We start from the raw sequence: 288,358 nt of genomic DNA on the forward strand, positions 1-288,358 counted from the left end.
TCCTTCAGTTCTGCTCTGATCTTAGTTATTTCTTGCCTTCTGCTAGCTTTTGAATGTGTTTGATCTTGCTTCTCTAGTTATTTCAATTGTGATGTTAGGGTGTCAATTCTAGATCTTTCCTGCTTTCTCTTGTGGGCATTTAGTGCTATAAATTTCCCTCTACACACTGCTTTAAATGTGTCCCAGAGATTCTGGTATGTTGTGTCTTTGTTCTCATTGGTTTCAAAGAACATCTTTATTTTTACAAGGAGGAGCTGGTACCATTCCTTCTGAAACTATTCCAATCAACAGAAAAAGAGAGAATCCTCCCTAACTCATTTTATGAGGCCAGCATCATCCTGATACTAAAGCCTGGCAGAGACACACACAAAAAAGAGAATTTTAGACCAATATCCTTGATGAACATTGATGCAAAAATCCTCAATAAAATACTGGCAAACCGAATCCAGCAGCACATCAAAAAGCTTATCCACCATGATCAAGTGGGCTTCATCCCTGGGTTGCAAGGCTGGTTCAACATACGCAAATCAATAAACATAATTCAGCATATAAACAGAACCAAAGACAAAAACCACATGATTATCTCAATAGATGCGGTAAAGGCCTTTGACAAAATTCAACAATGCTTCATGCTAAAAACTCTCAATAAATTAGGTATTGATGGGATGTATCTCAAAATAATAAGATCTATTTATGACAAACCCACAGCTAATATCATACTGAATGGGCAAAAACTGGAAGCATTCCCTTTGAAAACTGGCACAAGACAGTGATGTCCTCTCTCACCACTCCTATTTAACATAGTGTTGGAAGTTCTGGCCAGGGCAATCAGGCAGGGGAAAGAAATAAAGGGTATTCAGTTAGGAAAAGAGGAAGTCAAATTGTCCATGTTTGCAGATGACATGATTGTATATCTAGAAAACCCCATCGTCTCAGCCCAAAATCTCCTTAAGCTGATAAGCAACTTCAGCAAAGTCTCAGGATATCAAATCAATGTGCAAAAATCACAAGCATTGTTATACATCAATAACAGACAAACAGAGAGCCAAATCATGAGTGAACTCCCATTCACAATTGCTTCAAAGAGAATAAAATACCTAGGAATCCAACTTACAAGGGATGTGAAGGACCTCTTCAAGGAGAACTACAAACCACTGCTCAATGAAATAAAAGAGGACACAAACAAATGGAAGAACATTCCATGCTCATGGATAAGAAGAATCAATATTGTGAAAATGGCCATACTGCCCAAGGTAATTTATGGTTTCAACGCTATCCTCATCAAGCTACCAGTGACTTTCTTCACAGAATTGGAAAAAACTACTTTAAAGTTCATGTGGAACCAAAAAAGAGCCCGCATTGCCAAGTCAATCCTAAGCCAAAAGAACAAAGCTGGAAGTATCATGCTACCTGACTTCAAACTATACTACAAGGCTACCATAACCAAAACAGCATGGTACTGGTACCAAAACAGAGATATAGACCAATGGAAGAGAACAGAGCCCTCAGAAATAATACCACACATCTACAACCATCCGATCTTTGGCAAACCTAACAAAAACAAGAAATGGGGAAAGGAATCCCTATTTAATAAATGGTGCTGGGAAAACTGGCTAGCCATATGCAGAAAGCTGAAACTGGACCCCTTCTTTACACCTTATACAAAAATTAATTCAAGATGGATTAAAGACTTAAATGTTAGACCTAAAACCATAAAAACCCTAGAAGAAAACCTAGGGAATACCATTCAGGACATAAGCATGGGCAAGGACTTCATGTCTAAAACACCAAAAGCAATGGCAACAAAAGCCAAAATTGACAAATGGAATCTAATTAAACTAAAGAGTTTCTGCACAGCAAAAGAAATTACCATCAGAGTGAACAGGCAACCTACAGAATGGGAGAAAATTTTTGCAATCTGCTCGTCTGACAAAGGGCTAATATCCAGAATCTACAAAGAACTCAAACAAATTTACAAGAAAAAAACAAACAACCCCATCAAAAAGTGGGCGAAGGACATGAACAGACACTTCTCAAAAGAAGACATTTATGCAGCCAAAAGACACATGAAAAATGCTCACCATTACTGGCCATCAGAGAAATGCAAAGCAAAACCACAATGAGATACCATCTCACACCAGTTAGAATGGCAATCATTGAAAAGTCAGGATAACAACAGGTGCTGGAGAGGCTGTGGAGAAATAGGAACACTTTCACACTGTTGGTGGGACTGTAAACTAGTTCAACCATTGTGGAAGACAGTATGATGATTCCTCAAGGATCTAGAACTAGAAATACCATTTGACCCAGCCATCCCATTACTGGGTATATATACCCAAAGGATTATAAATCATGCTGCTATAAAGACACATGCACATGTATGTTTATGGCAGCACTATTCACAATAGCAAAGACTTGGAACCAACCCAAATGTCCCACAATGATAGACTGGATTAAGAAAATGTGGCACATATACACAATGGAATACTATGCAGCCATAAAAAGGATGAGTTCGTGTACTTCGTAGGGACATGGATGAAGCTAGAAACCATCATTCTCAGCAAACTATCACAGGGACAAAAAACCAAATACTGCATGTTCTCACTCATAGGTGGGAATTGAACAATGAGAACACATGGACACAGGAAGGGGGACATCACACACCGGGGCCTGTCGTGGGGTGGGGGGAGGGGGGGAGGTATAGCATTAGGAAATATACGTAATGTAAATGATGAGTTAATGGGTGCAGCACACCAACATGGCATATGTGTATATATGTAACAAACCCGCACGATGTGCACATGTACCCTAGAACTTAAAGTATAATAATAAAAAAAAGAACTTAAAAAAAAGTAAAAAAAAATTTTTTTCCTCTGCAATACCTGCAAAAATGCAGTTTCTTTTACTTTTTTGTTTTAAAAATCAGGACTGACTTAATGCCAACGATCTGCTGCCAAACAAAAGTACCACTTTATCAAGCAATTACCTAAAAATAAAACTGTTATTTTTGAGACAGAACTGAGTTTAGTACTCTGCCACTGTACTTGGACCATTTACTTTTAGAGGCATTCTTCATGGTCTGGGGAGATAAGTGACACTGTACCCAACAAATGTGCAGTTGTGTCACTTTATGTAGACTGGTACGTGACTGATGTGGCTCCATGAACAGATGTCCTGGAGCCACATCATGGCTATGTGTGGGCAGTCATTGGCTCACATACAGTAGCATCTCTCTCATGCACATACCCCCAAATTAAAGTTTGGTTTTTGGTGGAAACTAGTATATCATAATGCCACTGTGTTTAGGATACAGTATTTAAAAATTGCTGCTATAGGAGGTTGGCGCCTCCTAGTGGCCAGGAATGGTAAGAAACAAAGCTTCCAAGCTAGACTTGGACCAGCTTTTGGAAGGACTTCGAATGGTATGCTAGAGTACTCGGACTTTAACCTTTAGATTACTAGGAATTGATGCAGGTTTTACGTCAGGTAAATGTGAACAAATGGGAATTTTGAGAAGGAAACCTTCTGGAAGCACTATTTAGGCTGTACTGGGGTGGTTTGAGTGGGGATTAGACTAGAAGCAAAAAAGCCCAATACAGAGACTGCTGGAGCAGCCGTGGTAAGGAAAAGGCAGAGAGAAAGGCAAGAGAGGACACCTTGTGAGATATTTAGAGAGCTGAATGTTTACTATACTTAGTGGCCTTTGAATACAGGAGAGAAGAGTTGAGGGTGTTCTGTTCCCTGAACTTCTGGTTTGGGAGACTGGGTAGATGGTGAGAACACTGACCAAGACAGAAAAATTAGGCTTGGGGAAAAGATAATGAGTTCATTCTTAGACATGTATGTTAAAAAGTGTTGTAGGATACTTATCAATAACATTGACAATACCCTTAATAATGACAAGAAAGTTAAATAAAAAACGTGGTTCTATAGTGAACTAACCTATTAATTAACAACATAACCAGTAAGTCATATAACTATATTTTGTTCTGAACTCAAATAGCATCTACACCTTTTTTCTCTTTCCTTTTTCTTTCTTTCCTTCCTTCCTTTTTTCTTTTTCCTTTCTTCCTCCCTCCCTTCTTCCTTTCTTTTTCTTTCTTTCTTTTCTTTCTTTCGTTCGTTCTTTTTCTTTCTTTCTTTTCTTTCTGATTTTTGACTTTCCAACTTTCTAACTTTCCTTTCTCCTTCATTCCTTCCTCTTTTTCTTTCTTTTTTCCTTTTCTTCTTTCTTTCTTTCTAACTTTCTAACTTTGCTCTTTCTCCTTCCTTCCTTCTCTTTTTCTTTCTTCTTTCTTTTCTTTCCTTTCCTTCTTTCTTTTTCTTTCTCTTTTGTTTCTTTCTCTTTCTTTCTTTCCTTTCTCTCTTTTCTTTCTCTCCTTCCTCCCTCCCTCCCTTCCTTTCTTTTTTCTCTTTTTTCTTTCTTTTCTTCTTTGTTTTCTTTCTCTCTCTCCTTCCTTCCCCTCCCTCCCTCTCTTCTTTTCTCTTTCTTTTCCTTCCTTCCTTCCTTTTCTTTCTTTTTCTTTCTTTGGTTCTTTCTCTCTCTCCTTCCTTCCCCTCTCTCCCTCCCTCCCTCCCTTCCTTTTCTTTTTCTCTCTGCTTCTTTCTCTTTCTTTTCTTTCTCTCCTTCCTTCCCCTCCCTCCCTCCCTTTCTTTCTTTCTTTCTTTCTTTCTTTCTTTCTTTCTTTCTTTCTTTCTTTCTTTCTTTCCTTCCTTCCTTCCCTTTCTCTCTTTCATTTCTTTCTCCTTCCTTCCTTCCTTCCTTTCCTTGTTCTTTCTTTCTGAAAGAGTCCCTACTGTCACCCAGGCTGGAGTGCAGTGATAAAATTATGGCTCACTGCAACCTCAATCTGCCAGGCTCAAGCAATGCTCCCACCTCAGCCTCCCGAGTAGCTGGTACCACAGACGCATGCCACTATGCCTGGATAATTTTTGCCTTTTCTTTAGAGACAGGGTTTTGCCAAGTTGCCCAGGATGGTGCTGAACTCCTGGGCTCAAGCGATTTGCCTGTCTTGGCCTCCCAAAGTGCTGGGATTACATGTAGGCATGAGCTGCCACACCTAGCTACCTTTCTTTTTCTGTTCTAAACAAAATGTTCCTTTTAATTTATCTCTAAATCTTAAATTTTTTCCCTAAGAGACAGGTTTTCTAAAAATCTGGTCCTAAATTTACATCTGAAATATTACATGCATGGTCACAACTGCATTTCCTGTTTTTCAATACAGTGCCAAAATCCACGTGATCCAAAATACGGATGATTTAAAAAATAACTCCGACTTTCCTTGGGACACATTTATAAGACTTTTCAGACCATTGTGGGTTCTGGTTTACAGATACCGCTACAAATTATAAAAGTAGTTAACTTACCCCAAAGATGTTTCATACACTGAAAAAGAAAGATGAACCACAAGGATGTTGGGTGTCTGGAGATGAATTTAGTATCAAAGGGTGGTTTAACACCAGAAAAAATGATCACTAAGAGGTGACTGTCTCCCTTTATCTTTATTGCAAGGGGACCGCTCCAGGCCCTGCTGCTTTGTGGGGCTACTGTTTGCAGGCCTGGGTGCTGTTCTAGGCTACAGTATCTTGTAGTCATAGGCTTTTGCTAAAAATTTTCACCCTCCTCCAGCCCTGATGGTTGCAATCTGCACCACACTACTGTGTTCACTCTCGATATTCTTATGTTCAGTATCATCTTCCATCTCAGTCTAATCCATCACTAAATATTTTTTCTTTAAAAAAGTCATCATCAATTCACAAAGTATGTTTGTTAATATTTTTGATTTCCAAGTAGAAACACTTTAAATTTTATCATTGGCCAAAAGCATCCATCAGCATCTTTATGTTCTTAGAAAGTGTCACTGGATATTGGAAACTGCTTAAGGAGTCTCCAAGAAATGGAGTTTAATCTCTGCGATGGATGCTGCCCATGCCATGCCAGCCCATTTCCCAGCTGGAGCACCCATCCTCCAGTGCGGTCAGGGGACTCCTAAGGATGCCAGAGAACCTTTCAGAAGGTCCATGTCAAAACTGTCTTCACAGTAATACTAAGACACTCACTTTCCCACAAGTGTGCTCACAACGGAATTTTCCAATAACTACCTGACATGGGCTATTGTAACATGTTGAATGCAGAAGCAGATATGAGAATGCAGCTGTCTTCTGTTAAGTCTAAAATTAAAGAGATTTGCAAAAATGGCAAAACGGTACCACTTTTCTAAGTTTCTAAGATTTCACCTATATGTGAAATCTAAAAAAGTCACACTCATAGAAGCAGAGAGTAGTATTTTTCATAAAATATTTCATTTATGTTAATATATAGTGGTTTTAATATTTATATTTTTACTTTTACTACATTATTTTGAGACAGAGTCTCACTTTGTTGCTCAGGCTGGAGTGCAGTCACATGATTCGGCTCACTGCAACCTCTGCCTGCCAGGTTCAAGTGATTCTCCTGCCCCAGCCCCAAGTAGCTGACATTATAGCATGATAAACATGCCACCATGCCAGGCTAATTTTTGTATTTTTAGTAGAGATGGGATTTCACTATGTTGCCCAGGTTGGTCTTGGACTCCTGACCTCAAGTGATCTTCCCACCTCAGTCTCCCAAAGTGCTGGGATTGAATACAGGCATGAGCCACTGCGTTCGGCCACTTTTACTACATTACTTTTAAATAGCAAAACCAGCAATTACTTTTGCACCAATCTAACACATAAATAAAAATTAAACAAATGTAAAAGAATTTCAGTTTTATTTTCTAACACAGTAAATATTGACAGACATAACCCACCTACATAAAAGCTTTTGGAGGAGCCTCAATAGATTTTAAGAGTGTAAAGGGGTCCTGACACTAAAGAGTTTGAAAACTCTGCTCTGTGAATCAATTATAGAAAACTTTTATGTTTCAAAATTGAATGTGTATGCGATGAGTGGAAATTAATTCACAGAATTAAATTAACGTGAGAGTTTAGCTAAGGTTAACTACTATATCACTAAATCACAAAACATCACTCCCTCATATGTCTCATTACAGACGACATCTGAATGATGTATCCAGAGATGAAATCTGCTGTCAACCAGGCTATGAGAAACAAATTTCCTTAAAACGCAAGGTGCAGCAGACTAACATGGCACATGTATGCATATGTAACAAACCTGCACGTTGTGCACATGTACCCTAAAACTTAAAGTAAAATTAAAAAAAGAAATATCCTAAGAAAACAACACATATCATCTTATGGGTTAGTTTTTATGTAGATAAGACTATTATCTGTTTTGTCCAAAGTTATGACAATGTCTTGTAGCTTGTCTTCTCATCAAGAGCTCAATTTTATTATTATGTGATTATTTGATCTGTAAGAATTTGTGCCTAGGAAAAATTCAAATTGATTTATCAACTTAAAGACATATATTAATATCTTTTAAAATAATTTCTTTATCCCCTCAAAAAATAAAAATAAAACTAAATGATTTTTCTAACCAGAAAAAAAAACCCAAGAGGATTAACAAAAAACAAAATATTTTAAATAGAACAAACAAGACATTTTGCTTCAAAAATATAGGTCAATGTGACTCTTCAACTAATATACACACTTATTTTGATTTCCAACAAGTGCTTCTACACAAACCACATGTAATCACTGCTGCAAGACCATGCCTTTTTCCGTCAACAAAACTGTGGGCATCTTTTGTTAAAGATGTCTATTTAAGGGTCAGAAAGAAGCCTTTGCACAAATTTATCTTTTGGTGCATCGAGTTCTCATTTCTTTGTACATGTCCACACCTTTCCCCTTCTTCTGAACCTCAGGACTCCTTCCAAAGTCTCGAGTCTATCCTTTTTTTAAAAAGTGCAGTAAATAACATAAAAGAGAACAAAGGAGAGACAATTTTTTTTTGAGATGGAGTCTTGCTCTGTCACCGAGGCTGGAGAAGGGAGAGAAATACTGAGAGAACCACCTTTACAATCATTACAACATATATGAAATGATTCAAATCTTCAAGATGGGGTGTCAATCAGTGTAAGCTCTTCTACTATACTATACACAGCTATCAAAACTCTAATAAAGGAGAACTACCAAATGATCTAGTTGTCTTGCTTCTGGATATATATGCAAAGGATTTGAAATCAGTGTTGAAGAGATATCAGTACTCCTGTGTTCACTGGAGCACTATTCACAATAGCCAAGACATGGAATCAAACTAACTGTCCATCAGTGGATAAACAGACACAGGAAATGTGGTGTGTATATATACACAATGGAATACTATTTAGTCTTAAAAAGAAGGATATTCTGTCATTTGAGACAACATGGTTGAACCTGGAAGACAATATGTTAACTGAAATACACTAGGCACAGAAAAAAAAATTCTGAATCATCTCACCTATATGTGAAATCTAAAAAGGTCAAACTCATAGAAGCAGAGAGTAGAATGGTGACTGCCGGGGCTGGGTGGGGCGGGAGGTGAGGATGCGGAGATGTTGGTCAAAGGGTACAAAGTTTCAATTACAGGGGAAAAATAAGTCTTTTTTAAAAATATACTTTTATTATACTTTAAGTTCTAGGGTACATGTGCACAACGTGCAGGTTTCTTACATATGTATACATGTGCCATGTTGGTGTGCTGCACCCATTAACTCGTCATTTACATTAGGTATATCTCCTAATGCTATCCCTGCCCCCTCCCCCCACCCCACAACAGGCCCCGGTGTTGATGTTCCCCTTCCTGTGTCCAAGTGTTCTTATTGTTCAATCCCCACCTATGAGTGAGAACACGCAGTGTTTGGTTTTTTTACCCTGCGACAGTTTGCTGAGAATGATGGTTTCCAGCTTCATCCATGTCTCTACAAAGGACATGAACTCATCATTTTTTATGGCTGCATAGTATTCCATGGTGTATATGTGCCACATTTTCTTAATCCAGTCTATCATTGTTGGACATTTGGGTTGGTTCCAAGTCTTTGCTATTGTGAATAGTGCCGCAATAAACATACATGTGCATGTGTCTTTATAGCAGCATGATTTATAATCCTTTGGGTATATACCCAGTAATGGGATGGCTCAGTCAAATGGTATTTCTAGTTCTAGATCCCTGAGGAATCACCACACTGACTTCCACAATGGTTGAACTAGTTTACAGTCCCACCAACAGTGTAAAAGTGTTCCTATTTCTCCACATCCTCTCCAGCACCTGTTGTTTCCTGACTTTTTAATGATTGGCACTCTAATTGGTGTGAGATGGTATCTCATTGTGGTTTTGATTTGCATTTCTCTGATGGCCAGTGATGATGAGCATTTTTTCGTGTGTCTTTTGGCTGCATAAATGTCTTCTTTTGAGAAGTGTCTGTTCATATCCTTCACCCACTTGTTGATGGGGTTGTTTTTTTCTTGTAAATTTGTTTGAGTTCTTTGTAGATTCTGGATATTAGCCCTTTGTCAGATGAGTAGATTGCAAAAATTTTCTCCCATTCTGTAGGTTGCCTGTTCACTCTGATGGTAGTTTCCTTTGCTGTGCAGAAGCTCTTTAGTTTAGTTAGATCCCATTGGTCAATTTTGGCTTTTGTTGCCATTGCTTTTGGTGTTTTAGACATGAAGTCCTTGCCCATGCCTATGTCCTGAATGGTATTGCCTAGATTTTGTTCTAGGGTTTTTATGGTTTTAGGTCTAACATTTAAGTCTTTAATCCATCTTGAATTAATTTTTGTATAAGGTGTAAGGAAGGGATCCAGTTTCAGCTTTCTACATATGGCTAGCCAGTTTTCCTAGCACCATTTGTTAAACAAGGATTCCTTTCTCCATTTCTTGTTTTTGTCAGGTTTGTCAAAGATCAGATAGTTGTAGATGTGTGGTATTATTTCTGAGGGTTCTGTTCTGTTCCATTTATCTGTGATTCTGTTTTGGTACCAGTACCATGCTGTTTTGGTTACCATTGCCTTGTAGTATACTTTGAAGTCAGGTAGCATGATGCCTCCAGCTTTGCTCTTTTGTCTTAGGATTGACTTGGCAACGCGAGCTCTTTTTTGGTTCCATATGAACTTTAAAGTAGTTTTTTCCAATTCTGTGAAGAAAGTCATTGGTAGCTTGATGGGGATGGCATTGAATCTATAAATTACCTTGGGCAGTATGGCCATTTTTACAATATTGATTCTTCCTACCCGTGAACATGGAATGTTCTTCCATTTGTTTGTATCCTTTTATTTCATTGAGCAGTGGTTTGTAGTTCTCCTTGAAGAGGTCCTTCATATCCCTTGTAAGTTGGATTCCTAGGTATTTTATTCTCTTTGAAGCAATTGTGAATGGGAGTTCACTCATGATTTGGCTCTCTGTTATTGGTGTATAAGAGGTGTATAAGGATGCTTGTGATTTTTGCACATTGATTTTGTACCCTGAGACTTTGCTGAAGTTGCTTATCAGCTTAAGGAGATTTTGGCCTGAGACGATGGGGTTTTCTAGATATACAATCATGTCATCTGCAAACATGGACAATTTGACTTCCTCTTTTCCTAATTGAATACCCTTTATTTCTTTCTCCTGCCTGATTGCCCTGGCCAGAACTTCCAACACTATGTTGAATAGGAGTGGTGAGAGAGGGCATCCCTGTCTTGTGCCAGTTTTCAAAAGGAATGCTTCCAGTTTTTGCCCATTCAGTATGATATTGGCTGTGGGTTTGTCATAAATAGCTTTTATTATTTTGAGATACGTCCCATCAATACCTAATTGATTGAGAGTTTTTAGCATGAATGCTGCTGAATTTTGTCAAAGGCCTTTGCTGCATCTATTGAGATAATCATGTGGTTTTTGTCTTTGGTTCCGTTTATATGCTGGATTATGTTTATTGATTTGCATATGTTGAACCAGCCTTGCATCCCAGGGATGAAGCCTGCTTGATCATGGTGGATAAGCTTTTTGATGTGCTGCTGGATTAGGTTTGCCAGTATTTTATTGAGGATTTTTGCATCGATGTTCATCAGGGATAGTTGTCTAAAATTCTCTTTTTTTGTTGTGTCTCTGCCAGGTTTTGATATCAGGATGATGCTGGCCTCATAAAATGAGTTAGGGAGGATTCCCTCTTTTTCCAGTGATTGGAATAGTTTCAGAAGGAATAGTAACAGCTCCTCCTTGTACCTCTGGTAGAATTCGGCTGTGAATCCGTCTGCTCCTGGACTTTTTTTGGTTATTAAGCTATTAATTATTGCCTCAATTTCAGAGCCTGTTATTGGTCTATTCAGAGATTCAACTTCTTCCTGGTTTAGTCCTGGAAGGGTGTATGTGTCCAGGAATTTGTCCATTTCTTCTGGATTTTCTAGTTTATTTGCATAGAGGTGTTTATAGTATTCTCTGATGGTAGTTTGTATTCCTGTGGGATTGGTGGTGATATCCCCTTTATCATTTTTTATTGTGTCTGTTTGATTCTTCTCTCTTTTCTTCTTTATTAGTCTTGCTAGCGGTCTATCAATTTTGTTTATTTTTTCAAAAAACCAGCTCCTGGATTCATTGATATTTTGAAGGGTTTTTTGTGTCTCTATCTCCTTCAGTTCTGCTCTGATCTTAGTTGCCTTCTGCTAGCTTTTGAATTTGTTTGCTCTTGCTTCTCTAGTTCTTTTAATTTTGATGTCAGGGTGTTAATTTTAGATCTTTCCTGCTTTCTCTTGTGGGCATTTAGTGCTATAAATTTCCCTCTACACACTGCTTTAAATGTGTCCCAGAGATTCTGGTGAATGCACAAGCTTCGGTAGCTGATTCGATCAGCTGGAAGAAAGGGAATCAGTGATTGAAGATCAAATGAATGAAATGAAGGGAGAAGAGAAGTTTAGAGAAAAAAGAATAAAAAGAAACGAACAAAGCCTCCAAGACATAGGGGACTATGTGAAAAGACCAAATCTACGTCTGATTGGTGTACCTGAAAGTGACGGGGAGAATGGATCCAAGTTGGAAAATACTCTGCAGGATATTATCCAGGAGAACTTCCCCAATCTAGCAAGGGAGGCCAACATTCAAATTCAAGAAATACAGAGAATGCCACAAAGATACTCCTCGAGAAGAGCAACTCCAAGACACATAATTGTCAGATTCACCAAAGTTGAAATGAAGGAAAAAATGTTAAGGGCAGCCAGAGAGAAAAGTCGGGTTACGCACAAAGGGAAGCCCATCAGAATAACAGTGGATCTCTTGGCAGAAACTCTACAAGCCAGAATAGAGTAGGGGCCAATATTCGACATTCTTAAAGATAAGAATTTTCAATCCAGAATTTCATATCCAGCCAAACTAAGCTTCATAAGTGAAGGAGAAATAAAATCCTTTACAGACAAGCAAATGCTGAGAGATTTTGTCACCACCAGGCCTGCCCTACAAGAGCTCCTGAAGGAAGCACTAAACATGGAAAGGAACAACCAGTACCAGCCACTGCAAAAACATGCCAAATTGTAAAGACCATTGAGGCTAGGAAGAAACTGCATCAACTAATGAGCAAAATAACCAGCTAACATCATAATGACAGGATCAAATTCACACATAACAATATTAACCTTAAATGTAAATGGGCTAAATGTTCCAATTAAAAGAAACAGACTGAAAAATTGGATAAAGAGTCAAGACCCATCAGTGTACTGTATTCAGGAGACCCATCTCATGTAGAGACACACATAGGCTCAAAATAAAGGGATGGAGCAAGACCTACCAAGCCAATGGAAAACAAAAAAAGGCAGGGGTTGTAATCCTAGTCTCGGATAAAACAGACTTTAAACCAACAAAGATCAAAAAAGAAAAAGAAGGCCATTACATAATGGTAAAGGGATCAATTCAACAAGAAGAGCTAACTATCCTAAATATATATGCACCCAATACAGGAGCACCCAGATTCATAAAGCAAGTCCTTAGAGATCTACAAAGAGACTTAGACTCCCACACAATAAGAATGGGAGACTTTAACACCCCACTGTCAACATCAGACAGATCCACGAGACAGAAGCTTAACAAGGATATCCAGGACTTGAACTCAGCTCTGCACCAAGTGGACCTAACAGACATCTACAGAACTCTCCACCCCAAATCAACAGAATATACATTCCTCTCAGCACCACACCACACCTATTCCAAAACTGACCACATAGTTGGAAGTAAAGCACTCCTCAGGAAATGTAAAAGAACAGAAATTATAACAAACTGTCTCTCAGACCACAGTGCAATCAAACTAGAACTCAGGATTAAGAAACTCACTGAAAACTGCTCAACTACATGGAAACTGAACAACCTGCTCCTGAATGACTACTGGGTACAGAATGAAATGAAGGCAGAAATAAAGATGTTCTTTGAAACCAACGAAAAATATGTTTTTGAGGTCAATTGCACAGCATGGTAACTATAGTTAATAACAATTTATTGCAAAATTCTATGTTGCTGTGTTTCTTTGTTTTTAATTAACTTTTTAAATAGACAATAATTGTAGATATCAGGTTGGCTGGCAAGATGGCCGAATAAGACCATTTCCAGTCTGCAGCTCCCAGCAAGATCGACGTGGAAAGTGTGTGATTTCTGCATTTCCAACTGAGGTACCCAGTTCATCTCATTGGGACTGGTTGGACAGTGGGTGCAGCCCACAATAGGCGACCTGAAGCAGGGTGGGGTGTTGCCTCACCAGGGAAGCTCTAGGGGTCAGGGGATTTCCCTTTCCTAGCCAAGGGAAGCCGTGAGAGACTGTACTGGGAGAAACAGTACCCTCCAGCCCAGATACTACGCTTTTCCAATGGTCTTCGCAACCAGCAGACCGGGAGATTCCCTCAGGTGCCTAGCTCAGCAGGTCCCACCTGCATGGAGCCCAGCAAGCTCAGATCCACTGGCTTGAAATTCTTGCTGCTAGCACAGCAGTCTGAGGTTGACCTGAGACGCTGGAGCTTGGTGGGGGAAGTGGAGTCTGACACTGCTGAGGCTTGAGTAGGTGGTTTTACTCTCACAGTGTAAACAAAGCTGCTGGGAAGTTCGAACTGGGCGGAGCCCACCACAGCTCAGCAAGACCGACTACCTCTCTAGTTTCCTCCTCTCTGGGCAGGGCATCTCTGAAAAAAAAGGCAGCAGCCCCAGTCAGGGACTTATATATAAAACCCCCATCTCCCTGGGAAAGAGCACCTGGGGGAAGGGGCGGCTGTGGGCATGGCTTCAGCAGACTTAAACATCCCTGCCTGACAGCTCTGAAGAGAGCAGCGGTTCTCCCAGCACAGTGTTTGAGCTCTGATAAGAGACAGACTGCCTCTTCAAGTGGGTCCCTGACCCCCGTGCCTCCTCACTGGGAGACACCTCCCAGTAGAGGCTAACAGACAACTCATACAGGAGAGCTCTGGCTGGCATCTGGTGGGTGCCCCTCTGGGACGAAGCTTCCAGAGGAAGGAACAGACAACAATCTTTGCTGTTCTGCAGCTTCCACTGGTGATACCCAGGCAAACAGTGTCTGGAGTGGACCTCCAGCAAACTCCAGCAGACCTGCAGAAGAGAGGCCTGTTAGAAGGAAAACTAACAAACAGAAAGGAATAGCATCAACATCAACAAAAAGGACGTCCACTCAGAGACCTCATCTGAAGGTCATCAACATCAAAGACCAAAGGTAGATAAATCCATGAAGATGGGGAGAAACTAGGGCAAAAAGGCTGAAAATTCCAAAAACCAGAATGCCTCTTCTCCTCCAAAGCATCACAACTCCTTGCCAGCAAGGGAACAAAACTGGATGGAGAATGAGTTTGACAAATTGACGGAAGTAGGCTTCAGAAGGTGGGTAATAACAAACTCCTCCGAGCTAAAGGAGCATGTTCTAACCCAATGCAAGGAAGCTAAGAACGCTGAAAAAAGGTTAGATGAATGGCTAACTAGAATAACCAGTTTAGAGAAGAACATAAATGATCTGATGGAGCTGAAAAACACAGCACAAGAACTTTGTGAAGGATAAACAAGTATCAATAGCCAAATTGATCAAGCAGAAGAAAGGATATCAGAGATTGAAAACCAGTTCAATGAAATAAAGCAAGAAGACAAGATTAGAGAAGAAAGAGTGAAAACAAATGAGCAAAGCCTCCAAGAAATATGGGACTATGTGAAAAGACCAAATCTACGTTTGATTGGTGTACTTGAAAGTGATGGGGAGAATGGGACCCAGTTGGAAACCACTCTTCAGGATATTATCCAGGAGAACTTCCCCAATCTAGCAAGGCAGGCCAACATTCAAATTCAGGAAATACAGAGAACACCAAAAAGATACTCCTCGAGAAGAGCAACCCTAAGACACATAATCGTGAGATTCACCAAGGTTGAAATGAAGGAAAAATTGTTAAGGGCAGCCAGAGAGAAAGGTTGGGTTACCCACAAAGGGAAACCCATCAGACTAACAGTAGATTTCTCTGCAGAAATCCTGCAAGCCAGAAGAGAGTGGGGGCCAATATTCAACATTCTTAAAGAAAATAATTTTCAATCCAGAATTTCATATCCAGCCAAACTAAGCTTTATAAGGAGAAATAAAATCCTTTACAGACAAGCAAATGCTGAGAGATTTTGTCACCACCAGGCCTGCCTTACGAGAGATCCTGAAGGAAGCACTAAACATGGAAAGGAAAAACCAGTACCAGCCACTGCAAAAAAAATACCAAATTATAAAGACCATCGATGCTATGAAGAAACTGCATCAACTAACCAGGTAGCATCATAATGACAGGATCAAATTCACACATAACAATATTAACCTTAAATGTAAATGGGCTAAATGCCCCAATTAAAAGACATAAGCGTGGCAAATTGGATAGAGTCAAGACCCATCAGTGTGCTATATTCAGGAGACCCATCTCACGTGCAAAGACACACATAGGCTCAAAATAAAGGGATGGAGGAAGATTTACCAAGCCAATGGAAAGAAAAAAAAAAAAAAAAAGCAAGGGTTGCAATCCTAGTCTCTAGGGTTTTAACCAGACTTTGTTTAAACAGACTTTAAACCAACAAAGATCAAAAGAGACAAAGAAGGCCATTACATAATGGTAAAGGGATCAATTCAACAAGAAGAGCTAACTATCCTAAATATATATGCAACCAATACAGGAGCACTCAGATTCATAAAGCAAGTTCTTAGAGACGTACAAAGAGACTTAGACTCCCACACAATAATGGTGGGAGACTTTAATACCCCACTGTCAATATGAGACAGATCGACAAGACAGAAAATTAACAAGGATATCCAGGAACTGAACTCAGCTCTGGACCAAGCAGACCTAATAGACATCTACAGAACTCTCCACCCCAAATCAACAGAATATACATTCTTCTCAGCATCACATAGCACTTATTCTAAAATTGAACACATAATTGGAGGTAAAACACTCCTCAGCAAATGCAAAAGAATGGAAATCGTAACAAACTGTCTCTCAGAACACAGTGCAGTCAAATTAGAACTCAGGATTCAGAAACTCACCAAAACCACACAACTACATGGAAACTGAACAACCTGCTCCTGAATGACTACTGGGTAAATAATAAAATTAAGGCAGAAATAAAGATGTTCTTTGAAACCAATGAGAACAAAGACACAATGTACCAGAATCTCTGGGACACATTTAAAGCAGTGTGTAGAGGGAAATTTATAGCACTAAGTGCCTACAAGAGAAAGCAGGAGAGATCTAAAATCGACACCCTAACATCACAATTAAAAGAACTAGAGAAGCAAGAGCAAACATATTCAAAAGCTAGCAGAAGACAAGAAATAACTAAGATCAGAGCAGAACTGAAGGAGATAGAGACACGAAAAACCATTCAAAAATCAATGAATATAGGAGCTTGTTTTTTGAAAGGCTCAACAAAATTGATAGACTGCTAGCCAGTCTAATAAAGAATTAAAAGAGAGAAGAATCCAACAGGCACAATAAAAAATGATAAAGGTGATATCACCACCAATTTCACAGAAATACAAACTACCATCATAGAGTATTATAAACATCTCTATGCAAATAAACTAGAAAATCTAGAAGAAATGGATAAATTCCTAGACAAATACACCCTCCCAAGACTAAACCAGGAAGAAGTCAAATCCCTGAATAGACCAATAACAAGTTCTAAAATTGAGGCAGTAATTAATAGCCTATCAAGCCAAAAAAAGTCCAGGACCACATGGATTCAAAGCCAAATTCTACAGAGGTACAAAGAGGTGCTGGTACCATTCCTTTGGAAACTATTCCAATCAATAGAAGAAGAGGGAATTCTCTCTAACTTATTTTATGAGGCCAGCATCATCCTGATATCAAAACCTGGCAGAGACACAACAAAAAAAGAAAATTTTAGGCCAATATCCCTGATGAACATTGATGCAAAAATCCTCAATAAAATACTGGCAAACCGAATCCAGCAGCACATCAAAAAGCTTATCCACCACGATCAAATCAGCTTCATCCCTGGGATGCAAAGCTGGTTCAACATACGCAAATCAATAAACTTAATCCATCACATAAACAGAACCAATGACAATAACCACATGATTATCTCAATAGATGCAGAAAAGGCCTTTGACAAAATTCAACAGCCCTTCATGCTAAAAACTCTCAGTAAAGTAGGCATTGATGGAATGGATCTCAAAATAATAAGAGCTATTTATGACAAACCCACAGCCAATATCATACTGAATGGGCAAAAACTGGAAGCATTCCCTTTGAAAACCGGCACAAGACAAGGACGCCCTCTCTCACCACTCCTATTCAACATAGTATTGGAAGTTCTGGCCAGGGCAATCAGGCAAGAGAAAGAAATAACGGATATTCAGTTAGGAAAAGAGGAAGTGAAATTGTCTCTGTTTGCAGATGACATGACTGTATATTTAGAAAACTCCATCGTCTCAGCCCAAATCTCCTTAAGCTGATAAGCAACTTCAGCAAACTCTCATGATACAAAATTAATGTGCAAAAATCACAAGCATTTCTATACACTAATAACAGAGAGCCATATCATGAGCAAACTCCCATTCACAATTGCTACAAAGAAAACAAAATACCTAGTAATACAGCTTACAAGGGATGTGAAGAACCTCTTCAAGGAGAACTACAAACCACTGCTCAAGGAAATAAGAGAGGACAGAAACAAATGGAAAAACATTCCATACTCATGGATACAAAAAATCAATATCATGAACATGGCCATACTACCCAAAGTAATTTATAGATTCAATGCTATCCCCATCAAGCTACCATGGACTTTCTTCACAGAATTCGGAAAAAACTGCTTTAAATTTCATATGGAACCAAAAAGGAGCCTGCATAGCCAAGACAATCCTAAGCAAAAAGAACAAAGCTGGAGGCATCACACTGTCTGACTTCAAACTATACTACAAGGCTATAGTAACCAAAATAGCATGGTACTGGTAACAAAACAGATATATAGACCCATGGAACAGAACAGAGGCTTCAGAAATAACACCACACATCTACAACTATCTGATCTTTGACAAACCTGAGAAAAACAAGCAATGGGGAAAGGATTCCTTATTTAATAAATGGTGTTGAGAAAACTGGCTAGCCATATGCAGAAAGCTGAAACTGGATCTCTTCCTTAAACCTTATACAAAAATTAACTCAAGATGGATTAAATACTTAAACGTAAGACCTAAAACCCTAAAAACCCTAGAAGAAAACCTAGGCAATACCATTCAGCATATAGGCATGGGCAAAGACTTCATGACTAAAACATCAAAAGCAAGGGCAACAAAAGCCAAAATAGACAAATGGGATCTAATTAAAGAGCTTCTGCACAGCAAAAGAAACTATCAGCAGAGTGAACAGACAACCTAGGGAATGGGAGAAAATTTTTGCTATCTATCTGACAAAGGGCTAATATCCAGAATCTATAAATAACTTAAATTTACAAGAAAAAAACAAACAACCCCATCAAAAAGTGGAGGAAGGATATGAACAGACACTTCTCAAAAGAAAACATTTATGCAGTCAACAAACATATGAAAAGATGCTCAATGTCACGGGTCATTAGAGAAATGTGAATCAAAACCACAATGAGATACCGTCTCATGCCAGTTAGAATGGCAATCATTAAAAAGTCAGGAAACAACAGGTGCTGGAGAGTATGTGGAGAAATAAGAATGGTTTTACACTGTTGGTGGGACTGTAAACTAGTTCAACCATTGTGGAAGTCAGTGTGGCGATTCCTCAAGGATCTAGAACTAGAAATACCATTTGACCCAGCCATCCCATTACTGGGTATATACCCAAAGGATTATAAATCATGCTGCTATAAAGACACATGCACATGTATGTTTATCGTGGCACTATTCACAATAGCAAAGACTTGGAACCAACCCAAATGTCCAACAATGATAGACTGGATTAAGAAAATGTGGCACATATACACTGTGGAATACTATGCAGCCATAAAAAAGGATGAGTTCATGTCTTTTGTAGGGACATGGATGAAGCTGGAAACCATCATTCTCAGCAAGCTATCGCAAGGACAAAAAACCAAACACCGTATGTTCTCACTCATAGGTGGGAATCGAACAATGAGAACACTTGGACACAGGAAGGGGAACATCACAGACCGGGGCCTGTTGTGGGGTGGGGGGAGGGGGCAGGGATAGCATTAGGAGATATACCTAATGTAAATGACGAGTTAATGGGTGCAGCACACCAACATGGCACATGTATACATATGTAACAACAAACCTGCACGTTGTGCACATGTACCCTAGAACTTAAAGTACAATTAAAAAAATAAATAAAAGAAAGTTCACCATAAAAATACATATACATTTTGAAATATGGAATTTCAACTCATTTGGCAGCAGTTACAGAGACCCAAGTTTAATGAAGGCTTGTTAAAGTTGCTCTTTTTCCTTGTTTTTAATTTTTTATAAAATAATCAAAACTCTATTGGCATGAACAGCATTTTAAAATCTTCAGTATTTTGTCTGCTGTGTGTGTCATTTGAAACAGACCTTTTTCCCAAACATAATCAAAGAGAGAAACGTTATGTTTGCATTTCTTTGTTCAAGGTGTTTATTGCATCTCAGAGGGCGTACATGCACTGGGTTTTTAAACTGAAATACAAAGAAAGCCATTTTGAAATTGGTTTTAGGTAATTTTTCCCCATTACAGTGTATGTTATCCCCACAGTAAATTCAGATACAACCACTTTTAAATGGTACCATACATCTATTAAATAATTTGAAAAATAGGCAAACACCTTTCCAACCCAATATGCTTTTATGAAGAGCTGCCAAGCTACTAGCAACACTGATCAACAGTGACCTCATTTATGCATCAAAATCTTAAGCCAAGCCATCAGCACAGACAGTATGACAACAAATTAAAACTTAAAGAATACAGTATGTACAGTAAAAGATACAATTCTCTGAATTAGTTTAAATCCTAATCACAATGTTACAACAAAACCTACTTTGAGCTCAGTTGAAGGATGGAAGAACACTAGTCTACAAAACACACAAAGAAATATTAAATTAACAGATGTACTAAAAACCCACAGTAAAGTAAAGATATTTGCAGCAATCTTTAAATTACAGATATACCTTGGGGTGCCTTCAGAATCACTTGAATAGCACCTCTCTAACTGCATTTTCATGAACATGATACAAACAGACCCTTTACTTTTCAGTGCATTTAATCAAGAATGAATAAATAGGTCAATTTAGATGCAAAACCTGTCAAATATAATTAAAATATATATATTTTAATATAGCAGTGATAAATAGGGGATTCTTCCCATACGATTTTTCGTTCTTGATAAGGTAGCTTCAAAGAGAAGTATTTATTATGGACGTTAACCTTTATATTTTTTAAAATAAAATTTCTTAACATATACAGTGCCACAAAAATAAACATTTCTCACAACAGTTGAAGTTCCTGTGATTGGAAAAATGTACTCCACACTGAAAAAGTTTTGTATATTTATGAGTGTTTTCCTTATTATCTGGTATTATCACACTATGCTTGTAACAGAGATACAGAAGAAAAGATAATTTATGGGAAGAGTTTGGGGTTTGTTCAAAAGTTATATGTACATTGAAACCTTCAAAAACACAGACACGTCTTTCCAAATAGCTCACCACACAACAGCTGCATCATCTGTCCTCAGGCGAAGTCCAGAAAAGCACTAATGGCATCAGTAACATCCATTCATTGTTTACATCGTACAATACACAAATAATCCAAATACACTACAATTTCAAGAGTAGGGATAACAGCTAAGGTAGTACACATTCCTAATGTTCACTTTCACGGCTGTGCTACACATTTTGGAAGAGAAGTTATGAGTAAGTATTGGGTTTGGTACTGGTGGCTCCCTTTGAAACTCAGCATCAATCTTATTTGAAGTCTCCAAACTCATTTATTTTCCTATTCAGTCACAAATATTGCAGCTGTAAAGAAAACAAAAATTAGAATTAGAAAACAAGATTATTACATAGTCCTCAAACATTTTACCTCCCTTGCAATTTTACTTCATAGTTTCTGAAAACAACTTTTACATAAAAAGGTCTCTGCATGGACAAATTCAAATTTACATATTTTTCATAGCTCTTTAAAACAAGCTTAAAATTTTTAAAGTTTAGCCAGAAATTTAAAAAAAACTTTCGATGTATAGTTTCATTTTAGATAATAATTATATCAACAAAAATTTGAATTTAGATACATATTAGAAATTTTAGTAGCAGGACATTCGGTATAGCATTCAGTATCTAAGAGCAGCTAACCTTTAAAAAGGGCAGCTAAAGAAAAAGGGGGCATGGCAATGACCTTACATTATTTTTTCATGTATTCAGTTATGGTGTTCAATGAGTCACTTACTAAACAGCTGAACCAGTGACAGAATAGAAGAGAACAGACAGATCCCTGGCGACCCGATGCCTTTCCTCAGCCACTTCCCACTCATCTCCCTGGCTAATTCATGCATCATTCATTTCTGCTGGAAACATTTGTGGGGTCTTAAGGCTTAGCCGCATAGATAACTCTTCATAAAATAGTAATTCTCTCTGTGTCTCTGTCTTTGTCTGTCTCTGTCTCTCTTTCTCTTTGTCTCTCTCTGTCTCTCTCAGGCAAGGACTGTCTCAAGCATATCTGTTTCCTGTACTTATCAAAGCTCCTGGCACATGATTAGGGCAACATTTACTAAGTAAGAGGTGAATACAGGCTGCTCTATGCAGTTTCCTTGGTCACTCCTGAAACTATTAAGTGTTCACTGTCTCACTTATGTCTACATTAGCCAATCCAAAGTAGAATAGAAAAGTTGGGCATAAGGAGAGTTTACTTGACTGAGATGTTAATACCTTAAAATAATACATCATTAATCTTGTATAAGACAAAAAAACAAATCAAGAATCCACAAAAATCTTAGTAGACATTAGGGAAGGGTTTTAAGAAATATATGTAGCGCAGCAGGTGCATACTGAAAACAGTATTGGACAAGAGCCCAAAAACACTGAGCCTCTTACAATTCTTCCCTGTGGGACCCTGGGCAAATTCCTTAATGCCCAAGGATCAGTTCTTTTAGCTGTGAAATGGAGACAAAAAATATCTGGATAGTTTATCTCACATGACTGTTCTCCTATTGAGAAGTGGATATGAAAAGTACCGTGTAAATTATGTTCGTCCATTCAGCAAGGATTTGTTGAGTACCTACCCACTGTGTTAGGTGCTGGGGTCAACAGTAAACATTTTTCTTTCATTCGTTTCCTTCCATAACTTCAGCATGAGTCATTTCATAAATTATATGAAATTTGTCAAATTTAAAACTAGAACATTAGAAATTTAAAACTCTGCTTGAATGCAGAAATGTAAAGGGTAATAATCTAAGCTTTATGAGGCAAAAGAAGGATAAACAAAATAAAAATACAATCATGCAGTCAAATATATTCTTAGATGATTTCTAAATGCAATAGTATAAATGTTAGCTTTCTATAAATTCAAGTCATCATGTAATAAAGTGGTAATTTTCTAATTTACCAAGTAGCTTGGGCACCTTTTTGCTTTATTAAAGCTAATCATTGTGCTTTCCAGGATAAGGACAATTTGGAGGTTACTTTCCCTCCTAGTTACATAAATTAAGATTTAAAAAACTCTTAAAGATAGCTTTTAATATCAAATTTAAAAGTATAAACACTCAAATTATTACTATTATACACAGCTATTCAAAACGCAGAAATAATGAGTACCTCTGAAATAGCTAAGCATTGTATAGCTCATTATTACAAGCCTACAGGAAAAGCTCAATATTAGATACCTTAAATTGTTTACAAGAAATCCTTGATGTTAAGATCCGCTAATGGGTCCTTTGCTGGAGGTTTCTTGGGACTCTGAGTGGCAGGTGTAGGGCTTGGAGAAAGCTAATGGGAAAAAGCCAGCCCCAAAGAGCAGGAATAGAAAGCAGAGAGAGAATGAGACATGGGGGGAAGGGGGGAGAGAGAGAGAGAGAGAGAGAGAGAGAGAGAGAGAGAGAGAGAGAGAGAGAGAGAGAGAAGCATTAGGCAGAACACATATCAAAGAAAACAAACCTGCAGAAGATTAGATGGTTAAAGGCTTATGAAATCTACTTGTTCTGCATAGTCACAGAGTTGTGTTTAATTCTGGACTGGTAAAATACACTTCAACTGATATTTGGCTTTCTTGAACTTCTCTGACATCAGATTTAGCCAAAGTAAAATTTGGGGACTCCAGTAGAACAATATGGATATGACTTAGGGAAGATGTGAAACACTAGTAACATAAAGATATTATGAACAAACAGTAAAACAAACAAACAACCATTTTCTCTATACAAAAGCATTTTTACTTTCAGTCATTACTACCTCTAAACTAATAAATCTATTTAAATGGCTTTTCCTGTAGTGAGAGTGAATTTGAAGGAAAAATAGGAAACGGTTTGCAGAAAGCTATTTAAGAAATTACTTACACTTATTAGCTAAATATACTAGAATTTCATATACATTATTGTAAGTGAAAATCAGTCAAGTTTGAGGGCACTGTTTGTTGCACATGACCAAATAGTTTCCTGGTAGTGAATGCCACTAAATTCTAATGCAATCTATTCAGCTCTCAGAGAAGGCCAAAACTAATTATTAAATACTATAGGAAAGAATCATATTGGACTTGTTGCAAAAGTAACAAATAATTAACTTGCCTTGTTTCTGTTTAACCAGAATCTAAATTATTTTTTCATTGTGTCACAGATATAACTTCTGGGAGCTGACTTTTACAGGATACAAGGTCTTGAAAAATCTCATGTAGTTTATAGAGTAATAGTTGACATCTAGGCTTTGAGTCTAATTAATCTCCTATGCTTGTAGTAACATGCTGGGACTGTGGGGCAGTGATGTATATTTTTATTAGTTCAGTGAACAGAGTTCCAGAAGTATGGATTTTGAGATTTGGTCCTATGTCCAGAAACTACTGACTAATTATATTATCTATCTGTCAAATTTCCATGTTTAAAACTGGGATATGGGCTGGGTGTGATGGCTCACATCTGTAAAATCCCAGCACTTAGGGAGGCCGAGGCAGGAGGATCACTTGAGGCCAGGAGCTTGAGACCACCCTGGGCAACAAGGCGAGGCCTCATCTCTACAAAAAATAATAAAAAAAAAATTAGCTGGGCACAGTGGCTTGCATCTGTGGTCCCAGCTACTCGAGAGGCTGAGGTGAGAGGATCCCTGTTGCCTAGGAGTTCAAGGCTGCAGTGAGCTATGATTGCACCACTGCACTTCAGCCTGGGCAACAGAGTGAGAACCTATCTCAAATAAACAAATAAGCAAACAAAAAAATAACAACAAAAAACCTGGGATCTGTTTCATAGAGAGAGATATATATATAAATAAAGGCTTGAACTTCCTTAAATCAATTCAAAGATTGGTTCATAATTGATAATTAGGTGAGATGACAATATCATGATACCAGCCAATGAAAGAATGCTGGGATAGTCCAGGCATCAGTAATAAAAAAACTACTTTGTTTTCTGAAGCTACAAACTCACATTTATTTTATTATCTAGTATAATTATGCTTCTTCTCTGATATAGGAAATATAATCTAAAAATTACATAAATATGGTGTATCATTACCTGGCTTATTATGAATTCAATTACTGATTAAAACAATGTATTTCCATCATACTGTCTATTTTTCATTTTCATTCTTCTAATTAAGTAAATAAATTGTTGCTAACATTGGTATTACACAATAAAAACAACTGCCTTAAGTAATAAAATTATATTTATTTATTTCTGAAGCTTTCAGTATATCAAACACAATAAGGTTAAAAGAAATCTCAGTAACATTGTTCCAAGTGCATAATAACAGAAATATTTCTTTTTTTCAAAAAGATGATAGTCATGGATCTATTCAAACATCAAGGAAACATTTAAGATAAACGAGATCCCTTAGAATTTAAGTATATCTAAGTTATACTTAACCTCAACCATTATACCCAAAACCTTCCTGACTGTCCCCAAAAACAACACCACACAGGGTTCACCAGTCTTCACGTAGACTAGAAAATTTCTCCTGAAGCCAGTTATGGCCAGTAATGGCCATGAAGGCTAGGGCTTCTCACTTTCTAAATTTCTGTCTTTCAACATCCACCATTCTTTCTCTTGGTCCCTGTTGCTTTTGAGGGGCAAAGTGAAGAAGCTGAAAGGAAATTTTGGGAACAGGTCAATGGATTTAGAGATGCATCAAGGAAGCAAAAGGGATTAAAGTATACTCAGAAAGTTCACAGCAGCAGGTATTCCATGGATAAGACAGTATAAATACTGATTTGATAAGTTAAAAATATTATAGGACTGAAAACATTTACTCATATCATTAAAATATATTTGAGCTATTTGCTCTAGTTTGTAAAGCATGCTGCTACCAAAGTAGTAATTTGGTGTCCTGACCCCATCCAAGTCAATTTCTCATGATGAAAACTTCTTTGGTTCTACATGTAACATCACCTTGGCCAGACAATTTAAAAGAGGAATCAGGAAAGCATGATTCATCACTAAGACTAGCACCACTAGCAGCAAAATGGTTCAACAAAGTGTAATATATTTTGGCATTTTTGAAGGGTAAGTAGCACAGTGTGTAGTAAGGAATTTAGCTTTACCTAAACTGAGGTTTTTTCCTTTGCCCAGAAAGGGAACCTCTAAATCCTTATAATTTCTCAAATGATAGGCATGTCTTTGTTATTCAAGGTGGGCTCTGGGAACAACACCTGACAGTTTATGCTAACAAGGTGACTCAGAGTAGAGGAAGAAAGCCCAACCATGTGATTTTGGGGCTGGGTCTTTGGGCCACATGAAACCAGCCTGATCTTCAGGGAGGAACAGGGGTTGAAGACTGAGTTCCACAAAATGGGTAACAATTCAACCAACCAATCCTACATAATGAAGCATCAATAAATGCTGGATGCTGAAGCTCAGGTGAGCTTGCGATACTGCATGTGTACTGTCACATGACGATGCCCACAGGAGAACCCACCTCTGAGGACAAAGAAGCTTCATGTTTAGAACTTTCCCAGATGATGTTTATGCATCTCTTCCTATAATTGGATCTAATTTGTATCCTTTTACTACAATAAAACTCTTATAAGTTTAGTACTTTCCTGAGTTCTGTGAATCATTCTAGGAAACTATCTAACCTGGCCATGGAAAAACCTCGAATTTGTAGCCAGCTAGTCCGAAGTGGGGGTGGCCCTGGAGACTCACAAATATGTGTCTTGCGTCTGGAGTGAGGAGATTCTAAAAGGGAGTATTCTCACAGACTTTGCAGTTTGGCAAACTTACTGCAGTTAGTGTCACGAGTCTTGGGTGGACATGGCAGTCTGGAGGACTGTGCTGCCAACCTTTCTGGCTAACGCTGGGAACACATACTAAAACTACAGACCAGAAGCACTCATTTCTCTGGGACACATGCCTTGGATGCCCTGAATATCTGGATGTTCTCAGGAACCAATCTGAATTAAGTAGGAAGAGAATGGAGGGATCTTTAGACAGTGAGTTATTTCCATCACTTTTTCCCCCCCAAATCTCACACTTTTGCAGATCTGTCTTCCATGCTCCCTTTACTTCTGAAGCAACAGGTATGAGGATTACATTAGGTAAAAACACTTTTTAAACAGTTTGCTACACCAATGTTTTACACTTATTAGTTAATGTCACTGATTTGTGGACATTGAAGAAACTGACCTGCGTGCCAGGTACAGCGGCAGCTCCAAAGGGGGGCCTCATCATGGGCTGTGCAAACATGACCGGCTGCTGAGGCATCATGGGCATGCCTGTCCCAGCAGGAGGCTGAGGAGGAAGAATGGAGAGTGGTTCAGAGCATGAGTGGAACTCACTAGGGCACTATCCTGACATTTATTGCTATTATGTACTTCTGACAATATTTGAGGAATCCAGGACTATGAGGAAGTACAATTTGTAATTTTAATTAGGGATAATGTGAGGCTGTACTGTGAGGGAGAGAGTCGCTAAGGTGGGTGGGTAGCATAAGCCTGGTTGGCCACACGGTATCCCCATCCCAACCAAGCTTTGTTGTTGTTTATTCATCTTCTGTAAGCATAACTCTTGGAAAGAGAAAAATTTGTTTCTTTATGAAAGATGGTCCTAAAATTGGCTGGTAAAATTGGTGAGTAAAAAGTCCTAGTATAATAATTAAGGGTTGATTTTGATGATTGGGCTAATACTATATTTTGTAAATTTTATAGCAAAAATGATACAACAATGTACTATAGAAATTAATTTGATGGTAGAATATAAGTATTTTATAACTCATTTTATCACTTCATGTGTAGACTACCTAAGGTTTAAAGCAGATGACAACTTTTTAAGTTTTACTTACTGTGTTTTGGGAAAAATTATATTCTGTAGGAATACTTAGTAATTTGGGATTTGGCAAATTATTTAGAAATGTTGATTACAATTTTTAGCACAGGTCATCACTCACCATTCCAAATCCTGCTCCAGGTTGTCCAACCGATGGGGCCCCGGCAACAGGAGGAACTGAACTGGTTGGAGGTACAGCTCCTTGCTACACAGATAGACAGACAGACATACACATACAAATAACACAAAAACACACAAACACCCGCACGACAATAAACAAACAAAAAGAACAATATAATTTGGTTTTTATTTATTTATTTTAAAGATGGGGTCTCACTGCATTGCCCAGGCTGGAGTACGATGGCATGATCACAGCTCACTGCAGCCTCGAACTCCTGGACTCAAGCAATTCTCCCACTTCAGCCTACTGAATAGCTGGGACCTTGGGCACATGCTGCCGTGGCTGACCAATTTTTAAAAATTTTTTTGTAGAGATGGGTCATGCTATGCTGCCTAGGCTGGTCTCAAGCTCCTGGCCTCAAGCAGTCCTCCTGCCTTGGCCTCCCAAAATGCTGGGATTACAGGCATGAGCCACTGTACCAAGCCGAACATAATTTGGTTTTAAAATGACAGAATTTTAAAGTGAATGCATGCCAAATACGTATGAGTGGATATGTAAAGAAAATCTCAAATTTCAGTTTTAAATTTAAAAAGGAAAATGGTTCTAGCACCACATCAATGATATAAACAAGATTACTGACTTGATGTTCTCTGTTATAGCGTCATTTGGACTTGCCAGCTTGCAGTTTGCTCATAACATTGGGCTTCCTCTGTATCTTTTTAGACCCATCCTCCCTGGAAATGAGTCAAACTTCCCTAAGCTTGTCTTTTCCTATCATTATATCCTCTAATGGTATTGGGTTAGACATTTGAGGATTGTTCTAATCTTTCTATATGGCTCTAATTTATATTAAGCAAGGTTTTTAGGTGGATGTGGTGGCTCATGCCTGTAATCCCAGCATATTAGGAGGCTGAGGCAGGAGAATCACTTGAGGCCAGGAGTTTAGGACCAGCAACATAGCGGTATGGGCAACATAGCAAGAACCCATCTCCACAAAACATTTTTTAGAAGTTAGCTGGGCCTAATTTTTGGTGGTGTATGCCTGTAGTCTTAGCTACTCGGGAGGCTGAGGTGGGAGGACAGCCTCAGTCCAGAGCTTAAGAATGCAGTGAGTTGTAACAGCACCACTGTACTTCAGCCTGTGGACAAAGTGAGACCCTGTCTCTAAAAAAACATCAATAACAACAACAAAAAACTTCCATCAAAGAAAAACCCAGAACTAGATATCTTCATTGGTGAATTCTACCAAATGTATAAAGAATTAATACCAATTCTTCTCAAGCTTTTTAAAATAAAGAAAAGGTAACACTTTCTAATCATTCTTTGATGCTGGTATTACCCTGACACCAAAGGCAAACAAAGAAATCACAAACAAAAGAAAACTACAGCGTGATATTCCTTATGACTGTTGATGAAAAAAATTCTCAACAAAATACTAGCATACTGGATCCAGCAGCATATTAAAAGATTATACACCATGACCAGGTTTTACCCAGGAATGCAAGGTAATATGAAAATTAACCAATGCAATACACCATATTAATAGAATAAAAGAAAAAAATTACATGATTATAGTTAACTCATAATTTATGTTATCTCAGCATCTATTTTGGAAACACCTTTAATTTTCTCATATCAGAAGCAGGGCTTAGTCACTCTTGATACAATTTCTAGTTCTCTGCCTCCTCCCAGTTCCTTAATGTGGTCATCTAGATATCTGCTTCATACCATCACCTTCCCTATGGGATAGCTAGATACAACCTACTTGATTTACCCTACTGTCCCCCACACTCTGCAGAGCTAACTGTGCATATATGCCACAACAACCAACTCTCAGTCACAGCATCATTCCATGGAACTTGTGCCTGCTTGCTGTAAACCTACCAATTAAATTCCTGTGGGAAACCTGCTCAGGTGATATCCTGGACCCCAATAAAGGCCTTGGCCCACAGATCCCTCACTCTCACTCTCTTTTGCTCCTACCCACTGGTTGAACACGTGTCCTGGATGGCTCCCCACTTCCCTTTGGCATGCTGCCCTCTTCTCCCTGGGATCTGTAACTTTTATTACTTACAGATTCTGTAATTTCATGTGTTTTATTGTATGCCTCCTCTGTGTCTCACTTGACTGACACCTAACTTCTTTGCAGGTCAAGTTCTCTTAGAGAGTGGCTATCTTGGTAGAAATAAACAACACAAGTTAGACAAGAGCCACAAGGGCATTTGCCAGTATAAACAAGCTTCCTGTGAAAGAGACATCTTAGACATGAGGCTTCCCACCACAATAAAGAAGTATCCCATGAAAAACACACTGTAAACAGCAACCCGCTTTTGAGGCCTGTCAGGGCAGGGTTAGAATTTGCAGCCACTTTCCTAAGAGAGACCTCAAAAATTAATAAGGGAAAATCACAATAATGATCATCTCAATAGATGCAGAAAAGCATTTGACAAAGTCCAGCAGCTTTTCATGACAAAAAATACTCAACAAACTAGAAATAGCAGGGAAATTCCTCAACCCAATAAAGGGTATCTACAAAAGCCCACAGCTAACATCATACTTAGTGACTGAAAAAAAATGACTGAAAACTTTCTACCTAAAGCAAGACAAGGAGGTTATGAAAGTTCTAAGTCAGGGCAGTTAGCAGGAAAAAGCAAGAAATGGCATCCAGGTGGGAAAGAAAGAATGAAACTATCTCTATTCATCGATGGCACAATCTTTCTTGTATACAGAAATCCCTAAAGAATCCATATACAACAAAACTGTCAAAGCTAATAAACATGTTCTTCAAAGTTGCAGGATACAAGACCAATATACAAAACTCAGTGCAGTGTTCCTGTGGAACTAGCAATGAACAATTGAAAAATTTAATTATGAAAACAGTTCCATTTATAATAGCATCAACAATAAAATATTAAAAAATAAATTTAACAGAAGTATGAGACTTGAACACTGCAACTATAGAACATTGTTGAAAGAAATTAAAGAAGAACTAAATAAATGGAAAGACACCCTTTGTTCATGGGTTGGAAAACTTAATATTAAGATGGCAATAATCTGCAAATTGCTACACAGATTCAATGAAATCCCTATCAAAATTTCAACCACTTTTTTTTGGAGAAATGGATAATCTGAACCTAAAATTTATATAAAAATGCAAGAGAACCAGGATAGCCAAAACAGTTTTGAAAAAGAACAAATTTGGGGGAATCACACTTCCTGGTTTCAAAACTTAATACAAAGGTACATTAATCAAAACAGTGTGGTACTAGCATAAAGACAGACATATAGATCAACACAAGCAAATAAAGAGTCTGGAAATAAACCCATACCTCTATGGTTAATTTTTTTTTCTCTTTCTTAAATTATCCAGCCCAATATGTCGGATGGTCAATTAATTTTTGACAAGGTTATCAAAACCAATTAATCAAGAAAGAATAGGCTCTTCCTTTCTTTCTTTCTCTTTTCTTTTATATATATATATATATATATACACAGGATCTTGCTCTGTCACCGAGGCTGGAGTGCAGTGGCATGATCATGGCTCACTGCGGCCTCTAGTTCCCTGGCTCAAGTGATTCTCTACTTCCCTGGATCAAGCAATCCTCTTATTTCAGCCTCCTGAGTAGGTGGAACCACAGGTGCATGCCACTGCACCTGGCTAATTTTATTTTATTTTTTGTAGAGATACAGTCTCATTATGTTGCCCAGGCTAGTCTCAGACTCCTGAGCTCAAGTAATCCATACATCTTAGCTTTCCAAAGTACTGGGATTAGAGGCATGAGCTGTTGTACCCAGCCAGAATAGTCCTTTAAACAAATGATTCTGAGACAACTGAACTTCCACATGCAAAACGATAAATTTGGACCCCTATCATAAAAAAAATGAGCTCAAAATAGGTCAAAAATTTAATGTAAGAGGTAAAACTATAAAACTCCTGGAAAGAAACAGGTAAAAAATTTCAAGACCTATGATTAAAGCAATAGTTTTTAAAAATATGACACCAAAAGCACAAGTAATAAAAGAAAAAATAGGTAAATTGGAGTTCATCAAAATTAAGAACTTTTGTGCATCAAAGGACACTATCAAGAAAATGAAGAGCTAACTCACAGAATGAGATAAAAATATTGGCAAATCATTTATCTGATAAGCATCTAGTATCCCGAATATTTAAAGATCTCTTTCAACTCCATAATAAAAAGACAAACAACCCAATTATAAAATGGGCTAAGGATGTTATAGGGTAGCAGAATATGCCACCCCAAAATATGACACTTTGGCATAATAATTACTTTGAGCTGAAGGCAACTGAAAAGAAGCCTTTTCAGGCTTCAGTACATCATTCTCACTATTTGGAACATAAATTTACAGAGATATTTCTCCTCCCCTCTCTATCAGGGACAAAAGTTCATCACCAGAGATAACTTGAGACCCTAATCAGCCTGAGAGGGCATCAGAACAAAATGCAAAACAAACTTGACTAATTAGCCTTGAACTGCCATTAGTTTCCCATATATTTGCCACCTTAGAGAGTCAAAGTCCTTTTCCTTTGTCTTGTGACTTCTCTAAAAATATATTGTTCCTTTGCTAAGATACCATCTAAGCCCATGTTCTAATCAAGCCTCTGAGTTACTCACCCTGAGTGCTCCCATGTGTAAGCATGATGCATGGGCTAATAACTTGTTTGTTTTATTATTTTTAATTTGTCTTTGATCAGTCCAATGTTCACAGCCCCAGCCAGAGAGTCTAGGAGGGTAGTAGGAAAAAAGAATTTTTCCTCCCCTACAACATAAATAGACCTTTCTCTAAAGAAGATATACAAATGATCAATACACACATGAAAAGATGTTAAACATTGTTAGTCATTAGGGAAATGCGTATCAATGCCACAGTGAAATACCACTTCATGCTCATTAGAATGATATAATAAATAATGAAATGAAAAATAACAATTGTTGGGAGGATACAGAGAACTTGAAACCCTATGTATTGCTGGTGGCAATGTAAAATAATGTAGCTGCTATGGAAACGCTTGGCAGTTCCTCAAAAGTTAAACATCGACTTACACATGACCCAGAGTTCTATTCCTAGGTATATTCCAAATAGAACTGAGGATATATGTTCATATGGAAACTCATATATGATAATAAAAATCTATTATGTGTAATAGAAACAACATAAGTGTTCATCAACTGATGAATGGATAAACAAAATGTGGCATATCCATAAAATGAAATATATTCAGCCATAAAAATGGAGTACTGATACATGCTTCAACATGGATAAACCTAGAAAATGTTATGCTAAGTAAAAGAAGCCAGGCATAAAAGGCTCTAAGGGTAAGGGGAAATTGAAAGGGACTGTTTCTTTTAGGGGTGATGGAAATATTCTGAAATTAGATAATGGTGATGGTTTCACAATGCTGTAAATATACTAAGAACCATTGAATTGTATACTTTAAGTTGTTAAAATAGTGAATTTAAATGTTATGTGAATTTTATCTCAATAAAAATTTTTTCAAAAGAAAGAAAATACCTATAAAATTATATTTTATATTAATGCTTTACCCATCATTTCAACAGGGTAGGTGGTAGGCTATTTACCAGACCTGAATTGCATCATTAGGACTTCAGGCTATGAAAGAGAAAAGGGCTTTATTAGTTATAAAAGCAAAATGAACCTGCAGAAATTCCTGATCAAATAAATGGTCAAATAGTTTGAAGAAATTGTCTGAGTTAGTCATTTTGCTAAAATGGTAGATTAACTCTTACATTCAGTGGTGATAAGTTTTTAATTGGGATGCCACTTGACTGGTGCAGCTCTAGCACCTTGAGTTCTCATGTAAGCAAAATGAAGCCCAACATAAATAATAAAATGAAACTAGAGACTTTACCAATCAGAAATTGCCAACGAACAGATTCTAACTAGAGACTTTATCAAGCAGAGATCAACAACTAACCTCTAATTATGGTCCTTCTATTCTGATCAACCAAATATATTTTGTTGTACTTCTCTATCAGCCAATAAAACTTCATGGTCCACACTGCTGTGCTGGAGCTCTCTGAACCTCTTCTGTTTCCGAGAGGTACCTGATTCATGGATCATTCTTCACTTAAATAAACTCTGTTAAACTTGCATAATCATAGCTCACCGTAGGCTCAAACACTTGGGCTCAAGCAATCCTCCTGCCTCAGCCTTTCATATAGCTCTTACTACAGGCATGTGCCACCACACCCAGCTAACTTTTTAATTTTTCTAGAGATGGGGCCTCACTATGCTGCCCAGGCTAGTCTCAAATTCCTGGCCTCAAGTGATCCCCCTGCCTCAGTTTCTGGGAGTATATGGGTGAGTTATCGCACCCAGCTCAACTTTGTTAAATTTATTTTGTCTAAAGCTTTTCTTTTAACAGTGATCTTCCTGCAAAATGCACATATTTCTGAATTGCAAATATCTTCCCACTTGTTCGACAAAAACTTAACAGGTCTTAATTCAAGGCGGATTAAAGACTTAAATGTTAGACCGAAAACCATAAAAACCCTAGAAGAACACCTAGGCAATACCATTCAGGACATAGGCACGGGCAAGGACTTCATGTCTAAAACACCAAAAGCAATGGCAACAAAAGCCAAAATTGACCAATGGGATCTAATTAAACTAAAGAGCTTCTGCACAGCAAAAGAAACTACCATCAGAGTGAACAGGCAACCTACAGAATGGGAGAAAATTTTTGCGATCTACTCATCTGACAAAGGGCTAATATCCAGAATCCTCAAAGAACTCAAACAAATTTACAAGAAAAAAACAAACAACCCCATCAAAAAGTGGGCGAAGGATATGAATAGACACTTCTCAAAAGAAGACATGCAGCCAAAAGATACATGAAAAAAAGCTCATCATCACTGGCCATCAGAGAAATGCAAATCAAAACCACAATGAGATACCATCTCACACCAATTAGGATGGCGATCATTAAAAAGTCAGGAAACAACAGGTGCTAGAGAGGATGTGAAGAAATAGGAACACTTTTACACTGTTGGTGGGACTGTAAACTAGTTCAACCATTGTGGAAGTCAGTGTTGTGATTCCTCAGGGATCTAGAACTAGAAATACCATTTGACCCAGCCATCCCATTACTGGTATATACCCAAAGGATTATAAATCATGCTGCTATAAAGACACATGCACACGTATGTTTATGGCAGCACTATTCACAATAGCAAAGACTTGGAACCAACCCAAATGTCCAACAATGATAGACTGGATTAAGAAAATGTGGCACATATACACCATGGACTACTATGCAGCCATAGAAAAGGATGAGTTCACGTCTTTTGTAGGGACATGGATGAAGCTGGAAACCATCATTCTCAGCAAACTGTCACAAGGACAAAAAACCAAACACCGCATGTTCTCACTCATAGGTGGTAATTGAACAATAAGAACACTTGGACACAGGAAGGGGAACATCACACACTGGGGCCTGTTGTGGGATGGGGGGAGTGGGGAGGGATAGCATTAGGAGATATACCTAATGTAAATGATGAGTTAATGGGTGCAGCACACCAACATGGCACATGTATACATATGTAAGAAACCTGCACGTTGTGCACATTAAAGTGTAATAATAATAATAATAATAACTTAATAGGTCTGCTGTGCACTGTAAAACAGGAATAAGTAACCCAGGAAGCACAGGGCTCCTGATGGCCATGATGACAGAGCCCTGCCAGCAGACGTAGTTCAACATTCAAGTCCTGCTAAGGTTTTTAGATCTAACTTGGGTTCTGTGATCTGAAAAATGTTATAGCTACACCTCTAAGAAGCAATTAAGGGAAATTTGGAATAAGTGGGGAAAAGTAATCTTACTTCTTATCTATCAATAAAAACTTTAAAAAGGCAGCAAAAGGATTCCCCTTCCCAAATCTGCATCCTTCATCTCCTCAATAGCAAAGACCTGTAGATTACAAGGAAAATTTGGAAACACTGCTTTGCTGCTTCTGAAGCACTTGTTTCTGGTGTCTCTAGCTTCTTTTCCTTGAGTATTCCCAGAAAGAGACTATAAAGGAATAGAAGGTTGGAAGAGATCAACTGGGGAGGCAGGGTGTAAAGGTATGTCAGAGAAAGCTGGAATAGTTCCCTCAGAATAATTTCTTAAGTAAAAGCAAAGCCACAGCTTTGTTAGGAAAGAACAGCTTTGTAAAAAATAAATGGAGTAAATGGCAGTGAATTTATAAAAGAATATAAATAAAACTAAGAATTAATAAAGATAAAATAACTATGCATAAGAGAGACTTTATATTGTGGTGTAAAATGCTAAGTAAAATAAAAGAAATAAAACTTTATGTAACTCTTTATTGTAAAAAATAGTTTCTGTTGTTCTAATTTTTCTTTCCATAGCTGCTGTGGATACTTTATGCTAAAACTTTCCATATTTCACTTTCTGGGGTTTAATTACCAATAATTAAAATTTTTCTGCTTCATAAACAAAAATAAAGAGTTTTGGGGTTAAAAAAATGAGACAGTCTCAGTCTCTGTGAAAGTGCCTACCAATCAGTCAGCAGCTTTGTTATCCTAAAGATGCAAAACAGTTGTTAATTAAGTACTTGATGAATTCTTAACTTTGCACAGTTAAGTCTTGATCTCAGGGTGGGTAATGGCCAAGGAAGTTCTTCAACTTAATATTACTTTTAAAGTGCTTTTCCCCTGTTCCCTTCTGGGTTAGTGGCCTCATTATTTAGCAAACTGCCTCACACAGAAACCTGGATGATATGGTTTGGCTGTCTTCCCACCCAAGTCTCATCTTGAATTCCCATGTGTTGTGGGAGGGCCTGGTGGGAGGTAATTGAATCATGGGGGCAGGTCTTTCCCATGCTGTTCTTGTGGTAGTGAATAAGTCTCATGAGATCTGATGGTTTTATAAGGGGGAGTTTCCCCAAACAAGCTCTCTCTTTGCCTGCTGCCATCCATGTAAGATGTGACTTGCTCCTCCTTATCTTCCACCATGATTGTGAGGCCTCCCCAGCCATGAGGAACTGTAAGTTCATGAAACCTCTTTTTTTTTTTGTAAATTGCCCAGTCTCGGGTATGTCTTGATCAGCAGTGTGAAAACAAACTAATACGGTAAAAATGGTACCAGTAGAGTGGAACGCTGCAGAAAAGCCACCCAAAAATGAGGCATCAACTTTGGAACTAGGTAACAGGCAGAGGTTGGGGCAGTTTGGAGGGCTCAGAAGAAGATGGGAAAATGTGGGCTGCGGTGGTCTCAGGTGGAGATGAGGAACTTGTTGGGAATTGGAGTGAAGGTGATTCTTGTTATGTTTTAGCAAAAAGACTGGTAGCATTTTGCCCCTGCCCCAGACATTTGTGGAACTTTGAACTTGAGAATGATGATTTAAGGTATCTGGTGGAATAAATTTCTAAGCTGCTAAACATTCAAGAGGTGACATGGGTGCTGTTAAAGCCAATCAGTTTTAAAACAGAAACAGAGCATAAAAGTTTGGAAAATTTGCAGCCTGACAATGTGACAGAAAAGAAAATCCCATTTTCTGAGGAGAAATTCAAGCCAGCTGCATAAATTTGCATAAGTAACAAGGAGCCGAATGTTTATCACCAACACAATGGGGAAAATGTCTCCAGGACATGTCAGAGAACTTTGTAGCAGCCCCTCTCATCACAGACCCGGAGGTTTACGGGGTGGGGGTGGGGGAAGTGGTTTCATGGGCTGGGCCCAGGGTCCCTCTGCTGTGTGCAGTCTAGGGACCTGGTGCCCAGTGTCCCAGCTGCTCCAGCTGTGACTCAAAGGGGCCAAGGTACAGCTTGGGCTGTTGCTTCAGAGGGTGGAAGTCCCAAACCTTGGCAGCTTCCATGTGGTGTTGAGCCACAGAAGCTAAGAATTGAGGTTTGGGAACCTCCACATAGATTTCAGAAGATGCATGGAAACACCTGGATGCTCAGGCAGAAGTTTGCTGCAGGGGCAGGGCTCTCATGGAGAACCTCTGTTAGGGCAGTGCCGAGGGAAATGTGGGATGGGGGCCCCCACACAGAGTCCCTACTGGGGCACCACCAAGTGGAGCTATGAGAAGAGGGCCACTGTCCTCCAGACCCCAGAATGGTAGCTCCACTGACAGCTTACACCATGGTCCTGGAAAAGCCACAGACACTCAACACCAGCCTGTGAAAGCACCCAGGAGGAGGGCTATACCCTGCAAAGCTACAGGGATGGAGCTGCCCGAGGACCATGGGCGCCCACATCTTTTTTTTTTTTTTCAGGTGGAGTCTCGCTCTGTCACAACAAGGCTGGAGTGCAGTGGCACAATCTCGGCTCACTGCAACCTCCGCCTCCCAGGTTCAAGCAATTCTCCTGCCTTAGCCTCCCAAGCAGCTGGGACTACAGGCATGTGCCACCATGACCAGCTAATTTTTGTATTTTTAGTAGAGATGGGGTTTCACCATGTTGGCCAGGATGGTCTCGATCTTTTGACCTTGTGATCTGCCTGCCTCAGCCTCCCAAAATGCTGGGATTACAGGTGTTAGCCACCATGCCTGGCCCGGGAGCCCACCTCTTGCATCATGTGTGACCTGGATATAAGACATGGCGTCAAAGGAGATCATTTTGGAGCTTTAAAATTTGACTCTCCCACTGGATTTTGGACTCGCATGGGGCCTATAGCCCCTTTGTTTTGGCCAATTTCTCCCATTTGGAATGGCGGTATTTACCCAAAGCCTGTACCCCCATTGTATCTAGGAAGTAACTAACTTGCTTTTGATTTTACAGGCTCATAGGTGAAAGAGACTTGCCTTGTCTCAGATGATACTCTGGACTGTGGATTTTTGAGTTAATGCTGAAATGAGTTAACACTTTGGTGGACTGTTGGGAAGGCATGATTGGTTTTGAAATGTGAAGATATGAGATTTGGGAGGGGCCGGGAGCAGAATGATATGGTTTGGCTGTGTCCCCACCCAAATCTTATCTTGAATTCCCATGTGTTGTGGGAAGGATGCAATGGGAGGTAACTGAATCATAGGGGCAGGTCTTTCCTGTGCTGTTCTTGTGATAGTGAGTAAGTCTCACGAGATCTGATGGTTTAATAAGGGGGAGTTTCCCTGCACAAGCTCTTCCTTTGCCTGCTGCTATCCATGTAAGATATGACTTGCTCCTCCTTGTCTTCCGCCATGATTGTGAGGCCTCCCCAGCCATGAGTCCATTAAACCTCTTTTTCTTGTAAATTGCCCAGTCTCGGGTATGTCTTTATCAGCAGTGTGAAAACGGAATAATACACTGGGCAACCACTGTCTTAGTTGCCTCATCCATAAAAATCCCCACTTGTGTGGATTCTAACTGAAAATTTGTCTTCTTCTCTTCCTTTCTACCCTAACTCAGGCTCTAAACGTTTTTTCCTTTTGTTTTTTTTGAGACAGGGACTCATTGTCGCCCACGGCTGGAGTGTAGTAGCACAGTCTTGGCTCACTGCAACCTCCTCCTCCTGGGTTCAAGTGATTCTCCCACCTCAGCCTCCTGAGTAGCTGAGAATACAGGCACATGCCACCATGGCTTGCTAAGTTTTGCATTTTTTTTTGGTAGAGATGGGGTTTCACCATGTTGGCTATGGCTGGTCTTGAACTCCTGACCTCAAGTGATCCGCCTGCCTTGGCCTCACAAAGTGCTGGGATTACAGGCATGAGCCACCATGCCCAGCCAACTTTTTTTTCCTTTTTTTAACCTACAGCCTGTCTGCCAGATACTAATGTTCTCACCACCTTGCCTTCCAATACCCTTAACTCACTTTAGACTGTGCTACTACCAGTGATTGTTCTGAAACTAACTTGTTAAAAAACAAAAGTTTTATCCTGGTGATAAGGGCAACATCACGAAAGTATAAATTCCTTAGAACAACAAATAAGGCCTTTCTAATTCTGCACAGAAGAGAATAGGAAAATTAATTCCTTTACTTTGATAATGATAATATAGATTACATTGTGAGATTTAATGTCATTATGTAGTATTAATAGACTCACCAAATCAGTTCTAAAAAAGCTTTTTTCTTCCTTTGGGAATTTTATTCAGATTTATTTACTCTCTCTCCTCCTTCCCACAGCAAAATAGAGGCTATCATATGTTTCATACCTAAGAATGGAGGGCAGCTCCCTGGGCTGGAGTGCTACTTGCACAAGAGAGTTTTTCTAAGAGAGTAGTGGGAAAGTGGGACTAAAGACTTGTAGCAAACAAGTTGTGGGTAATTCCAAACGTGGGCTGAAGGGCCTTAGATTTCTGTATTGATAGGTAAAGAGAGCCACACCAATAACAGACAAACAGAGAGCCAAATCATGAGTGAATTCCCATTCACAATTGCTTCAAAGAGAATAAAATACCTAGGAATCCAACTTACAAGGGATGTGAAGGACCTCTTCAAGGAGAACTACAAAACACTGCTCAACGAAATGAAAGAGGACACAAACAAATGGAAGAACAGTCCATGCTCATGGATAGGAAGAATCAATATCGTGAAAATGGCCATACTGCCCAAGGTAATTTATAGATTCAATGCCATCCCCATCAAGCTACCAATGACTTTCTTCACAGAATTGGAAAAAACTACTTTAAAGTTCATATGGAACCAAAAAACAGCCTGCATTGCCAAGACAATCCTAAGCCAAAAGAACAAAGCTGGAGGCATCACACTACCTAACTTCAAACTATACTACAAGTCTACAGTAACCAAAACAGCATGGTACTGGTACCAAAACAGAGATATAGACCAATGGAACAGAACAGAGTCCTCAGAACTAATGCCACATATCTACAACTATCTGATCTTTGACAAACCTGACAAAAACAAGAAATGGGAAAAGGATTCCCTGTTTAACAAATGGTGCTAGGAAAACTGGCTAGCCATATGTAGAAAGCTGAAACTGGATCCCTTCCTTACACCTTATACAAAAATTAATTCAAGATGGATTAAAGACTTAAATATTAGACCTAAAACCATAAACACCCTAGAAGAAAACCTAGGTAATACCATTCACGACATAGGCATGGGCAAGGACTTCATGCCTAAAACACCAAAAGCAATGGCAACAAAAGCCAAAATTGACCAATGGGATCTAATTAAACTAAAGAGCTTCTGCACAGCACAAGAAACTACCATCAGAGTGAACAGGCAACCTACAGAATGGGAGAAAATTTTTAATTAGAATTTATATTAATTTACTTCTTGCATGTTTGTTTGGCTGGCGGTGGTGAATGATGATTAAGAATTATTTCAGGTAACAAGGAAAGGATAACATCAAGAAAGCCTTAGAGATGGGTTTGATTTAGATAGGTGGAGGTGGTAAGCAAAGGTGGAAAACTGCCAGTAAGTTTGGGAAACAGTGATTAGCTTAGTTTTGCTAAACACAGAGTGCATATAGAAAAATTATACAGTTTGCTACTCTGAAAACACATTCTTTTTGTGTCAGCAAATTTCACAAAGCAATAGTTAGTCTTTATTTCCAGTCATGTGTTCTTTCCCAGAGTGAATGGCAGTATTAATATATTAATAGAAATTTAAAATACAGACATGAAATCTATTTAAACCTTATAGAAAAGATGGTGTGAGTAGTTTCAATTTTTAAAATGGTGAGCAAAAGTAATAGGATTTTAAAATGAACTTACACAATACAAAACTGCCCAATCTTTCTGGTAGGAAAAAAAGTTATTACTTACTAAGACAATCAGAAAATTTGGGCAAGAAATATGATAAGATAGATAAAACGATCAATGACATTAAGTGCTTTTGATAAATCATTTTCATAATTTTACAAATATGGAAGTATAAATATTAATTAAAATATTTAAAATTTTTAAAAGGTCATAATCATTATTAAATATAAAGTCATTGGAATCTGCATTTTGGTAACTTCTGCATCTTGCTTAGTTTTTGCATCTTGCTTATTTACTCTCTCTCCCCCTTCCCGCAGCAAAATAGAGGCTATCAAATGTTTTCATACCTAAGAATGGAGGGCAGCCCCCTGGGCTGGAGTGCTACTTGCTTATATTTCTTCAATGCAGAGGAATAAGTACACCGTCGGCAGCAAAGCTAGCAAAATGCACTCTACTTTACACACTTGGAAACTGGCAAACTGCCTGCGCTGCCCTGGGCTCTGACTGCTACATACCAAAGGTGCACTTGGTGGAACGCCTGCTGACCAGGTTGCTGGAGCTACTTTCGGCTGCCAGTTGGCTCCACCAGTCAACTTTTTCTCTCCAGCATTCCACTGAAGATCTCCCCTAAAATTAACCATGCAAAACAAGCAAACAAACAAAAAAACACAAATCAGAAAAAAATGGTGTGTGGCTCCTTAGATTATTTTATTTGGGTTTAAAAGCAGTTTATTTGAGTCAAGTGGTATAGTAATAAGAACAGCAGTTAAAACTTACAGAGGAATCTTGCCATGCTGTAACTAAGAAAGCTTAAAAGCATTTGAAAAAAAATCATTTAGAGTTTGGACCTCAATAAGTATAGGAATTTCCTATCCTCTATAAAGAAAAGTATGTCAGAAAAATCCAACTGGATTCATTTGTTATTAAAAATGCAAATAAATATATCATATATACTGTACACTTAGATTTTGTTGAATTTAAGATGCACTGATGATGGCACTTTCTGGATCTTAGAGGGTTCAGCAGAATGTTTCACACAACTGTATCACGACTGCAACCTGCCTTACAGTGATCGTAAGACACCATCCACTGAAAAATATGTCTCAATTTCAACGACAAAATATACATCTAAAAAAGAATATATTGTTTACCATTTTTACTATCTTTCCTTACAATTAATACTCCATGAAAGACTTTTTAAAATTCATGTTAGCTAGAACTATGGTAATGAATGTAGAACGTAATGCTATTAAAATATTCAAGCCACAATTCCCAAATATTTCTAGATATAACTTAGTGACAATCTCGGAGATTGAAATAGATTATTCCTTTTCATTGCAAAGCAACTGTTTGGAGCTTCCAGTAGAATAACAACAAAAATCTGGGATGAAATAAAAACCAATTGTGAAATTATCTGAAATTATCTAGCATGAGAATGAATAATTACTCCAATGAGTAAAATGGTTGATAGTCTCAAATGAATACAAATATACTGTCAAAAGGAAATCACATAATTTCCAAACACTTACTTTTTTGATGTGGTACCAGAAATTCCAAGATCTATAAATGGATAAAAGAAAAAAGAATGTAAATCTCTACACTCAGTTTATATGATACGACATTTAAAAGATCAAATAATCAGAAGTCTATAAAAAAGTCCTTATTTTGCCTAGGAATGACTGCATTCAGTTATACAGAAAAGAAACTATATTAGGAAATATTTTCATAAATTAAAGATTTTCTTTTACTTCATGTTAGACTTAAGGATCCATTTTAATGTCAACTGGTGTCCAGAAAAGAGCAAACATAGCAGGTTTGATGCTGCTATTTTAGAAAGGCTGCTATCTGGGAACTTGGTTAGTAAATTGTTCTCTATACTAGGATAAAACTTGCCCTAAATGATAAAAGTGGATCACTGTGCCTACACTACTATTTGTACACATGATATGGTTTATGTTGAATATCCACTTTCATTCTGCAAGTCTGAAATTTTGGCACATGCCAAGCAGAAATGCCTACATGATCACTGCCCAATAAATACTCTGGGTGTGGAGTCTCTAAAGGTCTTTAGGCATAAACACCTCACACATGCTGCTGCATTTTTGTTGCTGGGTGAAGAGTGTGTTCTCCTCAAGGGAGAGACATAGCTTAAGGAAGTCTGTATGTGGACTCTTCTAGACTCTGCTTGTCTTTTCCCCTTATCATCAGCCATATATCCTTCCTCTGCTTCCGTAATAAATCTCAGCTGTGAGTACAACGATGTGCTGAGTCCCATGTGTCCTTCTAGTGGCTCTGTGAATCCCTTGACATAGTCGGCTTAATCAATCTGCTCTAATATCAATTCATTTATTACTTCAGAAAATATTTTGTGAGCATCTACATATGCCAGGCACTGTTTTAGGCACCCGGAACATATTAGTAAAGAAAACAGTCAGAGAGTCCTATCCTGGAGGAACTTGCATTCCAATGGTGTCAGACAGATGACAAAATAATTAAAAAGTAAATTATATAGGCTGCTAGAAGGCGATAAGGAAAGCTTATGGAAAAATGAAAAGGAAGGGCAAAGTAAGTGGGGTTGAAGGGGTAGGATAAACATGGGGCCAGAGAATATTATACAGGGTGCTTGGAGAAGGATTCATAGAAGTGAGACTTGGCCAAAGCTGAGCAGAGTCTGGGTGAGAGCTTTCTAGACAGAGGGAACAGCCAGGACAACAGCCCTAATCAGGTGCATAATCAATGTATTAGAGGATGAAGTTAATATTTATTTCTTACCAAATCTTGGCATTACAAAACAGAATAAGGTACATATTAACTGAACACCAAATATAAAAATGATTACCCATAATTTTAGTTTTTTTAAAAGACAAAATTTATTTTAAAATTTATTTTTCAATTAGACTATAAAACTAAATATATGTATATTAAATGATTAAAAAGCTAAACCAAGTATTTATGCCTGTTCATGTGAAAAAGCAAAAGAAAGCAGAAGTGTATCTTACACACGTATACATGAATCCCTCGTCAAATTTCATGGCAGATGGGAATGAGTTACCTGAGGGCCTGGGCCTCTGTTGCAAGCTAGGTCTCCTGGGAAGAAGGCTCTGGGATGGAGATTAGCATGCAGGAGATTTATTTTGAAAGGGAAGAGAGGAAACTGTGATTGGGCAAGACTGCAATGCAGTCTCAATAGAAGCGTCAGCTAACACTGAAAAATGTTTTATAAAAACATTTTTCTTGAGATATAATTCACATACCATAAAATTCACCCTTTTAAAGTACGTAATTCAATGGTTTTAGTTTATTCACAGTGTTAATATAGAACTTTTTTGTCACCACAAAAAGAAACCCTGTACCAACTAGCAGTCACTCCTCTTCCTCTCCACTTCCCTCAGCCCCTTGAAGCCCCAATCTACTTCCTGTCTGTATGCATTTGTCTATTCTGGACATTTCATATAAATGGAATCATATATGAAAACACATAGTCTTTTGTGACTGACTTCTTTCACTTGGCATGTTTTCACAGTAAATCCAGGAGTAGCATGTATCAGTACTTCATTTCTTTTTATTGCCAAAGAATATTTCATTATGTAGATATATCTTTTTTTTATCTATTCATCAAGTGATGAACATTAGGGTGGTCTACTTTTCGGTTATTATGAATAACAATACTATAAACACTCATGTACAAGTTTTTGTGTGCATACACATTTTCATTTCCACTCCATACACCTAGGAGTGGAAATGCTGAGTCATACAATAATCTATGTTTAACATTTTGAGTAACTATCAGACTTCTTTCTATAGCAGCTAAACCATGTTACATTTTTACCAGCAATGTCTGTGGGTTTCAAATTTTCCATATCCCCATCAATACTGGTTATATGTCTTTTTAGTTATCTCCATCCTATTGGGTATAAAGTGATATCTTATTTGGTTTTGATTTGCATTTCACTGATGAATAATGGTGAGCATCTTTTCATGTGCATATTGGCCATCTGTATATATTCTTTGGAGAATATAGGTTGCTTGGGTCAAAAGGTCTATTCAAATAAATTCTTTGCCATTTTAAAAATTGCATTATTTGTGTTTTCATTATTGAATTGTTAGAGTTCTTTATTCTGAGTACAAGTCTCTTATCTGATAAATGATTTGCAAATATTTTCTCCCATTCTATGGTTTGTCCTTTCACTTTCTTAATGGTATTGTCTACTGCACAAAAGTATTAAATTTTGATATATTCCTATTTATCTATTTTTTTCTTTTATTTCTTGTACTTCTGGTGTCATATCTAAGAAACCAAACATAACCTAATCTCAGGTCATAAAGATTTACTCCTATATTTTCTTCTAAAAGTTGCATAGATTTAGCTCTTACATTTGGTTGTATGACTTACTTTGAATTAATTTTTTTTGTATAAGTAAAGGGTAAAATTTCATTCTTTTTCATGAAGTTATTTAGTCTCTCCCCAATTTTTTTCTCCTGAAAAGAATGTCTTTTCCCTCACTGAATGGTCTTGGTATCCTTGTCAAAAATCATTTGACTATATATGTGGGTTTATTTCTGGGATCTTTATTCTATACCTTTGGTCTCTACGTCTATCCTTATTCCAGTACCATTTGTCCTGATTATTGTAGTTTTGTAGAAGTTTTGAAATTGGAAACACGATTGCTTCAAATTTTTTCTTTTTCAAGATTGTTTGGCTATTGCTCTAGTGGGTTAGCTTCTTTCAGCTGGGATCATTCTCAAAGGTGGTTGACAGCTGAGGGCTGTGTGTTGGTGGCACTCTCAGCAGCTGGAGGCATGAGTCCTTTATTTCTCAAAGGGGATACATTATAGTATGCAGAGAAAGCAGTCACTTTGTGAGATGAAATTTTAGTATAGGAGGAAATATTCAAATAACCTCTCCCTGGGTGTCATAAAAGTATTTTCATGGTTGCTCAAATCACAGGGAAGGAATGGAAAACAAAATGTATGTCCACAGGCAAATTCCCAGGTAAAGAAGTCTGTATCTGTGATTTGCTAAACTTTTGATACTACCTTGAATAATATTACGTATCTACAGTGGTAAACCCATTCACATGAATACAAAATTCAGAATTAAGAGCAAAGGTCGATCTTTATAATAGCTGCCCTCCTCCCTAGGACTCTCTCCTTTACCCACTCAGCTCTAGCCACTCATCTCCTGGATGTCCCTTGAATCTGCCAGGAAAACTTCTGCCTCAAAGCCTTTGCACTGACTATTTCATTTTCCTGCAGATGTCCTTCTTTAGATCATCACATAGTTTATCCCTTTCCCTTCAAAATCTTTGCTCAAATTTTACCTTCTTGTTGAGGCTTACTCTAACTCCTACCCTGTAGCACTCCCAGCTCTCCTTTGTCTGTTCGGTTTTTTCTCCATGCAACTTATGATCTATCACACTATAGAATTTATTTATTTTAAAGTTTGTGTCTTCCCTTCCTAAGTGCCATAAGTACAGACATTTTTATCTGTTTTGCTCACTGGTTTATCTCTAGAGCCTGGAAGAATGCTTGGTATTCAATAAATATTTGTTGAACAAATGACTGAAACTCAGTCGGATACTCAATTTATAAAGATACTATACTTCATGTAAGTTACGCTACGTTCTTATTTCCAAATGAAATGGAAAGTTAAGTGCTTTTTACACATAATACATTTGGTTTCATACTTGTATATGCTCCCTGATTATACCTTTAATAATTTAGACTAAAATGACATGGGTATTGCTCGTGAGCCAATGGCATAGGAACTGTTTGCCTTCCAAGGACTTGCACTGGGTAAAGCACTAAGTATTTCTATTCCCTCCCTGCCATACTCACCCATAAGAGAGTCCAGAAACAAAACATATGAGAGAGAGAGAGAGAGAGAGAGAGAGAGAGAGAGAAACAAAAAACAATTCACATATGCTTCAGTTAAAAAAAAAAACTAGATTACTCACTGCCTACTAAGCTGGCAAGAGATGAATCAAGATCACTTCCAAGGGCTTTGCTGGCTGCCATTGCAGGACTGGGTGGTACCATTGAGACAGGTGCAGGCTGCCCAGCTGGTGCCATGGTTGGCATCAAAAGATCACCTAGACCATCAAACACTGGAAATCAAATAGACTAGGTTCAGAATAATTGAAAACAAAAAAAGATCATATGCGAAATTAAAGTAAAACTCTCTTTTGATACTATGGAAACAAGTGAATATAAAATCTTATAAAAGAAGGCAAGTAATTCACACTTTTCATGACTGTAACACCAAGAAGAAACATGTCGATATATGTCTACTCATAAAGTATGAAAATACTAATGAACATGAACAAGGATGGAAAAAAATCTGTATAATGTACAGGAATGAACACAGACTTCGCAGCCAGAACTGGGCTTCAATTCAGCTGCATGACTCACTGGCTACATGACTTTAAGAAAGTTACTCTCTGAGCTTTTTAGTTTTCTCATCTGTAAATGGGGAGAGTATGACCAATACATGGCTTTGTTGTAAACATTAAATTAGGTGATACATGTCATGGGTTTATTATAATGCTTGCTTTATACAGGCATTCAATATTGCCATTGTTGCTCTTATTCAAGAAAATAGTGAAAAGACTTCTAATGTGCTTTATGGTGAAATCTAAATAATTGACTCTGAAAACCTAAAATGTTTACCTTAAAAATAATTCTTAAATGAGAAAATAATGCATCTCTTGGTTTCCTACGAAATTAGGAAACAAAATAACATCTGATATAACAGTCAGCATCTAGTAATAGGTACCTGAAAAAGTTGATCACATTTCAAAAGTAATAATTTTGATTTTTTTCTCACTCATTAGAGCAATCATTTCTGGTTGTAACTCTAAGGGCATAAGTAAATTAAATACTGTTTTAAGTATTAGGGATCAAATGCATCACTGATGGCTCCTGATCACCAAATAAGTTACTAATTGTTCAGTTCCTAGAATACAGAAAGTCCATTCAAAATGCAGACACATAGCATTTGCATAAGATGTTGCTAATATGTTATCTATGTCAAAAACTTTGTAGTTGTAAAATTTTATCAAAAAACTATGCATATCTACCATAACAACTACTATACAATAATTTTAAAGTGAAAAATGACAGCATTCAACTAGGCACTGGCAATAGAAGCAACCAAATTGTCAGGCAGAGGATTTATTTAGGGTGTTTCTGAAACACATTTAATTGCCAAAAACTCACCAAGTGAAAATTTGTAGTAAGGACCCAGCATGGGAAGAGTAGAATGGAAGAGAATACAAACAAAATGACAGCAGTGATGAAAGGTTAAAGGCAGGCAAAGAATACTATTTGTGTCTCAACTTCATAAAACTGAGGGCCATGCAGGCTTCAGAGGATGTAAGCAACAGCAGTGGGAGTGTTCACATATTCAAACACTGTACAAAGATTTAGTACAAAGTATCTGTTTTTCTTTAACCATCTCTAAACCATGTGCATGTAAGCTCATGCAAATAGATGGTGTGCAGGTTAAGTTTGATTTCTGCTAAAAATAAACAGAAACAGAGAAAGGATTGCAGGTTATTCTTATGGATACCAATGTATACTATAAATTTTAATTTAAGTTACTGAATGAGAGATTTATTAACGTTTTATAAACCAAATTATCACTCAATATTTGCTTGTTGTAAATTTCCTGATAGCATACTAACCTTAGGTAGTACTTTTTTTTATTACCAGGACACATGAAAAGAATGTTTGAAAGTCACTGCCTCACCTGATGGATCAAAGGAGCTGCTGCTGGAAGTTGAAGGCGTTGTCCCAAAAGCTGCCTCAAAATTGGGCTGTAGCAGGTTATTCTGAGCTGGAGTCACTGGAGATGGGGAAGGCGCCATGAAAGAACCCCCAAATCCTGAAAAAAAAGTTCCAAAAAAACAAGCAGAAATAACATAAAGGTGGGTAAAGGCCATAAAAACAGAATTTAAAAAGTTATAGAAAACTGAAAAGGAATTGATTGCATGTTGATTAGCAGTCAGTGAAACAGAGAAGCTCATTTCTGAAAAGTTGTTCAAGCATAATATTTTGAAATCTGACATGCATTAATGAGAGATTTAATTAGAAATAAGATAGCACACAAGTATACCCTTATTAAGAGAAACTATGGCAAGCAAATCTATTATTACAATGGAGTATATAAACAAATAAGGTAACACTAGGTTTAAAATTCAGACAGTCTCATTACATTGAAATTTTAAGTTTCTTCAAATCATAATATCCGGTTTCTAGAAAACGTTTACTGCAAATTATAATAAAATGCAAAACAAATCATAAAAATACACATCAAATCTTTAACATCTATCATACATGTTCTAGCCCCACTGCTGTTACCACCAGTGCAGGCCCCCGCAACCCTGCTCTCTGGATTCATGAACAGTCACGGAGTGGGATGGCATCCTGTCTCTAGTCTAGATCTCCTCCAATCTAGTCTTCACAGTGCAGCCAGAGTGATCTTTCCAAGTGGAAAATGTTGACAAAGTTACTTCTCCAAAATCTTCTATCAGCTTCCCATAATTTTTCAATTCATATAATTTGAATTCCTTCGTATAGTGATCAGGTCCTTCTGTCTCTACTCACTGGCCCCTGCAGCAAAGCAGGCTGCAGCTGTGATCCGCCACTCGCAGTGTCAGATGCCTGCTCTGGGAGGACTTCCTTGCCCTCACACTGCTACCCACTACCAGCTGCACCCCACCCACATCCCCATATACATGCCGAGTATCCTCAGCACCTGGTACATGGCCCCCTGCTACTCTCATTACATGTATTTATCCCCACTGCCCTGACTCCAACCCCAGATGGCTTTTTGAGGCCAGGAACTGTGTCTTCTTTTCATGTTTTTTCCACTAATATCCTGCACAGTGCCTAAAACACTGAATTAATGTTTATTAAATGAAGGACACTTTTGAATATAAAAGGTGAGGACAAATCAAAGACTATTGTAAAGTAATCCAACCTCAGATTAAGTATTTATCCTTTGACGGCTGGAAGCAAAACGTTTCTCTCAATCAACAGACAGAAACAGAAACAGAGATCACTCTGCATTGCTGCTGAACAAAAATATACAGCCTCTGAAGGAAGTGATTTCTTAACAAGACACTGGATGATGTTCTATTATAAAAGAATTTATTACTACCAGAAGTCATTCCTATATAAAGTTTAAGTATATATTCCTTTCAAATCCAGCCACATTGTCTCTTCTTCACAAACTGCTTGCAAAAACAATGTTTCAAAAAACATCCTTAAGTTTACGTTCCATAGAATCGATTTATAATTTTGAAAGTGATTTCCACTAAAATTATCTACTATTTTCTAAAGCAGGTGGCAATGCTGTTTATGTTATTCCTAGAAATTGACAGTGATGTGGGTTTAGGCTTTCGTCATATGTGTATGAAAAAATTTTAATTTGGAAAAAAAGTTTTTTATTAGATGATCTTTACAGTTCATGATGGCTAATTTAAGTGATTTTCGTATTTGAATGGCATAAGTATCATGTAACTTTCTTTACTGAAGAAGACGTTCTCTAAATCAGTAAGAGCTTAGCCCAGCCAAGGTAGGTTAAAAGTAATTATTTTTGTGAATGTGACCATTTTGATTTTAGGAAGATTGGTGGCTGTATTAATGTTGGTTTTTAAAAAACATTATCCCGTACCTCAAGTTGGAATTTGTCTGGTAAATTTAGGCAACTGTTCTATGTTATGATTCTCTTTCTATAGGTGAATGTGGAGAAAACTTGACTCTTGACTTCTTAAAACTTGGCCATGGAAAGGACAATTTATTTTAGAATCACAGCATATTAGTGTTGGAAAGGGCCTCAGGATCATCTGATTCCTTCCTGTCATCTCATGGCTAGAAGAAATGACTCAAAGAGAAGTTAACACACTGGTAAGATTCAGTAAAAAGAGGAAAAAGAGTGCATTTACCTAGGACACTCTGCTTAGTGCTATTTCTACTTTATGCTAAGATCACATCTATAGGTGAATAAATAAAGCTGTTCACTGAAAAAAAAAACAGTGCCTTCTCTAAGAAAATTAAAGGTAAGCCAACATTGGCCCAGGGCTCACCAAGTGCCAGGCACTGTTCTAGGTTTCCTTTTTTAGGGTGAACCCTATGAACGACACGAATGGCTGATATTTGACTGTTTTGATCCTAGAAAATCAGCAGTTTTAAATGGTTCAATCTAAAACACACATTAGCTTATCTAATCCTTATAACAACCCCATGAGGTTCAAAGATGAGAAAGCTGAGGTCAGAGATGTTAGATAATTTGTCTAAGGTCATATGAAAGCAAATGGCAGATCCAGGATTCCAAACAGGAATTCTCCAGAGTCTGGATTCTTTGCCACTGTACCACACAGCCTCTTTCTCACATCCAGAAAAAATGCTGTAGTGGTAACCTTGCCATACATTTATAAAATTGTCGAGATCTGGCAGGATGACTTTTTCCCATTATACTCGGTTCTTATGAAGTAAGTGCCCTCACAAGCCTAGAATAATTGAACAGCTATTAAGTGATATAAAAGGACCAACTGATTATCTCAAATTGCTATAATGAAGAACTAAACAGGAACATTACAGTCATTCATGAGGAGTTTGAGGAATTCCTCCTGGTAACTAACTGAAAAGTTTTAGGGCCCTGGAATAGAGTTAATAGGAAAACCTAAACAACTAATCTTTCTATGTGGTTCTAATTTACATTAAGAAAGACGTTTAGGTGGGTATGGTGGTTCATGCCAGTAATCTCAGCATTTGGGGAGGCTGTGGCAGAAGGATCACTTGAAGCCAGGAGTTTGAGACCAGCTTAGTCAATATAGTGAGACCTCATTTTTATATATCTATCTATATATATATCAATATATATAAATTAGCCAGGGGGCATGATGGCATGTGCCTGCAGTCCCAGCTGCTCAGGAGGCTGAAGTGGGAGGATTGCTTTAGCTCATCAGTTCAAGGCTGCAGTGAGCTATGTTCACACCAATGCCCTCCAGCCTATGCAACAGAGGGTGACCTTGTTGCTTAAAAAAAAAAAAAAACAAACAAACAAAAAGAAAGGTGCTCTATGGAATGGAATTGGAAACAGAGTAAGGCTTTTGTGCATCCTGTAATCATATTTGAACTGTCCTACACTATAACTGAAGAGCCAACTGTTTTCAGGTACTCAACCATCTGTTGATACACTGCTTTTTAATTACAGATGATTAGTCTTATGAATGTGTTATTCTAAAGGGGAGTAGCCCACACTCTTAATGAAGTTCTATTGATTCAGATATATCAAGTCTGACTGTCATAGTCTACATAGTCTATCTAACACATCATATTGTTTCAGTTGCAGGAGTACAATTTTTTTTTCTTTTTTTTGAGATGGAGTCTCACTCTGTCACCAGGCTGGAGTGCAATGGCGCCATCTTGGCTCACTGCAATCTCTGCCTCCTGGGTTCAAGCCATTCTCCTGCCTCAGCCTCCCAAGTAGCTGGGATTACAGGCGTGTGCCACTACACCCAACTAATTTTTGTATTTTTAGTAGAGATGGGGTTTCACCATGTTGGCCAGGATGGTCTCGATCTCCTGACCTTGTGATCTGCCCACCTCGGCCTCACAAAGTGCTGGGATTATATAGGCATGAGCCACCGTGCCTGGCCACAAGAGTGCAATTTTAAAACTACTGCTAAAGACACTTCCACACAGGATGATAGAATTGATCCTCTGTAGACTTTTACCTTTTATAGGAAATTGTTACTTTTTAATGCCACACTGGGCATGTTTGTATTTTAAATTCAGTTCAAGGACTTCTGTGGCTCATTTTAAGTGATTAATGTGGTTAAGAGAACAAATGCAAAACTACAAAGGGCCTCATAGGCTGGACCATATAGTCCCCTGTCTTTGCAATTAAAGATAGGATGTGAAATTCTCTTATACTAGTACAGATTTATAGTGCAGTCACCCTAAAATTGTGTCTATGATGGAAAAACATGGTTGTCCTGCTCGATGCCAACCTCAGATGTTAGGCATATTCCTCAACACACCTAACTTCCTTAACAGTCCCTTTTTACCTTTGTCATCCAGTAGTCTGCCTCTAGCTTTCAAACATCTGTATTTTCAGTTGGTATATTTTGAGCAGAGTTTGACAGCTTTACTCTTCACTGTATGAAATATTTACTTTTATTATTTAAAAACTTAACTTTCAAGTTTTCATTCAGATGCTACCTGAGATATAGATAATATCTGTATCCTACCAGTAATCTCAATGGCTTGGAAAGAATTACTCATTGTTGTTATGGATTCTCCCCTCTGCTTCCCCCCACCCCCATTATTCCTTCCTTTCTTCATTATTTTGATAATGATTTTTCTAGTCTGGCCTCTTTGGAAGTTGTCCTCTCCAGAATTTTTTATCATTTCACTATACTGCATGCACCAAACACCTTAAAATTTTTACTCAAGGGGTAGAAGAAGACTAAGGCAATATTTCAAGTGCTGTTTAATTCTGGAATTGGTATTATCTGACAGTTCTAAAACTGAATTTGAATAAAGAAGAATAGTTTTTATGATAGATAGGTTCATTTTCAAGACTATCTAGTTAGTCTTTGTTTTCAAGTTTCAAAATGATACCAATTTTTAACAAAGCTTTCGCCTCAATTTTAAAATGGTTCTTAATGTTTAGTTTAAAATCTCTAAAATCATTTTAAAATTTAATTATATCATATATTTATTGCCTTATCTTTATGATTCACATGTAAATGTATTCACTCAAAAAAATCTAATCTTAGGCATGGGGTAAGAGTCCTTAGTCCAGTGACCAAGGTTCCCTTTGAACAGTCTAAACCTCCCATGACAGTGTCTGCATATTATTTTTCTTTTTCATTCTTTCTCAAAACAGTTTTATTACTAAAGGCAATCACAGGATTCTAGAGAATCTTTTTCTCTCTTCTCTCTCTTTGATTCTGATCATATTTGTGGGCTTGCTATGTATGACTAGGCTCATTTATTTATTTTTTTAAAAAAATCTTAGTTTCAATAGACTGTGGACTTAGCTGATCCCTCCCCCAAATAAACACAGACACAACTATAATACAAATGCTAAGCTTCACTGCAAATTACTACACACAGTGCCCCAAATATTTGTCCTACTTAATATGCATTAAATAAAAATGTACGAGAATTGTGAAAACTCAGAAACAGCCAATTGTCAGCTAGGTTACATATATAAATGTGACTGTGGTTTTATATTGTGTTTATTAGCAGAATTTTTTTCATTTTTCATTTTTTTGTTTTTGGCTAGGAAAGTTGCTCCTAGTTCACAGGATAGAATTATATTAATATTCCATGATGTTCTTTAGTGAGAATGTGACTTCCTTCTGCTTTGATACTTGAACAAGGGTGAGAAATATTTTTCTATAAGAAAACAGGGAAGTATGAAAAATTAGCCCCCAAAATTAAGCCCTACAGAAATTAAAAGTTAAAATTTCTTATGCTAGCTTATTTTTGTTTTTTGTTTTTAGTAGAGATTAGGGTTTCACCATGTTGTCCAGGCTGGCTCAAACTCCTGACTTCAAGTGATCTGCCCATCTCGGCCTCCCAAAGTGGTGGGATTATGATTGTGGGACACTGCGTCCAACCCCTTATATCAGGATATAAGGTGAAATAATATTTCACATTGTGCCAAATAAATCAGGCACTGACATATGTATACATTAAATTACAAGAACTGTTTTGAAAGCAAATGAGACATTAAACTCATCTATACTGATTTACATTGAATATTAATTTATTTAAATAGAAAAGAGAGAAATAAGAAAGTGTACACAATATATAACTTTGCCTATCACTGAAAGAGTCACAAGAAGATGCAGTAGAAGAAATGGAAAGTGTACAGTAAATGAGACCTATGTAGATGACATTGGGTACTTTCATTGATGATTTTCTCCTCTTTTCTACCCCATTTTAATAAGATTTCAGAATAGACAACACAATTGAATAATTTTATTTTTTGTAAAGTGAACTAACATACTTTTTTTGTAGACTTCCCCTGCTGGACCTGTCCATATACCAAGCTGTGCAGTTGTGGCACAGGTATGTGCAGTTACACCTGGCAGCAGGTGACAAACCCCTTCAGGCTTGCTCTAGATGTGTTTTTAGATTCTTATTGCATCCCCCAGGGTCAAATCTCTTGGCTCTGTTACTGACTTCTAACTTGGAATTGGATGGGAACACTCCCTTTTCCCACAGGAAAAGGCCTTTCAGCTCCAGTTTCTAGCGTCCTGGGCTCTTTGAGAAACACAATATCTCAGGTTCTAGCCTTGGAGGACATAGAGAGGCCACAATGGAGGAGGATCGTGGAGTAGACAATGTGGCTGTGTAGCACTGGAGGTGGTCAACAGTGGCTGACCGCTCTGCCAGGCTCCTGTCTGGTAGGCTTCAAATTCCCATTTGAGATCTGTGGCAGGGGATGGGATACCCAGGAGAGAAAGAAAGAATTCATAGGCTTCTGTGAAAGTCCAGAACATTTTATTTTATGGGCCGTTTTAATCTTAATTATAACTTCAAAGCAAAATGTTTGTAATCACTAATCTCATTTTAAAGTTAACAAGGTCATGATCCCTCAAATAGCCATTAAAACTATGCTATTTCTGTGGCATGTTAAAATCTTATTGTGTATGAAGTTTATTGGTTTAGTAAGAGTTTGAAAGTTTCTGTAGCCAATTGGAAGCTGATATAAGAATATCTAGGCCTGGATAAAAGCCAGGCAAAATAGTAGTTTATTTCTCCAAGTAACCAGCTGTGGTTTGTGTTAAGTGTACTGCCTCTTATCATCTCTGCAACTTCCAAATATTCCATGATGTTCTTTAGTGAGAATATGACTTCCTTATGTTTTGATACTTGAACAAGGGTGAGAAATATTTTTCTATAAGAAAACAGGGAAGTATGAAAAATTAGCCCCCAAAATTAAGCCCTACGGAAATTAAAAGTAAGTTAAAATTTCTTATGCTAGCTTCTCAGCATAAGTTCTCAGCAATATCATGGTGGGGCCCTGGTTCTTCAGTGCTGAGGAAAATACCTAGTGGTAGTCACTGGTATCAGTGGTTTCAGCATGCAAGACTGTTATGTTTGATCATAGTAGTCTGGAAAGGATGGGAAAGACACTAGAGAACTATTGCCCCTGGGAAAGACTGTTAAATAGCCAGTCTGAATTACTGATGGAAGGAAAGGTTAACAGCTGGACTATGACTACCTGCTTTAGCTTCCTGAGGAAAGATTTGACCTCAACTCAAACTTCCTACAACTCTGAAGGCTGATGAGGGTCCTTTAGTATCTGCCATTACTCACTACTAATCCAAGAATAAATGTTCCTCAGCTTGCTGTACCTGGTGCCAGGATTGTTTATTGTATAACTTGTAATTTTATGGGCTATATCCACACTAAAAAAGGGAACTATTCATATGCTTTATCAAGGTCTACATAGCTAGCACTAGCACGGTATTTAAGATGCAAGACTTCAGACATGCATGGCAGCTTCCCAGTGGTGATGTGACCCATGCTCTCGTCAGCCCCTTGTCAACCTTAGGACCAAAATTCATCCCTTGTGGTGACTGTGGAGGGGCCTCAGAAGCTGCATCTGAGTGACTGAGTCCTCTGTGAAACTACTGTTGTGCTTCCTGTTATGTACCCGTCCAAGTAAAATCAGAGTAAGGTAAGCCAACAATGTCCTGTGAGTTTGACTAATAATCTGAACTTAAACTTAGGACTGTGGTCTTGCAACTGGTCTTTCATAATGCTTTTGCTTATGAAAATAATAATTTCTAGGTCAAGGCTATCACTAAGCACACACTTTGTCTTGCTCCCAAGGAAGACCAATACTTGGCTTTTACTATTTTTGAGTCCTTGAACTGTTTCCTTTTATTCTATATATACTACTTGGGCCACAAGCAGTAATCCAAGGCAAACCGTACCAATCTATTTCACACTATGACCCTGTTGAGCTGAGATCACCCCATGAGTTTTCACATAGAAAAATGATCAGCTTGTTAAAAAAAAACAAAAAAAAACCAAAAACAGTGGTCTATGTGATAGCAGTTTTGACCCAATGGTAGGAGTCTGTAACAGTTTCTCCTGGAGTGATTCATATATTACGAAATCTATTTTCAAACATCATGGTACATTTCCCCACAACTTCCTTTAAAAAAAGATGGGCATAGACATTACAAGACAAAAATTGTTACATAAGCACATTACCTTTTAAATAATCTAAAGGAAACATGTTGGCTGAAAATAAGGCAGATTTGGAGCATACAAGAAGCCACAAAGGTGGCTTGTATACAGCTGCAACTTTAAGACCCTGAGAAATAATCAAACTTCTATCGTACAATGACTGAATTTTCAATTTCATGTCTTTTAAAATTATTTTTTAAAAACAATTTCAATTTTGTTTTAGATTTGGGGGGGCAAGTACAGATTTGTTACATGGGTATACTATGAGATGCTGAAGTTTGGGGTATGATTGATCCTGTCACCCAAGTAATAAGCATAGTACTCAACAGTCAGTTTTTCAATACTTGTCCCCTCCCTCAATTTTATGTCTTGAAAGAAAAAGAAAACATGCACCCTGCAATTTATGTAATTTTTATAATTGTTACTTATAAAAATATATCCAAATTTAACTTCTACAAAATATCATTTTAATTTAATTACCAGCTAGTAGGTCTGCCGATGCTGATGAACTAGAAGCAGCCTGAGATGCAGGTTGGGGTTCAGAAGCACTACTTCCAAATGCATCTATCCGTTATCCATTGTGCAGCAGAAAAGTAAGAAAGTGTAAAAAGTAAGTACAGTAAGTAATTTAAGTATTATGTAGAGAAACGCAGAGACATGACAGTGTACAGTGAGCTTGTCTTTTGTGGGTGTGTGAAATGATCACATGAATTGAATTATGCTCTGACCGGTTTATTCTCTCAAAAAGAGTTCTAAAATATTAACAAGTAATACCTCTTTGTAAGATTAAGGGAATTCTTTTTTTTTTCTAAGAATAAAATTTTTGGACTAAACCCTGTCATCTGTCAAAACAGAAGCAAGGTTTTAAACTTTTTACCTAAAGGTAATAAAACAGAATTTTTCCACTTAGAATTCTATTAAATGTTTAAAAAATTAATAAACTTAATTCAAGGAGCAGCAATATGATTTGTACCTACATGTCAAGGTTTAGTGTTTATCTGACACAAGTCTTGAGCCCCTAAATGTCAGACACTGCAACATCTTTGTATTCCTCATGTATGCATCATGGAATGTCCATGATGCTTCAATGTACAGGAGGTACTCAATGTGGGTTAAGCTTTCTAAGGATAGTCTTTAAGCTCAAGAGCTAATTCAGTACATCTTCCTGCCCTCAGATAACACATAAAGGAAGAGGGAAATATATTTAAATCAGCAACACATTTTCCAATCCTTCTAACTCTTTGTAAGGAGAGCAAAACATTATAAATAAACCTACAGAATAATGTACAACATCTAGACTTATGCTTTCAGTTTTAACTGGCTTGTTTTCATTTTTAAATTATCTATTAATAGGTCATGTTTATTTGGCTTTTAAGAACTTAGAGATGTTGATTTAGCCAACAGATCAGGATCACCAAGGAAGAACAGTTGAAGGAAATTCCAGTCAGGTAATTCTACATTAGGATGAAGAACAAAAAGTTGAAAACACCAAGTGAAAAATTATGTGTTTTGTTAGGTCATGCACTGAAAGTTATGATGAAATGATGAGGATGAAGATGATGATGACGAAGAAATGAAAATGATCTTAAAAACTTAAGTTTACATTTAAGAGACAGAATTTTATATAGCCTAAAGAAAAAATGATGAAATATAATAAAATAGATCTAAAAATTATTCTGAAGAAAAAAAGATTCCTTAAGTGTTGATGGAGGAGAAATACGCACCCCCAAAAAGGTCTATGACACCTGAAGAATCCACCTTTGCTGGCGAGGCAGTGGTTGCAGGAGATGGTGCTGCAAATGCATCCACTGCAGTGAAGCACAGACAGGAAAAAGTGCATGTCACCCAAGGGAAAAGAAAACCATGAGCCTTGACAAATGGCATCTTGGGATGGTTCACTCCAGGCAGAAAGACTGTAGACAATCTTAGCAGTTAAGGAAAAGCAAACGGATTTTAAAATACACGCTCTCCAGAACAAAATAAAATTGACTCCTTGAGGTCAGAGGTTTCAGTGTGAAAAAAATTTTCACTAGCCTTAAATTTGAAATATTAACCCTCAACGGTTGATGATGGTCCCAAGAGTGAGTTTTTCTTTTCAAGTACATTTTAAATTTAAAAGAACTCAAGAAAAACCCACATGTTATATCCTTCTCTCTATGCATTACTTCCACAAGACATCTCTGAAGTCCTGACCTTGGCAAAGCACTCACCAGATAAGAGGTCAGCAGTGAGAGAACTCTCAGGCACAGGAGAGGCCCCTTGTGGTGGAGAGGAGAAAGCATCTTCCAAAAGTGAAACAAACCAAAACCAAGCAGAGGTAAGTAGTAGAAAGCTGAAATCAAAGTCAAAAATCTAACAAATGCATTATCACAGGTGAGTACAAAGAGCTTAATCAGGAAAACATCTAAGAAACTAAAGTGAAAAAAAAGGGTTGCTTTGGTTTTACCTGTACTAAACAGGTCTATGCTAGGAGCAGCATCTGGCTTAGGCGCTGCAGCAACTTCAGGAGTGGACTCAAATAAATCTAAGACCAAGAACACACATGCCTTTACTCAACTTGAACAATAAGCCTGACACAGCATCACTTCCCAGTTCTGAATTAGCACTTTGAAGAACTCTGAATTAAGCAGCAAATGGTTTCTAGAGAACCATTTAATTACACAGTCTTCATGCAGTACATCTCAAGGATCAGAATTCGATCCACTAGACGGAAAGAGGTCGACAACAATAACAAAAAATTACCACCAAAGATATCTAGAGCAGGAGGAGCAGTGGTGGCGGTGGCAGCGGAGGTGGTGGTAGTGGTGGTGGCAGCGGCGGTGGCAGCAGTAGTGGCAGCAGCAGCAGCTGCAACGGCAGGAGCAGGAGAAGGAGCAGTTGCGGGAACCGGAGGGGCTGTGCTAGCTGTAGGGGTAACTACAGGAACACTGGTCTCAGGTGGCTTCATTGCAAAGAGGTCCAGCTCAGGTGCAGCCTCTGCACTACCTTCAGACGGGGCAAAGGGGTCTTTTGGAAAGGAAAGTGGAGACACACACAGCATCAGTAAGGAAAGAGACAAGAGACAGCATCATAACTATGGCAAGAGACACCTTATACAGATATTTACACACTAGCTAGGTGTGAGGCTCCTTGGATTTAACTACTATCCTACTGGCAGGGGTTAGCGATTAGGATGTTTTTCTAAAGAAAAAGGAAAACTTAGTAGGTACCACAAGTTAGTAAACTAAAGCATTTTGCAATGTGCCATAAGATTAACCTACAGTCTACGATCAGAGATTGCTATCCTTCAAATCTTCACTTTATTTGGTCAATCTGGTAGCTTTGAAAATTCATTAAAACATGCCAATATATTTGAACTCAATGTTACAAAAGAGTACAATATAGCATTAGAAAAAAAAACATTAAGACAGCATACTTGCACTGACAAAAATTGTCAATCTTAAGAAATTGTCAATTTTGATAAGTATGTACTTCATTGTCTTAATGTTTTAAATGCTGGCATTATTTATTTAGTTATGATGAATGATACTTTACACTCAGAAGAAAGTAAAATTAGAAAAACATATGGCCTCTTCTAACTACAGGGGTTTTACATTAGGACAGAAGAATAACAGACTGGCTAATGACTTTAAACCCACCATTTCCTGAACATGCATCAAGTGCTGCTGCTACAGGGGTTGGGGTAGCTGGTGCGGCGGCCCCTTCGGATGCTGCAGGGGCCTCCCCAGGAGAAGCTGCAAAGGCATCTTGGGTGCAGTTTTTAAAACAGCAGAAATTAAAAGAATAAAAAGAGAAGAAAATATAGTAAAAGAACCAAGTTAAATTGTGAAGAAGGCTCCCTTATACAACATGAATTTTTAAAAATGCATTTTTATGGCCCATGCACTGTTGGTGGTCACAAAACAATTATTCTTTGCACACCTTCATGTTAGTTAACATGCAAGTGATACAGTGTTGATACTGCTGAGGCCTAATAGGATCCAAAAGGTAATGAGATTCTCATTGTATAAGGGCTCTGAGAAGCATGTTTTATGTATCATTAGAAATTAATGGATGTAAAAATTAAAACAAAAAATATTTTTATTAGGTAATTTAAGACATTAAACTTTCATGTCCAGGTAACACTGATTCACTGTTATTAAAATGTCCCTGTCTCATAGTTTCTAGCAAACATAATATCTTCTTTAATGCCAATAAAATTAAATATACAATGGCAATGTAAATAATTCTAGTTTTAAGATTTTTTATATCTAATACAGGCAAAATTACAGTGTTAACATGAAAGGTTTACTAAGCATTCCTAAGTGTTAAGTCTTCACTATCCTTGAAAAGCATTTTCAGACATAACCAATAATTTTACTAAGGTTTACTAAGCATTCCTAAGTGTTAAGTTTACTAAGGTTTACTAAGTATGAAAGAGTATGAAACACTCTTACTAAGTTTACTAAGCATTCCTAAGTGTTAAGTCTTCACTATCCTTGAAAAGCATTTTCAAACATAACCAATAACTTATTTTAAAGACATAAAGAGATAAAAATAGGGTATGATACCATAATGCAATTATATTTTTCTAGTTATTTGGAAAATAATCTATTTTCAACAGATTAAAACAATAGTTTCACATTTTAAGACTATAAGTGTATTATTTATAGAATATCATTAACATACGAGCAGCCACAGTTTATAAATGCCCATTTTACAAATGGCTGATGTGTACAGATGCTTCCCAGTGTGTTTCTACCAACAATGTTAGTTAAGGTAAGAAGTCTTTGAGCTTGCATAGAGATGCTATAGTTTCAAAAGTACAGAAGGAATCAAGCCATGATAAACATGACAGGCTTAGGAGAAGAAAACCCTGGAGAGTGGAGACCAGCACCCACCTAGAACCTGTCACTTACCTGCTAGACTTTCCATCCCCAAATACTGTCTTCCACAATATCTACTCATGTTTCCTGGAACACTATTCCTTCAGTCATGAAAATAACATGTCATATATACTTGGGAAGGGCTACACAGTACATGCTCTTCCTTGGTGATTTACTTAGTATATTAGGCTCTAGGACATGCTACTGTCAAGATACTTGTTTCTCAGTTTGACCTGGCATGTCCCAAACTGAGTATGAAAACACTCTTTAGTAATGCAGAGTTCTAGTTTTATGTGGAATAACAAACATTAAACTAGATACTTACTTGGGTTACAAGGCCCTTTACCAAATCACAAATATCCCTAGAAGGGACAACAGGACATCAGTTATTCATATCTTATGGATTAATCTGATCTGATTGTTCCTCTTTGTTATACTGAGGAAATATATGTTCAATTTATTTATTATTAGAGACAGAGTCTTGCTCTGTTGCCCAGGCTGGAGTGCAGTGGCAATATCATAGCTCACTATAGCTTTGAACTACTGGTCTCAAGTGATCCTCTGGCCTCAGCCTCCTCACGGACTGGGATTACAGGCCTACAGCACTATGCTCGGCCAGGAATATAGGTTTTGAGTGTCAGGTCAGCTGAGAGGCCAAATAAATAAAACTAAAGAATGAAGAATACATCAAGGGATAGAGTAGGCCTACTTTCTAAATGCCATGTTAAGGATACTATACTTGAGGACTTAGAGCAACACACCCTCTACGAGCAGGGCAGAAGAATGTAAGAGAAGTATGAAAAGATGTTGGGAGGGCTGTAAACATTTTGCCATGAGTCAGGTCGGTTGTTTTATTTTTTTTCATTCCTATAAAATTTGGAACTGAGGCCAATAATATTGCAAAGAGTAGAAACACATAGCAGTCATATATATTGCCATTATTAAGTTTATCTGTAACAATCTTGTGATTTAGGTTCTACTGTCTCCAGTCTGTAGATAACACAACCAAAGCTTAAAGCGTGTGTGTTCTCATCACAAACAATAAGTGAGGTAATGCATATATGTTGATTAGCTCAACTTAGCCATTCCACAATGTATACATACTTCAAAACATCATGTTGTACATTATACATATATATGTATATACTTTTTCAATTAAAAATTATTTTTTTAAAAAAGTCTGATGACTAAAGTTACACAGCAAGAAAATGGCAGAGTTAGGATTTGGCTCAGAGCTGTCTGAGCTTTATGTGTTTAGCCACTGTACTGCATTTTTTATGAAATATGCCTCATTCTATCATATTACTTCCTTCTTTATAATTGAATAAACATCAGTTACATTAGTGCCAGGGATCAAATAGATATTTATGGGCTGACCCCTTTAGGTTATCACTTATGTGTAAGGAGATGAAGCCCATATTGTTATAGCTACATCCTTAGAAGAGGGTTTTAAAAAATCCTCTTGTCAGCAAGATATCTCCTTTTAATTCTTCTCTTGTTACTTGAAACTAAATATTATCAACTTAACTCATCTACACCTGTCAGAAATTTTCTTAAGGTAGGAGCTGCAGCTGCGTCCACCCCCAGCTGTTTGAATCTTCCCAGCCCCGAAGGAGACATGAATGAGTGTCCAGATGGTACCAGGCCCAATCACTGTCTGACTGCAGCCACAAAAGAGACCTTGAGTGAGAACTGCCCAGCTGAGCTCAGTCAGCCACCAGAACTGTGAGAGATAAAATTTGAATTTGTTAAAAAATAAACAAAACTTTTTTAAATATCTAGTTTTTTTCATTATAAATGGCAGCATTATCTTTCCAGTATTGCAAACTAAAGTTATTTCCAGTTCAGTTCTCCTTTTCATGTTACTCATTTGCAGTTAATTTCTACATTCTGTCAGTTTTTCAACCAGCTCTATTTCCTAGAAATGCGTGCTCCCGCTGTTCTTCAATTATGGACTCAGTCTAGGCCTTAATCCATAAACTGAGCTGACTGCTGCAGACTAGTCTTTTTTCCCCTTCCAGCACTCTAAGACAGAATTTTCCTCTCAAACTTTTTATCATATGACTACCTCTCTCAAATCTAAGAGCTGTTGTTTCCCTCAGCCTGACCTATTCTCCCCATCTACTTTGGCCACATAAGCCATCTTAAATCACACACTCAGCACAAAGGTTCCAATTGTTCTCAACAGCCCTAATGTCACATTCTGGTTCCTCTTTGTCCCCAAAGGTCCCAGGTTATAAGGCTCTTACATAAAATCTAGTTGAAAGTGTTTAATTATTGGTTTTAAGGAAGGTTGGTTAACTTAGTTTTTTGACCAACATGTACCCAATGTGATCAGGCTTGTAAGGTAAGTTCTTTGGTTTTCCAGTCACTTGGTTTAATGTTTGCAGACTACTAACCTCATGAAGGTTTCCTCACAAATTGACACATTTGATTGAAAGGGTATCCTTGCTGGTGTGCAGAGGAATTAGCATCAATTTAGCATTCTAGTATTTAGAAAAACCCTGTGTTGTTCAAATCAATGTGCTATTGTCAGTAAAATTTGCATCAATATAAAAATAGGTTATTTTTAAGGATTTTGCCTTTTATTTTTGTCAATATTTATAAATTTTACTAAATTTTAAAGGCGTAACACTGCCCTTGCAATCCTGTTCTGCATGATCATAAAAAGATCTCATTTCTTAAAAGTTCACTTTAAAAAATGAAGCATTTAATAAATGTAGCTGACAAAAATTTTTTAATGACTTACATGAACTACCTACATTGAAAGGACTAAAACATTACTTGTGTATCAATCAGAATATTTCTGTTAAAAATCACAAAAATTTACTATTTTTAAAATTTGTAATTTAAATATAGTACTAAAATACATTAACAGTTTTAATATTTGATAGGGATGAAATTAAATAGCCATCCTTCTGAAATTAAAATCCATTAAGCTTTATTTCTAAAGAAATCTACTTAGTTGCTGTACATATTGCATAGGACCTCAAAAAGGCATGTTTTAAAGTTGTAAAGTTATGCTGTGTTAAACAAAACATAACTGGTTTTCTGATTATTCTAGAGTTCTACCACTTACCCATTGTAGAGAGACAAAATATTTAAAAAATGGCCACACAAAATGGCCAAAGAGATTTTAGCTTAGGTTTTTATTAAAAATTAAATCTCTGAATAATTTCTTAAAAACCAATGAAGGTATGAAAGAAATTACAGAAAATCACTGAAAATCACAAAACAGATAATGACATATATAGACTCCTGAACATAAAGGATGGAAATTGTATAGCTATCAGAAGCCAGGAGACAATTTATAGAACTATACAGATCAATAAAATAATTATCATGTGATTTTCAGATGTAATTGTCATTGTACACTCATTTCTCAGCCAGATGACTGGAAAGGATATTGATAAAATCACAAGAACAGTCTCATTCTTTGACATTAAGTTGCATGATTCTCTGCAGTACTCATCCTTTAAGCTTATATTTAAAGCTACAAAGAATGCCATCATGAAAATTTTCTAAACATACAGATTTTTCCACTTGATGAATATAGTCAAAACAGAAATAAATGACAAACAAAAACAGCATAATGGCATGAAGAATATTTCAAAGAAATATCTTAGTCTTTATTATTCTAGAGGGCTATGCAGGAAGTAAGATAGAGTTGATTGATTTCTTTGAGGTAATCAACTCCTTATAAGTGGACTGAAAACAAAAAATCTAAACAACTAAGGTGTAGAAATGTTTCAGCACAAAATTATTATGCATCCTGTCCATATTTTCCTTACTTTTTTTCTGTTAACACAAGCCTATGAGAAACTACCCATAGCTACATCAATAACAGAGGGTAGGGGAAGGATAGATTTTAAATTAAAACATTTACTAAGTGTATTACCTATTATTATTATGGAATTTTCAAGCTAGAAGGACTTTAGAGATCTTCTAGACCAAGTTTCCAATTGTATAGATGGGAGAACTGAGGCCAAAGGAGGTCAAGAGGCTTACCTTTAGTCAGGCCTAAACAACTTTGACAAACTCTATTTACCACCTGATTTAGATTTGTGGAAGGAAGAGGAAGTTGATTTTATAAATGTAAGCTAAAATTTAAATTTTTGGTTTCAAAGGCATAAATGAAAACCTAACCCTCTATAGTGGGTGACTCTTTTTAATTTAATTTTATTTTTGAGACAGGGCCTTGCTCTGTCACCTAGGCTAAAGTGCAGTGGCGTGATCAGGCTCACTGTAACCTCCACTTCCTGGGCTCAAGCAATCCTCCTGCCTCAGTCTCCCAAGTAGCTTGGACTACAGGTGCTTGCCACCACAACTGGCTAGCTTTTAATTATTTTGCAGAGACAAGGTCTCACTATATTGCCCAGGCTGGTCTCAAACTCCTGAGCTCAAGCAATTCTCCATCTTGGCCTCCCAAAGTACTAGTATTACAGATGTGAGCCACTGCGCCAGACCATGGGTGACTCTTTATTCAAGGGTCTGCAATCCTTTCTCTCCTACTCTTTTACAAACAGATTTCTCCTGTTCCATAGGAATGGACAGCAAGGCAGCAGAAAATGTCTTTTGTGTAGCAGTGGCAACAATGCTGTGTCTAGCGGAGTGCTCCTTGTCTTGGATGACGTTGGCCAACCTTAGAGACTGGAGCATGGCATGTAGCAGAGTGGTAGGTGACAGTGTGTTAAATGTATGTTCCCAGGGGTACATATTGATTACACCAAAGCCTGCCAAATCTCTCTTGCTTTCACCATTTTCTTCCTCCAATTTCTTTACCATATTCTCAAAATGCCCTAGGAAAGATGTTATATGGTAATGAAGATACACAAAACTATAATGACTATAACATCACTTGACGTATGTGTTTGATATGAGAACTTCTTTAGGTGTGGACATTGGTACCACACAGATGGGGATACATATATGAATAAACTGGCTTCACATGGCTCATCAGGTCCAGGCATATTATAGTGGGTCAGAATTTACATTTCCATGGAAAGCATATTTTTAGACAATCATTTCAAAGACTGACTTAAATCTGTTTTCAATCAGCCTTTCAAGTGCTGCTTCAGATGTTTTCTCAGAGTTCCAAAACCAAAGATGATCCAAGTTTTTATTTGGACAGAACAAACTTAAAGCTGTAAAAACAGGCACATCCCTAAACTCTCTTCAGAGGCTTCCAAACCTGAATTACTCTTAGATTATTTTTTGCCCTAAACATTAAGAAATAACTTAGGCCAGTGTTGCTCCTCCTACATTCCCCAAATATTCTCTGGGCTAGTTCTAATCTGGCCGAAAAGCTAAATAAACCTAAAGGTGACAGAGAGCTCTGGTACCACTTTTATGCAGACACTGGAGAGCAGGAACCTAAAGGCAGGAGTTCTGAAGGTAGCAACATGAATTCTAATGTTAAAAAACATGAAAATCAAATGGGCCTGATGCATTGCAATCTCTGCTATAAAATTACTAAAATTAAGTGAAGAGAAAGTTGATGAATTTAGTGAAGATAAATATACATGAATAAACATTGAAAAAGTACTTAAACGCTCTGACATGCTGTTACATAACGGAAAAAATTTTAAAGACCTTAACTCCCAAGTAATTTTAGCAATCCTGAAAGGAAAATGAAAGTAGCAGCGAGACTAACTAACCTCCAAAGAGATCCACTTCAGCAGTGACAGCAGTAACAGTTGTAGTAGTGGAGGCAGAAGCTGAGGCAGTTGCAATTTCAGCAGTTGTAGTAGGAGGGGTAGGTTCTGGTGCAAATGGATCTGAAATCTGTGCTTCAGAGGGAACAGAGGAAAGTGCAGCCAAAGAATCTATATTTCACCAGAGACAGAGAGCAAACGGAGAGAAGAAAAGCAAAGGACAAAAGATATACCAGACTCCAAATGATCAAAATAAGGACAGTTGTTACACACAGAAGTCTGTCACAATGGAAGTTTAAAAACAAAGCTTTACTCACCCTCTCCCAAAAGGTCTACTGATGTCCATTACATGGCAGCATATGAATAAATAAGAGCTAAAGTTGAAACATGCAACCATACCAATGTCCAAGCCAGATAAGGCACTAACTAAAAAAATCTTAGCTTTATGTGTCTTCTACACCATTTGCAATTAAAAAATAAATGTACTACCTATTATCATGGAACTTTTAAGCTAGAAGGGACCTAGAGATCCTCTAGACCAAGTTTCACCTCTAGACATGTACTTCAGATTTTATTAACAAGCAAATGGGTCACAAAACTACTTGTGCTGTAGCTAACCTTATACATGAAGATATCAGAGTCATATGATCACATAATATTGATCAGCTTTCAAATACATGTTGGTAGATAATTTTAATTCTAATAAATTCTGGCAGTAATCCCATATTTCTCAAAAAAAGTAGAAATTTCACTTTAAGCAAGTATAAAAAGAAACTGTTTTCCCATGTCTAAAATATGGGACACACAACACACACTTATTTGTGCTTCTGCAACATGAATTTACTATGAAGAAAATAAAAAACACTCTATTAGGGAGCCAAAGATGAGGATTTAAAAAATCCTCTGTATTCTTTCAGCCGATTGGGTTCATCACCAGCCTGTAGAAATGCCAAATCTTACATGCACAATTTAAATTAAATTTACTAAAATATATTTGCTAAAATTTGGTTGCTTTACATCAACAGGAAAAAAAAATGCTATCATTACAATGTGTCCCCTGAAATAAAAATGTGTGTTAGTACCTATAACCCCCAAGAAAAATTTAGAGACATTTGAAGTGGCTATGGTCCTTGGAAATGAGACCATCCAATTAGGCTTACAGAGTTTTACAGTTTATAATTTACTGCCTAGTTATACAGAATTCAAATATGCTTCAATAATAGAAGTGGCTTGATCTTATCAAACAAGATTGAGAAAACAATTTTATTTTTTTGCTTAGTCAAATGAACAAACACATATCTGTTACAATTTAGCATCACCTTCAACCATGACTGGGTATCCACCGGGCAAATTGTAGTTTATTTCAATTTCTTAAAGTCTTATAATTTTTACTATTTTGCTTAGAAATTAGAGAATTTCTTTATTAGCATTTCCCCCCAAAGCTGACTTTTCTATTGCTATGAAATGTTGCAGTTGTAGATGTTTTGTTGAGGCAAAAGTGCTGTCTAATCATCAAAAGGTGAACATCAGGCCCTATAAGGTGCCTTTGTATTAATTATAAAAACATACTCCCTGGGGCAAGGAGAGGGACAGCATTAGGACAAATACATAATGCATGCGGGGCTTAAAACCTAGATAACTGGTTGATAGGTGCAGCAAACCACCATGGCACATGTACACCTATGTAACAAACATTCTGCACGTGTATCCCAGAACTTAAAGTTAGAAAAGAAAGAAATAAGAAAGTTTACATGGTTTTCACATATTTATCATTTTAAACAGGTTAAAGATAGTACCTTTCTTGTGTAAGTGTAGTGATGACCAGCATAGTACTTGTCACAGGAGCACTCAATCAATATTAGCTTTCATTGTAACTTGAGAGCTATCTTAGTTTTTATTGTAAAATTAATCTTATGTGTTTATCAAAAAAACTTTAACCTTACAGTCATTTAAAATAACTGAAAAAAGCATAAAAATATGCTTTTAAAATTAAACTACTATGGAAACTGCTTTACCCCAAATTTTGGCCCATTAGCTTACCTATTGGGACAACTGATGTTTAGCCATGTGAACAAGCCCCATTTTGTCAGAAATATAATTTGGATCCAACTGGCTTTTTTGTGATTTTTTTTCTTTTTTTTTTGAGAAAGGATCTCACTATGTTGCTCAGGCTGGACTCTTAACTACTGGGCTTAAGTGAGATTCTCATCTCAGCCTCCTCAGAAGCTACATGCATGAGCCACTGTACTCAGTTTTTTTAATCCAACTGTCTTTGGTAAACCAGTGAGTTCGTTTTACTGTCTTATGGCTAAAAATTGAAAATAAAATAAAAGCTATATTCTAAAATAAAAGCTATAATATCTTAAAAAGAAGAAAAAAAAAGGTACTCCCTGTAGTGAGACAGATTAGAAAAAGTAAAGCATCTCTTTCTCAAGGATAATGAGAAAGGCTCACAGCGTGACTATAGAGTTCTGGCTGGATTTCAGCCCCCTTGCCCTGCCTTTGAGCAATGCATGATCTACATTGTCCATATAGTACAGCCCTGGCTAAAACCATACTGCTCTGCTTTCTCTTTTTATGTCCAATGATATGTTAATGTTTCAATCATCAACAGTTACATATTTCTAACTTTAAAGGCTAAAATGTATTCTAATAAAATTAGTTATTACAATCAATTCCTTACAATATTATGTGTCTTAGCAAAAAGTATTTAGAGATGAAAATGAATAAAAATGTTATATTGCAATTCAACAAAATTTCACCTTTTATTTTTTCCTTTTATTTATTTGGCATTCTTTTAGTGCCAAAATTTTTTTAAAAAAGATAAAATTTATCTTCAGTTTCATGCCAGGGAATATGGAAAAGGAACTAGTTTACAGTTTCACTGTTTATTCATTAAAGTTCTAACAAAGACAATATGGTAATGAAAATAAATTATTAGCAAATTAAAATAATCAGTGATGAAGCTCGGAATAAAACCATGAGTAAAAAAGAATGCCCTTATAAAATCTCTTCAGCAATATTTTCCTTTACCAATCGAAATTTAATAAAGTTAAATAAAGCTGAGAGAACAATTTTATTTTAAAAATTGATAGCTGTAGCCTTAGGAGTTGAACATTTCAATATAGGATAAGGTTTACATATTTAAAATGGAAATGTGCCAACATTTTAAATGTTCTTATTTATAGTTAGCAACATTATTTCAGAACTGGTTATCTTTCTCTTATTTTTGTTACCAAAATAACTTGGAAATGAGATCAAGAGATTACAGATAGGACTTTTGATGTTATACTGACACACTGTTTAACAAGACCACCAAAGGACATTCAATTATTTAGAGAAATATAACTTCATTTGACTTAGTTATTATTGTGCACTAAAGGCTCTGATTCTGAAATGTTATGTTGTTACAGATCTTGTCTGCTAGTGATGCAAATAATCTCTGTATGGGAGAAAAGATAACCTCAAGGCTATGATTTTTATTACTCTCTAGGACATTAACAGCTTTCTATCTAACCTAGCCATCTTATTCTAACATTCCTTTTAAAATACCTATAAATACTCAGTTCCTCAAAATGTTCTTTGAGACAGCTTTATCATCTTGCTGGTTTCCTCATTAGTGAGTTACTAAGTCTTTTATTTCTGTTGCTCCTATAGTTGTACAAGGCATGTCTTAAACTTTTTGAAAATTTTATTCTGATAGTTTGGTACAGGAGGGCATGGTATTTAAAACCAACTCTTTGCAGCTTTGAGCATTATGAAGCAATTACTTTAATTTTTATATTAATATTAACTGTTTTAAATCAAATATTTATAAAAGGCTGATTTTTTTCCTGAGATCCATAAATAAAGTGGGAATCAAGTGCTTAGATGTGATTCCTCTCAGTCAATCAGTTTAAGTATGGATTTTTCTGGTACAAATAAGAATCTGTAAAAAGATTTCAACTGTATGAAGTCAAATACAATGTGAATAAAATCAATTCAGGCCTAAAAGAATCCAGGAACGAGGCTACACCTGACCAAACCAAATTGGAAATGTTACCTTTGAGTAACCATAAATTAAGGGGAATACTCAATCCTCTAAGGCCTGAGTCTCTAGAGAACAATTACTAAAAATAATCAGAATTTTAGAGTAGTAATAAAAAAGAACAACAAAAAACCCACAAAACTTCCTCGTTCCAACTGTTAAAATAAAAACTATATGACTATTTGAACATTCTCACTGTATTACAGGCACTTTCTCTGTCTCTCTCTCTCAATATATATTTCAATCAATAAATGCCATTCTTAACATTTTCCCTCCAAGTTTCTAATACCATTTTAGATAATCAAAAGGTAAATGTTAACAATTATAGCCTAAGTAAAAACAATGAACTAAAATGAATAGAGAAATGGCAAGGTTGTCTGGTTTTACTCACCTCCCCATGCAGTGGCTCCTCCAGCAGGTGGTGGTGGTGCTGGTGCTGCGGCTGCTGCTGCCCCTCCAGAGGAAAAGTCTGGCTGGAGGTCCAGGAGATCACTAGATGGTTTAGAAGTGCTGAAAGGAAAATAAAACATTAAAATCAGATTTTGAAATTTTATAACATAAAGGTGTTTTTGAATAAAGACATGCAGAAATCATCAAAGATTTTAGGTATTTTAAATCCAATAAAAGAATAATACTTTGGAAAGTATAGAGCTATAGCATATACCAAGAGTTGGCAAACTACTTTTGTCAAGGGCAAGATGGTAAGCATTTTAGACTTTGAGGGCCAGTTGGTCTCTATCATTACTTGACTCTGCTAATGTAGAATGAAATTAAGACATAGACAATACATAAACAAATCAACATGTCTTTGTTCAAATAAAACTTTATTTACAAAAACAGAGAGTGGGATGGAGTTGATCTATGTGCAGCATTCTACAGGGAAATCAAAATCATAACCTTAAGGTTATCTTTTCTCTATTTCCTAAAATCTTTTGTATAGAAAAAAATTCATGTCTTGAGAAGAATTTATTTATAAACCAAAGAACACTAAAGGGAATTATTAACCACTAATTTATCTTTTTCCTACGTTAGACTATAATATATCAAGTTTGCCTGTAAGAGGACTCACCTAAAACGACTACTGCATTTTTTATTTTTACTCAGTTGAGGCTGTGCTTTTCAAAGCTTCTCTGTCTGTAGAATCTCCAAGTAGCAGCCTTACTATTCAAAGTATAGGCCTCAAACTAGCAGCATCCTGGGATGTTTTTATAAATGCAAAATCTCAGGCATACCCTGTATCTACCACCTCAGAATCTTCATTTTAATAAGATGCCAAAGCAATTCACATGTACATTCAGATTTGAGGAGCACTGGCTTAAAGGTTACCAGGCCAGGTGCCAAGCCATCAGGGTCCCAGGTTCCCCACCTGCCTTCATAAACAGCAGTTTCATCTTTATCTTTTTTTACATATTAGATTTCCAAGTAATATTCTTTTGAAGAAAGGATTCTGCTGCTTTTAAAAAAAAGTTTCAAAACCACTGAAACCATTGCTAGTTTTGATGTCCATTTCATAAATACAACTGGACTAAATACCAGGAAAGGAATACATATTTATTATTAATATCTTAAAGTTTTTGTAAGAAGCAATTTAATTAGAACAGTAATAGAAAGGAGTTGGTTATACCAAATTTGCTATTATAAAATGCAGAACTAAGCAAGTAGAGAGTAAAGCACACAGTTAACATGGGTACAATACTTGGATTTCTTGCTCAAAGTTCAAGTCTCCAAACATAGGGCATTCATAATCAGAGTCAAAGATACTACAAAATGATATTAGAATCCTCTTAAGGCAAATGAACTAAGGAATTGACCTAAATTTATTATTTGAGGACACACCTATGAGCTGGGGATTGATTTTAGGAAGCTAGAGATTTCAAAGAATGCACAGTCATCCCCAGATTTCTCACTACTGTTCTGATCTGTAGGTTCTATAAAAACTGATTAGGAATACCCCAAAGGCCTCCTCCTACCACCAGAGTGTGAGTTCCTCATATGCACTAGCTAATTGGTCAAACAATTCCAAGTTGGGGTGTGTGTGTGTGTGTGTGTGTGTGTGTGTGTGTGTGTGTGTGTGTTTTAAAGCATTTTAAAATACCTTTTGAATCTCCCACAAGAAGAAACTAATTTTAGAAAACACTTTCCATATCAGCCAATTTCAGAATAAATTGTGTGTATCATTCTTCCATTTCCTTTCCCAGTTTGTGACAACAAGGTGATTTCTATAGCTTAGGTCTTTCTAATGATTTAAGAGGCACAGGAGTAAAACAATGTACTTCGTGTAGTAAAAACTTCAACATATCACATTACTAGGATTAGATTTCCTTTGGTGAAATCATTTGGGTATAGCACATAAAAATAAAACCAAACTCTAATAAAATATTAATAAACAGTTAACTGCATATTTATTTACCAACCTGACTGGGACAGCCGCAGATGCAGTTGCAAATAAATCAACCGGTGGGGATGTGTCAATAGTTTTAGCTGGTGTAGAATTAGGAGACGTAACAGTTGTGGCTGGAGAAGACTGAAAGTGAAGATGCACAACACACTTGAGTCAAATATGAATCTACAGGACACAGGGCAGCAGGACTTTTCTTTGTATAACCATGACATGCCCAGCAATTTTTTTTTTGTAATTCTTTGTGGAGGAAAAAAAAACTCAACAAATTTGAAATCAAGGATTGTAATAAATAATCAATATTGGCTAAAACACGTTACAAATTTTAAATGTAATTTATATAAAATGATAAAATATTTGGCTTAACATTGCAATGACTTCCATTCATTAATTAAAATTAAAGCTAAATGTATTTCTTGAACATAAAATTATTAGGAAAGATCTTACTAGCTGCAAAAAATTTCAAAAATTATCAATTGTAGTAATTGCTAAAAAAAACAATGTCATTATTTTTTCTTGTCATCCTAAAAAGATTTCATGTGAGGTCCTCTCAGATGACCTTCAAATCCAGAAATCTAACTTGCAAAATAGTTCACAGTTGGAAGAGAACGATTCACAAGCAAGATTCAAGTCACTGATGTTTTGAAGATATCATGACTATAGCCCATCACTAAGATGACATAGATAAAACTAAAAAGGTAAAAATAAAATCTAGTATTTATTTTTCAAGAAGAGGTATTAATAGTCAATTAATATATTACAAGATTTTTATTTAGTTACTGTAACTAAACAATTTTGTCTGGTATATTTAATTCTCCATGCATTCACAAGAGAAAGATTAATGGAACATTTCAAAACAATCTATTGATACTTAGTTCTGTAAGTGGAGATGAGACATAACAGCAGGAAGATTCATGAAGACCAAGACCAAGCCAGGGCTATCAGATACTCCCCTAACTGGGCATCTGACTTCAAAGAGACCAAACATAAAGGAAGTTTTAAAAAGAATAATTTAAGGAAAAAAAAAACTGAGGAGATCAGAAATTTACAGAAATTTACAGACTTAAATATTATGTTTGTCCAAGAATATACTAATCCAAAAGTCAAAATTCAATAGATATGCAAGTGCCAAGCATTTAGCACTTCAAGAAAGGTGGACACATGAGCAGTGTGGATGTTGTTAATCAGAAAATATCAACTCAGACCTCTCTCTTCAACAAAAATCCAAATCTTCCAAATGGAATACAAAACATGATCAATGGAAGAGAAAGGACTAGTTAAAGCTAATTGTATGTCATCCATTGGGAACACTGAGAAATCCTCTAAGAAAAGGTTTTTAAAAGCCAATGCATGTAAATAAGTTTAGAAAAAATGATATTGATGAAACACTGAGGACTTGACAGCAATAAATATTATCAACATAAATGCAAAAAATGAAACTGTACAGAAGCCCATTAAAAAATGCCTTGTAACAACAAGCTCTGAGGAGATGTAAGAGCTAGGAAAACAGAACCCAAATAATCCGTTATTACAAAAAGAAAAAGTCAGTAAAATTCAATTTGGCCAAAATGTAGAAACAGACCAACACAAAGGATGCCACAATTTTACGACACTCTACTCAGCAGTCATATATTGGAGTTTTTCACATAGACATAATGGTTTTAAACCTGGCCTTATATCAGAATAAATGGAGCTTTTCACTTGTTTGTTTTATCTGACTGATTGTTCAAGGTCCCTGAGGGGATCTTAGGCAGCCAGCCAACCCATCACTGACATAGTACATGGTGTCTGGAAATCACCAGTGCAGACATAATGATATCCTTGAATATCTGTAATGACAGCAATTATATAATGGAAATTTGTCAAAGAGGAAAAAACACATCTATTACATTTTTGTCTGAAGAATACAATGGTAAATGTGAACTACAGACCTATAGAAGTGAATACTCTTGTCACTAATAACCCTAATCCTGTCCTTTCACATGGTAAAAAAGAGACGAGGAGGTAAACGAGTTATTAAAGTTATTATAGTAGACTGTCTAAAAGGCATATTTGTGGAAAGACACCCAATTACAATGGATTTCTCTACCATTGAAACATGCACAATATCACATTACCTACCTCATACGACTCTGATTTAGAATATGTAAAAATGTTTTACAACTATTAAAACATTCTACTGATAACATTTGTTTTCTGTTGCAATATAAATACATGAAAATCTCTCCAACTTTAAAAATATTTAGTCCGAACAAAGGACTAAATTACATATACTATACTACATTGGACTTAGAAACAAATATAAAGGAGGATACATAAAAACGTAACTTATCTTTCCTCAAACAATTTAAATTAGAATTACCATATGACCCAGAAATTCCACTTCTGAGTATATACCCCCAAAGAATCAAAACCAGGGACTTAAATAGATATTTGTACACCTATGTTCACAGAAGCATTATTCATAAACCCAAATGATACAAGCAACCAAATATCTACTGACGGATGAATGCATTAATAAAGTGTGGTATATACATATAATGGAATACAATTCGGCCTTCAAAAGGGAGGAAATTCAGGCACATGGTACAACATGGCTGAACCTTGAAGATATGCTAAGTGAAATAAACCAGTCACTAAAAGACAGATACTATATGCGCTCACATATATGAGGTTCCTAGAGTAATCAAATTCATAGAGACAGAAAGTAGAATGGTGGTTGCCAGGGGATCGGGGAGAGAGGGAGGTGGGGAGTTATTGTTTAATGGTATAGTTACAGTTTTGAAAGATAAAAAAAAAAGTTCCGGAAATGGATAGAGAGGATGGTTGTAAAACAATGTTAAGGTATATAATGCCACTGAACTGTACACTTTATGATGGTAAAATGGTAAAAAACAAAAAAACAAAAACCCCCAAACAAAAAATCAAACTTACCTTACTTAACGGAGAGGGAGCACCAGATCTAAAAGGCAACATAAAAAAAATTAAAACTGAATATATATATATGTGAATATATTTGTAGAAGCATTTAAGTTGGATTTCACTTGGTCAAGCACTAACTTGTTTTATATACAGACTTTTAAAATAATGGACAGGCTATTTTTAAAAATCTTTTAATCTTTTACTTAATAATGACACCCCCTTCCACTGTTTTCCATCTACTTAATTTCCAGTACTAGAAATACTTAAATTCAACATTATTTTCTATATCTCTCGCAACTCAAATTCTTTGAGTCAAACATTATTGCCTATGTCCATAAAAAACAAACTGTCTAAATGGGAATTTAAAACCATTTTCAGAAGGCTTGGAAAAAACTATGCCTTGCAGAATTATGACAAACCCCAACACCCAGTGGTTTAAATCACTTAGGTTAAAGTACACTGTGAAGATCCCTACAGGCCCTGTGCCTGAAATATGTCTCGGCTTCCATATTCATACTCTTGAAGTCTGTTTTTTCCCTCCCATGGCTGTAATAAAAACTCTAGCAAGAATATTCTAGGAAAAATATTCCCATCATCCTGTTATAATTAGTGGGAGCTAGGAAAAAAACAGCAACTTCGATGCTTTTTTCTAAGAAAAAGGGAAAATTAGGAAGGCGTGAATTTTAAGTTATATTACCGGTAGCATTGACTATTGCAGATCACTTCTAGGAAAGTGCTTTGGAAATAACTGCCAGAACAGCTCACATTTTACTAACTTCAGTTAGTGAAAAATGAATAACAAAACAAGATGAAGACTAAATACATTTCAATAAGCAGCCTATATTCACCGCCTTACTGCATGGCAGGGATGACTTTTTACTCATCTACAGAGAAAATATCACACACATAGCAGCAGCAAAACAAAATTACAGCAGAAATTTAGTAAGTAGAATTTTGTACAATATTATGAATTTTTGTCTTATTGGATATAGCAAATTTAACAGTATTATATGCCAAGTTAATATCTTTCTTTTTTTTTTTTTGAGACGGAGTCTCACTCTGTCACCCAGGCTGGAGTGCAGTGGCGCAATCTCGGCTCACTGCAAGCTCCGCTCCCGGGTTCACGCCATTCTCCTGCCTCAGTCTCCCGAGTAGCTGGGACTACAGGTGCCCGTCACCACGCCCGGCTAATTTTTTTTTTTTTTTTTTTTTGTATTTTTAGTAGAGACGAGGTTTCACTGTCTTAGCCAGGATGGTCTCGATCTCCTGACCTCATGATCCGCCTGCCTCGGCCTCCCAAAGTGCTGGGATTACAGGCATGAGCCACCGCGCCAGGCCCATGTTAATATCTTTTAAGTTCAACTTCATTTGCAAATACATGCCTGCCATTTCCTGTTTGAATTTAATTTCTACTTAAAATGAATATAAACAACAGGTAGCAAGGGCACAGAGATTTCTGCTATATAACAAGCATAAGGGTAACAACTTGGTTACATGTAGTTTGGCTAAATGTTATCTTAAGAGTAATATAGTCTATGAGGGAAAGGATATACCTTTATCTATACTGTCCGTGTCAAAGGGTCTACTGAAATGTCTACAGTAAACTCCTTAAGAACCTAAAAATCTAGTACAGCATAAGGTGGGAAATGTCCTAGTGAGTTTTGGCTAATAATTTCTCCACTCCCACTATTTTTTCCCTTTACGTATGGAAAAGGAAGGGAGTTAAATCTAAATAAAAATTCAAGAAAATAGTAGCCTGAATTCTACAAAGAAAACATAGAAGCCTTTGGTATGGTCACTTTCTAAGAATGAATTAATTTAAATTAATTTGTTTCTCTCTCAAGCAATTTTCATAAACCAATTCTTAGTGGTATTGATACAATTATAAATACTAATAAAGAAAAGAGAAGAGGCCAGGTGCGGTGGCTCACGCCTGTAATCCCAGCACTTTGGGAGGTAAAGGCAGGCAGATCACTTGAGGTCAGGAGTTCGACACCAGCCTGGCCAATATGGCGAAACCCTGTCTCTACTAAAAATACAAAAAAATAAAAAATAAAAATTAGCTGGGTGTGGTGGCATGTGCCTGTAATCCCAGCTACTCAGGAGGCTGAGGCAGGAGAATCGCTTGAACCTGGTGGGCAGAGGTTGCAGCGAGCCGAGATCGCACCACCGCACTCCCTCCAGTCTAGGAGACAGAGCGAGACTCAGTCTCAAAAAAAAAAAAAAAAAAAAATCAACAGCTTTAGAAATACATTTCCAAACTAATACCTAAAATATTATAACTTCTTCTATAACATCTTCTACCCCACAGCAAGAATGAAGATATAATAAAAGTGATAGAATTGTTCTACCCGCTATAAAAAAGAATATCATACTTAAGTATGAAAAATCATAATTGGTACAAGAATCATTTTGCCAAGCTTCCACATAAACAATATTACTAAATGATACTTGCAGTTATCCCATGAATTATGCAAACAAACAAAACTCTCCTACTGTCTCTGTTGAGATATCATCCCACTTACCACATTACATCTTAGTTGCCTGTTTAATTCTCTATCTTCTTCACTAGATACTAAGTTTTTTGAAAGGAAGGAACTCATCCCATTGTTTTATATCCCTAGCACTTTACATATCATCTGACATTTTCTGTATTATTTGAATTTTTATATTAGAATATGTTCAGGTATTCATTCTATAATCAATAAATTAACCAGACATCTTTAAAAAGTTATTTTCTGTGAAACAAAACTGTCAGGATGCGTGACCTCTGTTTTCTAACCAGAGTTGGCTTCTGCCATGATTTAATTAAAAGGTTGAGAACCAGAGGTGCTCCAATGGGGCCATAGCTTTCAAAAGCACCATTAATCACTGATTAAACTCTGAAGGTTCCCAGGCTCGGAGAGGTTAATAACTTTCCCATGTCTCATCATGCTTTAACGGTGGATTCCAGACTCTAGTCCAAGTCTATATGCCCCTCAGAGCCTATGCTCAGTCCACATTCCAACCCCCAAAACACAGATAAACTTGGCACATTTGCTTCTCTCTTACACAACATATAAATTGCTCTTCTTATGTGTTTCTCGCTTGATTTTCCACCCTAATGTTAGTCATTGCCCTTTAGGAAAGAAGATGCTACATCATTTATATATAGACAATATTTGTTTAAAAGACCAATACTTCTATTAATAATTTCACCTAGAAAAATCTAGTAGATAATGAACCATGTTGGAAAAACAAGGCATTAAGATAATTTTAGAAGAAAGTGAATGACCCATATAAGTAATCTACTCTAAATTCTGTAAAATTACTACAAACTCATGGGTTTCACTATCAACACAGCAAATGTCCATATTTCTTTCCAAGATGTTAATAGGAAGCTGTCAAATAGAATATTTTGTTAAGTTTTATATGAGTCATAACAATAATCCCTACATAGTTTTGAGTATAAGTGCCAGCCAGAAAAAAATACAGATGTGAAAGATCTATCTACATCCTTCAAATAACTTGAATTACAAAAGACTTATCTTAAATTTCCTGTAACCTCAACACTTCGTAAACTCACATAAATAATAAAATAAATTTCTCTCTTTTGTCCTGTGGAATTATAGAAACAGACAATATATAAAGGTATATCACAGAGTATTGCATACAATTACAGAAATAAACAGCAGTGGACACAAGGTACTAAATATAAAGGGCATACATATTCTTCATAGCAGACATTTGCAAATGCTTCAATTTATGTATATACTTGGTTTAGAGGTTAGAATAGTTTTATACTGTGACCAGAAGACAAATAAAACAATTTTAAGTAATTAATTTTCTTTAAAAATTTGTCTTTTCACATTTATGCTATAAGCCATGGGGAAGTCTTTTGTTCACTAAACAAATAAAAAATATTTCATTTCTAAAATCTGAGGAATATATAAATATATATACATATATACATCTATGAGAGACTGTTAGTCTAGATCCAAGAAGACCGAAAGAAAGTAAAACCATTTATGCTAGTCAACTTGGGAGACAAAAATAAAGCATAATGAAAAAACACAGATGTGTAAAAGGGACAGAAATCAGTTTTAAATCTTCTAAATACCAAATGTGGAATCTTAAGAGTGTTTTTTGCATTTTTAGTAATTACCAAATGCAAAAAACTCACTCCATACAGTACTCACCCTTCACTTAAGTTCCAAGGTAAGCACAAACATACAAAGAAGAGAATAGTTAACTATTATAGTTCATTTATTTTAAAAAATAGGGAATAAGCAAAAGACAAGTTCAAATGTGGTTTTAGCCAATTCAGAAGAGAAATATGACAAGCATAAAATGATTTTAAAGGAAAAAGAAAAATTATTCTAAGAAAAAAGTAATTCGAAATGGAGGATTATTGAATTTTAAATTTCACTTCTCTAGAAATGTAACTAAATGTCCATAGCTATTTTTTTTTTCCAAAAATAGCTTGTGGTGGCCACAAGGGGGCGAATTTAGATTTGAAGTCAGGGCTAATGAGACCCATTCTAGCTACCCAAGGAGGCTTCTCTGTGACTGCAGCACTGATAGATTTAACAAAAAAACAAGGGAAGGGTGTGGCCCTATATGGGGTTTGGGGGACCCTGAGTGGAAGAGTGCAGAGAAGCTGACTTACAGTGTGCATCCAGCACTGCACAAGACAGAGATTTTAACTTTAGTGGATGTGCATATTTCCTTAGCTAAAGAGGTCCTTCTGTCACAGGAACAGAAACATTTCTCAGCTTCCTGTCTCCATTTGCTTAAATCCTAGGCAACTCATTTGGCTTCCCAGATACCCTAATAGAGGGTGGGCCCAGAAATAACTGAACTAGGGCATCTCTTATTGTGATCTAATGTACTCTCATGTCAAGTCTGATCATCCCTGGCCACGCTGAGATTGCAGGCAGAGCCTGGACTGTGGAAACAACCTTGAAAGAGCCCCTGAGAGCTCCTACTATCCATCATTCCAAATAGCTCTGCCATAATTGTCTGTAATACTCTTATACTGTTGCTTATCATTGCAAATTTAAAACATGCAATAATTTCTACACTAACTTGAAAAAATATTATAGAAATAACACAGCTAATGAAATAACCAGAAAAAAAAAGTAACATCAAGACACAAGCCTAGATTCTGGGAGAATGTCCAGAGGCAACAAAGTCAGAAAATAGTTGCATTTTGATAGCTCTGTCATAGGTAAAATCTGTGATCAGCCTACAGCCCTGAAATGATCATTTTACGGGTTGTCTCTACTAACTCCTGCTGTCAACCAAAATGGAATAAACAGAAAGCTGGTATCATCAACAAAGACAGATTCCAAGCTCTCCCTGTAGAGGACATACATTAAGTGTTTAAATGGACATAATGAAGTATAAAATAGTCCCTAACCTTTAGATTCAGAAAATCTACTTAAATCATACATGTAAAAAAAGAAATAGCCACAATACTGAGCAGTTCAAGATAAAGAAAGGCTTCATGAGAAGGTAGGACTAGAGATGGCCTTCCCAGGATGCACAAGATTTACAAAGCAGGACAAGGAGGATGGGCACCCTAAGACTTGCAGAATTATAGTCTGAATAAGGCACAAAGATTGGAAAACACCAGGCCTTGTGAATAGACAAGTTTCAGACCTGCTGGAGAGATGGAAAAAGAAAAAAAAAGGAACCTGGACATTTCGTGCATGTAGTGAGGAAAAATAGTCAAAAATATAAGTACTCAAACACAAAGGTATGAAAATCTAGTAAAACTGTACTTATCATTGCTTGATTGCTATTCTCTATATAAAAGGATCTATGAATAAAATGTCAGTAGTATGCCATGCCTAATAGTTCAAGTAGGGAGATACTGGAGTCCAAAAAACTATACTTGAGGGCTTTTCTTTTTTCACAGTGGGGTTGATAACGATAATAGAGTGCTCAAGGCTGCTTGTGAAATTGTGCTTGTTTTCACTCATGTCCAATGATAACAGCTTTGATTTTTAAACAGGAGTAACTATTTTTCCATATATTGTGAATTCCTTCTAAGGGCAAATGTTCAAATCATTAGGTTCAGTTAATGTAGGTACAATCTACAAATTTGCTGCATTAGCCTGCAGAGAGATTGTCTATACCCACTGTCATAAGTTAATAGGAAGAGTAGAGGTTCTGAGGGAGCCCAGAAAATTACAACAAAGCATGCCCTAAAACTACAGCAATATAAGTTGTACCATGATAAATCTCATTCTTAGAAGAACGACTCTAGTATTTTTCATCTTATTTAGAATATACAACTAATGCGTACTTGTTTCCAGGTTTCTTTCCTTCTAATGTATTTAGATGCTGTTCAAGCGTCTCCATAAGACTGCTGGGAGCCTACAATAAGAAAGTAAAAATAAATGTCTGCATTGTTTACTTTCAATGTAAACACACTGTAATGTCACTGTAACTGTATGGTGGAAGTCTGTGGATGGACCCCGATATATATGTGAGATAATTTAATTGCAGGTTCTTTAAGTATTTAAATATTTAAATTCCATAGACTTTCAGACAGACTCATCTTAAATAGACTTAACTCCACTGCATAACAAATAACATTACAGTGTGGTTTCAGTGTAGAGATTACATTGGATAGACTTTTACTAATACATTACTTATATGCAGTAAACTCAAATCAAGTTCACCACCTCCTTCTCATAAGACCATAGTAAAAATGAATAAGTGTTTGTATTCAAGTCAAAAATATGAGTGCCCAAATACAAATTTACAGAAATTTGAAAATACAGTAAAATCTCACTTATCTATGTTTGTCTGAAATATTAGGAAAAACCATTTAAATATATTTTAAAAAGGTGGTGAGTGAGAGTTGTGGGGAAAAGAATATAATTCTAATAATCAATAACAATTAAGATTTTATTATTGACCTATTTATATATAAAAATATATTTATATGTATAATAAAGTAACTTTTAGCAAATATAATATCAGAGCACTGTGTATTGGCAAATTTAATAAGTTTCAACTCTTATTAAGAAATACTTGAATGTTTCCTTTTATAAATAAAATTTTAGGCAATATAAAGTGATGACATTTCACTGTATACTTAAGGAGAAATAATAGATTCACGCAAATGTTTCACCCAATCTATTCCTTAAGCATTAGAGATTTAATTTCATCTTTCTCAAATAGTTGTAATACAAATTAGACCTTAACAGCAGCATAGGCATTCAAAGAATAGCATTTCTTAAATGAAATATATAACTACCCTTATAGGTATATTTAATTCTGACAATTCTTCTTTAAATTAATGTGAAATTAATTTTGAACGACACTGAAGTAACTATGGTAACTGATAAAGGAACTCACAGAATTCACAGACATTCATATAGCTGTATCTTTTACACTGTACCTTTAATGACAGATTAAAATTCTTACTAAAAATCTTTAATTTTGAAAATTCAGGACATTTATTTAATATTCATTTTTCATTTCACTAATAGACTCTTAAAACTGTCTTAACATTCATGTGATTATTATATTTGTAATTATGTGATTATTATAAGTGTAAATTACCAAGTGAACTAAAACATGTAAATTTAGATATATAAAAATTACTAAGTGAACCAAAATATTAATTTGATCAAAATGATGAAGGTAAGATAGAAAGGAACAGCCCTGTTGGCATTATTTTAAAAGCTTTGAACTATAGAGTTAAAAAAAAAAAGATTATCAGGATCTAATAAGTTTAGAAAATTACAAAAATTAGGATTTTAAAATACAACTCAGATGAAAATGGACTTAATAAATTCTAATAAACCACAACTAAGACAATATTTCTAAGTTTAAAAAATGAATTTTAAGAGATACAGAAAATTTTGTTATAGATACCAGATTATAAACTATAAAGAAATGCTCATTGAATAAAGAATGTACATAGTAACATTAAAAAGAAAAAAATAAATGGCTTCAAAATCTTTAGATGAACTCACATCTGATAACTTCAAAATTGTCATACTAATTGCCAGTGATGATGATAATGATGATGACGATGATGGAATTTAGGAGGTCTGGGCATATAAAGTTTTCATATTTATATTTTTTCATTGGGATCGCAGTAAGGAAAAAAAATAAGCCATAGAACTTCTTTCCAGTTAGAAAACTTAAGATACTTTGAATGTTAATGTAATGTAAAGAAAGTGTCATTTTTTTGGCTAAACCTAAGTTTAAAACATGGTCTAAGAAAAATGCTATTTATAGTCACAAAATAGCAACAAATACGGGATAACCAAAAATAGGTAATATTTTCTCCTATTAAGTTTCTTAGTTACCTAAAACAAAACAAAACAAAACAAAAAACCCAGGAAGAGAGGTCCCCATTTTATTCATTTTGTAAAGTTTCTTTCTAAGTGAGAAAATTGAAAAAATAAGTAGAAGTCACAAAAAAAATCACAATAGCTGAAAGAGAAATTTGATCAAGGAATACAAGACTATCAAACTGACTTTTGTCTTAAAGGGAAATCAAGTTTGAAGCATTCCATCCTAGAAGTTTGAAAATGCTTCATCATTTATATGTCTTATAAAAACATGTAAAATCAAACAGAAATAAATTCCTCAAATGTCTTTGGAGGAAAAAAAGTACTTTGATAGTAATATCCAGGCGTGCAGGAATGTCTACCTTTTCTCAACTGCATCTATGGCAGTGAGGACATCCTGGCATGCAGTAGACAATAAATGAAAACCACCTCTTAAATTTCCAAGGAGCAAAAACTTTGAGAATGCCTCTGCTGTTGTAAAAGGAATTTAATATAACAAAATATAATGAGCAGGCTCTTTAGTTGCTTGTTTTTAAAAATGCCAAAGTCAATAGACCAATCAGATGGGAACAATCCAAAGAACAAGAGTCAGCCTGTGAAAGCTAATAGATAACAGCAACATAAGGTTACCGATTCATCAGTTGTATGGTCTTCAAAAGGAGACCTTTCTTTACCAGTAGTTTTCGTATCAACCAGAATTCCTGACATCAAAAAACCTAAGATTTTTTTCATGAATGAAGATATTTACATTTGGAATGTACACATGCCACAAACAGGAAATAATATTAAAAAATTCTTTTCTCGGAACAAATTCATAGCTGATTGTGAGCCCAGGCTCCAAAAGAAAGCATCCATCTACGATTTAGATGCTATAGCTTATAAAGCATCATTAAAACCAAATTTAAAAAAAGCAATCACAAGATCATTCAAATTCTTATCATTAGATCTAAGAAACAATTTGAAAGTGCTGAGGAGAAATATTTCAGTTCTGATATATTCAGTTCTTACCCAAAACAGTTATTTTTGAATGTCCTTAAAAATTTCATTGATATTGGTGAATAATTTAAATGTAATAATTATGATATTATGTGTACAAGTTAAAAAGGGTTACAGATGATTGCATTCATGTTTAATGTACAGTCTCTAACCTAAAAGATATCCATTAAATTCATAAAGATATCTATGAAATTCCTCCATTCCATTTTGCTGCAAGAGGAATTCTAATCATTTTTTAAGTTATGAGCATTCTATTCCTACTCCCAGTAGGAAGCCCTTCTGATCTCCATCTCTTCTTTAACACTCTCTTCTGACAGGTATTTTTGTTCATTACCTGGCTAGATTGAATGGCCATGGTGGCCGCAGACAAGCCTGGTAGAAAGCAGAATCTAATCTTAGAAGAGTAGAACCGAATCCATATAACCTGGTACTTCGGACCCATCTGCAGATTAATCCTGGTTTTAAAGATGAAACAACTCTCTAAAGGACTAACCCCAGAACAATTCACATGCTAGCCCAGACCTGATCATAACTGTCAGAGGTCTAAATCCTCAGGTCAATTAGAGACTTCCATTAGACCTGCCGAGGGGCTCTACACAGGAATGAAGAAGGGTGTTTAGCTCTATGTCACTCACAACCCCAAAAGAAACCACAGTATTAAGAAATTTCAGAAGCATATCATATTCTTGTATTGAACTAGAGGAATTTTTCTATGAACAGGTTTTTTTTTCTGTTAGTTTTTGAGTCTGAGTCTCGCTCTGTCGCCCAGGCTGGAGTACAGTGGCATGATCTCGGCTCACTGTAAGCTCCACCTCCCGGGTTCACGCCATTCTCCTGCCTCAGCCTCCCAAGTAGCCGGGACTACAGGCACCCACCACCGCGCCCGGCTAATTTTTTGTATTTTTTTTTTTAGTTGAGACGGGGTTTCACCGTGGTCTCGATCTTCTGAACTCGTGATTCGCCTGCCTCAGCCTCCCAAAGTGCTGGGATTACAGGCGTGAGCCACCGCGCCCAGCCTGAACAGGTAATTTAAAAATAAATATTTTTCCCCATTTAAAAAATCTTTTAGGGTTGGGGATACTTGCGCAGATTTGTCATATAGGTAAATTGCATGTCACAGGGGTACCACCTTCTACCCTCCAGTAGGCCTCGGTGTTTGTTGTTCACTTCTGTGTGTCATATATACTCAATGTTTAGCTCCCACTTATAAGTGAGAACACGCAGTATTTGGTTTTCTGTTTCTGCATTAGTTTACTTGGGATATTGGCCTCAAGCTCCATCCATGTCTCTGCAAAGTACATGATCTTTTCTTTTTAATGGTTGCATAGTATTCCATGGTGTATATGTATCACATAAAAATAAATGTTAATATTGAAATTTATGTGGCGCTTAAAGTCATAACAAAAGAAGAGAATAGAGTGCTAATAGAGTCTAATGAATTTCTACCATAGAATAGCTTTCTAACAGACCCAGGGCAAGATTTTATTTTCTTTGAGGGAGGAGTCTCTGTTCCCTAAATTATGAAAACACACATCTTAAATCATTCAGTAAAATATAATGTTTCTGGGCTTCTTGAGGGGGAGATTATAAATATTATAATGACTATAATAGTATCATTAAAAATTTAATCCAAGTATATGATTTCAATGATGTACTTTCAATGATATGCTCTCATTGTCTAATGTTAAAAGCAAAAACAGATTTAAGTAGTCATTTGAATATTTCCTTGTTTCCTTTCAGACTGCCCAAACTAAGTATGATAGATGAGAACCTATATTCTTAACTGAGAGCCTACTTTCTCTTTTATTCTACAGTAAGGGTGTCCATAGAGTTGAAATAAAGATGATTTGCCACTTCTAGAAGCTATTCATTAGCTTCTAAATATCAGAGCTAAATATTTTAATGTCTTAAAAGTTAACATGTATTACTTATGTGGATTATTTTTTAAAATGTACTATAAATTTTACTAAAAATGATTAGTTGAAATGAAAACACACTTATTTTCTTTGCTTTTAATTATAGTGTTACAAAGATAAATCTATATCTAATAAAGAGATTTTTAGTGGTACTTTATGCACACTTAATTTTTTGGCCATATCCAAAATGATACCAATATCTTATTCAGGTATGTGCCTCGTCAAAAAACACTGTTTTCTCATAGTAGCAGAAATATTTTATACCAATATTCTGTCTATGAAAAAGAACTACTTCTCAACTTTTCACTAAGAAATACAATGCCATCATGTTCTGGATTGCTCTGTGAATTTTATTCATAAAGAATTCTTGATATTTAATTGGTATTTTAATAATACAAATACGTTTCTTTGAGTTTCCCTAATTTTTAATAAAAACTTAAGGATTAATATTATTTTAAAGATGGAAACATTTCAAGGCATAATAAGGACAGCAAATTACTAAATGCACTTTGATATTATTAACAAGTATGTATCTTTCATTATGACAATTTTTTCTATTATAATGACTATATTTACAAGGACAGAAAGTTCATATATTCATTACTGGTATATAAGATAGCAGCTCTGTGTTTTCTCCTATCATCTCTACAATAACATCATTGCTAGTTAAATAACATGTTTGGGATATAACTGTACCATAACAGAGTGCTTAAGTAAAAACAGTTCCTGCCAATTATGAGAAAGGTTATACTATACCCATGAATGACCTTGAATCTATATATTAGGATCCATACACAGTACCCTCTTCACAGATAAAATGATTGATACAGAAGCCCCTCTATTGTTGTCATTTACTAGATGGGCTCCAGAAAAATTGCTCATCTACCACTACTATTTTATTAGCTTATTTTATACATGGACATTCCTCCATTTCATAGCAGAGACAAGTAGTTCAACTGTGACATCAGAGTTTTCCCTATTCATGGGTCTCCTTCATATCTGGGACATGTTGGAAACTAGGAAGACAAGCAGGAGGAAAAGTTCTAATATTCTGATTATCAGGCCTAGAAATAGTGACTTTTCATAGCCAAAGCATTTCTATTAACATTATTCAAGGTTTCCTTTTGATCAAGTTTAAAATGAAAAGATGAGTTCATTTACTAAATTCAGTTGCGTTTAAAGAAGAAACTATATCATAAGAACAAGAAAATCTTCCTATTACCTCCAGAAATATATTCAATGGCTAGAAACAATAAATAAGGTAGAATAATTTCCAAGAAAGTTGGTTGGCCTAAATTCAAAATGCATGAAATGCTTACAAGACTATGCCCATTTGTGGCAATATATGTTGTAATAATCTCATGCATACTGAATCTTCCACTGGGAGAGTTGCTTACCTGTGTGAGGTCAGGAATGTCACCTTTATCAATACCAACTTGCTGTGGATTAAAAAAATTAGAAATTAGTAGAACTTTTAAAATTAATTTTTTTCATTTAATGGAAGATCACCTACACAATTAGTTTAAACAGCTCAATATTGGCGTAAATGAATTATTTTATATACCACTCTCACTTGGAACATATGCTTTTTATGCAGTTTTTCACTCAATATAATAGAGCAGTAATTTCATTAATATAGTTAGACATAACAAATGTATAGAATTCTACTAGAATCCAAAAACAAATGACAATAAATTGAAGCATAAAATATAATGGTATCCTTCTTAGTTAACAGAAGCTCAAAATGTAAAACACTGCTTAGACTAAATTTAGTAGTTAATTATGCCCAGCTTCTGGATAGGGAATGCTCATTTAGTTCTAAAACTCATTCAGGGTATAATTTCCACTCTTTCTCCCACAGACCTAACTTTGTTAGTTTCTTATGTATCCTTTCAGAGTTTCTTTATGTATATTCAAGGAAATATGAAATTATACAAATATATACTTATTTCCCCATTATGACACAAATAATAACATATTATATATAATGAACTTATATGTTTCACTAAAAAATATATCTTAGACATATATCCATATCAACACACAGAATGTCCTCATTTAATAAACAGCTGTATAGAACTTCCTTGTCCTATATTTAATTAGTAACTTATTAATGGACACTAAAGTTGCTTTTGATCTCTTGCCATTGCAAACAGTGCTGCACACACCATTTTGCATGTGTGTGTATATATCTGTATGATATACTTGTAGAAGTGGAATTACCAGATAAAAGTATATGCATATTGTTAATTTTGTTAGCATGGGGATAGGGGCAGAGAAAGAGAGAAGGGAGGAAAAGCAAACATGAAAAAATATTAATAAAGGTAAATCAATGAAGAGACCATATTTATTCATTATACATAAATTCTTTTGTAGGTCTGAAAATTATTCAAAGTGAAAAGTTGGGGAAAAACACAAATCACAAGTTCAATCGTATCATTTTTATATAAATAATGAAATTGAGGTTCAAAGAAACAAAATGGGTTAAGCCAAAGTGTATCTCCTTGAGAAATGAAGAGCTTTGATTATACTGATGGAAATGCAGAAGTAAACACATGAAGCAAAAGTGCTGGGCTGCTACAAAGACAATAAAGCAAACTGGAGATCAGAAAATCCATTTGTGTGTCAAATGCTGAACTACCTTCTTTCCTCTTTCTTCTCTGTGTTTAGAGCAGGGTTTCTCAGTCTTCGCACTATTGGCATTTGGGGAAGATAATTCTTGTTGGGGGGTGTCTTGTGCATTGTAGGATGTTTAGCAGCATCCCTGGCCTCTACCCACAGGATGCTAGTAGGCACCCTCTCCAGTGTGATAACAAAAAAACATCTCTAAATGCTATCCTTTGAGGAGGCGAGGGAAGCAAAGTCACTTGCTGTTGAGACCACTGATGTAGAGGACTTGCCTTAATCTCTCTGGATCAAATAATGTTTGAATCCAGAATTCCAGACTTTACTTTCTTTGCAACTACCAAATATTATTATTTCTTTTTTAAAATTTTCCATTTTTATTTCAGATTCAGGGGTACAAGTGCAGATTTGTTACAAGGGTACATTGTATGATGCTGAGGTTTGGGCTTCTACTAATGCTGTTACCCAGATAGTGAACACAGTACCTAACAAGAAGGTTTTCAGACCTTGACTTCCTCCCTTTGTACCTGCTTTTGGAGGCCCCAGTGTCTACTGTTCTCATCTGCATGTGTGTACCCAAGATTTAGCTCTCACTAATAAGTGAGAACATGTGGTATTTGGTTTTCTGTTTCTGCATTAGTTCACTTACGATAATGGCCCCCAGCTACATTCATGTTGCTGCTAAGGGCATGATTTCATTCTTTCTTATGGCTGCATAGTATTCCATGGTGCATATGTACCACATTTTCTTTAACCAGTCCACCACTGATGGGCACCTAGGTTGATTCCATGTCTTTGCTATTTGAATAGTGCTGCAATGAACATAGGAGTGCCTGTGTCTTTTTGGTAGAACAATTTATTTCCCTTTGGGTATACACTCAGTAATGGGATTACTCAGTCAAACAGAAGTTCTATTGTTAGTTCTCTGAGAAATCTCCAAACTGCTTTCCACAGTGGCTGAACTACATTCCCACCAACAGTGTATATGAGTTCCCTTTTCTCTGCAGCCTTGCCAACATGTTGTTTTTCGGCTTTTTAATAATATCCATTCTGACTGAGTGTAAGACAGTATCTCACTGTGGTTTTGATTCCCATTTCTCTGATGATCAGTGATGTTGAGCATTTTTTCATATGTTTGTTGGCCATTTATATGTCTTCTTTTGAGAAGTGTCTGTTCATGTCCTTGGCCCACTTTTTAATGGGGTTGTTTTTCTTGGTGATTTATTTAAGTTCCTTATAGATTGTGGACGTTAGTCACTGGTCAGAAACAAAGGTGATGAATATTTTCTCTCATTTTGTAGGTTGTCTGTTTACTCTGTTAATAGTTTCTTTTGCTGTGCAGCTCTTTAAATAAGTCTTAGTTGTCAATTTTAATTTTTGTTGCAATTGCTTTTGAGAACTTGGTCATAAATTCTTTGCCAAAGCCAACATCCAGAAGGGTATTTTCTAAGTTTCCTTCTAGCATTTTTATAGTTTGAGGTCTTTTATCCATCTTTAGTAAATTTTTATATGTGGTGATAGGTGGGGGATCCAGTCTCATTCTTTTGCATATGGCTAGCCAGTTTTCCCAGCACCATTTTTGAATAAGGAGTCCTTTCCCCTTGTTATGCTTATTTTTGCCAACTTATCAAAGATCAGTTGTTTGTAGGTACACTGCTTTATTTCTGGGTTCTCTATTCTGTTCCACTGTTCTATGTGTCTGCTTTTGTACCAGTATCATGCTGTTTTGGTTACTGCACCCTTGTAGTATAGTTTGAAGTCTGGTAATGTGATGCTTCTGGCTTCGTTCTTTTTGCTTAAGATTGCTTTGGCTATTCCACCTCTTTTTTGGCTTCATATACATTTAGAATAATTTCTTCTAGTTCTGTGGAAAATGATGTTGATAATTTGATAGACATAGCATTGCATCTACGGATTGCTTTGGGCAGTAGAGCCATTTTAACAATATTTATTCTTCCAATCCATGAGCATGAAATGTTTTTCCATTTGTTTGTGTCATCTCTGACTTCTTCCATTGGTGTTTTGTAGTCCTCCTTGTAGAGATCTTTTATCTCCTTGGTTAGAGGTACTCCTAGGTTTTCAATTTTTTGTGGCTATTGTAAATGGGATTGCATTCTTCATTTGGTTCTCAGATTGGAAGTTATTAGTGCATAGAAATGCTATTGATTTTGATGTTTGTAGGTAGATTTTGTGCTGAAACTTTACTGAAGTTGTTTATCAGGTCTAGGAGTTTTTTGATGGAATCTTGAGGATTTTCTAGGTGTAGAATCATATCCTTAGCAAAGAGAGATAGTTAGTTTGACTTCTTCTTTTCCTATTTGGATTCCTTTTATTTCTTTCTCTATCCTGACTGCTCTGTAGGACTTCCAGTATTATGCTGAATAGTAGTGGTGAAAGTGGGCATCATTTTCTTGTTCTAGTTCTTAAACGGAATGCTTCCACCTTTTGCTCATTCAGTGTGATGTTGGCTGTGGGTTTGTCATAGATGGTTCTTATCATTTTGAAGTACGTTCCTTCAATGCCTAATTTGTTGAGGGTTTGTATCATGAAGGGAGGTTGGATTTTACAGAAAGCTTTTGCTGCATCTATTGAGATAATTATATGGTTTTTGTTTTTAATTCTGTTTATGTGGTGAATTACATTTATTGTTTTGCATATGTTGAACCAACCTTGCATCCTAGGAATAAAGCCCACTTGATTGTGGTGAATTAACTTTTTGATGTGCTGCTAGATTTGATTTGCTATTATTTTGTTGAGGATTTCTGCATCTATGTTTGTCAGGGATATTGGCTTGTAGTCTTCTTTTTTTTTGTTGTGCCTTTGCCAGATTTTAGTATCAGGATGACACTGGTTTCATAGAATGAGTTAGGGAGGAATCCCTCCTTCTCAATTTATTGAAATAGTTTCAGTAGAATTGCTTCCAGTTCTTCTTTTTACATCTGATAGAATTTAGCTGTGAATCTATTTGGTCCAAGGCTTTTATTTCTTAGTAGGTTTTTTTTACTACTGAAGTCAGTTGCAGAACTTGAAAGACCAATAACGGAGTTTCAACTTCTTCCTGGTCCAATATTGAAAGGTTGTGTGTTTCCAGAAATTTATCCATTTCCTCTAGATTTCTACTTTGTGTTCATAGAGGTTTTCATAGTAGTCTAGAGGATTTTTTCTATTTTTGTGGGATCAATTGTAATGTCACCTTTGTCTGTCTGATTGTATTTATTTGGATCTTCTCTTTTTTTCATTGTTAATCTAGCTAGTGGTCGATCAATCTTGTTTATCCTTTCAAAGAACCAATTTTTATTTCATTGAATCTTTGTATGTTTTGGGGGTGTCAATTTCATTTATTTATTTATTTAATTTCCATAGGTTATTGGGGAACAGGTGAGGTGGCGTTTGGTTACATGAGTAAGTCCTTTAGTAGTGATCTGTGAGATTCTGGAGCACCCATCACCCTAGCAGTGTACACTGCACCCGTATTTGGAGTCTTTATCCCTCACCCTCTTCCCACCCTTTCCTCCTGATTTCCTCAAAGCCCACTGTGTCATTCTTATGCCTTTGCATCCTCATAACTTAGCTCCCACTTATGAGTGAGAACATATAATGTTTGGTTTTCCATTCCTGAGTTACTTCACTTAGAATAACAGTCTCCAATCTAATCCAGGTCACTGCAAATGCCACTAACTCATTCCTTTTTATAGCTAAGTAATATTCCATTTTACATATATATATATATATATATCACAGTTTATTTATCCATTCATTGATAGGTAGGCATTTCGGTTGGTTCCACGATTTTGCAATTGTGAATTGTGCTGCTATAAACATGTGTGTGCAAGTATGACTTCTTTTCCCCTGGGTAGATACCCACTAGTGGGATTGCTGGATCAAATGGTAGTTCTACTTTTAGTTCTTTAAGGAATCTCCACATTGTTTTCCATAGTGGCTGTACTAGTTTACATTCCCACCAGCAGTGTAGAAGTGTTCCCTGATCACCACATCCATGCCAACATCTACTGTTTTTTTTTTTATTTTTTAATTTTTTGATTATGGCCATTCTTGCAGGAGTAAGGTGGTATCGCATTGCAGTTTTGATTTGCATTTCTCTGATCGTTAGTGATGTTAAGCATTTTTTCATATGTCTGTTGGCCATTTGTGTATCTTCTTTTGAGAATTGTCTATTTATGTCCTTAGCCCACTTTTTGATGGGATTTTTTTTTCTTGCTGATTTGAGTTCATTGTAGATTCTGGATATTATTCCTTTATCAGATGTACAGATTGTGAAGATTCTTTCCCATTCTGTGGGTTGTCTGTTTACTCTGCTGACTATTCCTTTTTGCCTTGCAAAAATTCTTTAGTTTAATTAAGTCCCAGAAATTTATCTTTGTTTTTATTGCATTTGCTTTTGGGTTCCTGGTCATGAAATCCTTGCCTACGCCAATGTCTAGAAGGGTTTTTCCAATGTTATCTTCTAGAATTTTTACAGTTTCAGATCTTAGATTTAAGTCCTTAATCCATCTTGAGTTGATTTTTGAATAAGGTGAGAGATGAGGATCCAGTTTTATTCTCCCACATGTAGCTAGTCAATTATCCCAGAACCATTTATTGAAAAGGTTGTCCTTCCCCCACTTTGTTTTTGTTGGCTTTGTTGAAGATCAGTAAGCTGTAACTATTTGGGTTTACTTCTGGGTTATCTGTTCTGTTCCATTGGTCTATGTGCCTATTTTTACACAAGTACCATGTTGTTTTGGTGACTATGGCCTTATAGTGTAGTTTGAAATCAGGTAATGTGATGCCTCCAGATTTGTTCTTTTTGCTTAGTCTTGCTTTGGCTATGTGGGCTCTTTTTTGGTTCCACATGAATTTTAGAATTGTTTTTTTCTAATTCTGTGAAAAATAGTGAATTTTGATGGGAATTGCATTGAATTTGTAGATTGCTTTTGGCAGTATGGTCATTTTCTCAATATGGATTCTACCCATCCATGAACACAGGATGTGTTTCCATTTGTGTTGTCTATGATTTCTTTCAGCAGTGTTTTGTAGTTTTCCTTGTAGAGGTCTTTCACCTCCTCGGTTCGGTATATTCCTAAGTATTTTATTTTTTTGCAGTTATTGTAAAAGGGGTTGAGATCTTGATTTGATTCTCTGCTTGGTCAATGTTGGTGTATCGAAGAGCTACTGATTTGTGCACATTAATTTTGTATCCAGAAAATTTGTTGCATTCTTTTATCAGGTCTAAGAGCTTTCTGGAGGAGTCTTTAGGGTTTTTTAGGTAAGCAATCATATCATCAGCAAGCAGCAACAGCTTGACCTCCTCTTTACCAATTTGGATGCCATTTCTTACTCTTGTTTGATTGCTCTGGCTAGGACTTCCGGTGCTATGTTGAAGAGGAGTGGTGAGAGTAGGCATTCTTGTCTTGTTCCAGTTCTCAGAGGAAATGCTATCAACTTTTCCCCATTCAGTATTATGTTGGTTGTGGGTTTGTCATAGATGGCTTTTATTATACTGATGTACGTCCCTTGTATGCCAGTTTTGCTAAGCGTTTTAATCATAAAGGGATGCTGGAATTTGTCAAATGCTTTTTCTGCATCTATTGAGATGATCATGTGATTTTTGTTTTTAATTCTGATTATGTGGTGTATCACATTTATTGACTTGCATATGTTAAACCTTCCCTGCATCCCTGGCATGAAACCCTTGATCGTGGTGGATTATCTTTTTGATATGTTGTTGGATTAGTTAGCCAGTATTTTGTTAAGGATTTTAGCATCTATGTTAATCAGAAATATTGGTCTGTAGTTTTCTTTTTTGGCTATGTCCTTTTCTGGTTTGGGTATTAGGGTGATACTGGGCTAACAGAATGATTTAGGGAGGGTTTCCTCTTTCTCTATCTTGCGGAATAGTGTCAATAGGATTGATACCAACTCTTCTTTCAATGTCTGGTAGAATTCTGCTGTGAATCTGTCTGCTCCTGGGCATTTTTTTGTTGGTAATTTAAAAATTGCCATTTCAATCTCACTGCTTGTCTGTTCAGGGTATCTAATTCTTCCTGATTTAAGCTAGGAGGGTTGTATCTTTCCAGAAATTAATCCAACTCTTCTAGGTTTTCTAGTTTATGTGTGTAAAGGTGTTCATAGTAGCCTTGAATGATTTTTTGTATTTCTGTGGTGTCAGTTGTACTGTCTCCCATTTCATTTCTTATTGAGCTTATTTGGATTTTCTCTCTTCCTTTCTTGGTTAATCTTGCTAATGGCCTATCAATTTTATCTTTTCAAAAAAACAGCTTTTTGTTTCATTTATCTTCTGTATTGTTTTTTGTTTCAACTTCATTTAGTTTTGCTCTGGATCTTGGTTATTTCCTTTCTTCTGCTGGGTTTGGGTTTGGTTCATTCTTGTTTCTCTTTGATCCTTGAGGTGTGACCTTAGACTGCCTGTTTGTGTTCTTTCCAATTTTTTGATGTAGGCATTTAGGGCTATGACCTTTCCCCTTACCACTGCCTTTACTGTGTCCCAGAGGTTTTGATAGGGTGTGTCACTACTGTCATTCAGTTCGAAGAATTTTTTGATTTTCATTTTGATTTCGTTTTTGACCCAATGCTCATTCAGGGGCAGGTTATTTAATTTCCATATATTTGCATGGTTTTGGAGGTTCCTTTTGGAGTTGATTTCCAGTTTTATTCCACTGTGGTCTGAGAGAGTGCTTGATGTAATTTCAATTTTCTTAAATTTATTGAGGGTCATTTTGTGGCCTCTCATATGGTCTATCTTGAAGAAAGTTCCATGTGCTGTTGAAAAGAATGTATATTCTGTGGTTGATGGATGGAATGTTCTATATACCTCTGTTAAGTCCATTTGTTCCAGTGTACTGTTTAAATTCATTGCTTCTTTGTTGACTTTCTGTCTTGATGACCTGTCTAGTGCTGTCAGTGGAGTATTGAAGTCCCCCACTATTATTGTGTTGCTATCTCATTTCTTAGGTCTATTAGTAATCGTTTTTTTTTTTTTTTTTGGATTCCTTTCTTTCTTTTTTTTTTATTATACTTTAAGTTTTAGGGTACATGTGCACATTGTGCAGGTTAGCTATATATGTATACATGTGCCATGCTGGTGCGCTGCACCCACTAACTCGTCATCTAGCATTAGGTATATCTCCCAATGCTATCCCTCCCCCCTCCCCCCACCCCACCACAGTCCCCCGAGTGTGATATTCCCCTTCCTGTGTCCATGTGATCTCATTGTTCAATTCCCACCTATGAGTGAGAATATGCGGTGTTTGGTTTTTTGTTCTTGCGATAGTTTACTGAGAATGATGATTTCCAATTTCATCCATGTCCCTACAAAGGACATGAACTCATCATTTTTTATGGCTGCATAGTATTCCATGGTGTATATGTGCCACATTTTCTTAATCCAGTCTATCACTGTTGGAAATTTGGGTTGCTTCCAAGTCTTTGCTATTGTGAATAATACGGCAATAAACATACGTGTGCATGTGTCTTTATAGCAGCATGATTTATAGTCCTTTGGGTATATACCCAGTAATGGGATGGCTGGGTCAAATGGTATTTCTAGTTCTAGATCCCTGAGGAATCACCACACTGACTTCCACAATGGTTGAACTAGTTTACAGTCCCACCAACAGTGTAAAAGTGTTCCTATTTCTCCACATCCTCTCCAGCACCTGTTGTTTCCTGACTTTTTAATGATTGCCATTCTAACTGGTGTGAGATGGTATCTCATAGTGGTTTTGATTTGCATTTCTCTGATGGCTAGTGATGATGAGCATTTTTTCATGTGTTTTTTGGCTGCATAAATGTCTTCTTTTGAGAAGTGTCTGTTCATGTCCTTCGCCCACTTTTTGATGGAGTTGTTTTTTTCTTGTAAATTTGTTTGAGTTCATTGTAGATTCTGGATATTAGCCCTTTGTCAGATGAGTAGGTTGCAAAAATTTTCTCCCATTTTGTAGGTTGCCTGTTCACTCTGATGGTAGTTTCTTTTGCTGTGCAGAAGCTCTTTCGTTTAATTAGATCCCATTTGTCAATTTTGGCTTTTGTTGCCATTGCTTTTGGTGTTTTAGACATGAAGTCCTTGCCCATGCCTATGTCCTGAATGGTAATGCCTAGCTTTTCTTCTAGGGTTTTTATGGTTTTAGGTCTAACGTTTAAATCTTTAATCCATCTTGAATTGATTTTTGTATAAGGTGTAAGGAAGGGATCCAGTTTCAGCTTTCTACATATGGCTAGCCAGTTTTCCCAGCACCATTTATTAAATAGGGAATCCTTTCCCCATTGCTTGTTTTTCTCAGGGTTGTCAAAGATCAGATAGTTGTAGCTATGCGGCGTTATTTCTGAGGGCTCTGTTCTGTTCCATTGATCTATATCTCTGTTTTGGTACCAGTACCATGCTGTTTTGGTTACTGTAGCCTTGTAGTATAGTTTGAAGTCAGGTAGTGTGATGCCTCCAGCTTTGTTCTTTTGGCTTAGGATTGACTTGGCAATGTGGGCTCTTTTTTGGTTCCATGTGAACTTTAAAGTAGTTTTTTCCAGTTCTGTGAAGAAAGTCATTGGTAGCTTGATGGGGATGGCATTGAATCTATAAATTACCTTGGGCAGTATGGCCATTTTCACGATATTGATTCTTCCTACCCATGAGCATGGAATGTTCTTCCATTTGTTTGTATCCTCTTTTATTTCCTTGAGCAGTGGTTTGTAGTTCTCCTTGAAGAGGTCCTTCACATCCCTTGTAAGTTGGATTCCTAGGTATTTTATTCTCTTTGAAGCAATTGTGAATGGGAGTTCACTCATGATTTGGCTCTCTGTTTGTCTGTTGTTGGTGTATAAGAATGCTTGTGATTTTTGTACATTGATTTTGTATCCTGAGACTTTGCTGAAGTTGCTTATCAGCTTAAGGAGATTTTGGGCTGAGACAATGGGGTTTTCTAGATATACAATCATGTCGTCTGCAAACAGGGACAATTTGACTTCCTCTTTTCCTAATTGAATACCCTTTATTTCCTTCTCCTGCCTGATTGCCCTGGCCAGAACTTCCAACACTATGTTGAATAGGAGCGGTGAGAGAGGGCATCCCTGTCTTGTGCCAGTTTTCAAAGGGAATGCTTCCAGTTTTTGCCCATTCAGTATGATATTGGCTGTGGGTTTGTCATAGATAGCTCTTATTATTTTGAAATATGTCCCATCAATACCTAATTTATTGAGAGTTTTTAGCATGAAGGGTTGTTGAATTTTGTCAAAGGCCTTTTCTGCATCTATTGAGATAATCATGTGGTTTTTGTCTTTGGCTCTGTTTATATGCTGGATTACATTTATTGATTTGCGTATATTGAACCAGCCTTGCATCCCAGGGATGAAGCCCACTTGATCATGGTGGATAAGCTTTTTGATGTGCTGCTGGATTCGGTTTGCCAGTATTTTATGGAGGATTTTTGCATCAGTGTTCATCAAGGATATTGGTCTAAAATTCTCTTTTTTGGTTGTGTCTCTGCCCGGCTTTGGTACCAGAATGATGCTGGCCTCATAAAATGAGTTAGGGAGGATTCCCTCTTTTTCTATTGATAGGAATAGTTTCAGAAGGAATGGTACCAGTTCCTCCTTGTACCTCTGGTAGAATTCGGCTGTGAATCCATCTGGTCCTGGACTCTTTTTGGTTAGTAAACTATTGATTATTGCCACAATTTCAGCTCCTGTTATTGGTCTATTCAGAGATTCAACTTCTTCCTGGTTTAGTCTTGGGAGAGTGTATGTGTCAAGGAATTTATCCATTTCTTCTAGATTTGCTAGTTTATTCGCGTAGAGGTGTTTGTAGTATTCTCTGATGGTAGTTTGTATTTCTGTGGGATCAGTGGTGATATCCCCTTTATCATTTTTTATTGTGTCTATTTGATTCTTCTCTCTTTTTTTCTTTATTAGTCTTGCTAGCGGTCTATCAATTTTGTTGATCCTTTCAAAAAACTAGCTCCTGGATTCATTGATTTTTTGAAGGGTTTTTTGTGTCTCTATTTCCTTCAGTTCTGCTCTGATTTTAGTTATTTCTTGCCTTCTGCTAGCTTTTGAGTGTGTTTGCTCTTGCTTTTCTAGTTCTTTTAATTGTGATGTTAGGGTGTCAGTTTTGGATCTTTCCTGCTTTCTCTTGTGGGCATTTAGTGCTATAAATTTCCCTCTACACACTGCTTTGAATGCGTCCCAGAGATTCTGGTATGTTGTGTCTTTGTTCTCGTTGGTTTCAAAGAACATCTTTATTTCTGTCTTCATTTCATTATGTACCCAGTAGTCATTCAGGAGCAGGTTGTTCAGTTTCCATGTAGTTGAGCGGCTTTGAGTGAGATTCTTAATCCTGAGTTCTAGTTTGATTGCACTGTGGTCTGAGAGATAGTTTGTTATAATTTCTGTTCTTTTACATTTGCTGAGGAGTGCTTTACTTCCAACTATGTGGTCAATTTTGGAATAGGTGTGGTGTGGTGCTGAAAAAAATGTATATTCTGTTGATTTGGGGTGGAGAGTTCTGTAGATGTCTATTAGGTCCGCTTGGTGCAGAGCTGAGTTCAATTCCTGAGTATCCTTGTTGACTTTCAGTCTCGTTGATCTGTCTAATGTTGATAGTGGGGTGTTAAAGTCTCCCATTATTAATGTGTGGGAGTCTAAGTCTCTTTGTAGGTCACTCAGGACTTGCTTTATGAATCTGGGTGCTCCTGTATTGGGTGCATATATATTTAGGATAGTTAGCTCTTCTTGTTGAATTGATCCCTTTACCACTATGTAATGGCCTTCTTTGTCTCTTTTGATCTTTGTTGGTTTAAAGTCTGTTTTATCAGAGACTAGGATTGCAACCCCTGCCTTTTTTTGTTTTCCATTTGCTTGGTAGCTCTTCCTCCATCCTTTTATTTTGAGCCTATGTGTGTCTCTGCACGTGAGATGGGTTTCCTGAATACAGCACACTGATGGTTCTTGACTCTTTATCCAATTTGCCAGTCTGTGTCTTTTAATTGGAGAATTTAGTCCATTTACATTTAAAGTTAATATTGTTATGTGTGAATTTGATCCTGTCATTATGATGTTAGCTGGTGATTTTGCTCATTAGTTGATGCAGTTTCTTCCTAGTCTTGATGGTCTTTACATTTTGGCATGATTTTGCAGCGGCTGGTACCGGTTGTTCCTTTCCATGTTTAGCGCTTCCTTCAGGAGCTCTTTTAGGGCAGGCCTGGTGGTGACAAAATCTCTCAGCATTTGCTTGTCTGTAAAGTATTTTATTTCTCCTTCACTTATGAAGCTTAGTTTGGCTGGATATGAAATTCTGTGTTGAAAATTCTTTTCTTTAAGAATGTTGAATATTGGCCCCCAATCTCTCCTGGCTTGTAGGGTTTCTGCCGAGAGATCCGCTGTTAGTCTGATGGGCTTCCCTTTGAGGGTAACCCGACCTTTCTCTCTGGCTGCCCTTAACATTTTTTCCTTCATTTCAACTTTGGTGAATCTGACAATTATGTGTCTTGGAGTTGCTCTTCTCGAAGAGTATCTTTGTGGCGTTCTCTGTATTTCCTGAATCTGAACGTTGGCCTGCCTTGCTAGATTGGGGAAGTTCTCCTGGATAATATCCTGCAGAGTGTTTTCCAACTTGGTTCCATTCTCCGCATCACTTTCAGGTACACCAATCAGACGTAGATTTGGTCTCTTCACATATTCCCATATTTCTTGGAGGCTTTGCTCATTTCTTTTTATTCTTTTTTCTCTAAACTTCCCTTCTCACTTCATTTCATTCATTTCATCTTCCATTGCTGATACCCTTTCTTCCAGTTGATCGCATCGGCTCCTGAGGCTTCTGCATTCGTCACGTAGTTCTCGAGCCTTGGTTTTCAGTTCCATCAGCTCCTTTAAGCACTTCTCTGTATTGGTTATTCTAGTTATACATTCTTCTAAATTTTTTTCAAAGTTTTCAACTTCTTTGCCTTTGGATTGAATGTCCTCCCGTAGCTCAGAGTAATTTGATCGTCTGAAGCGTTCTTCTCTCAGCTCGTCAAAGTCATTCTCCATCCAGCTTTGTTCCGTTGCTGGTGAGGAACTGCGTTCCTTTGGAGGAGGAGAGGTGCTCTGCGTTTTAGAGTTTCCGGTTTTTCTGTTCTGTTTTTTCCCCATCTTTGTGGTTTTATCTACTTTTGGTCTTTGATGATGGTGATATAGAGATGGGTTTTCGGTGTGGATGTCCTTTCTGTTTGTTAGTTTTCCTTCTAACAGACAGGACCCTCAGCTGCAGGTCTGTTGGAATACACTGCCGTGTGAGATGTCAGTGTGCCCCTGCTGGGGGGTGCCTCCCAGTTAGGCTGCTCGGGGGTCAGGGGTCAGGGACCCACTTGAGGAGGCAGTCTGCCCGTTCTCAGATCTCCAGCTGCGTGCTGGGAGAACCACTGCTCTCTTCAAAGCTGTCAGACAGGGACATTTAAGTCTGCAGAGGTTACTGCTGTCTTGTTGTTTGTCTGTGCCCTGCCCCCAGAGGTGGAGCCTACAGAGGCAGGCAGGCCTCCTTGAGCTGTGGTGGGCTCCACCCAGTTCCAGCTTCCCGGCTGCTTTGTTTACCTAAGCAAGCCTGGGCAATGGCGGGCGCCCCTCCCCCAGCCTCGCTGCCGCCTTGCAGTTTGATCTCAGACTGCTGTGCTAGCAATCAGCGAGATTCCGTGGGCGTAGGACCCTCCGAGCCAGGTGTGGGATATAGTCTCGTGGTGCACCGTTTTTTAAGCAGGTCTGAAAAGCGCAATATTTGGGTGGGAGGGACCCGATTTTCCAGGTGTGTCCAGCACCCCTTTCTTTGACTCGGAAAGGGAACTCCCTGACCCCTTGCGCTTCCCAAGTGAGGCAATGCCTCGCCCTGCTTCGGCTCGCGCACGGTGCGCACACCCACTGGCCTGCGCCCACTGTCTGGCACTCCCTAGTGAGATGAACCCGGTACCTCAGATGGAAATGCAGAAATCACCCGTCTTCTGCGTCGCTCACGCTGGGAGCTGTAGACCGGAGCTGTTCCTATTCGGCCATCTTGGCTCCTCCCGACAGTAATCGTTTTTATAAATTTGGGAGCTCCAGTGTTAGGTACATATATGTTGAGGATTGTAATATTTTCCTGTTGGACGAGACTTTTATCACTATATAATGTCCTTTTTTTGTCTTTTTTAACTGCTGTTAAAGTTTGTATTGTCTGATATAAGAATAGCTCTTCCTGCTCACTTTTTGTGCCCATTTTTCTGAAATGTCTTTTTCCACCCCTTTACCTTAAGTTTGTGTGAGTCTTTATGTGTTAGGTGAGTCTCTGGAAGGCAGCAGGTAGTTGGCTGGTGAATTCTTATCCATTCTGCAATTCTATATCTTTTAAGTGGGGCATTTAGGCCATTTACATTCAATGTTAGTATTGAGATGTGAGGTACCATTCCATTCATTGTGCTATTTGTTGCCTGTATACCTTGGTTTTTTGTTTTGTTTTTAAAATTATATATTTTTTTATAGGTCCTATGAGATTTATGCTTTACAGAGGTTCTCTTTTGATGTGTTTCCAGAATTTGTTTCAAGATTTAGAGCTCCTTTTAGCAGTTCTTGTAGTGGTGGCTTGGTAGTGGTGAATTCTCTCAGCATTCATTTGTCTGAAAAAGACTGTATCTTTCCTTTATATATGAAGCTTAGTTTCACTGGATACAAAATTCTTGGCTGATAATTGTTTTATTTGAGGAGGCTGAAGATAGGGCCTCAATCCCTTCTAGCTTGTAGGGTTTCTGCTGAGAAATCTGCTGCTAATGTATAATTTAAAGGTATAGCTATACCTTTAAAGGTATAACTATAAAGGTTTTCCTTTATAGGTTACCTGGTGCTTCTGTCTCACAGCTCTTAAGATTCTTTCCTTCATCCTAACATTAGACAACCTGATGACAATGTGTCTAGGTAATGTTCTTTTTGTGATGAATTTCCCTGATATTCTTGGTGCTTCTTGTATTTGTACGTCTAGGTCTCTAGCAAGGCTGGGGAAATTTTCCTCAATTATTCCCCCAAATATATTTTCCAAAGTTTTAAGAATTCTCTTGTTCCCCAGGAACACCAATTATTCTTAGGTTTGGTTGTTTAACAAAATCCCAGACTTCCTGGAGGCTTTGTTCGTATTTTCTTATTCTTTTTTCTTTGCTAGATTGGGTTAATTACAAGACCTTGTCTTTGAGCTATGGGTTTCTTTCTTCTACATGTTCAATTCTATTGCTGAGACTTTCCAGAGCATTTTGCATTTCTATAAGTGTGTCCATTGTTTCCTGAAGTTTTGATTGTTTTTATTTATGCTATCTAGTTCCTTGAATACTTCTCCCTTCACTTCTTGTATCATTTTTTGGATTTCCTTACACTGGGCTTCGCCTTTCTCTGGTGCCTCCCTAATTAGCTTAATAACTAACCTCCTGAATTCTTTATCAGGTAAATCAGGGATTTGTTGGTTTGGGTCCATTGTTGGTGAGCTAGTGTGATTTTTTTGGAGGATTTAAAGAACCTTGTTTTGTCATATTATCAGAGTTGGTTTTCTGGTTCCTTCTCATTTGGGTAGGCTCTGTCAGACAGAAAGTCTAGGGCTGAAGGCTGTTGTTCAGATTCTTTTGTCCCATGGGGTCTTCCCTTGATGTAGTACTCTCCCCCTTTTCCTATGGATGTGGCTTCCTGTGAGCCAAGCTGTAGTGATTGTTATCTCTCTTCTGGATCTAGCCACCCAGCAAGTCTATCAGGCTCCAGGCTGGTACTGGGGGTTGTCTCACAGAGTCCTGTGATGTGAACTGTCTGTGGGTCTCTCAGCCATGGATACCAACACCTGTTCTGGTAGAGGTGGCAGAAATGAACTTTGTGAGGGTTTTTAGCTTTGGTGGTTTAAGGCACTATTTTTGTGCTGGTTGGCCTCCTGCCAGGAGGTGGCACTTTCTAGACAGCGTCAGCTGTGGTAGTATGGGGAGGAAGAGGTGGGAGGCAGGGCCCTAGAACTCCCAAGAGTATATGCCCCTTGTCTTCAGTTACCAGGGTAGGTAGGGAAGGACCACTGGGCAAGGGCAGGGCTAGGCATGTTTGAGTTCAGACTTTCCTTGGGCGGGTCTTGCTGCGGCTGCTGTGGGGGTTGGGGGTGAGGTTCCCAGGTCAATGGAGTTACGTTCCTAGGAGGATTATGACTGTCTCTACTGTGTCATGCAGGTTGTCAGGGAAGTGGGGGAAAGCCGACAGTCACAGGCCTCACTCAGCTCCCATGCAATCCAAAGGACCAGTCTCACTCCCACTGTGCCCCCCAGCAACAGCACTGAATGTGTTTCCAGGCAGTGGGCAAGCACGTCTCAGAACTTGCCCCAGGCTACCCACCTCCCAGCTGCGAAGGCAAATACAGCTTTTCTTCTTCCCCTGCCTGTGGTGTCTGCACACCACAGATTCACACCCTCCCCCGAGTTCTGGCCAAGAGGCTTCTCAATCAGCATGGACACAGGAAGGGGAACATCACACACTGGGAACTGCTGTGGGTGGGGGGAGGGCGGAGGGATACCACTAGGAGATATACCTAATGCTAAATGACGAGTTAATGGGTGCAGCACACCAACATGGCACATGTATACATATGTAACAAACCTGCACTTTGTGCACATGTACCCTAAAACTTATAGTATAATAATAATAAAATTTTAAAAAAAATTGTTACAAAGTTCAGCTGGAGATTTCTTTCTCCCTGTGGCCTTTTCCCAGTGCCTCTGGCCACCGTCCTGAAGGACCCCTGTAAGGCCAGGCAAAAACGGCTTGCTAGGGGACCCAGTAAGCCCACAGGGATTTTTTTCACTGCTTCTTCTATCCCTGTATTTTGCTTGGCTCTCTAAATTGACTCAGTTCCAGGTAAGGTCAAAATCTTCTCCTGTTATCTAGGCCTACGGTTTCCCCAGTGGGGGTGTGTGTTCAGGGGCAGACGATCTCCCTTTCCTGCCTCCACAGTTTGGGCACTCATAGTATTTGGGGTGTCTTCTGGGTCTTGTAGGAGCAATCTGCTTTCTTCAGGGAGTCTGTAGGTCATCTCAGGTTTCCTGATTTATTCCTGCAGTCATTCTGGAGCAAAAATTCACAATGCAAGCCTCCATATGCTGCTCTGTTTGTTCAAGTTGGAGCTGCAATCTAGTCCTGCCTCCCAGTCACCACGATCCCCACTTCTCGATGATTACATTTAGTTCTGCTCTGACTTTGGCTATTTGTTTTCTTCTGCTAGCTTTGGGATTAGTTTGTTCTTGTTTTTCTAGTTCCTTTATGTGTGATGTTAGGTTATTAATTTGAGATCTTTCTAACTTCTTGATGTAGGTGTTTAGTGCTACAAACTTTCCTTTTAAAACTGCCTTTGCTGCCTCCCAGATATTTTGGTATGTTGTGTCTGTTTTCATTTGTTTCAAAGATGTTTTGATTTCTGCCTTAATTTTGTTGTTTACCCAATAGTCATTCAGGAACAAGTTGTTCAGTTTCCATGTAATTGTGTGGTTTTGAGAGTTCCTCTTGGTATTGATTTCTATTTTTATTCTACTGTGGTCTAAGAATATACTTGTTATGATTTGATTTTTTTGATTTTTTGAGATTTGCTTTATGGCTGAGCATGTGGTGGATCTTAGAGTATGTACCCTGTAGAGGTGACAAGAACATACATTCTGTGGTTGTTGGGTGGAGTAGTCTGTAGATGTCTATTAGGTCCAATTGGTCTAGTGTCAAATTTAAGTTCATAATTTCTTTGTTAGTTTTCTGCCTCAGTGATCTGTCTAATGCTTTCAGTGGGGTGATGAACTCCCTCATTATTGTTGTGTGGCTGTCCGTGTTTCATTAGGTCAACAAGTACTTCTTTTATAAATCTAGGTGCTCCAATGTTGGGTGTGTATATATTTAGGATAGTTAAGTCTTTTTCCCCCCTAATCTCTCACCTCTGGCTGAAAATTAAGTCTTCTTGTTGAATTGAACCCTTTATCATTATGTAATGTCCTTCTTTGTACTTTTTCTTTTCTTACTGTTGTTGGTTTTAAGTTTATTTTATCTGATACAAGAGCAACAACCTCTGTCCTTTTTTGTTTTCTATTGGGATGGTGGATCTTTTTTCATCCCTTTACTTTGAGGCTATGCGTGTCATTACATGACATGGATGTACTGAAGACAGTACATCTTTTTTTTAATCCAACTTGCCACTCTGTGTCTTTTCAGTCAGGTGTTTGTACCATTTACATTCAAGGTTAGTATTCATATGTGAGGTTTCATTCCTGTCATCGTATTGTTAGTTGGTTGCTTTATAGTCTCAGTTGTGAAGTTGCTTTGTAGGAATTATGGACTATGTACTTATATGTGTTTCTGTGGTAGCAGGTTTCTTTTGTTTCCAAGTTTAGAACTCCCTTAAGCACGTCTTTTAAGGCCAGTTGATTGGTAACACATTCCCTTAGCAATTGCTTGTCTGGGAAAGATTTTATTTCACTTTCACTTATGAAGCTTAGTTTGGTAAGTTATGAAATTCTTAGCTGGAATTTCTTCTCTTTAAGAATACTAAAAATAGGCTACAAATCTCTAGCTTGTAAAGTTTCTTTTGAGAAGTCTGCCGTTAGCCTGATGAGGTTCCTTTTATAGGTGATTTGATCCTTTTCTCTAGCTGCCATTAAGATATTTTCTTGTGTTGATCTTGGAAAGCTTGATGACTCTGTGCCTTGGGATGGTCATCTTGTATAGTATCTTGTAGGGGTTCTCTGAATTTCTTGTATTCACATGTCAATCTCTCCAGCAAGACTGGGTAAATTTTTGTGGATTATATCCTCAAATATGTTTTCCAAGTTGCTCACTCTCTCTTCTCTCTCAGAAATGCCAATGAATTGTAGGTTTGGTTGCTTTACTTAATACCATATTTCTTGGAGGTTTTGTTCATTTTGTAAAATTCCTTTTTTCTTTATTTTTGTCTGACTGGGTTGATTCAAAGGACTCATCTTCAAGCTCTGAAATTCTCTCCTCTGTGTGATCTAGTCTGTCATTAAGGCTTCCAACTACATTTTCAAATTCCTGTAGTGAACTTTTCAATTGTAGAAGTTCAGTTTAGTTCTTTTTAAATATAGCTATGTCATCTTTCATATCTTGGATCATTTTCCTGGCTTCCTTGTATTGGATTTCAAATTTCTCTTGGATCTTATTGAGCTTCCTTGCCATCCAGATTCTGAATTCTGTGTCTATAATTTCAGACATTTCAATGTGGTTAGGATCCATTGCTAGGGAGCTAATGCCATCCTTTAGAGGTAAACAAAACACTCTGACTTTTTGCATTGCCTAAGTTCTTGAGCTGATTCCTTCTCATCTGAGGGAGCTGGCTTTTCTTTTTCTTTGTCAATTTGCTTTCATTTGGATAGGGCTTTTTGTTTTTACATTCTTTTTTCCCTTAAGGGTTGACTGTGGTGAATGTTGTATATAATTGATTGGTTTCGTTTCTGAGTGCTTTCAGAGGGTCAAGGCTCTGTTCTAGGTTCTGACGTTATAGATGGGCTCCTGTGGTGCATTTCAGAGGTGTTGCACGGTGAAACAATGTATTTTTGTTTGGTGGTGCCATTCAGGTTGCAGTCTCACAGATAGCTCTTCACAGTGACATCAGGGCCAGCAGATATACTCTTACTCAGCCAGACACCTCTTATTTTTCAGTGCGTATGTGGCAGTGCTCTGGGGAGGGGAGGCAGGGGCCAAGAGATAAGTCTCAGTCCAAGTTTGTTTCCAGGCCTTGGGCCTTGGTGCTGTTCCCTTCAAGTACTGGTGCTGCACCCATGTTTTCTTTGCCCAAAAGGGGGCTTTGGCAGGCTGTGCTACCCTCTCCCTTTAGGGATGGTCCCAGCTGAGAGATCATCAGGAGATCTCTAACTCTTGGGGGGCCCACTGTGCTTGTGAGAGTCAGAGCAGGTTGTGGGATATGACTACTAGCGGTCTGGTGTTGCAGTGGGTTGGGGTGAAGAATCCCTGGGCAGGGCAATGGTATCATGTATACGCAAGTGGAAAAGTGCCTGTGGCCCAGGGTTTCCAGCCTGGCAGACAGCTGTGGGGCCCACTCAGCTTGTGCTCCTCTGACCCAACTGGTCTTCCTCCAGTGTCTGCCCCGGGAGCATTTTGACTGGCTAGACTTGTTCCAAGCCTTCTGCTCCCAGATCACTGAGCTGTTCCAGATGATGTGGGCTGCAGGGCTCCCTGGGAAAGAAGCTGTGGCTTTCAGGCCGCACCCTTCCCAGATGGGTCTTGTGAAGGGAGGGACACCCAGCTCCTACATTTGTACAAGAACCTGCACCAGCATAAGAACCTAAGTCACAATCTTCTTTTTGTTCTGACACTGGGAGCTCTTCCTCCACTTGAGCTCAGGCCATCGATCTCAGCACGATACTCGTGGGCGGTGTGCTTGAGTCCCAGGGAGTTGAAAGCAGGCCTGCAGATTTGTCTTCTGGCCCCTCGGGGTTAAGCACTGGCTGTGCTGGGGGTGCCGGACTGCTTCCAGGCCACCAGCAAAACACTCAGGTAGGGAAGCGCGGGGGCTGCGCTGTGGATATCCTCCTGTGGGAGTGGCCAGGCAGGAAATCTTGGGAGGGGCCAGCAGGTGAGGGGGCATTCATCCTGGTCCTGCAGCAATGGCAGCTCCTGGACAGTACAGAACAGGAACTGCAGAGCAAGATGGAGCGCCTTGGGGGATGGGCACCTATGGTCATGTTTTACTGCAGCTGGCATGTGGTGGCTCCGAGCAGGCTTCCCGGCTTCCTCCCTCTTCAACTATGTTGAAGGCAACTGTGTTGCCTCTCTATTGATTTTCAGTATTTTCTCTCAAAAGATCTGTTGATCATCAGCATGATGATTCACTCAATATTTTGGTTCCTCTTGGTGGGAGAGGCATTTGCTAGCTTTGTCTAGTTGGCTGTCTTCCTTCCCTCTCTGGAATTAACCTTCTAATGACTGAACTTTGGCTTTAGGAACAGTTTAGCCACTGATGCTTCCCTAAAGCCACTTATATTATTACAAATTAGGGAAATTATCAATTAAAGCAACTGCATTCTGCTTATTTGTATGTTTTAACACTTTAGATGATCCATTTAAAAATATTAATATGAACAAAAGAGGCATTTTTATGAGACTGACTCGCTGCCTACTGTGATAAGAAGGCACTGAAAGAGGCATTTTTTAAAATAAAAATATTATGGATCCCTAATACTGAAACCAGTTCAGGAAAAGGTGATGTATTTCCATTAAATGGATAATTGTGTTCAAAGAGACAATTTAGGAATTCTTCCTCAACATTGCTATTTTTATTGCTCTGAACTTCTGAACCACAATATCATTAGAGGATTAAAGTGTGTTACAGAAATCGCATCACTTTCAGTCTGCAAATATTCTGGGAGATGTAACTCCTACGATTCCGATATCTACCTTAGAATACAAAACTAAGAATAACTTGGTTCTATGAAAGAGAAGAATATTTAGCAGAAATATATCTTACCGGTAAAAATTATTTTACCAAGTTTTACTTGTCTGCCATAGGAGACTTCAGATAAGAATATAAGGCATAGTAAGTTTTCTGTACTTCAAGCAGTTTAAGAAATTTGAATAGTTCCATAGAACTTGTTCAACTACTTTACCTTTTCTTTAATACAATGAGCAACTTACTGTTACTATTTCCCAAATAACCAATATATAAAGTTGTATTTTGAAAATCATATTCTAGAAGTCTTCTTGAGACTCTTCAGGTAAATGTTACTAACTATGGGATAGCTATTGAGTATGAATCCATACATCGACCACATGAGTATTATACAGTAGAGAGAGATTTGTACATTGGTTGAAAAATTTCTATATTAACCAATCATAACAAAACCACTCAACACTGGTATTCAAACATTGTGTGTCCAAATTATGAACAATGTGATTTAAATGTGAAAGAAAACACAAATGGTTATGGTTGTCCCATTGTGATGTAATGTTTACTCTATTAAAAATAATTTTGTAAATTAGTATTCATTCTATGAAAAAGTCTTAATCATAATGTTCAAATAAAAATAATTTTTAAATTTATTATCCAGTTATTTAAAGACAGACTCTTACAATGATATCTAATTTTGGAGATCTCTTTCTTAATGGCCTCAGGTGGGCTTGTGCTAACATGAGGTATCAACAGACAAAAAGTAAAATTTTACATGTTAAAACAGAAGGAATTGACACATAAGTAGAACTTTTCTCATGGGAATCATGAGCCCAGCCTTGTAATGCTGATTAGAGAAATGTATACCCCAGACTGCCACATGCCAGCTCCTTACTTACATACAATAACAAATGAGAAACTGGGATGAATGTACACCAAGATTTAATGAAACAATAAAATAATCTGTTCTTGGTACTTAGGCATAATTTATCTTTTCACAGAAAGAAATTAGGCAAATTTTACTAGATTAGGCTGATAATTATGGTTAAACCATGGCAAAATCATACCAAATACAAAAAACACCTGTATAGCAGCAAAAGAAAAAATTTTAAGCAATTCTATCATTTCTTAAAGACTACCAACACTGATAAACCCATGAGGAAAGAAACGTGAATGTGCTTTAATGTATATACAATTTACATTAGCTAATCTTTATCTTTTGTTTCCCTTATATTTAAAAAAGATTTTTATTCTAATTACATGTTGTATGGGTGAAAGTTCAAGAATCAGCATTTTGTGATATTATTTTGGTCCCAGAATTTGCATGTGACAATTATTACTTCTATGAATAAAAGATTTTAAACACAATGCATGGACTAGAGTACTTCTTAAATCGTGTGTATAAAATGCTTGTTCATGCAGTATATTCTCAAAATGACAAAAACAGCAAAAACATGGCATGAATGTCCCACATCCACAGCATTGTATGGTTTGCTGCTGAGCCTTAGAACCTCTTTCATACAACATTCCAATCAGTTCCTAGTAATCAGTTAATTGACATGTAAGATAAAAATACACTTGTCATTCTTCCAAAGGACTATAATAACAATGTTATAATTTCCAATATCAGCATGAATCATTAATTGGATTTTATAAGAGAAAATACCAATTCACAGATAATTTCAGGAACACCAACTGCATAGTTACACAGGTATTCTAATCAAGTATAAAGACACATTCTGAAGAAACAATTTATAAACTTTATAAAACAAATTATGCTTTCTGTCTTATTTTTCATTGTGTATAAATCATTGCCAAAGTAAGAAAGGTAAGAATTTATGATTTATCATTTACATGCTAAGAATAATAAACAGGCTTTTCTAAAGGCAAACCTAAGGTTCAATGAAAATAAAGGATTTTCTAACAATTAAAGATAGCTATTAGGTGGAATGGAGGAATGGACCACCTTGCAAAGCAGCAAATGAGCTTATTATCCATGAAACTTTTATTTGAATGCAGAATGATCATCTGATTAGGATGCAGGAGTACAGAGTACAGCTCTGAGTGAGAAGTTGGATGAGACGACTTCCAAAGTCACTTCCAACCTTAATATACTGTGACTCCGAGGCACTTCCAACCCTAATATACTGTGACTCTCTTACACCTTCTATTATATATACTCCAGATACATGAGCAAATATTTAAAAAATTATATTCCCAAGAAAACTTAATATTACTTACCTCTGCAACCTTGAGAAATTCAGACACTCGTGTCATTCTAGTTAGAAATCGTTTGTAAATTTCTAGAGCATCTTTACATTGTCCTTTCTTCATTTCAAAAAACTTTTCTAGAAAAGAGATAAGCAATTTGAAAAGAGTGTTATGTTCTATTTTTTTCTAAGCTTATGTTAAGATTACTACTCAAAACTTAATTAATGTTTGAATCAAAACACTTGGCAGTAAAACTTATATGAGGTATTAAGGCACCTAAACAAAGGGAACCTGCATAGATTAAGAAAAGTGTTATGTTCCAAGATAATCATCTGTCTCAAATAAAACAATTTAAATAATGAAAACAGAACTAAAGTAGAAGAATATATGAATTGCCACAACTGGCTAAATTCATGTTCCATATATCCCAATATCCTGTCTTGGAAAATAGCAGCAAATTCTTCCTAAGGAAAATCTCAAAATTTATGACTGCATTCTACAGAATCCTTATTTTCTTATTAGCTCGCAATAAACTAATAATCTATAAATTATAAGACAATAATCAACAAACCTTCCTGAATTAAAGAATTCTTTAAGTTTTCTACACTAAGTTGATACTTGCTTTTATTGGTCATAAATTATTTCTTTCAAACATCATGATGTGGCTTTTATTTATAAAACAGTAGACTTTTGTGAAAAAATTTGTTTTACTATATCCTTCATGACTTTCTAGTCTATTTATGCTCTCTTTCTCAACCTTTAGCTTTCTAGACAGAAAAACGGAAGCTTATTTTGCTGTTCTCTTTCACACTCTCAAGACTAGAATGCTATCATTAGGGAACTACAGCTCCATTACACTTGCAATATGAGAGTATAATTTTTCCATACATGCTTTGAAGAATACCAGTACTTCATCAGTGTTTTAATCAGTTATTCATTGATCATTCAGTCAATAATTATTGACACTGCAGATGGAGACACAGCAGGCCATGTCTGCCTACAGTAGTTCCCAGGCAACTCTGGTTTATACCTGATGGTCTAGCATCTTCTTTATAAGTTCATTATTTTATATTCGCACATGGTTTAACATACGCTATTTTTTTCAGTATTCTTTTTTTAATTTATATATATATTTATTATATTTTAAGTTCTAGGGTACATGTGCACAACATGCAGGTTTGTTACATATGTATACATGTGCCATGTTGGTGTGCTGCACCCATTAACTCATCATTTACATTAGGTATATCTCATAATGCTATCCCTCCTACCTCCCGCCACCCCACAATAGGCCCCGGTGTGTGATGTTCCCCTTCCTGTGTCCAAGTGTTCTCATTGTTCAGTTCCCACCTATGAGTGAGAACATGCGGTGTTTGGTTTTCTGTCGTTGCAATAGTTTGCTGAGAATGATGGTTTCCAGCTTCATCCATGTCCCTACAAAGGACATGAACTCATCATTTTTTATCACTGCATAGTATTCCACGGTGTATATGTGCCACATTTTCTTAATCCAGTCTATCATTGTTGGACATTTGGGTTGGTTCCAAGTCTTTGCTATTGTGAATAGTGCCACAATAAACATACGTATGCATGTGCCTTTATAGCAGCATGATTTATAATCCTTTGGGTATATACCCAGTAATGGGATGGCTGAGTCAAATGGTATTTCTAGTTCTAGATCCCTGAGGAATTGCCCCACTGTCTTCCACAATGATTGAACTAGTTTACAGTCCCATCAACAGTGTAAAAGTGTTCCTATTTCTCCACATCCTCTCCAGCACCTGTTGTTTCCTGACTTTTTAACGATCGCCATTCTAACTGGTGTAAGATGGTATCTCATTGTGGTTTTGATTTGCATTTCTCTGATGGCCAGTGATGATGAGCATTTTTTCATTTGTCTGTTGGCTGCATAAATGTCTTCTTTTGAGAAGTGTCTGTTCATATCCTTTTCCCACTTTTTGATGGAGTTGTTTGTTTTTTTCTTGTAAATTTGTTTGAGTTCTTTGTAGATTCTGGATATTAGCCCTTTGTCAGATGAGTAGGTTGCAAAAATTTTCTCCCATTTTGTAGGTTGCCTATTCACTCTGATGGTAGTTTCTTTTGCTGTGCAGAAGCTCTTTAGTTTAATTAGATCCCATTTGTCAATTTTGTCTTTTGTTGCCATTGTTTTTGGTATTTTAGACATGAAGTCCTTGCCCATGCCTATGTCCTGAATGGTATTGCCTAGGTTTTCTTCTAGGGTGTTTATGGTTTTAGGTCTAACATTTAAGTCTTTAATCCATCTTGAATTAATTTTTGTATAAGTTGTAAGGAAGGGATCCAGTTTCAGCTTTCTACATATGGCTAGCCAGTTTTCCTAGCACTATTTGTTAAACAGGGAATCCTTTTCCCATTTCTTGTTTTTGTCAGGTTTGTCAAAGATCAGATGGTTATAGATGTGTGGTATTATTTCTGAGGGCTCTGTTCTGTTCCATTGGTCTATATCTCTGTTTTGATACCAGTACCATGCTGTTTTGGTTACATATGCTATTTTAATATTGTCTCATACCTGAGAGTTATTTCATTCAGCATGTAATTTTACTACCTCAGAAGTATTTTTAGTTTTCTTAAGGGAAGTTTAATAATATATAATTACACAAAGAACTAATTATCAAGAGCAGTTACACTTCATTACCTTCTGTTGACAGTCTTTGGGTAATTTTAACTTTTTACATGGACCTCCCCTGTAGGGTGTTTAAGGGAAGCAAAAAGATCAAGAAAACAGACACATACTGTTTCCTACTTGCTAGGAGTTTAGAGAAAAGACAGTCTTTTAAAAAATGACCAAATCTAAGGATACTTTCTTTATCCACTCTGTCCTGTTTTCTAATGCAATGGATAAACTCATGGTGCTATAAGACAAAAGTCTTTTCTTGTTAAGAAATTTGAAAATAAGGATTTATTCTGGCAAAACATACTTTTTGTTCTCTCTTTCTACAACAATCTTCATATAAATAACTTCTTTCGAATATCCAAATTACTTCTCTTTAGTATAATCTGAGTTTATATCTTTGCATCTGATCTTCAGCAATAATACAAAAAGAAAAATCAAGCGGAATATCTCAATTTCGTTTTAGAACCAGTGACCAAAATTTTAACCAATTTTTTTTCTGTCTCCTCTGGATACTTTTAAAATTGTTTGTATCCTTAATGATAATTTAGGACTCAGCAATAAAAAGCACTCGATCATTGTGGATTTAGGTCATAATCTCATAATCGTTTCTATAATAGTAGCATTGACACAGAAAGGCAACATGTTCTATTTCACTGACACAGGCACAGCTAATGAGACTCCCCTGTCCAGACCAGTGCAGGGCCTAAAAAAACTGGCACTTTTAAAGAGGGGATTGGTCATCCAAAAATGAGCCTCTACCTTTCTTTCACAGTAAAGGTAACATATGCTAACTTTCAATATTTGAAATGATCAAATTTCATGTTTGTGACATGAACCTTTGTAAAGCTGTGATAAATTACCCTTGTCATACTAGTACTAACTTTTGAAGGATAATTGTCCTAGGAAAGAAACCAAATGAAAAAAATTATCATCTCTGAGAGACAAACTGAGAGTTTCTACATAAGCTGTTACTAATGACCATTAGTCAGGGAGACAGCTTACTTACAAGTCAGAGTTTCATTATAGCAATAAAGCATTTGTGAAGATTTATAGCACCAATATTGATTCCAACATTAGGTGTAAAGTATTGGTCATGAAATCCTTGACTAAAATTAACCCACAACATATTCATAAGGTTAACTCCTAGCACTATCAGGTAAACAAATGAAAAACACACCTGCCTCAAAATTTATCAAATTAGGTGAATATGCCAAAATGTGTGAATTCAAAATGCTAGTCTGAGCATCTGGGAGTGGTTCTAATACAATGATTCCCAAACTAAAGTCCCCAAACCACCAGGAACAGCATGACTTTGGCCCTTATTAGGAATGCAAATTCTCAAGCCCCACCTCAGACTTACTAATTAGAAAGTCTGGGTAACAGGTTCAGCAACCTGAGCTTTAACAAGTTCTCCGGATATTCTTGAGGAAAGTCCTAGAACACTGCTTAAAGTACTTTTTCCTTGTCTTCTGCAAATGGACCTTTACCATAGTGACTATGCACAGGGTAAAGGGATATATCCTGACTTTTTTTTTTTTTAGAAAAATACTTTTTTAAAGAGTAGTTTTAGGTTCACAACAAAATTAAACAGAAGTTACAGAGATTTCCCATATTATCCCTGATCCTAAACATGCACAGCCTCCCCCATTATCAACACCTCTGAAAAGAGTGCCATATTAGTTACAACTGATGAACCTACATTGAACATCATTATCACCCCAAGTCCATAGCATACATTACTGTTCACTCTTGGTGTTGTACATTCTATGGGTTTGGACAAATGTATAATGACATGAATCCACCATTTTAGTATCATACAGAGTATTTTCACTGTCCTAAAAATCTGGCCAGGTATGGTGGCTCATGCCTATAATCCCAGTACTGTGGGAGGCTGAGGTGGGAAGATTGCTTGAACCCAGGAGTTTGAGACCAGCTTGGGCAACATAGCAAGCCCCTATGTCTACAAAAAAAAAACCTCAAAAATTAGCCAGGAGTGGTGGTGCGTGTCTGTAATCCCAGCTACTCGGGAGGCTGAGGCAGGAGGATCACTTGAGCCCAGGAGGTCAAGGCTGCAGTGAGCTGTGTTCGTGCCACTGCACTCCAGTCTGGGAGACAGAATAAGACCTCCACTAAACACCAATGATCTTTTTTACTGTCTTCATAGCTTTGCCTTTTGTAGAATGTCAGAGAGCTGAAAACATGCCTTTTCAGACTGGTTTCACTTAGTAATATGCATTTAAGATTCCTTCACGCCTTTTCATGGATTGATATTGCATTTCCTTTTAGCAAGGAATAATATCTGCATATCTTTGTTGGTGAGGTATCAAAGTTTTTAGCCCATTTTTAATTGGGTTGTTTATTATTTTTTAGTTCTAAGAGTTCTTTGTATATTTTGGACAACAGTCCTTTATCAGATGTGGTTTTTGCAAATATTGTCTTCCAGTGTGTGGCACATCTTACCCTTTTTCTTGACACTGTCTTTCATGGAGCAGAAGTTTTTAATTTTAATAAAGTCCAGCTCTTCAATTATTTCTTTCATGGATCACGCCTCTGATGTTGTATCTAAAAAGTCACCATCATATCCAAGGTCATTTAGGTTTTCTCCTATGTTACCTTCCAGGATGTTTATAGTTTTGCATTTTACATTTAGGTCTGTGATCCATTTTGAGTTAATATTTGTAAAGGGTATAAGGTCTGTGTCCAGATTAATTTTTTTGGTGTATGAATGTCCAGTTGTTCCAGCACCATTTGTTCAAAAGATTGTCTTTGCTCCTTTATTATAGATCAGGTTATATTAATGTGGGTTGATTTCTGGACTCTCTATTCTGTTCCACTGATCTATTTGTCTATTCTTTTGCCAATACCACAATATCTTGATTACTGTAATATTATAGTAGGTCTTAAAGTGGGATAGGTCAGTCCTTCAACTTTGTTCTTCTTCAACAATATTGTGTTGGCTATTCTGGGTCTTTTACCTGATTAGAATCAGTTTGTCAATATCCACAGTTACTTGCTGAAATACTGAATACTATTGCAATGAATCTATAGATCATGTTGGAAAGAACTGACATATTCACAATATTGAACCTTCTTATCCATGAACATGGAACATCTCTCCATTTATTAGTTGTTTGATTTCTTTCATAAGAGTTTTATAGTTTTCCTCATATAGATCTTAGAGACATTTTGTTAAGTTTATACCTAAGTATTTCATTTTAGGGAGTGCTGATGTTAATGGCATTGTGTTTTTAATTTCAAATTCTGCTTGTTCATTGCTAGTATATCAGAAAGCCACTGACTTTTGTACATTAACCATTTTTTCTTGCAACCTTGCTATAATTGCTTATTAGTTCCAGGAGTTTTTTTTTTTTTTTGTCGATTCTTTTGGATTTTCTACAATAGATGGTCATATAATCTGGGAACAAAGAAGTCTTATTGCTCCATCCCAAATCTGTATACCTTTCATCTCCATTTCTTGTCTTACTGCATTAGCTAGACCTTCCAGTATGATGGTGAAAAGCAGTAGTGAGAGGAAACACTTTGCCTTCCTCCTGATCTTACTGGGAAAGCTTCTAGCTTTTTCACCATTAAATATGATGTTAGCTATTAAGTTTTTTGTACATATTCTTCATCAAGTTGATGAAGTTCCCCCTCTATTCTTAGTTCACTGATAATTTTTATCATGAATGGGTGTTGGATTTCATCAAATGTTTTTCTTGTTATCTACTGATATGATTTTTCTCTTTTAGCTTATTGATGTGGCAGATTACATTAACTGATTTTCAAATGTTGAACCAGCTTTGCATACCTGGGTAAATCCCCTTGGTCATGGTTTATAATTCTTTTTATACATTGTTGGATGTAATTTGCTAATATTTCATTGAGGATTTTTCAACTATGTTCATGAGAGATATTGGCCTGTAATTTCCTTTTCTTTTTTAATTTTAAATAAAATTTACTGAGATGTTATTTATATATAATATATTACATTCATTTAAGGTGTATATTTTATGTGTCTTGACAGTTATATGCAACATCAATTACTGTCACAAGCAAGGTACATGTCAGTCCATTTTCTGCTGCTATCATGGAATACCACACACTAGATAATTTGTAAAGAAAGATTTATTTGGCTCACAGTTCTTGTGGCTGGAAGTCCAAGATCAAGGGGCTGTATCTAATAAGGGCCTTCTTGCTGCATCATAACATGTCAGAAGGTATCACGTGGTGAGAGAGTGCATGCCTGACAAAAGTCACCTCTTAAAAATTTCACCTCTTAATACTATCACAATGCCAATTAAATTCCAATATGAGTTTTGGAGGGAGCATTCAAACCATAGCAGTACAGAACATTTTTATTACTCTCAAAAAATTTCTTGTGTCCCTTTGCAGTTCATTCCTTCCTCCACTCTGAACCATGGGTAACCACTAGTCTCCTTTCTGTCACTGTAAGTTAGTTTGCATTTTCTAAAATTTTATGTAAATAGCCATACATTACACACTCTCTTTTCTTTGGCTTCTTTGAACCTAATGATTTTGAAATTCATTTATGTTATTACATAAATGTAACAGTTAATTCCTTTTTATTGTTGAATAGCATTATATAATATGTATACATCTTTTGTTTATCTATGTACCTATTAATGAATATTTAGTTTCTTTATGGGTTTTTTTCTATTATGAACATTTTTGAACATTCATGTGCTAGTTCTTGTATGGATACTGGTTCTTATTTCTCTTGGGTAAGTATCCAGGATATGATCCTAGTGGGTCATAAGTTAGGTGTATGTTTAACTTTTTAAGGAAAACAGTAAATGTAAAATGGCAAAATCATTTGACGTTTTACCATTTTACATTTCTATCAGATGTGTATAGGAGTTCCAGTTACTGTACATCTTCACTAATACTTGATACTATCAGTAGTTTTAATTTTAGTTGAGTCTAGTAGGTCCAAGAGGTATCTCACTGTGATTTTAGTTTACATTTCCTCAGTAACTGATGACATTGATAATTTTCATATGCTTATTAGCCATTTTATATCTTCTTTTGTAAAGTGTCTGTTCAAATCTTTTGTACATTATAAAAATTGAGTTGTCTTCATTACTGAGTTATTTGTTCTTGATAGGCATCCCTAAAACATAAATACATATACTTTCTCCTCCTCTGTGACTTGTATTTTCATTCTTAATGATGTCTTTCGAGGAGCATGAGTAATTTTGATGAAGTCCAACTTGTTAACTTTCTCTTTTATAGTTCATGTTTTCTGTATTTTAATTAAGAAATCTTTGCCTAGTCCTTGTTTTCTTCTAGAAGCTTTTTAGTTTTAACTTTTATATTTAGGCCAATAATTCTTTTGATTTCACTTCTAGGCCTGCTGTGAGGCATATTATCTACTACTGAATAACAAATTACTCCAAAATTTAGCAGTTAAAGCAACAAATAAATTTCTGGTCTCACACAGCTTATAAGTCATGAATTTGGAAGTGGCTTAGCTGGATGATTCTGGCTCAGGACCTCATGAAGTTATAGTCAAACTGCTGGCCATGCCTGTAGCCCTCAGTGGTCTGGGGCCAAAGGTTCTGCTTGCAGGGCGGCTCACTCACATACCTGTTGACAGAAGGTCTCAGTTTCTTGCTGTATGGAACTCTCTACAAGGCTGTCTGAGTGTCCTCACAACTTTACTGCTGGCTTTCCCTAGAGCAAATGATCTAAGCAAGAACTAGTGAGGAAGAAATCAAGGTGTCTCTTATAACTTAGTGTCAAAGCTTCACACCATTGCTTCAGCTTCATTCTATTCATTAGAAGTGTCTCTAAGTCCATCTCACATTGAAGGTGATAGGAGTTAGTTTATACCTTTTTTGTTTGTTTGTTTGTTTTTGAGGTGAAATCTCCCTTTGTTGCCCAGGCTGGAGTGCAGCAGTATAATCTTGGCTCACTGCAACCTCTGCCTCCCAGCTCAAGTGATTCTCCTGCCTTAGCCTCCCTAGTAGCTGGGACTACAGACATGAGCCACCATGCCTGGCTTTTTTTTTTTTTTTTTTTTTCGTATTTTTAGTAGAGATGGGGTTTCACCATGTTGGCCAGGCTGGTCTTGAATTCCTGACCTCAAGTGATCTGCCCACCTTGGCCTCCCAAAGTGTTGGGATTACAGGCGTGAGCCACCACCCCCAGCCAATTCATACCTTTTTAGGGGATGAGTATCAAAGAATTTGTAGGTATATTTTGAACAACTAATTGAGATAAAGTTCAAAGTTCATTTCTTTCCCATGTGGATATCCAGTTGTTCTACTATAATTTGTTGAAGATTTTTTTTTTTACCCCATAGCTGGCATTACGAGTTCTACTTTCTTTTCCAGATGAATATTATTCATGGTTATATTTCAAAAGCAAACTGAATTTTTTTAGTCAAGCCTACAGCAAAAGGTTATTAAAAATACATAAATGAAAAATTCAAATCATGGTATTAATTCTAATAATGTACTTTCTGTAGTTTGCATTTTCAATTTGCAATTGCAATAGTTAATACAATCTTTGGACATTAATGTTGGAAGACATCTAAGACATTAGCTAATTTACCTCAGTTGTTTTATGAATATTGAAGCAGAGGGCTAGGAGACTAAATGAATGGTTCAGGACATAATACAAGATACAGGCAGATCTGAGAATATTAGCTATTTAATAGCCTGGCTTGGTAATCTAATAGTCAAATTAATTTTTTTTGAGATGGAGTCTCACTCTGTTACCCAGGCTGGAGTGCAGTGGCACAATCTCAGCTCACTGCAACCTCCACCTCCTGGTTCAAGCAATTCTCTTGCCTCAGCCTCCTGAGTAGCTGGGATTACAGGTGCCCACCACCACACCCAGTTAATTTTTGTATTTTTAGTAGAGATGGGGTTTCACCATCTTGGCCAGGCTGGTCTCGAACCCCTGACTTCAAGTGATCCACCCCCCTTGGCATCCCAAAGTGCTGGGATTATAGGCATGAGCCATTGCGCCTGGCCACTTTCCTTTTCTTGTAATGTCTTTGGTTTTGAGGTTAAGGTAATGCTGGCCTCATAAAAGGAGTTAAGAAGAATCTTCTCTATTTCTATCTTCTGGAAGAGATTGTAAAGAATTGATATAATTTCTCAATTAAATGCTTGGTAGAATTCACCAGTAAACCCATGTGGGCCTGATGGTTTTTGTTTTCAAAGGTTATTAATTATTGACTAAGTATCTTTAATAGATAGAGGCCTATCCAGGTTGTCTATTTCTTCTTGTGTGAGTTTAGATAGATTGTATCTTTCAAGGAGTTGGTCCATTTCATTTGGTTATCAAATTTGTGGGCATACAGCTGTTCATAATATTCTCTTATCTTTTTAATATCCATAAGATCTGTAGTGGTCTCCCCTCTTTAATTTCTGTTATCAGTAATTTGTGTCCTCTTTTTTTTTCTTAGTCTGGCTAGAGACTTATTGATTTTATTGATCTTTTCAAAGAACCAGCTTTTGGTTTCATCATTTTTTTCTATTGATTTCCTGTTTTCAATTTCATTGATTTACGCTCTAATTCTTATTATTTATTTTCTTCCATTTACTTTGAATAATTTTCTTTTTCTTGTTTCCCAAGGTGGAAGCTTAGGTGACTGATTTTAGATCTTTCTTCTTTTCTAGTATATGCATTCGATACTACAAATTTCCCTATAAGCACTGCTTTCAATGCATCCTATACATTTTGATAAGGTGTATTTTCAGCATCATTTAGTTCAAAATATTCGTACATTTCTCTTGAGCTTTCTTCTTTGACCCATGTGTTATTTAGAAGTGTGTTTAATCTCCACCTATTCTGAGATTTTCCAGTTATTTTTGTTATTATTTTTAGTTTAATTCCATTGTGGTCTGAGAGCAGATGGTTGTATGATTCCTATTATTTTAAATTTGTCAAGATGTGTTTTATGGTTCAGATTGTGGTCTCTACTGGTGAATGTTCTATGCAAGCTTGAGAAGAATGTGCATTCTGCTCTTTTTAGATCAAGTAGTCTATATAGATATATGTCCATTATATCTAGTTGATGGTGTTGTTGAGTTCAACTTCATCCGTACTGATTTTCTGCCTCCTGAATCTGTCCATTACTGATAGAGGGGGTTGAAGATCCAAATCTACCAGTAGATTCATCTATTTCTCCTTGCAGTTCTAGCAGTTTTTGCCACACATATTTGTTGATTGTCTGCTGTTAGGTGCACATGCATTAAGGACTGTTCCATCTGTTTGAAAAAATTGACCCCTTTATCATCTGCCATGTCTGGAAATTAATATAACTACTCTTGCTTTATTTTGATTAGTGTTAGCATGGTGTATTTTTCTCCATCTCTCTACTCTTAATTTATGTGTGCCTTTATATTTAAAGTAGATTTCCTATAGACAACATATAGTTGGGTCTTGTTTTTAGATCTACTCTGGTAATCTCTGTCTTAATTGATGCATTTAGACCATTGAGGTTAAAGTGATTTTTGGTATAGCTGGATTAGTATCTACCATATTTGTTACTATTTTCTATTTATTGCCTTTGTTCTTTGTTCCTATTTTTGTCTTCCACTCTTTTCTACCCTTTGTGGTTTTAAATGAGCATTTTATAAGATTCCATTTTCTCTCCTTTCTTAGCATATCAATTACACTTCTTTTTTACTTTTTTAGTGGTTCCCATAGAGTTTGCTATGTACATTTACAACTAATCCAAGGCCACTTTCAAATAACACCATAATGCTTCATTGATAGTGTGAGTATCTTATAACAACAAAACATCTGAATTCCTCCCTACTATCCCTTGTATTACTGCTGTCATTTATTTCACCTATATATAAGCATATAGGTATATACTTTATAAATACATAAACATATATTATTGCTATCATTATTTTGAACAAACAATTGTCTGTCAGATCAACTAAGAATAAGGGAAATATAAGTTTTTATTTTACCTTCACTCACTCTTCTTTTGATATTCTTCCTTTCTTTATGTAGACCCAAGTTTATGACCCATATAATTTTCCTTCTCCCTACAGAACTTCTTTTAGCATTTTTTGCAAATGCAGATCTACTGGCAATAAATTCTTTCTCTTTCACTTTTAAAGGACTATGTCACAGGGTAAAGAATTCTAGGTTAAGTGGGTTGTCTCAGCACTAAACATTTCACTCCATTCACTTCTTGTTTGCATGGTTTGTGAGGTGAAGTCATACATAATTCTTATTTTTGCTCCTCCACAGACAAGGTGTTTTCTCCCTCTGGCTTTTTCATGATTTATTTCTTCATCTTTGATTTTCAATAGTTTGAAAATTATATGCCTCAAGGTAGTTTCGGGGGCATTTCCTACTTGGTGTTCTCTGAGCTTCCTGGATATGTGGTTTGATGTCTGACATTAATTTGGGAAAATTCTCTGCCATTATTATTTCAAATATTTTGTTCCTTTCTCTCTTTTCCTTCTGGTATTCCATTATACATATATGACACCTTTTGTTGCTGTCCCACAGTCTTATTCTGTTCTGATGCTTGTTTTGTTTTTAGTTGTTTGTGTTGTCCCACAGGCTTATTCTGTTCTGCCGTTTTTGTTTTGTTTTTAGTCTTTGTTCTCTTTGCTTTGTAGTTTTGGAGGTTTCTATTGATATATCTGTAAGCTTAAAGATTGTTTCCTCAGCCATGTCCTGTTTGCTAATAATCCCAAAGTGGTTTTGCCCTCTAGTACTTCTTTTTAGTTCTTTTTTAGGATTTCCATCTCTCTGCTTACATTGCCTATCTGTTCTTGCATGCTGCCTATTTTATCCATTGGAGCCCTTAGCCTATTAATCATAATTGCTTTAAATCCCCAGTCTGATCATTCCTTCATCCCTGCCATGTCGGGTTCTGATGCTTGCTCTGTCTTTTTGAATGTTTTTCTGTCATTTAGTATGACTTGTAATTTTTTCTTGATAGCTGTACATGATGTACCAGGTAAAAGGAACTGCTGTAAATAGGTCTTTATTAATGTAGTGTTAAGGTGCGGAGAGGGGAAGTGTTCCATAGTTCTGTGTTTAGGTCTCACTTTTTAGTGAGTCTATGCCTCTGGACTGTGAACTTCACAAATGCTTCTTGGGTTTTCCTCTTGGACAAAATAGATGTAGTGGGCTAGAGTTGGGTATTTCTCTTGCCCCAGTCCAGTTAGGCTCTGATAAAATCTCAGCACATCAGGTAAAGCTCTGGTTAAGTAGTTGCTCCTTCATAAGGACAAGAGTGCTCTGGCATATTTCAAAATGGTTCCTTTTCTCCTCCCTGTCCTGGAAGCACAAGGAGATTTTTCCCTAATATTTACTATAGGAGCCTAGTTGAGCTCCTGGAAGTAAAACAAAAGTGTGGTGCTCTCTATGACTGGGTTCCCTTGGAGTTTTTAATTCTCAGACTTGGCCACACTGAGCATCCAACAATTCATTAATCACAGTTCAGATCTTCCTACTTCAACAGTAGTTCCTATGGCAGCTTCCACTCATGAGTCTCTGTTCCAGTAATCCATGACTCCTTGTATTTGCCTGTCTCTCCAATCTTGGGGGCAGAGGTTTGCCCTATGTCCTCCCCTCTCTTGTGGATCCCAGAAGAGCTGTTGATTTTTCAGTCTGTTCAGCTTTGTACTTATTTTTAGAACAGATTGGTGACTTCTAAGCTCCTTCCATGTGGAACTGGAAACCGGAAGTCAGATTTACCTACCCAGACTTTTCAAGGACACTGACTCCAAGCTCATTCTACTCCTTGGGGACCCAAAATGTCACTATATGTTTTAGCTATCTGAGTGGAGGCTTTATGGGGATTAAGTTACAAAAGGAAATTAGATCCAGTGAATGCACAAGACTATCTGTGGTTATATCCTCAGTTTTCTGAATGCATAGTTTGAGTAGATATACTTTAAAACTAGCAGAATCCACACTGTTTTTCTGATTTCTGCAAAGATACGGGGGTAGAAATTCCATCACATCCTCAGTATACTCGCATATTTGTTTTATGAAAAGATGTATGTATCTGAGAGGTTAACAGCAGATTATAAACTTAATCAGATGATAACTGCTAATGTGCAGGTTTCCAGATATATCCTCATTTACCAGAAGAAAATCAATGTAGCTCCTGGTACCTCATAGGCAGCTACAGAACTAGGTAATGATTTATCTCTACCTCAATAAACAGAAACCATCAGAAGTAGTTTTCTGTTATCTAGCAGAGATGCCATTAAAGCCTCACTGTCTTATTTCAGGGATATCAACCTCTTTGGCTGTCGTACTCCCATAGGGTATCATTTTGATGACATAAGGCTGAATGTATTTAGTGGGCAAGAACTGACGGTATCTTAGCTGCCTTCATAAGTCACACGCATGTCAAAGTATGGGAGAATCCATGAAAATTCAGAGACCAGTCACCTCAATGAAGTTTCTAAGGGCCCCAAAGTCTGTGCATTTCAGAGAAATCCTTTCCCTGTAAAAGAGAAATTTTGTACCTTGCACTCTTTGTAACTAAAAAGAGGCAGAAGTCTGCTAAGCTGCTTTGGTGGCAACATAGAGGACATGTGTATGTGCTGCTCTAAGCAAAGCATCTGGTATAGTGTCACATATGAGTCAGGCTCAGATTAAGGGAAGACTCTGCAACTTCTCCAAACTGATGCCACGTGGGGCTCTGTTTCAGCAGATCTAAAGGTACTTAAAGTGTGTACAGCAGATTCAAATGCTGTAGAGTACCTCTGGTACACTCCAATACAGGCCTCTAGTGCTTTGGAGTAGGGCTATGTCTTCTTCACACATTAGCTAATCTCCTTTGGAAAAAATGCTCTTGGTTTACTTTTACCTCAGTTTACCTTGGTTTATTTTTACCTACCTTTTACTTTTAGAGACTTAAATTTTGACCAAAGAACATCAAGTGATCATCAGACCTAAAGTGGGTGTTATCTAATGTACCAAATAATAAAGTTGAACAAGTGCAATCATACTCCATTATCAAAAGAAGTAGTCTATAAGAGATAAGCCTCAAGCAGGTTGTGAATAAGCAGGTAGATTGTATGAACAGATGGTTCATATTCCCAGTGCATCTACTCTTTTTCTTTCCCATTTCTCCCTCAAATTATACCCATGGACTCTGGGGGAGTTCCCTATTACCAGCTGACTGAGGAAGAAAACATTCATATTTGGTTTAGAGATGGTTCCTCATGTTGGCACCACCTGGAAGTGAAAAGCTGAATAATATCCCCACAAAGGGATGGCCTTGACAAAGAAAGAAATCTTCACAGTGAGTCAAATTTCCAGTAATATATCTATCTAATTTTCCACTTTATGGTAAAGGAAAAATGGTAAGAAACATTGAACTACACCAAATTATGTGTAGCAACTAACTGTTGGCCTGGATGATAAGGTACTTGAAAAAAATAAAACTGGAGGATTGGTGACAAGGAGTTCTGGAGAAAAGGTGATGGATGGACCTCTCATAATGGATAGAGAGCATGAGACTATATTCATCCCATTTGAATAAAAACCAAAGGGCATATCCCACAAAAAGGCTCTTTCTAATCAGAGGGCTAACAGAACTCTATAGGAAGTGGGCATATATCAGAAATGGAGGTTATGAATAGGCTAAACAGCATAGGCTTCGCATTGCCAAGGCTTATATGCCTATCATCACTGCTGAGTCCTCAGTTGGCCAACACCCTGGATCAACACTGAGCTTTCATCATAACACGATAGTCCAGGGACACCAGCCATCCACCAAGTAACAGGTTGAGGATTAATTCCTTTTACTAGGGTGGTTAGCAGCAATCTGTCTACACTATGATTAGCACCCAGTTACCCTAGATATGGATTTACCATCTCTGCCCATATCGTTCTGCCAGTACCACCATCTGTGGACTTACTCACTATCATGATATTCCACACAATATTGCCCGCCAAGAAGTGAGACAACAGACTCACCCCACAGAATTCATCAATCTTACTGTGTATCCCATCAGCCCAGACATGTTTCAGTTGTTCCACCTACCGAGTAAGTTAATAACACCATCATTGTAGCAAGCAAAAAGTTTGATAAGATCTTTGAAAAGAAGCATAAATGCTGCATTTATGACACCATTTGTTAGTTCATTTGGATGCACCTAGAAAAACAGAAAAATTTAATATTAGCGGCATATCATTAAGTCTTAATTTTTCTTGAATCACATTAAAATGTCTCAAATGACTACTAAGAAATTCATGAATATTCTACAAACATTGGTAATTCATTTAGTAACCCTACCAATATCAAAAGATGGACTACATATGTTTTTGCTTCAATTTAAGTCAATGAAGTTAGTCTTATCAATTAAAAGACAGATATATGCATTATATATATATGTGTTTATATAGATTAATCCATAGATTATTCAAATTTAACTTTTGAAAATCTGGTGTGTTGTTACTTTTACTGTCATGTTACATTTCTTCCACTTCTCCTATCTAATAGTTTCCGTGAAAGGATTCAGGCTCCAGGTGCCTGCAATGACTCAGTGTGGAAGAACAGCATGGGGAATACCTTAGTCAGCTACCTCTAAAATAACTCTAGAGACTCATAACTGTTCACCCATTCCAAACTACTCTAATCATCAACACAAAGGCACATAATTTCTCCCCACTCCTCAATCCTTTTCTTTTTCCCTTTATGACTTTCTCTTTTAAGACAGAACCCTTACTAAAGTCAAGGAAAGTAAAGAAAAATAAACGAATTAAAAAGAAAATAAAAGCTAAAAGGCAATTCGACAGATACTTAGTGAAGTCCTTATCGTAAAATCTGTTAAAAAATAAGATGGTTTGCTGCTTTTATGAAATTTCACAGGAGTTAGGTGTTGTGATTAGCACCGAATTATAGACTAAACCATACAATCTTAACAGAGATACTAAGTTACTAAAATTTGAGGAAAATCTTTGTTGTAGGCAACTACCAAAATACAAAAAGGCTGAACAATATGAGTTAACAATGTCTCTACATGTCAAAATATTTTACTTTCATGAATCAGATTTCAGATTTTTTTTTTTTTTGAGACAGAGTCTCACTCTGTCGTCTAGACTGGAGTGCAGTGGCATGATCTCAGCTCACTGCTACCTCTGCCTCCCAGGTTCAAGCGATCCTCCCACCTCAGCCTCCTGAGTAGCTAGGATTACAGGCATGCACCACCACACCTTGCTTTTTTTTTTTTTTTTTTTGGTATTTTTAGTAGAGACAGAGTTTCACCATGTTGGCCATGCTGGTCTCAAACTCCTGACCTTGTCAAGTGATCTGCCTGCTTTGGCCTCCCAAAGTTTGAGATTACAGGCGTGAGCCATGCCCAGCCTCAAGATTCTTCAAAATTAATTTTTTTTATTTTAAGATAACTCTAAATTTACATGCAGGTGTAAGAAGGAATACAGAAAGCTCCCATATACCATTTACCCAGTTTATCCTAATGGTAACATCCTATAAAACTATAGTACAATATCACAACCAGGATATTGACAATGAAACAATTCACTAATTTATCTAAGATTAAACACAATTCTTTGGTGGATAGTATCATTTAAGCAATCTGCATAAAATGGTTTCTAGGCCAGGAGTGGTGGCTCACGCCTGTAATCCCAGAACTTTGGGAGGCCAAGGTGGGCGGATCATGAGGTAAGGAGATCGAGACCATCCTGGCTAGCATGGTGAGATGCCATCTCTACTGAAAATGCAGAAAATTGGCCGGGCATGGTGGCGGGCGCCTGCAGTCCCAGCTGCTCAGGAGGCTGAGGTAGGAGAATGGCGTGAACCCGGGAGGCAGAGCTTGTGAGCGGAGATCGCGCCACTTGCACTCCAGCCTGGGTGACAGAGTGAGACTCCGTCTCAAAAAAATAAATAAATAAAATAAAATAAAATAAAATAAAAAATAAAAAAGATTTCTAACAGCAGGTCAAGTTATTTAGCTGCCTGAAGGCACATCTTGCAGATACTTCATCCTGTCAAGTACAATAGGAAGTCACTATCCTGCTCAGAACATGAAGTTCCAAGAATGTACCATTCATATTTTTCCATGACTTATGTAAACACCTGGTAAACTGCTTAGAAAAATCAGGGAACCTAAATAATCTTTACCGAGCTTAACAGCCTGAACTAAGTATTCATCTAAATGAAGATCTACAGCTGCTTCCCGAGGAATCTTTGGATTTACCTGTAGCCCATCTTCAAATGAAAGACAACATTGATTGTGTAAGAAACATTTTCTAGTGAGATACATACATCAAATTCAAGCAGTGCATCAATTTGTCCCTGTAGTATTGGCATACTCTTTAGCAGCTTTTCGGGAGCCATTGTCCTCATTACACCATCGGCCCTACAATTAAAAAAAAAAAAAAAGGTACAATATCATTGGATATGGACAATTCAAGACCATATGCATTGTTCTAAGCTGTTCCCCCACACCACCCCATTTCCTTATTAATCCTGTGGGATCAATTTGAGGTATTACAAGGTTGTAGTCATTTCCCCCCTCTATCTATTATCTATTCTTATTCCTCCATTGCACAGGCAATGCTTGTTTGTTTTCTATGTGTACTGCCCTTATGAAGAAAGCAATCGGGTCTGGATAAAAGAGGCAAGCTGAATTTATGAATGGATTTTTCTAAATCTATAATAAAGGTAATAGTGTTGAAAAGTATGTTTTCTTCTTTTTTTTTTTTTCTTTGAGACAGTCTCACTCTGTCACCCAAACTGGAGTGCAATGGCATGATCATAGCTCACTGTAATCTCGAACTCCTAGGCACAAGTGATTCTCCTGCCTCAGCCTCATGAGTAGCTGGAACTACAGGTGCATGCCACCACACCCGGTTAATTTTTAAAAAATTTGTTTTGGTAGGGATGGGAGTCTCACTATGTTGCCCAGGCTGGTCTTAAACTCCTGACCTCACAGAGTCCTCCCTCCATGATCTACCAAAGTGCTGAGACTATAGCCATGAGCCACTTTGCCCAATCAAAATATAAGCTTTCAAAAAAGCCAGTTTTTTTTTTCTTTTTTTTTTTTTGAGAAAGAGAAAACATGTCTTGGAAGTTTATAAAACCTGTATGACTTGGAGTACAAGGTTTATGCTATTAACCATCAAGGGAAGAAAAATGCATGCTGATAAGAACACTTTTCCCAAACAAAGGTAAGAGTTTAGCTACAGAAGATGAGACTGAAGGTTAATGCTGATGTCGGAGGGTGCACTGCACCTTGTCTCCACCTTCAGGTCTCTTAGGAATCCCTTGTATCCAGTGATGGTGATGGTTGAGGAGCAGCAGTATTGTAATAGCTGAAGAAAATACCCAGATGATGTGGACATGCTGATCATGGCAACTTTCAGGGTCTCTCCCAGACCAACAGTGGAGAAAGCAACCTGAAGTGTCCATATGTGTTCATACAGGGGTGCAGAAGTTTCTAGGAAGGCCATGGACCTACTGCAGAGGTCACAATGCAGCTGGGAACATCAGCAATGGTTGCACGGTGCCATGTAAGAAGTTAGAGGAAGGCATATGAACTAGAATCATCTCTCGTGAGAAGAGGGTGAAGGAAAACACCTACTTTTATAAAGTATTCATCTACAATAAATTATTCTGAATAGGCAAGTTGATGTTTTTCACCACCATGGTAAAAAAAAGTAGCCCAAAACTAAGGTCAGGTTAGCCATTGCAAAAATAAAGTTACATCTTTTTGTGTGGATTCTTGAGACTAAAATATTAAAGCTGCTATAGTACCTTGCCATTATTTCAAACGAGGAACAGATATAAGATATGCACAAATGTGTGGCTGAATGCCTCTGACTAGATTTATGCATCTATTTAGAGGGAAATAAATGGTAATTATAGATAAAATTCAAGTGTTTCTGTTTCAACGAGGTTTTCTTAATTGGTAGTATTAACAATTAGTTTGATTATGGTGTGTGTTTATGTATGTGTTTTCTAGAATGATACGTCTCCCAAAAACAGATCAAAGTTCAGATTCACCTCAATTAAAAAAAAACATTTATATAGCTATTGTCTATTTTCCATCTTTTTTTTTTTTTGACACAGGGTCTTAGAGACAGGGTTGCCCAGGCTGGAGTGCAGCGGCATGAACGTAGCTCACTGTAGCCTCAGTCTCCCAGGATCAAGCAATCCTCCTGCCTTAGCCTCCCAAGCAGCTGGGACTACAGGCACACACCACCACGCCTGACTAATTTGTTTAATTTTTAGTAGAGAGAAAGTCTCACTGCATTGCCCAGGCTGGTCTTTAACTCCTACGTTGCCCAGGCTGTTCTTTAACTCCTGAGCTCAAATGATCCTCCCAGTTTGGCCTCCCAAAGTACTGGGATTACAGGTATCACTGTGCCAGGCCAAATAGCTATTGTCATCTACAGCCACTATACTTTTAAGTGAATCTTGTCTTAATTCCCTCCTTCTTAAATTATTTAAAGGTATATACATGGTTAAAAATTTTGAGTTTTTAACAAATAAAATGTTATATAATTTGTCCTGGGATTAGAGAGAAGAAAAAAATGTTATAGCATATAAACTGAGAAGCAAATCAGATTTTTCTGCATGAAGATATAAACAAAATAATGCATATTGCAACTTCAAGGCTAACTTCTACAATATTATTGAGTTCCTTTTTTTAGGTTATTGTAAACTGGGCCTTCAAGAAAATTAGCTGGCATTTAAGCTTAGTTAAAATAAATCGAGTATGCCTCAAGGACTTATTCTCCTCTAATAAATATAAGAAAGACAAAAACATACCCTTTCTTCACCCTGGCAAAATCAAAGGCCATCTGTCTGTAAGAAAAAGCCTTTTCATTCAAATATCTACTATAGCGCCTTATGAAGGTAGACATATCATAACCTGGGAGAGTGGAAAGAAGAAATAAAACTAATTAATAAAATACCTTCAACTGTGCTTTGCATAGTACTATTTTTTTTTAACTCTCTAAATGGTGATAGTCCTAGGATAGGGTCAATAACTGTATCAGATAGATCTCATTTAAAATCCTGCTTCTAGGCAAAAATACTTTTGCCATGAGGCATTCCAGGATTCTTCAATTACTTATTCCACCATTCTAGTACAGAATATGTTTTTAAATTTTCCTTGAACTTTTGTTCATTTTTCAAATAATAGCCAGTTTCAGACTTAATTCATGCAGCCATCTGATAATGTTCCATTTGCTTGATGTGCTTGCTTTACACACAACAGATAAACAGTGAATATGATAAATGAACAAATGAATGCAGTTCAAACCCTATTAATCCACACAAAACATTTCTTTAAGACTAGAATCACTTTTTTTAATTAAGAAGACATCTTTTATTTCATTGTCTTCTGTACCTTCATAAAAAACAACTGTGGGTCTAGCACACCCACTGTTACTTTTTAAGGTAAACATGTGGTAAAAACGCCCAAAATAAACTTAATATATATTTTATACGCTGAGTTGTCTATAATTAAATATTTTAAAGCTATATTTAAATATAATTATTTTTACATTCTTAAATATTCAATGAAGCTATCAGTTGCAATGATTTTGGATTAATAGCCTCACTTCAAAAATCAAAGCATTGGCAAAAAATTATAAAATACAAATATTCTCACCATGGGATCCACTTTTGTCCAAAAAATTGCTGAGATTGAATAGTGTATTTCTAGAAGCCAAATATTGAATAAATCTCTGAAAAACAAAAATTAGAATTAAACACACATTTTAAAATCATACTTCTAAACAATTTCTGATACTAAAGCGATTTTTTTTTTAACAAATTCTCATTGTGATCTCTTTTACTCAGTTATAAAGTTTCCTAGAATGCTGAATTTCTCTGAGGGGAAAAAAAGCTTTGTGAATTAGAATTAAATTGTATGATCTTTCATTTCTGCACATAATGGAAATACTACAATTTATTAGGATTCAGTAGGCATCCTACATAAAATTGGTAATTTTAATTTTATCAGTATTTTCCAAAATAAATATCTTACGAATGCAATTTTCACTCAAAGATTCAAAAGAATCTTTCCTATGGGAAAAATAATTTTATTGTTCCTTCTCCTAACATTTTTGCTTAAAAATAGGTTTACATGGTATATCCATTTTCTGAACCTATAATTTTAACACAGGCATATCTCATTTTATTGAGCTTCTTTTTTATTGCACTTTTTGCAAATTGAAGATTTGTGGCAACTCAGGGATGAGCCAGTCTATCACTGCTCACTTTGTGTCACATTTTGGTAATTCTCACAATAGTTCAAACTTTTTCATTATTATTATATCTGTTTTGGTGATCTGTCATCAGTGATCTTTGATGTTACTAATGTAATTGTTTTGAGTTGCCATGAACTGTGCCCATAAATGATGGCAAACTTAATCAGTAAATGTTGCGTATGTTCTGACTGCACCACCGCTGGTTGTTCCCCTGACTTTCTCCCTCTCCTCAGACCTCCTTATTCCCTGAGACACAAAAATATTGCAATTAAGCCAACTAATAACCCTACAATGACCTCTAGATATTCAAATGAAAGGAAGAGTCACACATCTCTCACTTTAAGTCAAGAGCTAGAAGTGATTAAGCTTAATGAGAGTGGCACGTCGAAAGCTGAGAAAGGCCAAAAGCTAGCTCTCTTGTGCCAGTTAGCCAAGTTGTAAATATAAAGGAAAAGTCTTGAAGAAAATTGAAAGTGCTACTTTAATGAACACACAAATGATAAGAAAGTGAAATAGCTTTCTTGCTGATATGGAGAATGTTTGAGTGGTCTGGATAAAAGATCAAACCAGCTACAACATTCCCTCAAGCCAAAGCCTAATTCAGAGCAAGGCCTCAACTTTTTTTCAATTCTAGGAGGGCTGAGAGAGGTGAGGAAACTGCAGAATAAAAGTTTGATGCTAGCAGAGGTTAGTTCATGAGGTTTAAGGAAAGAAGCCATCTCCACAATATAAAATTACAAGGTGAAGCAGGAAGTGCTGATGAAGAAGCTGCAGCAAGTTATCCAGAAGATCTAGCTGAGATAATTCATGAAGGTGGCTACACAAAACAGATTTTCAATGTAGATAAAGCAGCCTTCAATTGGAAGAAGATGCCATCTAGAACTTTCTTATCTAGAAAGGAGAATACAGTACCTGACTTCAAAACTTCAAAGGACAGCCTGACTCTCTTGTTAGGGGCTAATGCAGCTGATGACATGAAGTGAAAGTCAATGCTCATTTACCATTCTGAAAATCTAGGGCCCTTAAGAATTACACTAAACCTACTCTGCCTGTGCTCTATAAATGGAACAACAAAGCCCGGATGATAGCATATCTGTTTATAGTATGGTTTACTGAATATTTGAAGCCCACTGTTGAGACTTACTGCTCAGAAAAAAAGATTCCTTTCAAAATATCACTGCTCATTGACATGCACCTTGTCACCATAAGAGCTCTGATGGAGATGCACAAAGAGATGCACGTTGTTTTCATGACTGCTAACACAACATTCATTGTGCAGCCCATGGATCAAGGAGTAATTTTTACTTTCAAGTCTTGTTATTTAAGAAATAAATTTTGTAAGGCTATAGCTACCACAGATAGTGATTCCTCTGATGGATGTGGGCAAAGTAAATTGAAAACCTTCTAGAAAAGATTGACCAATTCTAGATGCCATTAAAAACATTTGTGATTCATGGGAGGACATACAGATACCAACATTAGCAGGAATCTGGAAGAAGAGCATTTCAGCCCCTATGGATGACTTTGAGGGATTCAAGACCAGTAGAGGAAGTAACTGCAGATGTGTGGGAAAATAGCAAGGGAACTAGAATTGGACATGAAGCCTGAAGATGGGACTGAATTGCTATAATCTCATGATAAAACTTGAATGGATGAGGAGTTGCTTCTTATGGACGAGAAAGAAAGTAGTTTCTTGAGATAAAATCTACTTCTGGTAAAGATACTGTGAACATTGTTGAAATAACAACAAAGGATATAGAAATTACATAAACAACTGATAAAGCAATAGCAAGGTTTGAGAGGATTGACTCCAATTTTCAAAGAAGTTCTGCTGTAGATAAAATGCTGTCAAAGAGCATTGAATGCTACAGAGAAATCTTTTGTAAAAGGAAGAGTCAATTGATGTGGCAAACTTCACTGTTGTCTTATTTTAAGAGACTTCTGCAGTTACTTCAACCTTCAGCAACCACCATCCTAATCAGTCAGCAGCCATCAATATCAGGGCAAGACCTTCTACCAGCAAAGATTACAACTCACTGAAGACTCAGATGATCATTTGATAATCATTTTTTAGCAATAAAGGATTTTTAAATTAAGATATGTACTTTTTTTAGACATAATACTATTGCACACTTAATAGAGCACAGTATAAATGTAAATGTAACTTTTATATGCACTGGGAAACCAAAACATTTGTGTGACTCGCTTTATTGCAATATTAGCTTTTTTTTGCAGTGGTCTGTAATCAAACCTGCAATATCTCTGAGGTGTACCTATACCTCATATCTCTAAGACAATGTCTAACTTAAAGTTTATTTTTTGTTAACTAGCTAAGGACAAGATTAAACTTGTATTCTAGATGATCCAGAACTGTGTATTTCCTTTTCTTTTTCTCCTAATTAGTGAAAATTCAAAGAGCCTTAAATCATCACCATGCTCTTCCTAAAAGCCTCCTTCCTCCATCAAAAAAAGAAAAGTTTACTTAGTTTACCTCATTTCCATGCACCATGAGATGATGTGTTGTCACTAAAGCCTTAAACACAACCACCCAGCTACTGTTTGTTGCCCGCTCAAAGAGAGTGTCGGCCATCTGAGGAATATTAACATTGGTCTCGTTGGTAGCCTGGATCAAATCTATGAAAATAGAAGATATTAATCAATGATATTAACAATTACATACAAAAATTCATTTCAAACTTGGAACATATAAACCTGTTTACTAATATATGACCTTAAAAGTACTTTGATAATAGCTGATAACAAAATCTAAAAAATTAAACAGTAATATTTTACCCATGGACATGTACATATATTATTTACCCAATATATTTATTTATTCTTGAGTATATTTTGCTACTTAATTTTCTTCTGTACTCTCTTCTGAATTTACCTGTTTGCTGGTACTTACGCCATTTTTAAAATTATAAACTCCAGGAAGGCTAAGCCTCATGTATTTAATCTTCTTTGTTACTGCTATAAGCACAATGTCTCAAATGTGGGCACTTATTCTATATGCCATTTCAAGGCAATAACATAAATGTACTCTTCAAACTTAACAGCTAAAAGCATATCTCATTTGCATTTGAACTTTGAAAGGTGCTAGTAAATACACTTGTCACATGAGTGGCAGGATGAGGTCAAATATTAAAAGAGAAAAGAATTCTATACACATGTAAGCTTTTGTAGAACAATATGCATGCATTAAATTACTATAATTTGACCTGAGTTTGTAAGAGAATAAACCTTTATAATACATTCACTGTTCACATCTATCAGTATGAGTCCAGGTGTATTTTTTTAAAAAATTATCTACTGGCCAACAGGGAGTGCCCAGCATTCAGAAAAGCAGTTAATGCTGTCAAAGAGTTAGCTGGGACAACCAAAGATCATGTGCTAAGGAACAGAAGCTAAGCCACAGAGGGACAGTACAGACTTAAGTACTTCCAACAGTACAGGATGACCTCTTCAGGACAGCAGACACTGCATGACTTCTGTTACAGTCCACACTTATCTTGCAGAGACCTGCATGTGATACCCAGTTCCTAGGCAATCCCATGCAATAAACATGCACTTGCAACAAACATGCACATGTATTCTTCTTACTCCAAAACCACACTCAGTAATCATTAAACTATACATTTTATGCATTGCATTTCTCTTCACAATAAATGTTTTTAAAAATTGATACTCTATCACTGAAAAATATCTAAACTCCTTAGACTAAAGGATATCAATAACTGTTCGGAATTATAAGTGGATCAAGGCAGGCTTATTTCTTAATTTATACCGATTTTAAATTTCTGTCATCATCCCCTTCCCATCAACACTCTTCTCTCAATATTTTCCTTTACTGGACTTTTACTCATCCTTCAGGAAATCTTTCCTGGCCCCTTTCAAATGCAGTCCCATGTGGCCTTCCTGTGCTTTAAAACGTGAGGCACTTTGTTCCTGCTGGGTGTTCAGAATAGACGTATATTTGTCATAATTTCTACCATATCACAGCTCATTAAAAGCAGTAATGTCTGTTTCACATACAACACTTTGCAGAGCACTGTGTACAATATTTATCGAGCAAAATGTATAAAAGACATACTTTAGCTAAAATAATCAAATGAGTCAACATTTGGAAGGTGTAAATAACTCAGTGAACCAATATTTTCCAAATGACTAGCGCATAACATTACAAAATAACGCATGGGTAAAAAAATGCATTCAAAGTACGATATACACCAACGCATTTAAACGTAACAGAAGATAAAAAGTTCACTGATACAGTTTCAGAGTCAAGGTTGCAATTTAAACTTAAGAAACTACAACTTGGAGAATTGTAGTGTAGTATCAAAGAATATTCACAATTTTCTGAAAAGGTTATTAAAACAGTTCTCATTTTTCTAACTGAATATCTTTATGAGGCCAGATTTTCTTCACACACTCTAACTAAAATAATATATGCAAACAGGTTGATTACAGAAACAGATATAAACGCTGGTCTTTTATTGAGCAAGAAATTAAAAAGATTTATAAAAATGTAAAATGATAATACTCTTTTCACTGCTTTTTTTGGAAAACTATCATTTCCCCTAAAAGTATTATTTGTATTAACATGTTTATATGTAACATGTTAACAGATTTATTATTGTTATTTAAAACTGAATTTTAAAAAACTGTCCCAGTTGTAATTTTTATTTTGATTTTTATATATTTTTTATTATACTTTAAGTTCTAGGGTACATGTGTACAACGTGCAGGTTTGTTACATACGTATATATGTGCCATGTTGGTGTGCTGCACCCATTAACTCGTCATTTACATTAGGTATATGCATGGGCAAGGACTTCATGTCTAAAACACCAAAAGCAATGGCAACAGAAGACAAAATTGACAAATGGGATCTAATTAAACTAAAGAGCTTCTGCACAGCAAAAGAAACTACCATCAGAGTGGACAGGCAACCTACAGAATGGGAGAAAATTTTTGCAATCTACTCATCTGACAAAGGGCTAATATCCAGAATCTACAAAGAACTCAAACAAATTTACAAGAAAAAAACAAACAACCCCATCAAAAAGTGGGCAAAGGATATGAACAGACACTTCTCAAAAGAAGACATTTATGCAGCCAACAGACACATGAAAAAATGCTCATCATTACTGGCCATCAGAGAAATGCAAATCAAATGAGATACCATCTCACACCAGTTAGAATGGTGATCATTAAAAAGTCAGGAAACAACAGGTGCTGGAGAGGATGTGGAGAAATAGGAACACTTCTACACTGTTGGTGGGACTGTAAACTAGTTCAACCATTGTGGAAGACAGTGTGGCAATTTCTCAAGGATCTAGAACTAGAAATACCATTTGACCCAGCCATCCCATTACTGGGTATATACCCAAAGGATTATAAATCATGCTGCTATAAAGACACATGCATACGTATGTTTATTGCAGCAATATTCACAATAGCAAAGACTTGGAACCAACCCGAATGTCCATCAATGATAGACTGGATTAAGAAAATGTGGCACATATACACCATGGAATACTACGCAGCCATAAAAAATGATGAGTTCATGTCCTTTGTAGGGACATGGATGAAGCTGGAAACCATCATTCTCAGCAAACTATCGCAAGAACAAAAAACCAAACACCGCATGTTCTCACTCATAGGTGGGAACTGAACAATGAGAACACTTGGACACAGGAAGGGGAACATCACACACCAGGGCCTGTTGTGGTGTAGGGGAAGGGGGAGGGATAGCATTAGGAGATATACCTAATGTAAGTGACGAGTAATTTTTAATATAGTAAATATCTCACATACACAAAAGCTTTTTCAGTTCCTTAGTAATTTAAGAGTACAAAAGAGTCTTAAGACCAGTTTGAGAGCAACTATTCTTCATCTATAGACACTCCTTGACTTATTGTGGGTAACATCTTATACACCCACTGTGAGTTGAAAATATTATTAAGTTGAAAATGCACTTAACACACCGATCCTACTGGACATCATAGCTTAGCTTAGCCTACCTTAAATGTGCTGAGAACACTGACATTAGCCTATAGTTGGGCAAAGTCATCAAACACAAAGCCTATTTTATAATAAAGTGTTGAATATGTCATGTAATTTATTGAATACTGTACTGAACGTGAAAAACAGAATTGTTTCACACCATTGTAAAGTTGGAAACTCAGAGGTAGAACCATCATAGGTCATGGCCATCTGTATACCTAGAAAGAGAATTGCTAGGTTGTAGGGTATGCACATATTTAACTTTAAAGTGTTTTTCCATAGTCATTGCTCCAAATGCTCTCATAAGTAGTTATTATATAAGTTTCTACTGCTCTACTCTCTCACCAAAAAGATAATTTTCATTTAAAGAATTTAAAAAATAAAGTATAGATATAAACACACAGAAAAAATTCTTAAAAATTGTGAGATCTAAATGCTATGTATTGGTCATGTATCAGTTTCTTAGAATTCTAAGTTTTATTTGAACTTGGGAAGATATATCTGGTATCTTTTTGGTAGTTTATGAAACAGCTTTATTGAAGTATAGTTGACATTAGAATTGCACATATGTAAAGTGTACTATTTGATAAGTTTTGACAAACCTATACACTCATAAAACCATCACCAAAAATAAGATAATGAACATATCCATCACCTCCAACAGTTTCCCCATACCCTTTAAAAATTCCTCTTTCTCTTCTCCTGCTGTCCCTTAGCAACCACCAATTTGCTTTCAGTCAATATAAATTAGTTTGCATATTCTAAATTTTATGTGAAGGGAATAAAACTTTTTTCTTGAGAGGGAATGTCTGGATTCTTTCAGCTAGCTAATTACTTTGAGATTTATCCATGTTATTGAATGTATCAATAATTCATTTCTTTTTATTGTAGAGGTGTATTCCATTATATGAACATACAAAAATTATTTATTCATTCACCTGTTGATGAACAATTAAGGGTGATTCCAGTTTTTGGTGATTACAAATAAAGCTGCTATGAACATTTACATATATCTATTTATACGGACATATGCCTTCATTTCTCTTGGGTAATTTTCTAGAAGTAGAATAGTTGAGTCATTTTTAAGTAAACATTTAATTTTAGGGAACTGCTTTCAGAAAGCTGTTTTTCAAACTACCCAAAAGATACCAGATATATCTTCCCAAGTTCAAATATTTAATTTTAGGAAACTACTTTCTTGCCTGATGGCATTTCTACCATGTTACATTACCACCAGCAGTGTATGAGCATTCTAGTTGCTCTACATCTCTGCTAAGACTTGATATGGTCCTTTTTTTTTTTTCTATTATAACAGGTATGTTGTGATATCTCTCGGTGGTTTTTCTTTGCATTTCCCTAATGACTATAATGGTGTTAAACATTTATGTCACAAGCTTTTCATTTGTTTATTTGCCAGTGGTATACATTCTTTTCCTATTTTTATTGGATTATTTTATTATTGAGTTATTCTGGATCAAGTCCTCTATCATACATGTGACTTGCAAATATTTCCTCTAAGTCTATGGCTTCCCTTTTCATTTTCTTAACAGTGTCTTTGAAAGAACAGAAATTTTTAATTATGATGAAGTCCTATTTATGGAGGTTTTCTTTTAAGAAATCTTTGCTTAATCCAAGGTCACAAAGATTTTCTACATTTCTTCTACACATTTTATAGTTTTAAGGTTGTACGTACACTTAGGTCAATAATACATTGTTAGTTTTTATAAATGGCATGAGGTATGGATGTTTCATTTTTCTGCATATGGATACCAAATTTTTCCAACGCCATTTGCTGAAAAAAACTATTCTTTCTCCACTGAATTGCCTTTGCATCTTTGTCAAAAATAAATGGACCACAAATCTTTGAGTCTCTTTTAGGACTCTTTATTCTGTTCTGTTGACCTATTTGTCTGTCTTTATACCAATACCACACTATCTTGATTACTATAAATTTATCATAATTCATAAAATCAGATAGTGTTAGCCCTTCAAGTTTATCATATTTTGTTCAAAATGGTTTGTGGCTCTTTTAGGTCCTTTGTATTTCCGTATGAGTTTTAGACTGCGCTTATCAACTTTAACAACAACAAAAAAGGCTTCTGGGATTTTGAATGGGATTAGTTGACTCTATAGATCAATTCGGGGTAAACTGGCATCTTAACAATATTGAGTTTTACAATTCATGTACATGGTCTGTCTATTTATTTTGGTCTTTAATTTCTCTCAGCAATGTTTTGTTCTTTTCAGTACATTAGTCTTACACATATTTTGCCAGATGCATTCCTAATGTTTTATATTTCTTCAAGATATAGGGATATTTATTTTTCATTTCAGTATCCAAATGTTCTTGCCAATATTGAGAAATATAAATGATTTCTGTATCTTGATCTTGTATTCTGAAACTCTGCTAAACTTCCTTATCAGTTCTTTTTGGTAGAATCCATCACATTTTCTGCATGTATGATCATGTCACTTGTGATAAATTCAGTTTTACTTTGCCTGGTGTTCAATATACTGACAACACTTATTTAATATGCTTTTGTCCAGTGTTTTGGTTGTCTCAGGCATGAGTGAAAATAAAGACAATCTTACTCTGCTACTTGTTACCCCATCTTGCCACAAAGTATCAGTCTCTCTTTTTGGTAGTTTGAAGCAATTGAAAATTAATCTTAGAAAGATTAATTAAATCTCTCTAAGGTGAGATTTTCATAAACAAGAGAATGAAGGAAATAGGTATAAGTAGAAAGACAACTTTAACTTTCAGGAGATATAAGTAATTGTTCACTAAAACAAGAAAATAGCAACAAATATAAATAGTTCTCAAATTTGTGGTCACCTACTTCTTTTCCCACTACTATATGAGACTGTCAATCACTTAAATCCTAGGAAAAGATAGCTGTTTATGACAGGGCCCTTGTTATCTGTTGCTTGGACTGCTCTATAAACTCTTCTCTGAGTCATCTCCAGCACAACTAGATACTTTTGTGAAAAATTAATTACCCATGTGTGCCCTTCTGATCATAGCTGTCACTTGCTCAAAACCCCCTGGGGCCTACTGCTGTCCATTTAATAAAATATAAATGTCTGAAGTATGTACTTTATACCTTATATTTTGAATATACAGCCTCTCATCAGAAGACTCAGCTACCTTACTAATCCCTTCTCTGCTACAAATTGTGCCAACAAAATTATGATACCTTTACATGCTATTCTCATTGCCTAGAACGTCTCTGCCTTCACCCTATAGAGAGCTCATCTCTCAAGATCAATCTCAAATACAATATTCTCCATGAAGTCTTTTCTGATATTACCTTCAAATAGAAGAGAGGCTTTGATTTTCTCTTCCATGCAAGTAAGGCAAAGGACATGGGACTGGGGGCAAGAAGCCTAGTTCACAATCTCACTCTGCTACTTATGGACAAGTTAATTTGACCACTCTGCAGCTCCATTTTTTTTTCACCTAGAAATAAGGATAATATTAACTATTTTATGTGATGAACACTGTCATTTGTGGTAATTATCACCCTATATGACTCTACTGTAGTCCTTATTACACAGAATTATCATTGTTAGTCTACATAGGTCTCTCCCCGACTGGAGCTCAAGGTCTAACAGGTAATAAGGGGGCCATATCAGTATTTATGGATCCCTAGTACCTACCACAGGTCTTCATGTATAAAAGACACTTAGTAAATGAAAGATGGCTGTAACTGGCTTGTCATATGCCTGAATCTAAAATACTTTCATACTAAAATTAATAGTAGATATTATAGGCCAATTCTTTCAATAACTCTTACTAGACATAAGTGAATCAACAAATTAGAAAGAGTTACTTTCTATTTCATTGTTATGTATACTTTTATCAGCAGCCTAATTTAGGAAAGTATCCTCTATTCCATTTTAAAATCTCTCCCTAAGTTTAATTACATGACTCTGTAAAACCCCACTAGTACAGCAATTTTCCTTTGCACAAATGTCAGAAAGGGGAATAAAAATTGGTCATTCTTTTATCTTATAATCATCATGTAAACTTGAGCTTCCACAAAGAGAAATGAGAAACTATAGACCAAAGTCCAAGGTCACACTAAAATGCAGTTTTAAAATATTCCTGTCACATAATAATAGCTCAGAATATTTGCCACATGGACAAGCTTATATATATATGCAAGATTATTCATTGTAATTCTTTTAAATTTATATCTCATTCCTTCCTTCTTCCCTTTCTGTTATGGACTGAATATTTGTGTCCCCTCAGCCAAATTCATATGTTGAAATCTACCCCCAATGTAATGGTATTAGGAGAGGAAGACTGTGGGAGATGATTATGTCATGAGAGTAGAGGCCTCATGAATGGGATTAGTATCTTATAAGAGAGTCCCCAGAGAGCATACTAGTTCTTTCCACCATGCAAGGGCACAATGAGAAGTCAGCAGTGTGCAGTACAGAAGAGACCCCTCACCAAAACCTGACTATGCTGGACTTCCTATCTCCAGAACTGTGAGAACCAAATTTCTGTTGTTTATAAGCATCTAGTCTATGATGTTTTGGTAGCCCCTGCAAACTAATATCCATTGTACCTCCCTCCCTTCCTTGATCCCTCCCTTCTAGTTAACAACAATCAAAGAGTTCAAACTTGCAAACATTTGTAAACAGAAATAAATTGTTGCTATCCAGACAATACGAAAAAGTGATACAGATGATTCAGACGTTTTTCTTCTTGGGTTCAGCACAAATGACAGACATTAACATTGCCTCACCAACAGCTATTCCTTCCCTCTTCTTTGCCAGCAGAATCCTGCCCCCATCCCTTCTCTGCCCATCAGAAAGGCCAAAATGCCAGACAGGTGCAATCCAGGCTTCCCTTGTAGCTAGATATGTAAGCAGCAGTCTGCTGAGGTCACTTGGGAAGACTTTTCTTTCATAATAAACAGTTGTTATTAATATAATAAACAGAATGGAAACATGTCTCTTCTCCATCAAGAATGTAGTTGTGTATGCATGTGATGTCATGGCCATCTCAACAGGAGGACAGACTTCATCTATAAGTTGAAGATAACAGATGGGAGTTATAGAAAGCACCTGGGTCTGAATCATGTTTTTTGTTTGTTTGTTTGTTTGTTTTGTTTTGTTTTGTTTTTAACTGAAAATCAAACCCTGGAAGTACCCTTGCTGAGGACTTCTTGTTAAGAAAGACAGTAGGCCAGTTGTGGTGGCTCACGCCTATAATCCCAGCACTTTGCCAGGCCGAGGCGGGCGGATCACTTGAGGTCGGGAGTTTGAAACCTGACCTCAGCCTGGCCAACCTGGTGAAACCCTGTCTCTACTAAAAATACAAAAAAGTTAGCCAGGCACAGTGGTGGGCACCTGTAATCCCAGCTACTTGGGAGGCTGAGGCAGGAGAATCGCTTGAACCAGGGAGGCAGAGGTTGCTGTGAGTGGAGATAGTGCCACTGCACTCCAGCCCGGGCGACAGAGCGAGATTCCATCTCAAAAAAAAAGAAAGATAATAAATAATTTTATTGTTTTGTCCTCAGTTGGGGTATTCTGTTACTTGCAACCAAATGCATGCTAAGTAATACAAGCTACAACAAAACACCAAAGAAAAGGAACCAGACCTATGGCCTCTCAAGTATCTTCCAGCTCTAAGTTTCTCTGAGTATCTTACTGCTCCTCAAAATCTCAAGGCTTCTATGCTTTCAAAGAATGTTCAAAATTCTAGTAGTGTCTTCCTGTGGGATAAGAGCCCTTTCTAAGTTCAGTTTCAGGTGAGTTGGTTACAGATATTTAATGGGTTATATTTTGGGAAGGAGAAAGGGGCTATCTTTTTCCCATGCGGAATGAAGACCTAACAATGTGAAACAATTTTATAAAATATAAATTATGCATATAGAAGTTCTGAGGTAACATGGGAAAGACAGGGAAATCATCAGAACAGGAATCTAAAGAGGATATTGGACATTTCATGCACTTCCCAGAAGAAGGGAGGCTAAGGAGAGGTATTGGGTGAACTGTGCAAGTCTAGGCGAGACTGAGCTAGAGGGGCTCTCCATTGTCAAATGAAAACGACCTACTGACGGTTTAGGTGGGAGGGATACCTGAAGGGGAGGTGCTGAGAACTGCATAAATGAGAATAAAGGAGGGGAAAACAAGAATAAGAAGTGATAACCTTTAATTGCTAACTGTAGACAATGGATGAATAGGGCAAGTAAGAAAAGAATAGACACCCTCTAAGCTTATAGAGATAAAGGGGAGCGGCTTATAAATATGCCTAACACAATAAATTTTATTTGTAGAATTTAACAACAGATATCCTTCCTCAAATAAATGCTTTAAATAGAAAGATAATGTGAGCTTTAAAATACATTATTTACTTTAGTTGATACAGCTGAATAAATACTTGTATTTTTATATTAACATGTGAACTTCAATGTAACATTATTTACTTTAGTTGATATACCTGAATAAATACTTGCGTTTCTTCATTAACATGTGAACTTTAATGTAATCTAGTTTCTAAACTATTTCAGTAACTTCTTTCATTTTGAAGAAAATATATATACTTTGTAATTTTTTGTAGTCCTCTGTGGAAATATATGCTACAAAAATTCTCTTACACTATTTGTTCCCCAATAGGATTTTGGCAGATTCAAAATTAGGAAATGCAGCATATATCACAGTTATTGAGTTAAGATTTTGGAGCCAGAGGAGACGTAGTTCAATTACCTTATATTATTTAATACTGTGTGAACTTGAGCAAAGTTGCCTCTCTTAACCTCCATTTCTTTATTACCGTAAGGGAGATAATAATAGCACCTACCTGACAGCTGTTTTACTAAACTAGGTAATGCAAGCAAAGTATATAGCACAGAGCCTGATACACTTGAAGGAACACACACACACACACACACACACACACACACACAAACACACACACACAGAGTTATAATTAGAGTCACCCTTTGGCTGCCAATGTCAAAAAAGATTTGGCCATGGCAGGAAGATTGCTTGAGGCCAGGAGTTCGAGACCAGACTGGGCAAAATGGCTAGACATCATCATCTCTACAAAAAGTCCTAGCTGCTGGGAGGCTGAGGTGGGAAGATCACTTGAGCCCAGTAATTCAAGGTTACAATGAACTATGATTGCCTCACTGCACTCCAACTTGGGCAACAGAGCAAGACCCTATCTCAAAAAAAAAAAAAAAAAGAATGTGACATACTTTGTTGATTCATAATATTAATTCATTAACACATTTTTATTTAGTGCCTACTATGTGCCAGGCACTGTTCTATCTATCATCTAGATATAATAGCAGTAAACAAAACAGACAGTGTCTGCCTTCATGGAGCACACATTCTAATGGAGGAAACACGCAGACAACTAGACATACAATGTCGAGCACAGATAATGTTATGAAAAATAAAAAAGTAAGAAGAGAAATAGATAGAGGATACTGCTTCAGATAGGGTGATCAGAAAAGGCCTTCCCAAGGAAATGAAATTTAAAGTGGTCTAAATGTAGTGAGAAAGCCAGCGATTCAGTCATCTTGGGAAGGAACATTCCAGGCAGAGGAAAGCAGCAAAAGCAAAGGTCCTAAGGCAAGGGCATGCCTGATGGATTCAAGAAAGAACCAGAAAGCCAGTGTGACTGGAGAAGAGCAAGCAAGGGACAGAGTGGTGGACAGAGAACTGACCAGGTTCCAGACAACTCTGTGCATTATAGCATTATAGGTCACAGAAGGGATTTGATATTTCATTCAAAATGTAATGGGAAGCTGCTAGAGGGTTTTGGTCAGGGGAGTATTGTGAGTCAAGTTTTATTTTGAAGAATTACTATGGTGGCTATATGGAGCAAAGACTGGGTGAGGAAAGGGGAGTCAGGGAGACAAATAAAAGAGGTTATTTTAATAGTTCAGGTGAGTAGTGTTAATGAGCTTATATTAGTGTGGCAATGGGATAGAAGCGGGAAAACAAAAGGTAGGATTCTGGATATTCCAAAGGCAGAGCCAAGAGGAATAGCTGATAGATTTGATGTGGGGAAGATGACATTAGATACCAAAAGGAACAAAGAATGATAAACTTGCAGCCCCTGAACAACTGGACAAAATACCTCTTGTACACTCTCTGGAAAAAGGAAAGAAAAACACTGTAGGTGAGCCGTGCTTGTATCTAGTTCATGTTTCTCTTTCCACCCACTTCCACCTAGTTGTCACTCTCTTCCTTGACTTCTTCATTCCCAACCACAGGAGACCCCATGCCTTGTGCAATGTTTGAGACACATCCAAAGGGATGTCTACTTTCTACAGAGCAGGTAAGGGGGTACCCTCAGAGTTATGTCAGTCATTTCAGAATCACTGGCAAGCTATACCCCAAAATGCTCTCAATGTAGACCAGTCTGAGGTACAGGCATCAGCAACACTTCAAAATGAACATTATAAATTACTGATTATGATTCTTCTGACCAGTTAGAGTAGAGGAGATAATGACGATGAATGTAACACCATGAACTCACAGAGCTCCAAAGAGCCAGCAAAATTTCCAACCATGTGCATGAGTCTGAAACTAGGGCCATGCACCACTATTACTTCAGAAGGGGATGGTGGAGAGAAGCTGCCCGTGTGCCAAATATTGTCAATCCTTAGGGTAGTAGAAAATTATTTAGACAAAAATTGGAAATTTATATTTTTGTCTTTTAGGGTTTGTGCACAGCTTGTTGTGGCATTAACAATGTGACCTTAAGCAAGTAATTCAATTTCCTTATCCTACAGTTTTCTGTGAGGTAGAAATAATACATGCATGCCAGCTGTAATACTACATTGCTTTTATATTTTATCCTCTTTTGAGTGTTTTCTTATAAATTGTCATGGGATTCTCAAAAGAACTCTGTGCTTTAAGAATCAGAAATTCACAGGAATAGAACTTTAAAAGGATAAGTAAAAACACAGATCATTCTATAGAGGTGGAAGATGACCATTTGTAACAGACTACTGAAACAGAAGATCTTGGTGTTCTGGGCAATCCACAAAGAATCTCAAGCCAGTTCTCTAAGCTGGCAGTAATTGCTGGAAGGATGGCCTTTGCTGACTTTGTTGCTAGGGAGATTTTAGAAGATATGAGCAGCTTGGGTTACTGATTTCCTGCTACTGCCACACAATGATCAATTACCATGTCTAGTCTTCAAGTATGTCAGGTAAATTAACACATGTCCTATTTACATGACGGCCTTGAGGTTTTTTTCTTTTTTCAAAGAATCTTGAACTAAAAATAAACTTCAGGAGTTTACATTCAAATTATCTCCAAAACAGTATTTTAGGTGTCTCTAGAGAAGAATTTACCATATTGGTTAACGTACCATCTCCCAACACCAATTGACCAGCCCTGAACATCTTTTAAAAATATCTAACCCTCATGCTCTAACCACAACCCATCACTTCCTACTCTATCCTCAGAAAAGAATAGCTATTTTATCCTTATTTAACTCCTTATATTCAATACTTCCTGGTAGACTGCTCTCGAGCCATAAAAAAAAACAGCGTTTCATAAATGGGACTCAAAAAGCAGACACAAGGCATCAGTTTTCTGTTCCAATCAAGCTGCCTGCCCACACACGTGAAACTTATGTTTCCTAAAAATAAATAGTTCAGAAATGGCAACTGCTGCTGCAGGCATTTGGGACTTTTCTCCTTTGCTGTATCTATAACCTAATCTCTAAGATGTCTCTCAAATTCTTTTCTATTTTTCATTCCAAGGTTATCACAGCACTGGATCTAACCTTCTACCTTCCACTCCTGCTCCTCCCCTATTGAGAATCCTTGGCACCATCTCCCAGCATTATCCCACCTCTTTGGCCTTACCAAAGCCTTACTGTTATTATTCTTGATCGTCCTCATCTTACTTCCTAGGAGGAATCATCCAATAAAAATCCAAGTCTGTTTTCTCTCGGAAGTACCAAGGAATACAACTTTAGTTCTCAGTACATCATTTTACTTTACTGCAGGATTTAAGTAAAAAGAAAGAAATAATATCTAAGTGAAATGAAAAAAAATACAGCTGGACTTCTATATCCACAAGGTCCACATCCTCAGATTCAACCAAACTCAGATGGAAAATATTTGAAAAGAAAACCACCACACACACACACAAAATACAACAATTAAAAAAATACAAATAGAAAACCAATATAGGATAACAACTATCTATATAGCATTCCCATTGTATTAGGTATTATAAGTAATCCAGGGATGACTTAAAGCACACAGGAGAATGTTCACAGGTTATATGCAAACACTACATTTTATATCAGGGACTTGAGCTTCCACGGAATTTGGTATCCACAGGGAGTCCTGGAATCAATCCACCATAGATACTCAGGGACACCTGAATTTAAGCTTCCCCTCCATAAATATCCTTAATTCCTAGGGGAAAAAAAGAAAAGGGAAAACTAGTTTTTTAAAAAATGGTTTTTACACTTCTTTAAAAACACTGAAGAGTAGTTGCTGAGACTACATTTGCTGATAAGTAAATTGTGGGGAGAAACGAAGACTGGTCAGAAATTTAGAAATAAAAGTCGACAGCAGAAGAAAGGCAAATCTTCCAGTAGGTCTACCCCTGAAGCCCCAGGCCCCATCCCTATCTCTTCTTTTTCTACAAGGCCCTGCACAGCTGAGATCCTTGACCAGGCCAACCCGTTCCATTCTCTTCTAACCAACAGGTAGAAAAATGAATGAAGTTCCTAGTTCCACTATAGCTTGGGGTTGCGAGGAAAGATCTTTCTGACACCCCCAAATATAACTTTATGTTTTTAATCCTTAAAACACTGTAACAACGATTAGTTTCTTCAAGTAGTTCAGCCCTAGGCTTCAATGCACTTCAGGCTTGGAGAGCTACCTGGAGAACTTAAATATTAATCAGAAGAATAGTTCTAGAATAAAGTGATTTCTAAGATTTAAAAAGCTTTAGCGTTCACAATCAGCAACACAAAATTATATACTACTCATGTCCACTTACTTTTTTTTTCAAAAAGTTAAGCTAAATGAAAATACAGCTATCTTTCCCATAGCACAGATAATGCTTCATATACTCAATTATTAACAGCTCTTTATAAGGACACCTCTTAATATCTCTTTATAGCTCTCAGAGCTAAAAGCAACTCGGTCAAATATATTTACAGAACCTTCTGGGTCACCCAGATAATTTATGCCAAATAAAAGGCTAGACCTCTCTCAATAAAGTTTAAAAATTTAGGATTAAAGAGTTTATCATATTACTTCCCCCCATTCATACCTATACCACTATTCGTACCCGAAAATGTTACCCACCTCAGTAACCATAGTAGTAGACACATCAATTATTCAATTCAAAAGGAATAAGGTTTTAAATTTTTACTTTCTGTATGGCAACGTCCCTCTTACCCTATTCTATAACTTCTGTTCTTGTTTTCATTTCCTTTCATTCAAGCAGTAGAAAAAATTTGGCACTGTCACATTCCATCGAAAACTCACTCTCTGATGACCCAACTCTTTTTTAAAACTATCCAAATCTAAGTGCTCTGAGCATGTTCACCAGACAGGCAGCTTCACAACTGTAGGATATTTAGGCAATCTGTTTTATTCTATTATATCTTCTCCAAACTTAATTCTTCTTAGTTCTGCCCTTCTCTTTATAAATTTTGCATACCACTAAAAAGGATGATATACAAGTTTGCGGGTATTTTCTTGAGTTCTCTAGTGCTCAGTCTAGAACAAGTTTCTTAGCCTTGGCACTACTGATATTTTGGGCCAGAAAATTCTTCATTATGAGGGGATGTCTTGTGTATTGAGGATGTTTAGCAGCATCCCTAACCACCACCCACAAGATGCCAATAGAATCCCCCTTCCCTCCAAGACAATCAAAAGCATGTCCAGACATTGTTGTAGACTGTTGAGAACTGTTTGCCTAGAGTAAGAATTTGGAGATCTCAGGGATTGAAGTTGGGCTGCAGTAGGACCCCGGGGAAACTGTCCCAGCTTGTGATCAATACTTACCTAGTTTTGGTTGTGGCCAAATGACCATGCTGCATGAGTAACAGTCTGTAAGAACCTAATATGTGTGCATAGTGCTTACAATTATAACCAAAAAAAGATTTACAGAAAAGGGACTCTCACACATAATCAAGCATAGGAGTCCCTAGCTTTTGAAGGGGTTATGATTCAAAAGTATATCTTAGAATCACTAGGTTGAATTATATGAAATTACCATTTTTGTCAGTCAAAAATGGTTAACACCATCAGCAATTTTATATAACTCAACCTAATAATTTCTGAAGCAATTGTAGGTTCCCACAAAATCCTATCAAACTTTCCTATCCTGGCTGCCTCCTTCTTCTCCTAAGGTCCCCAGATAGCATTGGCCTGAACTTTGATTTTCACCAGGAGCAGTCACTGCTTCTGAGGAGGTTTTCTATCTCTCTAGGCCCTGTGGAACAACACACACAACCTCAGAGCTTTTCTAAAGCCCTGCTGTCCAAAGAGAGAGATGTCTATTTCCTGCATTTCTCTTCAACTCTTTTCCTTCATTTGTTTAGATCCTCAAGATAAAGACCAACGGTACATATACAAAAATCCACAGAAGATTCATCTATAGTTTACAACATGACAAAGATTACTAGCCAGCTCAGAAAAAAAAAGTTAGAAAACATCAAGGGAAAAACAAGCAAGAAAAAGAAAAGAACTGTATTTACTGGAGGTACAGAATACTATAAAGTATAGGTAACTAAAGGGATGTATACTTTGAGCAGCAGTGCTCTATGAGAGCAAGGGTTGAGAGAGAAAGAGAGATGAGAGGGGTATCTGTCAATCAATATCAACTCTGGACATAATAAGCTGTACAAAAGATGACCAATCTTGGTCTACCATTCCCCCAAGTGTTCTAGAATTACAAATGGTGGCAAAAATCCTGGACTGAAAAACAGTTTAAACTCCATATGAGGTTAAATTTGAAACTATGGGTCACAGAGGACCCATTATCAAGTAACAGAATGGGGAGCAATAAGCACACAGCAATGTTTCTTTAAGTCACAGGTTAATGAAAGCTTCCTTGAATTCTCCTGATACGCTCTGGACCTCACTTCCATTTGGTGACATGATGGTCCACTGTTTTCTCTCACCAATCCTGGAGAAAAAAGAGTCCTTCCTCCTTCCTAAGGCCACACCATATTCTGGGCTCTCATTCCTGCAGCGGGCTTTCTTCTGTCTACTCTGTCATTATTCTTTAATTCTTTTTTTTTTTTTTTTCCTTGAGACAGGGTCTCACTCTGTTGTGCAGGCTGGAGTACGGTGGTACAATCATGGCTCACTGAAGCCTCAACCTCTTGGGCTCAAGAGATCCCCCGACCTTAGCTTCCAACTGAGTAGCTGGGACCACAGACACATGCCACCACACCTAGCTAATTTTCGTGTTTTTGTTTGTATGTTTGTGTTTGTTTGTAAAGATGGAGTTTCGCCATGTTGCCCAAGCTGGTCTTGAACTCCTGGGCTCAAGCAATCTGCCTACCTCAGCCTCCCAAAGTGCTGGGATTATAGGCTTGAGCCACTGCATCTGGCCTATCTCTTTATTTCTTTATTCTTTCTATTATACCCTGTCCACTGTATCTTCTAAGTACATCTTTTTTTAAATTTTTTTATTTTATTATTATTATACTTTAAGTTTTAGGGTACATGTGCACAATGTGCAGGTTAGTTACATATGTATACATGTGCCATGCTGGTGTGCTGCACCCATTAACTCGTCATTTAGCATTAGGTATATCTCCTAATGGTATCCCTCCCCCCTCCCCCCACCGCACAACAGTCCCCAGAGTGTGATGTTCCCCTTCCTGTGTCCATGTGTTCTCATTGATCAATTCCCTTTAAATTAGCCTCTTTTTTGAGGAAAAGGAAACATAAGATCCCTCTCTTATGCCTGTATTATACTCTAGATTCCCTAATCTCACACCTTCTCTTTGTCTCCATTTCTTCACTCAAGACTTGGGACATCATTATAACCAGCTAGCCTCTGGAAGCCTCTACCATATGACCATCATCCCCATCATGCTTCCTAATCTCCTCCAGGGTCAGCTGTGTCCTCTAAAATGCCAAAACCAATGGGCACTCTCCAGTTTCCACCCTATTCTGTGTGTCAATCCTGACCTAGTTTTTAAAAGTCATATTTCCTGGGATTTGGGAAAACCACCCTTTTCTGGCCTTTTTCTTATCTCTGTCTTTCCTTCTCAGTCTTCATTACTGGCCCTTCCTTCTTCCCCCAATCTCTTAAATAATGGGTGTGCCTAAGATGATTTCCTCAGTCCTCTTCTGTTCTTAGTCAAGACTCTCTTAGTAAGTGATATAGTTTTGATATTTCTTTTCTCCAACTATCATGTTGAAATTTGATCTCCAATGTTGGAGGTCAGGCCTAATGGAAGGTGTTTGGGCCTTGGGGGTGGATCACTCGTGAATGGCTTGGTGCTGTCCTCACGGTAATGAGTGAATTCTTTCTCTATTAGTTAATGGGAGATCTGATTGTTAAAAAGAGCCTGGCATCTCCTCCTCTCTCTTGCTCCCTCTCTTGCCATGTGACATGCCTGCTCCCCCTTTGCCTTCTACCACAAGTAAATGCTTCCAGAGGTCCCGACCAGAAGCAGGTGCTGGCGCCACACTTCTTGTACAACCTGCAGAACCATGAGTCAAATAAACTTCTTTTCTTTATAAATCATCCAGCCTCAGGTATTCCTTGATAGTAACACAAAATGGACTAACACATTAATCAATCTCTTCCATGTCCATACTTCTAGTAGACCTGGATAGTCTAAGACGGATCAGTAAGACAAAAATGGAAATCATTACCTTCTTTTCAAACCAACTTTGCCTAGCTCAGATAATGGTACCACCATCCACAAAGGCCCCTTGGCTTTCTAGCTCAGCATCATCCTTGTCTTCTTTCTTGTTTTCCACATTCAGTCAACCACCATACCACACAGATACTACCTCCTACAAATCTCTGGAACAGTTTCCCTGCTCTATGTTAATAATCTTCGAACTATCTTCTGTGAGGATCACTATCACAATTGCCTCATACCTTTGTTTCCCTGCCATTTTTCTCCTTCTATTTTTAATCAGCTCTCAAAAGTATAGTTCTAAATACAAATGCGATTATGTCTGATGAAATGAATAGTTTCATACAATCTAGTCCCCTTCAACCCGGGTTTCCCAATACCCTAAAGCAGTCATTATATGTAAGAAGTTAACTTCTCTTTCATGCATCTGGACTGGCATTAAATACCATCATTGAAAAAATTAAGAAAATATTCACTCAAATCATGCTCTGAATTCTATGGTTCAGATGAGGAACATGGGTTGGGAAAGGCTGACACAGACCTCCTGGCACCCACCTTCCATTACTTCCTGCTACTTCTTCACACACAACACACAACCTGCTTGCAAACAAGAAGCCCCCATGCTCTTTCACAACTGTATGTTTGCATATGCTATTCCCCTGGCCTGGCATTTTCTTCTTCCACCTGTCCATGAGTGGGCTCCAATTCATCCTAGATGCTCATATAATACCTTCTTTGCAAGCTTCCTTGGACCTTGCCAAACAAAGTCCTTTTTGTCACACTCTGTATACACATTTATAGCTCGTCTCACAATATCATGAAGATTTATTCACATATCTGTGCACTTTACTAGAATGCAAGCTTTGCTTCACCAGCAAAATTCCTGAAATATAGTGGATATGAAACAAGTCTTTTTTGAGAGAACCATAATAAATGCTCCTTTTTCCTTATCTTAAAAACCTGTAATAGTTGCTCCAAGTCTTGGAGCTCTGTTATTGTTTAAAAAATCAGAAACTATTTAATATCACATTGACATTAATCACAGTTACAAGAAACCCCAGAACCATGCTGCAATTACTCCACTTTTTCAAAAGAACAGATGGAGGGAGAAAGCCATGACAATTATTCTTAAAATGAGTTACAACACCAAGATCTGTGCCTCTTTCCTAGAAGATAACTAACAAGTAGCAAAAAAGGGAGGAGATATTCAATATGGGCATAGACCTTGTTAAAATTCTCTTTAAAGAACATACTCCTTTACGGATCTAAGTTCCTGTTAGAAAAAGAAGCAAAACTTGTCCCTCAGTGTCTAAACAAGACAAGAATTATGATTGGATACCACAGTCCCAGTATTTATGCTTTAAGAAAGTTAAAGGAATGGTCAGAATATACCCCACGTTAACACAGTTGCCAGGTCACAACCTCAGAGTATAATTGCTGGCTGGGGAAAACTCCCTCTGTGCCACCCATAAATACAGCAACACCTGACAGTTCAGGGGTCCAGGCCTCCTTCCATAATGGAAAAAATCCTGCTTCTGGCAAAAAGCTAGAAGTAGCAGGAACAATGCCTGCTGTGTTGTTTGGCATAGACTAAGAGAGAAAAATAAGGAAATAATAAATACTTTGGCTTTCCTTGTCAGAAAACATCCATCCCATTGTCATTAAAAATAATTAAAGTTAGGAAAACATAAGAATAATCGCTAATTTCAGCAGGTTGTAAGACTATAACACACTGTTTAATTTCTTCTTTAATAATTCTATGGGGCAAAACTAGGGTATGAACCTCTGTTATCTTTGACCCTTGCCTTTTCCTATGTTGACACCATACTAAGTGGTATGAACTTCTTCATGTCTTCAACTCTAACCTTTTCCCTATAACCACCTCCTACCAACCTTGCAGAACCTGCTTCGGGACTTCTAAGACAGTCTATCAAGTAGATTTCCCATCTCTCCAATCCTTTGTGCATTAAACAAAACTGAGGTTCTCAAAACAACCCTTTGAGCTGATCATTCTTTTGCTCCAGATAATTTCAATAGCCAATCACCTACAAAGAAAATCCAGTCATCTTTATCTCACATTCAACACTCTACCGAATGCATTCCCATATCTGTGCTTCCATCTTTTTAAAAAAATAGGTCTTTTTTTTTTCACCTTTAACATATTACCCAATTGACTTACCTTTTTGTTTATTTCTTTTTGGTTCTCTTATCCTTACCTCACATGTAAGCTCTACAAGGAAAGCATTTTCAACTGTTTGGTTCATTAAGGTACCCCAAGCGTCTACACCAGTAGATGCACAGTAGACACTGATTAAATGTTTCTTGTGAACCTGGAACATACTCTGCTTTTACCTCAGTTGCTTAAATTCTAGCCTTCCTTAATATCCCACAATCAACACTGTTTTTTTTTTTTTCTTGTCTTTTACTTGAGTTCTTCCTGCACCGGGCCTGCAAAACATATGAAATTAGATGAACCCTCACAGGCAATAGTTGGTTACTTAGTTAAACACTATTTTGGTGACATGAAATGCTCATCTGAATAAGCTGGTAATATTTATATAACTCTCAATAAAATTCACTACTTAGTTTTTTAAGAGTTACTGGCTACAGAGGTATTTAACAACAAATCAAGGGTAGAGTGTAAGGAGTTTTATTCAAATTTAAACATTAAGGAAGAGTCTCTTTTGTTCAAAGCACTTATAAAGATTTGTGCTTTAAACTGTGGCTAGTAGGTCTTTGGTGACTAATTCAGCTAATAAATTACTGAAATTTAGGGCCCAATTTGGGCCCAGGCCACTATATGGGAAAATAATCACTTTCATACTTTTATATTATCTAGTGCTTTAGGTGGCTCAGCTAAATTTCAAGTGTAATACACAGCAGCTTAAACATCTTTTATGCCAATGATTATATCCATTTGGATTAACAGAATGATTCAATGGATGACACTAAATTTACCAATTCTAATTTCAATTAGTAGACCATAATCAAACTTTTCTTTACTGCTGTTTCCCATGAGAGTACAACTGAGTAAGGACAAGATGAATGCCAACTTCTATAAAGCCTATTAGGAAAAAAGAGAGGCACTGTTACCAGTGTGTTAACTGTACACTCTTGCTAATTAACAATAATGCCTTTTTGTGTTGATGGGCCTGAAAGTTATGCTACTTAGGTTTTGGTTTTCTTGGATAATAATTTTTATATAAAAATGTAAGTCCTTCATAAAGCTCAAGTTTATTGAGTTTTGGTACTGAGAAATGGACATAATACAGGACTTAATATGACTTATTTGATTACAGTTAGCCAGGTACCCTATGCTTCATGTAACCTAGCTGTTAACCCTTTAGCCTGCTGATAATCTCATACTTGGGTTTGATGAGTTCTTGTAATATAGATAGAGTGAGGTGTTCAGGAGGATTTGTGGTAAAATATCAGTCACTTCAAATGAACTTATGCTTACTGTATGGTTTTAGTTATTCTTACCTAATATGGCGAAAATGAAAACATTGTTTTAAGAAAAAATTAGCAGCAAATTATTTCATGTCCTTCAGGATATAAGAATAATAATATCCTAAACGGGCCACATGTTTGTGATGAAATTCACCTGAAATTCAACTAAAATATAAGTGGTTTAGAATTTCTAAACTATACTTGTATCACGGTGTGTCCAAGAACTTAAAAATAATTAATAATATGATTTTCTTTTTACATATATTCCTTTTTCTCCCTCTCCAGTGTAAGCTCATCTCGGGCAGAGGCCACTTCACTCATTCACTTATCCAGATATTTGGAAAGGCCATTATAAACCCTTTGAAAGTTTGGCTGAGTCAAATGGGGGTTACTAGCATAGCAGTGCCATGGCTGGAAATATGTTTGAAAGGATTACTCCAACTACTGTGTTAAGAGTACTTTGTTGGGAACGGGAGAAGGACAGAAGCAGAATCAGGCAGCCATCACAGTCGTCCTGGTAAGAGATGATGAAAACTGGGACTAGCAGGGGCAGAGGAGATTGTAGGATTTATATTTATTTTGCAGACAGGTAGAGCCAACTAATTTTCCTGACTGACTGAAGGAAATGGGGGTAGGAGAGAAATAAAGGAGTCAAGGCTTGAGCAACTGAATAGATGCAGTTGTTATCTACCGAGAGGTGGATGACTGAGATAAGATAGGCTGAGGGACGTGGAAGACAAGGGTTCAATCCTGGATGTGTTGAGCGTGAGGTATCTAAAAATATTTTCAAACCCATGGAGGTTGACTCCATTATGGGCCAAGATTAAAATATAGGTTTCTCTGGTCTCTTATCTCTCCCCCTTACATTTCATATATGACCCCATAGCCTCTGCATCAGAATTTCCTTTCAAATCTAGTCTCTCCATTTTATTCCCTTGGTTATTTCCTTAGTCAGGCTCTTATTCTCACTTGACTCACCCTAATATCTTTTTATCTAGTCTCCTTTTGCTCTAATGAAGCCATCTTCTACATAACCAGTGTATATTTGTAAAACATAAAAGTAATAATGGAACTCTCCTGTTTGAAACTCTGCATTGGCTTCTCACTGCTTAATAAAATAAAACTTAGGGCTGACATCAGTGATTCTTTCTACAAAGCCCCAACCTTCCTCTCTTTTTACTGTATACAAAATATGCCATGTCTAGTCATGCTTCTTTGTCTGGAAAACTCCAATTTGTCCCTCAATACTCAGCCAAACATCACTTTTTTTTTTTTTTTTTTTGAGATTGAGTCTTGCTCTGTTGCCAGGCTGGAGTGCAGTGGCGCAATCTCAGCTCACTGCAGCCGCCACATCCCAGGTTCAAGCGATTCTCCTGCCTCTGCTTCCTGAGGAGCTGGGACTACAGACATATGTTATCACACACAGCTAAATTTTTTTATTTTTGGTGGAGACGGGGTTTCACCATGTTGGCCAGGATGGCTTTGATCTCTTGACCACTTCAGCCTCCCAAAGTGAACATCACCATTTCTAAAAAGCCTTTCCTGACTATCTTCAGGCAAAATTTGCCATTTCCACCTCTGTGCTTTCAAAACATATCAGTCATACCACCACGATAGCACTTATAATGGCATGTTATTATTAGTTTGCTTATATGTCTCTGCTATAAGGCTCCCACTAGAGGCTGCCGTGTCTTTTCTGTTTTCCTACATCATCTCACTAAGTGGTAAGTTCGTGGAAGACCCTCTGTTTACCTATACCCCCAACCCCCAATGAAATTAAGTGTTGCTTAGAAGTAGCAAGGGTGTCTATGCTCTAAGATCTTTCGCCATCAGGTGTGCCACCCACCGCGGCTCAGAGTGGGGCTTAGGAAACCTTCTGCTATCCCATCTGCAACATTAGGGACAAAGACATTTAGGACCACCCAAAGAAAGGGAAGCTGGTGGCAGGCCAAAACAGCTTGATAACAGAGCAGCCATCATGATTCGTGAACTGTCAGCTATCTCTTTATACTTGAGTATACTGAAGTCTTTATAACATGTCTATGAGACTACATAGCACAGTTTTCAAACTGTCATCCAATTAATCCCTCAAAATTAAAAATTCTGTTTTTGCTTTCATAACAAATTATAAAATCATAAAAGCAAGAAAACTAACACCTAGGAGAATATACTATGGTCTCTAGTAAAAATTAGTTGAATATAGCTATGACAAATGAAATTTAATATATTTTACTCATACAAAAAAAGGTAAAAAGTGGTAGACTACTAGTAAAAATGAACACAAGATAAGCACTAAAAATGAAAACCTCCAAATAATTTTGAGATAAATATAAAAATACCTAGTAAAAATTAATTCAAATTCAGTATGATGGTGCTCCCTTCATTCCATAATCTAAGTACAAAAATCAAAAGAGAAGACAGTAAAGAATGAGGACACGCATTTAGAAAAAAATTCATTAAATAATTTTTGACATCACTCCTCAAAGATTGTGAATATGGTAATATCCTTATAATTTTCTATTAATCCATGCCAAAAATTTGTTTCCAAACATTTTATTTCTTCATGTTAACAGTCTTGCATTCCTTTCTTTTCTATCTTACACATTCTATTTTGACATTTAACTCTTTACCTTTTTCTCAAGATATAAAATTTCACCTTAAGTATATTACTGTAATTGTATCATTTTTTCCTTTTATTTCCTTCCTATTTCTCATCATTTACTTTTTCTCATTTTATAAATTAAAACATTTTTACTAATCTTGATTTTTTCCTATTCGACCCTTTTGCTGAACAATGAGTTAAAATCTTGTTTGCATTTTTGTTGAATATAAAAATCCTCTCAAGTAAATTTGTATAAACACAGGATAAAAGTGAGCATCACATTTGAGAGTTTTCCTAATGATTATGGTTACGAAAGCAATAACTTAATTTGAATATTTGAATTTTTTTCAGGGAATACTTACTAATACTACTATGATGAACAAATCTCTTCTTGAGAAATAAATAATACTGTGATCCAAAACAAATATAACATATTTCTGAAGTATTTCTCCTTTAGCACAACTTTTTAAAAGACTTGTGATCTCCTCATACTTTGGTTGTATGACTCAAAAGATGCTGGAACATACTTTCAGATCTCAAAATTAGGAAGCACTTGTTGAAAGAAGGTTTGTAGGTCTACGAAAACAATGCAGCTCAGTTACACATTAATAAGAAAATACTCAACTCTCTGCTAAAGCAACAGATACATTGAACAAGCGTTTTGTTTGGTTGGTTATATCCATTTTGACTAACGTACCTCTAAGGAAAGAGAACGCCTACTAAAATCGGATGCATTTCCATAGGAATAAATTTTGAAACAGGAATAATGAATCTTTAGCGCACAAGAGAGAGGTAAGTCTTATAATGGGCAATTTCTGCTTGTATATCTCATGCTCTAGGACCTTTCAATTTTTAACTCTTCACATATAAGAAAAATGAGATGGGCAGTATTAGATTAGTTCCTGTACTAAATAGCAGTCTAAAACTTATTACTTAATTAGTGTAAGAAAGGCATAAATATTTTTAAGGACTTTCATAAAATATAAGGAAAATTAGTTAAACTACACTATAACACCATTTTAGATAAGATATGCAAAATTTGGTATACATAATCAATCACACTATGATGTAGAAATTGCTAATATTGAATTTCTTATGCATTTCAAGTCTAATGCTCTGCTACTGATGAAGTTTAACTCAAAAATGGTACCTCTAGGGGGAGGAGCCAAGATGGCCGAATAGGAACAGCTCCGGTCTACAGCTCCCAGCGTGAGCGACGCAGAAGATGGGTGATTTCTGCATTTCCATCTGAGGTACCGGGTTCATCTCACTAGGGAGTGCCAGACAGTGGGCGCAGGCCAGTGGGTGTGCGCACCGTGCGCCAGCCGAAGCAGGGCGAGGCATTGCCTCACCTGGGAAGCGCAAGGGGTCAGGGAGTTCCCTTTCCCAGTCAAAGAAAGGGGTGATGGACACACCTGGAAAATCGGGTCACTCCCACCCGAATATTGCGCTTTTCAGACCGGCTTAAAAAACGGCGCACCACGAGACTATATCCCACACCTGACTCGGAGGGTCCTACACCCACGGAATCTCGCTGATTGCTAGCACAGCAGTCTGAGATCAAACTGCAAGGCGGCAGCGAGGCTGGGGGAGGGGCGCCCGCCATTGCCCAGGCTTGCTTAGGTAAACAAAGCAGCCGGGAAGCTCGAACTGGGTGGAGCCCACCACAGCTCAAGGAGGCTTGCCTGCCTCTGTAGGCTCCACCTCTGGGGGCAGGGCACAGACGAACAAAAAGACAGCAGTAACCTCTGCAGACTTAAATGTCCCTGTCTGACAGCTTTGAAGAGAGCAGTGGTTCTCCCAGCACGCAGCTGGAGATCTGAGAACGGGCAGACTGCCTCCTCAAGTGGGTCCCTGACCCCTGACCCCCGAGCAGCCTAACTGGGAGGCACCCCCCAGCAGGGGCACACTGACACCTCACACGGCAGGGTATTCCAACAGACCTGCAGCTGAGGGTCCTGTCTGTTAGAAGGAAAACTAACAAACAGAAAGGACATCCACACCGAAAACCCATCTGTACATCACCATCATCAAAGACCAAAAGTAGATAAAACCACAAAGATGGGGAAAAAACAGAACAGAAAAACTGGAAACTCTAAAACGCAGAGCACCTCTCCTCCTCCAAAGGAACGCAGTTCCTCACCAGCAATGGAACAAAGCTGGATGGAGAATGATTTTGACGAGCTGAGAGAAGAAGGCCTCAGACGATCAAATTACTCTGAGCTACGGGAGGACATTCAAACCAAAGGCAAAGAAGTTGAAAACTTTGAAAAAAATTTAGACGAATGTATAACTAGAATAACCAATACAGAGAAGTGCTTAAAGGAGCTGATGGAGCTGAAAACCAAGGCTCGAGAACTACGTGAAGAATGCAGAAGCCTCAGGAGCCGATGCGATCAACTGGAAGAAAGGGTATCAGCAATGGAAGATGAAATGAATGAAATGAAGCAAGAAGGGAAGTCTAGAGAAAAAAGAATAAAAAGAAATGAGCAAAGCCTCCAAGAAATATGGGACTATGTGAAAAGACCAAATCTACGTCTGATTGGTGTACCTGAAAGTGATGCGGAGAATGGAACCAAGTTGGAAAACACTCTGCAGGATATTATCCAGGAGAACTTCCCCAATCTAGCAAGGCAGGCCAACATTCAGATTCAGGAAATACAGAGAACGCCACAAAGATACTCCTCGAGAAGAGCAACTCCAAGACACATAATTGTCAGATTCACCAAAGTTGAAATGAAGGAAAAAATGTTAAGGGCAGCCAGAGAGAAAGGTCGGGTTACCCTCAAAGGGAAGCCCATCAGACTAACAGCGGATTTCTCGGCAGAAACCCTACAAGCCAGAAGAGAGTGGGGGCCAATATTCAACATTCTTAAAGAAAAGAATTTTCAACCCAGAATTTCATATCCAGCCAAACTAAGCTTCATAAGTGAAGGAGGAATAAAATACTTTACAGACAAACAAATGCTGAGAGATTTTGTCACCACCAGGCCTGCCCTAAAAGAGCTCCTGAAGGAAGCACTAAACATGGAAAGGAACAACCGGTACCAGCCGCTGCAAAATCATGCCAAAATGTAAAGACCATCGAGACTAGGAAGAAACTGCATCAACTAATGAGCAAAATCACCAGCTAACATCATAATGACAGGATCAAATTCACACATAACAATATTGACTTTAAATGTAAATGGACTAAATTCTGCAATTAAAAGACACAGACTGGCAAGTTGGATAAAGAGTCAAGACCCATCAGTGTGCTGTATTCAGGAAACCCATCTCACGTGCAGAGACACACATAGGCTCAAAATAAAAGGATGGAGGAAGATCTACCAAGCAAATGGAAAACAAAAAAAGGCAGGGGTTGCAATCCTAGTCTCTGATAAAACAGACTTTAAACCAACAAAGATCAAAAGAGACAAAGAAGGCCATTACATAATGGTAAAGGGATCAATTCAACAAGAGGAGCTAACTATCCTAAATATATATGCACCCAATACAGGAGCACCCACATTCATAAAGCAAGTCCTGAGTGACCTACAAAGAGACTTAGACTCCCACACATTAATAATGGGAGACTTTAACACCCCACTGTCAACATTAGACAGATCAACGAGACTGAAAGTCAACAAGGATACCCAGGAATTGAACTCAGCTCTGCACCAAGCGGACCTAATAGACATCTACAGAACTCTCCACCCCAAATCAACAGAATATACACTTTTTTCAGCACCACACCACACCTATTCCAAAATTGACAACATAGTTGGAAGTAAAGCTCTCCTCAGCAAATGTAAAAGAACAGAAATTATAACAAACTATCTCTCAGACCACAGTGCAATCAAACTAGAACTCAGGATTAAAAATCGCACTCAAAGCCGCTCAACTACATGGAAACTGAACAACCTGCTCCTGAATGACTACTGGGTACATAACGAAATGAAGGCAGAAATAAAGATGTTCTTTGAAACCAACGAGAACAAAGACACAACATACCAGAATCTCTGGGATGCATTCAAAGCAGTGTGTAGAGGGAAATTTATAGCACTAAATGCCCACAAGAGAAAGCAGGAAAGATCCAAAATTGACACCCTAACATCACAATTAAAAGAACTAGAAAAGCAAGAGCAAACATATTCAAAAGCCAGCAGAAGGCAAGAAATAACTAAAATCAGAGCAGAACTGAAGGAAATAGAGACACAAAAAACCCTTCAAAAAAATCAATGAATCCAGGAGCTGGTTTTTTGAAAGGATCAACAAAATTGATAGACCGCTAGCAAGACTAATAAAGAAAAAAAGAGAGAAGAATCAAATAGACACAATAAAAAATGATAAAGGGGATATCACCACCGATCCCACAGAAATACAAACTACCATCAGAGAATACTACAAACACCTCTACGCAAATAAACTAGCAAATCTAGAAGAAATGCATACATTCCTCGACACATACACTCTCCCAAGACTAAACCAGAAGTTGAATCTCTGAATAGACCAATAACAGGAGCTGAAATTGTGGCAATAATCAATAGTTTACCAACCAAAAAGAGTCCAGGACCAGATGGATTCACAGCCGAATTCTACCAGAGGTACAAGGAGGAACTGGTACCATTCCTTCTGAAACTATTCCAATCAATAGAAAAAGAGGGAATCCTCCCTAACTCATTTTATGAGGCCAGCATCATTCTGATACCAAAGCCGGGCAGAGACACAACCAAAAAAGAGAATTTTAGACCAATATCCTTGATGAACATTGATGCAAAAATCCTCAATAAAATACTGGCAAACCGAATCCAGCAGCAAATCAAAAAGCTTATCCACCATGATCAAGTGGGCTTCATCCCTGGGATGCAAGGCTGGTTCAATATACGCAAATCAATAAATGTAATCCAGCATATAAACAGAGCCAAAGACAAAAACCACATGATTATCTCAATAGATGCAGAAAAAGCCTTTGACAAAATTCAACAACCCTTCATGCTAAAAACTCTCAATAAATTAGGTATTGATGGGACGTATTTCAAAATAATAAGAGCTATGTATGACAAACCCACAGCCAATATCATACTGAATGGGCAAAAACTGGAAGCATTCCCTTTGAAAACGGGCACAAGACAGGGATGCCCTCTCTCACCGCTCCTATTCAACATAGTGTTGGAAGTTCTGGCCAGGGCAATCAGGCAGGAGAAGGAAATAAAGGGTATTCAATTAGGAAAAGAGGAAGTCAAATTGTCCCTGTTTGCAGACGACATGATTGTTTATCGAGAAAACCCCATTGTCTCAGCCCAAAATCTCCTTAAGCTGATAAGCAACTTCAGCGAAGTCTCAGGATACAAAATCAATGTACAAAAATCACAAGCATTCTTATACACCAACAACAGACAAACAGAGAGCCAAATCATGAGTGAACTCCCATTCACAATTGCTTCAAAGAGAATAAAATACCTAGGAATCCAACTTACAAGGGATGTGAAGGACCTCTTCAAGGAGAACTACAAACCACTGCTCAAGGAAATAAAAGAGGATACAAACAAATGGAAGAACATTCCATGCTCATGGGTAGGAAGAATCAATATCGTGAAAATGGCCATACTGCCCAAGGTCATTTACAGATTCAATGCCATCCCCATCAAGCTACCAATGACTTTCTTCACCGAATTGGAAAAAACTACTTTAAAGTTCATATGGAACCAAAAAAGAGCCCGCATTGCCAAGTCAATCCTAAGCCAAAAGAACAAAGCTGGAGGCATCACACTACCTGACTTCAAACTATACTACAAGGCTACAGTAACAAAAACAGCATGGTACTGGTACCAAAACAGAGATATAGATCAATGGAACAGAACAGAGCCCTCAGAAATAACGCTGCATACCTACAACTATCTGATCTTTGACAAACCTGAGAAAAACAAGCAATGGGGAAAGGATTCCCTATTTAATAAATGGTGCTGGGAAAACTGGCTAGCCATATGTAGAAAGCTGAAACTGGATCCCTTCCTTACACCTTATACAAAAATCAATTCAAGATGGATTAAAGATTTAAACGTTAGACCTAAAACCATAAAAACCCTAGAAGAAAACCTAGGCATTACAATTCAGGACATAGGCGTGGGCAAGGACTTCATGTCCAAAACACCAAAAGCAATGGCAACAAAAGACAAAATTGACAAATGGGATCTAATTAAACTAAAGAGCTTCTGCACAGCAAAAGAAACTACCATCAGAGTGAACAGGCAACCTACAACATGGGAGAAAATTTTCGCAACCTACTCATCTGACCAAGGGCTAATATCCAGAATCTACAATGAACTCAAACAAATTTACAAGAAAAAAACAAACAACCCCATCAAAAAGTGGGCGAAGGATATGAACAGACACTTCTCAAAAGAAGACATTTATGCAGCCAAAAAACACATGAAAAAATGCTCATCATCACTGGCCATCACAGAAATGCAAATCAAAACCACTATGAGATATCATCTCACACCAGTTAGAATGGCAATCATTAAAAAGTCAGGAAACAACAGGTGCTGGAGAGGATGTGGAGAAATAGGAACACTTTTACACTGTTGGTGGGACTGTAAACTAGTTCAACCATTGTGGAAGTCAGTGTGGCGATTCCTCAGGGATCTAGAACTAGAAATACCATTTGACCCAGCCATCCCATTACTGGGTATATACCCAAAGGACTATAAATCATGCTGCTATAAAGACACATGCACACGTATGTTTATTGCGGCATTATTCACAATAGCAAAGACTTGGAACCAACCCAAATGTCCAACAATGATAGACTGGATTAAGAAAATGTGGCACATATACACCATGGAATACTATGCAGCCATAAAAAATGATGAGTTCATGTCCTTTGTAGGGACATGGATGAAATTGGAAATCATCATTCTCAGTAAACTATCGCAAGAACAAAAAACCAAACACCGCATATTCTCACTCATAGGTGGGAATTGAACAATGAGATCACATGGACACAGGAAGGGGAATATCACACTCGGGGGACTGTGGTGGGGTGGGGGGAGGGGGGAGGGATAGCATTGGGAGATATACCTAATGCTAGATGACGAGTTAGTGGGTGCAGCGCACCAGCATGACACATGTATACATATGTAACTAACCTGCACAATGTGCACATGTACCCTAAAACTTAACGTATAATAAAAAAAAAAAAAAAAAATAGATCCAGGATAACTTTATGAAAAAAAAAAAAAAATGGTACCTCTAAGTCAAGGTAGACATTTGCCCTTTTCACACTCTTATATAGAGCCTGGCTGATTGTAGCAATTTTAGGAAATACATAACAACACATATGAAATGTTTAAAAATAAGATAGCTCTTAATGATGACCTACTTAAGATTTTGACAAGCTCTATGAATTATAACCTCCCTAAAATTATATTGTACCTGGTAAATTAGTTTATTAAATGTTATAAATTCTTAACCACAATTACATAGCTTACTGTTAGCTATAAGGACTAAACTCTTAAATGTAAAATTTAAAATGATTAAATTATCCACTAACAGTTTTTCAAAACATCTTCAATCCAAACAATGAATATCAGTAACCTTATTTACTAACTAAATTCTGTTATATGGTTCTATTCAGTCTTGTCTACCTTTTCATTAGTACTAAAATGGTCAAAGTCCAAATATATTTCACTATTAGTATATACAATGTATATCGAGATTCACCACAACTACTGATGGTCATTTTCTAATTAACTTCCCTACTAGATCAACTCTTTTTCTAAATATTTTACAAATTGTTCCTCAATGGCAATTTATTAGTGCTCAGTGCAAATATATTTAGTGTCTCCTTGTTGGCATTTACGTCTTCAGCTCCAACCTAAGAATAGTATACGATGCTGACCACGAAGAACCCAGGCCCAATAATAAAGTCACTCCATATATGTTTTTCTTTATTGCTTTCCATGTATCTGAAACACTTCAATGGACAACCACCATTATTTTCTTAAAGAAGCAATAATCTTCTTTAACGAAAACCTAAATATTTGAAAAGTGTAAAGTAATATCTAAAAAATGCTAAGTCCAAATCTATCAAGTCTCAACAATCTATACTAATAAAGGAAAGGCATAACAGACACTCCAAAGTCATTTGTATTTGATTTTAGGAGACGATTTTAATAAAGTAAAAGTTATATTTTGATAATTACAATATTTATCAACAAATAAATTATGAAACAGTACAGTGAAGGCATAATTGCCCCATTCTCTTCCCAGAATAAACTATAATCTCTCAAGCAGATGTCAGAGATAAGCCCAGAGCAGCCGAGGCTGAGCTCTTTGTACATATCTATTCTGCTTACAGTACCTGAAAGATACCTACGAAAAGAACTATTAGATTCTGAAAGGCTCTTTCCTCTAATAACGATAATTTATAGAGTAATTAAAGATTGAAGTTTGTTGTTGCTGTTACTGCCATTTTTAACAAATGTACTCGCCTGTAATCCTAGGACTTTGGGAGGCCAAGGTGGGTAGATCACTTGAGGTCAAGAGTTCAAGACCAGCCTGGCCAACATGGCAAAACCCCATCTCTACTAAAAATACAAAAATTAGCTGGGCGTGGTAGAGCGCACCTGTAATCCCAGGTACTCAGGAGGCTGAGGCAGAAGAATCCCTTGAACCTGGGAGGCAGAGGTTACAGTGAGCTGAGATCTCACCATTGCACTCCAGCCTGGGCAAGATGGCGAGACTCTGTCTCAAAAAAAAAAAAAAAATTACCTATTTAAATGTTACCATAACCCCATGATGCCTTACAAAAGAGGAGATTGAGGTCTAAAGAAATTAAATTAATGTAGCTAAGATCACAGGCAGAAAGCAGCAGAGCCTGGAATTACACTAAACACTCTGATCACAAATCAGTGCCCTTTCTGCTGCACCTTCCACCACCCCCAAGGTCCTTAATTAACAAGCATGTTAAAATAAATGCTTCAGTAGCAAATCATCAAAAGACATAACTGATGAGGGGTGAGACTGGCTCAAGGAGAGTCATTTGAACCCACCCCCTTCCACTTTTTTCCCTACTAGCTAGAGATGGGCCTTCACAGAGTTTTACCCATCTAGTTAATCAGCTATCTTTGGATCTCACCCCATTTTTCCTTCCTAAAACAATCATATGGTCATGTGGTGTGTTTTTGTTTTTTGTTTTTGAGACAGGGTCTCACTATGTTGCCCATGCTGGGTCTTAAACTACTAGGCTCCCTGTAGCTGGGATTACAAATGTGTACCACCACATTGGGCCTGATGTTTTAACTGTCTTTGTTTTTGCTTTTGATTATTGCTACCTGTGACACTAGAGACAGAGAATAAACAAAAATCACTATGTAAAAGAAAAAAGCATAAGTCTTGCAGTTAGGACTGCTGAAGAAATCCTGACTCCTCCCCTCATTAGGCGTGGGACCTTGGATAAATTCCTTAACCTCCTTGGGCATTGTTTTCTTCCTCTGTAAACTGGGAATAAGAGTATTTAACTAATGGGCTTTGTGAAGATGAAGTCAATCAGTCACGTACATGGGCCAGGCACAGTAAGTGCTTCACACATCGGCCTCTCCTTCACTCTAAAGAGCGCCTTTATTTTTTCTTCACTTGAATCTTGTAGTGAAGGAGAGACTGCTAATGTATCATACATCAAACAATTGAATAAAAAATTATTTTAAATTGTAAAAGAAACTATAATCATGTAGGTACTTAAGTGGCAACTCAAAGAAAATTTCTTGGGTACTAATACGCTTTGCATTAGATATATTTTAAGGCAACTGATTAATATCAGACGCAATGCTGGAAGAAAGTTTAAATATTAAATGCAAAATTCAAAATGTCTTTTCCCTGTCTCACAATAGCTATAACTGTCTCCACTAATGCAAAATGTAAAATCAAGAACAACTACCTTTTGCTATCAAGCAGAGAGAGGAAGAAATTCTCCCTAGGGCATAACAATACAAATCACTGAATTACTAGCTTATAAAGATAGGGCCACTGGCAGGTGAATCCCAGCTTGGAACCATCCATGCTGAATGCCATTTCTGGATCTATGTAAATCTAGTGAGCAGCTTGCTTTAGTATCCAGCATGGATAAATTGCCTAGACTAGGGATAGCAAGTCTATTTCATCTTAAGTGTCAACATTGATTGACAGTGACAATCTAAAGCACTGTATATGGATGCATTTTGAGGCAAAATCAAAGCTTTGCAGAAAAGAGTGCCAGGATTAATCTGCAATGTCTACCAAGAATGGAGGAATATGCAGTGAGTCCACTGACTTAAAAGAAGTATTTTTAAGTTACAGATGAAAAAACTATAATCTAATTTCCTTTTTCCATGGGCATGATAGAATGAATGCTGTGTATTCACATCCCATTTCCTTCTGCTACTGGACTCACAACTAGGCTTCATCTCCAGCGTTTCCTGCATTTGGATGAGGCCATTAATAGATTTCTTGCCAATGGAATACAGGTAGAAATGATATTTAGGCCTGGACCTACATCTTCTCTTGCAATACTCCCCTTTTTGTCTGTCTCCCTCTGTCAGCCAAATGCATAGATGACAGTGGAGGACTCTGAAGCTCTAGATGACAGAATTTCTAGAAAGGAGGAGCCACCCATGGCAGACCATGATACGAACAAAAAATTAAACTTGTAGCATGCCACTAGCTCTTGGTATTCCCAACAATGTAGTTCTGGTTGAGACTGACAATCATAATATCGTGCCACATACATGGGTCAACCATGACCTGTGCTAAGCAAATCAGAATTCTTCCCTATGATTTTGGAAAACTCTCTCTGTAGGAAGAGAACCCATTTCTCTCTGTGAGGCTATGATAACGTGAACCTGGGAGCTTTAGTTCAGAATCATTGAAAAAGTCTTCAAGAATGGAATAGGTACTTCACTACTAATGTGTGAAACAGAAACAAGAGAAACAGGGGGTGGAGGGAGAATCCTGAACAAGCACTAGAGAGGTCAAGCTTCACCCCTGCCTTTTCCTCATATTGGTTACAAGGGCCAAAATGCTTCTCTTTTTGCCAAAACTATTTTGATCTATAGTCCTGTAACCTGCCAACACAACAGTCACGACTAACACGGGTATAAATTAGAAAACAAAAATCTTTCAACTGACAGACAATATTTTGACATATATTCTTCCAAAATTATGGGCGTACACATACTTTAAAAAAATGAAAACTGTGGGGCCGGGTGCAATGGCTCATGCCTACAATCCCAATACTTTGGGAGGCCAAGGTGGGCGGATCACTTGAGGCCAGGAGTTTGAGACCAGCCTGACCAACATGGTGAAACCCCATCTCTACTATAAATAAAATAAAAAAATTAGCTGGGTGTGTTGGCATGAGCCTCTAATCCTACCTACTAGGGAGGCTGAGACAGGAGAATCACCAGAACCCAGGAGGCAGAGGTTGCAATGAACCAAGACTGAGCCACTGCACTCCAGCTTGGGTGACAGAGTGAGGCTCCATCTCAAAAAAAAAAAAAAAAAAAAAAAAAAAAAAAAAGAGAGAGAAAAGAAAAAGAAAAAGAAAAGAAAGAAAGAAAACTGTGATTTATGGATTTATGATCACACCTCATAAATTTTCTTTTCCATGTCAAATATACTTTAACAAGCTCATTTTTCAAGGTTGGCCAGTATCTTATTGTTTGAATACACTATCATTTTTAAAAAAGTATTTGGGTATATTCAATTTTGCATTCTCCTATATACATTGATGCAACAAATTTTGGGGAAACAAAACATTTTTCCAATTATTTACCTGATATAAAGCTGTAGAATTCAACTTGCTGGTCAAAGGATATTCAAGGGTTTTGATTAATATTGCCAACCCACCCTCCCAAATATTTATACCCATTTACACTCGCAGCAATTGAGTGCTGGCTTCATACTATTTTTCCACCTGAGAAAGTAATGCTGAGCTGAACTGAAAAAACACTTGTTTCTTAATTCACAGCACTATCCTACGAAATGATTAGTATAATCTACAATAGGGGCCAAAGTCAAATTTCTATTCCGTTAAGATATATATAGAATAGACCACTGGCACAGTTATGTCACCAAGGAACACAGTCCTTTACAAAATGCAATAAAATATAACTAAAAATTAAGCAACTCCTTTGGAACAATAATGAGAATTATTGTGGGGAGGGGGGTGGGAAAGAACCACAAAGCAGTGAGGAGATGCATATGTTAAACAGTTGGTCACAGCCCACTCATTAGCACAGTCTCCAATCAGCCTCCTATGGAAACTTCCATGGGTACACTCATGCTCACTCAAGGGTAGCCAAAACCAGAATGTTACATGTTAAAATACATAATGAAGAGGCCAGAAAAACATGAACACACTGCAACCTAGATGTTTTAGGGAGAAAAAAACAACAAAACTACATGAAGCCATTGTCTAACTGAATTATTTAGCTAGAAGTTGGAAGAGCTGTAAGCTCTACACTTTGACACTAACCAGGTGCATAGCGATATTACAGTGAAATCCACTGGTTTAGATGTAACAATCAGAACTAGGTGAATAAGGCAATTACATATTAGGGTACCTATTCAAGATAGGTAGATAAGAATCATTCAGTATTAACACATACAGAAAGTGTAATTTTGCCACTTTGGGACTCAGCTCACTCATCTATAAAAATGAAAAGGCTGATCAACTTCTAAGATTCTCCTAAGCCTAAAAAGCCCTGCAGATCTCAGGCCATCTACAACCTTGGTGTTATTTCTTAACATTCTCTGTCTTCCTAAATTCATTCGTCCAGCAACCTTCAACTTTTTCAAACTCCTAAAATGTGCCTTGCTCTCTGTGAGCCTCTTCCTAGACAGCATTCTGCAGCAGTTCTTGTTCACACGTCACCTACTTTAAGTACCCTTCATTCTTTAAGTCTGGGCTTAAACATCTCTTCCTCTGCAAAGTGCCTCCACTGTAGTCTTCACCTTCCTTATTAAAACTGAATTCTTTTTGAATCACCTGTAATTATTTCTTTAATTTTCTGTCTCCCCTACTAAGTCATAAGCTCTCTGATGCCAAAGGCCATGCATATCTTGTTCACCATGGTATCCCTGTTTCCTGGAACAATTCCTGGCATTTGGAAGTTATCCAAATATTTGTTAAATGAATAAATAATGGGATTGTGCTAAGTAAGCTAGTGAAAGACTCAGTACTGAAAGCAATTTCTAATTTTTCCAAGTAGGTCATTAAAAATAGAATTAAATATGTTGTTATTTATTGCTTTCTTTACAAAGGCAAAAAAACCCTAAGTTTTAGGTTAATCTTGCCCCCTTTCCTTACCGCTTGTCGAAAGCCCCCAAGCTGTTAATGGAAATTTTATCATGTTAATTAATAGTATCACCAATAACTTAGTGAATACTATCATTTCAGTGAATATTGAAAGTGTGTACTCACTTTTGAAATTGTTTTTCTTTTGTAATTATCTTAACCAGGTATAATATATGTGGTTATGAATTATAAAATGAATATTGAAAAACAATGCTGCCCAACCGTATCCAACTCTAAAGAAAATAGCTGCACACACACACACACACACACAATGCCGGCAAAGGATTTTCTCTAATACTAATACTTAACCATCTACTATCTAATAGTTAATGGTATGTACTGAGAGAAGTCCACATATGCTTTAAATCCACAACCCAAAAATTATGGATATAATTGTTTAAAATCTAACATTTTTTTCAAATTTACCAATTTGCTCATTGTTTTAACTTTTAATATCAATTTTCTGATTTTCCCCAGATTAAATCGTTGTCACATCATGGTCATGCAAGTGTTGAGAGGATGTCAGGAAATACACATTAATTATATACATTAAGTAATTTAATGTTTATTTGTTTGTATTCCTCCAATATTACACTTCTATTGCTTTTATAGTCTTTTGAGAGAAAGAATTGAGTTTAATTCCTTGCTCTTCTGAAGTTTATTGAGTAAAAGTAAAATTTTTAAGTAGAAAGTTTATGAGAAAACAAAGGTATAAAATTAGGGAAATATGAAGCATAATAAAAATCATTCAATAAATATTTACCAAAACCTGCTTTCATGCTATGTTTGGCGTGAGGAATAAGACAGTCTCAAAGAAACTACAGACTAGAGGAAGAAAACAACCACTGAAGAGAATCCCACTATAGCTCTGGGAGGGATATGAAAGAAAAAATGCACAGGGGGCCATGTAGGCACTGAAAAGAATGCCTAAAACTAGAGTTTTAGAAATTAGATTTTAAAAATATATTAAAACTTAAAAACAGCACATGCAAAGGCCCAAAAGTAATGCAGAATATAGTGAATCGAATGTTTCAAAGTAGTTCAGCAATGAACTGTGGGGTATGTGTGTGTGTGTAGGCAAAAACAAAGAATAGGAGAATAGGCTGGTTCCACATCTAGCATGCAGGTGGACTATCAAGGGAAAAACACCTGATAACCTGGATAAATATTACAGGCATCCTTCCACTCATTCAGATGAACTCACAAGAAAATAAAAGCAATCTCCAAGGCCAAAAAAAAAAAATAAAGAAATTGCAGAAAACCACATGGTAAAGTAATACTGAAGAGGGGACTTCCCTGAAGTCATGTGTTAATCTAAGTGGCTTAGAGTCTTAGATTCTAGCAGCCCTGTGGGGAACAGGGGACAAGGCCTTTGAGACTAAGCAAGGTGACTAGTTGGAACTAAGACCACCATATAAAGCTAGGATCCTCAAAGGGTTACTCCCTTAGTAAAATTAAGAGAAAAACAAAAACAAAAAAGAATACCTCTCAGCAAAAGGAGACGAGGGAAAATGTGTTCTGCTCTTCCTAGGCTCTGGGTAGATAAGGGAAAATAATATCTGGGGCATTTGTAAGCATAGCTTTCCCCCTGATGAACTTTGTGATTCAAATTTATACTACAGATCCACACTCCAATATCTAAGACCCCTAGGGCAATGTTTCAGAGTTCATGAGTTTGCAGATTCTACAAAGGTATTATGGTACAGACATCATATATTAAGTAACACCTCACTATAATCTGAACAGCATACCATAACATGACAATATTTTTATAGCTTAACATATGACTCTTCATGATAGGCAGTATATAAAGACTATATATGGTCAACTTTTCCTACAAAATGATTTACAAAAATAATTTTGGTTTTCTGAGCATTTTGAATTTTCAAATTACAGATAAGGATTATGGATCTGGACCTGCACTGGATGGGAAGCTCCAAGGGCAGAATTCAACTTCAGGTGCTCTCAGAATGGCAGCACCTGTGGAACCTCTCTGAAGAAAAATCTTTCTAGGTGACCCCAGGCTCCCTAGGATTCCCACAAATGAAGTACTAGCCAACATGACCTCAGAGTCTAAAATTACAAAACACATGAGGAATCATGATTGAACATCAGGCAAAAACAATAGAAACAGAACTTCATGTGATAGATCTATGAAATATAGAATATAAAATTAGTTTTGTTTAAAATGGTAAAGAAATAAAAGAGGAACTCAAAAATGCTAGCAAGAAACATACATTATCCAGAAAATGGGCAAATTTGAAAAAATTCAAAAACAAAAAATATGAATAAATAAAGTAAAAAACCAAGAATGCATAAAAGCAGACAAGACACAGCTAAACAGAGAATTAATGAACTGGAAGGTATCTGAAAAACAAATCATGCTGAACAGAAAAGAAAGCATTAGAAAATACAAAAGGTATATTTAGATTTATATGGATGTAATAAAGTCTAACATATTTCTAATCATGTTTGAAGGACATAAAAAGAAAGAGAATGAGAATAAGCAATAATCAATGATAACTGAAAAGCTGAGAATTTTCCAGACTTGATGCGAGACATACATTCTCAGATTTAAAAAACCCAACAAATTCCAAATAGAATAAACAAAAAACAATGCCACATCTAGACACACATCCACTACAGAAGGACAAGACAAACAGAAGATTTGAATACAGCCCCCGTCAAACAAAGGAATTACCTAAAGGCAGGTAGACAGATAAATTCTCCTAAAAGCAATAATAGAAGCCAAATGACTGAAATATTATCAAAGTGAAAATAACTGTCATTCTAGAATCTTATGTACAGATACACTGTCTTCAAAATATAGTTCAAGAAAAGGATATAGTTTGAGAAAATCTTATATATGATGAAGGAATGGTGAGCAAAGAAGTCAGTTACAAGGTAGGCACATCTAAGTAAACACTGCCTTCATCAAATAATAATGTACAGCTTTAGGGGTTAAAACTACAGTGGAACTAAAAACACTGAATAATAACAGCACGTAAGACAGAAGTAGGTGATTGAAGTTAAAAGTTCCTAAATTTCTTTTCGTGGGAAGAAAAAAGAGATATTGATCAACTTCAGACTTTACATATGCATATTAAAATTTTAAGACTAATCACTAAAAGAACAGAAATAGTATATATGCCTTCCAAACTACAGAAAGAGAGAGTTGGAATTAAAGGAAAAACTGATACAATTAAAAGGAGGGGGCAAAAAGAAGCATGGAGAAGAAGGGCCAAATCACTGGCAATACATGTGGAATTGTTATAGTGGTGGTAGCAGCAATAATAGTACTAGTAATGTTTATTATTAGTAGTGGTATTAATAACTGATTGTTATTGCATATTTGTGTGTCAAGTTCTGAGCTGGGTATTTTACATGCATTATCTTATGCATTACTCACTAAAAGTGAAGTAGGTACTATAATTAATCTTCATTTTACAGATGAGGCTTATTACTGATCTAAATCAAGCAGAAGACAGCTAAAGAAAGAGATTTCAGATAGTTTTTTGTTTTGTTTTGCTTTGTTTTAGACAGGGTCTTGCTCTGTCACTCAGGCTGGAGTACAGTGGCATGATCATGGCTCACTGCAGGCTTGACATCCTCTGCAGCCTTCCAAGTAGCTGGGACCATAGGTACATGTGATCATGCCTAATTTATTTTATTTTTTATAGAGATGGAGTCTCCCTATGTTGCCCAGGCTGGTCTCAAACTCCTGGGCTAAACTGATCCTCCTGCCTTGGCCTCCCAGAGTGTTGGTATTACAGGCAAGAGCCACTGCATCCAGCTCAGAGGGTGTTTAAATAATTATCACTCACTGGATTTGAGGGATGAGGGATAACTCTGAAGTTAGTGACTTGGGCAATTGAGTAGGCAATGCCTGGCATCCGATAGCAATTCTAAGATTTCATGCATGAATAATGCCATTCAAAGACACAGAATATTTAAAGAGGGGTACAGTTGTGTCTGTTTTCTTTGAAATGGTGAGTAAATCACTGTTTCAAGCAGCTTGGTTGTGGGAAAAAAGAAAAAGCAAAGAATGACAGGTTGGTTGTTGAAAAGCTATTATCAAGATAATAGAGGCCAAAGAGACATGTGTGTGGTTTGTTTGTTTTAAATGGAGATACTTGAAAATACTTATAAGAGAGACAGAAGATGTTAAAGATAGAGATGACAGAGAGAATAACTCATGTAGAAAGGACAGTTGTAATTTAAAATAAAAAATGCTAAGCCTAGGAGAAAAATCAAATGGTGAGACCCAAAAGCAAAACTACACCAAGCAGGGAGAGACCTAGCTTCTCTCTCTCCTGAGTAGCCAGGAATGACACATCAAAAATTCTTTTTTTTTTTTTTTTTGAGACAAAGTCTCACTCTTGTCCCCCAAGGCTGGAGTACAATGGTGCTATCTCAGCCCACTGCAACCTCCGCCTCTCGGGTTCAAGCAATTCTCCTGCCTCAGCCTCCCGAGTAGCTGGGATTACAGGTGCCTGCCACCACACCTGGCTAACTTTTTTGTATTTTTAGTAGAGACGGGGTTCATCATGTTAGCCAGGCTGGTCTTGAACTCCTGACCTCAGGTGATCTGACCGCCTTGGCCTCCCAAAGTGCTGGGATTACAGGCGTGAGCCACAGCGCCTGGTGAAAATTCTTGAGAAAATGCTAGATCCTCCTTAAAAATGAATAATAAAGAAGGCTTCTGTACACAAGGAAGAGGAGGATCCTCACACATCTGGGACAAATGAAGAGATGGCAGAAAAACAGCTAGAAAGACTGTGGGCTTCAGGGTACAACTGTCTCTGGTTTGTGCTTTTACCCAATTGTTTCAAGGAAGAGTCGTAATTTCTTACAAGTCATTGTGCAATTGACACAGGGTATACCATTCAACCAATCTTCCCTTGGTGAAAAAGAAAAAAATAGGGTAACTCCCACATTACATAAATGTCTAAGAAAAAACACAGCCAACATTCCCCTTCATAAATAAACAATACATTTTTCTAAAAAGAGAAAACATTATAAAAGAAATGAAACTAAGGATAAATGTTTTTAATGGCAAGGAATTTGATTTTTCAAATTATTTAAATGCACTATGATTATGTTTGAAGGTTCTCTTAGTAGATGCTGGCTCAGGAGTTGACTCACTTAAAATACAACTCTGTAAGGAAAGCACCCTCGGCCCCTAGGGAATAGGGTTATATGTCACTTCTGACCTTCTTTACCAAGATAAGCTCCAAAGAACACCCTATCCCAGCATCAGTCAATTGAAGGGAGGAGGTAAGGTATTTAAAGGATATTTATTTATGAAAAGCTAAAAGAGAGGTCCATGAAACTAAGTACACAGATTAAATTACAAATAAATCTTTAGCCACCATTTATTAAACATTACAACGAATGTGGCAATATATCAAGAAATTTAGATTTTAATTTAAAATGCTACAAGCTAATATTGCAATTAGGATATGAATTTTCCTACTATCTATATAATTTTTAATATTTTTCCATATCAACATTTTAAATCACTAAAACAACTTTTTAAAAATCAAATTGAGTTATCAATTTTATTCTAAGAAAGTATCTGCTAACCACACCAACTGCAAAAACCGAAAAAAAAAATCTAAAGTGACCCAAATATATTTAACATTATACCATTAAAAAAAGATTCTTTTGAAAATGAGAAAGTAAAAAGATCTGGAAAAAAAAAACCCTATTGTTCCACTAGCTGCTATAAATTCTGTTTAATTATTTTTGTGTCATTTTTAAAGCATGCTCCCTCCTATTACCTAAGACTCTTTGTCACTCTGCTTCCCCTGCTCCTGCCAACCCTGATCACATGGTCTCTTCTCTCCCCTCCTAGGACACTGAGCATCTTCGAGAATGTCACAGAATCATACACATTGGGCCCATTACACATGTATGGTATGAATTATAATCATATTAAATGCTTTTCAGAAGTGCATCTCTCCCATCTCTTCACCCTTGGGCTGGGTCTTCTGGTAAAATCAAGAGGAAGGAACAGATTATGTTCTGGTACAGTAAAGTGAGAGGGTGTGTTTTTTTTTTTAAACTAATAGTTAAATGAAAACAAAAATCAAATTAAAATATATTTACAGCAAGTTAGTACACTTCTCAAATTCAAAGTTACTCTAGTGTTTAGTAATCTTTTACACATTGTTCTACTTAATTTTATTCAGTAAACTCTGCTTACCTTTTGGATCTTTCAGCACTTATAGAAAGCCCTACTAAATTATCATAAATATAAATATATGGTGTCTACTGAATTACTGTGCTAACAGAACTTCTATGAATTAAAATATATTTCATATTTACTAAGCACATTTATGCAAAGAAAACTCACTTTTAGGTTTAAATTTTCGTTCTATTTTTACTCACAAAATTTCTTACTTTTTTTGCAGATACTTTATGAATAAAATTAAAGCAGCAGGAATTTGGGTTGATGTGCCAGTATTTGTCTTGAATCAAAACTCAGTCCATGTCTCCTACTACCTTTACCAGATAGTCTTATAAGAAACATAATCTTTTTCATAATTTGGGAGGAACGGAATCATTAGTAAAATTCTAGTATCTCTCAAACATCAGATTCAGAACTTGAAGCACTTGCTTTTCATGTGGGATAAGCTCATTAGTAAATAGCTTCAAGTGTTTAATACGGAAAAAATAGGATTACTGAAAACCAAATTGGCTTTTCATAAGGTTTGTTTTGATGTTAACAGTAATGTCTAGGTTTGAATTCTGATTATCATAAATAGGATACTTTAACAATGTAGCATATATAGAAATCACTCATAAGCACTATTAACTGAAATGAATCACATAGCAGGGATGCAAAACTTTACAATTTACACCTGCAGATGTTACTTTGGACCAACTCTATTTTATTGTTGAAGCTTGACACAATACTGGGTAGGTACTGGGTGCCTATTACTACCTGATCTTTTTACTTTATTATTTGACTTGGGCTATCCTTTAGGGCATCACATACAAAATAGAAAAAACAAACAACACTGAAGTGTCAAACAGTTGTAACTAAGAAGGTAAATACTCATTGAGTCCTGGATGTTTTATATGCTAGCAAATAGGTACAAAAAGTTACAAGGGAAAGGAGGCGAGGATGTACAGGTGGACCCAGAAAAGTTAATGTCAAACCAATATGGTTAGGTATTTAATTTTCACATACAAAGGGCAATATCACTATAGTCGAGTATGGAAAGAAAGTTTTACATAATCCAAAAGTGCCATAAAATATATAATCCTTACTTAGATTATTAGGTGCTGTCACTGAAAAAAGAAAAAAAATCTGGGAATAAATGTATATAGTTTCTTCATCTCGACCTTTTCACCAGATATAATTCTGCCCTCAGATGTTAACAAATCATTTCTTCAAGTGTATAAATCATATATCTTTAAGAATCATTTTATAAGTCACCATGACTAACAATAATAATTTTCTTGGCCTATCAACCTGAAGAGAAAAGAATTTATCATTTAAACCAGTACCTTAATATTAAATACATATTTCATAAGGATTTTGAGCCCAATTAATCCAATACCTTTAAAAAAAATGACAGGACCATAAATCCGTTTTTATAATCTTCCAATCTAAACTCCAAACTAAAAATTTATACACAAATCAAACTAGTAATAAATTGAAATTGTTTTTGTTTCAAACCCCCAAACTCTACATTTTGTGCTCTTTTTCTCCCAACCAGTATTTAATATTTTCAAAACTAAAACAACAACTACTTGAGAATCTTCAATGCCTATAAAGAAACTTAATTATGTGTTTGCATGTTTTAATAACAATTCACTTTTATAACTGGTGTTTACTGAAAACCTGTGAATAAATTACTGAGGTAGTTTACTGTTTCTTTAAAGGAACTTCACAAAGAATTCTGAGCAAAGATGTCCTCTTAATAATGCATATAACATATACATTCAGGTTTTCCATATCATCTTTTCTTAGAATAGTACATATTAGTAATGTGATACCTATGTCTCCAAATTCCATCCAAAAGTTGGTTTTAAGTAGAAGATGTTTTATTTTATGACTTATTAGAAAAGTAAAACATTAAAAAGAAAAACCACTAACCAATACTCCTCAGTGCTTGGTTTTTGGTCATTTTTTTATGCAACAGAATTAAAATATTTTCATTCAATTTTTTCATGACAGAATTAAAATTGTTTCATGCATATTATAAAGACTGCAATATGTACGCGGATTTTGATGCTCAATTCCACAGAAAGCTATGCAAGCAAGGTGGGTGTTTTAGAGATTAGACCATTTAGGTTAATATGGTTCATTTTCTCTCCTCTCTCAATAAAGTATATTACTAAACTACAGATGGCAGTTAAGTGCACTGGTTAAAAGCTATGAAAGTTTGGCCAGGGGAAGTAGCAGCTCACTTCTGTAATCCCAGCACTTTGGGAGGCCAAGGTGGGCAGATAACCTGAGGGAAGGAGTTCAAGACCAGCCTGGCCAACATGAAGAAACCCCATCTCTACTAAAAAAAATACACAAAAATGAGCCAGGCATGGTGGTGCATTCCTGTAAGTCCCAGCTACTCAGGAGGCTGAGGCAGGAGAATCACTCGAACCTGGGAGGCTGCAGTGGGCCGACAATGCACCACTGCACTCCAGCCTGGGTGACAGAGTGAGACTCCATCTCACAAAGAGAAAAAAAAAAGCCATGAAAGTTAATTACCCTCCCTGAACCCATTAAGTGATGAAAGATTAATAATATAAAGTTCAGTTCGTGCTATATAGTAACTGCTCAATAAATGTTCAGCTCTTATGACCATTCACATTAATAATTCAACACCAGTTCCTATTTCAGCTGCTTTCTTTTATAACATGGAATCTTCCCCCTATTTTCCACATCTTAGAAATCATATTGGAAAACCTCCTACCTTCAAATTTTCAAAAGACTTTTCCACTAAAATACTAATGTGACTAAATATTTAGATCTGGAGAAGTCAGTCTTTATCTGAATGATGTTTTAATGAAATGTTCAAACCTGTGAATGTTCTCTGAAATATATCAGTATACTGATTTATCATTTTAATTATAGATCAGCATGTAGCAAATTCATAACCTATACCTTTCTTATTATGAGGATTTTCTAGACTGATATATACCTTTAAGACATGAATCATTCTTCCAGAGTTGGGGAAACTGATGGGAAAATGGCTAAATGATTCAGCATGCTGCAGCAAAGTGACCTGGTCACAAATTTACAATTTCTACTTCTCTTAGGTGCCCTGGCCCTGGTGGCCTCTTTCATCTTGTACTGCATATATAACATATAATGCTGTAATCAATAAATTTAGTTAAACATTCCCTTGGGAAAGGCATAATGGTACTTTCCCCTCCGATGAGCTTCTAGAAACAAAATTATTCAATTCTATGAGACAACAGGTTCACAAGGCTGGACAACTCTTACAATGTCCAGTTGTAAGCTTCATCAAGCTGCGCTTATGCAGATAATAGGGCTAGAGTGAATTCTGACACTGGTGCCATTTTCTTAGCTGCACAAAGGAAATAGCAGGAAAAAGACCCAAGACCAAAAAAACCCAGAAGATGGGCAAAGGAAGCCAGCTGAGGAAATGGCTGTGGCCATACCTGTGTCTCTCATGCCAACATTCACCTTTACCAAAAACATCACAACAGAACAGAAGATCCTAAGCAGGTCAAGAGAACTAAATAGCAACTGCTGAACATACACTCATATAGCCTGACTTATGAGAAGCCTCACCACCCAAAGCAGGTGAAAGCCTTTTTCTTTTCTAAGTGCCTCTGTTTATCCTTCGGTGACAAAAGATCTACTGTTAATTAAGGTATTTCAGAAATATATAGATTCCAGAGTAGAATAAAGCCTTTTCCATCAAATAACCAGTTACAAAAACAATATTAAGAATTAAATGGTTTCATCTAAAATTGCACCATCTCAGATGCTGGGGAAGTACATCCATTTTGTGACCATAGCATAGTCATCTCACCCAGCATTTTCTGAGAATGGGACAAAGTGTGCCAGGATGTGTAAAATGAAATTGTCATAGCTATGAAGTCCAATTTCCTCATTCAGTACCTTGAATTTATTTCAGTTTGGCATGGTAACATATCACACACACACACACACCCCCATACTCACAAAAACAATCCTCAGGAGCAACACTTAAAAAGATTATACTACCTTAGAACTATCTGAAATGTATTTAGGAAAGAACTAGGGTGACAAGTTTGACCTTCCATAAATTCATCTTTTTTTATTTGACTGTGCAACCTCTAATTTCCTCTAATTTGGAGAAGGGAGGGTGGGTGGAGAAAGAAAAAAAGGTGAAAAACATCTAATTCAGAGTGTACAATCTCTCTCTTGTGTGTGTGTATATATGCGTGTGTGTGTGTGTGTGTGTGTATTTTTCCCCCTCCACCAAGACCTTGGAGGTCAATAAGAGGAAAAAATGGCTCACAAGACAAGGTTTCATGGCTAACCCAAGGGAACACCTTCACAGCTGAAGAATTTCAGCTCAGGGGCAACCTGGCTGGGAGTATCAGAGGCCGCAGCATTATCGACCAAGAGCGCAGGCCGCACCACTAGCATCCCAGGCGCCTCTGCCGTGCGCATGTCCCTCTTATATAAAGAGATGCTTACAGTCCAGGTGCTTTTTCTTGGGGCCCATCACTTCATGAGTAGTGGCTTTGCAGACCGCTCTTGCTACAGCAGAGCCTGTCACGCTGTACTGAGCGGCGGCGATCCGATCCGTGAGCGTTTGGCCCGACATCTTCTCTGGTCGCGTCTACCGCCTCCTCTTCTGCAGGAAACAAGGGGAGACGGTCCGGCTTTAATCCGCAGACCCTACCCTCCAAGCACCCAGGCCTTGCCTCCTCCAGCCGCGCGGCGGCTCTCTCCTCCTCCATGCCCACCCTGGCACCACCTCTCGGAGCCAGCAACGCGCCAAGCCCCGCTCCTGTGATGCGGTCCAGGGAGTCTTGGCCGTGAGTAGGGCCGTCACGGAACCCCAGCGTGGGCTCCAGTCGCAGCATCGTGATACCGTCCCCATTCTCCCCCGGCCCCCACATAGGGCCAGACTCACCCCCTGGGGACCCCCCTGTCAATCAGCACTTTCCCCGCAACCTGACCCGCGGGTGCTGGACTAGCCACAACGTGCGTCGGGGTTATTCCCTGGGCGCCGCACCCACCGGTGCCCATCTCCCACCTCAGCAGACTTTCCTCCTAGCAGCCCGCAGGCTTCGGGGAATGCATCGGATACCCAAGCCCTGGCTGCCTCCCTCCTCCTCCTCGCGCTGCTGCAGCAAAGGGCTCGTCCTCCCTCAGTCGCGAAGGAGATTATCCTAGCGTTGCGCCATGTTATGCCCTCGCCTCCCCTTCCTTCCTCGCCGCCGGCTCCAAAGCCTCGCCGAGGCCCATCGCCCGGGCCCCTTCCCCCCGGTTCCAAATCCCTGCCGCAGGGGCCGCCCGGGAGCTCTGCGGAGGCGCCGGAGTCGGGGCGCCTCACCCTTCCTGGCTTTGGAGCGGAGCCGGGCTTGACAGCGAAGCCCAGTCCCCCGCCCGCCCTGGAGCGCTCCGCGGAGCTGTCACTCGGCCGCTACCCTTCTCCGCACCCTGGGATTATCCTCTGCGGATCCCCGCGCGACCCCGGCGCGGGGAGGGGGCCGAGTACGGCCGCGGGTACTCACCCCGCCCCTGAGCGGCGCCGCCCGCCGCAGGATGAGCGGAGCCCGGGCCGCTGAGGGAAGCCGCGCCGGTGGATGTGTGCGACCGCGCGCAGCCCCGGTGCCCCCGGGCGCAAAGTCTCCAGCCCTGACCGGGCCCCGCTCCTCAGCTCCGCGGTCCCGGCGCCCACCGCCCCTGGCCCCTGGCCCCAGAAGGCAGTACCCGCCCGCCGCCGCCTCTTCTGCCAGCGCCGCCGCGTCTCTCTAGCGCTCCGAGCTGCGTCCCCATCCCCGCCCCCACCTCAGCTGTGGCTCCTCCGACGAGTCAGGTGACGGCGGCGGACAAACCCGGACGAGCCCTCGGCGGAGCGCCTCGCGGCCCCCTCCCAGCTACTCACACACACCGCCCCCCGGGGCCGGGAGCTTAAAAGCGAGGGGGCGCCTCGCGCAAGCATCCCCGGCAAGCGGGCGGGGAGAAGAAGGAGGCGGGGAGGCCGACACCCACCCAGCCAGCGGCTCTCCGCTGGGCGCCGGGCCGCCCCTCCGCTGCTGGCGCCGCACCCGGCACGCACTGGGCTCGCGCACCACGCACACCTGCCCGCCGACTGCGGGGGGAGCCCTGGGCGGTGGGGGCGTTGGCCAAGACGGGCGAGTGGGCTTCTCGGGTTCTACTCTGTGAAGGCCAAGGCAAGGGCGTCGTCGCGCGCTGCCTGGCGGAGCCCAGCCCCTTCCCCACACTGTTGCTGACACGCCCGCCTGTCAAAGGCTCCGAGGCCCAGATGAGCAGGGCGATTTTAAATGTCAGATCCTGCCGGCCATCCGCGACCGTCACCTGTGCGTCTTCAGCTCCTAGGCTCCTCCGCTTGTCTCAGTTACAACTGGGAGCCCGGGTGGGCAGGTAATTCTAGCCACTTTAGTCTTAAACGGATACTGAGGTCTGCTGAAGGGAGAATAATTAACACAGCCATTAATCGAGTCCCAGATTACCTTCGACAGTAATCATTCGCGTGCATAAAGAAAACCCTTTGTACCCTTAAGAAGTAATTTCTGCCAATTAAATATAGTGTTGGAACGTCCGTCAATTGTATGTCAAGTGTATATTCGAATAGTAAGCAGGAATTTCTAAACAGGGATGTGGAGTTGGTTAATAGCTTCACGTGTTGACATTTTCAAAGGCTGTTATTTATGTTCACCTTTTTTTTTTAATTCTCACAGTAGCGTGAAGATCAAAACTATATTTGTGAGCTTTCCTGACATTTTTTCTCCTTGCTTCTGGTGGCTTCTGCTCGGCCTTGAAGCCATATATCGATACCTATCGATCTCAAGGTTTCGTTATATATTCCTCTCTTTCACCTGGTACAGTGTTCAGTATGCAGTCATGATTTCCTAACTATTGAGACTGATTCTAGGACTAATTGGAAGCTTAATGACTAAAGAGAGACAGCTTAAGAGCACTATTGTCTCAAATACTAGTCTTACCATATTTACAAGGGAAATAAAAACGCAATTCTATTAAAAAAACTTGTACTCCAGTTTTATAGCAGCTTAATATAATGGCCCCAAACTGGAGGAAAGCCAAATGTTATTCTACTAGTAAATGAATAAACAAAATATGGTATATCCACATAATGGAATACTACTTAGCAATAACAAGAAACTAATACCATTCATGAATCTCAAATTCATTAGACGAAGGGAAAGAAGCTCTATCAAAAATTCTACTTATTATTTTGATTTCATTTATGTAACATTCTGGAAAAGTCAAAACTATAGAAACAGAAAACATATCAGGTGCCGAGTCAGGTGACGGTGGCATTGGGGGAGGGGACTGCAAAGGGGCAGAAGGAAACTTTTTGGAGAGATGGAAATGTTTTATATCATGACGGTGATGATGATTATACAGCTGCATGTATTTCTCAAAACTCATCAATTTGTACACTTAAAATTGGTGAATTTTGTTGTTTGTTAATTATACCTCAATATAATCTTATAGAAAGAGTTGGGAGTGGCAATATTAATATCAAAGTAGGTTTTACAATAAGGAATATTAATAGCAATAAACAGGCACATTTCATAATGAAAAATTCATTAAGAGCATGGAACAATTCTACGTGCTTATATATCTAAGAACAGAGCTTCAAAATAGGACGAAGCAAAACCTAATAGCATTAAAAGGAGAAACAGGCAAATCCACAATTATACTTGAGGATTTCAGCACTTTTCTCTATGTAATAAATAGGACAAGTAGACAGGAAACCTGTAAGGGTATAGATGACTTGAAATAGTCCTGTAGGCCAGACGCGGTTGGCTCATGCTTGTAATCCCAGCACTTTGGGAGGCCGAGCCGGGCAGATCATGAGGTTAGGAGATCGAGACCATCCTGGCTAACACGGTGAAACCCCGTCTCTACTAAAAATACAAAAAAAAAAAAAAAAAAAATTAGCTGGGCGTGGTGGTGGGTGCCTGTAGCCCCAGCTACTCAGGAGGCTGAGGCAGGAGAATGGCGTGAACCCGGGAGGCGGAGCTTGCAGTGAGCGGACATCGCGCCACTGCACTTCAGCCGGGGTGACAGAGCGAGACTCTGTCTCACAAAAAAAAAAAAAAAAGAAAAAAAAAAGAAATAGTCCTGCAGACCAACTTGACCTAATTGACATTTATAAAATAGTCCACCCAACAGTAGTGGAATACTTTCTTCAAGTGTGCATGGAACATTCACCAGGATTGACCATATTGACTGATCCTAAGCCATGAAGCTAGTCTCAATAAATTTAAAAGGATTATAATCATACACATTATGTTCTCTTACCACAGTGGAATTTAACTAAAAATCGGTGACAGATAGATATATGGAAATCTCTAAATATTTGATAATTAAACAACACATTCCAAATAACCCATAGGTCTAATTTTCTCATAAGAAAAATTGGAAATTTATTTGAACTAAATAATAATGAAAATCCAACATATCAAAATTTGTGGGTTGCAGGCAAAGTGGTGATTAGAGGCAAATTTATAGCATGAAAATGCTTAGGAATGAAGAAAGATCTAAAAATATTTATTTAAGTTTGAACCTTAAGACACTAGGAAAAGAATAAATTGAATTCAACATGAGCAGAAAGAAGGAAGTAATAATGAGTACAAATCAATGAAAGAGAAAATGACAAACAATAGATAAAATCAATTAAACCAAAAGCCATTTTTTGGAAAAGATCACAAAATCTATAACCCCACTAGCCAGATTGAGCAAGGAAAAAATAAGATGGCACAAATTTCCAATTTTAGGAGTGAAAGGAGAAATCAATTCTATGGACATTAAAAAATAAGAGAATGTTATAAACAACATTGTGCAATAAGTTGGACAATTTACATAAAATGAGGAAGTAGTATGAAATAATGGTTCTCCAACAGTCCAATAATGATGTCATGTCACGTATGTTGCTATTAGTTAAGAGGTTTTGAGCAAATAACATGTTTCCAATAATAATTAAAATAATACAATCTGTGAATGATTTATTTTTCAAAATAGATTGGAATGGGTTCAAAGTAAATCCTATAATAGTGTGCAGTTACATACAATACACTGGGAAGTATTTGAAGCCAGATCTTATTCTTGGTATGCTACCCATGTCTCTGGTACTATACATGGGAGAATATCCCACACATAAACATCCTGACATAGTGTTAGCAGAATGTTTGAAAATCCCTCAACTATAGAAATATCATATTCTTATAATAAATAATCAATAAATAATGTCAAGGATGGAACCAATATATGAAATGTGGGTTGTTTTGGAAGATCTTAATGAGCGTTGAAAATAGTAGCATATTTTCAGTGGCAAAGATTTGGAGATGCTGGCTTCTTACAGCCAGGAAAATCTACAGTTACATCCATGAATGTTATATACTAAAGTGAAAGAAAGAAAATAGACTAAAAGAAAGAAATATATTGAGATAAAAAATTACTTGTTGACATGTTCTCTTTGAAGGCACAGGAAAGTAATAAATGATATTCAATAAATCTTAGGCAAGAATAAGAATTGACATTTAATATTTTACAAGTTGAAATATCTTTGATCTCAGTGGTCAGAAAATAGGGTAATTATAATAAACACCCCAAACTGCTTTTTAAAAATACATATTGAGGCTGGTGCGGTGGCTCATTCCTGTAATCCCAGCACTTTAAGAGGCAGAGGCCAGCAGATCACTTGAGGTCAGGAGTTTGAGACCAGGATGGCCAACATGGTGAAACCCCGCCTCTACTAAAAATACAAAAAATTAGCCGGGCATGGTGGTGTATGCCTGTAGTCCCAGCTACTGGGGAAGCTGAGGCCCAAGAATCGCTTCAAGAAGTTGCAGTGAGCTGAGATCATGCCACTGCACACCATCCTGAGACTCCGTCTCAAAAAAAAAAAAATTGAATTTTTTTTCTGGGCCAATATACATAAATGCATATATGCTACTAAACAGATTTTTTGTAAGTCTCTGATTTATTTATTTATTTACTTTTTGTATAGACAGGGTCTCATTTTATTGCCCAGGCTGGTCTTGAACTCCTGGCCTTAAGTGATACTCCTGCCTTGACCTCCCAAAGCACTGGGATTACAGGTGTGAGCCACCATACCCAGCTAAGTCTCTGATGTAATACACATGTTTTCTTCTGAGTATCAGATTTAATACAGAAAAATCAAGCCAACAATAATTACGCGTAGACCAACAATTTATTTCAGCACGAGGGCAAGTGTCTTCAAGTTCTTGATTTCAATTATTTGTAAGATACAACACATGTACAAGAAACAGAGAAAAATAAAGCTGAAGATAACTTGATTGGCTCAGATAACAACCTGAGGTGAAATTAGAAAATTTATACCTTTCTCCTATATCTATAATATTCTCAAGGTAAAACTATAGGGTGAATTTCATTCCAGGAATGCTTTTCTGTCAAAGTAGAAAAAAACACATTGGTACAAGAGTAACCACTCTGATTCTTATTCAATGAATCTTGTATGAAAGACTTAACTTTATACCTCTCAGAGGTTTCTGTGGATTCGTCACAAAGGTTTACTTTTGTGTGTCACTGTGGTAGTTAGTCCCCCAATAAATCTCCTCCCTTTGCATCTGAGCTGTCTCTGTAACTTGCTTTTGATCAATAAAATACAACAGACTGATGCTTGGCAGTTAGTTCGTAAGAAACCTTATAGCCTCCACCTATGTTTCTTAGAACATTCCAACTTGGGATGTTCCCTCTTGGAAGCCAGCCACCGTGTAAGAAACGTGTTTACCCTGAACCACTCTACATGAGTAGCCCAAACACACAGAGATGCCCTGCGTAGGTGCTCTGGTCAAAACCCCAGCCCAACTCTCATTTAAACAGCCAGTTTCATCTGCCAGATGTCACAGTGCACAAGCCATCTCGGGTAGCCCAGAGGAGAATTCCAATGACTACAGACCAGCTGTCACCTGACTGCAACTACATAAAAGACTTCAAAGGAGAACTACCCAGCAGAGTCCTATTCACTCACAAAATTGTGAGAAAGAATAAAAATTTGCTGTTGTATGCCACAAAGTTTGTTATACAACAATAGACAATAGATTTAAAACTGGGAAGCAAATGAAAATAATATACTTAAATTGTTTTTGTGCCATTAGGCATGTAAAATGTACATGTTCCTTTTATCATGCCAGTTGTCTTGTTGAATTCATTTCTAACCTGAATTTTAGGCAAAACAAAACTTAGTAAATATGTTTGTTCTGGCTTGGAATATACTTCATTAACTGTAATTCTTAAGAAACTTGAATGGTCTCATGGATGAATGTTATACTTCCCTAAGATAATCAAGTTGTTTGAATCTCAATCTTACTGATATTTTGTGCAAGCTACAATTTTTCTTGCTACACTAGGGTGTTCATCAGTTTTATGGTCTTTTTCATTTGTTGTCTTATAAAAGAGAAGTAAGCTTTTTGTCTCTGCTCAAGTGCATTCAGGATACCAAAATTTGCTTTTTGTTGTGAATTGCTTTTGAGTTTGGGTGAAGTTGTCACATTTGTGTGTAGCAGTGGAAAATTATTTTAACATAAATTAAAATAACACATTGAATTATTTCCTCCATTGAAATATTCTTTATTATGTAGCAAGTCATATTAGTCTGTTCTCACGCTACTAATAAAGACATACCCAAGACTGGGTAATTTATAAAGGAAAGAGGTCTAATTGACTCACAGTTCAGCATGGCTGGGAGGTCTCGGAAAACTTACAATCACGGCAGAAGGGGAAGCAAACACGTCGTTCTCCACATGGCGGCAGGAAAAGAAGTATGAGAGATGAGCAAAGGGGGAAGCCCCTTATAAAACCATCAGATCTCATGAGAACTTACTCAGTATCACGAGAACAGCATGGGGACAACCATCTCCATGATTCAGTTACCTCCCACCAGCTCCCTCCCACAATATGTGGGGATTATGGGAACTACAATTCAAGATGAGGTTTGAGTGGGGACACAGCCAAACCATATCACAAGTGAATTCCTACAAGATTGTGGTCAAGCTGTACATGATCTGCAAATCTTTCCCAAAGCCTCTATTTTAGTCCCTTCTTTTTATATATGAGAAAATTTAAGACTAGAGAGTTTAAGTGACTTTTTCATCATCACACACAGTGAGATAACAGCATAACCAATCCTAAACTTCGTTGTTGAACATCCAATCCAGTGTTCTTTCCACTGCATTCATTGCTTCTGATAAAGGTATAACAGTATGATGTTAGACTCTTATTTCATACTAATTAATTCTTCAGTAAAAAAAAAATCCTTTTTAAAATTTATGGGCTGGAAGGATGGTGGCTAATATCTTCGGTTATAGAAGTAAACAAGCCCTGGTTTGATTCCCTAGCATTGGTCCTTACTAGCTGTGTGACTTTGGGCAAGGTTTGTAGCCCTTAAGGATGAGTTTCCTCATCTGTAAAATGTGCTTGATCCATAATATCCACCTCAAAGGATTGCTGTTACTATCAAATGAGGTAATGCAAATAAAGCCAATAGCACAGTGTTTGGCATGCAATAAAAGCCTAATAATTGCGACTGATAATACTCTGTAATTGTTGATAGACTGATTTTATTACTATATTACTATATTTTCATTTTTATTTTATTATTTGGAACTACAACTCAAGTGTATATAGTTCTCTGATTGAAATATTATTTTACTAGTATCATCTTTAAAGTGAGAAAATAAATTAATAATTTACCTAGCTCCTGAGATGTGAAATCATGTTACTTCAATATTATCATGGAGAGGATCAAGCTTCTATTAATTTCAGGAAACTAGAGTACAAAACATATATATGGCTGGGCGTGGTGGCTCATGTCTGTAATTCTAGCACTTTGGGAGGCCAAGGCGGGCAGATCACCTGAGGTCAGTAGTTCGACATCAGGCTGGCCAACATGGTGAAACCCCATCTGTACTAAAAATACCAAAAAAAAATTAGCTGGGTGTGGTGGTGGGCGCCTGTAATCCCAGCAACACGGGAGGCTGAGGCAGGACAATCTCTTGAACCCAGGAGACGGAAGTTGCAGTGAGGTAAGATCGTGCCATTGCACTCCAGCCTGGGCAACAGAGCAAGACTCCATCTCAAAAATAATAAAATAAAATAAAATAAAACATATATACATATGCAAATAGACATTGTACAGCAATACTGTTATGAACAGCATTTTGTTATTTCCTTTTTTTTAATTGAAAAGGATGATTGCAAGAGAATTCTTTGGAGTGAGAAGATTTTGCTGTGAGAAAGGAGAAGATTAGTCAGGAAAGTCTGTCTGAAGAAGGAAGTTTCCCAAGGAAACTTCTAACTCGAGGGCATAGGAGAGCCGAAGCAGTGTGCCTCACCTTCAACTGTGTATCTCCAGGTTTTCCTCTCATTCTTTAACTTGCTCCTGTATTTTAGGTTGCTGTTTGTGTTTGTCTACAGCTCAATTTATATTTGAAGTTGCTTAGGAAAAATGACACTGACTTTACTTGATACTTCATTGCACGAGGATCACAGAAGTCACATGCATTTGTCTTTGTGCAGCTCCAGGAACACAGCAGTGGACTGTGAGAAGAGCTGGTATTTCTCATACTCCTTCAAATTGTGTATCTAAAACATACACATTACTCATCACTTCAAAAATTATCATGCAAAAAATAAATGAGATATGTATAGATATATAGTGGTTTGTTTTTGTTTTTGTTTTTGATTTAGACGGAGTCTTGCTCTGTTGCCGGGCTGGAGTAAAGTGGCACGATCTCGGCTCACTGCAACCTCTGCCTCCTAGGTTCAAGCGATTCTCCTGCCTCAGCCTCCCAAGTATTTGGGATTTCAGGCACGTGCCACCACACCCAGCTAATTTTTGTATTTTTAGTAAAGATGGGTTTTCGCCATGTTTGCCAGGATGGTCTCAATCTCTTGACCTCATGATATGCCCACTTCAGCATCCCAAAGTGCTGGGGTTACAAGCGTGAGCCACTGTGCCCAGCTACATACTTACATGTATATAAATGTGTGTACACATATATACACACACATATACATATATATGTACATATATACACACACATATACATATATATGTACATATATACACACATACATATATGTACATATATACACACATACATATATATGTACATATATACACACATACGTATATATGTACATATATACACACATATATGTATATACACACACATACATATATATGTATATACACACACGTATGTATATACACACATATGTATATACACACACATACATATATGTATATGCACGCATATACACGTGTACGTATATGCACGCATATACACGTGTACGTATATGCACGCATATACACCTGTACGTATATGCACGCATATACACCTGTACGTATATGCACGCATATACACCTGTACGTATATGCACGCATATACACCTGTACGTATATGCACACACATACACGTGTATGTATATGCACGCATATACGTGTATGTATATGCACACACATACATATATGTATATACACATATACACATATACACACATGTACATATATGTGTACGCATACACATATGCACATATACACACACGTACACATATACACATGCACACATATGTACACACGCACACATATGTACATATATGTACACACATGTACCTTATGCCCATATGCGCGTGCATGTACACATATGCGTGCATGTGCATATATGTACGTATATGTGCATATGTACGTATATGTACGTATATGCGCACATGTACATATATGTACATGTATGCACATATGTACATGTATGTGTGTATGTATCACGTACATACACATATACATGTATACACATGTACATATATACATGTACACACATGTACATATATACACGTATACACATGTACATATATACACGTATACACATGTACATATATACACGTATGTACATGTACATATATACACGTATGTACATATACACGCATATACACATATATGTACATATGTACACGCATATACACATATATGTACATATATACACGCATATACACATATATGTACATATATACACGCATATACATATATGTACATATATACACGCATACACATATATGTACATATATACACGCATATACATATATGTACATATATACACGCATATACATATATGTACATATATACACGCATATACATATATAGGTCTTTATAGTCATCAATTTCTGTTTCTCTAGTAACAAGAATATTAAAGAGAAATGGAAAGTTTAGGCTATTCGATATTCAGTATAACCAGATGAGAATGAACTGTTGTGTTACTGTTTAAACTAATTTTGGCTAGAACAAGTAAAGCCTTACTCTTTCTAGAGCATAATGCAATTAACGATATTGAATTTCTTGTTTAATTTACCTCAAGTACTTTCTTTCGTCCAAGGACTTATGCTTCAGACAGTCAGGAGTCATACATAGCACAGAACATTGTTGTGGGAGGTTCAGATAATTAATAGAGTCTACATTTACAGTTTGTTCAAATACTGTACTTGAATTATGCTAGCCACACATCAGAAAGTTCCCAAATAAACCCCCAAATAAATCATAATAAAACAAAATATATAATATTCTTTCTTGTAAAACGTTAGTTTGGAGAAAGTTTTCAGCTGAGAATCACTTTTCACTTTTCACTTTTAAGTTGGAAAATAAATTAGAATAATGCTAGATTAATGCCAACGATTTCTCATGGAGAAACTTAAGAGTGAGTTAATTGTTGTATTTCTCCGAATGTATGGCTGTTATTATTAACAGATGTCTTCATCTTAACATTTTGTCTCATTCAGCCTAAAACTGGGTTAATTCTGTTTTCATTGTGAATTATTTTAAACATATTCATAAAAACAAAACTCAAGAAATTCTCTGGCATCGTCTCTCATGGGTTTGGATACTTCTTTTGTCCCTGTATCAGATGCTTTTAGGTGAGCATTATCAGAGATGCACATTTGGTTTATGACACCCATGTCAGTGTAAATGGTGCATTTCTTATATCTGGTAGATATGGAGAGACAATTTGTTTCCATTGTTACTCACTTTATTCTACAGCCCCTGTCAAGTTCGCTGAGTATTTTGCTGATAAAAAAGAACAGACGTTGTGCCTGTAATCCCAGCACTTTGGGAGGCCGAAGAGAGTGGATCACTTGAGGCCAGGAGTTCGAGACCACCCTGGACAACATGGTGAAATCCCATCTCTACCAAAGTACAAAAATTAGCCGGGCGTGGTGTGTGTGCCTGTAATCCCAGCTACTCTTGAGGCTGAGGCAGGAGAATCGCCTGAACCCAGGAGGCAGAGGTTGCGGTGAGCTGAGATCGTGCCATTGCACTCCAGTGTGGGCAACAGAGCAAGACTCCATCTCAAACAAAAACAAAAACAAAAACAAAAACAAAAAACAGACATTGGCATTACAATAAAATTCTGAAATTTCCATTTCATGGGCAAAAGTAGTAAAATATAGATCAAACAAGTAGATAAATGTATTATTTACACAACAATGTTTAGTAGGGATATCAAAGTATTTCTTATTAATACTCCACAAAATTTTCAAGACATACCTATAGCTGAAGTAACAAATACTGATTTTTGTCTCTGAAGTTTTGTTGGGGGGTTTTAGCCCTTAGCCTGATGCTATCCAGTGAGGGACATTATTTAGCAGCTGCGTGATTTATTGCTGGTTGCATTTGGAAATGTTGTTGATTGCCATTGTCACATGATCTCTATTAGGAAGCCATAGTCCGTTCTGAACTGTGTATATAAATATTGTTGATTGATTTCCAACTACAGTAATGGATTATATGGCTGCCTCTATTTGCAGCCCACCTTAGACACACAATTTCTTGCTTATAAGCACTTAAACGTAATTATGTCTGCTTAAGTACTTCATCTTTCAGGGGTTATAATCCCCTAGCAGCCTTGCCACTTACTAGGCATCAGTTAAGTTCTTAAAATATCTCTTGTGTTTTTTCTAGTAGCAGTTGTCTGAGCTTCACCTGGCCATCCTGGAGGTATTTCCATATCCTTATTCTCATTTACTTCATCTCATACAGCTGTATGTACAGGGAATCGTTTCCATGACAGGGAACTGGCAACAGTCACAGAACTCATTGCCAGATAGTCTTTTGCCACTTGGCTCCCCATAGTGACCATTTAAAAAGCTGGATATGACATTTATGATAGCTTTAAGTGTCACTATCATCTGGAAAGCTGAACACATACCTCTGGAGCTTGATACTTCACTGACTCAAGATTAAACTTTGTCAGTTTGTCAGTTTAATCTTGGCCTCCTTGATTCAGGAAACCAAAGTACCTATCATCAAATAATGCACTATGTATTTTAGCTCCACAGAGTAGATGAAATGTCATGATTGTGGGTAGGGCTACCTGACAGAGGCTTGTCTGAAATCTGGTCTGTAGATAAGTACTCATTCCACAGTCAGCAAGTTTCTTCCTACATGGAAACTTCCAGAAGAACAACAATTCGCAGAATCATTTGAGAAATTAAATAACTTTAGCTACCATCATAATGTGGATGATATCTTGGGGTAATGAATCTTGTTATATGTGTGGAAAAATATTCTAACACAATCTATGTGTAATTTTTCTAACTATGAACAAGATTATGTAGAATAGATTGCTTTAACTGTTGCCGAAAGCATGTACTCTGATGCTTCATTTAGGGGGGCCCAGCTATGGAAAAATGAAAAAAATGAGATGCAGACCTCAGCCTACCTCCGGGGTTCAAGGTGCAGGTGCCCAAGCCCAAATTGCATATACGAAGATAACTTCAACATTCCAGAAAATAATTGGTGTTTGTTAGCCATAGCAAGCAGAGAGCCAAAAGGCAGTAGTTGGTTATCCAGGCAAATCTGCCATGAGGAAGCACAGCCCAGTCAGCAAACTAGGGGCAGGGGCAGGACTCCAACTTGAGTGGGAGGAGTGCTGGTAAGAAAAAAATCTAGAACAAGACTTAAAGGTCATTCTTAAATACTACCTGGCTTGTACGAGGCTTAGATTTGACTTGCAATAGCATAGATCCTGCAAGTATGAATAAGGTAGTCCCATTTCTAAGAAAGGGTGCAGAGGCAGGAAATGAAGGTAGCAAGAATTCTGCCATTTTAGTCTTATTATCTTGCACTACAGTTTCATGTTTAAGCTGTATTCAAGTGGTCTAGAAAGTAGAGTGTTAATAATATGCAAACATATTTCCTTATAGTGTTAAACATAAAATTCAAATAATATAATTACTTTTTGGTGTTTATATTTGGTTTAATATATCTATATATGTTTAACACAAATAATTTTAATCATAATCCTATCTTTCTTTCAGCATTAACTACAGCAAAAATAACTTGAAACTGGTGCTAATTGGATGTGTTCGTTTTATAAAAAGCAAATGTCTTCCTTTATTTACCTAAGCCTTCTCAATTTTTATAGATGAATGAATTTACTGACTATGCAACTGTCTCATTTTACCTCTTAAAATTTGTGCCTCTCCTCAGTACAGATATGTTTGATGAGTGAGCTAATGAATAAATGGACCAACATCTAGCACAATTGTAAAACTTAGTATATGCCTAATAAATGAATTTAATAAATGAATGAATGTGAAATCATGGGTAGTAACAACATTGGCAATGGAAATTAATTTTTTGGAAAATTTAATTTCTGAAATAAACCAGAAACCTCTGATTATATGAGGTCAGATACACAGAGAAATGAAAAGGACACTACCTGACTTATTATTATTATTATTATTTTTGCACATCAAATGGCTTTACTCCAAGAAATTCTAGGCACTGTCACAAGCTGTAATTTGCCAACTGCATATGAGTCCTTAAAATACCTTCAAGCGAGGCTACAATAATTGTTCAAAAGTAGGTTTATAGAGTTAATCACTGCTGTGCTGTGAAAATACTACAATTTTGTTAGCACAGCAGTACATTTTGATAGGTATATGTAGCCACATTGTAAAATAGCTAATCTGTCACACTGTGACTCATGATTCTTGACCACATTTCATAATCTTTCTTCCTAAAATTTGCTCAAAGCTTGGATATTCTACCAACTAAAAACACTTTTCCATAAGCCTTAATAAGCCTGTGATGAATTTCTGCTGCAAGAGCAATTTTCGTATTTAAGAATTAAATCGGCCAGGCGCAGTGGCTCACGCCTGTAATCCCAGCACTTTAGGAGGACAAGGCAGGCGGATCACCTGAGGTAAGGAGTTCGAGACCAGCCTGGCCAACGTGGTGAAACCCTGTCTCTACTAAAAATACAAAAATTAGCCAGGCATGGTGGCAGGCACCTATAATCCCAGCTACTCCGGAGGCTGAGGCAGGAGAATCACTTGAACCTGGGAGTCGGAGGTTGCAGTGAACCGAGATGATGCCATTGCACTCCAGCCTAGGCCACAAGAGTGAAACTCCATCTCAAAAAAAAATTAATAAATAATAAGAATTAAATCACAGTATGTGTTTTGCCTAAGAACCATATATTAAGGAAATAGGTATTTTAAACTAAATATATTAAGCCATAAACACTGATAGATAAATCACCTTACAACCCAGCTTTAAATCATAATGTGATATGACATTAATTTAACAAATATTTGTTGAAGACCCATATGCCAGGCACTTTCTAGGAAAAAAGAATTCTAGCAAAAGAATATAGACAATAAACTAATAAGAAAATTGTCTAAAATATTAGAAAGTGGCAAATGCTCCCATAAAAGAGTAAGCAGGATCTGAGGGCTAGTGTGGGAGGAGTGGAGATGTAATCTTAGATGGGGGTGGTTGAAAGTGAGTGCTCATGAAGGAGGTACATTTGAGTAAAGAAGGTGGTGAAGAAACAAGCCACTTATGTGTACAATACATTAATAATTATTCTTGTAAATTTCCTTCTGAACAGCCCTCATTTTCTATATGGATGATGTCATTCTCCTGCCAAAAACTCTTCAATGACCTCCTACAGCATTTGGCATAATATGTAAGCTCCTTAATTTGTTCTATGACTACCTCCGTGATCTCACCTCAGCCTCAGTCTCTAGCCCCTTGCCTTTTTCTCTTGATTACTCTGCTTCCACCATACTAGATTTATTTCAGTTACCTCGTGAGTACCAATGGCTTTCCTACCTTTTGGCCTTCTCACAAGCATTTCCTTCTCTCTGCTTGTAATCATTCCGCAGACTTTTACCTGACCAACTTCCCAACTAGCTGACTACTCTACTTTGCCCTGTTCTTACATTCTCATTGCACAATATGTTTGCCTTCCCATCCTTTATTACAATCACAAGTAAATAACATGTAATCATTTTCTTAGTTTCAATTTTTCTGATTTTAAGCTCCTTGATGATAGGGATGTTGTGAGATGTCTGCCTTGTTCATCACTATGTCTCCAATACCTACTACATGGTAGATGCTCAGTATCTATTGAATGAGTAAACCATGCTTCAAAAGGGGTGAGATTCATGTAGCTGGGCTAAGAAAAGAGAATGTACCCAAGGTTAGGGTGGGAAAATAAAAGTGAAAAGTATTTTTTCCCTGACTGAACTTAATATTTCAACAAATTAAATGGCCAAGACTGAAAGACCTTTAAGGTCTTTAGGCAGTTCTTTTAGGGTGTATTCTTTTCATGAATCCATATATAGCTGGCAATGAGTCTCCGTAGGTAATGATTATAGACTAGGAAGTGTAGCTATTAGATGCTTCTCCAAAAATTTTGGTTCTCTCTGCTACTAGGTATGTGGTAGAAATCCACTTCCCTACCCTCTTGAAGTTGGGGATGGTCATGTGACCTTGGATTATGAACTATGAGTGGATATAGGATATGTTACTTTTGGGAAGAAGCTTTAAGAGTCACTACACAATTAGTGCCTTTCTCTTTGCCACAGTACCTCGCAATGCTTCAGGTAGTAGCTAGTCTGTTAGTGGGGCCCTGTTCCCTTCTTCACTGTTTTGCTTTCTGCCTGTCTCTGCCTTATCTCAGGCTTCTACCATTTCTGTCCTGGATAGCCTCTTAACTTATGTCCCTGTTTTCACTTTCACTCCCCTCTGGTACATCTACTGCACTGTGGCCAAAGTGGATTCTCTAAAAGAGGCTCTGATCACACTCTTCTTCTGTTTAAAACTCTCCAGGAAATTCTCATTAACTTCAGGAATAAGTCTACACCTTCAGCAGAATGTATTCAAGCGGGACTTTTGAGACCCTCAGCCACTGCCCCTGTCCCATCACAAGCTAGTCGGATGTCCATCCCCCATAAACCCGTATCTTACACTTCTATATTAGTGCTTTTCACAATATCTCACAGCAACCCCTGTCAGCTCTGTGGCAGCAGAACACTGGGCTGCAAGGATCTTAGTGCCACTCTATGGTGGCACCCCCTCAGCCCTGCAAATCTTTTTTACTCACAACTGACCAGGCAAGTAAAAAGAGACCATACAGCATGCTTGTTATTGAAATCACCAGGTATACATTTCTGATCTCTGATTTATTTTCTTTTTCCCCTTTTTGTCTTAAGAAAAAAGATTTGCATCTTTTATTTGTATTGAACATATTCAGTCCTGAAATGTGTTCGTCTCTGATATGCATGTGTCCTCTATATTAATTACAAGTCCCTTTTCCTAATTTTTTTATATCACTGGATATTGTCTTCCTCTTAGGATTTATTACTATGGGAGCCTGAACAAAATAAAAATTTAAATATAGACTATTCTATTCAAAGTATCTTAACTACATTTAAGTCCTATTGGGTTTACAAAAAAAAAAAAAAAAACAGGAGAAAATTAACCAGTGTCAACTAACACTGTCAAAGGGTCAGAAACTGAAGGCCCTCAAACCATGCTCAGAGGGACCAAATTTCCATGTGGTACTATTCAAGTAAAATAAATTATTGACTTAAATGTACTTGAATATCACCAAAGCTTAGAAACTACATTAAAACTACATATTTTTACACTACAGAAAAATAGAGAAATAAGTTAATGATCAAGTTTGAAATACCAGGACCTCATGAATAGAAAGATTGGGTAAGAATAAAGGACTGTAAAGCCAAAGGCTGTTGAGTGTTTATCTAGTACAGTACATCCTCTTGCCTTCTGGCAACAATCCATTTAAGCCATCCTATAATAGGGAGAATCTCTTCTTTTTGTGAAGACGTGAGAAATAAATTCCATAAGCTCTCTTGATTGTTCATTCCACTGGGATACCTTGGTGATCCCAAACTGTTTCAACGTTTTAACTGCCTTTTAATTTCCTTATTATCTTTGATTTGGCCTGCCTTTAAAATATTTAATTTTGGTAATTTGGCTCAATTATTTTTATATCACAGTCATCATTTGTCAAGGGTAAATTTTAGCTTACATATATTTAGGTGGGCTTATATTTTGTCCTGCAGGAAAAAGTGATGTAAGAATTAGGCATATATATAAGAATGTTATATGTTTACCTAATTTTAAAATTGCAAATCACATTTAAAATTTTGGTGGGTCAAACTAAAGATTAAAAATAAAAAACAATTTTGGGCATGGTGGCTCATGCCTGTAATCTCAGCACTTTGGGAGGCTGAGGCAAGGAGATCACAAGGTCAGGAGTTTAAGATCAGCCTGGCCATCATGGTGAAACCCTGTCTCTGCTAAAAATACAAAATTTATCTGGGCACAGTGACATGCACCTGTAATCCCAGCTATTTGGGAGGCTGAGGCAGGAGAATTGCTTGAACCCGGGAGGTGGAGGTTGCAGTGAGCTGAGATTGCACCATTGCACACCTGCCTGGGCAACAGAGCAAGACTGTGTCTCAAAAAAAAATTACTTGGTAAGTAATAAGAGTTTAATAGTAATTTTTTAAAAGGAAAAGATTATTTTAAGCTTTTAAGCTTAAAATTTATTTTACAAAACATAATATTAATTTAGCTCAATTTAGCCATTCCATAATATATACATATTTCAAAACATCATGATAAATGAATGCAAATTTTTGTCAATTAAAAAACCCGTTAATTAAAAAACTAAAACATATTAATATTAAATGAATGTTTAGTTTTAAATATGTGAAAAATGTTGAGAATAACATACTTGTAGTTTCTTTTAAAAACTACCACCACAACAACAAAAGATGAAAAGGCCATTTTCCTATTTATATCATGGGCTACAAATAAAATATTTTATTTTATTCAATAAATTTCAAATCTCTCTTGCTTAGGTTACTTGCCAGGGAGCCTGAAGTTTTCATTATCTGAATTTCACCTTGGAATTAGAGGGAAGAAATTGGATAGTGTTGTCTTCTGAAGGCACTATTCAGATGAATCCACAAGAACTCGGAAGAAGAGAGGGAATGCACTGAAGAAACTCATTTACCCTTGTCCTATTACCAAATATTTATTTTTTTTAAGGAGCTATCAACACAAAAGACACAGAGACCCTGGCTCTGAATGAATGAGGTAATGTGCAGTTAACTTTAAGTAAATTTTTTTTTAAAAAAGAAGCAATGAACAGAAACACAATGTTTGGTTTGTGGGATAAGAACTCAGAGAACCTCCTATTAGGATTACTGAAGTCAAGAGTATAAGGGAAGGATTGGAACTACTGGGAGGCAAGGCAAAATTTGGTAGCCATGATAGGCTAAAAAGCTGACTACATCTGCTCTTCTACAATTTTACCTAAGGCTGGAGCTTCAATATTTATTCAATTTTGTCATTTTTTCATTAGTTTAGTCTTTCATTCACTACTGATTTGATGAGCACCTACTTTTTAACCAAACACTATCCCGAACACTGGATGACAAAGGTGAAAAGGACAGAGACCCTGCCCTGGGAGGAGTCAGAGTTGATGCAGGTCCAAACGCTAGTGTTTACAAGACTCACGTAGTGGTTTTGCTTCCATAGGAGATTCCTGGATCCCATCCACAGAGCCTGGGATTCAGGAAGCATGGAGGTACTGAGGTGAATGTAGCAATGATCTTCTAAGTGTGCACTGATTTATTTCTTGGCCTGGTGTTGTATGTGCTCTAAATTCAGACTGATCTCCTTCAGTTCATTAGAAGGAATAAAGTGTGTCTTGACAGAAGAAAGGAATAAATCAGTAAGGAAAGTATAAAGATAGAGAAAAAATTATCAGGAAGTGAGAACGAGGCGGGAGGAAAACGAGAATGAATGTGAAATGACTCAGTGGGACCCCCAAAAAGACAAGACTGGGCAGTATTGGAGTGACACACAGATATGAAGCTCTTTCCACACCTGAAGGATCCTGACATTTGAAGAAGTGGAATTCCACACTTCACAGGATGGGCAGCAGTTACAGTCCCTAACTGTGAGGCAAGCCAGCTTGTTACTGACCCCAGGAGGAGGTACCTGCTTGGTCCACGTGTTTGTGCAGCAGCCACCTTTGTGTTCTGTGAGAAATGTGCCAGATTCCTGCAGGGTGAGCCTGAGGAGCCTTAGAAAGCTGCCACTGGTGCATGCCTGTAGTCCCAGCTACTTGGGAGGCTGAGGCAGGAGAATTGCTTGAACCCGGGAGCTGGAGGTCGCAGTGAGCCGAGATCGCGTCACTGCACTCCAGCCTGGGCGACAGAGTGAGACTCCCAAAAAAAGAAAGAGAGAGAGAGAAAGGGAAAGCTGGAAAGCTGCCACTGGCTCACAGATCCAGGGACCACCACCATTTGAATAACTCATGTCAGGTGCAGTCATGCAGTATTAAAGATTTTCCAGTGAAATGATCCAGGCCATGGGGACTAACTACCACACTCACTCCCACCAAGAGCTGCCCTCTGCCTGTCCATTTTCGCCACTCACTATCCTCTTCTGCCCTCTCACCTGCTCCATCCTTCCAGCTGGCCATCCTACTCAATGTGGCTTCTGATTCCCGGTTGCTCGGATTGGAGTTGGATTTCCCCTGATATAGCACTGCCAAGAAGCCCCTGACCTCTGTGTCTCTGGGCACAGCCCTGGAACCCCCATCGGTGAACTGCACTCTGACAATTTGGAGCCCAGCTTTCAGCCTTAAGGGACTGGACTAGATATTCCCTGGTAAGGACAGCTGTAGTCCCTGGGAAGGGAAGGAAAGAGGCAAATACAGGGTTCTTACAGACCCAGGACTGCCCCTGCCCCACCCACAAAACCCTTGTATGCACTCCTTCCTCCAAAATAAAAATAATAACAGCACTTTTCAGACTTTCCAGACTACCTGGTTTGGAAATAAGGCAGAGAAATGGAGTCTGCTCCTGGTCCCCTGCCTGACTGGTGATGCCACCTGGACTGCAGGTGTCGGTGGGAGAATAATGAAGGATCCCTTCCTTCGCTCTTTGAGAAGGGAAGCCAATCTGGTCAAACAACATGAACAGGGAATCTGGATGCTTCTGCTGGTTCAGTGGTTCTCGGACACTTGCCACTATTTATCTCTGGCTCCACCTGAGGGCTAGACTCTCCTGGAGGTGGTGACCAGGGTTGCAGGGTTGTTTTCACTGAAACCACGTGGTGGGAGCCATGATGCTTATGTAGGAGACAGTGATTCAGACCACTTTCCTCAGAAGTGTGCTGAGTCCATAGGATTTTGACAACATATGCACGCCTCTTGAAGCCCAACAGGAATATAAGGTTGACTTATCCTGTCTTATTATTTGGAGTGACTTGGTCTGTTCTTTGAAACAGATGTGTTCTCTGAATTCTCTCCTTATAAATAAAAAAGGAATGTTAGCTTGGAGGAGAGGAATATATAAATACTATGCAGCCATAAAAAAGGATGAGTTCATGTCCTTTACAGGGACATGAATGAAGCTGGAAACCATCATTCTCAGCAAACTAACACAAGAGGAGAAAACAAAACACCACATGTTCTCACTCATAAGTGGGAGTTGAAACAACGAGAATACATGGACACAGGGAGGGGAATATCACACACCAGAGCCTGTTGGGGGGGTGGGGGGCTGGGGGAGGGATAGCATTAGGAGGAATACCTAATGTAGATGACAGGTTGATGGGTGTAGCAAACCACCATGGCACATGTATACCTGTGTAACAAACCTGCACATTCTGCATGTGTACCCCAGAACTTAAAGTATAATAATTTAAAAACATTTTTAAAAAGAACTAGCAATGAGACTTACAAGAATTGAGTGATAATTTCTTAGGTCAAGAGAAAAAAAATCAGAAATTAGGTAGAGTTGAAAACACAATGTGGAAGGGTATTTATGGTTAAGCGTTTGCTAAACACATTTTAACAACTTAAACTGAGAACTCAAAATTGGCATCTGATTGACTAAAAGTCCAAAACTATGTTTTAATATATTATAAATACTAGATTATACATGCATAAAGAGCAGACCCTTATCTAGCTTAGAGTTACATTACTTTTACTGTTTAAGCCGTAATGATTGGTGATTCCCACTTGCCCAGACTATTTAAATCTGACATCTCCTTTCTAAGATTTCTCTCCTCAAGTATTCCTGGGAATCCTTAGAGAATGCTACCACATCCTTCTAACCCATCCTGGTGGCCACTCTGCCCTACAGAACTCTCCAAGTCACCTTTGGCCATTTCTAAGTGAAAACTGACACTGTTCACAACACACTGCTTTGTTCCCAGTATAGACATATCCTTTCTCTTAAACTTTCCAAATCTCAGCAAAGTGAGGGATAATGATGCTTTACTGTTTGGGAGACAAACTCTGGTACCTCAGTGATTTACCATGGACATTAGAATCTAGTGTTGGGGTTGTAGCCTAGTTCTGTGCAGATTCCTGGGTGTCTAGACACCAGTACACTACTCCAGCCAAGGAGAAATTTCCATGTTCCTTCACTTCAAGACCCCTATTCTTTGGTCCTATATTTCAGAAATGCCCCAAGGACCAGGCCCACCAATTCTTGCCCCACCTAGACTGATATTGAAAATAGGCACCTGTTCTTTTAGCAGAAGAAGCCAGGCGTGGGTTGACTGTCAAGGGTTAGATAATGCAATCATAGTGGGTGAAAATGTACTTCCCAAGTTTTTGGATAATTCAATCTTAATATGGAGGCCACTGACATTCTGTTTGTATCCATATTTTGGGAAAACAGTTCTCTAACTCTACAAGTCAATAGTCTGCCTAAAAATGCAGCCATTTATATTACTACATCCAAATTTGTGGAGACTTCACAATTTTCTCCAGAAACAATGATAGGTACTTTTATGTAATTAAATGTTCCATCCTGGTGAATTTCCCAAAACAAAGGGAATTTGTTCTAAAACTTAACTGATATTTCCAACTCTGGGAACTGAAACACTCAGAAACCACAAATTGTTGTTCCTTTTCTAAAAGTAATTTTTAAAAGTAATCTTAAATTCTTCCCAAAAACCCACATGAAGTTATAGTTAATATTCACAATGAATTCAGGTTAATATGGGGAAACATAGAACAAAGATGAGATATTCACATGCATTTATTTTTAAAAGATGTAATTCAGAGAAATACATTGGCATTTCCAAGTGTCTATCTTTTTTTTTTCTGGAGAAAAGTTCTAGTGTAGGCCCTCTTTCTATTTTCATAACAGCATTGACACACATTTCTTCAAACAGAATTATGTTCTAATTCAAATAATTTATGAAAATATACATCTTCAACTACAGAAGTGATTGCAGCAATTAGCTAGAAATGAAATATATGAAAAATTAATAGTGATTTTATAACATTTTAAGTATGAAGGTTTTTTCCTTACACAAATAATACCTATTTATTGTTTTCAAAAATTGTGAGATATAGGAAGGTATAAATAAGAAAAATACTTACCAATAATCCTACCATCCAAAGATAATCAGTTGTTACTTTGCTGTCTTTCCTTGGTGTATTTTTCTAATAATTAAAAAATAGTTGTGATTATATGCTATCCTAATTTTCCCATGTTATTTGAAATAAAAGTATTTTCCTATATCATTAAAAATGATTTACAAATATAATTTTGATGAAAAGAGTAACCTTGGCTTGTGGTGACCTTTTTAATTCCTGAGATTAGTTATAAGGCATGCTTGTACAGGTCAATGACAAAACAAATAGTTTTGTCAGAATTGAAGTTCTGTTGCATTCCACTTTAACTTATCATATCATTATCAGAAGACTAGATTTTTCAGAAACTAGTTAAAAGCACAGAGCAAAACACATGGTTTGCCTCCAAACTGAGGTGGAACCCTTGGTTCAAGCTTTTATAGGCCAGTGAACATTCTCATTAGTCTTAGAAGAGCCTCTAATGATAGGAGAGCTAAGTGAGTCAATCATAACTACATTGGATTTTGCTATCTAGTTCCCCTAATGGATGTATACCAAAAGCCTTCTTTGATCTCCTTTTATGTACCAGACTTATTTTTAGATGTTGTACAGTAGTAAACAATTAGAGTGGGCCCTGCCCTTGTGGCACGGCATGGGTGAAAGGTATGCTCCCTGTCCTCATTCATCATAAGGGTCACGGTCAACACTCCTATAACAAAAGACAGGTTAACAAGAAAAAAGCATAGCAAATTTATTTAATCTAAGTTTTATGTGACACAGGAGCCTCAGAAATGAAGACCTAAAGCCCCAGGGAAAACTGTTGTAGGTTCAATGAAGAATGGAGAGCCATGTACGAATGTGACTGGATAAAGGATATGATCTAATGATAATAGACTGGTGGGAGAAACATAGCAAGGCCTTTCTGTACAGATTTCCTTGGTCTGTCTGTGTAGCATTCCTTCCTCTGAGGTATGGACCACACCCCTCTGGAATGAAGATCTTCAAGGGAAAAGGGAGAGGGGAAAGACCTTTCTAGACTTTAAGGCTTGCTTTGAGGGAGAGAGGTTCTAGTTTCTATGACTCAAGTCATAATCAAGTCTATTACTGAATTTGAAAGAGGAATTTTGGCTTCTATGACCTGTTTCTGGGGAAAACAAGGGGAAAGAGACAGGACGGCAGGAGAAGGTCATAGAAAATTTTCTTCTGAGGCCTTTCAATCTCCTTCAGTTCAAAATACTCAGCATGCCAATGTGCCATACTTTGGGGTATCATGTTTTGAGCCCTGAGAGCACTAGCAAGCTGGCTGGAGCTTGTTAACTAAAATTTATTAGAAAGTTTCTGTGCAGCGTTAAATCACTGGAGTAAGTCTTCTTAATCATTAAGCATGTAAGATAGTGGTACAGATTAGAAAGCAATGTTATAATTCTTCAAAATAAATGAAGAAACATCTATTTGATTATCTGGCATATTTCATTTCTCGAAACTTGCAAAATAAAAAAACGCCATTTGTAGATAGTCTAGGGAAAGAAAAAACATGCAGTTATCCTATTAAGAGCAGATCATGAGTCTCAGGAGTCAATAAGTAATTTGTCAACAGTATACTGCACAAAATGTATCCTTCATAGAGCTTATAATCAGAAGATTGTGTACTAGGCAATGAATTTTATATCCAAAATAATCAAATAGATGGATTTCTTATAGCAAAAAAAGCTATCTATTTTATATTTTTAAACTTTTATTTTAGGTTCGGGGGTACTTGTGCAGGTTTGTTATATAGGTAAACTCATGTCATGGGGGTTTGTTGTACAGATTATGTGTCACTCAGGTACTAAGCCTATTACCAATAGTCATTTTTCTGCTCCTCTTCCTCCTCCCACACTCCACCCTCAAGTAGGCCCCAGTGTCTGTTGCCCCCTCTTTGTGTCCATGTGTTCTCATCATTCAGCTTTCACTTATAACTGAGAACATGTGATATTTGATTTTCTGTTCCTGCATTAGTTTGCTAAGGATGATGGCCTCCAGCTCCATCCATGTTCCTGCAAAGTACATTATCTCATTCTTTTTATGGCTGCGTAGTATTCCATGGTGTATATGTACCACCTTCTCTTTATCCAGTCTACCATTTATGAGCATTTAGGTTGATTCCATGTTTTTGCTATTGTGAGTAGTGCAGCAATAAACATAGAAGTGTAAGTGTCCTTTTGGTAGAACGATTTCCATTCCTTTGGGTATATACCCAGTAATGGGATTGCTGAGTTAAATGATAGTTCTGTTTTTAGCTCTTTGACGAATCACCCACAGCAGTCCACAAGGTTTGAACTAATTTACTCTCCCACCAACAGAGTATAAGTGTTCCATTTGCTCTGCAACCTCACCAACATCTGTTATTTTTTTACTTTTTAATAATAACCATTCTCACTGGTATGAGATTGTATCTCACTGTGGTTTTGATTCACATTTCTCTAATGATCAGTGATATTGAGCTTTTTTTCATATGCTTGTTGGCAACATGTATGTCTTCTTTTGGAAATTGTTCATGTCCTTTACCCACTTTTTAATGGAGTTGTTTGTTTTTTTCTTGTAAATTTAAGTTCCTTAAAGATGTTGGCTATTAGACCTTTGTTAGATGCATAGTTTGCAAATATTTTCTCCCATTCTGTAGTTTGTCTGTTTACTTTGTGGATAGTTTCTTCTTGTTTTTACTTTTACATGAATGTTTATAGCAACAATATTCACAAAAGTCAAAACATTAAAACAACCTAAATATTCATCAACTGATTAACAGAAAAACAAAATGTGGCATATCCATACAAAGGAATATTATTCAGCCATAAAAAGAAATGAAGTACTGTCACATGCTACAATTTGGATGAACTTTGATAACATTATGTTAAGGAAGCTATACACGAAAGGCCACATATTATATAATTGCATTTACATGAAATACCCAGAATACATAAATACTTAAAGACAGAAAGCAGATTAGTGGTTTATTAATATACATTATTAGTAACTAAAGTCCATACTTATTTAGGTTTCCTTGGTTGTTACCTAATACTCTGTTTAAGATACCACATTCAATTTATTCACCATTTCCCTTATAGTTGATACTTTATTTTGCTATGCAGAAGCTCTTAAGTTTAATTGGATCTCGTTTGTCAATTTTTGCTTTTGTTGCAATTGCTTTTGGAGTCTTCATCATAAAATCTTTGCCAGGTTCCTAGTTCCCAAATGATATTGCCTAGGTTGTCTTCCAGGGTTGTTATAGTTTTGGGTTTTACGTTTCTCTTTAATCCACCTTGAGTTGATTTTTGTATATGGTGTAAGGAAGGGGCCCAGTTTTAATCTTCTGCATATGGCCAACTGGTTATCCCAGTGCCACTTATTAAATAGGGAGTCCTTTCCCCATTGCTTGTTTTTGTCAAAAAAAAAAAGCTATCTATTTTTAGAATAAACAATTCCCCCTTCATGAGGAAGTATTCTAGGTGGATAGATGAATTTTATGAAAGCACAAAATAACTATACCTTTGTTATTCGAATCTGAAGAACATGAAAATCACCTCGGGTAAACTATTATTGAATAGCAATAAGGTCAATGTCTCAAAAAAAAAAAAAAAAAGAAGTGTAACAGAGAAAGGGAAACAAATTGGGAGAAGCCAAATATAAAGTTCTAGATGTATATTTATATATCTAGCACCTGCTACCAACAAATTTTGAAGACATCATTCCGTGCATACTATACTAAAAGCAACCATTTTATCACATATGCATTTAAATTGTTGGTGCATTAGATAATACTCTTTTATTCCACTTGTTTTCTACACTCTAAGATTCCTGAGAGTGTAAAGTGTCACTAATTATCGTGTATATGGTGTATGAATATGAAACTCTGTTAGCACACAGATAAGGGCAAATTTGTTTTATTCCATTATTTGTACTGTGACAGAGCAAAATTTACTTATCACTACAATGTGAGGATTTAACATTTTTCATTACACTCATCACTCTGTTATATGTGTGCGTGTGTGTGTGTGTGTGTGTAACCATTAATCTTTCCTAAAGTGGCCACAAGTATCTTTTTCAGTAGATGTTGTCATTCGATGTCTTTCTTGATGCCTGCATTAAAATAAAATGAATTGTGACAAAAGATTAATAGCTAACATCATATTAAACTGGCTTTTTTTTTTTTTTTTTTTGAGACGGAGTCTCACTCTGTCGCCCAGGCTGGAGTGCAGTGGCGCGATCTCGGCTCACTGCAAGCTCCGCCTCCCAGGTTCACGCTGTTCTCCTGCCTCAGCCTCCCCAGCAGCTGGGACTACAGGCGCACGCCACCACGCCGGCTAATTTTTGTATTTTTAGTAGAGACAGGGTTTCACTGTGTTAGCCAGGGTGGTCTCAATCTCCTGACCTTGTGATCCGCCTGCCTTGGCCTCCCAAAGTGCTGGGATTACAGGTGTGAGCCACCGCGCCTGGCCTAAACTGGCTTTCTTAAACTGAGTATACAAAAGTGTTAATTGCCCATTTACAAGCGTTACAGAACTGAACTCAAATGTGTGTGACTGCAGAGGTAGTCATATATGTTGCTAGTTTATTTTTACGATTAGATTTTGAAGGAAAATGGCCCAGAAATTGTCCTACACAATACATGAGCAAAATAGTATTTGATAATTAAAACAGAGAGTTTAGGATTAGACCATGTTATTCCTGACAACGTGTTAAAGTAAAAGGATGCCTTTCATACCAGAAAACAGTTGTTCACTGGGTGTTGCCAATGAATCATTGAAAAAACACTGGATTTAAGGAGCCAAAAACAGTGCCAGCTTTCTCATTTTGCTCTTTCTAGTATTCAGTGGGGGTAGTTACTGAATTTCCTAATTACGAAATGCTCATTCTTTTCAGTCTTGCTTACGGAAACGAGAGATTACTGAACTAATAAATTACACATTGCCCTAGAAACATATAAACTTAAGAACAGAAATCTGTATTAGATTCTGTATTTAATGATGAGGAGTTAAACTAACAGTTTTAGCCTTGGAACACCAGAGAAAAATATCATGAGAGCTTGCCATAGGGAAGCACTAACTGAAAGTCATGTGTATGTATTCAGCGAAGAAAATCCCCATAGCAATGAGAAAATGTCGAGAATTTCATAGAGGAAGTAAAAGGTTTTCGTTTCTATTATGCTTCCCTGTTGTTAGGGTTAATGTTGAACAGGATGGAATTTTTTACATGCAGTCACTTTAGGACTTTTATTCCAAGTTTTAAGACCATGGCTGTGAAACTTTTCTTAAATCTAAACTATTGAAAATTTATTTTGTAATACAAAACAATGTCTGAGGCAGAAGTTGAATTCTGTAAGTAATTAGGTCACTGAATTGTTAGTTAAATGTGCCCACAATTTTGTGCTTCCAGTTTCACCCAAAATCAACTTTAAACAGGTCAACAAAACAATTGAAGAGAAGTGTCTGGAGTACTTCATACGAAGACAGAAATCCCCTGGGGTAAAGTGGAAAGAGACCTGTCTCTATAAACAACTGAAATAGCTTAATTTTGAAAGCAACAAAATTATTTGTTATGAAGAAGAAAAGTCTCCACTGCATTCTTCTCAAAATAATTCCTAGTATTTCTTAATGACTATTAAAAAAATCTAACTACTTATATTACAATACGTACTGGAAATCTTTTTATTATTTTTAATTTTGTAGGTACATTGGTGTATATATTTACAGGGTACATTAGAACTTTGATACAGTCATGAAATAAGCAATAATCACATCATGGAAAATGGGGTATCCATCCCCTCAAGCATTTATTCTTTGTGTTGCAAACAATCCAATCATACTATTTTAGTTATTTTTAAATGAATAATGGCAGGGTGCGGTGGCTCATGCCTGTAATCTCAGCACTTTGGGAGGCTGAAGCGGGCAGATCACCTGAGGTCAGAAGTTTGAGACCAGACTGGCCAACATGGTGAAACCCTGTCTCTACTAAAAATACAAAAATTATTCAAGTGTGGTGGCAGATGCCTGTAATCCCAGCTACTTGGGAGGCTGAGGCAGGAGAATGGCTTGAACCTGGGAGGTGAAGGTTGCAGTGAGCCGAGATCGTGCCATTGCACTCCAGCCTGGGTAACAAGAGTGAAACTCCATCTCAAAAACAAACAAACAAATACAAACAAACAAAACTCCCAAAACAATCCAATCATACTCTTTTAGTTATTTTTAAATGAATAATGGCCAGATGCGGTAGCTCATGCCTGTAATCCCAGCACTTTGAGAGGCTGAGGCAGGCAGATAGATCACTTGAGGTCATGAGTTCAAGACCAGCCTGGCTAACATGGTGAAACCCGATCTCTACTAAAAATACAAAAATTAGCTGGGTGTGGTGGTGGGCACATGTAATCCTAACTACTCTGGAGGCTGAGGCAGGAGAATCACTTAAACCCAGGAGACAGAGGTTTTAGTGAGCTGAGATCGTGCTACTGCACATTAACCTGGGCGACAGAGCGAGATTCTGTCTCAAAAAAAAAAAAAAAAAAAAAAAATATATATATATATATATATATAGTCACCGTGTTGTGCTATCAAACACTAGGTTTTATTCATTCTCTCTGTCTCTCTCTCTCTCTAGTACTCAATAATCATCTCCACTTGTTCCCCACCTGCCTACTACTCTTCCCAGCCTCTGGTAACCATCCTTCAACTCTCTAAGAGTTCAATTATATTTTCGCTTATGTCGCTCAGGCTGGAGTGCAGTAGTGTGATCCCGGCTCACTGCAACCTCTGCCTCCCAGGTTCAAGTGATTCTTGTGTCTCAGCCTCCCAATTAACTGGGGTTACAAGCCTGTACCACCACACCCTGCTGATTTTTGTATTTTTAGTAGAGGCGGGGTTTCACCATGTTTGCCAGGCTGGTCTCGAACTCCTAGCCTCCAGTGATCCACCTGTCTTGGCCTCCCAAAGTGTTGGGATTACAGGCATGAGCCACTGCACTGGGCCAATTATTTTCATTTTTAGTACCCACAAATAAATGAGAATATATGAAACTGTCTTTGTGTCTGACTTATCTCACTTAACATAATGACCTCCAGTTCCCTCCATGTTGTTGCAAATGACAGGATCTCATTCTTTTTTATGACTGAATAGTACTTCATTGTGTATATGTACCACATGTTTTATCCAATCACCTGCTGATGGACATTTAGGTTGCTTCCAAATCTTGGCTATTGTGAACAGTGCTGCAACAAACAGCATGGCAGATATCCCTTCAATAAACTGATTTCCTTTCTTTTGGGTATATACTCAGCAGTGGGATTGATGGATCATATTGTAGCTCTATTTTAGTTTTGTGAGGAACCTCCAAACTACTCCATAGTGTTTGCACTGATGTACATTTCTACCAACATTGTACAAGGGTTTCCTTTTCTCCATGTTCTCACCGCCATTTGTTATTGCCTGTCTTTTGGATAAAAGCCATTTTAACAGGGATGAGATGATGTCTTATTGTAGTTTTGATTTGCATTTCACTGATGATCAATGATGTTGAGCACCTTTTCATATGCCTGCTTGCCATTTGTATGTTTTTTTTCAAAAATGTTTATTCAAATATTTTGCCCATTTAAAATCTGATTATTAGATTTTTTTTCCTATGGAGTTGTTTAAGCTCGTAATGTATTCTGGTTATCTTGTCAGATGGTTAGTTTGCAATATTTTCCCTCATTCGGTGAGTTGTTTCTTTGCTTTATTTTTTCCTTCACTGTGCAGAAGCTTTTTAACTTGATGTGATCCCATTTGTCCATTTTTGCTATGGTTGCCTGTGTTGTGGGGTACTATTCAAGAATTTTTCCCCAAGCCAATGTTTCATAGTTTGAGGTCTTAGATTTAAGTCTTTAATTCATTTTGATTTGGATTTTGTATATGGTGATAAGTAGGGGTCTAGTTTCATTCTTCTGCATATGGATATCCAGTTTTCCAGTACCATTTATAGAAGAGACTGTCTTTTCCCCAATGTATATTTTTGGCATCTTTGTTGAAAATAAGTGCACTGTAGATGCAGGGATTTATTTCTGGGTTCTCTATTCTGTTCCATTGGTCTATGTGTCTGTTTTTATACCAGTCCCATGCTGTTTTGGTTACTATAGGTGTGTAGGATAATTTGAAGTCAGGTCATGTGATTTCTCCTGTTTTGTTCTTTTTGCTCAGTATAGCTTTGGCTATTTGGGGTCTTTTGTGGTTCCGTATAAATTTTAGGATTGATTTTTCTATTTCTGTGAAGGATGTTATTGGTATTTTGATAAGTATCGCATTAAATCTGTAGATTGGTTTGGATAGTATGTACATTTTAACAATATTGGTTCTTCCGATTCATGAACATGGACTGTCTTTAGATTTTTTGTGTGTCCTCTTCAATTTTTTTCATTGGGTTTTATCGTTTTTATTGTAGAGATCTTTCACTTCTTTGGTTAATTCTTAGGTACTTAATTTTATTTTGTGGCTATTGCACATTGGATTACTTTTTTGATTTCTTTTTCAGATTGTTCACTCTTGGCATATAGCATTGCCACTAGTTTTTGTGTGTTCATTTTGTATCCTGCAGCTTTATTGAATTTGTTTATCAGTTCAAATATGTTTCTGGTGGAATCTTCAGGTTTTTCCATGTATAAGATCATATTATCTGAAAACAAGGATAATTTGACTTTTTCCTTTCCAACTTGGATGCCCTTTATTTCTTTGCCTTGTCTGATTGCTCTAGCTAGAACTTCCAGTGCCATATTAAATAATAGTGGTGAAAGTAGCATTCTTGTCTTGTTCCAGATCTAAGAGGAAAGGCTTAGTTTTTCCCCATTCAGTAAGATACTAGTTGTGGGTCTGTCGTAAATGGATTTTATTGTGTTGAGGTATGTTCCTTCTATGCCTAGTTTGTTAGGGTTTTTATCATGAAGGGATGTTGAACTTTATCAAATGCTTTTTCAATATCAATTGAAATGATCATATGGTTTTTAATCCTTCATTCTGTTGATATGATGTATCACAATGATTGATTTGTGTAGACTGAACCATAATTGGCATCTCTGAGATAAATCCCACTTGGTCATGATGAATAATCTTTCTAATGTATTGTTGAATTCAGTTTGATAGTATTTTGTTGAGGATTTTTGAATTAATATCCATCTCATGTATTGGCCTGTAGTTTTCTTTTTTTGATGTATCTTTGTCTCATTTTGGTATCAGGGTAATACTGGCCTCAGAGAATGAGTTTGGCAGTATTCTCTTCTCCTCTGTTTTTCAGAATATTTTGAGTAGGATTGGTATTAATTCTTTAAATGTTTGGTATAATTCAACAGTGAAGCTATTGGATCCTGGGATTTTCTGTACTGGGAGATTTTTCATTACAGTTTTAATCTCACTATTTGTTATGGGTCTATTTAGGTTTTGGATTTCCTCATGGTTCAATCTTGGTAGATTGTGTGAGTTTAGGAAATTATACATTTCCTCTAGATTTTCAAATTTTTTAGATTGTATGAATTTAGGAAATTATACATTTCCTCTATATTAGCAATTTTTTCATATAGTTGTTCATAGTAGCCACTAATGATCCTTTGAATTTCTGCAGTATCAGTTGCAATGTCTTCTTTTTCATCTTTGATTTTATTTATTTGGATCTTCTCTCTCTTTTTTTCTTAGTTAGCCTGGCTAACTGTTTCTCAATTTTGTTAATTTAAAAAAAAAATTTTAATTCATTAATTTCTGCTCTGGTCTTTCTTTCTTTTCTTGTACTAAATTTATGGTTTGGTTTTCTCTTGCTTTTCTAGTTCTCTGGTCTTTATTTTGTACTAACTTTTTGATTTGGTTTGGTTTGCTCTTTCTTGTCTAGCTCTCTGGTCTTTATTATTTATTTTCTTATGCTAACTTTTTGGTTTGGTTTGCTTTTGCTTTTCTAGTTCTTTCAGATGCATTGTTAGGTTATTTATTTGAATTTTTTCTCCTTTAGTGATGTAGACACTTAAAAATTTTTTTCTTATTACTGCTTTTGGTGTATCCCATAGGTTTTGATATGTTATGTTTTCACTGTAATTTCTTTCAAGAAATTTTTCAGTTTCCCTCTTAATTTCTTCATTGACCTGCTGGTCATTCAGGAGCATATTGTTTAATTTCCATGTGTTTGCATAGTTTCCAAAATTCCTCTTGTTATTGATTTCTAGTTTATTCCATTGTGGTCAGAGAAGATGCTTGATATTATTTCAATTTTTCAAATGTTCTAAGATTTGTTTTGTGACCTAACATATGGTCTATCCTTGAGGATAATCCATGTGCTGAGGGGAAGAATGTGTATACTGCAGCCTTTGGATGAGATGTTCGGTAAATATCTATTAGGTCCATTTGTTCTATAGTGCAGATTAATTCCAAAGTTTCCTTGTTGATTTTCTGTCTGGAAGATCTGAACAGTGCTGAAAGTGGAGTGTTGAAGTCTCCAGATCTTACTGTATTGAGGTCTATCTTTGTCTTTAGCTCTAATAATATTTGTTTTATATATCTGGGTGCGCCAGTGTTAGGTGCAGATCTATTTATTTTAATTGTTATATCTTCTTGCTGAATTGACCCCTTTATCATCATATAATGACCTGCTTCATCTCTTTTTATAGTTTTTATCTTCATGTCTATTTTGTCTGAATAAGTGTAGCTACTCGTGGTATTTTTTGATTTCCATTGGCATGGAATATTTTTCTCCATCCCTTTATTTTCAGCTTATGTGTGTCTTTATAAATGAAGTTTATTTCTTGTAGGCAAGAGATTACTGAGTCTTACTTTTTTAATCTATGCAGCCACTCTATGTCTTTTGACTGGAGAGTTTGGTCCATTTACATTCAATGTTATTATTGATAAGTAAGGACTTACTCCTGCCATTTTGTTATTTGTTTTCTGGTTGTTTTGTGGTCTTCTCTTCCTTCTTTCCTTCCTTCTTCCCTGTCTTTCTTTTAGTGAAGGTGACTTTCTCTGGTGGTATGAACTAATTTTTTGTTTTTTACATTTTGTGTATCTGTTGTGTGATTTTCACTTTTAGGTTGCCATGAGACTTGCAAATACTATTTTATAACCCATTATTTTAAACTAAGGACAACTTAACACTGGTTGTATAAACAGACAAATAAGTAAAAAAATAGAAAACTAATAAAAAGTCTGCACTTTAACTTTGTCCCCCTCCTTTTTAACTTTTTGTTATTTCTATTTATGTCTTACTGTACTGCCTATGTCTTGAAAAGTTGTCGTAGTTATTATTTTTTATTGGTTCATAGTTTAGTATTTCTACTTAAGAATATTTTACACATTACAGTTACAGTGTTATAATAATATTTGTTTTTCTGTGTGCTATTACCAGTGAGTTTTGTACCTCTTTATGAATTCTTACTGCTCATTAACATCTTTTTCTTTTAGATTGATGTACAACATTTAGCATTTCTTGTAGAACAGGTCTGGCATTGATGAAATCCCTCAGCTTTTGCTTGTCTGAGAAGGTCTTTATTTCTCCTTCATGTTTGAAGGATATGTTCTCTGTATACTATTCTAGGGTAAAGGTTCCTTTCCTTAAGCACTTTAAACATGTCACACAACTCTCCCATGGCCTGTAAGGCTTCCACTGAAAAGTCTGCTGCCAGACATATTGGAGCTCCATTGTATGTTATTTGCTTCTTTTCTCTTGCTGCTTTTAGGATACTTTCTTTATCTTTTACCTTTGGGACTTTTATTATTAAATGCCTTCAGTTAGTCTTCTTTGAGTTCAGTATGCTTCATGTTCTATAACCTCCTTCTACTTGCATATGGGTATCTTTCTGTAGGTTTAGAAAGTTCTCTGATATTATCCTTTTAAATAAACTTTTTACCCCATCTCTTTCTCTACCTCCTCTTTAAGGTCAATAACTCTTAGATTTGCCCTTTTAAGGTTATTTTCTAGGTCTTGTAGTTGTGCTTAATTCTTTTTTATTTTTTTCTTTTGTCTCCTCTGACTGCGTATTTTCAAAGATCCTGTCTTCAATCTCACGAATTCATTCTTCTGCTTGACCAGTTCTGCTATTAAAGGACTCTGACATGTTCTTCAGTATGCCAGTTGCATTTTTCAGCTCCAGAATTTCTGCTTAATTCTTTGTAATTATTTCAATCTCTTTGTTACATTTATCTGATAGAATTCTGAATTCTTTCTATGTGTTATCTTGGATTTCTTTGAGTTTCCTCAACACAGCTTTTTTGAATTCTCTGTCTAAAAGGCTACATATCCCTTTTCTCCAGCATTGGTTCCTGGTGCCTTATTTAGTTCATATGGTGAGGTCATGTTTTCCTAGATGGTCCTGATGCTTGTTCATTGGTGTCTGGGCATTGAAGTGTTAGGCATTTATTGTAGTATTTGCAGTCTAGGCTTGTTTGTACCTGCCCTTCTTGGGAAGGCTTTCCAGGTATTTGAAAAGATTGGGGCCCCAAATTCAATAATGCTGTGGTTCTTGAAGATTCACAGAGTGACTGCTTGGTGATCTTGGATAAGATCTGGAAGAATTCTCTGAATTACCAGGCTCAGACTCTTGTTCTTTTCCCTTACTTTCTCCAAAACAAGTAGAGTCTTTCTCTCTATGCTGAGCCTCCTACAACTAGGGGTGGCGAGACAAAGCACCCCAGTGGCCACCACCACTGGGGCTGTACTGGGTCAGACCTGAAGCCAGCACATCACTGGCACTTGCCTAAGGCCTGCTGTAACCACTACCTGGCTGCCACCTAAGTTCACTCAAGTCCCTAGGGTTATACAATCAGCAAGCGGCAAAGCTAGCCAGATTTTTGTCCCTCCCCTCAGGGCAGTGACTTTCCCCTGGTCCTGGGTGGGTCCAGAGATGCTGTCTGGGAGCCAGAGATTGATGTCAAAAATCTTGGAAATTTACTTGGTGTTCTAGTCCACTGTGGCTAAGCTGGCACTCAAACCACACAAGACTACACCTTTCCCACTCATCTCTCCTCTTTCCACAGGCTGAGGAGCCTCTCCATATGGCCACCACCATCATCGACCCACAGGGGTTTCTGCCAGGCCACCACCAGTGTTCACTTAAAGCCCAGGGGCTCTTCAGTCAGCTTGTGATTAAGGGCTTCTCGGGCTGTCAGGCCCGAGACTCACTGTTCAGGGCAGTGGGCACCCTGTCTGGCCCCAGGGCAGGTTTATAAATGCTAACCAAGAACTTAGGTCTAGACTTGGGAACCACAAGGGCTTGCTTGGTGCTCTACCCCACTGTAACTAAGCTAGTGCCTGAGGTCCCAGATAGAGTCCCCTTTATTTTTCCCTTGCTTTTCTCAAACAGAAGGAGTCTTTCCACCATAGCCACCACAGCTGTGAATGTGCTGGATCACACCTGAAAGCAGCAAGTCTCAGACTCCAAGGCCCATGGCATATTACCTGGGTATTGCTTTGGTCATTCAGGGCCCAGGAGCTCTTTAGTCATCAGGTGATGAATCCTGCTAGGTGTCTGCTATGACAAGGCAGCAGAGTTCAATGTAAAGCCCCCCATTGCTGCCCTCTCCCTCTCCCAAAAACATAGATTTCTCCATGCCACCTACCCATTGCCAGGAATACTATGTGTAGTTCTTTAATATGGGTAATGGGGTGCTGTAGTAAACTAGTTTAATTAAAGATGATTGATTGAAACAATTTTATCTTGTGGAAAATTGATTTTGGGGCTCCAAAAGAGATGACCTATGTAGCATACGTTTTATTTCAAGACAATTTGGCTATGTCCTTCTTGTCTGATGAGATTTTCTATTGTTTTGTTTGGTGGTTGTTGTTACTGTATCACCAGAAATTTTGTTGAACTTGAAACTTTGATTCGGTTTAAATTTTATGGTCTTATTTTGAAAGGAAATATGTATGTATGTATGATGTGTGTGTGTGTGTATATATATATACACACACATATATGATATATACATGTATATATATCATAGGTAGATATTACTTGTCATCTTAAAAATAGTTCAGAAATTATTCTACCTTGAAACATTTTCTTTTGTCAAATCTCAGAAGAAAGTATTTATATTTTAATCTATTTTATCTTGGTGAATAGTAGGCCAAGTGACATTTATTGCAAATATAGCAGATATAAATAAATTAAAATGAACAGTTAATTAGGTTCAAGCATATAACATACTGGTATCCATAAACATTTGAAAGTTCCCACTGCTGAATAAACACACAGCCAAATAAAACCAAGTTACGGTTTTACAACTTCCTATGTTTATCATATTAAGTGTTAAAGCTTACATATGAAAAAGCACTCTTAATGGATTAAATATGAACATAATGGCATATTTATATTAGATTTCTATACCTCCCCCCTCTAAAATAATTAAAATTCAGGACAAATACTTTATAATCAACAAAGTGTAAGGCAGGGGAAGTAGAGCTTAACAATTACTAGAAAAGATTCCTTTCTTTAAAGACTTACAAGCAGGTATCCCTAGCAGGCAAAAACATACACAAACACACACCCACATGTGACCTCCATCAACAACTGCTGCCCTACCTTATAGACTAATTCTGTTCTTGGCAGATGGCCATCTGTTTCTGGCCTTGGGCCTTGACATTGACCTTAAAAAAGGAAACAGATGACTGTAGGAAATAGGTCCAAGAAGATGTAGGACTAAATTTTCTAAATAGTCCAAAATCCTAGGAAAAGAAAGACATTCAAAAGAGAGTTGGTACCAATCCTACTGAAATTATTCCAAAAGATAGAAAAAAAGGGAATCCTCCTTAATTCATTCTATAAAGCCAGTATTACCCTAATTCCAAAAACAAGAAAGGACATAACCCAAAAAGAAAACTACAGACCAATATCCCTGATGAACATACATGCAAAAATCCTCAACAAAATACCAACTAACTGACTCCAGCAGCATATAAAAAAGATAATACATCATGATCAAGTGTGTTTCATACCAGGGATGCAGGGACAGTTTAACATATGGAGGTCAATAAATGTGATGCACCACATAAACAGAATTAAAAACAAAAATTATATGATCATCTCAAAAGATGCATAAAAAGCATTTGACAAAATCCAGCATCCCTTTATGATTAAAACCCTCAGCAAAATTGGCATAGAAGGAATATACCTCAAGGTAATAAAGGCCATCTATGACAAACCCACAGCCAACATTATACTAAATGGGGAAAAGTTGAAAGCATTCACCCTGAGAACTGGAACAAGACAAGGATGCCCACTTTCACCACTTCTATTCAACATAGCACTGGAAGTCCTAGCCAGAGCAATCAGACAAGAGAAATAAATAAAAGACATCTAAATCAGTAAAGAGGAAGTCAAATTTTCATGGTTCACTGATGATATGATCGTATACTTAGTAACCTCTAAAAACTCATCAAAAAAAGCTCCCAGATTTGATAAATGAATTCAGCAAAGTTTCAGGATACAAAATAAATGATCACAAACCAGTAGCGCTGCTATACACCAACAGCAACCAAGCTGAGAATCAAATAAAGAACTCCGCCTTTTTTACAACAGCTGAAAAAAAAATAAAATACTTAGGAATATACCTAACAAAGGAGGTGAAAGATCTCTACAAGGAAAGCTACAAAACACTGCTGAAAGAAATCACAGGTGATACAAACAAATGGAAACACATCCCATGCTTATGGATGGGTAGGATCAATATTGTGAAAATGACCATACTGCCAAAAGCAATCTATAAATTCAATGAAATTCTCATCAAAATACTATCATCATTTTTCACAGAACTAGAAAAAGCTATCCTAAAATTCATATGGAATAAAAAAAAAACAGCCCACATATCCAAAGCAAGACTAAGAAAAAAGGACAAATCTGGAGGCATCACATTACCCAACTTCAAATGATTAATATACTATAAAGCCATAGTCACCAAAATAGTGTGCTGCTGGTATAAAGATGGGCATGTAGACCAATGGAAGAGAATAGAGAACCAAGAAATAAAGCCAAATACGTATAGCCATCTGATCTTTGACAAAGCAAACAAAAACATAAAGTGGGGAAAGGACACCCTATTCAACAAATGGTGCTGGGATAATTGGCAAGCCACATGTAGAAGAATGAAACTGGATCCTCATCTCTCACTGTATATAAAAATCAACTCAAGATGGATCAAAGACTTAACTAAGACCTGAAAACATAAAAATTCTAGAAAATAACATTGGAAAAACTTCCAGACATTGGCTTAGGCAAAGAGTTCATGACCAAGAACCCAAAAGCAAATGCAACAAAAACAAAGATAAATAAATGAGGCACATGTATACATATGTAACAAATCTGCACGTTGTGCACATGTACCCTAAAACTTAAAGTATAATAATAATAAAATTAAAAAAAGAAAAAATAAATTGAGCCTTAATTAAACTTAAAAGCTTCCACACAGCAAAAGAAATAATCAGCAGAGTAAACAGACAAACCACAGAGTGGGTAGAAAATTTTCGCAAACTATGCCTCTGAAAAAGGACTAATATCCAGAATCTGCAAGGAATTTAAACAAATCAGCAAGAAAAAAATAATAATTTCATCAAAAAGTGAGCTAAGGACATGAATACACAATTCTCAAAAGTAGATAACAAATGGCCAACAAACATATGAAAAAATTCTCAACATCACTAATGATCAGAGAAATGCAAATCAAAACCAAAATGTGATACCACCTTCTTCCTGCAAGAATGGCCATGATTTAAAAATAAAAAAAAATACATGTTAGTATGATACGGTGAAAAGGGAACACTTTTACACTGCTGGTGGAAATGTAAACTAGTACAACCCCCATGGAAAACAGTATGGAGACTCCTTAAGGAACGAAAAGTAGAACTATCATTCTATTCAACAATTCCACTACTGGGTATCTACCTAGAGGAAAAGAAGTCATTATATGAAAAAGACACTTGCACACTCACGTTTATAGCAGCACAATTCGAAACTGCAAAAATATGGAACCAGCCTAAATGCCCATCAGCCAATGGTGGATCATAAGGTCAGGAGTTTGAGACCAGCCTGGCCAAGATGGTAAAACCCCGTCTCTACTAAAAATACAAAAAGTAGCCGGTCACAGTGGTGGGTGCCTGTAATCCCAGCTACTCGGGAGGCTGAGGCAGGAGAATCGCTTGAACCTGGGAGGCGGAGGTTGCAGTGAGCCGAGATTGCACCACTGCACTCTAGCCTGGGTAACAGAGCAAGACTCTATCTCAAAAAAAAAAAAAAAAAAAAAAAAAGAAAAGAAAAGAAAAAAAGAAAAAGAAAAGAAAATGTGGTATATGTGTACCATAGAATACCACTTAGCCATAAAAATGAATGAAATAATGGCATCCGTAGCAACCTGGATGAAGTTGGAGACCATTATTCTAAGTGAAGTAATTCAGGAATGGAAAACCAAACATTGTATGCTCTCTCATATAAGTGTGAGCTAAGCTGTGACACAAAGTGTAAGAATGATTATAAGGGACTCTGGGGACTCAGAGGGAAAGGTAGAAGAGAGGTGAGAGCTAAAAGACTACCCACTGGGTAGAGTGTACACTGCTCAGGTGATGGGTGCAGCAAAATCTCAGAAATCACCACTAAGGAACTTCTCTATTTAACTAAACACCGCCTGTTCCCCTAAAACTATTGACATAATAATCAATAAAGAAATATGTAGAAGGAAAAAAAGTTGTGAGAATAAAAACAAGCCACTGAAATAAAAAACTCTAAAAAGAGAATATACTCTGGATTGGTCTTAGTGAAAAAGAGAACTGGCAATTTGAAAGACGGTACCAAAGAGTTTGCTCAGAGTGGCAAAAAGATAAGATATATGGAAAAATCAGTTGAGACAAAGAGAGTAGGTATTGCTGCTCTTTTATATGTCTATTAGAAGTGCCATAAGAAGGGAATTGAAGAAAAATAATATTTGAAGAAATAATAACTGAGCTGAAGAAATATATGATTTTTATAACATAAGTACATTATGAGTATTAAATAGAATAAATAAATTCAAACCAAGATGCATTATGATGAAACTGCTGAGTATCAAAGAAAAAATAAAAGTATTGGCAATGAGAAGGAGAAAACACAAATTAAATAGGGAGGAAACACTTTGAAACTGGCAACAAACTTTTCCTCAGCAACACAAGAATGTCAGAACATAATGGGGCAATATCTTTAAGATGCCAAAGGAACTTATCTGCCAAATTAAAATAATAGGTGGCTAAACCATTGTACAAAAGTGGGGGTAAAACTAAAAGAAGAAAGTCAGAAAAACTCAGAAAAGGAGAATTTGCTCCCTCTAGACCTTTACTAAATTACATAAGGAGGATAACCAAACTACATGCCTCCTAATGAGAACACACAACCACTTACGAAGTAGTCTTGCAAAAACCAATAATAAATAAAACCAGAGTTAAGTCTCTAGATCAGTGCTGTCCAATAGAAATACAATGCCAGCCACACATATATTTAAATCTTCTAGTAGCTGCATTATCAATAGTAAAAATAACAAGGTGGAAATTATTTTTAATAAATGTAACCCAATATATCCAAAATATTATTTCAATGCAATCAATAAAAAAACTATTAAGGGCAGGGTGCAGTGGTTCATGCCTATAATCCTTTTGGGCTCAAGCACTTTGGGATTGAGGCCAGAAGTTCAAGACCAGCTTGGGCAATACAGTAAGACCCCACCTCTGTGACAAATAAAAAAATTAGCTGGGCATTGGTGGCATGTGCCCTTAGTCCTAGCTACTCGGGAGGCTGAGGCAGGAAAATCATTTGAGCCCAGGAGTTTGAGGTTACAGTGAGATATGACTGTATAACTGCACACCAGTCTGGGTGACAAAGCAAGAGTGTCTCCTAGGGAGAAAAAAAAACTATTAATGAGGTATTTCGTATTATTTTTTGTAATAAATCTTCAAAATTAGTGTGCATTTTGACGCAGCGCATCTCAATTTGTACTAGCCACATTTTGAGTGCTCAATAGCTACCATATTGAACAGCACAGCTCTGATCCAAGTACTAATTTATGAGAAATACAAAAGATAAATGAACATAGCCTTACCATAGGGATTCAATTGGCAAAATCCAGACTGTGGGAAATTCAGTAGGTCCAAACCTGCTTTCTTCAACAAATTAATGGCAAAGAAAAAGGAGAGATTGAGGAGGAATTTGTAGATTAAGTGATTTAAATGACAAAGGAGAAAAAAACTTAAATGTGGTGTTTAGAAATGCACACAGGTGATAAAACTATAAGAAAAGCAAAAAAGTCATTACCATAAATGTTAGGATGGTGGTTACATTTGGAGGAAAAACGATTTCAATTGGAGTAGAGCACAGGCAGCACTTTTGGATTGTCTAACAATGTTATTTTCTGTACCTGAGTAGTGGTTACATCTTATAAATTCATGATTAACCTATACATTTGTTTCAAGCAGTTTTCCATGTATGTGTTATATTTTATAATATAAAAGTGTTAATTCATAAATAAATATTTGATGGAAAAAATAAATTAATTAATTAATTATAAAAGCATTAAGAACACTAAATCAAGAGTGGAGGCATGTAATCCAGGAAACAATTGTAAGCTCAGAAAATGATTAATAAAAAAGAGTCATTAAATATAATTGACTTTAACAATAATAATTTTTGCATTAAAATAAAAATAAAATGCTAGATAACATTAACATTGTAAGTAGAGCAGCTGAATAGGTAAATAGCAATAATTTGAGAGAAAAAGAGAAGTACTGATAAAAGTAGACTATTAGAAACATCTACATATATATTTTAAAAATTTAAGAGTAGTCAACGAAAGAGTAGAAATAAAATATACAGCTTCTAAATCAGCAGAAGAAGGAAGTGGGAGATGTGAAAATATTTTTTAAAAAAAGACACTAGGCTGGGCAAGGTGGCTCACGCCTGTAGTCTCAGCATGTTGGGAGGCTAAGGCAGGTGGATCACTTGAGACCAGGAGTTTGAGATCAGCCTGGCCAACATGGCAAAACCTTGTCTCTACTAAAAAAAAAAAAAGAAAGAAACAAAAATTAGCCAGGCATGGTGGCACATGCCTGTAATCCCAGCTACTTGAGAGACAGAAAAGAGAATCACATGAACCTAGGAGGTGGAGGTTGCAGTGAGCTGAGATTAAAGCAAAAACTAAGAAAGCGATAAGCAAATTTGACAAGTTCACAATTATGGTGGGTGATTTAACAGAGCTTTCAAAAATTCATGAATCAAATACAAAATTAAGAAGGATATAAAAGATCTTAACAATGAAACAACAATCCTATTTAATGAATATATATAGAAACCTGCACCTTCTAATCAAAGAATACACCTTTTTTTTCAAGTCCACTCTGAACATTTACAAAAACTGACCTTGTACTAGGCCAGAGGAGCTTCAGTAAATTCCAAAAAAAAGTACAATATTGATAAAATTCTCCATTATAAGAGAATATTAGAATTCAAAAGTTAAAAAGTCAAAACATATACAGATGAAAACATGTAGGAAAAGTTTGAAAAAATGAGATAAGAGTTGCCAATCATATATGTGAACATACCACAGAGCTACAATAATCGTAAGAGTGTGTTTTACACTCAAGAATAGGTAGCTCAGAACCAGGCCACGGAACATGTAAAATTATATGTACGTGTGTGTGTGTGTGTGTGTGTGTGTGTGTGTGTGTGTGTGTGTCTGTGCGTGCATGTGCATAGATATGTGTGTGGCATAATGATTAAGTAGAAAATAAAAAGATTTATTAAATTGCATTAAAACAGTTATATCATAACTTGGAAAAATTCCTTAACATCCTTGTATTATACACCAAAATCAATTCCAGATAGATTAAACAGTTGAGTCTAAAAGTCAAGACAGAAAATAAGTACACAATAATAGAAATAAATATTTTATCTCTGAATGAAAGAGTATTTTTTAAGCCTAGAAGCAAAGAAAATATTCAGTAAGCAGAAGATAGGTTTGTTTACATAAAAGTTTTCTAAAAAAACTGTATATTAAAATGTGTACAATTTTAAAAACAAAAAACACTTGCAACATAATTCAAATGAAGACTATAACTATAAATATCACATACAAATTAATGAGAAAAACACTATGAACTTTAGATAATGAGCATTGGACAAAATGAATTATTCACAGAAGAAAATATACAATATAAAATTTGAATTTTCTATTTAAACAATAGGATTTTATTTTCACTATTGAAATTAGTAAATGCTTTAAGGGTCTGTCAATCTCTGTTGAGATGGTCTGAATACCAACACTTGTAAAGAGTTTTTTATATACATATATGCCATTCGTATGTCTTCTTTTGAGAAATATTTATTCAGGTCTTTTTGCCCATTTTTTAAATTATACTTTAACATTTAGGGTACATGTGCACAAGATGCAGGCTTGTTACATATATACACATGTGCCCTGTTGGTGTGCTGCACCCATTAACTCATCATTTACATTAGGTATATCTCCTAATGCTATCCCTCCCCCCTACCCCCACCCCACAACAGGCCCCGGTGTGTGATGTTCCCCTTCCTGTGTCCATGTGCTCTCATTGTTCAGTTCCCACCTATGAGGGAGAACATGCAGTGTTTGGTTTTTTGTCCTTGCGAAAGTTTGCTGAGAATGATGGTTTCCAGCTTCATCCATGTCCCTACACAGGACATGAACTCATCATTTTTATGGCTGCATAGTATTCCATGGTGTATATGTGCCACATTTTCTTAATCCAGTCTATCATTGTTGGACATTTGGGTTGGTTCCAAGTCTTTGCTATTGTGAATACTGCCACCATAAACATACATGTGCATGTGTCTTTATAGCAGCATGATTTATAATCCTTTGGGTATATACCCAGTAATGGGATGGCTGGGTCAACGGGATTTTTTGTTTTTTGGCCTTGAGTTGTTTGAGTTGATTATATTCTGGTTATGAATCCCATGTCAGATGGGTAGTTTGTATGTATTTAATCCCATTCTGTAGTTTGTCTCTTCACTTTGTTAATTGCTGTCTTTGCTATATAGATGCTTTTTGGCTTGCTATCCTATTTGTCCATTTCTGCTTTTGTTGCCTGTGCTTTTGAGGTCTTACCCAAAAGATCTTTGCCCAGACCAATGTCCTGTAGTGTTTTCCTAATGTTTTCCTTTAGTAGTTTCATATTTTCAGTTCTTACATGCAAATTTTTAATCCATTTTGTGTTGATTGTTGTATATGGTGAACAATTGGGATTTAGTTTCATTCATCTGCATATGGAGATACAGATTTTTCAGCACCATTTATTAAAGAGACCGTCCTTTCCTATTAGTGCCTTTGTTGAAAATAAGTTGAGTGTAAATATGTGAATTTGTTTGTAGGCTCTCTATTCTGTTTCATTTGTCTATGTGACTGTTTTTAAGCCAGTGCCATGCTGTTTTGGTTACTATAGTCTCATAACATGTTTTTAAGTCAGGCAGTGTGATGCCTCCAGCTTTGTTCTTTTTGCTCAGAATTGCTTTAGCTACTTGGGGTCCTTTGTTGTTTCATATGAATTTTAGGATTGTTTTTCTATTTCTGTAAATAATTTCATAACAGTTTATAGGAATTGCATTGAATCTGTAAATCATTTTGGATGGCATAGACATTTTAACAATTTAACAATATCAATTCTTCCAAACTTTTTGTGTGTGTGTGTCCTCTTCAATTTCCTTTATCAATGCTTTAAAGTTTTCTTTGTAGAGCTTTTTCACTTCTATGGTTAAATTTATTTCTAGATATTTTATTTAATTTTTGTAGCTATTGTAGATGGGATTGCTTTTTTGTTTCTTTTTCAGATTGATTACTGTTAGCATATAGAAATGCTACTGATTTTTGTATGTTGATTTTGTATCCTGCAGCTTTACTGAATTTGTTTATCTGTTCTAAGAGTTTTTTGGTATAATTATGACGTTTTTCTAAATATAAGATTATGTTATCTGTAAACAAGGCAAATTTGACTTCTCCCTTTCCAATTTGGATCCTCTCTATTTCTTTCCCTAGCTTAATTGCTCTGATTAGTAGTATGTTGAATAGAAGTGGTGAACGTGGGCATCCTTGTCATGTTCCACATCTTAGCGCAAAGGCTTTCAATTTTTCCCCATTTAGTACATTATTAGCTGTGGGTTTGTCATATATGGCTTTTATTGTATTGAGGTATGTTTCTTCTATACCCAATTTAGTGAGAGTTTTTTATCATGAAAAGATGCTGAGTTTTATTGAATGCTTTTCAGCATCTATTGAAATGATCGTGTGTTTTTGTCCTTGATTCTGTTGATGTGATGTATCATATTTATTGATTTGTGTATGTTGAACCATCCTTGCATCCCTGGGATGAATCTCACTTGATCATGGTGAATGACACTTTTAATGTATTGTTGAATTCTGTTTGCTAGTATTTTCTTAGGATTTTTGATGAGTATTTGTTGATCTATGTTTATTGAGTCATTGGCCTATAGTTTTCTCTCTTTTTTGTTATGTTCTTGTTTGGTTTTGGCCTATAGTTTTCTTTTTTTTAAATGCCCTTCTCTGAGTTCAGTATCAGGGTAATGCTGGCCTGACAGAATGAGTTTGAAAGTATTCCCTTATCTTCAATTTTTTTTGAAATAGATTGAGGAGAATTGGTATCAGTTCTACTTTAAATGTCTGGCAGGATTTAACAGTGAATCCATCAGGTCCTGGGCATTCCTTTGATGAGGGACTTTTTATTACTGCTTTATTCTTTTTACTCATTATTACTTTGTTCAATTTTTCTATTTCTTCATGTTCAATCTTGACAGGTTGTATGTTTCCAGAAATTTATCCATATCTCAGAAGTTGTCGGATGTGTTGGCATATAGTCATTTACAGTAGTCTCCAATGATCTATTATATTTCTGTTGTATCAGTTGTGCAGTCTCTAATGATCTATTGTATTTCTGTTTATCTTTTCAAATAACAAACTTTTTATTTCTTTGATCTTTTGTATTTGTTTTTAATCTCAATTTTATTTATTTCTGCTCTGACCTTTATTACTTGTTTCTTTCTACTAATTTTAGGTTTTATTTGTTATTGCTTTTCTAGTTCCTTGGGTTGCATGGTTAGGTTGTTTATCTGAAGTCTTTCTACTTTTCTGATGTAGATGTTTATTGCTATAAGCTGCCCCCTTAGTACTTCTGTTGTTGTACCCCATGGGTTCTGTTACGTTGTGTTTCAATTTTCATTTATTTCAAATCATTTTAAATTTCTTCTTTGACCCATTGGTCATTCAGGAGCATGTTGTTTAATTTTCATATATTTGTACAGTTTCTAGAGTTCCTCTTGGTATTAATTTCTAGTTTTATTTTATTGTGGCCAGAAAAGATACTTGATATAATTTTGACTTTTTTGAATGTGTTGGGACTTATTTTATGGACTAACATATGGCCAATTCTGGAGAATGTTCCATGTGCTGATGAGAAGAATATGTATTTTGCAGCAGTTGGATGAATATATAAATGTCTATTTGGTTCATTGGGTCCAGATAATAGTTTAACTTCCATGTTTCTTTCTTGATTTTCTGCCTGGATGATCTTTTCATTGCCAAAATTAGGGGTGTAGAAGTCTGCTAATATTTACTGTAATGCAGTCTATCTCTTCCTTTAGAGCTATTAGTATTTCCTTTATATACTCAGGTGTTCTGGTGTTGGGTGCACGTATATTTACTATTGTTATATCCTCTTGCTGAATTGACACCTTTATTATCATATGATGTCTTCTTTGTCTCTTTTTCTGGTTTTTGACCTAAAGTCTATTTCATCTTATAGAGGTATAGCTACTTATACTCTTTTGGTTTCTATTTGCAAGAAACATCTTTTTGCATTCCTTCACTTTCAGTTTATGTTTGTGTTTACAGGTGAAGTGAATTTTTGTAGGCGGCATATAGTTGGTCCTTATTTTTTACTTCATTCAGCCTCTCTATATCTTTCAATTGGAAAATTTAGTCCATTTCCATTCAATGTTATTATTGAGAGGTAATAACAATGAATAACTACTGCTATTATGTTGCTTGTTTTCTGGCTATTTTGTAACTCCTGTCTTCCTTTCTTCGTTTCTTACTGGTTTCCTTTGTGATTAAGTGATTTTCTTTGGTAGTATGTTTTAATTTGTTACTTTTTATTTTTAATGTATCTATTATACGCTTTGGCTTAGTGCTTACAATAAGGCTTACCAAAAACATCCCATAGTTCCGGGGTGTCCAATCTTTTGGTTTCCCTGGGCCACATTGGAAAAAGGAGAATTGTCTTGTGCCACCAATAAAATACACTAACACTAATGATAGCTGATGAGCTAAAAAACATCACACAAAAAATCTCATAATGTTTTAAGAAAGTTTACAAATGTGTGTTGGGCCACATTGAAACCTGTCCAGGGCCACTGGGCCATGAATTGGATAAGCTAGCTATAGTTCTAACAAGTTATTTAAAACAGACACCAATTTAACTTTTATCACACACAAAAAAAGACCACCAGCAAAAAAGTTGGTATAAATTAATTCTCTTCTCCTTCCACATTTAAAATTTTTGATATCACAATTTACACTTTTATGTTGTCTATCTCTTTAAAAAGTTTTGTAGTTATTATTTTTAATAACTTTCCTTTTAGTATTGTTGTAAAGATATAAGTGCTTTATACACCAAGATTACAATATTAGTGTAACAATCATATTAGCAGTCTTTTCTTTTGGTTTGAAGAACTCCCTTTAGCATATTTTGTAAAACAGGTCTGATAGCAATTAATTCCCTCACCTTTCATTTGTCTTTGAAAGTCTTTATTGTTCCCTGGTTTTTGATGGACAGCTTTGCTTGGTATAGCATACTTGGTTGACAGCTTTTTTATTTTTCTTTCAGCACTCTGAATATATTTTCTCACTCCCTTCTGGACTGTAAGGTTACTGCTATGAAGTCTGCTGCCAGGTGTATAGGATCTCCCTTATATGTTATTCTTTTATTTTCCAACTCTGCTTTCAGGGTCTTCTCTTTGACTTTGGCCTTTGAGAGTTTGATCATAATATGTCTTATGGTATTCTTATTTGGTTTAAATCTTATTGGTGATTTTTGACCTTCCTGTATCTAGGTATTTCCCTCTTTTTTCAGGTTTGGAAAGTTTTCTGTGATTATTTCTTCTAATAAGCATTCTACCCTTTTGTTTTTCTCAGTTTCTTCTTTAACTCCAATAACTCAATTATTTGCTCTTTTGATGTTTTCTCATAGATCTCATAAGGCTTCTTTCTTTTTTATTCTTTTTTTGTCTTCTCTATTTTAAAACAGACTGTCTTCAAGCTCACTGATTCTTTCTCCTGTTTGATCAATTCTGCTGTTGATGCTGTCTGTTGCATTTTTCATTTTATTTACTATGCTGTTCAGCTCCAGGATTTCTGCTTAATTTTAAAAAAATTATTTCAATCTCTTAAATATTTTCTGATAAATTTATGAATTACTTTGTTTGTGTTTTATTGCAGTTCATTGAGCTTTCTTAAAACAGATGTTTTGAATTCTTTCTATAAGAGATCATACATCTTCATCACTTTAGGTTCATTCTCTAATACCTATTTTGTACATTTGGTAAGGCCATATTTCCCTGAATCTTCTTGACGCTTATGAACATGCAACAATGTCTGCACATTGAGAGATTAAGTATTTATTTTAGTCTTCACAGTCTGGCTTTGTTTGTGCTTGTCCTTTTTCAGAGGGCCTTCCAGAGATTCTAAGCAGACTGACTGTTGTGTTTGCTGAGCCTGTGACCACTGCAGCTGCCTCAGCAGTAGAGAATGCTCTAAGTCCAGGCTTGCTGCAAGTCTCATGAGGGCTCTGAGGTTTATATGGCAACACTGGGTAGGGACATGAGTTCAGAAGACTGTCCCAGTGGCCCAGATGGGTGTGCCTCCCAGCAGGTCTCTGCACATACAAGATAGGTCCCCCACTGCACTGAGAGGGGCTAGAGTTGAGACTGGACCCCTTCAGGATTTACTGGTAGGAACGAGGCTGCTAGGCCCATCTTATTGGCTCAAGTGGCTGTGCATCACCCTGCAGGACCCTGCAAAAGCCAAGTAGTACCTCAACTGCAACAGGAGGGTCCAGAGATGAGATGGGGTCTTCTTAGGATCTGCTGTGGAATGAAGATTGGCATGTTTATTATGTTATCTCAGATGGGTATGCATCTCCCAGCATGTCCATACATGGACAGGCTAGTTCTCCAACTGTAGCAGAAGGAGCTGGAACTGAGACTGGAATCTGGGATTTGCTGTAAGAAAGAGGCTGGAGAAGCTGAGTGTGGTGCCTCATGCCTGTAATCCTAACACTTTGGGAGGCCAAGGCAGGTGGATTACCTGAGCTCAGGAGTTCGAGATCACCCTGGGAAACATGATGAAACCTCATCTCTACTAAATAAAAAATTAGCCAGGCATGGTGGTGCACACCTGTAGTACCAGCTACTCAGGAGGCTGAGGCAAGAGAATCGCTTGAGCCTGGGTGGCAGAGGTTGCAGTGAGCTGAGATTGTGCCCCTGCACTCCAGCCTGGGTAACAGAGTGAGACTCTGTCTCCAAAAAGAGAGAGAGAGAGAGAGGCTGGAGAGTTGGGTCTCATTGGGTCAAAGTGGCACACACCTCCCAACAAGTCCCTGCACATATGGGATAGTTTTCTGACTGCAGTAGGAGGAGCTGGAGCTGAGACTGAGTACCCTCAGGATCTGTGGGAGGGAGATTGGTGAGACCATCTGGGAAGCTCAGATTCCTGGGCTGTGAGACATGGGTGAATCTTCCTCTGGGTCCCTGTGTGAGTGGCTCTGAGCTAGGATCTCAGCTGAAGGGGGCTGGAGCAGAGCCACAGGACAACTTTCAGGTTCACTGCTGTGACTGCTGTCAGTAAGTAGATGAACCTTTCTGCCAAGCACTAGTGTGTGCAATTCCTTCTGAACCCCTTGGCAGATGGTTTTATTTGCAGGCTCAAGGCCAAAAGGGGCTGTAGCCAAGCCCCTTGGAGGACTGGGCCATTTCCAGGCTTGAACCCAGGAGCAGTCTTGGCAGATTAACCACCTGGGTGTTGGTTTTCACTCTCAAAGTGACCCTCCAAGATCTTGGACTCCACTGGGGTTTCACAAACTCTTACCTGAATCCTGAGGCTCTTGCTGAGAGAATGTGGATAGGTGCAGAATTTTTGTTGTGGCAGAATATTATTAGATTATCTTCTATTCTGCCATCTTGGTGACATCACTCTCTTTTAATTGTGGATAATTTCTATGCTTTGAAATACTCTCCTGTATTCTCCATATATTGCTTTTTTTTTTTTAACAAATAATAAAACAAAGTCAAAGATAGGCTGGAGAAGGAATAACAGGCCAGGCAGAAACTTCAAGGATGAAAGAAGTAACAGCTTTAGAAATCTTAGAAATCCTAGAAATCTTGCTTAGTGACCAAGACTTTGGTGTGCTTTTTAGAGGTTGTATTGACATAACCCAGGCCAGAAACAAAACAAAGCAACTAGTACATAAACAAAAGTAATATTTTTATTTCCTTTAACGCAAGTACTTACTAAGTAGTTCTTATGATGGAGCTTAGAAATATTTATGAACCGTGGAATTATACTCCAATGTATTGTCGTGTAATTTAACTTATCATTCAATTATTGGTATTTTGTTAGTAACTAAAACCCTGCTCTTAATAATGTTTGTTACATATTTTGATGTTACTATTTCTTCAGGACCAATGAATTAATTGATCAGCAAATTTTTACTAACACATTTTATTTAGATACCTAGCTTGAGAACTATTTATTAGATACCTACTTTAGATCTCTGGCTCAGTTTTCTGGTACATTTAATAAAAGGTGTGGCTTTCAAATTTTTCTGTGTATGTGAATGACTTGAGGATCTTGTTAAACCACAGATTTTGGGACAGTAGTTGGAGAGGGTGCCTGAGAGTCTGCATTTCTATCCAACCATTACTTTTAATAGCAGGATTTTAGAGAACTCTGAGGCCTCCAACAACTTCAAGTCTATGATATCATTTCTTACCATTAAGATGATTTCTGCAGAGCTGTGGGACTTAGGACTAGTTATGCTGTAAAGGGCCTTTTCTTCATTGTCTCCTTACCAACAATTTTATCAACTTAAGTCATTTGGCTGGAAGGCAGAGTTGGGAAGTGACATCTGCCAGATTGTGACTGTCAGTGTCAAAGAGGTGGTTGAATGGCGACCGTGGAGGGAGGAGGAAGCAGAATTATGTGCTGACATGAATTGCATTGGCTGACTGACTTCTATTTTTATGACACTTCATCCTCCTCCTGCCTTCTCACTGGAACTAATTAAATAGGCCCATCAGGCTGAGATGTGACACAGCTTCAACCCCATCAAATTGTAAAATCACTTTCAGTTGTCCCATTCTTCCAGGCTGTAGGGACTGTTTTACCCAGCAGACTCATGCAAGACACTCAAGGCAATAAAAAACAATGATGCTTGATATTTTTTTCTCTGGAGGAGCTGACACCCCACTTGAGGAGACAAGAAATTGGGAGAAGCAATGAGAAAGTGAGAAAAATTGGAGTACTGTTAATTACTTTGAAGAACTGAGGACATCAAGTTAACCTTGCTTTGTTTGAAGAAATTTTGAGGTAGTATGAATTTAATAAGAGAAAACATTGCATCTGAATTGATCCCAATCAAGTTAATTGAGCAAAGGGAAGCATTCCAGGAATACCTTTAATACTAAATGAGAACACTGATTTTCATTGCAAGGCATACACCCTAAGGAACCCTCCATATCTTTCTGAAATAAAATGTAAACACTTACAATAAAGTTGATATTCCATTTTTACATTATTAGTAAGATCCAACCATATATTGGGAACATTAATAAATATGTTCTAAATTTATAATAATGAACTTTTTTGTTTTTATTTCAAGAAATATATTTGATAAAATTATTGGCTACCACAGAAATAAAGAAAGTTGGTTTGACATTTGGTAAGGCAATTAAAAACAATGGTTTCGCATTCCTGTTGTTGAAACTGTTATTGAAAGTACTTTTATTGGCCTGATAGCAGAAATGTATAGTGTGACCTTGTGAAATCTAATGCATAGAAAATTTATTTAAAATTAGTTCACAGCAAAGCTCTGGCGTCTTTGGATAACATCATGCCTGCTCAATGGACCTTTTTCTTCTTTAGGGTGCTCTGCTGGTTAATGGTAGCTGTTTCAAGCAGGGAAAGCTTAGTGGTAACATGGTGCTCAGTTTTATGGTAAGGATAGGAAAGAAAACTCTCAAGAGGGAAAAAGATTAATGCTTCCAAATTAGAAATTTTTAAATGTTTCCTAGATTTAATTATAGTGGCTAAAGTTTTCAGTGCCCAGGATGGAATTTAAACTACAGAATTATGGAATTCTGGTCTGGATCCAGCAAGATAGGAAAAGACTAAGGAGATTTTTTTGAAAATGGTCCCCAGACCCCTAGAATTGGCCTGAATCTCATAAGGTCAGAAAGTAATATCTAAAGCAGGGCCTAAGGTCAAACACACCTATATAAGATGCTATTAAATCAATTTTAGTTAGAGTTATATCATTTCCCCAAAAAACCTTTTTTATATGTAATCTTTTTTTGCAAACTAAACTAGAAATCCTTTTCCAAAATACATTTTTAAAAACTCTCTTAGTGACCTTACAGTGCACGAAGTATTTAGGTCAGTGAGATTTTGGAGTATTTTCCAAAGCAAATGGGAAAATTTTGGCCCATACTCTGGGCTGCACATTTAGATCAGGCCTGAAAGAAGCCTATAGTCTTTCAAGTGAAATCTAGGGTTATTTTGGAGGGTTAGAATTATTTTCAGACCTGACATTATCTGCATTTGTCCTCATGGATCTCTGTGGTAGAAACAATCAATCCCTCTTCCAGAAAGAACTTAATGCCTCAGGTGTCAGCACCTTCTGAGTTTGCCTCAGTTGCACAGCCCCATTTTCCAAGGGCAAAGGCATTCCCAGAAGCCCACATCCAATGACTGATGGCAGATACAATGACTGATGGTGGTGGAGTATAGAGGACCAATGTGGTACCCCTCTGATGAACATATGTGCTCCAGCTCCCCTGGGGATTGGCTGAGGCTGTCATCCTATATCACAATTTGGCATATCCCTTTGCCCAATTCTGGCCCCACCTCTCCCTTACACATGAGTTGATTTCTGAATCCTGAGCAGCTAGTCTGAGACACGACCAGGAGTGGTGCCAGAGTGCAGGTGATAAGATGGAGCTTTGGAGCTGTATCACTTACTGTCCAGTGGGCAATAAGGACTCCAGTAATGGTGGTGGATGGAGCACAGTGCACCTGGCATTGACTGTGAATTAGGATGGTATACTGGTGGAAAGGAATTCACCAGCAGATGTGATTTATCAGCCTTGTTGAGAAGTATGAGGAAATAGTAAATATAAAGAAAATGGCATTGGATAGCTATTGTTTAGCATCACTGATAAATTTGAAGATAAAGAAAAGCTATAGGTGAAGAAACAGTGCTTCTACCAATAGAAAATAAGTTGGGATTCAGATAAACCAATAAGGAAACACATTTCTAGGCCATAGGACATTCTGTATAGGTGATAACTCTCTGGAATAGTGAAAAGAAAAACAAATAGTTGAGAAGGGATTAAAGATTTTAGTAAAGCAAAAAAATGTGAAGGTTCTCCCCACCAATGTAACTTGTTGAAATAAAGCTGATTATTTTTGGTCACTCTTCTTACTAGCTTTTTTTTTTTTTTTAACTTTTCTACCTTTCCTTGTGGTTTTTGAGGGATTATCAATACCCACATTTGTGAATTTCAACTGTGAATATTCAAATTCTTTTCACATATAAATGTGTCACTTGATTTTTCTTTGTTGGGCTATTTGTCATGATTGCTATTAACTAGAAGTGCAAAGTGCTAATGCATCTCTTTTGTTTACATCAGAGGTATTCTTGAATTTTGTTGATCTGAATGCATTCCACATTGCTCACCCCAAAAGCAGAAAATGTGAGCATTTTTCTGCCTTCATTATCTTGTCAAGTGGAATTAAGGCACTGAATGAACATAATAAGCATTTTGCAATGGACCACTGTTTCTCAATTTCCTGATGGAGAGAGAAACTCTTCTTTTCCCAAATCTTTTCAGAATCTTTCTAAATGCTTTTTTAAATAAACAGAAAGTGAAAACCACCAAAAATCAGAAGATTAACACTGAAGATATCAGAACATTGGCTTAACTAATGTCAGGTAGAGATATAAAAAGACACCTGAGAGAAATATATATCACTTCTTTCATATTTATTTATAGATACTCTTATGCATTGTCATTTTTAAATAGTAGAAATTATCAAAGAAAGTTTTCATGGGAAAAGAGACAGAAATGTTCACTCACTCTTAGGTGAAAGAGATCTCTCGGACAGCCCATGGAATCTACATAGAGTGGGCTTATTAGGGAAAATATACACAGTTCAAGATTTGGGATTCCATCGTGTAATACATATAATGAAGTACTGGTTTGAATCTTTTTTCCCTAATGGCAGCAGCAGCAGCTAGGAATCAAGAGAACTTGGCCAAATTGCCTCACCTTCTGGGCCCTCAGTTACCTCCTCTGTATATAAGTGGTTCTCAAACCTAGATGCAAATTAAAATCATTTGGGAGCTTTTAAAAAAAATTCTATCATTATAGGTTATTTTTGCCTTTCTTTGAATTTAATAAAACAAAATAATACAAAATGTACTTTTTTCTGCTAGCTTTTTAAGTTTAACATCATTTCTGTGAAATTTTCCTTGTTGCATATACTAGTAGTTTATTCTTTATTATTGCTGTAAAACATTCATTGTATAAATACGTCATAATTTCTCCATTCTCCTGTTGGTAGTCATTTGGGTTGTTTCTAGTTAGGGGCTATGAATACAATACTGCTATAAGAATTCTCATGTGTGCCTTATAGTATAAATACATACTCATTTCTTCGGGGTAGGTATCTTATCTTGCCTTATAGTATAAATACATACTCATTTCTTCAGGGTAGGTACCTAGAAGTAGAAATGCTGGATCAAAGGGGTTTGTATATTTATCTTTAATAGCTATTGCCAATCAATTTTCCAAAGAGGTAGTGCTAAACAGCAGCGTATGAGTTCTGGTTGCTTCATATCCTTTCTGACTCTTGGTATCATCATTTTAAAAAATTTCAACCATTCTGGCAGATGTGTCATGATATTTCATTGTGGTTTTAGTTTGCTCTTTCCTACTGGCTATCAATCTTGAGCACTTTCTAAAAGTTCTTGTTGAACCTTTAGGTAACCTTTTTTATGAAGTGCCTGTTTAGAGTTTTTGCCCTCTAAAAATTAGTTTGCTTTTCTTTATTGAGCTTTAGTCGTTCTTTATGTATTTTAGATACAAGTCTTTTGTTAAACATATCTATTAAAAAATTATTTTCCCTCTCTGTGACTTTTCATTTAGTTGATACTGTCTCTTGATAAAGAGCATTTATTATTTTAATAAAGTCTCATTTAATGAAATATAATTTGTTGTGGTTTATGATTAATGTTTTTTGTGTCTTATTTAAGAAATCTTTGCCTTCCCCATGGCCATTAAATATTCTATATTTTCTTCTCACAACTGTATTATTCTCAAAGCATTTATATTTAGATGTATCTACAATCCATTTGGAATTAGTATAAGTTAAGGCTCAGGTTTCATTTTTCCATATGCATATCTAATAATTTATTAAAAATATTTTTTGCATTTAAGTTCATGAGATATATGGGGTTATAATTCACTGTTCTTATAATGTCTTTGCCAGTTTTTTTAAATCTGGATTATGCTGGCTTTATAAACAAGTTTGGAAATGTTTCCTGTTTCTCCATACTCACAGAGTTTATGTAAGAGTAGTGTTCTTCCTTCTTTAAACATTCAGAAAAATTCACCAGTGAAGCCATCTGGTCAGTTTCCAAAATCAAAGTCTTGGTGGGTTTCTGGAATAGCCTTCTAGTTATTCTCTAGCCTGTGTATGCCCCCCCACCCCACCCCCACAATTTTTTTTTGCTTATTTGATCAGTTATGAAGTCGTTTTAAAGTACAAAAGAGGAATTAAATATCATTACAAAAGATTTTCTGAGAGTATTCACACTAATTCCCCAGAGGAAATTCTAGTTATGGTTGAGAAAACTAGGAATCGTGTCATTTCTCCATTTAAGTGGATTTAAGTGCATTTAAGTGGATGGAAACAGGGAAAAAATAGTGTGTAGGTGTGATAAGTGTTCTCTCCTTTTTGTACCAAACAAAATAGGAGAGCTGTGTCTGTGATCTAAGGATGTATTTGCTTATTTGTTAGATTTCTAAAAATGTGCTGCTGGGTATTTATAAAAATAAGCATTGTAATTAAACAAACTAAATGGTATGGCTCTGTTGAACTGTGAGTTTTGTTTTCACGCAGAAATGACTGCAGTCCTATTTAGCGGAGGGGTAGAGAATAAATAAGCAGCTTGTCCAGGTAACAAATATTACCACTGTCTGGGAAAAATGACTCCCTCCATTAACTTAGCAGTATATGAAGTGACTTTGAAAGGATCAGCTACTGCAGCAGGTTGGAATTTTATAGAGACTCAATCTCTCTCTCCCTCACTTTTTCCCTCTGCCCCAGCTTTGACCTTCCATACTTACATTCTGGCTCCTTTGACCTCCCTGACTCCCACAGTCCTGCCAACACAGCTTAACTACATGCAGAAGAACACCCATCTCCCAACAAAATCCCCACAAAAACTCGAATGAAAACTAGACGGTAAAATAATTCAAATGGGCAGAAAATAAGACCAATAAAGTCTGTCTGAAGTGGTGTGATATGGTTTGGCTGTGTCCCCACCCAAATCTCAGCTTGAATTATCGTTCCCATAATTCCTACATGTCATGAGAATTGTCCCTGTGGGAGGTAATTTAATCGTGGGGCGGGTCTCTCCCACACTGTTTTCCTGTTAGTGAATAAGAGATCTGATGGTTTTATAAAGGGGAGTTCCCCTGCACACACAATCCTGCCTGTGGCCATGTAAGATGTGCCTTTCTCCTCTTTCGCCTTCTGCCATGATTGTGAGGCCTCCCCAGCCATGTGACACTGTGAGTCCATTAAACCTCTTTTTCTTTATAAATTACCCAGTTTAGGGTATGTCTTTATTTGCAGCGTAAGAATAGACTAATGCAAGATGCTATAATGTTTCATTTGGAGTTGTTTAGAAGGTACAGACTAGATGTGGGCCTTGGAGTGTGAGCTCCCTGGGGACTGAGGAGATCCTAGGAGTTTGAAAAAAATCACTGGAAAAATTGAAAACAAACTTGAGAGTTTTTAGAGAAGGTTTCAAAACATGAAGAAGTAGTTACAACATAAATAACTTTGAGCCTCTGAACCAGGGATATGTAATTGGTGATAATTTTATGAACAAAGTTGATAAACTTTGTTAAAAAGTTTAACAATTTAACAAATTGTTAAACTGTAACAAAAAGTTACAGTTGAAGTAGATTTAAGCAATGAAATGAATATGACCTGGAAATGGGGGTGAACCTGTAGCTCAAAGAGAAGAAATTTCGCTTTCCTATTAATAAGGAGGCTGGGAGAATTGGCTCTGATTTTCAAGGAAGATGCAAGTACACGGAAATTAGGAAAGGGCCTATGAAACTGCCATAAAATGCCATCACATTTGTCGACTTATGCCAAAAATAATGTATTGCTCCAAACTCATGAGGCTGTAACTCACGTGCTTTACAGGTAGTAAAATGTTTGTGCATCCCATACAACTGACTAAAGAAATGGGGAAAGGACCGTGTGAGAACACGAAGGATCGTGCTCTAAGGAAACAATCTCGTCAGGGGAATCTTCTGGTCTACTGGGTGTTAGACATAGAAGGTAAACTAGGTGAAACTGCTGAAAGCCTTTTTGCAGCTATATTTGGCCATCTTATATGGCTGTGACATAGCAGCCAAGACAAAGATTGTTTACCTAGCTTCAAAGAAAGTCCAATTTGGTTGGCTGCAAGAATTCCATGTGTAACCTTGTGTAAGTGTTTTGACCTCTAGGGCATGATTTACAGCTTTGCCTTTTTTGTAGTCTTTGCATTGCCTCAGCCCAATAGGAATCCCCTGGGCCCTGATGTCAGCAGTCTAGGATTTTCAGTCAGACAAGTGTTTCTCGGCTGTCACGAACCATGTTAAATTGTTCCCAACTGCGCTTCTGTGAAACCATGAAGCATTATATCAGACCATTAGATGTACTGATCCTCTGTCCCACCCCATCTTGCTTGCTGGTCTCTATGAAGCTGGTACTGATGTGCTCAGCTATTGTTCTTCCTACTGTACCTTCCCTGTTGGGTAACCTGAATTCACAGTTTCACTTCCTTTCCAGAAATGAACCAGAAATATTTTGCTCATTTGTGGTGAATGAAGTGCCTGATGAGAAAGAGGAATGTAGTTTAATTCCAGTGTTGAATGTGGCTCTTGAGGCCAGTATATGCTAAAACTCAGAATAAGGATCCCTTTCCAATTCTTTCTCTCTTCTCATCCTTTGTGGTTAGTTATACTAGAGACAAATCATTTGGCAGGGAGTCATTAAGGCTGGAGATTAAGCTACACTTCTAGGCAGGAGGATAACTGCTAATGACTCTCCAAATTCCACTTTTCTAGCCCTAAACACTAATTATTTTAAATATTTACTGTTTCATATATATTTACTGTTTAATATTAAATATTTACTGTTTAAAATATAATTATTTTAAAATAAAATTATTGTTTTGCTGCTTGCATGCTGGCAAGTGAAAGCACATCTAGGAGATCATGCAGGTGAGATGGGCCAGAGGGACCTCCAAAAGAAAATAGCCCAAGTTACATGTGTCCCTACCTTTGCTGTTGACCATAGATAGTGAAATCTATAAATCTATGTGGAGGCTCCTCTGATTCTTGCAGAGTTTGGGCTCACACTGAGTTCACTAAAGCCTTGCTGATGGGCTCATTTTTTGCTAATCCCACTGTAGTTAAATTTTTCTACCCTGCTCTTCTGCCTCAAAGCTACAGAAAGTGCTTGGGTGTCATGGAGGGGTTGCTCTTTGATCACTCTCTTCTCTTTGTCTATAGTAGGAAATTAACAAATGTTGACTGAATGTGCGAGTGAGTGAATGTTAGGGATTTCTGGACAATATCAGTCAAGGGAATGTGAAAGAGCAGAGCAGCCAAGGAAGGAAAATAGGGCTTGGAAGAATGGACTGGAAGACAGGTCCAGCAGTAAAGAGATTTGAGGAATACAAATGGATAAGGTTTTGTAAGGAGGGTTAGAGAGTTTGTAAAACAGTTCTCCCTAGATGCTAAAAATGAAGCCGTAACCTCTCCCAGCTTCTTCTCATCTGCTTGTGCACACCAATGGTAAGACATAGGGAAGAAGAAGTAGGTATTTGACTAGTACTTGTGTTGGGGGTTGGCTTAGAAAGTATTCAAGGGGGTAAAGCCACCAGACCTCTAGTCACTCTTCCTTTCAGATCTTGAGTTTGTATGCATTGATTCTCTTTCCTTAGGAGTTCTCAAGTCCATCTCTTCTCCATTCCAATGGCGTGCCTTAATTCCAACCCTCACATCATTTCTTACCTTGAAGCCTAGAGTGATCTTCTAATTCATTTCTTAGACTTCAGTAGTACCTGTCCAATCTACTGCCAACACTGCTACCAGAGAGATCTTTATAAAACACAAATCCAATTGTATTACTGCCTTACTGAAAATAATTTAGTGGTCCCATTGTCCTCCAAACTTGGGGCCTGCAAGACACTTTATGATCTTCCCTCACCTACCTCTTCAGCCTATTTCTTGCCAGGCCCCTAGCATTGCTGAACCACCTGCAGTCCCAGGGATTTACAGTGAATTTCTAACCTCTGTTCCTTTCTACAAATGGCTCCATCTGCCAGGAATCCTCTGTGTTCTTCCTCTTCATCTTTGCCAACCTCCTACTCCCATCACTGAGGTGACTCTTACTTATTCTTTTAGACATTGTTCAGGCATCATCTTACCTGAGGAGTCTCTCTGGAATCCCCATCTTCCTTTCCTCTCCTGGATGATTAGCTTCTTGAAAGTAGAGACTGAGGCTAGAATAGTAATGGGTATGTGGTGGGTATTCAGTAGCTATTTGAAAAAGGAAATGAGAGAAAAATAGAAGACTATACTAGAGATATGGATCATTGCCTGCCCTGCTCATAGCCCTTTCTGTATCCATGTGATCCTATCCCTCAGCCTGAGTGGATTAGGACCATCAATGGCCTGGCTTGAAAAGACCAGCTGAGCCAATCAGATTTATTTATTGGTATTTTGGAGTTGGGGAATGAGAAACTGAGTGAATTAGAAAAGGCAACTGGAGTTGAAGGTATGATGTAGAGTCAGGATATAGAGGCATGGTGGAAATGGAAATTATAGGGAGAAGAAGTTAGTTAATAGATGCGAATTGAGCAAATGCACACAGAAAAACAAAGATGTCATGAGAGAAAGGTCATATGAGAGACAGAGAGAGAGAGAGAGAGAATCTTCTGTTGTTCCTAACACTTTTTCTTGGGTGGGTTCCTGCAAAATCTGTTTCGTTTTGGGGGGTGATTTTTTTTTTTTTTTTGACAGTGTCTCACTTTGTCACCCAGGCTGGAGTGCAGTGAGCCATCTTGGCTCACTGCAGCCTTGACCTCACAGGCTGGAGTGATCCTCCTGCTTCAGCCTGCCAACTAGCTGGGACTACAGACACATGCCACCACACCCAGCTAAGTTTTGAAATTTTTGTAGAGGTGGAGTTTTGCCATGTTGCCCAGGCTGGTCTCCTGGACTCAAGGGATCTGCCTGCCTCAGCCTCTCAAAGTGCTTCTATTACAGATTTGAGCCACTGCACCTGGCCTTTTTTCTTTTTTTTTCCTTCTTCTTCTTTTTGAGTCAGGGTCTCACTCTGTCGCCCAGGCTGGAGTGCAGTGGCCTGATCTCAGCTTACTGCAACCTGCAACTCCATGGCTCAAGCAATTCTCCAGCCTCTGCCTCCTGAGTAGCTGAGACCACAGGCACATGCCACCATACTGAGGTAAAATCTCTGGACTTTAACATTAAATCATTATGGGAACTAATATGAGCAAATTTCTGTTCTGAGTATGTAAAGGAGTCTAAACTGAAATAGCAAGAGATGAGAGAAAGGGAGAGAGGAAGAGAAGAGGGAAAGAAAAGAGCAAATAAGGCTGGTTCTAGACCACCAACTTCCCTTTTCCCCTAGGCTTCTGTTTGCTTGGGATTTACTCCATGCCAGAAAGGAACAAGGAAACCCATTCCCTCTCCACTAGCCCTGACCAGGGAGGAAGTCTGCCCAGGGTTTGACATCCATAATTTCTCCATGCTTATGGGCCCACCTTGGTCACTCACTGCTCCATAGCATTGTCATTGTGAATTATGCACAAATAAACAGAGGTCTGAAGAAACACCATAAATCCCTGGTGCTAACATAAAGAAATTAATTAAGAAAGTTAAAAATGTTAAATATCTTATTGAACCCCAAACACAGTTCACAAAAACAAAACTTCAGTAACAAAAAAAAATTCGGTCAAAGAAATATTTTTGATCTTAAGAAATTGATTAATAAATGTTTTTAAAAATATGCATGAATTAAATATCAATGCTATCAAAAAAGTTGCAAAATAAATGAGAGACAAAAATTATTTTGTTTCTATTTATGTATCTGAACAATTCTTTTATTGGTTGCTGTTTGGTTGAAACTTAATAATTTATTATGTAAAATGGGCATGAGGATTTATAATGCCAAGAAATAGAACTCTGTTTTGCTCTTTTTTGGATTTCTCAAAAGGAATACCTTGAAAGAATGTCTTATAAGGGTGTTCAAAATATTCTAAGCTACTTATTGGTAAACAAAAATTTATATACTTAGATGAGATGCCAAAAAATTGAAAAAAATGAAGTCATATTTTTTCTTGTAGTTGGAAGCATGGCTAATATTTTAATACATTTATAGGTATTTATCATAATTGCTTGTTAGATATTTAATACATTTATCATAACATAAAAATGTACGATAAAGTGTTAGATGCTGGCACAAATTCATTAATTCTGTGTGATAGGTGTCATGGAAAGACTTTCTTGGAAAAAAAAATTCTTCAAAGCATATTGTTATGGGAATGACCAAAATTTCCAAGAAGGGTGGCTTTTTGCTTGTTAAATGAGAGGAGTTTATACTCAATTCTTGAATTCTCTCTTGATAAAAAGCAGAAGTGAGAAAACTGTCAACTAGAATGATAGATGTGCAGTATAAAATTTAATGAACTCTTTGGGGAATTCCATATATTTCAAAGCAGTTTCTTTTCTTAAAGAAACACATTAACAGAATGGATTCTTTTCTACAGGAGCATTTCATTTATTTATTTTTTTAACTTTTATTTTAGGTTCGGAGATACATGCGCAGGTTTGCTGTATAGGTAAACTTGTGTCACAGGGGTTTATTGTACAGATTGTTTTGTCACCCAGGTATTAAACCCAGTACCCAATAGTTCCTTTTTCTGATTTTCTCCCTCCTCCCAACCTCCAACTTCAAGTAGACCCCAGTGTCTTTTGTTTCCTTCTTTACATCTGTATGTTCTCATCATTTAGCTCCCACTTATAAGGGAGAACATGAGGTATTTGGTTTTCTGTTCCTGTGTTAGTTTGCTAAGGATAATGGCCTCCAGCTCCATTCGTGTTCCTGCAAAAGATACAATGTCATTCTTTTTATGGCTTGATAGTATTCCATGGTGTATATGTAACACATTTTCTTTATTCAGTCCGTCATTGATGGGCATTTAGGTTGATTCTGTGTCTTTGCTATTGTGAATAGTGCTGCAATGAATTCTCATCCATGTGTCTTTATGGTAGAATGATTCATATTCCTCTGGATACATACCCAGTAATGGGATTGCTGGGTTGAATGGTAGTTCTGTTTTTAGCTCTTTAAGAAATCATCATATCACTTTCCACAATGGTTATGCTAATTAACACTCCTACCAATGTGTATAAGTGTTCCCTTTTCTCCTCGACCTTGCCAGCCTCTGTTATTTTTTTAGTTTTTAACAATAGCCATTTGGAACGGTGTGAAATGGTACCTCATTGTGGTTTTGATTTGCATTTCTCTAACGATCAGTGATATTGAGCATTTTTTTCATACACTTGTTGGCTGCATGTATGTCTTCTGTTGAAAATGTCTGTTCATGTTCCTTGACCCCTTTTAATGGGGTTGTTATTTCTTGTTAATTTGTTTAACTTCCTTATAGATGCTGGCTGTTAGACCTTTGTCAGATGCATAGTTTGTTAATATTTTCTCCCATTCTATAGGTTGTCTGTTTACTCTGTTGATAGTTTTTTTTTTCTGTGCAGAAGCTTTTAAGTTTAATTAGATCCCACTTGTCAATTTTTGCCTTCGTTGTGATTCCTTTTGGTGTCTTTGTCATGAAATCTTTGCCAGTTCCTATGTTCAGGATAGTATTGCCTCATTGTCCTCCAGAGTTTTTATAGTTTTGGGTTTTACATTTAAGTCTTTAATCCATTGTGAGTTGATTTTTGTATATGGTATCAGGAAAGGGTCTGGTTTCAATATTCCACACATGCCAGTTATCCCAGCACCATTTATTGACTATAGAGCCCTTTCCCCATCGCTTATTTTTATGAGGTTTTTTTGAAGATCAGATGGTTGCAGGTGTGCAGCCTTATTTCTGGGCTGTCTATTCTGTTCCATTCATCTATGTGTCTGTTTTTATACCAGTACCATGCTGTTTTGGTTACTGTAGCCCTTTCACAGGAGCATTTTAGTTGTGTTGTTCTTTATTAAGAAGACTATAGCTAATGTTAACAAAATCAAATTATGAATCAAATTAGAAAACTGAAGTACATAACCTATTTTTTTCATCAAGGGCCACTAATTTCTTTTTTAAATTGTTTTATTTATTTATTTATTTATTTTTTATTTTACTTTAAGTTCTGGGATACATGCGCAGAACGTGCAGGTTTGTTACATAGGCATACATGTGCCATGGTGGTTTGCTGTACCTATCAACCTGTCATCTAGGTTTTAAGCCCCACATGCATTAGGTATTTGTGCTAATGCTCTCCCTCCCCTTGCCCCTGCCCCCAACTCCCCGACAGGCCCCGGTGTGTGATGCTCCCCTCCCTGTGTCCATGTGTTCTCATTGTTCAACTCCCACTTATGAGTGAGAATATGCGGTGTTTGGTTTTCTGTTCCTATGTTAGTTTGCTGAGAATGATGGCTTCCATTTTCATCCATGGCCCTGAGAAGGACATGAAATCATTCTTTTTTATGGCTTCATAGTATTCCATGGTGTATATGTGCCACATTTTCTTTATCCAGTAGAATGACTTATAATCCTTTGGGCATATACCCAGTAATGAGACTGCTGGGTCAAATGGTATTTCTGGTTCTAGATTCTTAAAGAATTGCCACACTGTCTTCCACAATGGTTGCACTAATTTACACTCCCACCAAGACTGTAAAAGCATTCCTATTTCTCCACAGCCTTGCCAGCATCTGTTGTTTTCTGACTCTTAATAATTGCCATTCTGACTGGCATGAGATGGTATCGCACTGTCATTTTGATTTGTGTTTCTCTAATGACCAGTGATAATGAGCTTTTTTTCATATGTTTGTTGGCCACGTAAATGTCTTCTTTTGAGAAGTGTCTGTTCATATCGTTCACCCACTTCTTGATGGGGTTGTGGGGTTGTTTGTTTTTTCTTGTAAATTTGTTTGAGTTCCCTGTAGATTCTGGATATTAGACCTTTGTCAGATGGGTAGCTTGCAAAAATGTTCTCCCATTCTGCAGGTTGCCTATTCATGCTGATGATAGTTTCTTTTGCTGTGCAGAAGCTCTTTAGTTTGATTAGATAAGGGCCACTAATTTCTAAATGTTAATCCACTGTGGTCATATAAAAAGAAAAATAACTTGTTTTTTTCAGAAAAATAAGAAATGTTCAACTCATCCATTTAAAACCCAAATACTGAAAGGTGACATCACTACAGATCCTATAGACAGTAAAAGGATAACACAGGAATGAATATTACAAGCAATTCTATGCCCACAACTTCAATAACCTAGATAAAATGGACCAATTCCTTGAAAGACACAATCTGCCAAAACTCATACAAGAAGAAATAGACAATCTGAATAGACCTATATCTATTAAAGAAATTTAATCAATAATTAATAACATTCCAAAGCAAAAAGCATCAGGTCCAGATGGGTTCGCTGGTGAATTCTACCAAATATTTAAGGGAAAAACTATACCGATTCTCTGCAATCTCTTCCAGAAGATATAAGCAGAATAAATATTTTCTCACTAATTCTATGAGGCCAGCATTACTCTATTGCCAATATCAAAGACATTATAGGAAAAGAAAACTATACACCAATATCTGTTATGAATATAGATGTAAAAATACTTATAGAATTATAGCAATCAAATCCAATTACAGCTAGAAAGCTAAAACATCATGATCAAGGGAGTTTATTTCAGGAATACAAGATTGGTTTAACATTCAAAAATTAACTAATCTACCACATGAACAGGCTAAAGAAGAAAAATCACATGATTATACCAAGAGATGCAGAAAAAGCATTTGACAAAATCCAACATCCATTCATGGAAAAAAAGAGCCAGTAAACTAGGAATAGAGGAGAATATCCTGAACTTAAGAGGGAATATTTATACAAATCCTACAGTGAATAGCATACTTAATGGTGAGAAATAAAACTTTCCTGCTAAGATCAGAAACAAGGCAATAATGTCCTCTCTCACCACTGCTCCTCAACATTGTGTTGCAAGTCCTAGCTAATGCAACAAGATGAGAAAAGGAAATTAAAGGAAAAAAGATTGGGAAGAAATTAAACTATCTTTTTCTGTAGATGACATGATCATCTACAGTCATCCCTTGGTATCCATGAGGTATTGGTTACAGGACCTCTCTCACAAACCAAAATTGACAGATGCTCAAATCCCTTATATAAAATGACATAGTATTTGCACGTAACCTGCACTTATCTTCCTGTATACTTTATCATCTCTAGGTTACTTGTAATGCCTAATACCATGCAAATGCTTTCTGAGTAGTTGTTATACTGTATTGCTTTTTAATTCGTATTATCTTTGTTGTTGTACTGTTAATTTTATTATTTTTTTCTGAATATTTTTTATACACTGTCGTTTGAATCTGTGGATGTGGAACCTGCATATATAGAGGGCCAACTTCATGTAGAAATTCTGAAAGAATTGACAAAGAAATCTTCTGGCACTAACAAGCAATGTTGCAGGTTACAAGGTTAATATATAAAAGTCTATTGCTTTTCTATATGCCATCAATGAACAAGTGGAATTTGAAATTAAAAACACATTTAGCACCCCTCCTCAAAGTAAAATACTTAAGAATAAATCTTACAAAATATGTTTTTATGACTTATCTTCTCATATAAACTTTTTGTTGATTACAAATGTAAACCTTATATGAAGTTCTATATGCGGAAAACTACGAAAATCTGATGAAAAAAGTCCGATGAAAGATATCAAAGAAGAATTGAATAGAAAGATGTTCCAGTCTATTGAAAATAAGACAATATTATCAAGATGTCAATTCTTCTCAACTTGATCAATAGGTGCAATGCAAATGCAATCAAGATCCTAGCAAGTTATTTTGTGGATATCAACAAACTGGTTCTAACGTTTGTACAGTGAAATTTGGCTGGGTGCGATGGTGCATGCCTGTAATACCAGCACTTTGGGAGGCTGAGGTGGGTGGATCACTTGAGGTCAGGAGTTCAAGACCAACCTGGCCAACATGGCAAAACTCTGTCTCTACTAAAAATACAAAAATTAGCCGGGTGTAGTGGCACGCACATGTAATCCCAGCTACTCAGGAGGCTGAGGCATGAGAATCACTTGAACTCAGGCAGAGGTTGCAGCAAGCTGAGATTGCGCCACACACTCCAACTTGAGCCACAGCGTGAAATTGTGTCTCCCCCTTCCGCTGCCCGCCACAAAACAAAAAGATTTATACAGTGAAGCAAAAGGCCAGAATAGCTAACTATTGAATAAGAATAAAGTTTGAAGGTCTGGCATTACTCAGCTTCAAGACATACTTTAAAGCTACACTAATGGCAGTGTGACATTGGCAAAAGAATAGGCAAATAGAGCAATGGAACAGAATAGAGAGCCCAGAAATATACCCACAAATATATAGCCAGCCCATCTGTATTAGCCAGGGTTTTCTAGCGGGACAGAACTAATAAGATAGATGTATATATGGAGGGGAGTTTATTAATGAGTACTGACTCACACAGTGACAGGGTGAAGTCTCATAATAGGCCATCTGCAAGCTGAGGAGCAAAGAAGCTAGTCCAAGTCCCAAAATCTCAAATGTAGGGAAGCCAACAGTACAGCCTTCAGTCTGTGGCCGAAGGCCCGAGAGCCTCACTGGTCTAAGTCGAGCAGTCCAAAAGCTGAAGAACTTGAAGTCTGATGTTTGAGGGCAGGAAGCATCCAGTATGGGAGAAAGATGAAGACCGAAAGACTCAGCAAGTCAAGTTCTTCCAACTTCTGCCTGCTTTATTCTAGCTGCACTGGCAGTTGATTAGATGGTGTCTGCCCAGATTGAGGGTAGGTCTGCCTCTCCCAGCCCACTGACTCAAATGTTAATCTCCTTTGGCAACACCCTCACAGACACACCCAGGAACAATACCTTGCATCCTTCAATCCAATCAAGTTGATGCTCAATGTTAATCATCACACCATCTTTGATAAAGAAGCAAAGACAATACAGTGGAGCAAAGGTAGTCTTTTCAACAAATGGTCTGAAACAACTGGACTTCCATTTGCAAAAAAGTGAATCTAGACACAGCTCTTGCACCCTTCACAAAAATTAACTCAAAATGGATCACAGACCTAAATGTAAAAATGCAAAATTATAAAGTTCCTGGAAGATAACATAAGAGAAGGCCTAAATGACCTTGCATACAGAAATGACTTTTTGGATACAATACCAAATGTATAATCCATCAAAGAAATAGTTGATAAGCTGGACTTTGTTAAAATTAAAAATTGTTGCTTCGTGAAAGACAATGTCAAGAGAATGAGGAGACAAGCCACAAACTGAAAGAAAATATTTGCAAGACACATCTGATGAGGACTGTTATCCAAAATATACAAAAAATTCTTATAACTCAAAATAAGAAAATGAACAACTGGGTTAAAAATGGGCAAAAGACCTGAACAGACACCTCAACAAAGAAGATATATGCATGCTTATGAAAAACATACAAAATATATTCAACATCGTATGTCCTTAGGGAATTATAAATTTAAACAACAGTGAGATACCACTACCTACTAATGAGAATGATGAAAATTCAAAACAGTGACAACAGCAAAAGCTGGCAAGGGCATGGAACAATATGAACTCTCATACATTGCTGGTGGGAATGCAAAATGGTACACTTTGGATGATAATTTGGCAATTTCTTACAAAACTAAATATACTCTTTACATACAATCCAGCAATTGTGCTCCTTGGCATTTACCCAAATGAACCGAAAACTTATATCCACAGAAAAGCCTACACATGGATATTTATAGCAGCTTTATTTATAATTTCCAAGATTTGGAAGCAACGAAAGATGTCCTTCAGTAGGTGAATGGATAAATAAACTTGGACTATATGGACAATGGAATATTATTCAGCATTAAAAAAAAGAGCTATCAAGACATGAAAAGCCATGGAGGAAATTTAAATGCATATAACTAAGTGAAAGAAGCCAATTTGAAAATACAACGTATTTATGACTCTAGCTATTTGACATTCTGGAAAGGGTAAAACTGGGGAGATAGTAAAAAGATCAGTTGTTGCCAGAGGTTTTGGGGGAGAGAGCAGAGAACAGGTGAAGCACAGAGGATTTTTGGGGCAGTGAAATTATGCTGTATAATGCAATAGTGGTGAATACCTGTCATTATACATTTGTCCAAGCCCCAACATCAAGAATAAACCCTTATGAGGCTGGATACCGTGGCTCCTGCCTGTAATCCTAGCACTTTTGGAGGCCAAAACTTTAAGACCAGGTTGGGCAACATGGTGAAACTCTGTCTCTACAAAAATACAAAAAATTAGCTGGACATGGTGGCACATGCCTGTAGTCCCAGCTACTTGGGAGGCTAAGGTGGGAGGATCACCTGAGCCTGAGAGGTTGAGGCTGCTGTGAGCCATGACTGTGCCACTGCACTCCAGCCTAGGCAACAGAGTAAGATCTTGTCTCAAAAAATAAGAATAAACCCTAATGTATACTGTGGACTTTGGGTGCTAATAGTATGTCAGTGTAGGTTTGTCAATTGTAACAAATGTCCTAATCTAGTGAGGATGTTGATAATGAAAGAGGAAGAGGGTGTGTGTGTGTGTGTGTGTGTGTGTGTGTGTGTGTGGAGAGAGAGATATGTGGGAACTCCCTGCACTTTTTGCTCAGTTTTACTGTGAATCTAAAACTTCTCTAAAAAAATTAAGTTTACTAACAAAAAAACTGACTAGAAAACTGTATTTAATAAGCACAGAAAATAATACATTGTTTTAATTACATGTTAATAACCAATTTAGGAAGAAGTAGGACTCAGTCATGGCTACTAGTTCCCCCTACACACTCCATTTTCAAGGTCCCAACTTCTAAAACTTGTATCACTGTCTATTCCTCCCCTAGGTCTAACAAAAGGAACTTGGTAAAAACACATGAACAATTTTAGAAATGCAATGTTATAATATGCACAATAGTTCTGCTGATTTTATTGTTAAGAAACTGTTATCCTTTAGGACTCAACTAGGAAATATCTAACATGACTGAATGGAATTCAACTATTCAACAAACCAAATAGTAACTTAATGTTTAGCACCTTTGAGGTCCTTGAATCTAGTCAAAATTAATTTTCTCCTGAAACTGACAGAGATCTCTAAATGGTCTTGATCCAGTCCCAAACCTAAATCATGATTCACTTGTTGATTTATATGTAATATAATATAATATATGACATATTATATATACATAATATATAATATAAATAACATATATGTCATATAATATTTTATTATTGATTTTATAGTCACAAAAATGCTGAGAGAATGCATTCTATTATAATTTCATGAATTGAATGAAAATTTTTGAAGTGAAAAATGTCTTAGGAATCATCTCATAAAACACTTCATTTTACAGATTAGAGAATTGAGTGACAGTGAATTTAGTGACCTGACAGTGAATTTAGTGTCATAGTTCATTAGCAGCAAATCTGAGATTAGAACACAATTTTACTGACTCCATAAATTAAGAGTTAAGTCCATAGAATATACAAAGTGTTGACATCAAAGGGAAATGGGAAAATATTTGTAGACCTAATGGTTTCATCAATCAAAATTTTGAGCAATATGAATTATCAATTTGACCAAAAGGAGTTAATTTATTTTTTTCTGTTTTATTTTCTTTCTTTCTTTCTTTCTTTCTTTATTATTATACTTTAAGTTTTAGGGTACATGTGCACAATGTGCAGGTTAGTTACATATGTATACATGTGCCATGCTGGTGTGCTGCACCCACTAACTCGTCATCTAGCATTAGGTATATCTCCCAATGCTATCCCTCCCCCAAAAGGAGTTAATTTATTAACTCAGACTTTCTTGGACTTGATATAGCTCACTTGTCATGGCAGTACAATGTAACACAACCCAAGGAAACAAGAAATTTATTGTAGGATGTGATCTCTGTTAGGTCTCTCAAAATAGAAGCTAGCTCTATTTAGAGAGCAGGTGTGTTATTGGGAAAAACATACCAACTTTTCGCTTTGAATATACTCCAATGCAGTACTCAATTTCTGATGAAGGGAAGAGAGGAAATATGCTGAATATTTAATAATATGCTGTTTTGTGGTTTCTCCTAAACCTCAATGTGAAGACAATATTTGTTTGTCTTGAGTGATGATTACCTTTGGTGCATTATGTTCCATTTAGTATATAATCTATGCCATGTCAAAATCATTAATGCTATGAGAAAAGAAATAAAACAAAACTACAGTTGTTTATGGTCCTAGAGAAGAGAAGCAATGTTTTTATTAGGGTATAAATCAGTTTTCACAGATAGAATGCATCTTCACCAGAGACAAGCAAATAATAACTTATTCCCTTTATTTGAGCTTGTGTCCCTTTGATGACTCTTCCTAAAATGACTAAGATGACTCTTCCTTCAGTTAAAGAAAGAACATACTTGAGTGTTTCTTTCACTTCACTCAATTCATTGATTTACTCCCCATCTTATAACAGAGGATTCAAGAATTTTGTTAAAATGTTTTCAGATTTCCATCAAAAGCAAGGCTGAATGCTCCCTACCTTGCACTTCTTTCAAATATTTTGAATCTCCCTGCATGACATTTCTTTCCCTTACCTAGTCCCCAAAAGCTATTCTAATTTTAACTTTTTCCTTGACAACTCCTCTAAAGAAAAAAAAATGATTTTAGAACTAATACTCACAACGGTGTAAACACAAGCAAGCAGTGTAATGCCTTTTTTATGTAATTATTCCTTATTTCTATTTAAGTTAATAATGACATTTAGGAAGTGTGTTATCAGATCTCAAAAATTAAGCTCTAAATGTAAACATTGCTTTTGTCACATGATGAAACACTAAAACATTTTTCGTGTCACATTCCCTTATATTGTTGAACTATCAGGCAAATCTTTGAACTTTAGTATAAAGAATTTGCATCAAGCATGCAAATAACTTTGAAAAACCATTAGGTGGCAGAAATTGTATATTGATTGGCCATTCTTAACATTTGCAATTTCTCATTCCAGCCTCTCCTGCCTTATTCTACTGCTGCCTCTCAGCACTGATGAGGAGAGTGCTGTTGCCTTACGAAAGCAGTTACTCTGAGATGGTATGCAGACTCTCATTACCCAGCAAAGCACACCAGAAAGGAGGGGCATGATCGTTTTACAAAAAGTGAGATGATTTATGTAAGAGGGATTTGCGATTGCAAAATAACATAGTAAAAATGTAAATCCAAGGTATTAAATTATTATTAGGAGTTGTTGAAGCCAGGATAATAGAATGGCAGGCAGGAGCACTTATTACTAGACTCAACCCTGCCACTAACCACTTACATGATTCTGGGAACAGCATTTAATTATCCTTTTCTCCTGTACTTGTATCACTGCGTAAGTTAGTCTACCACCAAACCTATTGTGTTACAATTGTTTGCCTATGTATCTTTCTCACCTATCAAAACTACATTTTCCTTGAGTATAAGAATCACATTACACACATTTCTCCATCACTCATGCACAGCTCTGTTCCTGATACAAAGTAAGTGCTAAAAGAACTTCAGTTGATGAATACATTTAACAGTTTTTGCATCTAAGATCTTATTGCTTAATTCTCATAAAGTCTAGTTAAGACCCCAGGTACAAAGCCTGGTGCCTGTTCTTTTCACATATGATTTAAAATAATCTTGGTGTAAGGAAGTGAGGTGGAGAATATAAGGTGTAAGGGATTATTTTACAGACAAAACCTCTGTGGAATATCAGCAGCATTCTTACTCAGGGGAGGTATTTTATAAGATCACTGTCAAAGTTTAAACGTATGCATATGAAGCTCCCACTGAAATGGGAGTTACACATGTCAGCGTCTGCCAAATTGAGCCTGCCTTCCCTATTTTTGTCAGGCAACTCACCTCCCACATGAAAACCACCACAAATGCCTGCACATGCTATTTTTAAATGCATTTTTGGGTGTGCTCTTGAGTGAGCACCACTTCTAGCTGTCCATTCCTTGTGATACAGATTTCATCTGGGTCAAGTGGTTGGGGCACTATGTTTAGAAGAATTCCATCAGAAGTTTTTTGAGCCAATGTCTATGTTCAATAGAAGCAAGTGTTCTTGGTTCAGGATGTGGCCGTACACATGCCAAGGGTTTGTCCTCTTTGTTGGGTGTGTTTGATGGGTTTGATAATAATGACATCTAATATTTATTAAATGCTTACTGTGACAGGAACTCCTACAAAGCACTTTACAACCATTAGTTCATTTGATCCTTTCAATAACCCTTTGAGATATGTACAAAAGTCACTATTTTACAGATGAGGAAACGGATGTTCAGAGATGTTAAGTAATCTGTTCAAGGCTATTTGTATGTCTATACAGTAGCTGGTCAACCATTTAAAACACAAGCCATCATTTTCCAGGGTCTGTACACCTGACACTATACATACTAATCCAGATATATTCACCATGAAGAATCTTGTTTCTCTCTGATATCAACAACAACAACAACAACAACAATTTATGACACTATGAAAGCTCTCAAGTCCTCTGCCATCTGCCATGCCTTTTCTTAAAAGGAAAAACTGACTTCGGTGCTCAGGGGGACTCTGCTTCCTTTCTGTAAATGGCATATGGCAATGGACTTGAAATGGCATATCTCCAACATACACATCTTTAAAAGGTATAAGTTTGGAAGTTTGGGGAGGCTGTGGGATTATTGAGTCCATTGCTTTTTCTTTCCTTTTTCTCCAGTGAAGACGTTAGCCATGATATTATCTGATAAATGCTTTTGCTTTGAATGTAATTGCTTCTTTAGTAAAAAGCTCAATAAGGTGGGGCCTACATCTCGTTAACAGGCCACACCTCCAAATCCCATGTCTGTTGAAGGGCACAGATGTGTACCCATTTAAACTGAAGGTTCTGTGTCATAAAATACAGGAGAAAAATCTTTGACTTAGAAGATTTTTTTTGAGATGTGTCTTGCTATGTTGCCCAGGCTAGAGTGTAGTGTCTATTCACAGGCGCCAACATAGTGCACTACAGCCTTGAATTCCCGGCCTCAAGGAATCTTCCCATCTCAGCGTCCTGAGTAGCTGGACCATTTTGAAGATGGAAGTTTTAAAACACCCTCACTCACATTTATTCTCATATGACTTACCATCATTAAATCTTTACATAGCTCCCCTTGCATATTTATTTTGTGCAGAAAGGTAACCTTACAACCCTGGCAGATTCAATAAGTATTTTTTTTTTCAAAACCACTCTATGCTAGCATCTGTGCCAGATAATATTAGCTACAAAATAGACCCTGAGTAAATGAGCTGATCTATTCAATACAATTGTTTGATAGCATTCATTAGCATGTATGTTTAACAAAAACAACAGTCTGGAGGTTGGTATAATTAATATTTAGATGTTTAAAACATCTTGAGCTTCTCATAAGACCATTTCTAGCACTGAAAGAAAGGCTCATACAAGCAGAATATGGATTTTTACCATCATGTTTGTTATGGTTAGGGTCACCCGGTTTGCCTGGGACAGTTCATGCTGATACTTCTTGCCTCGGTTCAGTTATTAATAGAATCCTATTTTACTTTCAAAATTGCCCTGATTTGGATGACAAGCTATATCATTATCTTAGTATTGGCATGTGTCATAACTCAGACAAGCTCAGGCCTGGGGCACACTGTAACTGAGCAATATGGCTGAAGTGGGGATCAAGAAGGAAACTTCAACAGAATGGGGAATGGACGGGAGAGTGGAAAGATCTCATGGAACTATAACACACTAAAAAGTCCCAAAGTGGTGCATTTTTGTTCTAGAGGGTGTTAAATAAGATCTAATATGGCGGTTGGGACCATCAACAGGCAATTCTCAAAACCAGCCATGTGATCTAGTTCTGCTTAGGATAAGACTGAATATGAGTGACTGTGCACAGAACAGTTGGTTGTGGTAGTGACAACGGACATATACAGGCAGGAGCTGTGTGTGTCAAGGCCCCCAAAAGTAGTCTGACTTAAGGCACATCCCAGTCCTGGGAGGGAGACTAGGATGCTAGTTGGAGAACTAAAACATAGACCTTATTTTGTGGATTGGGCAATACAGCTGGAAGTAAGAGAGGGCTGCAATGTGGTGGGTTAATTTCAGGTACACTGGATATTGGGTCCACAACAGAAAGACCAATGGCAGATTCAGTCCACCATTAGTGCTACATGTCCTACTGATCAGTATTGGCTCAAGAGCCAGATGTGACTGAATGACAGTTAGAAGTCATCATATTAACTACATATGGAAGGGGGTGGGAAAAGTGTTGTCTAAGTCTCTCTTTTAGAGAATAAGGAACAAATTGAAGAACTAGATTTCAAGTCAGGATGCTTGACACATATTAGCTGTTTAAAAAAGATTTATTGAGTGAATGAATACCCAAATGGTGTGGATTTTACCACTGAGAAAACCCCAAGTGAATAGAACTGTTAGTATAAATGCAAGCCAGAGTCTTTGAAGGGGAATCAAGATATGGACCAGAAACTCAAGACTCAAGGTCAGGAATGGGATCACACACAACTGATGGAGGCAGAAGCCAGAAGCAGACTGGGTCACAGAAGGAACAGATGGGAGGAGGGTTCATGTCAATGGATATTACTACCAATAGATAACAGTGGCATATCTTTGTGGGCCTGCAGATTATGCAGAGAAGGTGTGTCTGTTGCAGATACAGAGTTGAACTTGGTGATAGGCAAAACTGACCACAGGAAGGAAGCAGCTTTGTGTCCTGAAAACTGACCCAATTATGAAGCGCACATTGAAAAAAACAAGAAGGGCTAGGGTAACATCCTGTCTTATGCCAATGTGAAAAATATAATAATGCCAGAAAGGCTTTTCTGCCCACACTAATTCAAGTGTGGTGATTTTAATAAAGATGCTTAGGGAGCTCTAAAAGCTTTAAATCAATATTGCAATTGTACCACTTTCTCCTATGTGTGATTCTTGTCCATGAGGTAAAAAAGACAACACATCATTAAATACTTCCAAAAATAAACTCAATCATTTATTTTATGCAAAATTGTCTTAGTTAAAACAATATGATAGTCAATGGTACAATAGTTGAACTTTAAAGGTGATGACTCCTCCTGTGAGATATTAGATTGAGAAACTCTTTTTTTTTTTGAGATGGAGTCTCGCTCTGTCACCCAGACTGGAGTGCAGTGGCGCGATCTCAGCTCACTGCAAGCTCCACCTCTCAGGTTCACACCATTCTCCTGCCTCAGCCCCCCAAGTAGCTGGGACTACAGGTGCCCGCCACCATGCCCGGCTAATATTTTGTATTTTTAGTAGAGACGGGGTTTCACCATGTTAGCCAGGATGGTCTCAATCTCCTGACCTCGTGATCTGCCCGCCTCAGCCTCCCAAAGTGCTGGGATTACAGCAGTGAGCCACCGCGCCCAGCCGAGAAACTCTTAATTTATTGGAAAATAAAGTGGAATATCATTTTAAGGAGAATATTTCATTGAAAGATTTGTAGCTTGGAGAAAATAATGAATTTGTTCTCTTATAGATATGATATAGACTATATTTTGGTTAATCCTATGGATACTATATCCAAAATCTTTTTCCAGATTAGATTGTCATGCACACAGACACACAGACACACACACACACACACACACACACACACACACACACACACACACACACACAGAGTTCTCATAACCATCCTACAAGTCTGTAACCTTCCTTTTATAGATGAGGAGACTGGGATAATTCCCCTAAGGCTAACTGCAAGGTACTGGTGCAAGGTTTCAAATCCAGGCCCGACTTAACCTCAAAGCCCACTTTGCTTCTGTAAACCAAACCTCACTATGCCACCTCACTTTATTTTACTTCCTAGCCTGGTTTTATGCATATGCTAGGAACTCAATAAACAATACTTACTGATTAAATACTTACAGATCAATACTTATAGGTTTATATAAATAAGCACATTAAATACTATCAAGGTTCCATGTGAAATTAAAATCTACAGGGTCCTAAGACTGTAAGTTGCTGGTCTCGTGTATATCCTGTGTATTTGGCATGGAGCAAGCACCCAAACATTTGGTAAAGGAAGGGTGGGAGAGAAAGAAGGAGAAGGGAGAGAAGGAGAGAGGAGTAATATTGCCTTGGATGTTATATGATTATGAAGAATGGGGAAAGGGATTTGAAGTATTAGTACTTAAAGGTAAAGGTGATTTTGTAATTATCACCCAATGTGGAAAAGTGGCACCTGAGGCGAAAGTCAAGCAATGGAAGAATGTTCCTGGCTCATACGAAGAAAAATGAACACAAAGGGCAGAGAGAAACATGTGGAAATCTATGATTTTGAGGATTGAAAGTCTGGAGGGCATTTGGGTGAAAAAAGGAGAGAGAAAAATCAAAGATAGAAGAACATAGAAAACACAATGTTCCCAAGAGGTCAACTCGGGGACTTGTCAGACATATAACCCAGGTAGAAAAGCAATTCCTCTTTTGTGCTTCCTGCTATTTCCTCTACCCAGTGTCCATTTCAATCAATGGAGGTTTTCAAAGGAAACACATAATAGATAAAAGGAAACTTAGAATTTCAAGGATCCATGTGTGCAAATGACAGAAACTTAGAAGGATAATATCAGAAAGACTCAAGTGTAGGATGTGCTGACTCTGGCAGAAGTGCTAACAATATTTTCCAAAGGTTTTGAGTGATCTTTTTCTTAAGCTAAGCCCAGAACAAGAACAACAAAAAAGAGACATGACCAAGGCTTGGGGCAGGTGGTATATTAACAGATGGTAGAGAAAAGACAAAGCTCAACTGTCTGTTTTATTTTTCTATCAAGAAAGATGATACTTAAACTGGGATTCATAAAGTAAATGTTGTTAAGAGGACACAAAAGACCAGTTTAAGTGAAGCAACTATTGAAAATCATTTGTTTCTTTAAATGTCGTTAAAACTCTAGGTTTACATGAATCGTACCTGAGATTCTAAGAGATATCTCCATTCTATAAGCTTTGAAGTTCATGGCAAAGAGTTTAGGTTCCAGAAGTAGAAAAATGTCACTTTTTTTTAAAATTTGAGACAGAGTCTTGCCCTTGTCACCCAGGCTGGAGTGCAGTTTCATGATTTTGGCTCACTGCAACCTCCACCTCCCGGGTTCAAGTGATTCTCCTGCCTCAGCCTCCCAACTAGCTTGGATTACAGACACCCAGCACCGTGCCCAGCTAAGTTTTGCATTTTTAGTAGAGACAGCGTTTCACCATGTTGGCCAGGCTGGTCTTCAACTTCTGACCTCAGGTGATCTGCCTGCCTTGGCCTGTCAAAGTGCTGGGATTATAGGCATAAGCCCACCCCACCTGGACATGTCACCATTTTAAAAAGTTGAATTTTGAAGGGTGGATTTGGGAAATGCAGATCAATGCCTGGCAAAATTCTAGCATAGGTTATTAAATAGATAGACAGTGAGTACCTAGGAAAGCCCATTGCCAAGGCATTGCTAGCTGGAATATTTACAGTGAAAGGAAAAAGGTGCACAAGGTAATTCTGAGGGGTCTGAGGAGCTATTCTGATTAACAAGCCTGAAAAAAAGGAAATCAAACGTGGAAAGAATCAGAAAATCATTCTGACAAGGGGAAAGAATGGAAAAAAGGATACCAACCAAATACAGAGTAATAAAAGGGCTGGGTGAGCTGATGTCATAGACAACAGGAGACAGAAACAGGCAGGGCTAGAGGGATATTGGAGCTAGGCCAAGGCAAGTGGGTATGAAACCCACTGGATCCAGTAAACTGAAGTGGGGTTTGTCAGGACTAAACTATCTCCTCATGGTTTGGTGCCTTTGGAAGCTTCTAACTCAGTACTGCATCTGGGCTACCGGGGAACATATGCCCTCTAAAGAGCCAGACACCTGAGAACTCGTCCTCTCAACCCCCTTCAGTTCAGAGCACCTTCCAGGTGTTTTCCTTTCTTTGTGTAGAAAATCAGTCATACTTTGAAAAGAGAAAGAATTTAATTGATTGTACTATTAGCCGCTTAAGATGCTTATTATGGTATGAATGTTTGTGTTCGTGCCCACCGCCTCCCCCACCACCCTATAATTCATGTATTGAAATCCTAACCCCCAAGGAGATGATATTATGAGGTGGGGCCTGTCATGGGAGCAGAGCTCTTATAAATGGGATTAGTATCCTTGCAAAAGAGGCCTCAGCGAGACCCCTCACTCTTCCACTGTGTGAGAACACATTGTAGGCATTGTCTGTGAACCAGAAAGCCAGTCCTCATTAGACACTGAACCTGTTGGTGCCTTGATCTTGGACTTCCCAGCCTCCAGAGCTGTGAGAGATAAATTCCTCTTGTTTATAAGCCACCCAGTCTATAGTACGCTGTTATAGCAGCCTGAACGAACTAAGACAATGCCGCCTCATGGAAGCCTTAATTTTTTCATAGTCATCAAACATTAAGCACTTACAGTGCTTTTCTAAACATTACTGTAGGCAGAAAATGAGTGTTGCTGAAGAAGTCCTGCATGGCTAAATACTATTTTTTCTCTGTAATTTTAATAAAGGATGTTAGGTAAGAAACAGAATAACATGTTTTCCTTAATTAATTGTAATGAATGTTGCTTATCATTTTCAGCATCTTTTTTAAAAATGATAACTTGCTCCAGATTAGCTACTCTTGGCAAGACTGTATCAACTGTTATAGTTCATATTTCCTGTGTTCAAAGAATTCTTCATTAGAAGAATTTCACTAGAAGTTCAGCTATACATAATAGAAATTTATATTTCTCTTATGACAGGTTTGAACAGCATATTTTATATATAAAAAAGTATTTCCTTCTGACAGTTATATAGTCCATTATGTTCTTATGTAACCTTTCCTCAGATTTAATTTCCTGTCTACTGTCATGTATTTTTCTCATACTTGAATGTGTTCAGGGTTAGGAATAAAATGGGTTTGTTTTTATTCAAAGGAAATATCTTGAATTATAGAACTTTCTATTTGGTATTTGCTGCCATTGTATTAACTTCCTGACTATGTAATCAATCACTGGTAAGAAAATATATAGTATTGATGATTGGAAGGCGCTTATTCTTGAGTTAAACAAACCACCATTTTTCATGAACTCTGTCTCGCTCTCTGTCTCTGTCTCCTTCCCCACCCTTCATTCTCTGTCCCTGCCCTCTTTCCTTCTCCCTGACCCCTACCTCTAATTTTGACACACTTTATTAGTTAAAAATATTTTCCATATCAAATAATAGAAAACACTCTTGTAGTGGCTTAAATAGACTGGAGTTCATTTTTCTCACATAGGAAGAAGTCCGGAGATTGGCAGTGCAGAGCCTCTAACAGCTCAGCAGTGTTATCAAGGATCCAGGCTCTTTCTGTCTTACAAGTAGTACCATTGTTAGCATGCAAGCATCTATCCTCATGATTACTGCCTCATAGCTCCTCCACCTGGGAGCAGAAATAGAGGGGAGAGAGTGGCAAAAGTCAAGTCTATCCCTCTACAAAAACCTTGTATTCACTTCATTGGCCCTAATTGGGTTGCATTGAAATCCCCACACAATCACTGGACAGTAACTAGAGAGAAGGAATACGGATGGGACTAGGTCAACCAAGCAACATCAACTGCCACACTTACCTATTTCCTCCTAGCACACCCTATAACTTAGTAAAAGAGTAATTTTAATGATTTCTAACATATTTTGAATGTTCAGTATGTGCCAAAGATGATACAAAGTGAATTATATTCATTATTTTATTTAAACCTGATAAAACTCCATGCAATTATCATCTTTGTTATTATAATTCTCATTTCAAAGTTGAGAAGAGACAGAGGCTTGGACAGCGTAGGGTCATGCAGCTAATGAGTGACAGAGTACACATCTGGTCTCCTCTAAAGCCCATGGGCTTAGTATTAATTTGACCTCCCAGCTGGGAGATATAGTGTAAAAAGTGGGCTTGAGTATTGTTTTTCTCCCAAAAACAAAAATGAGAAATTTTTGCATGTAAATCCACTCAGGTAGCCTTCAGATTTAAATGAATAAATGAGATATGAAGAAACGAAAGAAAGGAATAGATGGTTTTCTACGATCAACTATTGTAATCCTATCCCTCTGCCCCACATCTCTTTGAGAGAGGAAACCAAGTGGTTTGAGAAAAAGAATCCTAAGCCTGGGACACAGGGTCTGACTTTGTGTATCTCCTTTAACCATATGAGTTTTGTCAACTTGGGCTGGAGATGTTTAGCACCTGGTTCCGTGTGTGCAGTTCTGACATGAATGTCGATGATATTTTCATTTATGTTACTGGGAAAGAAAAAAGTGAAGCATCAGAGACATATGTTGGAACTTTATTTGCTCATTAGTGAGGTGAATTCTTTGCTAAATCAGATAATAAGATTTAAACATCCAAAAAACATTTTCTCAGTTTTTTTGTGCTATTCACAGTGTAATAGCTATAGACATAAAACATTTTAAATTTAATCCTTGTGAACATTTTTCATCACTTTTTAAAGTCTAGACAATCAACAAAGCAATAAATCAAATCCTGATTTCCATGATGTAAATGTTTCCACCATAGCCAATTTCAAGCTACCAACATCACATCACTGAATGTGGAGTTGCGAGGGATGTGCAGTAAGTAGCATACCCTTCTATGGTATTTCTACCATGTAGACACAATAGATGTCAATAACCTCCAGATAATAGTAAAATGTAGCAAAAAAAGAACCTACGAAGTGATGGGTTTTGCATATCACTTTTAAAATGTAATTTATTTACCTATAAATTAATAAAATTTATTTTTTCTCTGTTAATATTTTCTACTTTTATTATTTTTAACTGACATAATAATTGTACATATTTGTGGAGTACAGTGAATACTTTGATACATGAATGTATAATGATCAAATCAGTGTAATTAGCATCTCCATCACATCAAATGTCTGTTAATTTTAAAGTTTATGAGTATAAAATGACTCTCCTTTTCCCATTTTATAGCTTTTGCTCTGAATTCCACTTAGTTTAATACTAATGTGGGGACTCCTGCTTCTGAGGGTGACACAATTGTCTGATTCAAATTTTTCATCAATTTAATATTTGTGAGGCTCTTTGTCGAGTATGATACAAAAGTATCCACTGGATGTGGCCACAAGAAGTCCATCGGCAATGGTGAACCAGGGGGTTTCAGTGGAAACATCGAGCCTGCCAAACTTCAGAGTGCTGAGTGCTCCTGGCTGTGTAGAGCCTACTGCAAGCAACTCTTCCCATAAATGTGTCTGTGAAGAGTCTGACTTGAGAATGAGATAGGACAGGAGACATAAAAAGGAAAGAAATTTGGGGTAGAGGGTGGGGGAAGAGAATTAAGCCCCTTTAAATGCTGATGGGAAAAGCCCCAGTATAGAACAACCGTTTTGAAACCTCAGGTGAGAAAGTAGTTAATTTATGGCATTAAATCTCTGGAGAAACTGTTGGAAATGGGATCTAGACTGTAAGTGGAGGCATTAGTTTTATGAAGGAGGCAAGATGCTTCTCCCATCACCCTAATTAGGAGGGTGAACATAACCTTTAGGAACAATGGGAAGCTTGGGGATGAGGTGGCAGGAAGGTATAAGGCGCTTCCTCCTATCTTGTGACTTCTATTTTACCATGAAATAGGAGGCCAGTTGTCCATTGAAAAACACAAGGGGTATGACAATACACAGATTTTCAGTGGTATAGGTTTGAAACAGTCACTCTGAAAAACAAGAGGTAAATTTGATGAAAGAAAAACAGTCAAATTGTCGCAGATTGCTGGAAACTCAGGAGAAGGTGAAAATCATGGATTTGAGATCACACTATTTCATGAAGTTGTGAGATTTCCCCCACTAAACTTTAATTTTTAATAATAGTTGTATTTAACAACTGGTTAACAAGATTCTTGAAAATGCAAGTGAACTCCAGCATCCAAGTTAACCTATCTTAGTTACTGTTCCTTATCATGCAATGAAAATTAATATTCTTGCTTTGTCTACCTGTGATTGTTGTGAGAATTACATGAAGTGATCCATTTGGTGAAAGGACTTTGTAAATGGTAAAGTCCTATGTAAATATAACCTCAGAAACAGGAAAAGATGCAGGAAGACAAAGAAGTCTGCTTTGGAGAAGTGTGTGCTGTATCAAAGACAATAAATTGAAAATAATTTTTTCAAATTAATTCATCAATTTGAGAGTGAAGACATTTTGCTAATGTGTAGGAAAAGGAAGGGAAATGAAGGGAGGGTCATGTTGGATTAAAAAAAATTGCCACAATTCTTTGCACCTCCTCTCATCAAGAGGTTAAATGTGAGCTGATCTTGTGACTTGCTTTGGCCAATAGAATGCAACAGATGCAACATCCAGTGAGTTTTGAGTTTGGTCTTGAAAGGCTTGGCATGTTTCTGTTTGTGGCTTCTGGAATCCTATGACAGCTATGTAAAGGAGCCCAGGCTACTCTGTTTGGGGATGAGAGGCCATATGGAGAGGAACCCAACCACCAGAGCCAATAGCTCACCAGATCTCAGCTGATTAAGCAGCCAGCTGCAGAAGCATGAGGGAACACCTGCAGAGACTGGTACAATGGCCCAGCAGAGCTCAGCCCAAATTATTGACCCTTAGATCTATGAGTTAAATAAATGGTGTTGTTTTAACTCACTAAAAGTTGAGATGGTTATTACAGAGCAAAATCGACATGGCCCTATAATGTTCAAGAGTTTATACTGGGTTCTTCCTGTTATTTGGTCCCAATTAATCTTTATGAGTCTTGTGAGTATGTATTTTTAATCATATTTTAATTCTTAAAGGACACTGGTTAGAGGAATATGGTAACCATCAAATTGAAGGGTATATGGAAGGGTATATAAAATCTGTGTAAAGACTATCACACTACCTGACTTCAAACTATACTATAATGCCACAATAACCAAAAACAGCTTGGTACTGGTACAAAAACAGACACATAGAAAAATGGAACAGAATAGAAAATTTAGAAATATAGCCACACACCTGCAACCATCTGATCTTTGACAAGGCCAATAAAAACAAGCAATGGGGAGAGAACTCCCTATTCAGTAAATGGTGCTTGGATAACTGGCTAGCCATATGCAGAAGACTGAAGCTGGATCCCTACCTTTCATCAGATATAAAAATTAACTCAAAATGGATTAAAGATTTAATACCTCAAAGTATGAAAATCCTGGAAGACATCCTAGGAAAAATTCTTTTTGACATCAGCCTTGGCAAAGAAGTTTTGGCTAAGTTCCTAAAAGCAAATGCCACAAAACCAAAAATAGACAAGTGGGACCTACTTAAACTGAAGAGCTTCTGCACAACCAAAGGAACTATCAACAAAGCAAACGGATAACCTGCAGAATGGGAGAAGATATTCGCAAACTATGCATCCAAGCAAGGACTAAAATCCAGAATCTATAGGGAACTTAAACAAATAAACAAGCAATAATAATCATAATAATAACCCCATTAAAAAGTGGGCAAAGGACATGAACAGACACTTCTCAAAAGAAGATATAAAGTAGCCAATACACATGAAAAAATGCCCAGCATCACTAATCACTAGAGAAATGGAAATCAAAACCACAATGAGATACCATCTCATACCAGTCAGAGGCTGTGAAGAAAAGGGAATGCTTATACCCTGTTGTGGGAATGGAAATTAATCCAGCCACTGTGGAAAACAGTCTGGAGATATCTCAAATAACTTAGAACTATCATTTGACCCAGCAATCCCATTACTGGGTATATACCCAAAAGAAAATAAATCATTCTACCAAAAAGACACCTGCACTCATATGCTCATTGCTGCACTATTCACAATAGCAAAAACAGGGAATCAACCTAGGCGTCCATCAAAGTGTGGTACATATACACAATGGAATACTACACAGGCATAAAAAATAACCAAATAATGTCCTTTGTAGCAACATGGAGGGAGCTGGAGGCCATAATCCTAAGCAAATTACTGCAGGAACAGAAAACTAAAATACCTCATGTTCTTACTTATAAGTGGGAGCTAAACATTGAGCACTCATGGACATAAATACGAGAACAATAGTCACTGTGGACTGCTAGAGGGTTCAGGGGAGGTGTTTAAGAACTACTTGTTGGGTACTATGCTCACTAACTGGGTGATGAGATCTTACTCCAAACTTCAGCATCATGCAACATTCCCATGCAACTAATCTGCATATATACCACCTGTATCTAAAAGAAAAGTTGAATTTTTTTAAAAAAAAGAATATTCACAGAAGATATATTAGAGTTTAAAATTGATATGTGGAAAAGATTTGAGAGATGAGACATAAGGAAGTCTATTTTTGTTGAGTAAATAGTACATGTTTACTTTCATAACTGTAAAATTTGGATCACTTGAACACATGGAAAATATACTGTGTAATCCCCACACTTAAATTTTAAAATAAAGGCAAGTATTTGGAGGAATCAATTTTCTTCACAAAAAGTCTGAGACTGTATCTGAAAGTCACTATTAGTTATTCTACGATAACCCTCAATGCTTTTTAAAGTTGAATGTCTTTTCTGAATTTCATAAAGCTAGTTTAAATTCAAGACTCTTTACTGATACAGTGACTATTAATATTTACTGCATTTGGCCAATATATATTATAACTCCTTATTTTGAACTAATACGTTAATAGAGAAGTTGAAAGCTCTCTAAATTATACATACACATGTAAACTTTTAAGTAATGAATTGATATATATGAAATTAATTTAATCTTAAAATTACAAAAAAAACCCCTGCAATGTCTTTACTTACACAAACCTTAGTTTTTATTAAGACACTGAATATAAAAATGCTGAATTTCAATTATTTCTCCAACTCCCCATCATTCTTAAGATATTCTCATTTCTTGCACGCGCGCGCGCGCGCGCACACACACACACACACACACACACTGTCCTGGATGAGTTATAAAATAGGACATCCTGGTAAGAGTGTCTGCATAAAGCAAGAAACTGCTTACTACTTGTTTATTATTATCGCTTTACTTCTTTATGAAAGAAGATTGTTTTGGGACCAGCTCTTAAAAGTCATAGGGAAACCACCAGAATTATTTGCACATTTCTTTGCAAAAGAATTGCAGAAAGTATAAAGCTTATTCTAAAGATCCAGTATTGGTCACAGGCAAATCATGAAGAGGGTCTCATTTGTCTTTGAGGCCCCCATTCCCTTCTTCCACTGCTGCTTTTCCAGCATCCTCATCTTCCCTTCTCACTACCAACCCTTTATTTTATTATTATTATTATTTTTTTTTTTTTTTTTTTTTGAAACGGAGCCTCGCTCTGCCGCCCAGACTGGAGGGCAGTGGCGCAATCTCGGCTCACTGCAAGCTCCGCCTCCTAGGTTCTCGCCATTCTCCTGCCTCAGCCTCCGGAGTGGCTGGGACTACAGGCGCCCGCCACCACTCCCGGCTAATTTTTTTGTATTTTTAGTAGAGACGGGGTTTCACCGTGTTAGCCAGGATGGTCCCAATCTCCTGACCTAGTGATCCGCCCGCCTCGGCCTCCCAAAGTGCTGGGATTACAGGCGTGAGCCACCGCGCCCGGCCTCAAGGCTTTATTATATTACCCACTCTAACAAGTATTTGCATTTTTATAAGGACCAAATCCTTAAAGTAAATGGATAAAATTTTGTTGCAAGAAATTCTCGAGTGTGCGTGCGTGTGTGTGTGTGTGTGCAAATAGGAGTATATGGATCATTGTAACATCATATCATAGGGCCAGTGATCTGTTTCATGTATGCAGATTTGGAGCTTCAATGCTCTAAACACTGAGATTATATTGCCTTTCCTCCCATTTGTTATTTAAAATAAAAACAATATTAAACTATAAAATAAATGCAAGGAGTTCAGCAAAGTTCTGGCTTTTCTAATGGCGTTTCCTTGAATTTATTTTAACATTAATTTGAAATGTTTTCAAACATACTGATTTTTTTTTTCACTGTCTTTGGACCTCTGTTTACCTCTGAAGCCATAAACCAGACACTGGTGCTGCCTGTTGGTGACCCAGCAGAGTCTGCATGGTGAGGTCTTTTCTGCTATGATGAAAGCTAGCTTTCCAGGAAAAGTAATAGTGAGACAGACTCATCAAGGGTCATTTGACACGGGTACAAAATGCTGACTTCTTTTTAGTACATTTATAAATTGGTAAGTATTTAGAAAGATCCTCTTTAGGACTAATTAGCCCCCCCTCAAAACTGTATATAAATTCATACAAAGTCAGGAAGGATGATAGCAGTAATACCTCTTGGGTACCTGGGCTCCTTACTTGCTCTCCAAGCCTCTTCCTGACCTAACTCTTTCACTGCTCCCAGCTCGTGAGTCAATACTATCTACCTCATCCCTCTCCTGGTGGGATTTGACTAAATCCCTAAACCTCTGTCCCGGTCTTACAGTTGCAATTGCCTATTGTAGTATTGTCTTAGGGGGTTCGAGACAAATCAGGCAGAGGTGGAGCAAAGTCTGGCTGCACAGCAGGGTCTGTACCAAATAAATCATGTGATGGGAGACTCAGGCCAAGAGGCACCTCCAAGCAGGATTGGTGTGCCCGAGAATCTGGGTAGGGTGAGGAAAGAGCCTAAAGTGATGAGTTCCACCAGCAAAATGCCTGCCCTTCACCTTCTGCCCTATTTCAATCTGAGTAAACTACCATGATTCACTAAGAAAAAAAGAAAAGAAAGGCCACAAATACAGTAGTCAGATCCCTCTGAGTTATCAGTTCTGACATCTTGAACCATGCCAGGGGCATTAATATGAAAATGAGTCATTTTATTTTTAAATACATTTTTTATTATTTTATTTCAAATTAATGCACAGTAATTGTAGAAAATTAGGAAAATGCAAATAAGTAAAAAGAAGAAACAAGAATCTCAAATATACTACCCACATATAAATATTGTTAACATAAAATAATTTTGCTGTGTCTATACACTGTGGTCATGCGTAATGCATGTTATCTATCTATCTTTAAAATAAGGTCAAACTGTACAAACCATTGGAAGTTTGCCTTTTTTCATGTAACCATATGTTGTGGATATCTTTAACAGAATCATTTTCAAGTGGTTTTCCTTTACCCTTTTCTTTTCATAGAGTGATTTGACATCTCTTTAATCTTGTACGTTCAGTCATTTTGAATTATCTGATATAGTTGTTTTAAAGTATGTTTTCAATAGCCTCTTATTAAGTCCAATTTTTATATAAAGAATTTTAACTGAGAAATTGTTAAGGCAGACAAAGAAAGCAAAAGAAAAATGACTAAGACGAGAGAAGTGTTGACTTAAAACAAAATACTTAATACATTTTGAAGGTTTTTTCCTGAGTTTTAAATGAAAACAAACCACTCCAATTCCCAACTTGTCCCAGAGCTCTTGAGACACACATGTCTATTCAACTTAAATTATTATAAATTGCTATCGTACGTGTATTCCTGTGGATAAAACATACAGTAAGTGCCTAGAAGGGAATCATTCTGTGAAAATACAGGCCCAAGTAACATAGTTCAGCATGATTCCCCAAATTACTTTGTGATTCTAAATTTCATGGTTTTTCATAGCACACTGAATGTGTTCAGTCCCATTCTGTGAGTGTACTACTGTGAGGGTTCTTTACAGATGTCCCTACACAAAAGGTCTCTCAACCTGCTTTTTCCCCTTATCTGAAGACATCTATCCTGACAATGGGACCGTCTACCTTACAGTGTGGAATTACTATATTAAGATTCCTGTCTAAATTATCTTTTTCTTATCATCTAAAGAGATATCGTTTAACTATCGGATAATGAATGTTTTCCTTGCATACTATAATCTTGATTTAAATAGTTCCAGACTCTTCTGGTGGATTCACCTGTTCAGCAGTTGTGGTACATCACTTTACTGCTTTACAGGATTTAAACTGGGTTATTCATTTCTTATATACGTGGCTGGTTCTGGGTCCCTTGTAGTAAAATGATGTATCTGGTTTAAAATTAAACACAAAGATTTGATAACTTCTCGTTGCTTCTAAGCATGTGAATTCTGTGGTTCAGCCATGTAAAGATAATTTTTAAAATCAGAATTAAACTTGCATGTGAGCATATGGCTGGTGCATTCATATAATTTCTGCTTGAATGGCCTGTGCTTTTGATGTTCTTTGATTCTCTTTGTAAATCCTTATTTTTCTTTCCATTTGTGATCTATTCAGTTGTTGAATCCATACAACTGGAGAAGCAGTTTTAATGGAATCATCAGCAGTTTTCACTAATACTTCTCAGAGTTTTGTAGCCAGGGAGACATTTCTCCCAATTCACCTTTATTTCCTTCTGAGCCTTGAGCATACTCTACTTTTCCTGAGGAGTGATTTTCAGGAGTATGATTTGCCCCCTGAGAAGGATTTCAGTGATTTGGTAGAGGAATGAACAGTATAAAGACTTCTTTGCTTAACCTGTGTAGCAGCAATTTTCTCCCTTTAAAAGTTTAACCATCTCTTTTCCTTTTCCTACTCTGATATGTTCTCCCACATCAACTCTTTTTTAAAAATTAACATTTAGAGCCACAGCATGTTGCTAAGAGTACATAGCATGTCATCATGTTCCAGGGCCACCATGGCCTCTGCTCCTCCTGAGATCATGATCCCTGTAGAGTCCTCCCAGATGGATCTCTTATTTTCCTTACCTTTTTCCTCAAGGGCTCTGGAAGCATTTATCTTTTCATTTAAGACCATTTATATCTAGAAACTAAGCTTTAGTGCTTAGTTCCTTCAGCTGACTTTAGTCTTCCATGATTTCTGTTTCAATGCTAGGGTTTTCTGGTGTTTGATTTTGTTTTCTCTTTGTTCTGAAACATTCAACGTTCCTCTCCCCAGCATTCTATCAGGACATAAAATTGATGCCTATCAAACCCTTAGTATAAGAGTCTGTAGTATGTCACATTCATGTAAGTACATCTATGCTTGTTTATCATGCCACAAACATGTTAAATGATTTTTATCTTTGCAAAAGGTAACATTAGTGTTCCCTGAAGCCAGGTCACATGGAGTAGAATAGGTATAAATTCAGTAAACATAAATCCTGTGTTTTTTTCTTATGTTTTCAAGTCAATATTTTTCTATACACATATTTGCTTATATGTTTAGAAGTTGTTACTTGATGATTAGGGTTGTGATGAATGATACCATCCTTAGACCTAAAAAATTTGTTAAATTAACTTTTTGGTTCATATGGTGCACTCTAGTGGGGTCTACTTGAATTACAAACTGTCCTGTTCCCAGCTCCTTCCATCATTTTTGAAGATTGGGGAATTATCAGAGAGGCAGAAATTAACTAAAAATATACTGCAGCATAACATATATCATTTAAAAACTGGTGAACTCTTCTGAATAAAAGAAACATAGATCCAGAAAGGAGGTGGAAGTATCCAGTTCTTTCTATTGCCTCTAATGAGCACTTCACCTAAGTCAATCCAGAAGATAGATTTCTACCCTAAGCATATGTCTGAAGGAGAGAAGTAAATCATGCAACATAACTATTTTGTGTTTACTTTGAAAAGGTTTCAAATCGATGTTAAACATCATTATCATCAAATATTTACAGAGCATGAGTTTTGTACTTAAAAGTGTACAAGATGCTATGATTATTTTTTCCTGGGCTACTACATACATTATAACTACTGACAAGCCAGTACATTCAAGTGTATCTTTACATTTAATTGGAAAATCAAAATAGAATTCTTTTTTTTGAGACAGAATCTCACTCTGTCACCGAGGCTGGAGTGCAGTGGTGTGATCATAGCTCATTGTAAGCTCAAACTCCTGTCCTCCTGCCTCAGCCTTCCAAGTAGCTGGGACTATAAGTGTGTGCCACCACTCTGCTTTCCCTGGACTAATTTTTAAATTTTTTGTAGAGATGAGTCCTCACTTTGTTTCCCAGGCCTCAAGTAATCCTCCTGCCTCAGCTTCCCAAAGAACTGGGGTTACAGGTATGAGCCACTGGGCTGGGCCCCTAAAATAGAACTCACAGGATGAGGTGTACATTAGTCTGTCTCACCCTGCTAATAAAGACATATCTGAGACTGCGTAATTTACAAAAGAAAGAGGTTTAATGGACTCACCTTATGATTGTGAGGAAGGCCTCACAATCATGGCAGAAGGCAAATGAGGAGCAAAGTCACATCTTACATGGTGGCAGGCAAGAGAGCTTGTGCAGGGGAACTCCCATTTATCAAACCATCAGATCTCAGGAGACTTATTCACTAATATGGGAACTCTATGGGGGAAACCACCCCCATGATTCAATTATCTCCACCTGGCCTTGCCCTTGACACGTGGGGATTATTACAATTCAAAGAAAGATTTGGGTGGGAACACAGCCAAACCATATCAGGGTGATACCATAACACTGTGGAAAATAGCCATGTTCTGCCAATAATGTTGGAGACCAGAGATATTCTTCATGGAAAATTTCTAGTCCATTTTCTTTTAATATAGCACATTTTCATTTCTGTGTGATTTTTTAAAAAAGAAAATCCAATAGACAATGTAGATATGAAGCTGTGCAATGTTGAAAGCAGAGAGGACTGAGAATTAAGAGATCTGGATTCTAGTTGGTGTGCTTTCACCAGCCAGCTTAGAGACTGGGCAAGCCAATGAACAGACTGGTCTTCCACTTTTTCATCTGTAAGACTAGGAGGTTAGCCAAATATTTCTTCATTGGTTGGTTCATTAGTTGATCCTAACTATGACATTGCATTGTTCACAAGTAGAAACACTATTTTTCACAGTCCCTGAAAATCTGTGAGAAATTTAGGGTACTTTAACGTTCATATTAAAGTCCTGTCCAAAGGAGAAAGTCATATTAACTAGTTAATACTAGTTGTTTGTAACATAATTCAGACAAATAAGAATCATAGAAGAATGTTATTTGAACATTCCCATTTGTTGGTAATGTTTACATTCTCTTGGATCACTAGAACTTGGTAGTTATGAAAGGTTTATAGTACTCATAACAGAAAGGAATGCTTAATTGCATAATAGGAACTTTTTCTTTTTGATAAGAAAATATGGATACAGATAGACTCTGTCAAAGTCCATATATATCCTTCAGTTTGGCATGCATGGGAAAACATTATTCACATGTTCTTCTCATAATTATTATTAAACCTATATTAATATATAATATAATAAAGATTTTTAGAGATGACTTTAAATATCTCTATATGCCTAAGGTTTTATATTAGGCCATAATAAAATGTGTGGATTCTGAATAATAATTTCTGGTTGTTACTTAAAATTTATACAGAAATATATTCTGCTAAATGAAACAAAGTTGAGGCAAGAATCAATGGCATGAGAGCTTCCTTGAGAAATGACTAAGTCCATCGCTTTGCCCACCTCTAAACCTATGTGCTACATTATCTGAAGAGAAAGAGACACTGATCTATTTTTAAATTCCCCATTCTGGTAGGTTCCTCAGTCCTCCTGAGTAATGCCCACGTTCCTGTGTCTGCCTCTTCAGATTCCTGCCTCCTCTTCAGGATATGGTGGTAACTATGTCAGCATTTAAAGAATGAAAAATTAAATATCATAGGGTGCATAATTTATACTACAAATTAATCCCCATTTCATTCACATATTCCATTGATTCTCTGTTTTGCTTTTATCTCACCATGATTATCAAGTAGATGTAGTTAAATAATATCTTCACCTTCTGCCATTTAAAAAATAATAGCTGTTAGTGCTTAGTAGGTACTGGGCAGTATGTAAACACCAGGGTTAGAGTCAAGTAATTATTTTAAGACCTAAATTTGTTCTTTTTTTGATTTTATTAATGTCCCTAATTCCACAACATGAACTCTGTGGTAAACTACTTAATAAACTACTACCAAATGAAACAGTTGATTCAGTCAATATAGTGACAACATGTAGTCAAGATTTAAACAAAATTCTATTCAACAGCAAAGTCAGTTAAGAAAAAAGAAAACAACACTAATAAAACGATATTTGGATTCACACCAAACCAAGTATTTTGTTATAGTATAATACAATTCTTGCTAGTTTCTCATATATACATAAAGCAAATTTTAAAAAATCACCAAAATGTTGAAATGTTATTCACTCAAGATTGGTAAGGTACTTGTCCCTGATGCTAATGAAATGTACTGAAGTCATGATATGAAATGTAAGCTTACTACAAAAGCTTTAATCATTTACGTTACAGTTCTACATTAAGGCACAAGCCAAGAGCAGTTGAAGAATTTGCCATATAGAGACCCAGATCAAGTTTCTGCATTTAATGAGCTACAAAAGGACACTATATTTAGCTCATGTCTCAGAGCAGTAATTCAGTCATTACCTCTATCTTGTAAAAAGATTGTTGGAAACAAGTCATTTTAAAAGCTGTTAAAATATCCTAACTTGATGAATTCATTCGAAAAATGGATACTATAAAGATTAGTGCAGGAAATATATAAATACTATAAGAGGATTCACTTCCCCAGAAATTCACATATAGTCCATCTCAGGGGAAAAATGCTGATTCCAATCCAGTAACAATTACCTCCTATAAATTTATCCATCATAGGTTATTTCCCATCATCTTGGTATGTTCAGACTCTATAAATAAATCCACGGTGGTTAGAAATGTCACACTAAGGCTGGGCACCATGGCGCACACCTGCAATCCCAGCACTTTGGAAGGCCAAGATGGGAGGATCTCTTGAGCCCAGGAGTTCAAGACCAGCCCGGGCAACATAGCAAGACCCCATTGCTACAAAAGTAAAAAAAGTTAGCCAGGTGTTGTGTTGTGCACCTGTAGTCCCAGCTACTCAAGAGGCTGAGGTGGGAGGATCCCTTGAGCCCAGGAATTCAAGGCTGCAGTGAGCTATGATTGTACCACTGCAGTTAATTAAGCCTGGGCAACAGAAAGAGACCTATTTCAAAAAAATAAAAACATAGAAATATCACACTATGGCATTCTGGCTGACATTTGATCTGGCTAAAACAATGAAATATAATCAGATTTTAAAATGTGTTCTCTTCTGAAAATGCCGAAGAACTCAAAAAGAATAATCACATCCACTTTCATGAAATATTCTAGCATCAGATGCATAAAACACTAAAAGCCCCTTTCTGGAGGTAGAAGCATATAATACAATGAAAGACCTTAGAAGGAATATATTTATACAAATTAAAGAGTCTCATTCTAGAAGAGCATGAATTTGCTTGAGTTGTTTTCTTCCTGTTACATAAGAGCATGGGAGTCAGCCAATGGACATCTTGCCACAGAGGATCGACAGATGCTTGCAGAGTAAAAGTGGGAAAAAGCCAGGAAGTCCAAATTAGCAAACTTCATTTTGACTATGGACAAAACATTTGTTTTAATGAAAGATATTCAACTCGTTTTCCAGTTTTGACATAGGCCTTATGACTTTATAAACACATTTTATTATCCACTTCTTTAAGGTTTTTAAATAGCAATCCATATTCTCGCTTTCATAGGTGCAGTGTTGTATTTTATTATACGCCAATAAATGAACTGCAATATGTGGCCAGAAATACTGAATATTTCAATATTATAGGCATAGCATTGTTGTTTTTAAGATGCAGTGAAAAATCTGAGCATTTGCATGGGGATGGTCTATTAAAAATTTTGTAAAGAAAAAAAAGAATAAAATTAATATAAATTTTCCTGCAAACAATTATTACCTTGAAACACTACATTTCATGTCCTTAACATTCCTCATCTTGTTCTAATTATCAGCCTCTTTCCACCTTACCATGTAGTGTAATAGAGAGGGCACGGGCTCTGAAATTTGACAGGTCTGCCTTCAAATCCAGCTCCACTACTTGCTTGCAGCATGATCTTGGAAACTGAGCCTCAGTTCCATCATTTACACAAGTATAATAAATTTAATTTAAATGATGTTCTGAGGATGAAATCAGAAAATAATGTTTGTCACACTTAGTAGGTAGGGGTACGGTAGCTGTTTCTTCTTTTCAAATCTCCCTTCTACCCTCAAAACAACAAAACAATAAAACCTGGGTACATCGTGAGTATATTCTGGTTTTTGGTGGTGTAAAGCTTAAGAATACAAAATTAGTTTTAAAAATATACACTTAGAGGAGAAAATAAATCATAACAAACTACAAATTTTTAAAAAGCTGATTAAAAAATGAAGCATCATACTTTTTTATCACTTCATCTGTCAGCAATTTTGTGACAGCATTTTTCTATATTGAAAAAAAAAATTAGACTTTTTTCCCAGCATGGTTGACTGAACTTTGGTTTTTAATATGTCTAGTCTGCCCATTATTTTTCAGGATCATAAGTGGTTATTGATAATGGCAGGTTAAATTTTAGAATTGTTGCCAATTTTAGAAGATTATTTATCAAATTTAATTATACATTTCAAGATTTGGAAGAATTTCAAGTTTCCTGTAGCGAAAAATTTTAAATAACTTTTAAATTGGCAACAAAGGACCAACTTTTTATTTATATTGTCATGTCCTGATGTTGGACAGAATAAGCAGTAGTATTTCTAGAAACTGTTCTTACACCTGTTCAGCCAGCAATTTATACCCAGATGTGACTTTGCACACCATGATTGCCATTAAATACAAACAAAATATATCTTCAATTCAACTGTCCCTTAATTGCACCTTATACTAAAAACAGAAAGTTACAGTAAAGAGAAAATGGTCTTATTGCCAACTGCAGTTAAAATACCTTGCTATTGCAAAGTGTACAAAACTTATGACTGCATGAATATATGGTCAGGGTCCTTCCCAGGGCCTTGAAAGGAGTCTGTGTAAGGGGCCCTGAAGCATAAGCTTCATTAGCTTCATCTAAAATTCTTGCTTCTCATTTCTTTTCATTGTTTGTCTTCCTTTCCCACTCAAACTTGGGTCACTTCTCTGCTTCCACTCCCTACATTCTGACTATTAGCTCCATCACGATATTGAAATTGCTCTCTTGAATGCATTGACATTCAACTGCTTTTCCTCAATTCTGGTCCAACTTGATCTTATCACATACTAGGCCATTGATCACATGCTCCTTGAAACTCCTCCTTCCTTTTGTTTTCTGGTGACTCCTTAGTTCCCTATTTGCCTTGTAGCCTTGCAGCCTTCCTTCTTTGCCCTTTCCTGGCTTGTCTTTCTCTTTCACCTCCCACCTTATATGGATCCCTACAGTTCTCTTCTCTGCCTTCTATACTCATCATCCTGTGAACTCCAGAGAGAACTCTCAGCTCTCATGGCTCCAGTTGTGACCTCTACCTGGATGATTTCTAAATCTCTAATTCTCATCTTAACCTTTTAGTATGCTCCAATTTCATTTTCCCATCCATTTGAATAACAAGCCTGTTCAATGTCTCATCACCACCTTAAAAATCAGATGTTCAAAACCTACTTCATCCTCATTCATCCCAACTTACCCCATGTATACTATGCCATTTGTACTACCTAATTATTCATAGGCCTCTAATTATGTCATCTCCTAAAATACTATATAAGTTTATGAAGGCTTAGAAATGTATCCTCCTCTCCCTTCCTGCCCCTCTTCTCCTTCTGCCTCTCCTCCTCCTCTTCTTCCTTCGACTCCTAGACAGTGCTGGCTATACAATTGATATTCGGTAAACATGTGCAGATTAAATAATATTCTCTAGAATGTTGAGAAAAATTCTATACATCTATTTCTTGTAAAGAAATAGGTCATTTTCATCCTTTTTTTAAAAAAACTGACTTTACAAGCTTAAAACCTTTTAAACTTTCAGGAAATCTTAAAACATGGGGAAATAAGGAGAAAATCACTAAGATTCATGAAGATGACACATGCACAATGCTCCAACTGTTTGGTCCTTCATTAAGATGAGAAAATCTGTGAAACACTACCATCTGCCATCCAAAGAATTACAAAATTTAAAAACACACTCAAATTAAGTCGATTGATGACTCACAACAGGGATACAGGTTTGAAAGGCAACACATTATGCAATGAGTAATAGAGTGTAAAACAATGGCAGGGCAGAGAGGAAAGAGGAGAAGAGGAGGAGAAGGGGGCGGAGGACCAATGGTGATTACCCAGTCGCCATGTCACTGCCAAGCTACAAGACAAGAAGATGGGAGGGAGAGAATGACTAAATTATTCTCTGCCCTCATCATTAGCAATCCACTGTTGCTGAGAGTCAAGAAAGTGTTCAATTTCAGTAAGAGTTCTTGTGCTTCAATAATATGATTGTGTTTCATTTCTTAGTTAAATCTTCCATCAATGGTGGGGGGCAAAATGAAAGAGTTGGGAAGCCCTAACTTACTCACAGAAACGTAGTTACACCCAGACAGAAGCATCTGATCCATGGTTGTTCATATTTTCTTGGGAAATAACCCAGCCCTGAAAAAGAAAAATGCTTCTGAAAAGAACTGGAGATTGATACTGCATAACCCAAACCGGACAGCAAAAACAATGAAAGTAATAGCTACCCTCTATTGAGTTCTTAATATGTGCCAGACACCTTTAAGTGCTATATACAGTTACTATTTCATTGATCCACACAGAAAGTCTATGAATTAGGAATGATTATTATCCTAATATGACAGATGAGGAAAGTAAGGCACAGAGAGTTTAAGCAATTTGCCCAAGGTTACACAGTATGAAAGTTTCAGAACCAGGATATGAACCCAGGCGATCTCACTTCAGACTTCACATCTCAATGAAGAAACTTTCATTCTTATTCTATGCTAATATACTATGGTGCATTTTAATGTATTTTAGGTGATTTTATTATTATATAGACAGAATAAGATGAATTAGCTGTATTATTAAAATATCAATAAAGCCCTTAAAGTTCATAAAAGTAGGTATAACTATTATAATCACTTCAGCTTTAATAAAGGAAACAAGCATAAAGGAACTATAACTGAAAACAATGTAAAATACTGACATACTTAGGAATTTATCATTTTTGTCTCCTAAGCAATCTCAGTTTGTATACCATTTTACAAATAAGTTAAAAACTTATTTAATTTAATTAATTTAATTAATTTTAATTTAATAAATTAAATTTAATTAATTTAATAAGCTATGGTTTTGTCTATTTTGAAATTTAGCTCATTGTTGAAAATGAAAAAAATAGAAAGTATTTATTTTCTACTGTTACAGAAAATCTAAATAGACAAATTTTATTTAGTACCTAAACTTAGAAGGTTTTGAAAGGATTTATGAGATTGTAAAGTGACTAGGAGCACCTAGCACAAGCTATCTTTAAAAGGTTTCCTTGTAGGCTGGGCACGGTGGCTCACCCCTGTAATCCTCCCAAACACTTTAGAAGGCGGAGGCTGGTGGATTGCTTGAGCCTAGGAGTTTGATACCAGCCTGGGCAATATGGCAAAACCCCTTCTCTACAAAAAATATATAAATTAGCCAGGCATGGTGGCAGGCACCCGTAGTCCCAACTACTCAAGGGGCTGAGGTAGGAGAACCTGAGTCTGGGAGGTCGAGTTTGCAGTGAGCCATGATTGCATCACTGCAGACCCCGGACAACAGAGGGAGGCCCTGTCTCAAAAAAAAAAAAAGTTTCCTTTTAATAAAACTAAATCTAATACATACTAAGCCAAATTGCTGTTAATCTCCTATCTTAGTTTGGCCTCTTACAGACACAGACCCTGAGATGAGGATTCAAGTGCAACCAGTTTGGGCAGAGGAGGACATGATCAGAAGAGAGTGAGGAAATGAGACAAGGAGGGAGGGCAGCAACAAAGGATGTGGTATGAAGTCTGCTATCACCTGTGAGTGGGGCCTAATCCCACTGGGCAAATCCTGAAAGCCAGTGTACACCATGTTCCTCAGAAGAGCGAGGGAGCTAGGACATTTACACACTAACTCCCATCAGCCCATTCCTTCAGGCATTGCATGAGGGCTGCTCTGGTGAGGGGCAACAACTCTGCCATTTGTCAGGCCTGCCATACCGGAGGGCAGGGTGCACTCCAATAGCAAGAGAAAGCCCTTGGTGCAGGTGCTGGCGATGGGACATCCAGCAGCATATGCTACGCTTCTCCTCTGTGCTACTTTCCACTGTAAAAGGGACTATTTTTTCTATAAATCTTTACGTTCAAAACATCATCTACTCTTGGAAATAAGAAAACAAGAGATCAAATTATCCAACAATGAGACTTTTTTATCATGTTAGTTTGTGTGAGGCCTTCACAGAAGCAATGCTCAGACTCCCTGTTTCAAGCTGCTCTGGATGATTAAACACATGATGTCTTGCACAGAACAGTAGAGGAGGAGTTAGCAGGAAGACGTGTGCAAGAAGCAAAATACACTGAGTGTATCCCTTATTGAAGATATCAGGGCTGGGTGCAGTGTCTCATGCCTGTAATCCCAGCACTTTGGGAGGCTGAGGTGGGCAGATCTCTTGAGGCCAGGAGTTTAAGACCAGCTGGGCCAAAATGGTGAAACCCCGTCTCTACTAAAAATACAAAAATTAGTCTGATGTGGTGGCATGCGCCTCTGGTTCCAGCTACTTGGGAGGCCGAGGAAGGAGAATCACTTGAACCCGGGAGGCGGAGGCTGCAGTGAGCTGAGATCACACCGCTACGCTCTAGCCTGGGCAATAGAGCAAGACTCTGCATCAAAATATATATGTATATATCAGGATGCAGTCTGGAAAGTCTCTTCCTCTTCCAGTCCTTAGGTAAAATGATTGTTACTGTTTTGGGTCTCATGGTCATCAGAGGAAGCCATTTATCCTTCTTACTTTATCTATTCATGAACCCTAAATTTCTGTGGGCCTTCAAATCCCTTATTTATGAGGCAAGGGGATTTGCAGTCCTGAGAGAGACCAAGTGGCTTATCATTGGTCTTAAATTGAGTGGTTTAACTTGAGCCAGAGCTGACTCCATATCTGGTCAAGGAGATGGGAAGATTTGGAGTAAGAAACCTGCTCCAGCTCACTCACTGTCCTCTAAGATACACACATTGCCATTCCCACTTGCCTTCAAATTTGTCTCATTCTTTTCTTTCTTTCACGTAAGAGTTTCCAAATTGGCCAAATGGCCAAATGACCAAATAGATGTTTTTCTTCTTTAGTGTTCTTGCTTCCTTGTAGCTGTAAGTTAGAATTTGCATGTACTTCTTCAGGAGTGAAAGATATGTAGTAACGAGATAAATCCTCATGTGATTAGAAGACATAAAGGACATTTCAACCATCCCTACCTGCCCTTGTACCCTATTTTTATTC

The 288,358-nt window shown here is 37.1% G+C and overlaps 2 protein-coding genes and 1 long non-coding RNA gene across 33 annotated transcripts; 2 read left to right on the forward strand and 1 right to left on the reverse strand.

The window, feature by feature from the left end:
* Positions 1–19,986: 19,986 nt before the first annotated feature.
* SNAP91 (synaptosome associated protein 91) lies at positions 19,987–188,612 on the reverse strand. Of its 31 annotated transcripts, none has more exons than XM_055389580.2 (29): positions 188,434–188,612; positions 186,907–187,066; positions 138,508–138,650; positions 135,416–135,491; positions 134,569–134,671; positions 132,061–132,154; positions 129,817–129,928; positions 114,179–114,285; positions 90,294–90,335; positions 83,977–84,047; positions 77,697–77,724; positions 74,779–74,888; positions 72,756–72,874; positions 68,655–68,669; positions 68,341–68,508; positions 61,457–61,564; positions 60,561–60,824; positions 60,265–60,342; positions 60,029–60,100; positions 59,543–59,626; positions 58,299–58,382; positions 49,339–49,473; positions 47,546–47,680; positions 43,118–43,148; positions 42,104–42,215; positions 27,953–28,036; positions 27,193–27,297; positions 23,254–23,356; positions 19,987–21,394 (listed from the first exon to the last, which is right to left on the reverse strand). In XM_055389580.2, exons 2-28 carry the CDS (start codon positions 187,034–187,036, stop codon positions 23,264–23,266), a joined length of 2,703 nt encoding a protein of 900 aa, XP_055245555.1. In that variant the 5' UTR covers positions 187,037–187,066; positions 188,434–188,612; the 3' UTR covers positions 19,987–21,394; positions 23,254–23,263. The 31 variants fall into 31 exon arrangements, with proteins under 31 accessions (XP_055245555.1, XP_055245547.1, XP_055245543.1 ...); XM_055389572.2 differs by having other exon boundaries at positions 47,546–47,695; XM_055389568.2 differs by having other exon boundaries at positions 47,546–47,695; positions 68,655–68,672.
* Positions 188,550–205,837, forward strand: LOC134758763 (uncharacterized). Its single transcript, XR_010134313.1, has 3 exons — positions 188,550–188,826; positions 202,362–202,439; positions 205,651–205,837. It is a non-coding gene; the product is annotated as an uncharacterized lncRNA (long non-coding RNA).
* Positions 196,569–197,499, forward strand: LOC134758661 (putative uncharacterized protein FLJ46204; the record flags this gene model as incomplete). Its single annotated transcript, XM_063707248.1, has 3 exons — positions 196,569–196,722; positions 196,937–197,022; positions 197,374–197,499. Coding segments are annotated over 3 exons (366 nt in total), but the record flags the coding sequence as incomplete, so codon positions are not given.
* Positions 205,838–288,358: the final 82,521 nt, after the last annotated feature.

The sequence above is a fragment of the Gorilla gorilla genome, chromosome 5 (assembly GCF_029281585.2).
Source record: "Gorilla gorilla gorilla isolate KB3781 chromosome 5, NHGRI_mGorGor1-v2.1_pri, whole genome shotgun sequence".
NCBI classification, from domain to species: Eukaryota; Metazoa; Chordata; class Mammalia; order Primates; family Hominidae; genus Gorilla; species Gorilla gorilla.

Bases quoted from the DNA above. Each gene is read 5' to 3' on its own strand.
- SNAP91 (XM_055389568.2), bottom strand. From the start codon at position 187,036: ATGTCGGGCCAAACGCTCACGGATCGGATCGCCGCCGCTCAGTACAGC. The intron at 60,825-61,456 runs GTGGGTTTAAAG...CCTTTCCAAAAG, and splicing joins TGATGCATGTTCAGGAAATG to ACCCCTTTGCCCCGTCTGAA. The intron at 28,037-42,103 runs GTATGTAGCAGT...CTATCTGTGTAG, and splicing joins TTCCACCAAGTGCACCTTTG to CAAGGAGCTGTACCTCCAAC.